The 288358-nt window shown below is 35.6% G+C and overlaps 1 protein-coding gene and 2 pseudogenes across 4 annotated transcripts; 1 reads left to right on the top strand and 2 right to left on the bottom strand.

Annotated features, from left to right (window-relative positions):
• Nucleotides 1-39923: 39923 nt before the first annotated feature.
• Nucleotides 39924-41217, top strand: LOC308648337 (protein FAM204A-like; annotated as a pseudogene). Its single transcript has one exon. The product of its transcript is annotated as a protein FAM204A-like (transcript).
• A 7569-nt stretch (nucleotides 41218-48786) lies between these two features.
• On the bottom strand, nucleotides 48787-176126 carry RFX7 (regulatory factor X7). Of its 2 annotated transcripts, none has more exons than XM_081292622.1 (10): nucleotides 175970-176126; nucleotides 175650-175812; nucleotides 123319-123352; nucleotides 86643-86725; nucleotides 84477-84599; nucleotides 60358-60474; nucleotides 58873-58957; nucleotides 57968-58175; nucleotides 54341-54636; nucleotides 48787-53121 (listed from the first exon to the last, which is right to left on the bottom strand). In XM_081292622.1, the coding sequence occupies exons 2-10, from the start codon at nucleotides 175808-175810 to the stop codon at nucleotides 49849-49851; spliced, it is 4380 nt and encodes a 1459-aa protein (XP_081148748.1). In that variant the 5' UTR covers nucleotides 175811-175812; nucleotides 175970-176126; the 3' UTR covers nucleotides 48787-49848. The 2 variants fall into 2 exon arrangements, with proteins under 2 accessions (XP_081148748.1, XP_081148749.1); XM_081292623.1 differs by having other exon boundaries at nucleotides 175650-175815; nucleotides 175970-176109.
• Nucleotides 176127-195701: 19575 nt separating this feature from the next.
• LOC308647666 (lymphokine-activated killer T-cell-originated protein kinase-like) lies at nucleotides 195702-196693 on the bottom strand (annotated as a pseudogene). Its single transcript has one exon. The product of its transcript is annotated as a lymphokine-activated killer T-cell-originated protein kinase-like (transcript).
• Between the last annotated feature and the right edge of the window lie 91665 nt (nucleotides 196694-288358).

Raw genomic sequence — 288358 nt, 5'->3', positions numbered from 1 at the left:
CCCCTTCCCACCATTGGTGTTGCCTTCTGTGATCTTTCAGAACTCTGCATATTACAAATTTGACTTTAAGAAAGATAAGAAGCCCTGCCCCTTGGCACTGTCTTGGCACTCATATCTTGGCTTTAACCTTCTCCTATAGTACTTAAGTAATTTCATAGAACAACTTCAGACAAGGCTACTCTAATATCAGGAAAGATCAGGACAGAAATGAGATTACTCTGCAATCATGTCTGAAGACAGACAAACATGAATATTATCCTAACCATGAAAAGGACCAACCAGATATGCCCCTCTCTCAGCTAATATGAGTAACAGCTGCTTCTCTATCAATTACAGATCTCCCATGATATATCCATGGGGCATTGGTTTTTGAGTTCCTATGGACATTAAAATCTCGACTCAAGTCCCTTATTAATGACTTAGTTTTTGCCTCTAACCTATGCAAGTTGGGCATGTTTCCCCCCATTGGGTGCTGCAGTGTATCCCAGCTCAGGGGAAGAAAACAGCAGGGATTCACACTAGATTATGGATGGAGGATGGGATACACTTTCTGACTTCTTGGAGGTCAGTCTTTTAGTGAGACTTATTTTGCTTGAAATTCTGTTTTCAGAACGTGTAGACAACAATTCTCAAATATAAAGTTCTTAAATACAAAAATCACAAATTATAAGGGAGTTTTGAAGCAGTTGTTCTCCATGACTCTTATCGTTTGCATCTGGAATGTTGTCCAAAATCTCACATTGAAAGCATGGTCCCTAATTCACCAAGATTCAGAGGTGGGCTTTTAGAAAATGACTGGATCCTGAAGGCTTTGATTTCTTCAGTGAATTAATCCATTTGATTGGACAGCTGAATGGACTACTGGGAGGTGGGACCTAGTTGGAGGAAGTAGGCCACTGGGAATGTGCCTGGAAGTGTTTATCTTCTCCCCTGCCATTCTCCCTGTACCTCTCCCCTCCTCCTGCTCCTTCTCCTTCTTGGCAGCCATGAGCCCTTCTGCTATGATGTTCTGCCTCACCTCAGGCCCAGGGCAATGGACCTAGCCAACCATGGACTGGAACATCTGAACCTGTGAGCCAAAATAATCTTCCTGCTTTAAGGTGTTTATGTCAAATATTCTGGTCACAGTGATGCAAAGATGACTAATACAATGACCATCTATGTCTCTTTTGTCCTCTCTTAGCACAGATAATCTGGAGTTAACCATAGAGTTAATACTTAGTAAATAATTCCTGCGTGATTTTTCAGGTCAAAGGTGAGAGAAAAGGATGAAGCATTTTGAGGAAACATTTTGTTCCATTTGTGGAGAGCTATGGCTCACATGTGTGGCTCACGTGAAAACAGCAAGTTGGTACAATAAGAGTGTCACATGTTACCAAGGGATTGGACAACCATCCAGTTATCTCATTCAGCTGATGCAATCCTGGAATTTCCTGAATGGAAGTACAGTACAAGTTGGAAGTAGAAGGGAGAGGCCCTCAGTTGGGTGATTAGGGCATTATTTCTAGCTAATTCAATCCCTCATCCTTCTCTCCCATTTTGTTTTGTGTTAGCATTTGTCTATGAGGTAGAAGGTGATCATAGTAACTGCTAATTTACATGGTACCAGACCCTCATCTAAGAGTTTTTCCCTATTAATCGTCACAACAATCCAAGGAGGTAGGCAGCCTGTTTTTTAGATGAGGCAATTGAGATGCAAACATCCTATGTCATTACTCAGGTTGGGGTGTTATCTCCTAGGAACCTGTTTCTTAGACCTGGTCCACTGTGAGTTATGCCAGACAGGATATTGCTATTTTAGTTGTTCAACATGCTGGTCATTAATTGTTAGCCTCAAAAATCAGAGCTTTCTTTTAATTAGATTTGGGATTTGATTTTTCTATTATTGTTTGATATTGCTGTTCATATTTCAAGATTGTCTTTAGTGGTTTTCCAGGAAAGAGGTCCCACTTAAGATTTCCACATCCTCATACTTTAGGATTTAAAGAGTGGGACTTAGTGTTTTAAGATTATTTCCAGATAAAAGCAAATGACCAACTCTTAGCCATCTTTTATATCCATCATTGTGTTTGAGATTAATGCCAATATTTGCATAAATAAGAAGCCTCCTCCCCCCACACACAAAACAAAGAATATGTTAGTTTAACATATTGACATATCAGGTGCTACACAATTCAAAATCAGAAAGTCCTTCACTTTCTATTATCCAATAGGAGTGAAGGAAAACATTAATATGTAAATCCTAGAGGCCATGTTGAAGTTGGGATTCCACTCAGCAACCAGGGCGTTCTGTTATAACAATTTCACTTGGTAGCTACACCAATCCCAACAATGTGTGCCTACAGGTAAATTCACTGGGAAGACCAGGAACACAGAGCCTGTATAGACTCTGGGTGCAACTTACTTCCTGGGTGCAGGGTCCCCTGGGAAAGTATCTAGCCAGGGATGGAATTAGATACTCAGTTAATCCTAGCCTGTTGCTCTTCTACAACCTCAGTGTACTCTGGAGACTCTTGTTCAATTCTTGTTCTCCTGTGTCCTGGAGTTACTAGAATGTTTCCAAGGGTAAAGTGGAGCTTTGACCTTACCTATAGTGCAGGAGCCCAGGGACCACTGTCCCAGCAAGGCTTCTGGCAAAAGACAAGTGCTATCTTGAGATTCCTTTCTAAATATTTATCAATATTTACCTCTGTTTTAAAGAAAACTTTTTAGCCTAACTAATGGAGAATAGTAGAAATCTCTATATTTGAATTAAGTGAAAAGTGTGATTTATAATTACATATAGACCATTGCATTAGCTTTCCATCACTGTGACCAAAATACCTGACAAGAGCTATTTAGAGGAGAAGTTTCTTTGGGCTCTGATTTTAGATATTCAATCCACCATGGTAAGCAGGGTACAAGAAAAATGCCCCTTTCAGGGCACAGCCCTAGTTACTTATCTCCTCCAGCCCCACGCTGCCTGCCTATAGTTTCCACCCAGTTAATCCATTCAAACCAGGATGGATTGATTAGGTCACAGCTCTCGATCCAATCATTTCACATCTGAATATTTCTGCATTAACATAGGAGTTTTGTTCATAACAACAATGAACAAAATCCAATTGATTCTTTTTTTCAATTTTTTTTTGAGAGAGAGAGAATTTTTTTAATATTTATTTTTTAGTTTTCAGCAGACACAACATCTTTGATTGTATGTGGTGCTGAGGATCGAACCCGGGCCGCATGCATGCCAGGCTAGCGTGCTACCACTTGAGCCACATCCCCAGGCCCTCAAAATTTTAAAATGTTGGAGATCCAACATGGCGGTGGGCACAGAGAGATCAAGTCTCTGACCTCTTCAGCTGCGCGGGCATAGGAAGTCTTAAACCATCGAAATGCTGTTTGCTCAGGATCACTAGGCAATGCTGAGTTGACGTGGATCTAGGGCGAACAGTCTGTGCCTCTCAGAACACACACCGAGCCCAGAGCACCTGAATTCAGGCCCCTGTTTGCCTGCGTCTCACAGACAAACCGCTGTGACTCAGCCCTAAACGATCTCGCTGAAACAACTTGTTGGCTTTCCCTGATCCTGTGGAGGTTAATACCAACCGAGCCTTCATAGGCAGTGGCCACAGGATTGAGATGGGGCTTGGGAGAGCCGGTCAGGGCCCACCCGTTGCATCAGTCACCTGGCAAAGGAAACAACCTGTCACCATTCGCATGGGATATCCCCATGGCAGAGAACTGATGCCACCAGAATGCTGCGGAGGAGATAACTTCATTGAAACCCGCGGCGGCAGGTGTGTAACCCCCTAGCCCTCCCTCTCCACATAGCGGGGAAACCTCAAGGGCCCCTCCCAGCTCTCCCATGAGCGCTATAGTCAGACGGAGGGAATCAGGAGGGTCCGGCGCGAGATCCTGGCTACCGCTTCCACTAGTGTTGACAACTGAGGTCTCTTGCAGCAGCTACGGGGGCGTGGCTACTGGGGGCGTGGCTACCGGAGGGCAAGCAAAATACGCTGAGGGTTTTCAGCCCCAAGCTCCACAACCTTAGGGTCTGAGGGAAAGGCAAGCAGGGAGAGTGTGCCCAGTTGTTCATGAAAACAGGGCTCCCAGGAGCAGCAGACCTGGTGTGTAGCCAGTATTGTGGTGAGCATCACTGATGAGCAGGGCCTGGCTGGAGGAAAAGTGGGGAAGTGACTAGACATAAGAAAGGGCCCTACGCAATCAGGATTGGAGACCCGCCCAGTCGGGGAGGAGGAGCTGCTTCACAGTGATTGGTTCCCGCGTATTGAGAGAAGCTTGGCTCAGTGAGCACAGCTCCACCTACTGGAAGAGAAGTTAATCAAACTCTAAGACTGTACTTTTTAAATTTTTATTTTTTTTTATTTTTATTATTTGGTTTTTAAAAATTTATTTTTATTTTTATTTTTTTATTTTTTAAAAAATTTTTTCTTTTTTTTTCTTTTGTCTTTCATTTCTTTTCAATTTCCTTATTCCCCTTTCCTTGAATTCTACCTGTTTACTCTCATTCTCTTTAGTGATTTCTTCCCTTCCCTTCTAATACCTTTCCTCCCAAGCACCACGACGCTGTTTATGTGTAATTTACTAAATATGTATAGGTAAATGTTCCGAGGCATTATATAGTGCTACCAAGTCCCTAGCTACCCCAAAATACTCCAGACCATTCTCCTGTTAATATCCCTCGTCAGTAGAGCAACCTTCCAAGGTTGCCAAGAGATACCAACCTCAATACCATCACATCATTCGACCTAAATATAAGTCCCAAGACCAAACCACAGACCGCTATATGCCATCAGAATCCGTACACAGTTTAGGAAATGAATGAATCTGCATTAAAGTTCAACAAAACTCATCATCTCTAGTCATAGTCTCCCATCACAAAAGAGAGACCCCAGAGACACACAAAACCAAATAAATTTATAGGAGTAAACAGTAACTCAGCAGTCAAACAGAACAAGAAGTAACATGAGCAGCATGAAAAAGCAAGGAAGAAAAGGAGTATAAACAACGAAGGACAGCCTAAACATTCAGGAGGACCTAGAGGCATCAGAAAAATGGTCAAATAAATAACTCAAGGAATACCTTCGACAGATGGAATGGAATCTTAAAGAGGACATGAGACAGCAAATTCAAACAATGAAAGAACACATTGAAAATGAATTAAATAACCAGATAAAAGAAGCAAATAAGCATCTTTATCAGGAGATAGAGATTATAAAAAAAATCAATCAATAATTCTAGAAATGAAGGAAACTATAAACCAAATTAAAAACTCAAATGAGAGTATCACTAACAGAGTGGAGCAAGTAGAAGCCAGAACGTCAGATAATGAAGACAAAATATATCATCTTGAAAAAAGTCTAGCCAACTCAGAAAGGCTGGTAAAAAAATCACGAGAAAAACATCCAAGAGATATGAGATAACATAAAAAAACAAACTTAAGAGTCATCAGGATAGAGGAAGGTATAGAGGTTCAAACCAGGGAATGAGCAACGTGCTGAATGAAATAATTATAGAAAAGTTTCCAGAAATAAAAAAGGAAACGGATGTACAAATTGTAGATGCATACAAGACACCGAGCACACAAAATCACAGTAGACCAACGCCAAGACACATTGTTATGATCATCGCCTGGAGGTCATTCCTCAAAAAAAGAAAAAAACAACAAATAAATGAGCTCACACTTCATCTCAAAGACCTAGAAAAGGAAGAGCAAAACAACAGCAAATGTAGCAGAAGGCAAGAAATAATTAAAATCAGAGCAGAAATCAACGAAATTAAAACAAAAGAAACTATTGAAAAAATTGACAAAACTAAAAGTTGGTTCTTTGAAAAAATAAATAAGATCGACAGACCCTCAGCCATGCTAACGAAGAGAAGAAGAGAGAGAACTCAAATTACTAACATATGGGATGAAAAAGGCAATATCAAAACAGATGCTACAGAAATACAGAAGACAATTAGAAATTATTTTGAAACCCTATATTCCAATAAAATAGAAGACAGTGAAGACATTGATAAATTTCTTAAGTCATATGATTTGCCCAGACTGAGTCAGGAGGATACACACAATTTGAACAGACCAATATCAATGGATGAAATAGAAAAAGCAATCAAAAGACTACCAACCAAGAAAAGCCCAGGACCGGATGGGTATACAGCGGTGTTTTACAAAACCTTTAAAAAAGAATTAATGCCAATACTTTTCAAGTTATTTCAGGAAATAGAAAAAGAGGGAGCTCTTCCACATTTATTCTATGAGGCCAACATCACCCTGATTCCAAAACCAGACAAAGACACCTCAAAGAAAGAAAACTACAGACCAATATCTCTAATGAACCTAGATGCAAAAGTCCTCAATAAAATTCTGTTGAATCGGATACAAAAACACATCAAAAAAATTGTGCACCATGATCAAGTAGGATTCATCCCTGGGATGCAAGGATGATTCAATATATGGAAATCAATAAATGTTATTCACCACATCAATAGACTTAAAGATAAGAACCATATGATCATCTCGATAGATGCAGAAAAAGCATTCGACAAAGTACAGCATCCTTTTATGTTCAAAACACTAGAAAAACTAGGGATAACAGGAACTTACCTCAACATTGTAAAAGCTATCTATGCTAAGCCTCAGGCTAGCATCATTCTGAATGGAGAAAAACTGAAGGCATTCCCTCTAAAATCTGGAACAAGACAGGGATGCCCTCTATCACCACTTCTATTCAATATAGTTCTCGAAACACTGGCCAGAGCAATTAGACAGACGAAAGAAATTAAAGGCATAAAAATTGGAAAAGAAGAACTTAAATTATCACTATTTGCGGATGACATGATTCTATACCTAGAAGACCCAAAAGGGTCTACAAAGAAACTACTAGAACTAATAAATGAATTCAGCAAAGTGGCAGGATATAAAATCAACACGCATAAATCAAAGGCATTTCTGTATATCAGTGACAAAACTTCTGAAATGGAAATGAGGAAAAACACTCCATTCACAGTATCCTCAAAAAAATAAAATAAAATACTTGGGAATCAACCTAACCAAAGAGGTGAAAGATTTATACAATGAAAACTACAGAACCCTAAAGAGAGAAATAGAAGAAGATCTTAGAAGATGGAAAAATATACCTGTTCATGGATAGGCAGAACTAACATCATCAAAATGGCAATATTACCAAAAGTTCTCTATAGGTTTAATGCAATGCCAATCAAAATCCCAACGACATTTCTTGTAGAAATAGATAAAGCAATCATGAAATTCATATGGAAAAATAAAAGACCCAGAATAGCAAAAGAAACTCTAAGCAGGAAGTGTCAATTAGGCAGCATAGTGATACCAGATTTCAAACTATCCTACAGAGCAAATGGTACTGATACCAAAACAGGCGGGTTGACCAATGGTACAGAATAAAGGACACAGAGACTAATCCACAAAATTACAACTATCTTATATTTGATAAAGGGGCTAAAAGCATGCAATGGAGGAAGGATAGCATCTTCAATAAATGGTGCTGGGAAAACTGGAAATCCATATGCAACAAAATGAAACTTAATCCCCTTCTCTTGCCATGCACAAAAGTTAACTCAAAATGGATCAAGGAGCTTGATATCAAATCAGAGACTCTGTGTCTGATAGAAGAAAAAGTTGGCTCCGATCTACATATTGTGGGGTTGGGCTCCAAATTCCTTAATAGGATGCCCATAGCACAAGAGTTAATAACTAGAATCAACAAATGGGACTTACTCAAACTAAAAAGTTTTTTCTCAGCAAGAGAAACAATAAGAGAGGTAAATAGGGAGCCTACATCATGGGAACAAATTTTTACTCCTCACACTTCAGATAGAGCCCTAATATCCAGAGTATACAAAGAACTCAAAAAATTAAACAATAAGATAACAAATAACCCAATCAACAAATGGGCCAAGGACCTGAACAGACACTTCTCAGAGGAGGACATACAATCAATCAACAAGTACATGAAAAAATGCTCACCATCTCTAGCAGTCAGAGAAATGCAAATCAAAACCACCCTAAGATACCATCTCACTCCAGTAAGATTGGCAGCCATTATGAAGTCAAACAACAACAAGTGCTGGAGAGGATGTGGGGAAAAGGGTACACTTGTACATTGCTGGTGGGACTGCAAATTGGTGCGGCCAATTTGGAAAGCAGTATGGAGATTCCTGGGAAAGCTGAGAATGGAACCACCATTTGACCCAGCTATTCCCCTTCTTGGACTATTCCCTAAAGACCTTAAAAGATCGTATTATAGGGATACTGCTACAACAATGTTCATAGCAGCACAATTCACAATAGCTAGACTGTGGAACCAACCCAGATGCCCTTCAATAGATGAATGGATAAAAAAATGTGGCATTTATACACAATGGCGTATTACTCTGCACTAAAAAAATGACAAAATCATGGAATTTGCAGGGAAATGGATGGCACTAGAGCAGATTATGCTAAGTGAAGCTAGCCAATCCCTAAAAAACAAATGCCAAATGTCATATTTGATATAAGGGGAGCAACTAAGAACAGAATATGGAGGAAGAGCATGAGAAGAAGATCACCATTAAACAGGGATGAGAGGGGGGAGGGAAAGAGAGAGAGAAGGGAAATTGCATGGAAATGGAAGGAGAACCTCACTGTTATACAAAATTACATACAAGAGGAAGTGAGGGGAAAGGGGAAAAAAACAAGAGAGAGAAATGAATTACAGTAGATGGGGTAGAGAGAGAAGATGGGAGGAGAGGGGAGGGGAAGGGAGGGGGGATAGTAGGGGATAGGAAAGGCAGCAGAATACAACATACACTAGTATGGCAGTATGTAAATCAGTGGATGTGTAACTGATGTGAATCTGCAATATGTATACAGGGTAAAAATGGGAGTTCATAATCCGTTTGAATCAAATGTATGAAATACGATGTCAAGAGCTTTGTAATGTTTTGAACAACTAATAATAAAAATTTTTTTTAAATTTTAAAATGTTTTTTATTAATACGTAATACTTATACATAATAGCAGGGCTTATTTTCACATATTTATAAATGTATATAACATAATTTACTCCATTTCAATTCCTAGTACTTCCCCTTTCCTTCTACTCCTCCCTTCCCAATGTGCTTACTCTACTCTACTGGTCTTCTATTTTCTGTTTATTTTATTTTATTTTTTTAAATTTATTTATTGTAATTAGGTATATATGACAGCAGAATGCATTTTGATTCATTGTACACAATTACATTTCTCTGGTTGTACATGATGTACTGTCACACCATATGTGCAGTCATACATGTACCCAAGGTAATGATGTCCATCTCATTCTACCATCTTTCCTGCCCCCATGCTCCCTCCCTACCCTCCCTTCCCTTTGCCAATCAAAGTTTCTCCATTTTCCCATGCCTCCCACCCTCTGCATTATGGATCAGCCTCCCCTTATCAGAGAGAACATTCTGACTTTAGATTTTTGGGATTGGCTTACTTCACTTAGCATGATTCTTTGATATTGCTTATTTGAAGATAAATTACCATCCCTCCCACCTCTTGTACATGTTAAATGTAATTACAGTTTTAGATGGAAGACTTTCTATAAAGAGGAATATTATTTGTTATGGAGCTGATTTGATTTCCAGAGCCCTGGAGATGTTCAGAAATTGGAGGTGCCAGATATCTCAGAAGGCAGGATTGGGAATGTGTTTGTGCGCGCGCGCGCGCGTGCGTGTATGTGTGTGTGTGTGTGTGTAAAACAAAAGCAAGGAGATTGAAGATCTATATAAGCAAGTCAGATCACCAGGTTGCCATACACACTCCAAGAAATCAGGACCCCTCTTCTCCCTAACACTAGTAGCAGAAGGGACACTTTGGAGGAATTGAACTGATGACAGTGAGGATGAGCTGAGAGATTTCAAACAAGGTAAATGTTATTATATGTACTAGAAATTGAAACTTTCTTTTCCTTCTCTTACTGAGTTTCAGAATAGCAATAAGCAGTCTATAACCACAGGTAGGTGATGGAGATATCTATAGATGCTGACCTTTGGGATCATATATATATAGTTATGAACAAATGTTGTTATGATCATATATATGATCCCAAAGGTCAGCATCTATATATATGTGTGTGTGTGTGTGTGTGTGTGTGTGTGTGTGTGTGTGTGTATACACCAGTGGTAAATTAGACTACTTTTTAAAAATTTTTTTAGTTGTAGATGGACACACAATATCTTTGTTTATTTTTATGCAGTGCTGTGAGGGTCAAACCCAGTGCCTCACACATTCGAGGCAAGCGCTTTACCACTGAGCTACATACAGTCCCAGCCTTAGACTACTTCTTTTCAATGAATAATTTAGAGATGAAAACATTAATTTAACTAAACATGTTAGAGATGAACTAGCTCTGTTCCCTTCCAGACGATATGAGACTGCCCTCTTTGAGGATGCCTGTCATACAGGACCTAACTCTCCCTTATGAAAAGAACTGAGATTTCCAGGAAGGAAAATCCATGAATATATGGGAACTCAGAACAGGGAAGTGGGAAGGCTGTCCACAGGAGGGTATTGCTTTCTCTAAATCAGTCAGAATATCTTTGCAGTAAATGCCTATTACCTAGAAATTCAAAGCAACTGCTTCATTATTATAGAATATTGTTGAGCAGTAATCTGAGATAATTTGAAAACCATAGAATGCTTAGCCAACAAAAAAATTTTCAATCTTTTGATAACTACATCATTTCCTCATTAATCATGTAGGCTGAAAAAACTCTTTACAAAGTATTTTTAAAACCCATTATCCTCGGGCTGGGGTTGTGGCTCAGTGGTAGAGTGCTTGCCTAGCATGCATGAGGCACTCACTGCTTTCAATTCTCAGCACCACATATAAATAAAATAAAATAAACCACATTATTCCTTCAATAATAATAAATTAGATCATGACCCAGGCAAAAATCAAGAATAGCCACAGATACTAAGCAGAGAAGATCTATAGGGTCAGAAGACATAGATCAGGGTTTATCTGGTTATTCAGTACAAAGAGTTATTTAGATTATTTAAAGACTCTTTTGGGAAAAAAAAATCAACAACACTGAAGGTTTTTTCAAGAATCTTCTTCTCAAGGAGTAACTAAACATTATAACCAGAGTGGAGATATGGAGAAACAAGCTGTGTATGGTTTGGATGTGAGAAATGTCCCCTGAAAGCTCACATGTGAGACAATGCAAGGATTGGAGAGAAATGATCAGATTATAGCCTTAACCTAATCAGTGAATTAATCCCTGATGGGATTGAATGGTAACTGGAGGCAGTAGTAACTGAGGTGGGACTGGAGGAAGTGGTTCATTGGGAGGGGGCGTGTCTATGGGGTATATATTTTGTATCTGGAGAGTGGAGTCTCTCTGCTTCCTGATCACCATATGAGCTGCCTCCCTCCGCAGTACTATTCTACAACATGTTCAGCCTCACCATGAGCCCCAAGAAATGGACCTGGCTGTCTATGGACTGAGACCTCTGAAATTGTAAGCCTCCAAATAAACTTTTCCTCCTCTAAAATTGTTCTGGTCAGGTCCTTTAGTCACAGTGGTGCAAAAGCTGACTAAAACAAGCTGCTAAGTAAAGTAGGTCTTAAATTTATCCTACTTCTTCATAAATTTATAAATGAAGTTTTAGGTCAATTACTAATCCGTTCATGTCTTCTCCTATAAAACTAAGCTCCATATATAAGTAGGGAATCTTCTTATTGAAAAATAGACCTTTAATACATTGGAACTAACCAGATGTCATAAGGAAATCCCTAAATCCAGAAACTCTGAGAAAATCTTTGAGCCATAACTTTTTTCTTCTTTAAAGATAGAGAGGGGAGAGAGAGAGAATTCTTTTTTTAATATTTATTTTTTAGTTCTCGGCGGACACAACATCTTTGTTTGTATGTGGTGCTGAGGATCGAACCCGGGCCGCACGCATGCCAGGCAAGCGCGCTACCGCTTGAGCCACATCCCCAGCCCGTGTTTTTTTTTTTTTTTTTTTTTTAATGTATCCAGGAGGAATCTACCACTGAGCTATATCCCCAGCCTCCTTTTATTTTTTAGAGGATCTTGCTAAGTTGTTGAGGCTGGCTATGAATTTGTGATTTTCCTGCCTCAGCTTCCCCCAAGTCATTGGGATTACAGGCCTGTGCCACCACACCTGGCCATAACACTGTTTAACACCCATCTTTCCATAAAGACTTTGCACAACATGGCAGTAGCAATGTGGTTCATCAGATATCTTCAAAGTCATGACAGTATTTTTGAAGAAATGCAAAGGGTAAAAACAAAACTACACTATCAGTCATCATTTCAAAGCAAAACAATGTCTCACTTTGACTCTAAAGGTGTTCTGGGATAGTATTTGGATATTTCAGCCAGGATTATTTTTGTCTCTTACAGTTATTCTGCAGTTCCCCACCCACAGGATAAGAGCATTCATTGTGTGTTGAGGGTAGATATGGCCTACAAATAAATGATTTAATTGCAGGGTTGAATGGATCTTTAAGTTAACACCTGACAAAAGAGTCAAATCATAGCATTTTGGATTTGGATGAGCCAAATTTGAGAGAAAAATGGTTTTGTTTGTAATTTAAAGAGGGCTTGGTTCCAAAGGTTAAACCAAATTGGAGGATTAGAGTTTAGGCTTTATAAAAAGTAACCATAGAGTAGGGAACAATACAGACTATGACCCATGGGCAGTTTCCCTGCCTCCCTCGAAGGCAGGAAAACCAAGAAAGTTTTCCTGAGCTGGAAGGAGCACTCAGATCAGGTGAGGACAGTTAGAGAGCTGAAGTGCCCCAGGGGGACCAACACCCTGCTGGTCCAAACCTCCAGCGGGGAGACAGGTTGATGGGGCTTGGGTAAGTACTCAGAGGAGAAGGAGCCTATTTCCACTTCCTACATGACCTGGAGGAGAGAACCCCATGCAGAATGCCCCAGGCCACTTGGTAGCCTTAGTAGGGTAGAAATGGTAGTGGGAAAGTTTGGTGGGTACAGAGAGTCTGAGTTGGTGCCCCATTGTTCCCCATGACCTGGAGGGGAACTGTGAGTTCTTAATAGAGAGAACAAGGTGCACAGACCAGAACGCTAATTGAAGGAAGATGCTGGAGAAGAAAGAACAGAACGTGTGGTGCATTGCTGAAGGATTCTTTCTTGGATTCTGAGTAGTTCCAAGAATGGAACCTCTTTTCAGAGAGAAAGACATGAAGTATCACGCATATTCATTAAACAACTCAGGCCATAAGTGTGGAAGTTTAAGAAATACTTGAAAGACTGGGTTTAGAGAAGATATGATATAGCTGTGCTTAAAAAATCACCAATAATTTATTGATAAAGAAGCTGAGGCTGACTTGGGAGATGGGGGTAGAGAGCAAAGCAGGGAGGCCCTCACTGGCTGGAAGAATCTGGGCTCAGGAGGCTCCCGGGGTTCTTTCTCAGTCAGTCAGCCAAGGAAGATTCTGTCTTTTGCTGAAAGAAGAGTTTTGGGTTGAGGAATCAGCCTGCACTTTCTGTTGCTCTTAAGGAAAAACAGCTGATTACTCCTGTAGAAATGAAGTGAGGGCCATCATGTACACCATACACAGCCTCTGGGGGAGAGTCTATATACAGAGTAGGTGGCAATGATGTCCCTAACCTAAAATGTACATTCTGCACATTTCTGCTTGCAGCCCCTGTTAAAAGTCTCCCTGTAACTTATCCTCATCAAGGGCTGCTCTGCCTGCCTCTTGGCTGAAGCTTCCTGAGGGGTGGAAGAATGAAGGTGAGCCACTGATGAAGGGATGGATGGAGAATTTTACTTAAGACCAAGGCCACCCAGGTAAACTGTGAGGCCTTACTAAGAGATATTAAACATTCCACACAGAGGCCTTCTTGGAGGGGGGCATATCTAGATAAAATGTCTTTGTGGGGATTACAGGTAATTTTCCAGGAGAAATGAATCTGGAATTTTGGATGATACTTAGAAATTTTAAACAAAGATTGTTTTCTTTCCCCAAATGATACTTGTTGCCCAATGATCTTTCACCCATCAGAAAAGTAATCATTGCTTCAGGCAAAGGCTGATTCAGCCTAGAACAGTGAAGGCCATGAGGGTTGAACATGGGGTGTGTATGAAATCCATATGTTATGTGTTTTGTATTTAGTCTGTGCACAAAGTCTGTGTGTATGTGCAGTCTCTGTGGTATGTGTGTTTGCAGTCTGTTTGTTTTGTTTTTGTTTTTTGAAACAGGGTCTCCCTATGTTGCTTAGGTTGGTTTTGAACTTATGAGCTCAAGGGATCTTCCTCTATCAGCCTCTGTGTCATCAGGACTACAGGTGCCTCCCGCCATGTCCAGCATCCATGTGCATTTACATTCAGAGTGGGCATACTTGCCTGAAACCCTACACATGGAGTAGATCTGAAGTTTATGGTCAACATGACTCAGATGCAAAGAAATGTAACTTACTTTATGTGTCAGTAAAAATGCAAAGCTCCTTATTTTTACAAATGGCAACATTTCATCCTGCCCCTTTAAAGAAACTCCGACATCTGCAGTTTAGAAATCTCATTTCTTTTGGAAAAACATAATTTATGATTCAAACTTAGACTCCATGTTTAGGCTTTTCTAAATCTCCCTTTCCTTTTGCCTCCATGACTGTGCTCTGAGTGTAGGTAGCAGGTAGCAGGTGACACACACTCAACTCTGTGCTGTGGAGAGAAGGTCTGGCCCATTTAGCTGGCCTCTGCCCTTGCTGGCCTCAGCTATGGTGTGTTACTCTCTACCACGTGCACTGCACGCTACTGGGCTTGCCATCTCCAGCCCTAGATGCCTCTGGTGCTTGTCTTGAGGCCCTGCTACAGGTGCATGCCTCCTCAACAAAATCCAGTCCTCTGAGGCTCACAGGCCCTCCCAGCAATCATGCACCCCACCTGGAGGCTCTTGTCTAGGCACTGAGGACCGTGAAAAACCCATGGCAAGTCACAGCCCAGACTGTTTCTCTGCTCGACTGCCCCACCCCACAATTGCTGCTGGATCGGCATTCCCATGTTGATGTGGGGCATTCTCTCTCATATATATATATACCTTTATTTAATGAACTTATCAACATGCAGTGCTGGGAATGGAACCCAGTGCCTCACACATGTTAGGCAAGCACTCTATCCGTGAGTCACAACCCCAGCCCCAGATGTGGGGCATTCTTTAAGGTGGTGTCCTAAATTTCCAGATAGAAAGAGTGCCTGAGACCCCGTTGTCCTAGGAACCTCAAGCATGGAAGTGTCCCTATTCACATAGATGGAGATTTCTGCCCTGCCCACCCGCCCCAGCCTTCTCTCCATGCTCCTCCTCCCAAACCAGGAAGGGATTTTATTGCTTTTTTTGTGTGACAGGAAATTGCCATGACCTCATGTCTTATACACTATGGTTTATATTAAAAACTTCAAACTTGCTCCTCCGTGCGTGCATTAGATGTAGATACTTAGAGAGAATGTTTTGTAAGTTAAGAACAGAGCAAAACGCTGTTCTGTCTCAAGTGGTTGGCCCTTGTCATCAGCAAGCAGGCCCTGAGCTGTTTGTTCTGCACATAATTCCCGCTCTTCCCCTGCCCATTTCCGGTCTGGGTCCTGATGATTGCAGGCCTCCATGGCAGCTGGCATTGACTCAACCCCTGGAAATACTAACAGGAGAAGGGGGTTCCAGGAAGGAGAAGTCAGAGTCTTTCTGGGTGCTTGGGAGGTGTCTAGTAGGAGCTGCTGTGTCCCCCTGTGGATCCAAGGCCCTGTTGACGTGGTTGACCTCTGGCGGATGTCACCTACTACTCTGTTTCTCACCTCCTCCATTGCCTGTGTATCCAGCTGCCTATGTTAATTTTCTTTAAAGTCGTTTGTTTGCCAAGTTAGACCCCTGACTGAGAGATTGGCTTTCAAAAACTTCTGAAATGGGCTTCAGGAGGTAAATGGCATTCCTATTATATATATATATAAAAATCCTAACCTTTGCAGGGCTCAGTGGCCCACACCTGAAATCCCAGTGGTTTGGAAGGCTGAGGAAGGAGGATTTTGAGTTCAAGCCAGCCTCAGCAATTTAGTGAGGTCCTAAGCAACTCAGTGATACCCTGTCTCTAAATAAAATACAAAAAAGGGCTGGGGATGTGGCTCAGTGGTTGAGTGCCCTTGAGTTCAATCTCTGGTACCAAAAAAAAAAAAAAAAAAAAAAGAGTAACTTTTCTTAAGGCAATGGATACTAAATTGATCAGAGAAGTAGGAAAATAAAAAGCATATTAAAATATGTCAGAAAAATCTCATTACCAAAGTATGCAAGTACTACATTCAATTTTATTGCTTTATGAATAGACATTTTGCTGCCCTATCTGCTTATGCTCGTTGTTCTCAGCTGTTACGATAATTATGTGATTTTTCTTTGGTTTTACACTGTCTCTTACTTCTTACTTGTATTAGCATATATCCCATTCATTAGCAAGTGGCCCAACACACTCAGCTTATTGAGTAATGAATGGCCTTTTTGCTCGGTTATGACAAAACAGATTTTTTACACTGGCCAAAATGTGGATGCTTCTAAAGAGGTTTAGAACACCAGTGTGCAGTAACTGGTAATGACCAGCTCAGTAAACATACTAAAATTCATGAGTAGACATAGAGGTCACACAAATCAAGTGTCTGTGGGCCACACAGGTAATATAAATGAAAAAGCAGATCCTGTACATTACAAAAGGGAGCAGCAGGCCTGTGGAAACTGGAGAGCACATGTACAGTCTCATGAGAGGGTCTCTACCCAGCCCCAGCTGATTATGCTATGTGAGAACAGGGACGCTTTGTTGTGTGATTTTCCAAATTTTTGAAGAGATGCCAGAAATCTAGATTGCATGTGAAAATCTCATTACTTGTAAATTAATATCATTAATTGAAAATATTTTAAAACATTGTTCAAATTTAACAAAGCATATCTGCAGCAACCATGGACCCTATGTGACCAGCTTTTAATCTGTCCCAACTGTACATGTTACATGGAGCAATATATATATGTGCTCAATAATGCTGTCTTAACTCAAAAATTTGCAGACTGATGTTTTAGAGTTATCTTCCTAATATAGTGCATACACACACACACACACACACACACACACACACACACACATATATATATATATATATATATATATATATATATATCACTGAGTTACAACTCAAATCCTTTTTATTTTTTTTTTTATTCTCACTAAGTTGCTAGCCTCAAACTTAAAATCCTCCTGCTTTAGTCTCCCAGGTTGCTGGGATTACAGGTCTGTGCTACCAGGCCTGTCTGTAGCATATTCTTTTGAATATTCTTACTGGTATGAAATTTATAATCTTTGTAGCCAAGGGGGATCCCCTTGTTTCTCCAATTTTCAGTTAAAAATAGCCAAAATAATAACATGAGTATCATTTGATATCAGAAGAAAAATAGGGAAAATTGAACATATTTTTTTTTCTGTCACATTTACCATTTCATATATATTTATTATAACATCTTGGAGTCTATCTTAAAAATATCTCTGGCTTTCTCATCATTGCCATCCTAATCCAAGCAATTGTTACTTGTTTCCCTTTAATAAACTGTTCCAAGTAACTTCCCATGTCTCTGGGCTCCCCAGTTATTCTATATGCCTCTTTCTTTGGAGCAGCTAGCAAGTATCTAGCACAATGCTACAGACCCAAATATAAACAAAATCTCTGTACTCAAGAAATTTGCTTTCTAGTCATTCTTGTAGGTAGGAGGGTTGTGGTGTGGGGAGGAGGGAGTGGTCACTCTGCCTGAGGAAGGAATTAGTTCATTAATTGCTACTTCAAAGAAATCTCCAAGGGCAACTTCATCACTGAGTAAATTAATTATAATCTTGGCATTTCCAAATTTATGGCCAGATAGTGCTAAACTACATCTTGAGTCTTATCTCTGCCAAGAAAACTGTACTATTGTGCTTGCTGCTTCTGTGTTTCACTTGCACGTTTTTCCATGATTTGGGGAAATGCTACTTGAACTTCAGCACCCAAATACTACTGCGTCCAAAAAACTGCTCACCTTTGGAGTTTTTCTTTCTTTTGAGTTTCCATAGAATAGACTAGATTTTACAATTATGTTCTGCTTTGAAACTGGGTGCCTATCGTCCCAGCTATTTGGGAGGGAGACCGGAGGATGAGTTGAGTCCAGGAGTTCAGGTCCTACCTAAGCAATGGAGTTAGACCCAATTATTTTTTAAATCTTCATGTGGCTTTGAAATACAGATACTTGAGTTCTTGTATTATACCCACTAGAGTATAATGATGTTTATTATCTGCATTTTCTATTGATCATCGGCAACGACTAATACACTGTTGTGCACTAACTAGCCACTTTTTAAAACTTGGTGAGAAGATATATCCTCCATCTAGTGGTAAAACTGAAAACTGCATGCAATGTTAACCTTATCCATCACAATTGTGATGTAAACTTAAAATGACAACAAAACTTAAAAAAAAAAATAAGAAAGAAATAGAAAAAAAAAGAAAAGAGAGTGCCTTTTTAATACTATAGTTTGTTTCAATCAAAATCTGTTTTGGAAAGCACACTGTGTTACTTTTCAAATAGACCTAACTCCTTTGTATAGCATTTTTAATCAAAACAATTGATTCAAGAAATTTTACTAAGTGACAAGAGATGATACAATCATTAAGAGTCCTTTACATGGCTAGGTTTACTTTTCATATGACAATCTTAGACAAATCCTTCACCACTAATTCCTGACTCATGACTAAAGGCAGATACCACTCTTCTAGTTCAGCAAACCCATATTTGTGGTATTTGTGAACTAAAGATTTCTTTATCAGATCTGGTACAACACTAACTATTAATCATTCGAGGGTAATGCCAGAAAAGTCAAGGTCAACCTTGAAATGTAGCTTCCACAGAAATCTTTAGAGCAGGATTACTAGAAGCTCAGCCCTACCCAGTGATCCTAAGGTCTTACCTAGCAGGGTTTCCAGTGTTTGGAGCTCTCCTCTCCTACTTCCTCCTTACTTTTTTTTTTAAATTTTTTTTTTTAAAGAGAGAGTGAGAGAGGAAAGAGAGAGAATTTTTAATATTTACTTTTTAGTTCTACGGCGGACACAACATCTTTGTTGGTATGTGGTGCTGAGGATCGAACCCGGGCCGCACGCATGCCAGGCGAGCGCGCTACCGCTTGAGCCACATCCCCAGCCCCTCCTCCTTACTTTTGATTACTGGACTTAGCAGGATTTCAGGGGAGAAGAGCTCTTAGCAGCAATGGCATCCCCTCAGAGAAACATGCAGGATGAACTCAAGAGGAAAGGTTTGGCAACTTATGAAATGGTTTGGAAACCTTGCTTTAGCACTTTGTAGTTTTCTTTTAAAATCCACTTCCTAAAAAAAAAAAAGAATGAACAAAAAGAAGGCAGTCAAGAAAGAAACAGGAAAGTTAAGGTAGTTTTGACATGTGTTATCCGCACTAGACTATAATGATGGGGCTAAAAAAAAATGATGTTATAATGCTCTCATGAGACTGATTTTTAAATGTCATACATTTTATTATGCTGACAATCATAGTTCTGCTCTATTTAGCACTTACATTCTAAAGCAGAATGTTTGCCATTCAATTACAGTTCTTGCGGTACATTGTGCACACTGGAGATAGACTGAAAGACACTGCCACAATATTTTTTGGCTCTACAATAGTAAATGGAGAAACGTCCATTTTTTTCTGCTAGTTCTTCATCTCTTGAATTTGGTCTGGCCATATGACTTGCTTTGACAGTAGAATGTGGTAGAAGTGATGCTGTACAAGTTCTAGAGGCTTGGCTTCCAGGAGCCTGGCAACTCTTGCCTATTGCTTCTGGGATCCCTGCCCCAAGACCATAACATAAGGAAACTGGTCTAGCCTAACCAAGGAGAGAGGAGGTGTGGAGGACAACCAAGATGCACCAGCTAACAGCTAATGATAGCTGCCAGACCTGTGAGTAAATTCATTTGGAATTTGCAGCCCAGCTACCTCTCCAGCTGAGCACAATCACATGAGTGAGCCCAGGACAAGCCAGCAGAGGGATGTCCAGCAAATCCACAGAGCCTGAGAAGTGAAATATTTGTCAAAGTCCAGTAACAGGACCAGCCCAGATTCAAGGGAAGGGGAGATAGCTTCAACCTTTTGCTACATGGAATCCCCAATATTTTGTAGCTATCTTACATTCCTCACAGTATTTGTTTCATTTATCTATTGTGTTGTAACCAGTTATCACCAGTTATTTAGTGGTTTAAAACAGCATTTAGTTATTCACCATTTTGCAATTTGGGTTCACTGGACTTAGGAGGGTGCATTGTCTGCAGCTGGGAATTCAAGACAAGCTCACCCATGTGTCTGGCATCTTACCATGAGAGCCGGAACATCTGGGGCTTGACCACGTTCTGTTTCCACATAGTCTTCCCATCTGGGTAGCTGAACCTCTTTCCATGGTGGCTCAGAGTTCCAAGAAGGCAAAGGTGGAACCTGCCTAGTCTTTTAAAATCTAGGCCCAGAAAATTACATATAAGAGGTTGTGAGGGGAACGGGAAAATAAACAAGGAGAGAAATGAATTACAGTAGATGGGGTAGAGAGAGAAGATGGGAGGGGAGGGGAGGGGAGATAGTAGAGGATAGGAAAGGTAGCAGAATACAACAGTTACTAATATGGCATTATGTAAAAATGTGGATGTGTAACCGATGTGATTCTGCAATCCGTATTTGGGGTAAAAATGGGAGTTCATAACCCACTTGAATCTAATGTATGAAATATGATATGTCAAGATCTTTGTAATGTTTTGAACAACCAATAAAAAAAAAAATCTAGGCCCAGAATTGACACACTGTCACTTTTGCTGCTTTCTATGCGTCAAAACAAGTCACAAAGCCAGCCCAGATTGAAGAGGAGGGGAAATAGACTCTGTTCTGGTGAGGGGAACAGGAGAAATTTTGTGCTTATCTTAAATTAACCACAGTCTTTCTTCTTTGCATTTCTTCTACATTCAAAATACATTCATCTCCTACCAAGAATCCCCAAAGTTTTATCTAATATGACAGCAGACCAGGGTTCACAAGTGCATCATCTGCATTGGGTCTAAATTTGGATAAGATTATTCGAGCGCAGCTTTCCAGTCTGGAAACCTGTGAAATAAAAAAAATCAAGTTATCTGTCACCATCATTGCCCTTCCCCTATCCCCATTTATAATGATGGGAGAGGAATAGGGCCATCCAATCCTGAGGAGAGGAAATCAAGGGCACCTAGCAAGCACTGGCCTTTAGCAATTCTGAAATCCAGCTGGGCCTATGGAGCCAGTTCCTTTGTCTCCAGAGGCAGGAACTATTACTTGTTTAGGGCCTTTTCCTCTTCTCTGGAGATGATTCTTTCTTTCTTTTTCTTTTCCCCCCTCCCTCACTCACTCCCTTCCTTCCTTCCTTCCTTCCTTCCTTCCTTCCTTCCTTCCTTCCTTCCTTCCTTCCTTCCTTCTAGGGATTGAGCCCAGAGGTGCTTTAACACTGACCCACATCCCCAGTCCTTTTTATTTTTTAATTTTGAGACAGGGTCTCACAAAGTCGCTGAGGCTGTCCTCGAATTTGCAATCCTTCTGCCTCAGCCTTCGGAGTCACTGGGATTACAGGTGTGTATGAGTGCACCTGCCCAAGACACCTTTGCTTTGGCTGTGAGGTCTTCAGTCAAGCCTTACATCAGTACTCTCAATATGATCTTGTAGACTAACATCACATCTTGGTGGCAGTTTTCTCAGGCCATTTCTTACTGCTGAGACTCCTTGGAGCAGGAGTTTTGTTTTCCTGCCCAGCAAGCTTGATTGGATATATTTACTCTAAATTCTGCTGGAAAACTGAATTGCCCATCTTTGTTTCATCTCTCCTCCTGATATTTTATCACAGGCAGTTAAAAGAATCGGATTATCCCCATTTGGCGTTCAACTTGGAAATTTCCTAAGGTACATTTTCTCTTACATGTTACTGTCGTTGTCAGTTTCATTAACTGTTCCACTACCTTAAAACACAGATGATGCTTTCCAGTCTCCAGTAACAATCTCCTTCCTGCCTTGCCAACCTTCTAGCCTTCCCCTATCAAAACCACCCAGCACAGCAGCACCCCACTTCCAGATACTCATTTCTGTCTTAGTAATCTATTGCTATTTAAAAAACCACCCCAAATGTAATGGCTAAAAGCAACAGCGGTTTATTCTTTCCCATGATTTTGTGGGTTTACCGCAAGGATGGTCAAGAAATAGAAATAGGGGATTTTAGCTTTTCCATAATTTTGTGGGTTTACTGAATTCATCTAGAAGGTTTTCTGGGATGAGCTGTCTCAGATGAATTCATCCTTCAGACTCTCTCTTCTTGTGGCCTCTCATCACTCAATGGTCTCCTGAGTCACTTTTCAGCAAGGTATAAGAGACGCATTCTGCATAACCAGGGAAATCCACTCAGGAAGATCTATTCTGCTGGCATTTCTGCATTTGAAACACAGATAAGAAACCAAATGTGGGTTTTTTTTGTTGGGGGGATTGAACTTGGGGACACTCAACCACTGAGCCACACCCCCAGCCTTATTTTGTATTTTATTCAGAGACAGAATCACACTGAGTTGCTTAGGGTCTCACTAAGTTGCTGAGGCTGGCTTTGAACTCATGACCCTACTGCCTCAGCCTCCCAACCTGCTGGGATTACAGGTGTGTACCACTGTGCCTGGCCCCAAATGTGTTTTAGTGGAAGTCTCGGCCAGGAGATTTGTCCTTACTCATAATTCTCATACACACTTCATATAATGCTGTTTGATTATAAGGGTGGTTGGGAGAAGGTCAAGAAATAGAAATAGGTGATTTTAGCTTCTGGTTCCAAGCATAAGGGACTTTGGAAGCTGCTGTTCCATCTTATAACAACTAAATAGATGAACAGACTGAAAAATCAACAACTGTCTTGTATTCACAGGAGAGGTGAGGACACAGGCCAATTCACTGCCCATAAGATTGGAGAGACAGACAGGCTTACCTGAGCAGATTCTCACAGGTGGAAACCACCACTGGAACCAGGGCTGGGGAAAGAAAATGGACATATCTGATGAATTGCTGGAGGTGGGTATGGATTGAAACAGCTCCAGGGAACCCAGCTGGAGGAGGAGCCTCACACTTTTGTGAGCTTCACCTCCAGGAGTTTCACAACAAGTTCTCACAGGAAATATTGGAAAAAAATGTCCTTGTGTTTCTGGGAGTGGTGGAATATGGGAGGAAACACTTTGAAATATACCAGAGCCCTCTTCTTTGTAACACGTTCTGCTCTCAGGAGAGACTATTTAACCAGAGCCTGACTGTATGGTGTTTAATCAGAACCTAGTGATAGGCGAGAAGGGAAATACCCACTTCCAGCCCCTGGTACCATTGTGTCCCACCTAAAGGTGTAGTAGGGGTGGGGAACTGAGAAGCACTTGTGAGGTTCACAGTCTCAAGGCGTAGGCTCACTGAAAGACCAACACCACATCCTAGGACTCTGGAACACTTCCCTTGCCCTTATACCAGATCATCACGATATTGAGGCCTATTTGTAGCAGTTCATTTTATTTAGTAAATCATATCCAGCTATTTACAAAAAAGACATATTAAAAGGCAACAAAATCTGGATGTGGTGGTGCATGCCTGTAATCCCAATGGCTCGAGAGGCGAGGCAGGAAGATCCCGAGTTCAAAGCCAACCTCAGTAATTCAGAGAGGCCCTAAGCAACTCAGTGAGACCCTGTCTCTAAATTAAAAAAAGGCGAGGGGTGGGGGGTGCTGGGGATGTGGCTCAATGGTTAATTGCTGCTGGGTTCAATCCTCAGTACCAAAAAAAAAAAAAAAGGCAGCAAAAATATATATATTTTTTTGAAGAGACAGAGGAAGCATCAGAACCAGACAAGGCAGAGGTGTTGCCATGATTAATATGCTAGGAGCTATAATGGATAAAGTAGATAACATGAAAGACCAGATGGGTAATGTAAGTAAAGAGATGGAAATCATAAGGAGACAGAAAGGAATGCTAGAGATAAAACCCCACTGTAACAGAAATGAAGAATGATTTAATGGGCTTATTTGTTGACCATTCACAGCTGAGAAAGAATCTCTTAGACTGAGGATCTTTCTATAGAAACCTCCCAAACTGAAAACCCACAGAAAGTCAAAGGTAAAGAAAAAAAATCCTAAAAGATGTTGGGGGGAAGGACAAGAAATACATCTGACTTCTTACAAACTATATAAGCAAGAAGAGAGTAAAATATTTAAAGTATTGCGAGAAAAAGTTTAACCAACCTAGAATTCTGTATACTGCAAATTATCACTCAAAGGGAGAATTGGGATTATTTTGTTATTATAAGGTACTCACAATACTTATGAAGTGTTGTTATTTGAATTAGTTGGAATGTATACTACAAATTCCATAGCAACTACTTAAAAATGCTAAAAGGAGTAAAAACTGATAAGCTAGGGAGAGAAAAGGAGCATATAAAATGCTTAATTTTTTAAAAAGGCAGAAAAAGAAAGAAAGGGCAAAATGAGAACAAAGAACAAGGGTAACAAATGGATATCAGAAATGAAAATGGTAGACGTTAAACCTACTATACTTAGTGAGGGCCTAAGCAACTCAGCAAGACCCTGTCTTAAATAAAATACAAAAAGGGGTTGGAATGTGGCTGAGTGGTTGAGTGCCCCTGGGTTCAATTCCTGTTACCAAAAAAAAAAAAAAAAAAATCAAATGATAGCTTTAAAAATCTTCAAATATGTGGAGATTAAACACAATATTTATATACATATTATTATATATATTATATACATACAACACATGGATCAAAGGAAAAATCTTAAGAAATTAACAAATTATTTGAATTAGGTGAAAACAAAGACATAACTTATCAAAATTTGCAGGTTGCAGAAAAAGTAGTGCTTTTAGGAAAATTTGTAACATTGAATGCATATGATAGAAAAGAAAGATCTAAAGTCAATAATCTAAATTTTCACCTTAGGAAACTAGAAAAAGTAGATAAAATCAAGTCATAATATATGTCTATTATATATCTCTAACATAGTATTTGACAGTGAAAAATTCAAACTTTTCCCACTAATAAATCAAGAATATCTCCTCTCACCTTTTTAGCATCATCATACAAGTTCTAGCCAATGCAATAAGACAAGAGAAGGAAAATAATTATAAACATATGAGAAAGAAAGAAAAGAAATTATTTGTTCACAGATGATATGATTTTTCATGTAGAAAATCTCAAAGAATCAATAATAAAAGTCCTGGAACTAATAAGCAATTATAGAAAGATTACAGGATATAATGTTAATATTACAGAAGTCTATCTCAGATGAACATGTGAAATTTGAAATTTAAAAAATACCATTTACATTATTACACTCCAAAGTGAAATACTTAGGTATAAATCCTACAAAATATGTATGAGATTTATAAGAGGAAAGCTACAAAACTGTAATGAAAAAACACAAAGAGCAACGAAATGAAGATATAATTTATGTTCGCAGGTTGAACGTCTCAGTTTGTTACAATGTCAGTTCTTCCCGACTTTATGTATAGGTTCAGTACAATCCCAATCAAAATCCCAGAAAATTATTATGTGGCTATTCACAATCTGATTCTAAAATTTATACTCAGAAGCAAAAGACTCAGAATAGCCAACACAGTATTGAAGGAGCAGAACACACTCAGGAGATTGAAACTACATGGCCTGAAGACCTATTATAATGACAATGTGTATTGGTGAAAGAACAAATAGTTCAGTGTGATAGAAAACTCCAGAAACAGACTCACTGAAATATAGTCAACAGATCTTTAACAAGGGAGCAAAGGCAGGAAAATGAAGAAGAGTCTTTTCTCTAAATGGTGCTAGAAGAACTGGACACTCACAATCGAAACAAAAATGAATCTAGATACAGACATTACACCATTCAACGCAAAACTGTGAAATTCCCAGAAGATAACAGGGGAGAAAATGTAGATGACCTTGGTTTGGTCATGACATTTAGAAAATGAAAAGATATGCCACAGACTTGGAGAAAATATTTGTAAAAGATAATTTTAATAAGGGACTGTTTCCTAGCCTTCACACTCTGTGACATTAACTAAAACGAAGCTGAAAATCTGTGTCCACAGAAAACCCTGCACATGAATGTTTACTGCAGCTTTATTCATAGTTGTCAAAACTTGGAAAACAACCAAGATGTTCTTTAATAGGAAAATGGATAAATAAATCAGTACATCTAGACAATGAAATAGGGATATGAAAAAGTGAAAGAGCCCAGTCTGAAAAGACTATACCCTGTATAATTCAAATTATATGATATTCTGGAAAAGATAAAACTATGGAGATGGTAAAAAGAACAGTGGTTTCCAGGGGCCAAAGCTTCAGATTGACCATGGCATTTTGCAATGAGTTAAAGATAGGTATCTATAGAGTGTCAATAAATGTTACTCTTTTTTCCCTTCCCAAGGTGAGGCTCACCTTCCATACACAGAATCACCTCACCTAGACAAAAGACAGAAAACTTCTGGTTTGCAAATGTAAACACAGGCCTTTATCAAGATTTCCTTTGAAAAAGCATTTTTAAAACATTTTAAAATACATTTGCATAGCGCAATTCACAAAGACTGCATGTAGTAGATATCAGTCATCAAAATAAAATAAAGATCTTTATTTTTATTCAAATTCAGTTTTATCTGAGGATGTTCCCAATTATAGACTCATGCAATAAAATGGTAGCTTAATCAAAGATTAGTTTAACACAAATATTTGGCATTCTCCCAGAAAGACCATAAGGCTATTGTCAAATCAGTTTATATTTCTGTTACAAGCAGTAACAGTGACCATCTGCTGTGGTTGGCAAAGAAAGTAATGTATTTCAAGATGCAAACACATCTCAGTCTTCCCCTACATCAAGCATCTTCACTATATATAATTTGGATCTAATATTTAGTCCTTAAACTAAGCTAAATATGCAAGAGATAGTAAATAATAAATGTCCTGGGGCTGAAGTAGTGGCTCAGTGGTGGAGCACTTACCTGGCATGTGTGAGGCACTGGGTTTGATTCTCAGCACCACATATAAATAAATAAAATAAAGGTCCATTGACACCTGAAAAATACTATAAAAAATAAAATAAATGTCCTATTTGTTTGCTATTATGAAGAACATCAATTTCTTAGCTTAATACTTTATACCATCTTGAGAAACTATCTGAAAATCACAAGCATCAATTTAACTCAACAAATAAGGATTGTACCCTTGCAGCAATTATTAGGCTTTGTGTTTTGAGGCATTCAATGAAAAGTGCCTTTAAGAAGCTTCCAATTTAGAGGGGGATAGATATACACAAATATTTACCCACAGAAGACAAAATCATAGAGACCCCCAAGTCAAGTATCACTGAAGTCGTCTTATTGTTATGTAGGAATTGTCAAAGGCTTTCCCTCGGATGGCAGTTGAGTTGGATTTTAAAGGAAAAATATTTTAAAAAGTAGAATGAATCTGATGTAACTTTCCTACGCTCATATATGAATACACGACCAGTGTAACTCCACATCATGTTCAACCATGAGAATAGGATCAAAATTATAATGGGTCACACTCCATGTATGTATAATATGTCAAAACACACCCTAGGGCTGGGATTGTGGCTCAGTGGTAGAGCGTTTACCTAGCATATGTGAGGCACCGGGTTTGATCCTCAGCACCATATAAAAATAAATAAATAAATAAATAAATAAATAAAGGTATTGTGTCCATGTACAACTAAAAAAAAATTTTAAGAAATCACACCACACTGTCATGTCTATCTACAAATTATGTGTGTGTGTGTGTATATATATATATATATAAATGTGTACTTCATTCAGTGTCGGGGTTTTTAGTCCTTGTTCCCTGCTAACCTGCAGGAGAGATAGGGAGAACATGCCCCGGCCAGGACAAGCCAAGAAAGGAGAGGGCCAACTGACCGCCTGCGCCCAGCCCTCCCTCGCCGGAAGACAATCAGACTCGTCAGGGAGACCAGTCAAGGCTGGAGCTTGTTTATTGAGGAAGCACACACAGCTAATATAAGGCACAGGAGCCAATCAGGATAAAGGTCAGCAGGGTGAGGAGAGTTCATGTGTACACCCATTTTACAGTCAGTAATGGGAAACACAAGCTGTCCATGAGGGCGGAAAGGTTCTGAGCCTATCCTAGAGGTGGTCCGACTTTTTGTCACAACCCACGGTAATGCCTTCTGGCTGATTGCCAGGCACCATCTTAGCCATGTGTGGCCCCAAGACCAGGAAGTGAGCATCAGTCTGCAAGTTAGATTTCCTTTTCTCCATCATAGGTTTCTATTTCTCTGATATGACATGCCCTACAATTCAGGAAACAGCATGTGGTTCTATTTGGTTATGTTTGAGTCAGCTTTTTTGCTGCTGTGACTAAGAGATCTGACCAGAACAATTGTAGAGCAGGAAAATTTATTTGGGAGCTCATGGGTTTCAGAGGTCTCAGTCCATAGAAATCCGGCTCCATTCCTTAGGGCTCTTGGTGAGGCAGAACATCATCATAGAAGAGTGTGGCAGGGGGAAGCAGCTCACGTGGTTATTAGGAAGCAGAGAGAGAGAGAGAGAGAGGTCTCCACTTGCTAGATACAAGTATATACTCCAAACACATGCCCCAGTTCCCACCTCCTATAGCCACACCCTACCATTTCAATTTCCACTCAATTAATCCCCATCAAGGGATTAATTCACTGATTAAGTTAAGACTCTAATAATCCAACCATTTCTCCTCTGAACCTTCTTGCATTGTCTTACATGTTAACTTTGGGGGGACACCTCACATCCAAACCATAACAGGCTAGAAACACTTTTTAAGATGATGTGATGGCAAAACCAGACCTGGTTGTGAAATTAAATTACAAAAATATTAAGGTAAGAAACCAATGCCTGGGATAGGGTGCCGCAGTCTGGCTGGGCACAATTCAGGAGCCACTTGTCAAAAGAAACTAACTTTATTTTTAGAACCACACACGCCAAACAAAACAGCTCCTCAGGAAAAACCCTCAGAGCCCAACTGCCACCACCGGCTTCCCACAAGCCTCTCTCCCAAAACCACAAGCCTCTCCACCTCCCACAATCCTCCTGCTCTTGAGGCTGATTGGCTGGGTCATGTGGGCGGAGCCAAAGAAGTCCCCCAATGAGCATCACCGCAGAGGATCCAATCAGCTAGATGTTGCTGGGGCCACTGTGAGCCAATCATCAGCTGGCAGTCTGAAAGTTTGCTGGCAGCTGGAAGTTTGCTGGGGCCCCTTCGGCTGTGGCTCTCAACAGTAGGGGTCAATTCCACTCCCCTCTCTCAGCCTTTCTCCAGGAAGCCTAATTAACCATGCATCTCTACCTTTTGGATTATAAATAACTGCCTAGGAGTCTGACTTCTCCCTCTTGAAATGTAAAAGATGCCTGTTTCTGAAAGCATGCTTTATGTTAGAGACCCTGCCCAAGGCCTTCAGCCATGTAGATTAGGAATTTTTGTTTGTTTAAAAAAGAGGAAAAATCAGAGACTCTGCGTCTGATAGAAGAAAAGTTGGCTCCGATCCACATATTGTGGGGTCAGGCTCCAAATTCCTTAATAGGACACCCATAGCACAAGAGTTAATAACAAGAATCAACAAATGGGACTTACTCAAACTAAAAAGTTTTTTTCTCAGCAAGAGAAACAATAAGAGAGGTAAATAGGAAGCCTACATCATGGGAACAAATTTTTACTCCTCACACTTCAGATAGAGCCCTAATATCCAGAGTATACAAAGAACTCAAAAAATTAGACAATAAGATAACAAATAACCCAATCAACAAATGGGCCAAGGACCTGAACAGACACTTCTCAGAGGAGGATATACAATCAATCAACAAGTACATGAAAAAATGCTCACCATCTCTAGCAGTCAGAGAAATGCAAATCAAAACCACCCTAAGATACCATCTCACTCCAGTAAGATTGGCAGCCACTATGAAGTCAAACAACAAAAAGTGCTGGCGAGGATGTGGAGAAAAGGGTACACTTGTACATTGCTGGTGGGACTGCAAATTGGTGCGGCCAATTTGGAAAGCAGTATGGAGATTCCTGGGAAAGCTGGGAATGGAACCACCATTTGACCCAGCTATTGCCCTTCTCAGACTATTCCCTGAAGACCTTAAAAGAGCATGCTACAGGGATACTGCCACATCGATGTTCATAGCAGCACAATTCACAATAGCTAGACTGTGGAACCAACCCAGATGCCCTTCAATAGATGAATGGATAAAAAAAATGTGGCATTTATACATTATGGAGTATTACGCAGCACTAAAAAATGACAAAATCATGGAATTTGCAGGGAAATGGATGGCACTAGAGCAGATTATGCTTAGTGAAGCTAGCCAATCCCTAAAAAACAAATGCCAAATGTCTTCTTTGATATAATGACAGCAACTAAGAACAGAGCAGGAGGAAAAGATTAACATTAAACAGAGACATGAGGTGGGAGGGAAAGGGAGAGAAAAGGGAAATTGCATGGAAACGGAAGGGAGACCCTCATTGTTATACAAAATTACATATAAGAGGTTGTGAGGGGAATGGGAAAAAAAACAAGGAGAGAAATGAATTACAGTAGATGGGGTAGAGAGAGAAGATGGGAGGGAAGGGGAGGGGGGATAGTAGAGGATAGGAAAGGTAGCAGAATACAACAGTTACTAATATGGCATTATGTAAAAATGTGGATGTGTAACCGATGTGATTCTGCAATCTGTATTTGGGGTAAAATTGGGAGTTCATAACCCACTTCAATCTAATATATGAAATATGATACGTCAAGAGCTTTGTAATGTTTTGAACAACCAATAAAAAAGAGGAAAAAGCCTCAATGAAAGGATTGATCTAAGATTATGTCATATAACCTATAAATACTGTGAGAAACTGTGGATCAGGGCTCAGAATTTCTAGTTTTTGTTTGCCTCTGGGCCAGCCAGCATAAAATAAAGTTTGGAGTTCTCCTCTCCAAGTGATGCCTGATGCTTCTTGACCAGTCTGTTTCCTGCAAAAATGAAACTCAAAAAAATTTGTGTGAGAGAGTATTGATTGCCTATTATTATTATTATTATTATTATTATTATTATTATTATTATTTTGCCTGCTTCTGACTCTCCTTCTGGAAATAACACCTGAGTTCCCTTCAGGGAAATTATGCCTGCCTTCTTCTCAGCTCATATGACTTGAAGGAGCTTGTTATGGTCTGAATATGACTGTCTTAATGAAGGAGGTAAAATGATTGGATAAGAGCTATAATATGATCAGTCCATCCTAGTTTGAATGGATTAACTGAGTGATGCCTGTAGGCGGCAGGATTGGATGCATACCCTGGAATAGTTCCCTTTCCCTGTGGCTCATTCTCCCGACCCCTACTTCCCAGCTGCTATGACCAGAGTAGTTTCCCTCCACCATGCCCTTCCACCATGATGTTCTGCCTTACCTTGTGCCCCAAGCAATGGAGTGGCTCACTATGGATTGAACCTCTGAAACTGTGAGGTCCTTCTCTAAGGTACTCTTGTTGAGTATTTTGGTCACAGTGACACAAAGCTAACACAGAAATTGGTATTAGAAGTGGGATCATTGCTGTGACATACCCAATCATGTAATTCAGAAACATTTGGAACTGGTTTGTGGAAGGAGTTTGGAAAAGTTTGGAGATGCAGGCTGGATAGGCCTTAGAATATTACAAGCAGAGCTTACTGGGTGATTCTGGTGGGAGCTTAGAAGACCAGAATGCCCACAGTAATGTGGATAATAAAGACTGTGTTCATGAGGTTTCAGAGGAAAATGAGGACTTTATTAAAAATAGGACTAGGGGTTATTCTTGTTTCATTAAGGAAAAGAACTGGTCTACATTTTTCCCTCATCCTGAGACTTTCTGTGAGGTTAAATTTAAAGGTGGTGGACTAATTAATCTGGCAGAGGAAATTTCAAGACAGCACAGAATTCAGGCAATGGCATGCACTTTTCTGGCAGCTTGTAGCCAGGTTTGTGTGAGATTCAGGAGAATAAAGCAGAGCAGAAAGATTTAAAACACAGTTTGGCAAAAAAGTGTATGTACAATTGAAGCCAAGAAAGGAGTGGCTGTTGAAGATATTATAGGCACTAAAGAGATGCTAAACACTCTGCACAGAGACAGTAGAAAGAGATGTCTTGAGGACATCTCAGAAATTTTCAAGGCGACACTCATTGTGGGTTTAAGACTGCAGAAGTGAAAACTCCTTTCAGAGACCATGAGGGCATCCTGCTCACATAGGAATGCCCCCAAACCAGGGGAACCAGGATCCATTTCATCATGCTCAGCTTCTCAAACATTCAGAGGCTGTTGCAGCCTTGGTCCATGGTGATTTGACTACCGCTTGAGCTGGTAGCAGACCTTGGCATTGTTCATATGGTGCTAGTTCTGCAGGATGCTGGAATGAGAGGGTCGTGGATACTTCCATCAACATTTCAAAGGAAGGCCTGGGAAGTCAGGAAAAGTATAGCAGTCTTGGAATCCCTGTGGGCTGCCCCTGAGATGGCAATATATGAAGCTGTGAAGGTAAAGCCAAAGCTGGATTAGAGATTCCAGGATTTGAAAGATGACAGTAATGTGGACTATCTTCCAAGGAAAGCTGTTGGCCGTAGAGAAAGCCAGGCTAAGAGAGGGGCCATGAGTGCTGCAACTGGGCAGACCAAAGGGGCAAGGCTGTCCTAGCCCTTTGGAGAGTACATCTTGCCACTCTGTGTCCTAGATGCTGTGTGCAGAGTTATGGGATCTGTTGGCTTCATTGGGTTTCAGTCTTGTTTTGGCCCCATTCCTTCCTTTTGGAATGGGAATATTTACTCTGTTCCACTGTTTACTCTGTTCCATGTCAGATATATGTAATTTGATTTTGATCTTATAGATACTTTCAGCCAAGAATTTACTTTGAATTTCAGAGGAGATCTTAGATAGACTTGGGCTTCAGAGCAATGTGGAAGCTGTTAAGATTATGGGGATTCTTTTTTTTTCTTTTAAAATTTTTTTTTCTTTTTAGTTGTTGATGGACACAATACCTTTATTTGTTTTTATGTGGTGCTGAGAATTGAACTCAGTGCCTCACATGTGCCAGGCAAGCACTCTGCCACTGAGCCACAACCCCAGCCTTAAGATTATGTGGATTCTTTAAAGTTAACTAAATGTATTTTGCATTTTGAGATGGGCATGAGATTCTGGAAGCCAGAGGAGCAATGCTATGGTTTTGAAGTGAATTATTCCCCCAAAGCTCCTATGTTTATGCAGGAATATTTAGAGGTGAAATGACTAGATCATGAGAGCTGTGACCTAATCAGTTCATCCTGGTTTGAACAGGATGACTGGTTGATAACTGTGGGCAGGTGAGCCATGGTTGGAAGAGGGGTGTCATCTTCCCTATCACTCCTTACCCTTGCTCTCTGTCCTTCTTGGCTACCATGAGCTGAGAAGTTCTCTCCTGCGATACCCTTCTGCCTCAGCATGGGCCCACAGCAATGGAGTCAGCTGACTCTGGACTAAACCTCTAAAACCAGGTGCCTACTTTTCCTCCTCTAAGTTGTTCTTGTCAGACATTTTATTCACAGCCATGAAAAACTGACTACCATAAATACATGTATGAAGATGTGAATTTGGTGTCAACATACCTTATATATAATCAGAGATATGATAAATTATGATATAATGGTGTATTAAGAATTGTAATGCAAAAATAAATAAATAAGTATTAAAAAAACCCTGACTTTGGGCTGGGGATGTGGCTCAAGCCGTAGCGCGCTCGCCTGGCATGCGTGCGGCCCGGGTTCGATCCTCAGCACCACATACCAACAAAGATGTTGTGTCCGCCGAGAACTAAAAAATAAATATTAAAAATTCTCTCTCTCTCTCTCTCCTCTCTCACTCTCTCTTTAAAAAACAAAAACAAAAACAAAAACAAAGCCCTGACTAACATAATAGTGATTATGGGCAATGCCATGAATATTCTCTAAAGCCGCTTAGATTTTTGAGTTATGTCTTTTAAATCTCTTATTCGATTAAGAATGGAGAATCATTAAGAAAACTTATTTTAAAGAAAAATCAAATATACACAGAAGTAAAAAAAACAAGATAAAACAAACCCCAATGAGTCTATATAAACTCATATGTAGATTAAATTGTCAAGATTTTAATAGATGTTCTTCCCCAATCTTCTGTTTTTTTCTCCAGGGCATTTAAGAGTAAACCCTGGACACTCTCTGTTTTCATGTATATTCCGTATGTATCTGTAAAAAGTGTGGACATTTTCTTACATACAAAATTCCATTACTACACCTAATGAGTTCCTGGCATTGATGAATAGTCAGTGAATTATCCCCCCAAAGTGAATCAAATTTCCTTTATTATCTGATTATCTCAAAATTGTCTTTTCAAAGCTGGATTGTTTAAATCATTGTCTAAACAAGGTTCCCATATGGCATGTGACTTTTATACCTTTTAACTTGTTTTAATACAGTGCAACCCTCCTCACCTCACTTTTCCCCCTTTATTCCAGTGATCTGTTGAGAAAACCATGTCACTTGTCCCTTAGAATGCTCTCAAATCTGGATAGGTCTGGTTGCTTCCCTGTGGTGTTAAATTTTCTCTTTATCTCCTGTGTTTCTTAAGTGGAAATTGCCCAGTGTTTGCTTGACCATGTTTATTGTAGTAATGCTGAGATTGATTAGTGGGTTCATGTGGTGACAGTGTGATCCTTTCATTATAGAATTTTCATTTCATCTATTAACTGTTGATTTCATCCATTGAAGATCTTTGCCTGAATCATCTATCTTATTAGGGTTTACAAAATGGTGATTTTCTAATTTTGTCAATCTCTCCACATTCATTACCCAGGATTGTTTCATTAAGAAAATTTTCTCTTGGTCAGGTAACTATTTAATAAATTACTGTAAGCAAACCTTGAAACCGCCACCTAGGTAAGGAAACAGAATTTTGGCAGCTGTCCCAGAAGCCCTCTGTGTGTCTACTTATTCTTGTGTGATAATCATTTCCTTGCTTTTCATCAGAGTTATATCACCCAAGTATGCATTTATAAATACTGTAGTTTAGTCTCACCTGTTTATTTAATATGAACTTTAATATGACATTTTAAAAGGTGACTTTTAATTTACGGGTTCCCCTTCCTTTACTTTTATATTTCCCTTAAGGTTTATTAAAGCCTCTAGACTATTTGATCTGTAGTTTCCCAGCTCTGGATTTTATTGATTTTCATCTCCAGGATGCAGTGTATCTTGATCTATGTATTAGTTATAAATTGATAATTGAATATAGAGACTTGATTAATTTTTAGGTTTAATTTTTGAAAAGCACAACTACTTCATTGAGAAGGATGATCTTTTGCTAGGGGGCACACACATAATATCTGCTTGTCTTCTTTTTCTAATGTTAGTAGCTATTGCCCTTCATCTGTTCAATTCCATTCAAGGGGTTGCAAAAGAATGATATTTTAATTTTATTACTCCTTCCTTATTTATTATCCAGAATATTTCTGAGATCCTTCCCCCTTCTTCCCTCTTGCTCCCTCATATGAGAGAAAATTTATGACCCTTGAGTTCTGAGTCTGGCTTATTTCACTAACATAATGCTCTTGAGTTCCATCTGTATTCCTAAATTGGTATAATTTCATTCTTTATGGCTGAATAAAACTTTTGTGTGTGTGTTTGTGTGTGTGTGACATTTTATTTACCCATTTAATTGGTGGTTCCATCATTTGGCTATTGGGCTGCTGTGAACGTGGGTATGTGTGTATCACTATAGTGTGCTGACTTTCGTTCTTTTGGATAAATACTGAGGAGTGGTATAGTTGTGCCCAATGGTACTTCCATTCCTAGTCTTTTGAAGAACATAAATTCTGATTTCCATCGTGGTTGTACTAATTTACAATCGCACTAACAGTGTATAAGTGTTTATTTCTTTTTACCTACATTCTCATCAGTATTTATTATTATTTGTATTCTTGATGACTGCCATTCTGACTGGCACGAGATGAAATCTCAGCACAGTTTATTTTTATTTTTATTTTTTATTATTTATATTTTTTTATTCAGCATAGTTTTGATTTGCATTTCTTTGATTGCCCAAGAGGTTGAACATTTTTTTATATATTTGTTGGCCATTTGTATTTATTCTTTTGAGACATGACTTTTTCCCATTTATTGATTTTTTTTTTTTGGTGGTAAATTTTTTGAGTTCTTTATTCTGGATACTAATTTCTCTGTTGGAAGACTAGCTGGCAAAAGTTTTTCTCCCATTCTGTAGTCAGTTTCTTCACACTGTTTCCTTTGCTTTGCAGAAGCTTTTTAATATGATACCATCTTATTTATTAATTCTTGGTAATATTTTCTGAGCTTTAGGAGTCTTATTGAGGAAATTATTTCCTTTATCTTTATGTTGGAGTGTTGACCTTATATTTCTTTCTAACTGTTGTAAAGTTTCTGATCTAGTTCCTAGGTCTTTGATTCATTTGCATTGACTTTTGTGCAAGGTGAGGGATAGGGATATAGTTTAATTCTTCTACATATGGATGTCTAGCTAAAATATTTCTAAACAGAGCAGCTTCCTCATCTATTACTTGGTTATCCAGTGTATACCTATACAGGAAGGACACCATAAATATTTGATTTTTTTTTCTCTTTACTTATCAATTATAAATAGTGTTGGTTACCTTTAATCCTAAAGGTTGATTAATTTTTTTTTCCCCCAGGAAGCAAGGCTTTATTCTGCAATGTGGAAGAAACATGCTTTGCTCACCTGCCCCAGACATAAATCATTACTACTCAGGAACTGGCCAGCAATGCCCCTCGCAGACCCCTTGCAGTATTCTAAAGACAAACCAGAGCCTGAAAAAAATTTTCTTCCCTTAAACACACCCATAGCATTATTTACAGAATTCACTTTTATACTGGTATCAAAAATCATACTAAAAATTTATCACTAAACTAACTTTATTGTATTTTTCCCTCTTAAATTTCTTTGTTAAATATTCACTGTCCTGGTGACTTCTGCTTCCTTTTTCTTGGTGTACACTGTGTCCTTCTCCTCCTGTAGGTTTTCTGTGCATCTCTTGGCACCTTGAGTGACTCTCTGCTCAGATTCACTCTCCAGTCTAGGCTGCATTCCTGGCTTTCTGGACCTCAGACACCTGACGTCTGAATTTGCGGTTGCTCCTTTCTCTTCCTGGTTTCCCAGAGGAACGGCCATGCTTTTCTCCCTCACTTCCTCCTTTGCTGTGCGAGGCTGGGAAATCTTCCAGATCTCAAGCACATTCTCTTTTCCCTGACTTTGCCCCTAGATGCAGCTTTCTCATCTCCAACACCCATAGCTCTGTAGCTCCATCTCCTGGGAGGTTTTCATGGGCTTCTTTTCCTATATCTTTGTCTTTTCTGCTGTTACAGTGATCTCTGGTCTTTGCTCTTCTCCTTCAGCTTTATTTTGGTGTCTGGTTCACAGCAACATTCCCTTATCTGCAGGTGCAGAGTCTTTTACTTTGTGTTCCTTTTTTCAGCTTCCCTATTGGGGTTGTGTTTTTCCACAGGTTCAATTCTGTTTGTTAAAATTTTTAGACCCTTATTCATTATCAAGGGCTCAGGAGATCTGCCTCTGACCCTGGGAGAGGCCCTCTTTTCCCCACGGACTGCCTTAGCCTGCATAGTGTCCTGTGGCACACAGTCTCTGAGCACAGCACCCTGACGCCTGAGAGAAGTTCATCTGTTCCAGATTTACCCTCGGGCAGGGACATGTTGCTTTGGCTTTGTGATGCTGTTGGGTGTCTCTTGCCCACTCCGTCTTCCACTGGCTTTTCTTTAGGGGCCCTAAGGACTCTTCTGCATGTCGATAGAGGCTTTGCTCTTTCAGCTGTTTGCTTTGGAGTGCTCTTCAGGCTGTGAGCATCATGTTGTGGTCTCTCAGTGGGGCCTAGTGCTTGGATTGGTCCTGTGGAGCCAGCCAGTCCTCCAGGGCCTGGGCCTGGACCTGGACCTCAGGTGCCCCTTGCAGCCACCTGCTACCAGTTGCTCTTGCTGCTGGGGCCAGGGCCTGCTGGCCATGGAGACCCCTCAGAAGCTCTACTGCCTTAGTCCTCACCTCCTGCTGCTCTGTGCATGAGTGTGGTAGCCCATGATGTCCGCATTGGCTTCCTCACAGTTGGGGCTCCTCTTTCACCTTTGCTGTCCAGAACTACGTCCTGTCCATCTCTTTGTGCTTGCTGGCGTATCCCCTGGTGCTGGTTGTGGAGATCTCCAGGGCATTTCTGTGGTCTTCTCATCACTGTGGGTTCCTCAGTGGGGCCTGGGGCTGAGATTGGTTCTTTGGAGCCAGCCAGGTCCTCCAGGGGCTAGGCCTTTACCTCAGGTACCCCTTGGCACCTCTTGCTGCCAGTTGCACCTGCAATAGGATCCAGTTTCCATTTTACAGGTTCTTTGAGCACTTTGATATTTTTACTGTCACCTTTGGGTTCCTGGTGTGAGCACCTGGGTCCCCCTGATGTCCTTGCTACCTTTGTCTGCACTGAGAGCTCTTCTGTCACAGGTGCTTTCCTGAACCTTGTCCTGGGCTGCCTGCACAGCAGGCCCTACACCCAGCAGCAAATGAAATAGGGAGCAAGTGACAACTAGGGGCACCCAGGGAAAAGGCCCAGCCCCTGGAGGACCTGACTGGCTTCCAAGAGCTCTTCCAAACACCAGTCTGTGGCAGGGACCCAAAGAATGCTGGGGAAACCACAGATAACACCTTGCAAATCTATAGGACTGGGACCAGTCAGAGCAAGAGCAAGCACAAAGAGATGGTCCAAGACAAGTGTGGGGAAAGTGGAGGGGGAAAGGAGACATCTGTACTGAGGGAGCTCACACAAATGTCACGGGAAGTCACACACACACCCAGAGTACCAGGAGGTGATGATAAAGCCATCAGAGCTTTTGTGGAGCCTGCACAGCAGGCCCTGAACCCAGCAGCAAAGGTAACAGGGAGCAAGCTCTAGCCAGGGGAACCCAGGGAAAAGGCCCAGCCCCTGGAGGACCTGACTGGCTCCACAGAACCAATCCAAGCACCAGGCCCCACTGAGGGATCAGCAGATGAAGGAAACCCCTCCCCCAATACCCTGTATATCCCCACAACCAGAACCAGTGGAAACTCCAGCACCCCCAAAGAGACAGCCCAGGACAAGGCTCAGGAAAGTGCCTGTGATTAATTTTTTTAAGATCTGTAAAGTTCAGATTCAAGCACATCTTAAGTGTTTCAACCTGGCATAGTTATTATCCTTATTTTTAGATTATCCAGTTTGGTCAGTGGCAGCTTCTTTGAGTTGGCTCTTGAGTCCTTTTGATATGACCTTGGTAATCTTTTAAAGTGTCCTTGCTACATGTGGCAAGATGCTCCACGAGTTCATATTGATACTTCCAATTCAAAGTCAGGAGTGTAGACTTTTAACTTTTTCTATCTTAGGTTGGTATTCTTCTCTTTTTCTGAGATTCCAGGTCCTCAGAGACCTGAGAATAACAAAACTAGGATATTACATGATTAGTTTTTATTGCCTGGTTTTATGCACACAACACTCTCAGCAAAATCACCCATTCTGCCAATGATTGAAAAAGTTAAAGTGAAAAAATCGTTTTCATATGCTCTCCTTGTTTTCTATAGTTGTTTTTTATCTCCATGTTCACAGCATAGATTCAATACATGGTATACTCTCTCCTCTTGAACACTCAGGTGGTCTTGTTTAAAAATCAGTGTGTAGGGGTCTTAAGATGGACGCCGGGCAGCCGCTTCCTGACCGAAGAAAAGATGTGGAGTGGACTGCTGCCTCCTGGCCTAAATGAAAGTGATGTTGAGTCAAATTCTGAAGATGAAGCCACACTGGAGAAGTCTGAACTTGACTTACAGGAAAATAAAGAGGATGGGACTAATAGAGACACAGAAATCTCAAGTTTCCCAGCAGATGGACCAAAAATAGAAACAGAGGCCAATACAGATGCATATGAAGAATGCCCTTCTGGAATTCCCTTAAATTTGTGGAATAAATTTCAAGAATTGCATAAAAAACATTCTGAACAGAAAATCTCAACTTCGAGATTCAGAGGGAAAAAGAGAAAACGCTCCAGAAAAGATAAATTGAAGAATGAAAAAGAATCTCATAGTGAACACCCTTTAAATGAAACCCAATGGAAGGAGCTTACTCAGTACTTTGGAGCCAATGATAGATTTGAACCCCCTGTTAAAAAGAAAAAAGTTGAAAAGTCAGGTCTTGAAAAGAGGATAGACCAGGCTGTGGAGGAATGGGATGTTGAGAAGGCTGAAGAACTCAGCAACCAGCTTGCTACTTGAGAGCTTGGTGTAAAAATTGCCAAAGCAATTGCCTGTCACAAGTTTGTAAAAGCCAAAAAGGAGGCTGAAAACTCTCAGGCTGCTCGAAAAAAGAAGAAACTTGCATGGGGATTTGAAGCAAAGAAGAGATGGGAAACCAAAAGCAACATGGGATATATGTAATTTGTCAGAGTTCTTCAAGACACTTGCAGAATTTACTGAAAAGATTTTCCTACTTAGGTTAAATATATCAGGAAATTGTTAGAAGTAGAAAAAATAAGCATAAAACTATGGAGTTGATTATCAACTCTTTTCAGCCTTTTCATAAGGAGTCCTTTCTATTGAAGTGGATGAAATGAAGCATTTTATTATTTATGTAAGGAATCTAAGCATACATACAAGAAAAGAAATGGGATTTTATTTATTTATTTGTATAGACCTACAGTATAAAATCAATTTTGCTTTTCATATGTTTGTTATAGCATAGCTTGTGAGGTCCTTGTACTTGCTTATCTGTTCTTGGCATAACTACACTTTTTCTAGAATTGTGTTTTTAAGATTGGCTTTTGTTTATAATGGATTAGTTATAAGTGCAAGTAAGTCTCAATTGATGCTGTCTTTACAAATGACTTTAATTACCCTGATGTCATCAAAACAACTTTTTTATTTTTTATTGGAGGCACTAGAGTTGATATTTCAAAGTCACATATTAAAAGCAATTGATATATTTTGCGTACCTTCTGATTATTTTTGCATACCTTCAATCAGAAGGTATGCAAATACTATAGAATGTAGTATTTGGAGGATGGTTTAAATTCAGCATGGCCTAGAAATGTTTTCCTAAATATCTCGTGACCTTGTCATTCTTTAAATTGTGAGATGATTCTTGGTATAGAAAGTGGTAAAATTACATTAAGCAGACAATTATAACTCAAGATAACATTAAAAAAAATCAGTGTGTAATGCTCACTGCTGGTCCTTAGGTAGACCTTTCTCTAGTCCTTTGAACGTCTAGTAGATTCCTTAGGAGATGTGCAAGGAAGTGAAATTGAATGTCTGTGTTCCACTACGTTTCCTACAGCAGATGCTGTCAAACAGATTTTTAATCAAACGGATAAGAAAGAAGTGGTGTCTTCTTTTTGGTGGTGGTGTGGGATTCTGGGGACTGAACTCAAGGCACTTAACCACTGAGCCACATCCCTAGCCCTATTTTGTATTTATTTAGAGACAGGGTCTCACTGAGTTGCTTAGTGCTTCGCCATTGCTGATGTTGGCTTTGAACTTGTGATTCTCCTGTCTCAGCCTCCCGAGCCACTGGGATTACAGGCGTGCACCACCGTGCCTGGCAAAGCGGTATCTTGGCATAACTCAAATTTGGATTTCTGTCAGGTTGAACAAGTTTTTCATGTTTAAGGACCATTTCTTTTTCTATGAAATGTCTGCTCATTATTTTGTCCATTTTTCTATTGGACTTTTGGCCTTTTCCCTCTGGCATTTTGGATCTTTCTGTATTAGGGTTATTACCCCCTTTTATGTTTCATAGGTTGCAATATCCCTCCCTATTTTGTCATTTGTTGGTTGACATTACCCATGAGGCATTTTTGGAATATGACTCTAAAATGTGTTGAATACCTTGTCAGACTAGTACCTCTGACAGCTTTTTTCCCCAGATATTTTGGGGGGTATAATTTTGTTTTAATTTTAAATGTATATTTAACTTCTCTAGTTATAGAAAAGAAAATCATTATTATTTTTGGGGGAGGGGAGGGGAGCATGTTAAATTTAGCAAGACCTGATCACCTTTATGATGTTGTCTTCCCATCTGAGTACATACTTTTTTTTTTTTTTTTAATTCCATTTGCTCTGGTTTACCTTCAGTTTGTCAGCAAAATGGTTTTAAATGTTTTCTTTATATAAGTTTTGCATTTCTCATTAACGTCATGCCCAGAATTTTATCTTTTTGTTATTAGCCTAACAAATGCATCCTCTTGTATTTCTTCTCACTGGTTATTATATATAAATATATTAATTCCTAAATATCAAAGGCTTTTGAAAAGGACTGCTATGGTTATATTACACCAAAATTATTAGGAAAGTGATTACTCATTCAGTATTTCTAGTGACCAAGGAATAAATAAATCAAGGCAGAGTCAGGAGGGGAAGTGGAGGGTGGGAAGTGGGGGACAGATAGATAGATATCTCAAAAGAATAGACTGTGGAAACTAATTTGATGTTGAGGGGAGAGTGAAGGAATGACCCTGTGAGCTTTCAATTGGAAGAGGAAGGACTGGGGAAAAGAGAATGAATTTTAGTTTAGGGAATTAGATTTTTAAAACCTTTGAGCTATAGAAAGGTCAAATAGGAAGCCATTAAGTAGAGCTGTAGGAGTTTTTACATTGACTAGGAAAAGTAGAATAGAAAAGCCAATTTCAGAAGGTCAAAATTTTCTTTATTTAAATATGAGGCAGAGGAAGCTGATCCTGGAAAAAGACTGTTAATGAAGGAGTCTGAGGTAGGAAGTGAACCAAATCCAATTGTACAAACCTAAGGAACAGGTTTACCCATTAGGAAATTTCCATTAATTTTGAGACAGCAATTTCAAAACTGTTAGGAGGGTGAGGTAAGATTGTGAAGGATTAAATAGTTAAAGAGATCATAACAGCCAGTGTGGAGTTGTGTTAGGAAATTTTAAACTGTATTTCAAACATGTGAAATGTAAACAGAAGAGATGTCATAATTGGAATAACTCATGTTTATATCAATTAAACATGGTCAGATGTAAAGTCTGGCCTAAATTAAATTTTTTTTACTGTTATTTCTTACGTGTGGCCATTAACTCAAATTTTAGCTTTTTAAGTATACATTTGCACTTTACCTTCTGACAGGTGTGTGTTCAAGTAAAACACAACACTTCATTAAGTGCTGAAAAGTACAAGACTTTTTCCTACTCAACATTTGTCCTTTTACATAGGCCTTTTTTTTTTTTTTCTATTAGTGGGGATTGAACAACTGAGGGGCACTTGCCCACTGGGACAAATCCCCAGCCTTATTTTGGATTTTATTTAAAGACAGGGTCTGAGTTGCTTAGTGCCTCAGTTTTGCTCAGGCTGTCTTTGAACTTGTGCTCCTCTTGTCTCAGCCTCCTGGCCACTGGGATTACAGGTGTGTACCACCATGTCTGCTTTTTTTTTTTTTTAAACAATTATAGTAGCGTCAGCTTAAAGAGTTTACAAAATGTTGTCTTATCTCACTGAACAGAAGCTCATTACTTGAAATGCAGAGTGGGTAAATGAATAACAGAACTGGGTCTAGACCTCAGATTTTCTTGACCCCTAGCTTATAGGCACATTTGAGGCAATGTGTGGGAAATGTTTATTCTAGGTATTTAAAACAAAAGAGGATTTAATGCAGGGAATTGGGTGCTTGTAAATAAATGGAGGAACAGACTTTACACCCTGCCTTCAGAAATGACTCCTGGAACCAATACAGCAGCGCTGATGACCAGGGGGCTGTTCACTCCTGGAACTACTTCTGCCATCAGGAAGACAGGGTGCGGGGTATTGCTGGTACTATTGCTAACACACCACGGTTGCACCCAACAGCCTCTTGATGTTCATAAAAGGGCAACCTGCTTTTGGAATGTGGCCCCAATTCTTAAGAATCATAATAGACTATATGAATTAAAGATTGCTACCAATTTTGAACCTGCTGTCTCAACTACCCTGTTACTGAGAAATGTCTCCAAGTTTGCTTGCAAGAAAAGGTCACTTAAAAGAAGTAGGATGACTTCTGCTGTATTTTCATACCTCAAATCTTGAATGAGTCTAGTAGAAGGAATGTAATTCATATTTCAGAACCCAAACTGGTAGGAGCTCTGAAAAATATAGTTTTTGGGTTTCCAGCTTCTGCACACTTAAGTGGCAAGAATAGAATTTGAGCAAGTCAATCTACAACATTTGCCCCACCAATCTTTGTCTTCATTCAAGATGTTGGCAAAAATAAGGGGCAGTCCAGAACTAAGTGACACACCATTAGAAAATGCTCATTTCTGGGGTCATGGGAAGTTTGCCATTCCTGGGGATGACCCATGATGATTCCTGGATCCCGATGCTAATTTAGCATTTCCTCAAGCTCCTGCTTAAATCCTTCTAGTGGCTATGTTGGTTAAAATTGGATTTCTGTTGAGTTATAGAGGACTCAAAATAAGTATGACTTTAACCACACAGTTTATTTCTCTCTTGTGTAAACACATTTGGCAGTTAGCAGTCAGGACTGACAGGGTATCTCCCCTCATTCATTAGGGCCTCAGGCTCCTCTGTCTTGTCACTCTTATCATCCCCAGCATGTGGCTTTACCTCAAAGTCCAAGGGAGCTCCTTGAGTTCTATCCATCCAATCTGTACTTCAGTGGTGGGAAGAACATTTCAATGTAGCACATAAACCTTTTGATTACATTCTTTTGGTCCAGTACTTTGTAGGGGATTCCACTTCACTATCAGGGAAGCTGGTTTACATAGTTGTTTGTTCAGATGGCTATGTGCCTGGCTAAAAATCAGGGAATTTATCAGTAATTTCTGTAAGAAGGGGAGAATGCACACTAGTGGTAAACAGCAGTTTGCTACAGTGACCTCATCACATTCTGAATTCCTTGTTCATTGTGTCTTCCTCCTTATAATGCAAACGTTTAAAAATGGCAGGTGTCTTCTCCAGCACCGGGCATAGACTGACCTATATTTTAGGCACTTTATCAACAAGAGACTAGTTTTTATTGTCTGGTGAAAATGTGAAAGTGGCTTAAAAATAAGTATGACTACATATCCTTTAAGAAATGTGCTTGAAAATTTGTGTAAAACACAAAATTTTATGTTTAAATCTTACTTCTCTGAATATAATAGGGCATTTCCAAAAAGAGAGAGGAGGAAAAAAGGAACTTGGAAAATTTAGAGGACTATTTCGAAACACAGGTGAAATATAAAGCCAAAAATAAAGTGGGCTGGGGGAGAAAAAGAACTGTTAAGACTAAAAACCAAACTCAATCCTTAATTTTAAACCAGAATGAAAATTTCAAAAGAAGTCACCAGGTCAAATCGCAGCAGGGACATTATGAACAAGTATCTTAAATATAGCATAATGGTTAAGAACTGGGATTAGAATTAATGAATTCTGGCTCTTCCTGTTACTAGCCCTGTTAACTCCACCATTTAAATCTCTGAACTAAAATTTTCTCACCTAAAAATTATTCTTTCAGAACTTTTATAATCAGAAAACGAGAATATGTGCAAACTAACACAGGATCTAATTCAAAGAAATACTCTGTGGTAGTGATACCATTCTCATGATATATAAAATTGTTTTCCCTTTTCTAAGAAAAAAGTACTTCTTCAAAATAAAATCTATTTTGAAAAGTGAGGCTTTTTTCCTTTGCTTTCTTCTCCTGTAAGCAATTCTATGGCTCTAGGGATGGCATATATAAAGTTCTAGGTTTTATAATATATATAAAATGACCCCATCTACAAATTTATAATTTTAGCTATTAAAATTCATTTATGGCATTACTTATTATAATCAATCTATTTCATAAATTTAATAAAATAAAAAAATCGGTCTCCTATTAAGGCAATTTTTCAGCTAACAGAGAAAGCATGATATAGCAACTGACATCAGTAAACTTTTTTTTTTTTTGGTGGTACTGGGGATTGAACCAGGGCCTTGCACATGCTAGTTAAGCTCTCTACCGAGTTACACCTTCAACCCTTAAAAAAAATTTTTTTTGGGGGGTGGTATGGGGAGTTGAACATCGGGATGCCTTACTATGAGCTACATCCCTAGTACTTTTTGAAAAATCTGAGACAGGGTTTCACTAGGTTGCTTATAGCCTTGCTAAGTTGCCAAGGCTGACCTGCAATCCTCCTGCCATAGCCTCCTGAGCCACTAGAATTATAGGTGTGCACCACCATGCTCAGCGTGTATTAGTCTTAGATGCTGGTTGTTGCTTATTCTCTCAAGAGTGAGTAAATTCCACCCCAAACTCTGGCTTCACTACTTTGCAGGAGTTGAAATTTCTGGCTACATTTGCCTGCTTCTAGTTTATAAGTCAGTTATATTTCTGGTTCATGGAAATGCCTACATTGCATTCAAACACAGGTGGGCTTTTAATTTTTCTTCTATTCCATCTTCCCCCCCCTCCCCGCCCATTCAAGGCTGCAGAAATAGATATCTTGGTACTCCCCAGGCTAACATTTTAAAGGAAATATTACATGAAAGACCAAAAGAAAAAATGGCAATTTGGGCCACATAAAGCTCTATGCCCCCCCCATACCTGGTAATAAATCCCAATTAAACAGCAGAGTTCCAATGAATGAAGATGTTGTGTTGTTCTGGGTTAATAAAAGAGCAGATTAGCAGCTCTATTCTGATTTGTGCTGATTTTTATCTACTTCCCCAAATTTTATAAGATAAAAAGTAATATAGCATTGGGCCTATTTACAAAATGGTGTATTGCCTGTATAAAATATATCTCATAAATCACCTTAAGATCCAGTCAGTTTAATATAAAATGTTTTTAATTGTTTTGAAAACATTTAAAAAACAATTTTGAGCACTTTTAATAAAAAAAGAGAACTGAAATGCTACTGCAATATTCAACTACTGTAGTTTCAGCAGGTACAACAGACAACAAAACACTGGGGAAATTTGACTTTTTTGCACTAAATGAAAACATGAAACAGGGCTTGTTTTTGTTATTTATGGTGTAGTAAAGCACATTGTAGTACAAGACTATTATTTGAACCTCAGATGCACTGCACAAAAAAAAAAACACTTTCCTTCTTTTCAGTTCAAAAGTCAGTGCTTATTGCAATTATATGCAAAATTATTTACTTCATGAAGTCTTATCATGATAAACGGTATGCAAAATGTTTCCAACATCAAAACAATGAAAATAATCTGAGAAAAGAACATATTCAACAACTAAGCAGAATTAGTAAACATAAAAAAAGTAAATAACTTGTGAATAACTATGCCTGCCTGGTTAACACTGAACCAGTTTCAATACAGCCAAGAAAAAAAAGTGGTTACAGGAATACCTAGTACTGTACAAGATAAGTCAATAACACTCATGCACATTTTGTGATCATGTATTAACATGGTGAAGCAAACTAAACTTAATTCTTCCTGCTGTAATATTCTCATGTAAGAGAATAAGAAATAGAAATATCTCATTGAGATCAATGCACATTGCTACATAAGACAATTTTATCTGTCACTTTGATGACATCTTGTCTTTTCATAATGAAACACATTTAAAAAGTTTAATCTGTGGACTGTATTGGTTGCATTTATCCTAAGAGATGTGCCTACCACAGGTTCAACAAATTTAGTGCAATATATGAACCCCGGAAAGTTTGCTGGACGAATTCAACCAAATTTAAAGAGTTTGCTGCAATACTGTACAGGGGGTTAAAAATCCTCCAGTCTTTATATTTTTATCAAAAAAGATTTCCATTATTTTTATATTAGTAGGAAGCTAATAATGTAAACAAGGGATTAGAATGGCCTCAAAATCTCCTTTTCAGAATGTCTCATATAGAAAGGCTCCCATTATTTGTTAAAAGAAATCACACAGTTTCCTTTGGGTATTGCATACTTTGGTGTGCAGTAGTGCTGTGTCTCAATGTACAGTGAAGAAATAACTAGCATTGAGGAAAAAAAAAACTAACAGATCATTAAATCAAGATAACAGCAAACACACACAAATGCCAATAACTAGGACATATCAATATATAAACCTCTGAGCCAACCCTAGCACCATTTATTTATCAAAATATGTTAATACCCTACCTTTCAAATTTATTGAACAATAAAAATTTTATTAAATTAAACCCTTCATCACATGTGTTAAATATTCATTGATTGTAGTCTTCTGATTGATTTATGAATTAAGGTAAAGAAAAGCTTAGCTAGGTTCAAGGTAGCATAGCAGATGGTTTAATGTTAGCTTTAAAAACTTCACATTAATCTCTTTGAAAGTGATCTTGAAACTCACCTAAATGGAGTTGTCAACTGGTGAGTAGATTTGTGTCAACATGAAATTCATAAATATTATCATAAAACAAAGTGGGAGCCATAGAGAGAAACATTTTAAAACAAATCCTGAGTGCTTTGCTTCTTTTGCAATTGTGTTTATCACAATAAATAAATTAAGCATGTAATAAAACATTCCTCTTCTTCAAGTACTGCTATTATCCCCTTTGTTTTATTAGAGATATAAAGATGTGTGGCTTCAGACCTTAGAGGGTGAAATGTTTTTTTTTTTTTTGCTCACATTTTAATGTCATTTCCTTCCTGCTTGTTTTTCAAAGAGACCCCATGATCAAATTGCATTATTATATGCAGGAGGAGCAAAGGAGTGAGTCACTAAATTGAGGAAAAAAACTGATTACTGAAGAATATCATAAGGAAAAAAACTTCAAAATAAATCTTAAATAGAATTTTAATATGTATATGCAGCCATTGTGGTGGGACTAGGAAAATACCTCTACCTCAACTAGCAAATAATAAAACATCAAAGTGTTCTAACATGCTTGTATTTACCCTATTAAATTACAATGTCTGGAGTTATTTGTTTTGTGTGTGTTAGCTCCATATTAAAATCAACATTTTAAAACTGGACTAATGAAAGGTCACAAATATAAATGGCTACTAGTTTTTCCTTTTAAAAAATTTAGTGCAGCTTTAACTTTCCTTAAATTAATACTTATTTCCATTATTTTCTCCTATTTAAGCCCTTCATTGTGGGTATAAATGGTACTGAAGCCCCAGAAAGTCCTACAGAGATTTTTCATCCTACAGTAGCTCTATGCTTCAAGCCTAAATATTTATAATAACCTGAATATTATCCCTGTTTCAAGGAAGACCTTCTTGTCTACAGTTCACCTTAGCTATGATTTCATATCTAAAAGATAATGCCAACAATGAAATAGCCTATACTTAAATGATGGTTTCTTCTAAATTTTGTGCAGATCAACTAATGAATTAAAATGAACTTATACAAAATAAAGATCTAGACTGCTCTTGTAAAAGCTGGATAGCTGATTTTTTACTAGCAGACAATGTGATTAAATGGGGAACATTATAAAATTTAAAACCTAATACTTGTTCTTCTACAGCCTACTGTCTTCAGAAACTTGTTAAGAACCGAGGCAAGTCTAACCATTTCCTACTGAAGAAGAAACCACTTCTGCAGCAAACGCTTTTAAAATGTCACAATTAATAGTAAGTGTTTCTGCTGCGGGAGGCACTTCCATTAAGACAAATACAATACATATGTCTTTAGATACAGTGTGCTACATATTATAAAACACAATTTAACCCAACATTTCAACAGTAGGATGGTCCTTGCTTTCTATCCATTCAAAACCTGATGAAGTCATAGAGTTCATGGATTCACTGCAAATTTGTTGAAATAACGGGTCATTCTTTAATTCTTCCAGTGTAGCTTCATCATCTTGTCCCTGCTGACGACCTGGATCAAACAGTAGATTTGGGTCTAAAGTGTTCAAATCATTGATGCTGCCTGAGAGGTCAGAAGACAACCTGATATCACTAGAGAAATCAGATGCAGTGTTGGTAAGATCAGATGCTACCTGACCTACCAGCTGCTGGTTGGTTTGCAAGCTGTCTCCACTCAACAGGTCTTTAACAGTGCTATTGAAATCTAATTGTTGCTCTCCCATTTCAGATTGTGCTTGATTATCTCCAGGAGAAAAACTGATCTGATCGGTGCTATTACTTTTGGTGAGGTAAGATGGTGCTTGGAATTCATACACAGAAGTGCTGGAATCAATCATATTCTGAGAGTTGGCACTAGGAAAAACAGTGGAAGTTTCCAAAATCTGGGTGAGATTCATCCGGGCTGTGTAATTTGAGGGAAGGTTGTTCATTCCCAAACCTCTCACTGCATCATCATTGTCAGAATCAAGTTTACTCAACAAAACATTGGTTATTTTTTTACTGTTAGTTTGCTTCTGAAGAGCATTTGGGAAGGCTGTCTGCATCATGACTGTTAATGGAACTGACTGACTTCTTTGAGCTATGGTGTTGGCACATGCATCTGTGTGAACATTTGCGAAAACATGAACTTCTGGGGCTACTGGGCTTCCAAAGGGGGTCACATTAGATCGTGGGATATTAGACACTGGATAGAGGGTGCTTCCACTAAGATTACGTTGGCGATGGACAGCAGGGCTCACACTCCGGCATCTGAAGTTGCTGCTGGCAGATGAATTAGTTGCTTTATTATCAAGAGGTGCAGGGACAGCAAAACCTTCCTGTTTGTTGGTGTTATTTACAGTGGCACCTTGATGCTGCACAGGAGAGACAGGAGTCAAACGACCAAAATGAGTGTCATGATGTCTGGATTGAGATTGGTAAGACTGCCCAGGCACAGCAAAAGCATGAGGTTTCCTGAAACGATCTTCCACTAGTTCCTGATAGCTTGGGAGAATACCATGGCCAGAAACTGATGAGTTACCAACCCCACTATACCCATTATTCATCCATTCAAGCTTGGTTTTATCAGGGTGTGTGGCCATGGGTCTTTGCATTGGTTTCACAGGACTGCTTGAGACAATGCTGGCATCATGATATGCCATACTGGAGCTTATTGGGGTGAATGCAAATGGATTCCTGCATTCAACAGGGCTGGGAGGGACACTACTGCTGCAATTAGAATGTGGAGTACCAATGGGTGTATGTCGGCTACTTCCTAAAGCACTATCCACAGGTGTAGTCTGGGCTAACCTGGAGCAAGGGCTCTCCCGTGATAGACTCTGAGACCCGGCAATCATTTCAGATGTAGGAGTTGGAGTTGGTGTTGGGGTTGGTGTAGGAGTGGGTGTGGGTGTGGGTGTGTGAATTGGAGTGCCATTGCTATGGATTGGATGATAGAAGTGGGTGCTAGAGGCATGAGATGACATTGGAGCTCCCGGAGTTACTGACTGACTCTGAAGGGTCATTCCCAAACAGTTACCATATGAATGTGAATTGTTCATTGACATTTGCTGCTCCATAAGCACCAGTTCTTCCACAATACTATCTTGAGTAAGTTCATCATCAAAAGGAAAGTAGCTTTCATTTGTCTGGGAAACAGAAGGTTCAAACTCTTTCAGTTCGGATTGCAGAGGTAACTGATCTGAAGACTGTGCTTGTATTTGATTCAAAGGAGATTCTTGTATCTGGCTATGTAGCTGCTGGCTATATGCATCCTGTGGCATTCCTTCTAATTCCCAAACGGATTTCTCTAAATCATTGATATCAGAGTGCTCTGGAATTGTCATAACACCAATATCTTGCTGTTGTTCACAGGTGGCAGATATAAATTCAGAATCCTTAGTGACTTGTTGCCATTCATTTGTATTAAAGCTGCCATCTGATTTTGAATCATTGTCCAAGAGAAAGACACTCCCTTCAAGTTTTACTTTTATATCTGGAGACGATGATGGTGTTGTTTGTTGTTCCAAAGCTGAATCACCGGTAATAAGAGCAGAACCCAAGGGTTGATTTTCCACCATGTGTGAACTGACACTGATTGATACCTTGTTAGGAATCTGAGCACCTGCTGTTGAACTTTCTGATTTCCCTGAATGTGGAACCTTTTGGTCCTTCTTGACATTGCACGTTTTCTGACCTTCTATGCTAACTCCAGGAAGCTGTTCCACAATTGGTTTCTTTACAGGAGGCACCTGGGACTCTTGCAATGTAGAAGATAGTCGTTTTCTTGGACTTCTAGTGCATAATTTTGGGTCTTTATTTATTGAGTCACCATTAGATGGTGAGCTAGTGCTGGTGAAAGTTAGGTTCTGAGTAGCAACTGAGAGAGTGATAGTGCTTTGATTATTGCCTGTCGAAGTGCCTGGCAGAACTTCATTACAGCGACTTTTACATTTGGTCCTCTGGTCACAGACCTTAGTTGCTTTTATTTCAATGACACCTTCATTTGAAGGTTTTTGCACTGCTCCATCTGTATTACTTTTCTGCCCCCAAAGAGCACTAGGTGTTTGGGGAATTTTAGCCCCATCAGAGTTTTCTTGGCACTGTACAAGATGCTCATCTGATGATGTTTCTGGCTCCATTTTGACTTCCACAGCAGATGTTCCCCCAGTGCCACTGGTCCTGGACCCAGGAGACTGAAGAGAAACAACAGAACCATTCTTAATCTGTGGAATGCTCCTTGATTCTTCTGTTGTTCCTGTAGCACTATTGACTGAGGCAGAATGTTTAAGAGGGGCATTACTGTTGCTGGGTGTGAGGGATATAGTTGTCATTTTCACCACATTCAGAGAACTCATGTGTGAAGCGGGTACAACAGCTGTTTTGATGGGACTGCTAGTAAAGAGGACAGTAGTTGGAGAGCGAATGGTGAGTGCACTGCTGTTGGCTGGTTTGGGTAAGATCTGAGGGTAACGGTGTCGGGCAGAACGATCCCCACCAGGACTGGCTGGGACATTCTGAGGAGTCTTTGGTGCCTGTTTAACAGACTGCATGTGCTGAGTGACCACCTGTACGTTGAGGGGAAGAACTTTGCCATCAGAAGAACTCATAGGACTTGGTGAAGTTACCAATTGCCTGGTCCGCTGGACCTGTGAAAAGATGGGGAAAAAACCAAAACAAAATCAGATTTAACAAGTCCAGGATATAAAGAGTAATTTGTATACCTATATAATATTGAAGCATTTGTTAAATGTTTGTTAAAAAGAAAAACAGTTTGCCTATCAGTAGGGAGTCCTTTTAGATCAGCTGCTAGAAAGACATAAATATTTAAAAAGATATGACCATAGTGCAATATAGTTATTAAATGATGATACATAAAACATTAAGATACTACTCAGTTAACAAGGTTAAAAACTTCACCCTTGTTATGAATACTTGCTAAAATAGTGATTTAAAGAGGTTATAAGAAAAGGAGATAAAATCTTGAAACTAGAAACAACTTTAAAGTATCTAGTAGATTTTATGCCAACAAGATGGCTCATTTTGAGGGAGACTGTCTTATAAATGGGTGTACCTTGGACATTAGTAACTAGATCACTATGGATAAGATTCCATACAAAACCACTGGCTACCCAAGTCTGCTCTATAATAAATAGTAAATACTCCAGGTATTTCATGTTTTAATGACATGACAATGATACTAACAAGAACGACAAAAATAAGATAAAATGTCCCCTAATAGTATCATCAATAATAACAATGTATCACTTTACTTCAGCAGCATGCACTTTTTTTTTTTTTTTTTTATGTCCCTTCACCATCAGTGAGACTCTGTCTCTAAACAAAATACAAATAGGGCTGGGGATGTGGCTCAGTGGTTAAGTCCCCTTGAGTTCAACCCCTGGTACCCCCCGCCCAAAGTCCCTTCATCATAACATCAGTTGTGTGAGAAAGGAAAGGAGACTTTTAAGTTATATTTATAGATAAGGAAACAATTTAAAATAATTAAGGGACTTGCCCAACATCCTACTCCTATATCCAGCAAGCCAAAGACAGGCGTATATTAGATTACCATCAATTCACACTACAGTTTTGTTCTGTCTTAATGTGAATAAAAAATCTTGAGCTCCAAAGTTTACAATTACTTTTTTTGGGTTCAGCCAGGGAAGATACAACTGAAAATAACTCAAGTAGATATATGCATAGTTTATGTATCTTGGATCTTCACATCTTAGTTTTATAGATAATTTTGTAACCAATTCTGAATGAAAGACAACTGTGGGAATCTATTTCCTTCTCACCTGCCTCTTTTAATTAAATGATTAACTTCCCACCAACCCAGAAAGGCTAAACACCACTTAATATTACCGGAATGGGACTAGGGACAGCTGCCACAACGATACCAATGGGTTGAGGAGAAAGAATTGCAGGATTTCCATTAGGAAGATTAGCCACTCCATTGGCTGTCGCGCCTTCTGATTTTTTTGCTGAGGATTCTCCTGGCAAAGGGGATTGTAGTTTCTGTTCTTGCTGCTTTTTCTGGATTTTCCTTTGCAACTGCTGTTTAGCATCAATAGGAGATGGCAAAGTCTTTACTTGTGGCTGAAAGGAATTACTTTCAGCTGTAGGTATAAAAGCAGAAGGCTGGGTAATTCCTTTAATTCCTGAAAATAAACAAAGGAAAGCTAAGTAAATACCCTCCTTTATAAAAGAAAGCTACAACTTGATTTCTTTGAATATGTAGCCATCTACTGGACAATTCAACCACATGAGCAAGTTTTAAGTCAATTTCTTACTTCAGCAGTCAATTTAAGTCAATTTCTTACTACAGCATTAAAGTATTAGACTCCCAAATTTATAAATATTTTTCAATGTGATTTTGAAATCTTAAAAATATGGTTCAACTCAGGTGACAGTTTTAGATAAATCAATAATAACAGATGATTTTAAAAAGTGTACCCATATTATAAATGTGCAAAAGTTGAGATAAATGCCAAAATAGCATTTTTACATTTTATCAGATGTCAGTAAATTTTCTTATCTTCTTCTCTATTAGAATGAAATACATTCATTTTCATAAACATTCAGCTCAAAGAGGCAACTAATAAATATTTGTTGAAATCATTCCATATCCTAAAAAAATTTTTGTGGGGAAAACAGGCTTTTAAGCCTACAAGAAATTCATAAAAATGGGCACCGCTATTTTAATTGCTACCACATGATTATTCCAGTATGACCTCGAGAGATTTAAGAAAGAGAATTTCATAGTAAGACTAAGGTTAAGATATTCTGAAAAGTGTCAGTGAGAAAACTTTTTTTAGTTGTACACGGACACAATATCTTTATTTTTATTTATTTGTTTTTATGCAGTGCTGAGGATTGAACCCAGGGCCTCATGTGTGTGGGGCAAGTGCTCTACCACTGAGCTACAACCCCAGCCCAATGAGAAAACTTTTTAATAGTAAGATAAACAGTAAAAAAAAAAGAGGAAGGAATGATAAGATACAAATTTTTATAAATTGTGTAATAAAATTAATTTTTTAAACTCTAATTTCATGTTAAGATAATTAGAAAATAAATTGTGGTTAGTAAAAATATGGGGAAAAGAAAGGGGAGGAAAACACTATCTTCTGGAATACTTCCCAGCCCAATTTCTGCTTTTCTTTATTTTAGAAAACAGCAACAGGGCTGGGGATGTGGCTCAAGCGGTAGCGTGCTCGCCTGGCATGCGTGCGGCCCGGGTTCGATCCTCAGCACCACATACAAACAAAGATGTTGTGTCCGCCGAGAACTAAAAAATAAATATTAAAAATTCTCTCTCTCTCTCTCTCTCTCTCTCTCTCCCCCCTCTCTCACTCTCCCTTTAAAAAAAAAAAAAGAAAAAAAGAAAACAGCAACAACTACGGGGTGGGGTGGAGGGTTAGGGGGGCCAAGAAAAAAGAGAAGAGACTATAACTTTCCCACACACTCACTGGTCAGTAATCCCTCATCTATACCTCTTTTTATCACATTGTATTGTTTTACTCTTCAAATCCAGCTGCATTGTTTCCTCCTGGCCCCAGAACTCAGCTGGACCCTGCACCCTGGAGAGCCTCTGCTAATGGCTCACAGTTGGGCTGTCTTGATTCTCCTGCCAGGGTGTCTGAACAGGAATGAGTTCCAAGCAGCTGACTTATGAAAGGACATTTGTAACACAACCTGTTCTTAATATGGAGACTATATTTATAAAAAATCAAATTCACAGTCAAAGGACAAGAATTAATTTACCATCAAGAATCTTTAAAAAAATATATAGAACAAAATTTCAAAAGATTTAAAAAATGTTTTGAGTAATGATAAATTGACAAAGTGAATAGTCTTTCAAGCTAACTGCTTTCAAAGAGAAAACACCTGTCATTTTTAGTACTTTCATTTAAAGAAAAACCTTTATTTACACTTATACCTTAAAAATTCACTCACTTTATTCATTCACCATTTCTTTCAGATTTGTGAATAAAGTGGGAAATAAGAGAGATGCTAATGATTCTTTCCTTCATGATGCCTCCCAACTTTTCATTCTATTGAACCCTTCTTGGTGTTAGTATGGTAGGAAAAAGAGAACTAAAAAAGTTGAAGAAGAATAAAGTCTCATTTTGCCAGAAGATAAGGCAGTATGATATAACTGAGTTAACCTGGGCTTTGGAGACAGACAAATCAGGATTCAAATCCTGACCCCACCACTTATCTGCCCGCGGATAAGCTACTAACCTCCCTAAGTGTGCTTCCTGATCTAAATATTGTCAATAAAAATCACCTATCTCGCAGGACTGCTGAGGGAATTAAATGAAGGAACACAGGTGAGCTATCTATAGCCACAGTGTGCTGTTCAAGCACTTTCTAGCTTGTGTGTAGGAGTGAACAAATTTAAGTAGTACACAGTTTACACGCAGATAGGAAAAATTATGACTAGCTCTTGTAAGAGACTGTTTTGCTAAACTTGGTCCTGAACTATAAAATGAGAGGATAGATTACATGAACATGTACAAACACCCAACACATACTGTAATTCTGGTCAGGATAAATCTACTGTAGATTTAATGCTTACAAGAATCATCTTGGAAAACAAATTTCATATTAACATACTTTCCATATACACAGAAATAATTTTCTAGAGTAATCAGATTTATTCATTCTTCTTTTTTTAAAAATATTTTTTAGTTGTCAATGAACCTTTATTTTATTTATTTATATGCGGTGCTGAGAATTGAACCCAGTGCCTCACACATGCTAGGCAAACGCTCTACCACTGAGCCACAACCCTACCCCCTATTCATTCTTCTTTAGGTTTATAAGGTATGACCAAATAAGACATTTCAAAAGTTTCATTGGAACTGATAATTAAAGAAGTGATAATTAGACAGCTATTAATTTAAAAGGCAGTCATTTATTCCAACACTACTTTTAATTCCTCAAATTAGTTGTCAATTCAAAAAAATTGTTCTTTGAGCTCAAATTCTCATTTGAATGAGTATTTTAAAAATATTGCTCTTGTTACTTTATAGTAATACTTGACACGTTTTATTTCTTGTGAAACAAAATTATCTGTGTCACAGTGTCCAAAGACCATTTTATTTATAAACTTTCTTTCTGGGATAGGATTCTACCATGTAATTTAAAAATCTTATTTAACTAATATTTAATCCACTAGTTACATACATATATACTTAAAAGTACATTCTTTAAATTTAAAAATAGCAATGAAAAAATTAAAAAATATCTTCAGGGGAATCCAAATAGTTTTATATTACAGCAGATATACAAAACTAGAGCAGTAAGTTCTATAATGAAAGAATTTTTATTTTATTGACTTAATAAGTCCCTCTGAATTTAGTGTAAAGTGAAGTAAGAAGGAACTCATATAAGTACTAAAAAGATGAAGTTTTCTGGTTAATCTCTACTTTAGCTACCAACTCTAAATACAGTAACACTGCCAGTTTTAGCTTAATAATTTCATACCTGCTGGTGCTGCTGCCATTACAGTTAAAGCTGCCATTGACTTGGTGCCTATATAGTGACTTTTTACAAGGAAACGGGCTAATTCCAAGACTGTGTCAAATGGCTGGCTTAACACTTTCTGGGCCCACTCACACACAAGACGGCAAGCAGAAGATATAACTTCCTCATCAATATTTTGAAGCTGCCCGGAAGGTTCAGCTCCTTCCAACTAAACAAAGGCAAAAAGGACAAGTTAACTTTTAAGTAAAGTTTATAGAAATTAAATTGAAAACATTCAAGACATGTATTTTTATTAGGAGATAAAATCTAAATCTGTTGGGCCAAAGTAACATGAAGTAGTCTATTGGCAGATATAAGAGACCCAAATGTACCAGTGTACAGGAGTCAGCAGTATCTGAATATAACATTTCAAATGGTTGTTAAACATAAACAGACTAACAGATGTTTTAAATCTTTCTAAAAGCTGAAAGTTAGGGATGCCAGTATAACTATGATATATTTTCTCTTATCTTACAACCTACACAAACAAGCACACAAAGTAAATATATATTATGGACAAATCTATAAACCAGTAACTTTGGGTCTTTGTTTTCCCAAACTTCAAGTTGATATACACTAATATCTTTCAACCACAGTGGGATATTTTTGCTTATTTACTTTGTAAAGAGCACAATTCCTAGTTCTTGGTTCCAGACAAATGAGGCTTTGAAGAATGCATTTCAATTTTGATATAAAGGTATATAATTCTACCTTCTCTTTTTGGTATGTGTGTGTGTGTGTGTGTGGGGGGGGTAGGCTGAGGATTGATCCCAGGACCTTGTACATGATAGGTAGGCACTCTACCATTAAGCTATATCCTAGTCCCCACAATTCTACTTATTAAAAAGACATGGTAGAATTCTTACCCCATCTCCAGTTTTGTGAAAATCAAGGTTGGGCAGTGTTGGCATATGAACAAAAGCTTTTTTCCTTAGTCCACTGTAACAATATGTAATAAATAGTTAAGGTCTAAAGTACTCCAAAGTAAATGGACTGCCTATATAGACAATACTTGAGAAGTAACCATATATGAAATGAGAATAAGATTAGCATGAAATAACATGTACTTTCTGAATTCTTCAGTAAAACACTTTAGTATTAGAAATAAAGAATACTTTTATATTCTCTTGAAAGTGGAATAATTCTTATAGAATGTTAAATATTACTATTCTAAATGCAATGATTCTCATCTGTTACAAATTTTATGAATAAATGTTCCTAATATGCTGTGCCAGCCACCAGTAACAAACAGGTCAAAAGGAAAGGAATAGCCGGATGGAAACCTGGCACAGGGAAGGGAAACTTTAGCCCAGGGCACTAGGACAAAAACAACTCTCCAGAGTGTCACAAGGGCTTTAACCTTTTCATTTCTCTTTTTCCACTGAAACATACGGGATTATCACCTGTAACATGCCAAAGACACATCAAGACATTTTTGTTTATATTAAGGAAACAAGGATAGGTCATGAACCAACTGGTTGAAGAACACCTGGAACTATTTTAGAAAAGTAGTCTTCCTCCTTTCCCCTTTCTCTCATCTCTTCCATAGTAACTAATTTTATGTTTTGAAAAAGGCTAAAAGCTTAGCAGGGAGAAAATGAATGTACTCTAACACCATCTTCTTCCAAAAGTATAAAAAATTTTAATAAATACTTAATTTTCATTTCCTTACTTCTGTTTGTTCCTAAGTATTTTTTCATCATAAGAACCTTTCCTATGTCCTCACTGCAATTTTAATACAGGTTTTCCACAAACAATTTTTTGAATGTTGACTATTATTATTAGTATTATTACTAAGGAGATCCCCATGTTTCTAAGTTAGAAGAGAGAACATAAGCTAACATCTTTCTCTACTTTTGGCGATATAATTTATAATTTCTGAATATATGGTATATCTCATTAATCCTTTATTTTTTGGTACCCAGGATTGAACCCAGGTCACTTTACCACTGCGCCACATTCCTTAACTCTTTTTATATTTATATTTTAATAAGAGACAGAGTCTCAGTAAGTTGCTGAGGCTGGCTTTGAACTCATGATCCTCCTGCCTTAGCCTCGTGAGCTGCTGTAATCATTAATTCTTATTGTTAAAGCAAAAAAGATCAGATCATTAACACTTTATAGCAATAGAGAAAGATAACATCTATAATAATCCTAATAAACACATAAACCATTATTTATTCATTTTTTTTAGTTTAAAAAAGCTAAGAAAACATTATTCTACTAAGTACTTTTGAGCCATTTGTATTTGTTGACTTAAATTTACTTCTAAATATAGTCAGTAGCTGAACTATGATTTTCTATTAGTGTGAACCTAAAGAGATTAGTAGTAACCTTCTGGTAAAGGATATTTAGATTTGCCTCTAGTGCCCAAACGACGTGCCTTCATGTTTGGAAAGACGTTTTTCATTATCTTTCCAAAGTCAGCAGCACTTAACGGATGGTAACCAAGATTGTCACAGTAGCTCCTGCAGAAGAAGGAGGAACCAATTTAGTGAGTGACAGAATTCAGCATTACAGAGCAAGATGCTATTTCAATACAATTTGATCCTTTTGACAAAGTGAAGCAATGGATCTTCAAGTTATGTGCCAAGATTTATAGAATCACTACTCTTTAGAGACTACTAACTCAGGTTTAACTACCTGCCTTTATGTTCAGAATATACAGTATTGCTTTCAAAAGCACTCAGGAAATTTGGAGTAAGATATAATATTGAGATGAAGTTTTTCAACTAATTCCAAGCCACACTATAAAATGAGTTCATCCAGCTCATCTAGCAGTGTTTTAAGTTTCCACATATGTATCAGACTCATATACTGGGATAATTTCCAATAGAAACATCATACAAGCTAGACATTAAGATAATACTACCAGATGATTTAAAATTTAGAAATGTGATATGGTAGGACTAAAGGAAACTTTAGAGATCATCTGTACCAACAACCTCCTTTTACTGATGAGGTTAAAAATGAGGGTACAGTCAGAGGTTCTTGTCTAACGTTCTTCCCCTCTTCCCTTAGAATCCCTTTTTGGTGAAAGCTTAGAATTGAAAATGGATTCAGAAGTTCAACTTCCTGCCAGCTACAGAAATGGTCATACCCTTAAATAATGGGTTAACTCAATGTGAACATTTTCCCTAAAGGGAACAGCTTGATGTTAGGAGATGACCTATCCAAATTTCAGTTGTTACAATTTTTAAAGAAAAATAATTCTATTATTAGAGTCTCTTACCCACTGGAAAGATCTAGATATTCAATAATTCTGTTTTAAATCTAATTTAGTAGAGTATCTGCAGGGTATGTATTCATAATTTTAAAACCAGTGCTACATTAACCATAGGTCATTCTAGGCCATGTAGAGATCTTGATTAGCTTACATCTTGTTTTCCTACTTCATAACTTTAACTGAAGGTTGATAAAGTAAGATATGGTGTCAATTAACACCTAACTCAGCATAAGATTATATTTATGCAAGACTCAAAAAAGAATGAGAAACAAAGAATGTTCTATTCACAGGATAACTAACACTTTCATAGCATTCTTTTTTTTTATTTAAATTTTTTTTGTAGTTGTAGATGAACAGCATGCTTTTATTTTATTTATTTTTATGTGGTGCTAAGGATAGAACCCAGTGCCTCACATGTGCTAGGCAAACACTCTGCCACTGAGCTACAGTCCTGGCCCTCATAGCATTCTTAAATTCAAATTGTTTAGTACTTTTTCTCTTGATCTTTATTTAAATTGTTCTTAAGATTGAAAATAAGCCTAATATTCAACATGATCATGAACAAGTAATTCACAACCCATATGGTGATTCAATCTTTAGTGCTTATAAATACCATTTACAAATTAATTATGTTACTGGACATTTTTTGAGTGCTTTGTTATCTCATTTAATCCTCCGCAACAACCCTGAGGCAGGTATTTTTATTAATTATATTTTATAGATGAGGAACCTGCAAAGAAGGGTATATCTGGGAAGGATTTGGTTTAATCTGTTTATCTCACAGATGAGACACTTTCATTATTTTTCCAAATATTTAAAGATAATTTATTAAGAATTACTATTTTTTCTACTCAAAGCCCCCTTTTCACTTAGATCCACATTGTTATATTTTAGTGAGTCTTAGCATTCATGTGTTACAGATGACAATAAAGAATAGAGAAACTTAGGGAAGTTTCAAAAACACGGTAGAATTATTCATCAAATAATGTATTTACTAGGTAATCTGGAAGACAAATCAGGTAAAAGTAACATGGTCAAATACGTAATTAATTTGAGCCTCTAAGTGGAACAGTTGTTGAAAGAGTAATTTAATTAGATTTTTAATGGAGTAATTAGATTTTGAGACTGGAGAGAAAACTCTGAAAATCCTGATCTTGACCATAAAAAATTTCCTTTTTCATATTGTTCCCAGGTCAGGGCAGAATAATAATACACAGCTGAAGCATGGCTAAAATTCACTGGACTCTAGCATTTGGTATACCTGTTCAAGAACAGTATAGAAGTGCACAGTGTAATGTATCTGATGGTTTGGTGTCCCAAGGTAGCATGGCTGGAAAAGCCTGCTGAAGTCTGCTGGCTAATTATAGTGTCTTCTAGTTTTAAGCTTTGATGAGAAATTTTGAGTTGTTAGTAGCACTGTTAAACCCAGCTTAAACTAGGATCAAATATCACTGCTGAAATTCACTTGGTGATACTTATTTTTGTGGCAACCACACAATGAATATATATTATCTGAAAGATTGCTATGTTTGAAACAAACAAAATTAGTTTAAAATGGATATATTAAAAATTAATCATGTTTGACTTAATTTTGTTTGGGGTGTTAGGGACTGAACCCAGGGCCTCAACATGGTTAAGTAGGTGCTTTTCTGAGTTGTATTCCCAGCTGCAATATATGATCTTTTAAACAGGTTCTCCCTTTCAACTTACCTTTCCTTTCCATTATTTTAGTTAGGAGTCCTATAAAAAAGATTCATTCCTAGTCAAGGAACTTATGCTGAAGGATAGAGGTCTTATCCTGAAATTTATAAATTAATGAAATCCCATAAGTTTTAGGACAGTTCTCAATATTTAAAAAAAAAATAAAAAGAAATTTGTGTTCTTTATTATTTAATCACATTAAATAGCAAATTATAAAGAAAGACATTACTATTGCCAATGAAACAGCTATTTAATATGACAATTATTTGGTAATTTTGGATTGTTATTTTTAAAGTAGATACATATATATACACACACACACACACATAAGCATACACATATATAAATGATAGATGAGTTGCTCACATGCATGGAGTACAAGCTTTACTTATATGCTTATTTTTTTTTAATTTTTATTTTTTGTGGGACTGGGGATTGAACCCAGGGCCTTATGCATGCTAGGCAAGCACTCTACCAACTGAGCTATATCCCCAGCCCCTTTATATGCTTATTTTTATTTTTCAGTTATCACAGTTCTCCTTTGTTTTAAATTAACTATACAGATAATATACAGATTATATGAACATAAACATTAACCACTCACAGATTATGAATTAACAAAACACTGAAGAAGAAGGATGTCTTGACCCAATAAATTGAGTATCAAGGACTCCACCGACAAGATTGTCTGGATCTGATAAACTGGAGCTTGCCCACTATAAAAAGCCTTCTCCTTGTGTAGGTGAAGTGAATAGAATTTGTTAAAACCAACTGGCAAATTCTTAACTTTGTGTCTGCTGAAGATGGTGGAAAATAGTAGTGGCAAATAACAGACTAACCAGAAAGTATGAAGAAAATCTGGGAAATAAGATGTTCAGAGATGCTTTGGGACATGCTTACATATTCCCAGGAATCTAGAAGGCCACATGCATGCAAAGGATTGTGTGAATGCTCAAGAAAGACCTAAGAGAAACCTAAGAAAGCACAAAGTTCTCAACTCTGGCTTGTTTTGAGGCCTCCCCAAAGCAGGAAATGAAGGCTAGGGAAGAGTAACTGACTGTGTGATTGAGTGTTGTTGCTGTACCTTAAGACATACAGAGACCCTAGGCAAAGCCTGAGAGATTTACTGGTTTCAGGTGTTTAAGGAAATATCTGTCTTACCATTAGTTGACTACTATGCTGAGAAAAGATTTCAGTGGCTTGATAAAATGAAGAATATAGGAAATTCCAAAAAGTCACTAAACAATTACTACACAACAAATAGCAACAATAACCACAAACCCTAGGCAAGGGTTGAATCTGATTTTCGTAGTGCCACATTATATAATTTTAAATATCTACTCTCCAACAAATCATTTATGAGTTATACAAATAAATAAGACATATGTCTTGGCTCTTAACAGGAAAAAAAGTAACCAATAGAAAAGTTGTTCATAAGGGTTGAGCATGGTGGTACTTGGCTGTAATCGCAGCTACTTAGGAGGCTGAGACAGGCAAATGATAAGTTTGAGGTGAGCCTGGGCAACTTAGCAAAATCTTGTCTCAAAAACAAAAGGGGTGGGATGTAGATGTACTTTAATGGTGGAGCGCTTGCCTAGAATGGGCCAGGCCCTGGGTTTAATCCCAATGCTAGGGAGTGGGGGAAAAGTTGTCTTGAGGAAGCCCAGACTGCTACCCAAAGACTCTGAATCGGCTATTTTAAATATGTTCAAAGAGCTAAAGGAAACCATTTCTCAGCAAACAGAAAATACCAATAGATAGAAATTACATATACAAATGAAATTATATTATATAAAAACAATAAATACATTATTTATACATACATGTATACAATTTATATGCACAAACACATACAATGAATACATGAAATTCTGGGGTTGAAAAGTATAATAACTGGAAAGATATATGTAACACAAAGCCTCAATAGCAGATCTGAACAGAAGAATCAGTAAGTATGAAGATGAAGCCAGTTGAGATTACCATATCTGAAGAATAGAAAGGAAAAAAGTGAAGACAAAGCCACAACCCAATCAGTGATTTAATCACCTGACAGTGATTCATTGAGTGGTAACTAAAGAGGCCGGGTATGACTGGAGCAGGTGGGAAATAGGGAGTGGCTTTGTTGTATACATTTGTATCTTTTTTTTTTTTTTTTTTTTTTTGAGAGCAGAGTCTCTCTTTGTTTCGTGATGGTAGAGTGTGGCTGGAGGAGGTGGGAATTAGAGAGTGGCTTTGGGTATATATTTGTATCTGGAGAGTGGAGTCTGTCTCTCTTTGTTTCCTGATTACTGTGATGGGAGTTGCTTCCCTCTGCTACCCTCTCCCTTCATGATGTTGAGCCTCACCTCAAGCCCTGAGGAATGGAGCTGGCCTTCTATGGACTAAAACCTCTGAAACTGTGAGCCTTCCAATAAAGTCTTCCTCCTCTACAGATTGTGCTGGCCAGGTCCTTTGTCACAGCTGTGAAAAAGCTGACTAAAATAAATGCTAACCCAAAAGTTTTTTTTGTTTTTGTAAAGATCAACAAAACTGATGAAATGGTGGTGGAGGGCAGCAATACAAAAAATGAAAAAGAAATGAGAGAAGACTCAAATAACTAAAACTAGGAAATAAGGGACATTACTTCTGATTATACAGAAAGAAATAAAAAGAACCACAAGAGAATATTATGAAAAACCGTATGTCAATGAACTGGATAATCTATCTGAAATGAATAAATTCTAGGTGCTACCAACCAAAATAGATAAAAAAGAAACAAGACAATTGATTTGTAACAGAGATTGAATTAGTAACTTAAAAGTACCAACAAAACAAAACAAAAAACCATCCTAGGCTCAGATGCCTTCACTGGTGTATTCTGCTAAGTATTTAAAGATTAATACCAATCCCTGACAAGCACTTTCCTAAAACTTATTATGTAAGGCCAGTACTATCCTAATACAAAAACCAGAAAAAATCCATCATAAAAAAGAAAACTGCAGACCAATATCCTTTATAAATATAGATGTATTACTCCTTAACAAAATACTGACAAACTGAATCTAGCAGCAAACGCAAAGATCAAGAATGATCCCAAGAATGCAAGATGGGTACAATATACAATAACAATCAATAATATAATATACCATTTTAGTTATGTGAAGGAAAAAAATCATCATCTCAGATGCAGGAAAACATTTAACAAACAAGTGATAGAATGAAAATTTCTCAATCTTATCAAGGTTTTCCATGGAAAGCCCACAATAAAGATCACAGTTAATGGCAAATCTGAAAAGGGCTGGAGATGTGGCTCAGTGTAGAGCACTTGCCTAGTACATAAAAGGCCCTGGGTTCAATTCCTAGTACTGGAAAAAAAAAAAGTGTCTTTGTTTTTAGAAATATACTACTTTTATATGCTATAGGAAAAAAAAATCCTTGAAGATAGGGGAAACATCTGGATATTCTTAATAGGATTCTTTTAACATTTTTGTTAGGTTTGAAAATTCTTATAGTAGGAAGGTAAACAAGAACTGCTCTGAACACAAAATGATATTTCAGAGTGGTCAATAATGACAATGAACAGAAAGTGAAGAGATCTAAAAATCAATGGCAGTTCCTAAACCAGAAATTCACAAAAGTATTGCAATGTCTGTTGGTAAAGTTTAAGCTCCATTATCTAGCAGCATCATGATTTCGTAGAAGGATGAAATATTTCTAATTTTGTTCTTTTTTTCTGATGGTGCTCATTATGGTTGATCTTTTTGGCCATGGCAGAACAGATAGCTACTGTTCCCAGGGTATAATTTAAAAAGATTTTCTTAAGCCATTTGTAAATGGTAGCTGAGACAAACTCTCTCTATCCAGTAATATAGCTTATTTTCTTAAATATATTTATATTTGCCTTATTAAAAATGCTTATGTGAATTGTCCTAACAACTTTTAAGCTTAATGTTCTTACACTCTATTCACTGCCAGTACTCAGGACTTTATGAAGCTTAGTACAAACCCTTTCTGGGGGACTACCCTGCTGATTACACTTCTCCTTTAAAGATATATGTTTATTTTCATTTGTATCTCCTGATCTTTTAGCAAGGTGATTCAGTAAAAAATAAAAACAAAACATCCAGGTACACTGCCACATTAAAGCCTTTTGAAAAGTTAAAATACCCTTTTCTCTTTAGTCTAAACATAATAGTATAGTATAAAAGACAAATCTGACAGGGCAAGAAGAATGCTTATACAGCTCATATGTAATTTCTTAAATTTTATTTTAACTATAAAAGCCTACTAGGGATAGAGCATGTAAGTGGGGCAGGAAATGGAGATTCCAAATTAGGGAATTGCTGTGTGCAGCAAAGTAACAGTAAGTGAGTTTGACCTCCTAGGAATCTTTCTTCCTCATATCCACAAATACAATTAAAGAGCTTAAACACAGATAAAAACAATAAAGGATATATTCTTTAAACTGTTCTAATTTACCACCAGTACTTCTTTTCATAATTTTCTGATGCTTGACAGCAATAATAATCCAGACACTAATGCATTAATTAAATGTTGAATAATCTTATATATTTTTCAAACAAATTCATTTGCAATGTACATGTATATGTACATGTATATGTATGTATGTATGCATATTTATTTATTTTAAAGCTTCTCAAATAGTTCTAATTTTTAGCCAAGGATAAGGACATCTACTGTAACAAGTTTATTTATAAAATTTCTTTCTCCTTTCCAGGATATCTATAAACTTTCAGAAAGAAGATGACAGGTACATTAACAGGTAAGCCTTGGTCATCTCTACTCTGGCTACTAAACAAAAACAGAATACTTTAGGGAACATTGTCTGGGAGCTGAGTGAACTATGTGCAACTTCTTATAAATCCATTTACTTTCAGTAAAAGCCAAGATACTTAACTGAATTTTGAGCTACGTATTTAGAAATACAATAGAACTACTGTTGACAGGTGGCAGATTACAACGAGTGAGAGTAAGGTGGAAGATGCAGGCTGAGAAAGGAGAAAGATAAAGAAAGGAGGCAAAGTAAATAGGATATGTTTCCAAATATATGAAGGGATTTTATATCTTGATTGAGAGGGAGATGGGAGCACATGTAATATATAGTAACAACATAATAAATAAAATTAAGGTTTTTTTATTTTTTGTGGTGCTGGGGATTGAACCCAGGGTCTTGTGCATGTGAGGCAAGCACTCTACCAAATGAGCTATGTCCGCAGCCCAAAGTTAAGGTTCTTATCCAATCAAATCCACTGACTAGAATTATTAGAAAATTTGGTAGCCCCTGTCTAATAACTGTAATGAAGTTAGAATATTGTGATTTGCAGACTGAATAAAAGGTGAGAATCTTAATTCTACTGTATTGTCTCTACTGATAAACATCTCAGAGATCTAAAAATTACTCTGGCTTTAGCTCTCAGGATATTAATTTAAACACTATTTAGGGATTTAGGATTAACCTACAAGACAAGAAAACTTGAGAAAGTTATAGGGAATAATTATATGTTATGTTACACTGCTATACCAACCTATAGATAGGTAACATATTAAAAAATATATAAGGAATAAATACCCTCATTTCCCATGCACTGAGTAACAGCAGTCAGGTATCACTCCCCATAGGTAGTAGAACTAGCTTATTCCTTTGGAAAAATTTAAAAGGAACAGTGGGAATTAGCAGACTGCAAAAGTGAAGTGGAAACTAAAGCCAGTGTGATAGGAGGTAGTTGTGGGTAGGAAGTGGGGAATATGATGGGATTGCAGGTTTGTTGCGACTGTTAACAAAATAGTCTCTTTCTCCAAACTGGAAGTGGACTATTCCCTGACCATGTCCAAAACTGCTACAAATATCCAGTGTGTACCACACAGCATAAGTTTAGATGATTCTGATCGCTGGAGGACTAATTCTGGCTGTGTATGGGATTTCTAAAGTTTTTTCTTTTTTCTTGACACATTTCAATACAAACAGATGACCAAAAGATCTCAAGATATAAGAAAATCTCCAATGTTAGATGACAAAAACCAAACCAAACCAAACCAAAACATAAAAAAAAACCCAAGACTATTAATAAAAGGAGAAGCAGAGATGATGCAGGAAATGAAAGAAATGCAAACAAACAAAAACTTCACATTTCTATAGGCTAGACAACCCAAATTAAAAATGTACAAATCTTTAGTTATTTCACACACTAGAATTCATCCTACTGAGAAACTCGTCTGTATATGTTCATTCATAGATCACTGTTTATAGTGATGGTTAAAGTCTAAAACAACTTAGATTTATATCAACTGATGTATTAGACATCAGTTGATATAAATCTATTATTATAATAATAATTTATATTGTTACAGATTGATCTCAGGTTATCTTGCTGGGTAAGAAAATGCAAAGTTACAAAATCATGTAGTGTGCTACCATCTGTGTAAAGAAAAAAGAAAGAAAAAATATTGCTTACTTGTACATTATTACAAAATACTGCTGGAATCATATATAAGAAACTAATACAAATTATGGCTATAGAGACACAAAGGGGCTCATAGAAAGGCAAAGTAGTGATGGAATTTTTTCACTGTATATCTTTTATACTTTTTGATTTATAATAATGTAAATATAGTAATGAGTAAAATATTAAACTAAAAATTGATAAAAAACTGAAGCTTTTTATTTTTAACTTTTGCAGTGCTGGGGACTAAATCCAGAGCCTCACTCATTCTATGCTAGTGATCTACCACTGAGTAACACCCCAAACTCCCAATACTATAGCTTTTGATCCCCAAATTCCAATTCTAAGTAGCTTACACTACAGTATTACTTCAATAATATATTACTTCAGTATATAAGCTGGAAGACACATTTCTAGATTGATCAATGCAGTATTATTTGAATAGTAGGAAAGTCAGGAGGTGCCCAAATGTCTGTGAATTGAGGACTTTAAAAAATCCACCATGACTTATATCATGAAATACGAGGCAGCAAATAAAAAATATAGTACACATATGGATAAAGAGAGGTATTTAGGACATACTATTTAGTGAATAATATGTACAGTATACTTTTACTTCAAGTAAAAAAAGTAAAATTTATGAATGATAACACATGTATAGAAAAAGTACAGAAATAAACTGTTGAGAATATTTAAATCTCAGAGGGAAGAGATAAAGGGGAGAGTAAAGAATGATTTAATTTGGGCTGGGGATATACTCAGTTGGTACAGTGTTGTTTGCCTCATATGCACAAGGCCCTGGGTTTAATCCCCAGCACTCTCCCCCCAAAAAAGAATGATTTGATGTTATACTTCTAAAATTTTAATTTGTTATGAGTATATACTTGCAGATTATTTATAGACCTAAGAATGAATCATTTAAATAAAAAAGAAACCCTTCATATCAGTAGGCTCAGAGATAATAGAAAGACATTACAACCATAATATGAAATGATGCTATGAAAAAGCGAGAGTAATTGTTTTAAATATTTTTGTTTTTAGTTGTAGATGGATACCTTTTATTTATTTATTTTTAAAAATATTTACTTTTTTAGGTGTAGATGGACACAACATAGTGCCTTTATTTTTATGTGGTGCTGAGCACCTTGCATGTGCTAGGTGAGTGCTCTCTGAGCCAAAACCCCAGCTCCAGTTGAGTGTAATTTTTATAGGGTATCCAACAATAATTATCAGAAAAAAATGGAAGATGAAGTTGGTAAGAAAAATATGAGGGAGAAAAGACTATAAAAAGAGATTATGATGGCTGGTTTTGTAACCTGATAGTTCTTGTTCAAATCCCTGATTTGGTGGTTACTAATTGTTTTGTTTGCAAAATAAGAGTATTTGCTTACAGGATCCATACTGTATGTTGGATATCAAGACCAGACCCTGGTTATAGTAAGCACTCAGAATTGGTGGTTCTTCTTTTTAAAAGATATATATAGCAAGAGCATTAACTGGGAAGGATTAATTGAGACCCACACAAGTTCCAGAAAGAAAAAATGGAAAAAAGCAGAGGGCAGAACTGTCAAAGAAATAATATAAGAAAATATCTCGGAATGAAGAACTGTGAACTTTCAGACTGAAAGAGCCCATCACAAGCCTGGCGCCATGACATACACTTGTAATCCTAGCAGCTCTGGAGGCTGAGATAGGAGGATTGTGAATTCAAAGTCAGGCCCAGCAATGGTGAGGAGCTAAGCAACTCAGTGAGACCCTGTCTCTAAGGAAAATACAAAATAGGGATGGGGATGTGGCTCAGTGGTTTAAGTGCCCCTGAGTTCAATCCCCAGTATCCCCCGCCCCCGCTGTCCCCATAAGAGCCTATCACATGTCCTGCTCAATGAATTAAAAAGACCAAGGATAATGAGATGATCCTAAAAACTTCCACAGTCAGAACTAAATAGTACAGGTTATATATAGACAAAGGAATAAGAACTTTGCAGAACTGTTCATAAGGGCAACAATGCTGATTCTTTTTCTCCCCCCCCCACCTCCCATCTTTCCTTCCTCCCCCCACCCCCTTGAGTTACTGGGGATTGAACCTAGGGGCACTCTGTTACCGAGCCATATCCCCAGCCTTTTATTTTGTGAGACAGGTTTTGCCAAGCCCCACAGGCTGATGTCAAACTTATGATCCTCCTGTCTCAGCCTTCAGAGTTGCTGGGATTACAGGCATGTTCCATTGCATCCTGCCTGAGAAAATGATTTTCATCCTAGAATTTTGCATGTAGCCATATCAATCAACTTTGAAGGAAAAATGCATGCATTTTTAGATATATTAGGACTCAAAGGTTACTTCTTGGGTATTACTGCTTTAAAACTTATTAATAAAACAATGGTTAACCAAACACATCAAAGGATGTTAACTTTGTAACAACTAGAGAGAGGCAATAGTTCAAAATGGAACACAAGATGGGGAAGAAACTCTCCAGGAAAATAGGAAATAAAAATACAAAGCAGGAGACCTAATAGAATATAAGATGGGACATTTGGATGGACTTCAGGACAGATAGATCAATATTATTATTAATATTATTATTATTGATGGGGTCTTTTTTTGTTGCCCAGGCTGGCCTCAAACTCACAATTCTTCTGCCTCAGCCTCCAGAGAAACTGGGATTATAGACACACCCAGCTAGGATATAGATACTTTTTAAAAATGAAAAACATAGCAATAATTAATACACAAGCTTTACAAGAAATGTAATCTTGATAAACTACTTTACCAGTGAATGATAGTGATCAAATCACAGTCAACAATTGTTGAGAGCCACAGCCAAAGGGGCCCCAGCAAACTTCCAGCTGCCAGCAACCAGCTGCCAGCTGATGATTGGCTCACAGCGGCCCCAGCAACATCTAGCTGATTGGCTCCTCTGCGGTGATGTTCATTGGGCTGTTTCCCTGCCCTTCAGACTGCCGGCTGATGATTGGCTCACAGCAGCCCCAGCAACATCTAGCTGATTGGCTCCTCTGCGGTGATGTTCATTGGGCTGTTTCCCTGCCCTTCAGACTGCCAGCTGATGATTGGCTCACAGCGGCCCCAGCAACATCTAGCTGATTGGCTCCTCCACGGAGCTGCTCATTGGGGGACTTCTTTGGCTCCGCCCACGCAACCCAGCCAATCGGCCTCAAGAACAGGAGGATTGTGGGAGGTGGTGAGGGTTGTGTGGGGGTGAGAGGCTTGTGGGAAGCCGGTGGTGGCAGTTGGGCTCTGAGGGGTTTTCCCTGAGGAGCTGTTTTGTTTGGCGTTTGTAGTTCTAAAAATAAAGTTAGTTTCTTTTGACAAGTGGCTCCTGAATTGTGCCCAGCCAGACTGCGGCAAATCAGCATGAGACAGGGAAATACCTGGGATGCCAGATGACCCTCCCAGTAGTTTTTGATGTTGGGAAACCATGTAGTTCAGCACGTACACCCCTCTTGGCTTAAACCAATCAGTTCAAATGAATTCCCCTCTTGTAGTAACCAATAACCCCTACCCAACTTGTTCCCGCCAGTGAATGTTTTAGAGTTGTTTTATGATTTTCCTGCGGTGTGTGATGATTTGCTAAGAGATGCTATGATGTATGTGGGGGTCCCTGCCTTCTCCAAAGAATGTATAAAACAAGAATGTTGGCCATTCTTGACGAGAGATGATGCTAAGGTCTGCACCTGTATCCAGTAGCCCATTAAATTCATGTCCTTGAATATTTAGTTTTAGCATGGGGCGAGAATCTAAATTTAAAGAAAGCGTAGCCCAATCTACACCTGTGGAGCCTAATCCCTTGGAACCTCTTTCTACAGCATGACTGGAAAATTTATCATGTAGGCTTGGTATTATTAGTAACTGTGCTATTCTATCTCCTGGTAAAATTACTGATATACCCTTTGGAGAACTGGCTATAATTTTTATTTCACCTTCATAATCGGGATCAATTACCCCAGGACTTATCAAAAGTCCTTTTAGAGTAGAAGAGCTGCGTCCCAATAATAAGCCTACTGTTCCTTTGGGAAGAGGTCCTTTTACCCCTGTGGGAATGATTTGAACTCCCATCTCTGGAGTTAGTACTGATCTGGCGGAGGCGCAGATGTCCAACCCTGCGCTCCCTCTGGTTTGTCTGGTGAGGGATCTGATGGACAATGTGTCCTGGGCACTACCATGATGGGGTTGCTGGGTTCCTCCAGTGCTCCGTATATTTGTGGTTTGGGGCCCTGGAGCATTGGGGCCCCCTGTCCATTTTTTGGCAACGGAGCCCGATGCCTTTGTCCACGATATTGTGGATAAACACTTGGTCCTTGTTCGTTTTTTGATAATGGAGTACCCTCTATGGTGGTTTGAGAACAGCATTCATTAGCCCAACGTAATGGAGTACCCTCTATGGTGGTTTGAGAATGGCATTCATTAGCCCAATGTCTCCCTCTACGGCATCGTGGGCAAATACCCGGTATTCTACTCCTTTGATACCTAGTTTTGTTAAACCCTCCTCCTATGGGGCAATTCCTTTTAAAATGTCCTGTTTGTTGACAATTGTAGCATGTTCTTGGCCTGGTATATAAAGCCTGTTTTACTGCAGCTGCCACAATTTGCCCTTGTTCATTAATGTCTCTGGCATCTAAAGCCTGTTTTACTGCAGCTGCCATGACTTGCTCTTGTTCATTAATGTCTCTACATAATTTAATATATGTGTTTAAATCTTCCTGTTTCCATGGTCTAATGATATCTCTGCACCAACGATTCGCTTGGTCATAAGCCAGTTGTTTTATTAATGGCATTGCTTGTTCTGTATTCCCAAAAATTCTGGTAGCTATTTGAATAAGCCTATCTACAAATTCAGCGTAAGGTTCATTAGCTCCTTGTATTATCTTAGATAATTGACCTTGTAAACCTCCATGTCCTTGTAAAGTCTTCCATGCCTTAACTGCATCTACAGCAATTTGTGAGTATACGCCAGGATCATATGCAATTTGTTGCTGCGGATCCTCATAAGGTCCCTTTCCTAACAACATATCTAGATTTCTCTGAGAATAACCAGCTGCTGCATTTCGCCTAGCCGTCTCCTTGCAAAATTCCTCATTGGCAACCTTCCATAACAGATATTGTCCTCCATTTAGCACAGCTTTACACATATTAGCCCAATCTGCTGGCGTCATGTTCAAGTTGTTAATGGATTCGACCAAGCTTACAGTGAAGGGTGCTTGAGGACCATAGGTTGTTACAGCCTCTTTTAGCTCCTTCACTGTTTTGAAATTTAAACCCTGGTAAATTCGCTGCCCTCCTACCTCAAATACAGGGCATATTTGAGATCCTGTCTCAGGATCCCAACTATCAACTGCGGGGGTTGGGAGCCTCCTAGCATATGGAGGTGGTGCTGTTGAGTGGACACTTATGCCCTCTGGTGATAGAATGCTGTTAGTAGCAGTCTCCTATAGAGGTGGTGCTGTTGGTTGGACACTTACGCTCTCTGATAGAAAGGTGTTATTAGCAGTCTCCTGTTGTACCTTTTCCCCTGATGGCTTTTTCTGCTCTAAACTTCCTTCCTCTGTCTCACTAGCTCGAAAGACCTTCTCTTTTACTTGAATCTTTTCCTCTTTCTGACTAACTTGAGAGACCTTCTCTTTTACTTGAATCAATATGTCTTCTCCTTCCTCTACCTTTGTCTGAATTGAAGGCTTTGGACTAAGCAAACCAGATACCAACACCCACAATGTCAATGTGCCAACTGGCAGAGTCCCTGGGTTGTTCTTTTCTATTCTTTTTAAATCTTCACCATGATGGTTCCATTGTGATATATCTAACAACTCCTCCTTAAAAAGCCATGGGCTACATTGTTGTATTGTATCAACGTATGCCCTGACTGTTCTTGATTTTACTGAGATGCCTCCTTCCTCTAACAATTTACTTAACAGTCTTTTGGTTTGTTTTTTACTAATTTCTGATCCCGTATTTCTACTATAATACAACCCAACAGGATGATGCCAAACAAAACCGAGACAGAATGCAATAAAAATGGAACCACACAAAATCATTATATCAGCCTTTCTATCTTCCTGACATGTGCATCCGTCCTTTCTCCCTATCTGTTCCTCAGACGCAAATAGTTTTTCCTCAAATGTGAGCGGTTTTTCTTCCGTCTCACTCATCTCCAGGAACAGGCAAGTTAAAACAAAAATGAAGCAAAACAAAAAAGGAAACTTAGAATGGCTATCCATCCTCTCGCCCTGCCCTCAGGGGCGAGCAGTTTACTTACCCTCAGTCGCTCCCCGTGCGAGCCACCAAATGCCGCAGTCTGGCTGGGCACAATTCAGGAGCCACTTGTCAAAAGAAACTAACTTTATTTTTAGAACTACAAACGCCAAACAAAACAGCTCCTCAGGGAAAACCCCTCAGAGCCCAACTGCCACCACCGGCTTCCCACAAGCCTCTCACCCCCACACAACCCTCACCACCTCCCACAATCCTCCTGTTCTTGAGGCCGATTGGCTGGGTTGCGTGGGCGGAGCCAAAGAAGTCCCCCAATGAGCAGCTCCGTGGAGGAGCCAATCAGCTAGATGTTGCTGGGGCCGCTGTGAGCCAATCATCAGCTGGCAGTCTGAAGGGCAGGGAAACAGCCCAATGAACATCACCGCAGAGGAGCCAATCAGCTAGATGTTGCTGGGGCTGCTGTGAGCCAATCATCAGCCGGCAGTCTGAAGGGCAGGGAAACAGCCCAATGAACATCACCGCAGAGGAGCCAATCAGCTAGATGTTGCTGGGGCCGCTGTGAGCCAATCATCAGCTGGCAGCTGGTTGCTGGCAGCTGGAAGTTTGCTGGGGCCCCTTTGGCTGTGGCTCTCAACAAACAATGATTATATTGATTTAATTAAAAATAGTAGTATAACCATATTGAGATACTGGAGTAGGGAACTGTTATGTGGGAGAATTTCATTTAAGCATTTAATGAGAGCTAACACTGATACTAAAGAAGCAAAATTATTAGCACATTTGTTAGAAACATATTGATGCTCACCAAAACAATCAAAAGAAACCTCTGGAGAGTAAGACTAGCAAATGGGGAGCTGCCTTCACTCTTCCCACCCGCCGCCCCAGAAGACTGTTCTTTACTACTTGCATTTTTAACCATGTGGATATATTGCTTGTGTGTGTGTGTGTGTGTGTGTGTGTGTGGGCAATCCCAAATAAAGATAAGTGATTAAAATGATATATGTTGGGGCTGGGGTTGTGGCTCAGTAGTAGAGCATAAGCCTCTCACATGTGAGACCCTGGGTTCGATCCTCAGCACCACATAAAAATAAATAAACAAAATAAAGATATTGTGCACATGTATAACTAAAAATGGAATACATGAAATAGTTAAAAAAACTGATGGAAGGGACTTGAGGTAGAATATAAAAACTTGGCTTCTAACAAGTAATGGGGAAAACAGAAGAGGAAGAAAAAAAGTACTTCAAATGGGAAAAACAGAATTAACCAACTAGACTTAAAACTTCCTACACACATACATTATTTTGTAATTACTGTTTGATACCCTGTGTAAACAGAACTTAATACTGCTTAAATGAATGCTGAATAAAGGCAATATTTTAAGCATTAAATATACATCATTATAGGAAAACAAGAACAGGATAATAACTAGAAAGACAATAGGTTTTTAATTTTTAATTTTTATTTTTTTTTTTTTAGTTGTAGTTGGACACAATACCTTTGTTTTGTTTATTTATTTTTATGTGGTGCTGAGGATCAAACCCAGGGCCTTGCATTTAGGGTAACAACTGAGACATTTTAACTATTAATATAAGCCTAAATTGTAAAATCTTAAAATCCTAACTTCCAAGATAATAGTATTGGGAGGTGGTGGCCTTTAGAAGGTGAATTAGAGATCACAAGAGCAAACTCTTTATTACAGGAATTAGTGACCTTATAAAAGAGACCACAGTGAGAAAATACCATATATGAAAAAGTAGACTCTCACCAGAATCTGATCATGCCAACATTCTAATTTTGGCCTTCTCAACCTGCAAAATGGTAAGAAATAACTTTCTGTTGTTTATTTAAAAGATTAAGATATAGTGAAGGCTTGGTAAATGCTACTCTACAATTTTTAATTTTTTTTTTAAATTTTGTTTTTTTATAGGGGTCTTACTGTGTTGTCCAAGCTGGTCTCAAACTCTGGGCTCAAAGGATCTTCTCACCTTCGCCTCCTGAGTGCTTGCAGTATAAGTGGGTACTACATACATGGCTTTAGAATTTTTAATTTTGCAAATTCTACTTTTTAAAAAAATATTTATTTTTTAGTTTTAGGTGGATACAATCTTTATTTTACTTTTATATGATGCTGAGGATGGAACCCAGTGTCTCATGCGTGCTAGGCAAGCATTCTACCTACCACTTGAGCCACAACCCCAGCCCAAATTCTAATTTGAACTAAAAAAAATTTAAAAGAGGAAATTCTGAAAGTAATTTTTAGAATAGGAATTAATGAAAAAGGATCCTGGCCCTGAAGTCAGAAAACATGGGTTCAGTCAGGTGCAGTGGCACATGCCTGTAATCCCAGCAGTTTGGAAGGCTGAGGCAGGAGGATTACAAGTTCAAAATCAGCCTCACCAACTTAGCGAGGCCCTAAGCAACGTAGAGAGACTCTGTCTCAACAATAATAACAAAACAACAACAACAAAAAGGCGGGATGGGGGGGGGCACAGGGAGGATGCTAGGGATATAACTTAGTGGTTAAGCACCCCTGAGTTCAATCCCTGGTACCAAAAAAGAGAACATGGGTTCAGATTTGTCTAAGGCAATTTACTTCTCTAGGCCATGACTTCATCCATAAAGGAGCACTAATCTTTGCTACCACCTATCTTAAATAGATGTTACAACATTAATCAACAATTATACATATAAAAAACCCTATCAATTATGCACATATGACCTAGATTTTAGATAGACATAAAGTGTTATTTATGTTATTTAACTCATGACATGCTCAATATTTAAGTAAAGCAAATGTTGCCAGAATGTCTATTTCTGCCTTCCATGTTCTACTAAGAGTTTAATCTACATTGATGAATACAATAGAAATTGCAAACTTAGTAGGTAAGCATGAAAGTGTCTCACACACTACAAATTATATACAAACTAAAAAAACATTCATATTCCTTAAAAATATCAGATTAAAAAAAAAGATTTAGAGAGAATATTTACATACCAGATAATATTGTAGCTAAAGTTGTCAAGTTTACAAATCTGAAGGCTTTGTGTTTCTACCCAAAGCAAATAGACCTTCAGGACTGATAAAAGAGGCTACGTGTTACTTAATAAGAAATCCATTCAGGATGAATACCAGTCTCTGTCATGCAGTAGGAAAAAGTAGCAGAGCTGTGATTGCTTCTACCTCTGTTGCTATCATGTGTTTGCATATACCAGTTTCTGGATTGGTTCATTCCACCAACTTTGTGCATGGGTTAAGATTTTAAAAAAGAAAAATTTTTAGATAAAAACTTCAGAAAATAATGTAATCCACCTTAACCAAAATGATACATAAAAAGTAAGACTAAAAGGATAGACAAGTGTATCTATCAGATAAGACACCTAGAAAGACTCACAAATATTGATACCAAGGAATCGAGGGTAAAATACATTAAATATGATATAGCATCATTTTTTTGTTGTTGACAAGAGGCAATAATTATAATAAGCATATAAAATTAGGCATTTTTTTAAGTTAAATAGCCCTAAAATCTATAAAGCACAACTCATTCAAGATACTATCAAGAACTGAGAGAGAAATATCCTTTTTGTCAGAGATAAGCACACTACTCATCCTCAACTGATTAAACAGACAAAAAGAAATAAAGTATTTTTTGGTGTAGAATTTAGAAAAGTTAAAAATACAAAAAGCACATTTAGTGGATATTAATGGAATATACAGTTTGAGTGTGATAAAGACAATGTCTAAAAATATTTATAAAAACTGATAATTATTAGACTAGAAGTAAACCTAAATGTTAAAAATTAAGCTATATTCTCTGATCATAATATATAATCAGAAATTAATAAGAAGTATGAAACAGGGTGAAAAATTATACTTCTTACTAATTTAGAACAAAGAAGAAATAAAAACTATACACATTACTAGAAAATAATGGCAACTGTGTAACAACCCATACCTGTGGGTGTAGTCAAAACTATAATCAGAGGAAAACTGGCAGATACAAATATTCATATCTTAAATGTGAAAGAATGAAAAGTAAGCATTCCATTTAAATAGTAAGAAAAAACCCAAGAAAATCAGGAGAAATAAACAAAAAGGCACCTAATAAATAGGAAAAAAGGATAATAAAACTGTTATACCAATCTGATTTCCTTAAAAAACTCAAACATCAGCAAGATAAATGACAACTAAGTGAAATTTGAAAAATGTTGGGGAAGGGTGATAAGTACAAATGCCCCAAACCAGAAATTTAAAAAAGCAATTAATAGATATAGAAGATATTAAATTTATGAAAATAGTATATGTAGTCCTATTGTAATATGTTAAAAAATATAATTAATCCTAAAAAAGACCCCAACAAATTGCCAAAATTGTAAAAATCTAACCAGAATAAAACACAAAATATTTTCAAAGAACTACCTCCAACAAAGGCTCCAGGCCTAGATGGGTTTTATAGTTCTTTAAAACTTTCAAGAACAAATAATACCATGCTATATAAACTGTTACAGAGCACAGAAAATTAGAGATAGAGTTCCAAATTCATTTTACATTGTTGACTTAACCCTGATACCACAACCAGATGAGCACACATACAAAGAGAAAAAACAAATTACAGCCCAAATTTACTTATGAAATCCTGAATAATATACTTTAGTACAAAAATCAATAGCACAAATGTATATGTCTACACGTGAGAGCCTTTATTTTATGAGTAAAAGAAGAGGTTATATTAGATAATATCTTTATAAAATGTATCATGTTAATAATTCAAAGCAGCATCATTGCAAAATAATCTCCAAAGATGCTATTTTTGGTCAAGTATAAATGATACATCTTTAATATCAGAAAACTTACTAGAAGAGGCAAAAATACCTATATTGTTACAGTTAAAGTTGGGAGGAAATTCTATAGAATGTAGTAACAAAATAAAGACAATGAAGAAGATACCCAGAATAAACTAACAAAAAAAGTCAATAGTTACAATTAGAAACAAAAATAAAAAACAACAAAAACCTCCCAACATTTACTGTTAACAAATATAGATTTCCTATAAACCCAAACAAAGCAATAGTAAAACAATAGGAAAATATATTTTTATAATATAAATAACACAATAAAAAATTCCTAAGGGATAAATATAACAAGAAAAAACTGGACTTAATCAAAGGAAAATAAGGAAACTTCACTGATAGGCATGAAAGAAAGACATAAATCAAGAAATATTGGGCTGGGGTCATGGCTCAGTGGTAGAGCACTTGCCTTGCATGTGTGAGGCACTGGGTTCAATTCTCAGCACCATATACAAATAAATAAAATAAAGGTCTATTAACAACTAAAAAAATGTAAAAAAAAAAAAAGAAATATTTACAGGCAGAATTTTTCTAAAGTAAATTTTTACAGTTAATACATTTGAATCAAAACTTGTTTGGGGTTTTTGTATCTAAAATTAGAAAAGTGACTCACAAATTCCTATGAAAAAAGTATCTGTTCAAAAAATAAACCAGGGAAAACTGTGAAAAGAAGGATATAGAGGAAAGACTGGTCTTTTACTAGCTATTTCAACATTTAATGGCTGAAACATCTACATGGTATACTGGCATAAGAACAGAGAACATAAAGGAAGAAGATTGAATATAGGAGGCTCTAATGATGAAACAAAAGGGTTATATATGAAAAGTGAAACAAAAAATACCTAAGATGAGTATTCATCATCTAGTGGCATGGGTAAGTTCTTTCTACATACATTAGCAACATTAAAAGCTACGAAGTTCATTAATCAGAGTTATATAAATTGAACTAAAATTAATTCTTGAAAAACATCGACATTTTAATATTATCTAATATATACAGAGGTTCATAAGCATTAAGAAATAGACATGTAAAAGAAGAATGAACACAGAAAAAAAAGCATTTAGTGAATAACAAAGAAAATAAAAACTGTAACATGTTTAGCCAGTAATCCCAATTCTAATTATCTAAACTAAATTATTATCAAGTATGTTCACTGCAGTGTTATTTGTAACTGCCCATCCAAGAATTACCTAAGTAGTAGGGCTATATTTGGTAAAAAAAGAATATAAACATAAAAGAAGATATTAGAAAAATTAAAAGAAAATAAATTAAAGTTTAAGTTTTAGGTAGTAAGATTGATACTGTGTTATTTTTAATCCTTACACATTTATAACTATCTGCCAAAATTTTCATAAAAACATATTACTTTCATAATTAGAAAAATAATATAAAAATACTTCAATGATTATTTTCATAAGCACATGACTATCAGAATTCAAAAGTTTCAACAAGGTAAAAAGCTTACAATGACTTGTAAATTAAACTATCTTTGCATGTAAAATTCCTTAAAACTGTTAAATTAAGTCTTAATTAAACAGGAAAACATGGCTAATAGAAGCTAGTCATTACTCCATTAGATTACATAATTGTTTTTTCCTCAAAGTAATCTGGATTTTAAAGACTATGGAAGGGATTGATTTTCATATAAATATATCTAAACAATGAAATATAAAAGCATTCATACCTAAAAGGAATGGCTTTAAAAAAACATTTCATATTAATAACATCTTTCTTTTTTCAGTGAATGTTTCAGAACAGAATCAATTTGAGACTAGTCATTCTATTAGGGTTTTATTCAGGAAACTTCATTCAGGCACTCTAAATAGGAAAACAAATACTTTCTAAAAGGCCTTTAGGAAAGGACAAAATTCTCTCAAAATCTTCACTAATAAGTATTTTTTTGTGTCCAAGTGGAATCGATTCTTCTATGATTTGAAATTGTTTTGAAAATAAAATATATAGTTACGTTGTATTTTGCTTTCTTCAGTAAACATTTAAAAACTTTTTTTTTTTTTTGGGGGTAGGTACCAGGGCTGGAACCCAGGGGCTCTTTACCACTGAACTTTACTATGGTCATATTTCAGCAGATGTTGGATGTTGTCTCTATTAGTGAGATGAAGGGTTGTATAGTGGAAGAACATCACTTAAAGGATATATAAATATTAGACCATTATAAAAATATCATATATTCATTTGCCTAATTTGTTTTTTGGGAAACTTGTAAGATATCTTTGGATAATTAGTTCTTCAACATTTCCTATTTCAGACAATTTTTATAATTTTAAAACTAAAACCTCATGCATCTTCAATTGCTACATTTAATAGATGAAACGACTTACAGAAGGAGTAGCTAAAATACTTGCCTTAAAGTTTTCTGACAGAATTTATTTTCTTCATTTTCAATTTAGGGTTTAATACATTAACACATGAGTTTGCCTGATAGTCATAACCTTTTTCTGAATTAAAATTTGCTTCTTTTGAATTCATGCATATATGTATACGAGTTCTTTTGGGCTGGGGATGTGGCTCAAGCGGTAGCGCACTTGCCTGGCATGCGTGCGGCCCGGGTTCGATCCTCAGCACCACATACAAACAAAGATGTTGTGTCCGCCAAAAACTAAAAAATAAACACTAAAAAATTCTCTCTCTCTCTCTTAAAAAAAAAAAGATTTTTGCTTCTTTTGAATTCATGCATATATGTATATGTGTGCTTTTACATTTATATTTTCCTTGATATGGACAGGACTGCATTGGTCTTATTCATCTTATCTTTAGAACTTATCACAGGTCTGTACATAGTGGATTCAACAGATTATTGTAGACTGAGAGAATGATCAGCTTGGATCACATGCATTCACTCTGAGTTTTAATCTTTTTAAAGAGAAAAAATAAAAACAAAAACACACCTGAAGTTCTTCAGTTTATCTTTGTTCTCTTTATTATTTTAGATATTTTTCCCTAATCTTTTTCTTCAGTTTCATTATGTTTCTCTTGGTGACAAGATTTTTATTTTTTATTTTCAGTTGTAGATGGACACAGTATCTTAATTTTATTTATTTTTATGTGGTGCTGAGGATTAAACCCAGTGCCTCACATGTGCTAGGCAAGCACTCTACCACTGAGCTATAACCCAAGTCCATAATAAGATTTTTGAATAAGAAAGTTTCCTTTCTAGACACCAATGATGAATAAATGTAGTTTTTTCTTCTACAGCAGTGTTTTTATTTCCAAATTATTCTTAAAGCTATTTAAAAGTCACCAAATGTAATTTCTTTGCATTGTCTTACACTGGTTAATGACAGTACTTACTTGATACTTTTCTCCCAAATTGTATAATTACAACACATTAATGCCTGTTTTGACGTTTCAATAACCAGAAAATTCTGGTTTTATTTATTTTGCCAATATAAATTCTCCCTTTCAAATCAATTATAAAAATGTTAAACCAGCTTGGAATTATCATCTATTAACTTTTATCTAGAAGGATCCTTCAGCCTCCATGTTTTTGTTACCTGTATTTAAATAAATTATCTGTATAATTACATCTTTTGAGTATTTAAATGCACAAGTCATTGAACTCATTTTTGAATAAATAATTCACAACCTTCTTTAGTTGGCATGGAGAATTAAAGAGTTTTGGATTCATGATAAGGACCTTTAGGAAGTCCAAGTAAAATTCATATTTTGCTTTTTCCTTATACGTTGACTTATTTGTTGCTTTCCACTGTTCCTCCAATCCCATTTCTTGTCATCTTTAAGAACTATATGGGAATCCATTGATCTATGCCATTGTCCCTTTCCCCTCAGACATTCTGAAGTAATCTAGAAACATCCTTTTATTTGATAACTTTGCCCTGTATTACATACTACCACAGAAGCTTGGAGCTAGAAGAAATCTTGGAGAGTTCTACTAATCATCAACTTGATATATTTATAACAATGATTTTTTTTAAACAAAGCATTGTAGCTACATATAGTGCTTAACTTCTTTAATATAGTACAGCATGCCTTATACATATAATACTTACTTGTATTCATCATAGACTTCCTGTTTGGGCAGTGAAGTCTCAGGATGTTCCTCTAGGGTATTCCGAATCCAGGAAAAGGCATGCATTTGCTGTGCCCGACTAGATGACATGGCATTCTGATCACTAATCATAAAATAAAAATATGTTTAAGCTAAACTAGACAGCAAATTCAATGATAATTTCTGAGCCAGACCTAAAAATTCCACTAAAGAACTATGTGCAAACACATCACAAATGAGTAAACCAAAGTTAGGATATATAGTAGATACCCAAATTGTCCATCTCTGGTTTCACAAGGTAGGATCAAACTAAAATTATTGTTATAGTTTCATCTCTTCTATGGTTTCTACAGTGAAATAGGCAGTGAAGTAATGACAACATAAGGTATTTGTTTGGGCCAAAATTATCTCTAAATGGATATTTGCTCACTTATTCATTTCAGTTACCTATAAGAATAATTTATTTAGTTTCGAAGAAGATACTGAAGAAATTTCTAGTATATAAAATAACTAAAATAGTTATGCAGCACGGTCTGAGGTAAGACAGAAAAGGTAAAAGTAACAATTTTCATTCTGTTTCTTTTCATGCACAATTTTAAAGTAATAGATTGCTGAGAATAGCATGAATGAATGAATTTTAAGAAATACTTAAAAGGCTAAGAGGAGTACTTCCCTCCACAGTTTATAGATGAGACAATATATTTTTTAAAATTTTTATTTGTTCTTTTTAGTTATGCATGTCAGTAGAGTCTATTTTGACATATTTATACAAATATGGACTATATCTTATTCTAGTTAGGATCCCAGTATTATGGATATACACAATGTTGAGATTCACTGTGGTGTATTCATATTTGTACATAGGAAAATTATGTTAGACTTATGCCACTGTTTTTCCTATTTGTATCCCCACTTCCTTCCCTTCAGTCCCCTTTGTCTAATCTATTGAACTTCTATTCTTCCCTTCTTCTTGTGTGTTAGCATCCACATATCAGAGAGAACATGTGCCTTTAAGACTTGAATATTTTTAATGATGAAACTAATCACTTAAAACAATTTACATTTATCATAAATTCATTCTATACCAGTAATTTCTTTTACATTCTGTAATGTGCTTACCTGATAATATGTTAAAAATAAAACACAAAAAAGCATCTTACACTTTATTCCTCAAAATACTTATCCATTTATTCCTCGCTTTTCTGTTTAATTTTCACAATTTCTCAGACTGCACAAATTCATCTGTCTATAAAACTTAACCCCAATTGCATTTCACAGTATTTATTCAGTTGCACAAACGAATGAGTAGAAAATGCAGTTAAATACTTTCCCAAATAGCAAAGACTAAAATGATCTACTGTTTTGCTATTCTGTTTTCTAATTATTTTAGGACTATTTTAAAATAATAACAACCAGAATATATATAACATGCCTAAATCCTAAGGTTGTCCTAGAAACAACCTAATTATAGTAAAGACAATTCACAATAGCAAGACTGTGGAAGCAACCTAGATGCCCTTCAATAGACGAATGGATAAAAAAAATGTGGCATTTATACACAATGGAGTATTACTCTGCATTAAAAAATGACAAAATCATAGAATTTGGAGGGAAATGGATGGCATTAGAGCAGATTATGCTAAGTGAAGCTAGCCAATCCCTAAAAAACAAATGCCAAATGTCTTCTTTGATATAAGGAGAGTAACTAAGAACAGAGTAGGGAAGAAGAGCATGAGAAGAAGACTAACATTAAACAGGGATGAGAGGTGGGAGGGAAAGGGAGAGAGAAGGGAAATTGCATGGAAATGGAAGGAGACCCTCAGGGTTATATAAAATTACATATAAGAGGAAGTGAGGGGAAAGGGAAAAATAATACAAGGGGGAGAAATGAATTACAGTAGAGGGGGTAGAGAGAGAAGAGGGGAGGGGAGGGGAGGGGAGGGGGGATAGTAGAGGATAGGAAAGGCAGCAGAATACAACAGACATGAGTATGTCAATATGTAAATCAATGGAAGTGTAACTGATGTGATTCTGCAATCTGTATACGGGGTAAAAATGGGAGTTCATAACCCACTTGAATCAAAGTGTGAAATATGATATATCAAGAACTATGTAATGTTTTGAACAACCAATAAAAAAAAGAAAAAAAAAAAAAGAATAGATATACCTTTTCTCTCCATTGCTGAGACCAGAAGGCAGTTGAAGGTAGAGGTAGAGTTTCTCTAGGTCTGTAAACTTCTCAACTTCTTGCTGGTTATAAAAGATTATAAAGAAAGATCATTTTAAAAAATGTTTGTTTTCATCCCAACAAAATTTACTAACATCTACTCTTAAAAGACATTGATTCTCTAAATTTAAACCGGATGAAATTAATTGCCTACTAATCAAAACAAAAATCTAGGCTTTTGCCCTCATCAATGAAATAATACAAATAAGTTGATATTTTCATAAAATACAAAAAGTTAACAGAAAAGGTACTTCCTTATTAATTCTTAAAGGTACAAATAAAAGTATAGATCGATGCTTAAGAGAAAAAGTTTCTCATTTTTAATTATATTTAAATAAGGACAGTTTTATAATATTGCAGGACAGGTACTAGACCAGAAGCCAAGAGAAACATTCATTAGTTAATCTAAACATGAATTTAACTGGCTCTGGCTGCGGGCAAATTTTCCTTACAACTGTGAAATGGATGAGAGGATTTCTAGGATCTTTTTCTAATTCTCAAATACCTAGAATATGTGACTGCAGCTGCTGCTATTATTACCTGTGGAGTGAACTGAGTTAAAACACTGAGATGAAACCAACAACCTTTTCGGGACTATGAAGATGTAATTATTCTTTGATTTGCCAACAATGGCTGCTACTTAGAGAACCTATTTGTAAGATTCTCTACTACTATTGTCCTGCAACTATGTCACTTTGTCTATAAATGTATCCTATAAAATAATTTCTGCATTTTTTTTATAGCTTTGTTTCCCAGATGAGTTTGCCACATAATAGCTTCAAATGTAACATAAATCTTATTACAATAAAAGTATCCAGAGCAAAATTTTGGTAGCTTAATTCAAGTAAAACTCCACTGCAATGGAAAATGTGGACAGATTACTTAATAAAGCACAGATTAAACACTAATCCAATTTTTGTAAAGTTTTTAGCCTAGTGAGCTTATTCATATTCATCAAAATTTACCCACAAAAGTTTAAGTCTGAGAATTCATTCAAGAATGATTTAGTCTGTCAATTATACGCAAATAACTCCTGAATAACATGACAACAGAATGTATTTTGACACATTATATATATATAGGGAGTATAACTTAATCTAATTAGGATCTCATTCTTTGGTTGAACATGATGTGGAGATATATTGGTTGTGTACTCATATATGAACATAGGAAAGTTATGTCTGATTCATTCTACTGTTCTTCCTATTTCTGTCCCTCATCCCTTCCCTTTATCCCCCTTTGTCTAATCAAATGAATTTCTATTCTTCTCTCCCTTCCCTTATCTTGCATAAGCATCCACATATCAGAGAGAACATTAGGCCTTTGGTTTTGGGGGACTGACTTATTCACTTAGCATGATAGTCTCCAGTTCCATCCATTTACTGGCAAATGCCATAATTTTACTAGCTCCTCATTTTAATGCATGAATATTTTCCAATTAGCTTTTGCCTCAATACTAATAGATTTACATGCATACCCTATATAGCTCTCAAAGAAAACAAACATACCAGACACATTCCCTTCTTAAGTGTTAACATCACTTTTCTCTAATTCCTAGAGTGTTTAATTTTGAAGTATGCTTAATTCTGTTCTTCATGGTACATTCCATACCAATCTTTTATTTAGACCTCTAATTCTTTGCCCAATATTTTTCTAGTCTCTTTATTTTCACTGGGACTACAAGGTCGTTAGCTGTCTTACTTTCAACAATGAAGGAGAATTCATTTACTCATTAGTTTACTCATTTTGTTTTGTTATGTTTCACAAATTATGTAAGATAACTCTGAACACATATTGTATATCATGAATTAGGCAAAGACTGAACATAACAAAGCACAGATGAATAACACATCAATAAGATTCTTGCCCTTAAGGACATACAATGATATTTATGTTATTAAATGTCTAAATAGCTGGTTTCCTTGCTTCCAACCTCTTCTCACTGTAATCTAGACGTCTTAAATATGTTCCTAAAATATTTTTTGTCATATTTACTATCAACTCTTCCCACTTAATCCCAACAATGACTATCATATTAAATCCAGGACGGCTATGTTATAATAATAAAACATGTTATTATGAGCAAAGTCTGAGAAAATATAATAATGTGATTTCTGATAATTAAGAATAAAAATATGTTTTATACTGTTGACAAAACCTGGAATTCTATATTTTCAAATTTTATGTACATTGGAGAAAAGAATAGATAAAAAAATCCAGAATAGGGAATAAATTTCAGAAGATATTCCAAATTAGGATAAAGAACCAAAGAGGTGGGCTGGGGGTGTAGCTCAGTGGTAGAGTGCTTGACTAGCACATGTGAGGCATTGGGTTAGATTCACAGCGACACATAACATAAAATAAATAACATAAGGTACTGTGTCTAATACTAAAACAAAAACAAAAAACAAAACAAAACAAAACAAAAAAACAAACAAAAAAACCCCCAAAACCAACCAACCAAACAAACAAAAAAAACAAAACCCAAAAACCAACCAAACAAAAAGAACCAAAGAGATGACTGAAAGGAGAATATATATAAAGTAGCTTTGAAAAAGATCAGACTTGGTGTCCTATTATTATTTTTTTACTACTTCAAACAATAAGAACTTGTAAATATTCTACTACTGTTTCATTTGCTATTTGAGGTTCAACACACAGAAGAAAAAATATGAACAGTAGCATATTTTATAAAAATTCTATGAAGCAAATAGGAACAAAATTATCCAAGTATGTACTGATGGCATTCTATTCCAGCAAGGCTGGGGTCCTCACAAAGGTTTCCGATTTGGGGCATACTATGTCATTCACTGCTAATCACTGGCTTCTCAAACAATGCTGGCTGGTCTAGGTGAAGACTTTAATGTTCCTTGATTCTCTAGGCAAGAGTATCATGTGCCAAGTGTGGTCAACATCAGATTATTTGATATGCCTTGTAAAAAATTTAAATGTAAGAATAAAAACCTAACATTCTATGCTGATTTACTGACAATCAAAAAGAAATATGTTTGTCTGAATTTGTGAAATGAAGGATAATGGTGCTCTACTTTTAGAGTACTACATAAGAGACCAACTCATAAATTTGTAAAAATTATAAAATTCTGAGGGCTGGAGTTGTGGCTCAGAGGTAGAGCGCTCACCTAGCATGTGTGAGGCCCTGGATTTGATCCTCAGCACCATATAAAAATGAAATAAAGGTGTTGTGTCCACCTACAACTAAAATGAAAAATAAATATTTTAAAAAATTATAAAATTCTGAAAGTCAGTTATAATAGAGGAATATAGTACTGACACATACTAGAATACATAGGGATCCTGAAAACAGACTAAGTCAAAGAAGCCAGATGTAAGGGGCCACATATTGTATGACTCTAGATGAAATATCCAGAATAGGCAAATCTACAGAGACAGAAAGTAGACTAGCAGTTGCCAGAGGCTCGAGGGGAGGGTGTATGATGCTTAATGGGAATAGGGTTAACAATCAGGGAAATGTACTAAATATGATCAATGCTAAATTTTATGTTGAGTAATTCACAATAAAAAACATTTAAGACATACATCACTGGGTTCGATTTTCAGCACCACATATAAATAAACAAAATGAAGGTCCACATATCTACATCTTCCCTTGTCTTAAAAGTTTTCATTTTCTTGAGTTGAAGAAAAAATGTTCTCAAAGCAAAGATATGAAAGAAAAGATTTCAAATTTAGGGGGAACCTCAAATATTTGCTAATTTATTGATCAAGTTAAGTGATAATTTTGTACAAAAAAATGACAGGCTAGGAAAAAGGCTCTTCCCTGTAATTACAAAAGCTTTCATCCACACATTTAAAACGTACTTATTTTGAAATTTCAAATGATGTTAACACCAAGAGTATATTTACACTTATCCCAGTGGGACATGGGCTAAAAAAGGTTGAGAGCCAGTTTAGAAGTATATAGCCTTGTTGTTCTCGTCTACTTTAACTTAAAAAACAAACTAATTAAAAATTCAACTCCAGAAAATTTGTATACATGATCCTACAATAGACCTGTTTTTTTTTTTTTTTCCCTGTACTCTGGGCCATAGTATTTACTCTTGAAAGTGTTCAGTTTATACTTAATTACTTGCATCTACTGATTGTTTTAAATAATCCTCTCTAGGATGTAGTCATACTTTCCCACTCAACTAGATTAAAGACCTGTTTTGTTCAAATTCAATCCCCCTTTGAGGCAGATCCTGAAAGGTAAAATGGAGCTAGATAGCAAATATTTCAATACCCTATTTATTTATTTTTTAAAATTAAACTCACTAAATATCAAAGCAAGCAGAGAGAAGCAGAAAGGGTATTTAAGTATCACTATTCATATTTAAAGGATGCAAACTTTTTGTCATTCATCTTTCTTTGACTTGATCTTTTTAATAGCATATACAACAAACAATATCCTATGGAACAAAAGCAGTTTGTTAATTCTCTATTAAAAGACAATTACCACAAAGTTGCACTATTTCAAATAGTGCTGCAATGAAATCCTTATTTTTGTCTCCCATGTCCTTCTGTGAGAGTTTCTGTGTAAAATACGTGCCTAAAAGTAGAAATAATGGGTCATAACAGTTGCATATCTTTAACTTTATTATTTTTGAATTTCTTCTTAAAACTTAAGGGTATAAAAATTATCTACGATGGATGATAAGCTGACTTTTTTCATACTATTTATCATTTGAGTTTTAACAGAGAAGCTCTCAAAATTCAGCTTGCATCACAATCATGTGGTGAGCTAGATAAAATAAGGACTGCGGGGGCCCTACCTCCTGATTTTCTCATTCAGTAGATCTGAAGAGAGAGCATGAGAACGTGAATTTCTTTCTTTCTTTCTTTCTTTTTTTAGTATGCTATCATTTTAATTTTAATAAAATAGATAATTTCATATTACATAGAGAGCAAGTCCATCCACTCATTGTTGATAAAATTTTAGAAATATTTTCTATAAAAAGTTTAGTATTTGGTTGGAAATTAGTCCATTATAACATAACTTCTACAGGTACAGAGTTCCCATCCTCACTCCCATTCTTATTAACTTTGAGAAATTTTAAAAATACAGAAAAGTACAAAAAATAAGACAAGATATCCATATACCACAATCCAGAATTAGCCAGTATCTTCATATATTTACTTGCAGTCTTCAAGAGAAATGGATGTTTATATATAAAAAGCTGAAGCCCCCTCCCCACCCTGCCTCCCATACTTATTCCCTACCCCTCTCACTCTTCACAGGCTACCACTATCAAAAGTTCGGCCTGTATTTCTCCATTTCAAAAACGTTAACATACACGGATGTATTCATTACCAATATAAAGTACTAAATTTCATGAAGTTTTAATTCAAATTTACAAAGTCACTATATGTATCATCCTGCAACTTCTTTTTCCCCCTCAATGCAATTTTTTTAGATCCTTCTGTTAATAACATGTGGATCTCATATTTGCATTTTGCAGATGTATAGTGTCACATCATAAGAACTTCTTTTTGTTCCTGATGAACAATTAAGTTGTTTCCAATATTCGGCTACAAATCAAGCCACAGTAAATTTCCTGGTATCTCCTGAGCATATACACTCACAAGTAAAACTGCTAAATATTTTTAAATTTGTTAAGAAGAAGGAAAGTTTCCCTACTCCAAAGGTCACAGCCACTTTAGTGCATGGCTTTTGTATCTTTCAGTCTTCAATTCCCATGAATTTTGCTTGTTTGTTCATGGTCTATTTTCTTTCCCCTTCAGAGAACAAATTACCTCCAAATAATTTTTTAAAATAGTCCCATATTTTCTCATCTGATGGATTTCTTTAATATTGCAAGTTCTACTAAATGCATAGGTCTCTTTCTAGAATCTCTTTCCCTCTGCTGAAGCAATACCAGAGTTTTATTACTTACAGATGATCATAGCATCTGTTTTTGTCTCTTCCTTTCTAACACAACTTATTACACAGGTGAAGAACTTCACATCTATATTGATGGAGTAACAGGCCTGTTTTCTGTTCCAATTTTAATGGAAACATCTATTGTTTCAGCATTACCTTTACCATTGACTGTGGAGTATTTTTTTTATTGGCAGTCTGTTTATCATACAAATGTCTTCCTCTTCAATATGAATTTTCAGTGTCCTCAAAGTTGTTAACAAAATTTGTGTAAGTTCCCTTCATTTGTGGTACACTGCCTCAGAATGACTTTATGATATATAAATTTTTGATGTGTTCCCATCTTGAAGATATTCATAGGGTTTTTAATGAGTATGAATTTTCTGATGTCTAATATGGTGTGATTTCTGGCTGAAAGCTTTCCCACATTCACTGCACTGGTAAGGTTTCTTACCTGTATGTATTCTCAAATGCAGAGCTAGGGTTGAGAATTGACAGAAAGCTTTTCCACATTCATTATATCCGTAGGGTTTCTCACCTGTATGGCTTCTTACATGTACAGTGAAAGATGAACTCTGAGAGAAGGCTTTTCCACATACATTGCATTCATAAGGTTTATCACCTGAATGAATTCTCACATGCACAATCAGTGATGTTCGTTCAGAGAAGGCTTTTCCCCATTCATTACATTCATAGGGTTTCTCTCCAGTGTGAATGTTTTGATGCTTTATGAGGTACTTCTTCTGGCCAAAAGCTGTTCCACACTCATTACATTTAAAGGGTTTCTCTCCAATATGAATTTTCTCATGCTCAGTAAGATTTGATTTCCCACTAAAACTAAGGTTTTCCCACACTCCTTACATATAAAGGGCTTCTTTCCTATGTGAGTTCTCTGGTGTCTGATAAGGTTGGACTTCTGAATGAAAGCTTTCCCACAATCTTTGCACTCAAAAGGTTTCTCTCCACTGTGGATTTTCTGATGGGTAAGGAGGTTTTCTTTTTGGCTGAAGGATTTCCACAATCATTACACTCAAAAAGCTTCTCTCCAGTATGAATATTCTGATGTTTAATGACATACTGCTTTTGGCTAAAGGCCTTCCCACATTAATTACATTCAAAAGGTTTCTCTCTATTATGAAAAAGCTCATGCTTAGTAAGATTAGATTTGTGGCTGAAGACTTTCCCACATACCTTACAGGCAAAGGGGCTTTCCCCACTATAAATTCTCTGCTGACTGAGGTGTGACATCTGAATGGAAGCTTTCCCACATTCACAAGGTTTCTCTCCAGTATGAATTTCTTGATACACGAGGATTTACTTTTGACTGAAGATATTTCCACATTTCTTACATTTAGAAGGCTTCTCTGTATGACCTCTCAAATGCAGAGGAATGGATAAGATTTGTGAGAAAATTTTATCATCTAGCTAAAGGCTTTTCAATACTCTTTAGAAGCACAAGGTTTCCCTTTAGCATGACTTCTATGTTCACTGAAATGTGATATGTGGGTAAAAGTTTTCCCACATTCAGTAAACTCATAAGGTTTTCCTCCAGTATGAATGCTCTGCTATCAGATGCTATATCACACTTTTTATACTGAAGGCATTTCACACTGCTTTACACTTACAGGGGGATATTACCATAAGAAATAAGCAGTGGTAGAGAACATCCAGCTAGTAAAATTGGAGACTCAACTACATACCTTCCCTCATGGTTAGGTCTAAACGGTTTCAACCTAAAACTTCAAAAATGTTTCCTTAAAGAAAAGAGGTTGAGCAAACAAAAGATTTTTCCAATTTTCTTATATTCACATCCTCTTTTCCTCAGTCTGTAGTTTGATGAACACAACTTGCCTCCCAAGTCCTGCTGCTTCTCTATCTGTTCATCATCTTCTCAGGCTTTTTCTGACAAGACTTCTTTTCCACTTTTTCCCCACCATCCAGTGGATCTTCTTGCTTCAGTGGAGGATCATACAGTTTGGTCTCTTTATCACCTGCACTGGGCAATTCCTCTTGAAGAAATCTACTTTAGAGAGAGTCCTGCGCATCACGTGGACCAAGAAGACTGTCCTGACCCGCAGACAAAGACCAAAATCGAGAACTTGAATTTCTAACAAGTTCCCAGGCGATGCTCTTGCTAGTTAGAGGATTGTGTTTGAAAGAACACTGTTCAAGGAACTGCCCTTTCAGATTTTTTGCATATTTAAAATTGGGGATATTTATCATGCAGTCATGTACACTAATCCTCTAGTGGTTATACGTGCTCCTAGTTGTTGTTTGCCAATTGATTTTGGAGTCTTTTGACACAGACAAGTTTTTTCATTTCTGGGCAATCAAATGTGTCAATCTCTATTCATAATTTGAGATTTCTGTGTTTTGTCTTTGAAATCTTTATTGTAATATCTTAAACTATCTTTATTCTTTTAGGTTTGAAAAACTTTTTTTCATACTTAGTGTCTTAATTCCTCTGGAGTTTATTTATTTATTTTTTTGGTAAGGTATAATAAAGTAGGAGCCTAATTAAATCTTCCCCACTAGTTTAGCTAATTGTTACAGTTTTCATTTATTTAACATTTCACCCTTTTCCTATGGATATTTCATGCCACATGTATCACAGGATTCTTCTTTAGTACAGGTTAAAACGAACGCCAGGGGCTGGGGTTGGTGGTTCAGTGGTAGAGCGTTTGCTTGACATGAGGCACTGGGTTCGATTCTCAGCACCATATATAAATAAACAAAATGAAGGTCCATTGACAACTAAAAAATATTCACCCCCCCAATGCTATTTTTACTTTCAACACTTAAAAACATCTTCCTCTGAGGTGGAATTTAATTTAGAAAAAAGCCAAAGTTTTACCCTTAAATGAAAAGTGTATGAGTCATTGACTCTTCTAGAGAATTTTCATGTAAAACTATCATCTAGTAACTGATTAGTTAATAAAAGTCAGTTTGATGAAAATTTTACAAATCTAAGTTCAAAAGGCAAGTCTTACTGACAAATTAATAGGGAGAATATAAGGCCATACATTCATATACTGTTGGTGGGACTGTAAATCAGTACAATCACTTTGAAAAGTAGTATGGAGATCCCTCAAAACACTAGGAATAGAACCACTGTATGATCTAGCTATCTCATGCCTTGTATTTATTCAAAAGATCTAAAATCAGCATACTATGGTGATATAGCTACTTCAATGTTTATAGTAATGCAACTCACCATAGCCAAGGTATGAAGCCAGCCCAGATGCCCATCAACATGAATGGATTAAGAAACTGTGTACATATAAATATCTATGTAATTAAGAATTGTGTGTATGTATATATACACACACACATATATGTATATACATATGTATATACATATGTATACACAATGAAGTTTTACTCATTAAGAAGAATGAAATTATGGCATTGGCTAGTAAATGGATGGAACTGGACATAATGCTAAGTAAAATTAGCCAGACTCAGAAAATTAAGGGTGGAATGTTCTTTCTCATATGTGGAAGCTAAAGCAAAGTAAGGGGTAAAAAGAAGGGTGTCAAATATCATAAGGATAGAGGAAAAATCAGTGTAGTAAAAGGAGATTGAGGGGAGGGAGGAGGGACAGGAAAGGGGAAGAAATATGAAATGAATGACAAAATTATACTCTGTGCATGTATAAATACACTATAGTGATTTCATTTTTCTTTCTATCTTTTAATCTATCTATTTATGTATTTATAAAGCACCAATTAAAAATAAATAAATGAAAGACCTATCTATAAAGCACCAATTAAAATAAATAAATAAATGGAAGACCAGTAGAAGGAGATGAATAGGAGAGGAAGCAAAGAGGAGGAACTGGGGACTAAAAGGGAACAAATTAAATTCCGATGTATGATTATGCCAAAATGAATTCAACTATTATGTGTAACTATAATACACTAATGAAATCATTAAAAACAGAATACAGGACCTTTATATGTATACATGAACATATAATAGATGAATGAAGCCACCGCTACTTAAATTCAATTGACTTGATTCTTCAAATCCTCAAGCTGTAGGACACAGTGGTAAGGTATAGTGTACAGAATCAGAAGACATGGATCTGAGCTCAAGATCTGCCATTAGCTTGGTGATATCAGGCAAGTTGCTCAAGCTATGTATCAGTTTTTAAAGCTGTAACACTGCTAAAATGCTTTTAAAATTCTTGTAATAAATAATATTATTTTAAAATATATAATTACTTAAAATCAGATCTTTGGCAGAAGAATATATAATTCAAATTCTATCAAATACACTCTTATTTAAAAATGGTATGTCTTCTTAAAATTTTATTTTTAACTGACAAGTAACTATATATATACTTATGGGGTATAAGTTGATGTTTATAGTGTGTAATAATTAAAATAAGATTAACAAATTTAAAATCTACTCTTAGCAATTTTGAGACATACATTACTATTTAATATAGTCAGCATTCTGTGCAATGTATCACTAACGTTTATTCCTCCCAACTGAAACTTTGTACCCTTTGATCAACATTTCTCCTTTCCCTATCAACCCTCTTCCCCAGGCTCTAGTAATTATTATACTACTGTTTACGTCTATGAGTTTAACCTTTTAAGATTCCATATATAGAGGGCATCATGAAGTATTTGTCTTTCTGTGCCTGGTTATTTTACTTAGTGTAATATCCTCCAAGTTCAACCATGGTGTCACAAATGATAGTATTTCCCCCTTTTAAGGCTAAATAGTATTCCACTGTTTATGTACCATGTTTTCTTTCTTTATTTATCTGATGATGGACACCTAGGTTGCTTCCATAACTTTGTAAATAATGATTCAATGAACACAGGAGTAAGGTATCTTCATCTTTTTAAAATTGGTACATTATAATTATACATAATAGTGGGATTCATTATGCCATATTCACACGTGCATATACTATGATTTGACCAATCTCATTCTCCAGTACCTTTCTTTGTCTTCCCTTCCCTAATCTGTTCTACTTATCTCCTTTCTAGTATTATTATTTTAATTAGTGCATTATAATTATGTTATTTTTATCTGAAGAAATTAAGGAAGTTATTTATCTTATTTATCTCCACTAACTTGGGAGGTACATCAAGAGAAAAAAGCTCTTATATCTTACATGTGGGCATCAGACTTGGTTGCCAAGACAATGTTCTAGCAACCCTGACTTTCCTCAGGATGAATGTGAAAAAAGGTGGATATTATTAATCTCCCTGAGTCATCAAAATGCTGTCAAACTTAGAAAAAGTATTTCTGACAACAGTTGTGCTTCTAGACAGAAAGGAATTAATACATGGAGCATGGGTCAGAAATTAAAAGGGTTTTCCAGGGTGGACTAGTAACAAAATATGGAAATTTTCAGTTTTCTGTCATAAAGAAATAATGAAAACAATTGTCTTTTCAGATTATCTGCTTCTGAACTGTTACTATATATCAGAAGGATTGCAGAAAACAGACAGGACTTTGAATTGTCTTATTACTAGAACTTAAAGATCTTTAAATATGTTTCCATTATTTACTGACACAGGACAAAGTTAAAAAGTAGTCTAAATGTTTTAGGGTGCATCTTGAAAGTGAAGCAACAGGTTTAAGCCACAACTATTCAAATTTTAATAAAAAGTGATTTCTCCTATTTTTTCTCTGTCATGATGTTTCCTGTTTTGTGTGAGAATCTTTCCTCTGAGGTGTTAATCTTTTATTTTTCCTTAAAAAAAAAAAAAAAACAAGGTCACAGAACTGGGGAAGAGCATTAACAATGACAACTGAGGGGCTTTCATGAATATCTTTGGTGGTCAAATTATGAGAGTTAGTACCTTAATTTCTAGAAGCAGTACTATTGAGACTTGTAAATACCTTTCAAAGAATGGCCAGGTGGATAATTACTAAGTTTTGATGGAAGATGAGTAACCAGGATGTCCTGTACATAATTAGTCTATTAAACTTTACTTTTCAAACTGGTATCCATAAAATGTTTTAAAAAATGTTTTAACTTTGTATTTAGAATAGTCAGTTTAAAATCCATAAAACTAAATTATCCAGTTTGCTTCTTCAGTTATATTTGGAGGGAAAATAAAGACAATGATGGGATAAGTATGCTTGAATCTGCCTGTCCTTGATTGTGTAAACTACGAAAGCAAAACTTGAAAAAAATTCCAGTTTTTCCCCAACCTATGTGGTACTGATTCAAGACCACAGTTCCATTTTTTATCAGCATCAGTGATTTTTTAAATTTATCGACACAACATACCTGATACTATATTCTCTCAGGCCCCAGCAATTATTCTACAAGACCGAATAAGGAAGATAGAGATATAGGTCGAGGTATGAGGGCTCCATTTTCCATGACTATTGTTTAGAATTTTGCATTTTCAGAAATTTTCAGTTTCCAACCTTGTTATAAGAATCATGCAGGGTGGCAGGGGCATGTGATTTTCTTTTGAGGACTGCCTACTATAAACAATGTCAAAAGAAACTGTTTTTCTCACTGGGAAAAGTGGTGGCTGCTTGTAATACCAGTGACTCAGGAGGCTGAAACAGGAGAATTGCAAGTTTGAGGTCAGCTTCCATAATATAGAGAGGCCTTAAGCAACTTTGTTAAGACTGTCTCAAAAATAAAAAGGGCTGGGATAGAATTCAGTGGTAAAGCACCCCTGGGTTCAATTCCCACTATCTCCACCCCTAATTTGTTTTTCTATTCTCAGTTCTAGAAAATATAAATCAAATTATATTTTATTGTATTTGATTATTATGATAATTTAACCTTCTATTTATAAACTTACTGAACTAGGTGTTAAATGAAAGTGATTTAATTCTGTTCAAAATGTTCTGCTCTGAGAAGTTATCTCAATATAATTTTATTCAATATGAAAGACACCAGCTACTAGGGGACAGTGAAGGAAAAACGAACCACGGCTGAGAAGCAAAACTCCAAATTTGTCTTTCACTCTTAAGTCTGCTGGGTGACCTGAGAATTTATAGACATCTGAAAACAAACTAAAAAACTCCTTCAACTTGCCTAAACTACAATTAAGTCTGGCAAATCCTTGAGGAGCTGCTAGGTTAGCACTGGCCAATGCACATTCCAAGATATTTATGAGTGGATTCTGTGTATAATATTGTGAAGATTCTGTACATAAAATTAAGAACAGATTAAATTATGAAAGAAAAACATTAAGAGATTTGCCAAGGACATTCACTGAATTTAAACAATGCTCATTTTTATGAATGAGCTCTAAAGTATACTTTGGTTTTCTTAGCTACTTATATTTGCCTGCTCAATACTTTTAAAAAATTGAGTTCATAAGTTGATGGTAATAAAGAATAAATACAGGGGGCTGGGGTTGTGGATCAGTGGTACACAACTTGCCGCCTAGCATGCATGAGGCACTGGGTTTGATCCTCAGCACCACATAAAAATAAAATACAGGTATTGTGTTCACTTACAACTAATTATATATATATATATATATATATACACACACACACACACACACACACACACACACACAGAGCAAGAGAGAGCGAGAGAGAGCGAGCGAGCGAGAGAGAGAGAGAGAGAGAGAGAGAGAGGAAATACATGGGAGAATACTTTAAAATAAGAAGAATAAATACAGGAAAGAAACACTCCAAGAAATTTCTTAGAGGACTTAATGACAGTCATTTCTATGGAGGACACTTTTCTCATAGTTAAGTTCTACAAAAGTGACCATAATGTAACATTTCTCTGATCATTCAGGTGAAGCAAAAGATATTACTGTTGTTCCTGTATGCCATTTTAAAATACCCCAGGGTTCTTTCTACTAGTTGAGGATGGGGCCGGGGCATTAGCAAGAAAGATTTTAGTCACTATATTTTTAACCTTTACAGAATGAAAAGAAAGGCCTCACAGACTAGCTTCCATTAGGCTTTCCCAAACAACTGGATTTCAATTTGTTTTTTCAAGATTCTAAGCTACAGCATTAACAAAGATGTATGCAACAGTGAGGAAAAGTTGTTTTTTAATCCCTATCTCTCTGCTCTTAGTAACTATTTCTTCTTTTCTCCCAATTGCTTTAAACTTGAAATTATTTTAAATACAGAGATAGAATAGAATACTATAAAAATTAGTTTTCTATCAGAGCACACTTTGTATATTATACCATGCTTTAAAATATAAAGATATTAAATAAAACTTGAATTTCTTCCAGGTAATGATAAGAGATTATAACACACACACACACACACACACACACACACACACAACCTCATTATTTATAAGACAATAAAATGAAGGATGAGGACATAGATCAATGGTAATATGCTTGCCTAGCATGGGAGAGGCCCAGGGTTCAATCCCTAGCATGAGCTCCTGTCCCCCGAAAAAAAGACAAAAAGAACTTGAAAGCTACCTGACATGGGGTTTCTCTATAATTATGAAAGAAAAAAGTTAATAGAACTCCTGATTTGTGCCTTAGTAGCAATTTAGTCTACCTTAAGTCCTTACAGGAGAAAATCCCAAAACATTAATAATTGTTTTCCTCCCATAGTAAGAAAGGATAAAATAAATGCTTAATGTAAAAGAAAAAAGTAAAAGAATGAGGGTCCTGCAAACTGTCATGGCCTTATACAGATTGTTTCTTTTTGCTGATACTCAAAAACAAAACAAAACAAAACCTGCTACTTAAATCTGCTCCTTTGCCAAGTTTCTCCCACCCAAGTAAATTCTATACAAAGTTTGCTTTTCACTTTTAAAAGTACTGAGTGACTGAAAATAAAAATTCAGATTTTGAGATTTCTTTACAAACAATAACTCCCAGTGCCACATCAAAAGATAAATCTTATCTTCCAATCACAAGCCCTTTTCAAGCCATGATATATTTTAATGTGATACTCTATAGGAAATTTTTAGTATTAATAAAGTCTGGGTCAATAAATTGACCTTGGTCACCTTTCAGCATTCAGTTTGGCAAGTACTTGAGGTGAAAAAAGGCATCCTTTCTTCTGTAAAAAAGTAAAAGAAGGTATAGAATCTTTTCAAATTGCACATATCTCAAACATACCCCCTCAAAAATGTAGTATATATCTCCAGGAGTGGGGCATCTTCTTAGCTTAATAGAGTAAGCTATTCAAAGCTATTCAAATTTATTGCTAGGAGTAGGTTATCTCTCTTAGAAGGCCCCATTCTAATATTAGTCTGGTTCCCATGAAGCAGATATCCTATATTTTCACGTCCTAGACTGTTCTCAGTCACTTTAGCAGTAGGCACATTAATACTGGCTTCTGATTTAAAATACTAATCATGAGATATACTTGGAAAGTTTAAAAATTAAATGAGATTATTCATTCATTCAACATGCAGTATCCACTATACTCGAGGCACTACCTTATATTTTATTAAGAGGAAGACAGATGATAAATGAACCTTAAAAGTAAAACATGTGGGCTGGGGATGTGGCTCAAGCGGTAGCGTGCTCGCCTGGCATGCGTGCGGCCCGGGTTCGATCCTCAGCACCACATACCAACAAAGATGTTGTGTCCGCCGAGAACTAAAAAATAAATATTAAAAAAAATTCTCTCTCTCTCTCTCTCTCTCTCTCTCTCCCACACACACACTCTCTCTTTAAAAAAAAAAAAAAGTAAAACATGTTACACGATGACAATAAATGCTGTGAATACAAAGTGTTGGGAGGGGAATAATTTAAATTAAAGTAGCCAAATGAGGCCTCACTGCAAAGTGAGAAGGCAAAATGTTTTGTTCAGTTGCTGACCTACAGCAAAGACTTTCAAAAGTTGTCATTAGTTTTTTGGTAGATTCTACTTTTGCCTTCTGTTTTCTGGATGTTGTAATGGCTGGCTGAGATAAGAACTGACCATAAAAAATACACATTACTAAAAAACAAAAATAGAGGCTTTCTTCGCACTATTTTTTCTTCTATTGACTGCTATGGCTCCCCCATCTCTGTGAAGGGATGGTTTTTCGGAGAATCTTGCTCACAAAGACAGTGGCCACAAACAACAAAAGTCAGACAGGTAATGCAAATGAGAAAAGCAGATCACAGATTTTAAAAAAAAAAGTCTGTGTTGAGGAGGTGAAAACTCATTAGGGACTGAGAAGATTGGACAATGCATGTCAATCAAGTGTGAAAGGAATAACTGCCACTTAGGTCCAACTACTGTCATGTGGAAATAAGGGCTCAGTGTCCTAAGTTTTTAAGAGAAACCAGACACTGTCCAATGGTGAAATGAATGATGGTCTTTGAACTGCCCAGAGACAGAGGCAACGCTCCTCTGGAGAACTCTCCATGGGAAGGCCCTGGTGTTTTATCCTCAGCTTTGGTTTTGTTTATCTTGAAGAAACTTTCTCACAATAGATTCTGATGTTTAAACCTATATAATAAATGTGCCAAGCTTGCTGTGGTCAGTCTTCCTCCACCAGAGGCAGACTGAACCACCAGTGCCCTGGCTTTTTCTCTACTTCTGTGCTTGTCTTTTCTTAATCCCCCTCACATCCTGGTCCATGTATCCTTGAATAAACTATCATGCATGATGCAACAACAATTTTTTTCTTTGAACTATGACAATTTTAAGATAGAGCAACCAATTCAAAACACCACTGTGGGCTAAATAACACCTTTGTGGAAGAGATACAGCCTGTGGTTCTTCAGTTTAGCCACTCTGGTTTACCTATATGGTCAAAAAGAAGATTCAGCTGGGCGTGGTGCCGCATGTCTATAAGCCCAGTGGTTTAGGACGTTCAGGCAGGAGAATCACCAGTTCAAAGCCAGCCTTAGCAATGGCGCAGTGCGAAGCAACTCAAGTGAGACCCTGTCTCTAAATAAAATACAAAACAGGGCTGGGATGTGGCTCAGTGGTTGAGTGCCCCTGAGTTCAATCCCTGGTACTGAAAAAGAGGATTCATTCCAGGACCATAAGTACTAGGATGCTTAATTTCCTGGACCCAGGCCTTTTTTTGTTATTACCATCCACTTGATGTCTAAGCAACTCTTAGATAAAATTCAGGAACTTTAGAATAAACAGTATTGAGGTAGGGAATAGGAGATGTCATAAACCAAAATGAAATAATACTAGGAAACTTATACCCCACAAAGTACTCTCTATTACAGTGTCCTAGTTATTACCCTGGTGAGAACTCAAGTACTAAACTTACACAGGGATAACCACGATAAATGAATATGCTTCTTATAGATAGAGGGCTTGCGCTGCTATCCTCTGCCTGTTTTTAACTAACTTATAGTATACTAAATTGAATTTTTCACATAGGGTAGTTAATGCCTCTATGTGATTCTCTTTTTAGGATTTAGATTATGTAATGGACAACTGATGTGTGACCAGAAAGTTGGTTCTTAAGGCTTACCTACTTAATAGGCTTTGGTGCCCAGTAAAGTGGGAAAATTCTTAGAGTACTTTTGTTAATTTCCCTAAGGAGGGCTAACACTATGCCAGTGGGAGTCAGAAAGCAGTCTCTAAAGGTATCTGTATTCAGAACTGAAGATATAATGACACAGATTCTCATATTCCACTGCAGTAGTACCCCACTGAGCATTCCCTTCTGGAGGGAACCTGCTTCACTACTCAATTATCCAAATGATGGCATCTGTCACCAAGTTTTAGGAAGTAATACTTCCCACAGTTGTCCAGAAGGAACAGGTATTCTGACAACCCTACAACATTTTTCATTTTCTCCTCCTATTATAGTTCTAGAAAATCTCCCTTTCATCAACTCTCAACCAAACCTACCTCAGTAAAGCTAACTTAAGTCAGAAAATTTTTGAATAGATTTGTAGAAAGGAACTCATTAGACATACGAGTTTTTAAAATGTGAGTTTTAGTTGGCCTTCTAGGTGCTGAGCATAAGCATGCTTTGTAAAGAAGATGCTTTATTAAGTTATGTTGTCACCAAAAAGAGCTAATGTTGAATTTTGAAACCTAGAAGTAGCTGGCAACATGTGTTCTAACATATAATACAATATGAAAAGATACAGTACAATACAACCTTCTCAGAGTCCTCTCTTATAACACTGGCTGGTTAGAGTGCCTTTGAAGTAAGATAATATATTCCTAGAAGGTATAAAATAAGGCCTTAAATGAATTTAAAATATTCCCCTATTCCTGGATTTAAGTCTTTCATCTCTCCAGTTGATGAGAAAAAAACTAAACAAAAGTTGTCTACTCTAATTTCTATGAACACTCTTGAATACTTATGATTCACAATACAGAGCAGCTGACATAGTTGTTAGGACATCTTTTAATCCATAGTTCATGAAATATATTTGACTAATGAACTTTTTTTTTCTTTCTTTTTTTTTTTTAATAGAATGTACTAACATTCTGGGGACCAATTTGGAGAAATAATGAGTTATTATTTCCCATCCTTCTTTGGATAATTCTCATCATACTAGATCTTTTGTAACCAAATATTGCAGTTTACTTCTTCATACATTTTAGGTCCTGCTACAGTTGACAAGTGTCTAATGTAACTGAATTAAAAAATAAAGGAACTAAGTAATGTGGACTGAGAAACTTTAAAACTCTGTTGTTTAATGCTCTGGTATTGTACATATTAAAGGTAAGATTTTATTTGTACTACTAAATATAACTGGTTCAGCTTTACAGGTATAGCATTACAGAACTAAAAGTGTTAGATTTAAAATGAGAAATTTAGATTAAGATATTTCAACAGTATTAAAATATTAATAAAATTTAATCCCTAGAAATATTTTCATTTGTCTTTCTGATAAGTTAGTAAATTTTTCATAGCTTTAAAATTACAAAGATGCTATTCTATGTTTTTAAACTTTTAAAATTTGTTTTAGTTATTTATACATGCCAGTAGAATGCATTTATGCACTTTGATATACATAGATGGGATATAATTTCTCATTTTTCTGAGTATACATGCTGCAGAATCATATTGGTCATGCAGTCACATATATACATACAGTAATAATGTCTGTTTCATTCTACTATCTTTCCTATCCCCACATACCCTCCTTTTCCCTCCCATCACTTCCTTCTATCTAATCTAAGGTAACACTATTCTTCTGTAGTGCCCCCGCCTTATTGTGAATTATTATTTGCATATTAGAGAAAACAGGAATGGCAATCACCAAGAATACAGGCAACAAAAAATGTTGGAGAGGATGTGGTGAAAAAGGTACACTCGTACATTGCTGGTGAAACTGCAAATTGGTGCAACCACTCTGGAAAGCAGTATGGAGATTACTCAGAAAATTGGGAATGGAATCACCATTTGACCCAGCTATCCCACTCCTTGGTTTATACTCAAAGGACTTAAAATCAGCATACTACAGTGATGCAGCCTCATCAATGTTTATAGCAGCTCAATTCACAATAGCTAGACTATGGAACCAACCTAGGTGTCCCTCAATAGATGAAGGGATAAAGAAAATGTGGTATATATACTCAATGGAATACTACTCAGCTTTAAAGAAGAGTAAAATTATGGCATTTCCAGTAAATGGTTGGAGTTGGAGAATATCATTTTATGTTTTACTTTTAGCATATTTCACATTTTCATGATCCTCACACTTATAATCAACTTAAATAATAATTAACATCACTTGAGCTCTATTATTTTAGTGGATATGAGTTTTAAAAATGACAAGGACGGAGACCCAAGATAGTGTAATAGAGGAGGTCCTGTTTCTGGCTGCTATGTGGCATGAAACCAAGAAAGCAGACAGGCAGCTTCTCTACAAGGTCTCACCTAGACGGAATACAAAATCTCAGAGAGTGTGAGAAGACCCCTATACAGCGGATTTTTGCAGAAATCACCAGCGCTGCAACCACCTGTGCCGAAATTAGAGCTTCTGTGATCGAGTAAGTCTATGGACTCCGGACCCAAAGCCTGCAGTTCTAGCTCACTCACAGCTCACAAGCAGCTTAGCAGAATCACCTATCAGCACCTCTGCAGAACTCCAGACTGTGTGCCACTCCCACGCGGGTCACTTGGCTGCTACCTAGCCACATCACAAGGCCATCCCAGTTTCCCACACCTCATCAGACACGGCGCTGGAAGCAGACTGACTCCATCTTGGAAAACCTTTCTTACCATTTTTTGGTGGGTGTGGTTATCAGATCGGATCTCCATTTGAACAGGTACCTCGTTTCCAATCCCCCCCACCTACCCAGCGGTGATAACTCAGCATAGTGGCCACCCAACACAAAAACAGCTCTCAGTTGGACAGGAGTTCAGTGTGACCAGGGCGCTGCCCACCTGGTATGAGCCTGGGGATGAGAGATCCTGCAATTGGGATCTAATAAGTAAGAGAGGGGAAGGGACTAAAATCTGGAGCATAACAGAGAGACCAGGATCTGGGAAATCTCCAGGAAAGAGAGGGAGACTATAGGGGGGCTCAAGTCAGACGAGTGATCACAAGAAGAGACCCATGCAATTTCCCTGCTGGGACTGGTAGGCAGTACTCCTCACTTCCAGATGCTCCGCACCAGGTCCAGTATTCTCACTCTGGTTACCTACACAATCCTGAGGGCGGAGACATCAGTTTAAAACAGACAAACCCACCTACTGAATGAGAAGAGAAGCAGAAAAGAAACAGATATCTAAGCAGTATATTTTCTCTTCTTCTTTTTTCTCTTCCACCCTTCTATCCTCTGGGCCTCACATCTCCAACACATGTGAAACCAAGAACTTTGCATGAAATAGGACTTTGAGGAGAGTCACCTGAATAATATAATATAGAGGAGTTGCATAAGCCCTGTTTTTTCTTTTTCTTCTCTTTCTTTCCCTTTTTTCTTCTTTCTTCTTCTTTCACTCTCCAAATTTTACTATTTTTACATCCTGTATTTTTCTAAATACATATATGTGTTTGTTTTATGTACTCTACTATCTTCCCACGTACTTGTCTACCCTAAATTACTTCCTGTCTATTCCCCTGCTATTAACCCTCTTCATTAGATTTCTCCTTCACATTTCCTAAGATATATTAACACTATACCCTTACATCTTTCACCCTCAGCATATCTTCTTATACCTGACCCCCAGTTCATTGTCCACCGCCAGAAACTGTAAACCTTTTTATGAAACTACTGATTGTATTTTAAATAATAATTGAATCTGACATTTCTGGACATTGAGACGAAACTGTAAATGTCTTAACAACAACAATTTGTTCATAGGTGATGTACTGTTGATATTGGGATCTGTTAACATTGTCCTTCCCCACAAAGAAGAGATCTTGGAACCCTACAAGAACACTACAAATCTATAGGGTAAAAACAATAACACACCAGATCCACAGAGCTGGAAAGGAAGACACATGAGCAACATAAAAAGACAAGGGAAGAAAGTGCTACAAACAAATCAACACAACACATCATCAGCAGCATTGGCAGCTACCACAGGAAAAAAATGACAGAGAAAGATTTCAGGATATACATGGTTAAAATGTTCAGGGATCTTGAAGAAGACATAAGAGAACAAATACAGGCAGTGAAAGATCACTTCAACAAATAAGCTACATAAACAAATCCAAGAAGCAAAAGATCCCCTCACCAAGGAGATAGAGGTTCTAAAACAACAACAACAACAACAACAACAACAACAACAACAACAACAAAAATAAACAAAAGAACAAACAGAAATCCTTGAAATGAAAGAAATAATAAACCAAATTAAAAACTCAAATGAAAGTATCACCAACAGAGTAGACCACTTAGAAGATAAATGAAAATAAATTATACAATGAAGATAAATTATAGCATCTTGAAAAAAACATAGACCACACAGTGAAAATGATAAGAAACCACAAGCAGAATATTCAAAAAATATGGGATAGCATAAAAAGACCAAATTTAAGAGTTACTGGGATAGAGGAAGGCACAGAGGTCCAAACCAAAGGAATGAAAAATCTATTCAATGAAATAATATCAGAAAACTTTCCAAACATGAAGAATGAATTGGAAATCCAAATTCAAGAAGCCTACAGGACGCTGAATGTACAAAATCACAACAGATCCATTATAATGAAAATTACAACAGGCACATTATAATGAAAATGGCCAATATACAGAATAAGGACAGAATTTTAAAAGCCACAAGAGAAAGGAATAAGATTACATATAGGGGAAAACCAATTAGGATAACGGCAGATTTTTCAACACAAACTCTGAAAGCTAGAAGATCCTGGAACAACATATATCAAGCTCTGAAAGATAATGATGCCAACCAAGCATCTTGTATCCAACAAAATTAAGCTTTAGATTTGAAGATGAAATAAAAACTTTTCACAATAAACAAAAGTTAAAAGAATTTATAGCTAGAAAACTGGCACTACAAAACATCCTTGGCAAAATATTTCATGCAGAGGAAATGAGAAAAAACAATGAAAATCAGCAGAGAGAGGTAGTACACTAAAGGAAAAACTAATCAAAGAGGAAAACCAAGTCAAGTTAAATAACAAAAATAAACAAATATGTCTGGAAATACAAACCATATCTCAATAGTAACCCTAAATGTTAATGGCTTAAACTCTCCAATCAAAAGACATAGACTAGCAGATTGGATTAAAAAAAGGATCCAGAACTCTAAAGTCCATCACTAAAAAAACAAACAATTCAGTTTTAAAATAAACAAAGTATCTGAACAGGCATCTCACCAAAGAAGATATAAAGATGGCAAATAAGTATATGGAACAATGCTCAACATCATTAATAGGACATTGCAAATTAAAGTAACATTGATATGTCATCACACACCTATTATGAAAACTATAATCTGAAATGCTGAAAACACTAAATGTTGGTGAGAATGACAAGGACCTCTTATTCATCTTTGGTGAGAATACAAAATGGGACAGCTCTTTTGAAGCCACTATGATGGCTTTTTTTTTTTTTTTTTTTTTTTGCAAAACTAAACATGCTTGCCATACAAAACAAAACAAAAAACAACAAAAAAAGACCCAACAATATGCTGCCTCCAGGAGACTCCTCATCTGATAGGAAAAGACTGAAGGAGAAAGATTGGGAAAAATCATACCACTCACATGGACTTCGGAAGCAAGCAGGAGTTTCCATACTCATATCAAATAAAGTAGACTTCAAGCCAAAGTTAATCAAAAGGGATAAAGATGGATATTACACACTGCTCAAGGGAACCATATGCCAACAAGACATAACAATCGTAAATATATATGCCCCAAACAATGGTGTAGCTATGTTCATCAAACAAGCTCTTCTCAAGTTCAAGAGTCAAAATGACCACAACTTAATAATAATGGGTGACTTTAACACACCTCTTTCACCACTGGATAGATCTTCCAAACAAAAGTTGAATAAAGAAACTATAGAACTCAATACCACAATCAATAACTTAGACTTAACTGACATATATAGAATATTTCAACCTGCATCAAGTGGATACACTTTATTCTCAGCAGCACATGGATCCTTCTCTAAAATAGGCCATATACTATGCCACAAAGCAACTCTTAGTAAATACAAAAAAGTAGAGATACCACCATGCATTTTATCACATCATAATGGAATGAAATTGGAAATCAATGACAAAATAAAAAATAAAAATCTCTCCATCACCTGGAGACTAAATAATATGCTACTGAATAAATAATGGGTTACAGAAGACATCAAGGAGGAGATTAAAAAATTCCTAGAGGTAAATGAGAACACAGACACAACATATTGAAATCTCTGGGACACGATGAAAGCAATACTAAGAGGAAAATTAATTGCATGGAGTTCATTCCTTAAAAGAAGAAAAAGTCAATAAATGCCCTCATACTATATCTCAAAGCCCTAGAAAAAGAAGAACAATCATCAGCAAAAGCAGTAGAAGGCAAGAAATAAGTAAAATTAGAGCTGAAATAAATTGAAATTGAAACAAAAGAAACAATTGAAAAAATTGACAAATTTGGTTCTTTGAAAAAATAAATAAAATTGACAGATCTTTAGCCACGCTAACGAAGAGAAGGAGAGAACCAGCATACGAGATGAAAAAGGTAATATCACAACAGACACTACAGAAATACAAAGGATAATTAGAAATTATTTTGAAATCATATACTCCAATAAAATAGAAGACATTGAAGGCATCAACAAATTTCTTAAGTCATACAATTTGCCCAGATTGAGTCAGGAAGATATATACAACTTAAACAGACCAATATCAAGTGAGGGAATAGAAGAAGCCATCAGAAGCTTACCAACAAAGTAAAGCCCAGGACCGGATGGATACACACCTGAATTCTATAAGCCCTTTAAAGAAGAACTAATACCAATACTCTTCAATTTATTTCAGGAAAAAGAAAAAGAGGCAGTAATTCCAAACTCATTCTATGAGGCCATATCATCCTGATCCCAAAACCAGGTAAAGACACATAAAAGATAGAAAACTTCAGACCAATATCTCTAATGAACATAGATGCAAAAATTCTCAATAAAATTCTAGCAAATTGAATTCAAAAACATATCAAAAAGATCGTGTACCATGATCAAGTGGGATTCATCCCAGGGACGCAAGGTTGGTTCAACATACGGAAATCAATAAATGTAATTCATCATATCAATAGAATTAAAGATAAGAAACATATGATCATCTCAATGGACACAGAAAAAGCATTTGACAAAATACAGCAACGCTTTATGTTCAAAACACTAGAAAAACTAAGAATAACAGGAAAATATCTCAACATTGTAAAGGCTATCTATGCTAAGCCTTTGGCTAACACTTATTCTAAATGGAGAAAAATTGAAGGCATTCCTTCTAAAAATGGAACAAGACAGGGATGCCCTCTTTCACCACTTCTATTCAACATAGTTCTTGAAACACTTGCCAGAGCAATTAGACAGATGAAAGAAATTAAAGAGATATGTATAGGAAAAGAAAAACTTAAATTAGAACTATTTGCTGACGATATGATTCTATACCTAGAAGACCCAAAAACTCCACCAGAAAACTTCTAGAACTAGTAAATGAATTCAGCAAAGTAGCAAGACATAAAATCAACACCCATAGATCAAAGGCATTTCTGTATATCCGTGACAAAGCCTCTGAGAAGGAAATGAGAAAAACTACCCCATTCACAATAACATCAAATACATACATACATAAGAAAGATACCTGGGAATCAACGAAAAAGGTGAAAGATCTATATAATGAAAACTACGGAACCCTAAAGAGAGAAATCAAAGAAGACCTCAGAAGATGAAAAGATCTACCTTGCTCTTGGATAGGCAGAATTAATATTATCAAAATGACCACACTACCCAAAGCACTGTACAGATTCAATGCAATTCCCATCAAAATCCCAATGGCATTCCTCATAGAAATAGAAAACGTAACCATGAAATTCATCTGGAAAAATAAGAGACCAAGAATAGCTATAGCAATCCTTAGCAGGAAGAGTGAAGCAGGTGGCATCGCTATACCAGACCTTAAACTATATTACAGAGTGATAATAACAAAAAAAGTATGGTACTGGCACCAAAACAGACTGGTAGACCAATGGTACAGAATAGAGGACACAGAGACTAACCCACAAAATTACAATTATCTTATATTAGACAAAGGTGCCAAAAACATGCACTGGAGAAAAGATAGGATCTTCAACAAATGGTGCTGGAAATCCATATGCAACAAAATGAAATTAAACCCCTATCTCTCACCATGCACAAAACTTAACTCAAAATGAATCAAGGATCTAGGAATTAAACCAGAGACTCTGCGTCTAATAGAAGAAAAAGTAGGCCCTAATCTTCATCATGTGGGATTAGGCCCCAACTTCCTTAATAAGACCCCTACAGCACAAGAATTAAAACCAAGAATCAATAAATGGGATGGCCTCAAACTAAAAACTTTCTTCTCAGCAAAAGAAACAATCTGTGAGGTGAACAGAGAGCCTAAATCCTGGGAGCAAATTTTTACCCCTCACACATCAGATAGAGGACTAATCTCTAGGGTATATAAAAAACTCAAAAAGCTAGGCACCGAAAAAACAAATAACCCAATCAACAAATGGGCCAAGAAACTGAACAGACACTTCTCAGAAGAGGATATACCATTAATCAATCAACAAACATATGAAGAAAATGTTCAATATCTCTAGCAATTAGAGAAATGAAAATCAAAACTACTCTGAGATTTCATCTCACTCAAGTCAAAATGGCAATTATCAAGAACACAAACAATAATAAGTGTTGGGGAGGACGTGGGGGAAAAGGCACACTGGTACATTGCTGGTGGAACTGCAAATTTGTGCAGCCAACATAGAAAGCAGTATGGAAAATCCTTGGAAAACTTGGAATGGAACCACCATTTCACCCAGCTATCCCACTCCTTGGTCTATACCCAAAGGGTTTAAAAACAGCATACTACAGGGACACAGCCACATCAATGTTCTATAGCAGCACAATTCACAATAGCTAAACTGTGGAGCCAACCTAGATACCTTTCAGGAGATGAATGGATAAAGAAAATGTGGTGTATATACACAATGGAATATTATTCAGCATTAAAAGAAAATAAAACCATGCCATTTGCAGGTAAATGGATGGAGTTGGGAGAATATAATGCTAAGTAAATAAGCCAATCCCCCCAAACCAAATGCTGAATGTTTTTTTCTGATTTAAGCAAGCTGATTCATAATGGGGGTGGGGGTGGGGGGCATGAGAGAATTAAATGAACTATATATAGGGCAAAGGGGAGGGAGGTAAAGGGAGGGGGCCTGGGGGTAGGAAAGACAGTGGAATGTGATGGACATCACTACACTAAGTACATGTATGAAGACACGAACAGTGTAACTCTACTTTGTGTATAACCAAAGACATGAAAAATTGTGCTCTATATGTGTAGTATGAATTGTAATACATTCTGCTGTCATATATAACAAATTAAAAATTTTAAAAATTAAAAAACAAAAAAAAAATCAAAGGCTTTCCATAGGGAGAATATCTAAAATGAATCCTAAGAAATAAGTAGGTGGTGGTAGGGGTACGAGGATAGTTTCTCAACCTCAGTACTTTTGACATTCAAGGTGTTTTAGTTTGTCATGGGGGGATATTTCTACATTTTGTAGAATATTTAAACACCATGCTGGCCTCTACTCATTTAATGGGAGTAGAACTCCCATTTTTTTGAAAACAAAAAATTTCTCAAGATATTGTTAAATGTTCCCATGTGGGGGTGTAAGAGGGAGGAAGGCTAAAATTTGGCCTTGGTGAGAACCACTATTCTAGGGCTGTGCTGTCCAAAATGGTACCAATAGCTCAAATGACTATTTACCTTTCACTGAAGTGAAATAATAAGGTTCAGGTCTTTAGTCACACAATCCACATTTCAATTGCACACCAGCCACTATGGCTAGTGATGACCATATTAAACAATGCATATGTAACATCTTTATGAAGGGTCTTCCATGCCATAAGGCAGCAATGGGAAGCCAATGAAAGATTTTAAGCAGGAATGTAAAATAAATGGAATTTTAGAAGGATGGCTGTGATAGCAGTGTGGAGCATGGAACAAATGTGGAGAAACTAGAAGTAGAAAACCAGCTGGTATTTCAAATAAGTATGATGATCTGGTATGATTAATGCACTGGTGGTAGGGATGGACAAAAAAGGGTTACCAAGGAGTAAGAACTGAGAGAATTTGGTGATTAAATAGCTCTAAGGTAAAGTTGGACTGACAAAGTTCTTAGATTGCACAAGTGACTACTCTTAACTGATATGACAGAATAATGCCCTCAAAGTGTTCTTGCCTGAATCATTTAGTACCTGTGAATCTACTCATTTAGATGACAAAAGATTTTCCAGATATGATAAAATTAAAGACCTGGAGATAGTGAGATTATCCTAGATTATCTGGGTAGGCCTAATGTAAACTCAGGCGACCTGATAAGAGGGAGACTGGGGAAATCTGACTACAAACAATGAGAAGTATCAGAGTGATTTGGGGCAGAAAGATTCAAGTAGCAGCTATTATAAGCTAGAAAGGCAAGAAAATATTTATCTCACCTAAAGTCTCTGCTAACACTTTAGTTGTCCTAGTGAGACCCATGCCATATAGCTGACCTATAAAACACTCAAATAATAAATTTATGTTGTTTTTACTCATAAAAATTTGTGATAATTTGGTACAGCAGCAACAGAAAACTAATACAGATGGATACAGAATTTGAGGTGTGACACCATGAGTTTGGCTTTGGAAAAGTTGAATTTTAAGTGACTATTGGGTATCCTGGTAAAACTGATCAACTAATAAATTGATATTTCAGTCTGGAGCTTAGATTGGCAATACAAATCACAAGTTATCAGAACTCTGAGGTTAACTGAAGCCATCAAAGTAGATGTGTATACTGTAGACAAATACACATAGAATGCTATAGACAGAATGCAGAGGAATGGTGGTCCTTGAAAGAAACAGAATAAAAAGGCTAAGATATAATAGGAAAACTAGGACAGTGTGTTGTCAAAGGAATTTAAAAGAGATCCTGGTATCTTTGATGAATATAAGTTTCAGAAGGATGGTATTAGGAGAGTTTTGTAACTGGGGATGAAATTGGTTGGAAGGTGAAACACGAGACTGAATTCAATCAGCAGTTTGACCTTCTTTTAAAAGTAAGAAAGTACCCAGTGACTTGAAGGCTGAGACAGGAGAATCATGAGTTTAAACCCAGCCTCAGCAACTCAGCAAGGCCTTAAGCAACTCAGTGAGACCCTGTCTCTAATAAAATTTTAAAAAGGGGGTGAGGATGTGGCTCAGTGATAAAGAACCCCTGGGTTCAATCTCTTGTACCAAAAAAAAAAAAAAAAAAAAAAAAAGGGAAAAGGGGGGAGAAGGAAGATAGGTAGTAGCTGGAGAAGAGTTATAGGTTTCAGGAAAGACTTTTTTTAAGGATGGGAAAAAAATAAGCACTTAATTATTAATGGGAAAAGGTCAGTAGAAAATGAGAGAATACAGAAAAAGGATAAAGAATAAATCATGAAATGAATTCTGAAAGGGATGAGATCCTCTACATAGACAAAGGGAGAGGGAAAGGGAGAGGGAGGGAAGGAGGGAGGAAGGGAGAGAGAAGGAGAGGGAGGGAAGGAGAGAGGAAGGGAGAGAGAGGGAAAGGGAAAGAGAAAGAAAGAGGGAGAAGGAGAGAGAGAGGGAGAGAGAGAGAGAGAGAGAGAGAGAGAGAGAGAGAGAGAGATAGATCAGCTTTCCGAAAAGCAGAGGATGGATACCTCTTTTGAGAAAAGGAAATAGAAGACAAAAATTGCTACTGAACTGAGCAACTATTCAATTGAAACTGGAAATGGTGTTAATTTGATGATCTACATTATAGCTCCCCATTTTCTCAGAGAAGGAGAAGGTCAGAACATTTGTTGACAGTGACCAAGAAGAGGTGAGTTTAGTAGCTTAAGCTGAAGAAGTATAAAATTAGTGGAAAACAGTGGAATATAACTCAGTAGAAAACACAATAAAGGAGATTATATTTTATTGAATCTTTTTTAAAAATTTTTATTTATTTTTTTTAGTCATACATGACAGTAGAATGCATTTTGACATATAATACATACATGGAATGTACATACATCAATCAAATTGTCTATTCTATTCTGCTGCCCTTCCTATCCTCCCTACTCCTCCCCTCCTCTCCCATCCTTTCTCTCTATCCAATCTAATGTGACACACTTTTTAAAATTTTTCTCATTACAACATCATATATGTATTCTGTATAACAATGAGGTTCTCCTTCCATCTTCTGTGTAACTTCCCTTCTCCCTCTTTTCCCCTCCCACCTCTCTTCCCTATTTAGTGGTAGTCTTCTTCTCATGCTCTTCCTCCCTATCCCATTTTGAGTCACCCCCCTTATATCAGAGAAGACATTCGGCATTTGTTTTTTAGGGATTGGCTAACTTCACTTAGCATAATCTGCTCTAATACCATCCATTTGCCTGCAAATGCCATGATTTTATTATTTTTTAGTGCTGAGTAATATTCCATTGTGTATAAATGCCCCATTTTTTTAATCCATTCATCTATTGAAGGGCATCAAACATCAGATACAGCTCTAATCTCTAGAGTATACAAAGAACTCAAAAAGTTAAACAACAAAAAAGCAAATAACCCAATCAACAAATGGGCCAAGGACTTAAACAAAAACTTCTCAGAAGAGGATATACAATCAATTAACAAATACATGAAAAAATGCTCACCATCTCTAGCAATCAGAGAAATGCAAATTAAAACTACTCTAAGATACCATCTCACTCCAATAAGAATGGCAGCCATTATGAAGTCAAACAACAATAAGTGCTGGCGAGGATGGGGGGGGGCGCGAAGGTACACTCATACATTGCTGATGGGACTGCAAATTGGTGCAGCCAATTTGGAAAGCAGTATGGAGATTCCTTGGAAAGCTGGGAATGGAGCCACCATTTGACCCAGCTATTCCCTTTCTCGGACTATACCCAAAAGACCTAAAAAGAGCATACTACAGGGACACAGCCACATCAATGTTTATAGCAGCACAATTCACAATTTTATTGAATCTTAAAGTAGCTGTTAGTAATTATTCTACATGTGACCACGATGGATTACCTGATAATGAGAGTAATTCCTTCCACTTCACCAATTCAAAACATACAAAATCACAACTGTTTTGGAAATTGGACCTCACAGAGCATAGAACTATTCCACCTGAGAGAAACAAACAAATGAGATGATTCTACGAGAAGGTACCTTCTGAACTGTGGTTTGGAGCAAGCAAGCTTAGCAAGGCAATATTGCTGAATTAGAGACAGAAATTGGTGTTTGAAGAAGCAAAGAATTGTATGGAAGAAAGATAAAGGATTCAAAATCTACACAAAATCTATATAGATTTGGAATATATTGCCGAATGCTAAACTGTATACATATAGAGGAAAACTCCATGAGGCTAGGCAGAGAACTACCAGGGATCTTTAAGTGACAAACATATATTCCAGTTTTAACCAGTCATAAGTTGAGAGAATGCAGTATAGTAATACACTGCATAATTTTGTTTCTGTCAATGAGAAGTCCCTATGTACCATGATGGTCCCATATTGCCTAGTACTGTTGTAGCCATCTTAAGCTTATACAAGTATATTCAATGACGTTCATACAACAAAATCGCCTAAGGATATATTTCGCAGACTGTATCCCCATCATTGAGCAACTTACCAATGTAAAGACAACAGAATGGTAACATCTTAGTATAAAAGCTAAACTAGCTCTAGTTGTAGATGTTATTCTAGACCTCCTCTTCAACACAAGCTTCAAAAGAATCAAACTAATTTACAAGTAACTTAGCTGCCTGCCCAAATATCAATACATCCATACAGTTTAAAAAATAATCAAAATCCAGATTCTCACAAACCAAACCAAACCCCAAACCATAAAAGTCACTGTCTAGAACTAACTTAAAAATTACTAGATGTAAAGAAGTAGAAAATCATTGCTATAATTGTGACAAAAATCAGAAAATAAAACAGATGCAGAAATGTCAGAGAAAATATAATTAGCAAAGAAGGACTTAAAAGCAGGTATTACACATATGTCAAAAGAAATAAAGGGAAACATGAACATAATAAGAATCTGAAAAAACAAACAAACAGAATTTTCAGAACTAAAAAAGAAAAAGATTTATAGCAGATTAAGCAGTTTGGTGGGAAAAGATTAGGAAATATTATAATATAGAAATTTAAACTACCAGTAAACTTAGAAGAGTCATTTGATAATAACTAGCATGTATTTGTTTTTGTGTATATGGTGTGGGATACTGAACCCAGTGCCCCTGCACACGAACACACAATTATGATTAAAATTCAAAAACAAAAATCAAACAAAAACACTTGGCAAAACAGAAACAGGAGGGAACTTGTTCCACATGATAAAGAGCAATCATGAAAAGATTAACATCATATTAAATGGTGAATGAATGACTTTTTTCCCCTTATGATTGAGAACAAGGCAAGAAAATTTACTCTCACCATATCTGTTTATGTTTAGCCCTGTCCTGATGGACCTTGGGTAACAAAAATTTTTAATACCTTTCACAATAAAATGGAAAACTTCAAAAATGTTGACTATTTACGAAAAGTTGTGAGAAAATATGTATAAAACCTAAACACAGAAAACTAAAAAAATGCTACCGTGAGAAATTACAGAAAAACCAACTAATTATAGAAAAACCAACTAATAAATATGCCAAACTTACGGATCAAGACTCATTAGTAAGATATCAACGTTCCCAAACTGATCTATGAATTCATTGTAATCTCAATCAAACTTCCTGTAGAGCTTAGAACTGTTTGTTGTTGTTGTTTGTTAGTTTTTAATAGAAACTGACATGGTAATTCTAAAATTTGTATGGCGATGCCAAAATATTTGAATTGTTTATATACCTGATATTAAGACTTTCTATAATGCTACAGTAGATAAGACAACGCCATAAAAACAGAATAACAATTTATGGGAAGAATAAAGAGAATCTAGAAAAAGACCCACCTATAATGATTTTTGATACAAAATGTATTTGGAGGGACTTATTGAAAAATAAGTGGTACTAAACAACTGCATATTCATAATATGGTAAAAATCAACTTAAATTCAAAATGGTTCACTGATCTGAAAGAAAACTAAAACTATAAATCCTAGAACAAAATGTATGAAAAATCCTCAGGGGAAGGTTGAAATATCTGGAAAAAGTGAAGTGAAAATTGTGGCAAACATTTCCTCCCCAAAACAACTAGAAAATGAATCAAATTGGTCAAAAAGAACAATTTTGGAGTCTGGAAACTGACTAAAGATAAACAATATATAGAGAGGTTAAGTCATTAAAAATTCCTGAACATAAGTTACTAACTATGAGGGCCTGTGTTTTTCTTGTTTGGAGCTGCTCCCATGAACTTATTTCATTCACATGGTTTGAATAGTAGTACGGTCAAAATGAAGTGCCTGTGTTTAAACACACAAAAGAAAGCACGATGGCAGGTAACAGAATCTTAACAGAGAAACCAGAACACAGAGAAAGATTATTAGATAAAAAAGAACAAAGTCCCAGAGATCAGAATAACATCAATCATTTCAACATGTAGAAGAAGGAGAGAATCCAAAGGACAGAAAAATTTTTTGAAGAGAAAATGGCTGGAAACCCGCAAATCTAACTAATCTACAAATGTGAGTTCAACAAACCCCACATTGGATAAACACAAAGTTTTCAATATCCACACGTGTAATAGTCATGGACTGTTGAAAGCTAGAAAAGTGAACAAGTGAGTGGCAGAATGAATATAGAATAAAACTAGATAGGAACTGGAGGAAAAAACTCATCAGATACAGAAAAATAACAATATGATTAATTGCTAATTTAGTATCAAAAACAAAGTCCAGAAGAAACAGTTAACATGTTCAAAGCAATGAAAGAAAAAAAAAAAAACTGTTAAGCAGGAATTCCATATCCAGCAAAACTATCTTTGAAAATTGAAAGCAAATTACACTCACAGATAAATATAGACTGAGAGTATTCATAATGAGCAAATCTGTCATGTTAGAAATACTAGCCACGTGTGGTGGGAAACTCCTGTAATACCAGAGACTTGGGAGGCCAGCCTCTCAGCCTTATCAATTTATGGGGTCCCTCTCTCAAAATAAAAAATAAAAAGGGCTAGAGACATGGCTCAGTGGTTAATCCCCAGTACCAAAAAAACAGAAACAGGTTCAATCCCCAGTACCAAAAAACAGGAACAGCAGATTGAAGAAATTACCCTTTATTCCTCTTTTTTCTTTCTTCACGTTCAATCCACCAACAAGGAATTTTATATCCAAAATATGCCTGGAATCCACCAAATTTTTTTCACATCGTTCACTACCTTCATCTGAGTAAGAGCTGTGAATTCCCTTCTTGATGTCTATAATAGCCTAACTGGTTTTCCTTCCCCCTACAGGCCATATTTCCAATTATATTTCTTAAAAAAATTAGATCATTTTATATTTCTGCTTAGGACACACTACTTGGCTTACCATACAATTTGTTATGACCAAATATACCATTATTAAACCACTCTCCAGTTGAACTTTGGTATCATTCTTTCCTTTCCTCCACATATTTTAGCCCACTGAAATCCTTATCTTCTTCAAATTACCCAAACTTCTGAATTTTCGTGTTGTTTCCTCTGCCTAGTGTGTGCTGTTGGCAGATCATCAACAAGGCTAGTTTCTAATTCAGATCTCTGCTCAAATATCAGATCACAACTCTGTTTATCCTAGCCACCATCACTTGCTCCTTTTTGCCTTTTAAAAATTCTGTAAAGGCATTTATCAATATTTGAAGTTATAACATTTATTTGCTCACTTATTTAATGTCTACCTCATCTAATAAAATGAGGATAGAGATATTACTATCTTGTTTATCACTGGATGTCCAAGGCCTAAGACAGCATTAAAAAATTATGGAGTAACAAGAAGTTCAAAGTGGATCAGGACCTAGAAATTAGATCAGAGATCCTGTGCCTAACAGAGGAAAAAGTAGGTCCAAATTTTCATCACATCGGATTAGGCCCTGACTTCCTTAACAAGGCTCCTAAAGCACAAGAAATAAAATCAAGAATTAATAAATGAGATGACCTCAAACTAAAAAGCTTCTTTTCTACAAAAGAAACAATGAGGTGAGAGAGAGCCTACATTTCTGGAGCAAATTTTTGCCATACGTATGTCAGATAAACCTCCAAGATATATAAAAAACACCAAAAAAAGAAACAAACAAACAAAAAAAACAACCCAATCAATAATTGGGCTAAGGAGTTGAACAGACATTTTTCAGCAGAAGATAAGAATTCGATTAACAAATATATGTTCAACCTCTCTAGTAATTAGAGAAATGAAAATCAAAACTATTCTAAACATTCACCTTATGCCAGTCAGAATGACAGTTATCAAGAATACAGACAACAATAAATATTGATGAGGATGTGGGGGAAAAAGCACACTCACACATTGCTGGTGGGACTGCAAATTGGTGCAACCAATCTGGAAAGCAGCATGGAGATTCCTTAGAAAACTTGGAATGGAACTACCATTTGAACCAGCTATCCCCATTCCTCGGTCTACACTTAAAATCAGCATATTATTGTAACGTAGCCCAATTCACAATAGCTAAACTGTGGAAGTAATCTAGATGCCCTTCCATAGATGAGTGGATTAAAAAAACAACTATGGTATATATACACAATGGAATATTACTCAGCATTAAAAGAGAATAAACTTATGGCATTTGCAGGTAAATGGATGAAGTTGAAGAACATCATGCTAAGCAAAGTAAGCCAATTCCAAAACACTAAAGGCCAAATTTCTCTCTGATAAATGGATGCTGATCCGTTATGGGGAAGGCATGGGAAAAATGGAGGAGCTTTGATTGGGCAAAGGGGAGGGTGGGATGGAGAGGGGACATGGAGGAGGAAAGATGGTGGAATGAGATGGACACCATTACCATAGGTATAGGATGACTGTACATATGGTGTGATGCTACATCGTGTACAACCAGAGAAATGAAAAGTTGTGCTGCAATTGTGTACAATGAATCAAAATGCATTCTGCTGTCATATATACCTAATTAAAATAAATAAATTAATTTAAAAAATTATGGAGTAAAGTTATACATGATATATACATATACACACATATAAAAACACACACATATAACACGTTTATTTTAAATCTTACATGAAAATATAAACACTTCAAAGGTTTAAAATTCCTTTCTTATTTTATATTTTAAAATGTTATATTTTATAATTTTGATAATCTTCTGCCTCTATTTACTCAATGATGAGAAAAAATGATTTAAAAAGACAAAACAAAACACAAACAAGTCAGGTTGGCTTAAAAGGAAACCCAAACTAGGATAAGAAAAGTTCTGAAATCACAAACAAGGAAGAACAATAATTATACTGACACTTTGGGTAATCTAGCAGAGAGAGTCATTGAATATTCTAGAGCCTATGGTGTAGCCTGTCTGCAGAGATTTCATCAAAGAAGTCAGTATTATTCCAGTTGTCCCAATAGTTGCATGCTTCTTCCCTCACACATTTACATATTTAAGACAAGACCTAAGGAACTACAAACAAAATCTAAATTAAAATATTAATGTGACTTGAAGTCTAAAAACTGCAACCCAGAGATTAAAAGCTGTAATATAAGTATATTACAGCAACAAAAATGAATGCAAGGAGTACACTAAAAGTTTTCTTTAAGCAAATTCTTATAGAGTTCTCTAGGTACAACCTAAATTTAAACTATCATTGTAGCTTAATTTCTAAAGGCTAGTAACTGAAACATGAAAAATATGCTATCATAACAAACCACATCAAACATCTTAAAAACTTTAAATGAATTCTTACAGCATTATCAGAATAAAAATATTCACTTTAATTAAATGATTGTTTAAGCAATACTTCAGTGAAGGCCAAAGAAGATTCAAATGCATGCAATTACCTCAGATTGTGATTTCAGTGTTGATGAGATAGAGGAAAATATCTAGGCAGCTTATAACCAATTTACCCACAGGGTTGTAATTAATCATCAAAATTTATTCACTAAAGTTGTGTTATATTTATAATCAATATTTACTTAGGAATGGTATATTTTACATAGTGTTTGTAAAAGACTTACTACAAAATAACTTTTAAGTTAGGTATTTGACTTACCAAAATGCAGTCCACTTTAGATTGTACAGTTTTGCTAAAAGAAAAAGAAAGTTAGGTTAGTAGAAATAAAAATTTTATTAAATACCTGAAATACTCTCAGATGTGGTAATTAGCTCTCCTTTCTATGAAAAAAAAAAATATATATATAAGTGAATGTAAGTGAAACTCATTATCCTGAAATACTCTTTCACAAAGTACAACAAAAATCTATTTCCCACTCACTGTACTAAATTAAATTTTAAAGCACAATCAAAATATTTCTGTTTAGTGTTCTACTCAACCTACTGTTGTTACACTACAATAGATGTTTTGAATATAAAACTAAATGTTGCTCTTTTTTAAAGACAGGGTTTCCCTATGTTGCTTAGGCTGAATTAGAACTCTTGGACTCAAGTGATCCTCCCATCTCAGCTTCCCTGAGTGCTGGAACTACAGGTGTATATCATCATACCCAGCTCACAATTAAGTTTCTAATGACATATAAGTGCAGATGTATTACTATGCTGAGAAACAGGACATAGAGTTTAAAATAAATTATGAATTTTACTGTCTGCCTTCTTTTCTGGACAATGATTTGTTTAGAATTTTAAAAGCCATAATGATGTAATATGCTATAGCTCTAAAGATTTGACATAAAATAATTCTTTTCCTTTCCTGTAGCACACACATACACAGATGCACATGCACGCCTGCATACACACACATCTCTCTCTTTTCCATAACAGGAATACTTAGACATAAAAGCCAAATAAAAGATGAACTAATACAGTAATATTTGGAGGGTAGAAAATTATATTTAGAAATTAAATAATACAAATAAAGCCACTATACATCAGTTTAATTAGACTATAATACATAACACAAATGAAGGGAGTATAAATTAACTGTCATTTGGATTTTGTTACAATATCTATTAACATGCAAAAGCAAATGAATCATGCAAGATAAAATATCATTAAATAGATTATCTTCCATAAAAGGTCTAGAGCCAAATGAATGTAAACAAAAATGGGTTGATCTGTCTTTGTATCTACCTATACAGTTAAGCTATAAAGTAAAAATCAGTATTTTATATCTGATCTATTAATGCAATTAACATCAAAATCTGTACCCAGATTTCAAGTTTCATTTTTTTGCAAACAACAAAGTATGATGAGATTAAGTTTAGTTGTATAATTCACAATGACTTAAAGGAGCAAGAAAAGTAAAGGAAACCTCTAAGTAAACAGGAATGAAATTCCCTTTCCACAATCCTACAAAAGATTTTTAGAGGTTTTAAAATCTCCTTTTATGATCACTGTACAGTTTTATCATTCATTGGCAACTAATATGTGCTACCACTTTTCAAAAACTCTCACAATGTCCCTTGAGATCACAGAGTAATCTATGGATTAGGAATTGCTATTAAAAAGTAACATATCCAGAATCTAACCATCCCTCATCACCTTGGTTGAAATCAACACTTTCTTGTAATCACTATTTCTCTTATCCTGCTTTATTTTTAACTACTAGCATATTATATTTTCATGAATTTATTTATTTAATGGCTATCTTCCCTGGCTAGAATTTAAACTCCATAAGAGTAGGCTTTTTTTTTTTAAATTCACTGTTAAATCATCTGGCACATGTTAGATATTCAACAAAATCTGCTGAATAAATAAATGACAAAAAACACATTTAGTCCCCCCATATGAAGAAAACTGGAACTGGGGCAATTTGAGAATGACTTTTTTGAGGTCCATCCATGTTCAACATAAAGTCCATCAATTTCAACCATTAATCACTGAAAAATATCCCACTGAATCCCAAGTTTTATAAAGAAAACAACATGAAACTGAACATGTGATTATTTTATAAACCATAATTTCAATATATCCCCATTTATCAGAAACTGACTATTCTGGAGATTATCTAAAAAGGATGAGTATGCCTATATTAACTTAATAAAATCTCTAGAAGGTATACGTAAAAGATAGTCTTTTAAATGATTTAATTAAAAAGTAAAATGGAAGTACTTCTGAGCCGGTTAAGAACCCTGGCAAGGGCTGGGGATGTGGCTCAACCCGTAGCGCGCTCGCCTGCATGCATGCGGCCCGGGTTTGATCCTCAGCACCACATACAAAGATGTTGTGTCTGCTGAAAACTGAAAAAATGAATGTTAAAAAATTCTCTCTCTGTTTAAAAAAAAAGAAAAAAAGGACCCTGGCAATCACCTAAGCTAGCCACTTATTTTTAATACATATTTAACACTGACCTATTAGAATGATACAGGTCAAGTTCAAGTTCCCTTGGTTCTTTTTTTTTAGTTGTTGATAGACCTTTATTTAATTTATTTATATGTGGTGCTGAGAATCGAACCCAGTACCTCACACATCCAGACAAGTGCACTAGCACTGAGCCACAGCCACAGCCCTCTTCTGGTTCTCTGTCTAGTCACATACCACTCCCTACCTTCCAAAAGGCATCCATCATTAATCTTATGTATAACTTTTTCAACTGTTATTTCGAAATTTGGATTAAGTACACAAATATCTATAAACAGTATATATTATTGTTCTGTGAAACATTAAAATGTTTATTAAAATGTCATTATATTGTACAGATTCTACGATTGCTTTTTCACTCAACTTTTTGAGGTCCATCCATGTTGACATAAAGTCCATCAATTTTAACCATTAATCACTGAAAAGTATCCCACTGACTTCCAAGTTTATTCATTTGTTAAAAGACAATTACAAAGTTTCTGGTTATTCTACAAATGATATTGTAATAAGTGTTTTGTATATGTCTCCTAATATAAACCCACAAAAATTTCTGTTACAAATCTAGAAGTCTATTTTCTGGGGCTTATGAATGCATCTTTTCAATTTATTATATATTACCAAATTCCTCTCCTAAGTACTTATATACATTTATACTTCCATCAGCAGTGTATGATAATTCCTTTTTTCTATTACCTTGTAGATATAGTCCATTAATATATGATACACAAATATAATACATATTAAAAATTTGTAATTCAAAAGAATACAATTTTTTAAAAAATTTATCATATTCTTCTCAACCAGTAGCAAAGTGTACTTTTTCAACTTTTGTTGGACATACAGGTTTTTCTTCTCCACAAATTGTTGGTTCCTATCCTTTGACAGTTTTTAAGTGGAATTGACTGTTATCCTTATATATCCTGGCTATTAATTTTGTTATACATATTTAACTTCTGTTAATGGTACCTTTTACTAAAATTCAAAAATTTAGTCAAATTATATGTATCATTTTTTTCCCTTTATAATGTGTTTTTTAGGGGGGATCTTATTTAAGAAATCCTATCTAGCTAAATTTACAAAGGTATTCTATGTGTTATCCTAAAAATAAGTTAGCTTTTAAAATTTGATATTTTCTCTAGTTGGGATTTGTTCTTGTATATGGTATGATGCAATATACATATTTTTCCTCTCTGCAACCTGGTTGTTCCTTATTTTATTATGCCAAATTTCCAGAAATGCTTGAATCTGTTTTGGGCCTTTCTTTTCTGTTTTATTATTGGTCTACTTGTCTATCCCTAAGTAATGCCACATTTTCAATTATTATGTTTAGTTATTTGATGACATAACTCTCCTTCCCCATCTTCAAGGGCTTTCATAATTCTTGGACCTTTACTTTTCCAAGTGAATTTTTCAGTCCTACAGTTTTTCAGTTGTAGTGATGCTGCAGTTTGAACTTGCAGGAGGGGTATACTGACAATCTGGATACATTTTCATCAGTCCTTAAAGTGTCTGACAATGTTCTCTGTAAACCTGTTCAAATTTTTTAGAAAGAATCCATGGCAGCTTATAGATGGTATTTTTGAATTGTATCTTTTTCCTCTACTACATATTCTAGTTTATTTCTGCTTATGTGGAAAACTCCTGGTTTTCTAGGCTGACCTTTATCTCAATCAATCTTCCTGTACTCTTTTTAGTTCTAATAGAATGTAAATTCTCTTGTAGATAATAATTTCATTTATAAGTCATAATATTTTTCTTCCTTTCAATCTTTTTTTGATTGTTATCAATGATTTTTTTAGTTTTATTGATTTAATTTTTAAAAATATATGACAATGGAATGCATTACACATATAGAGTATAATTTTCATATCTTTGTATTATGTTCATGCCAATTCATGCCTTTATACATGTACTTTGGTTATTTTGCATTACAATTCTTATTATACATATATACCACAAATTTTCATATCTGTTTATATATAAAATATGTTGACACCCAATTCAAGTCTTCAAACATGTACTTTGGATAATGATGTCCATCACATTCCACCCGCCCTTGCTAATCCCCTGCCCCCTCCTTTTCCCTCCCAACCCTCTTCCCTATCTAGAATACATCTAATCCTCCCACATTCTCCCTCTCTATCCCACTATGAGGCAGCCTCCTTACATCAGAGAAAACATTCAGGATTTGTTTTTTTGGGATTGGCTGATTTCACTTAGCATTATCTTCTCCAATGCCATCCATTTACCTGCAAATGCCATGATTTTATTCTCTTTTAATGCTGAGTAAAATTCCATTGTGTATATATACCACATTTTTTAATCCATTCATCCATTGAAGGGCATCTAGGTCGACTCCACAGTTTAGCTATTGTGAATTGTGCTGCTATAAATATTGATGTGGCTGTGTCCCTGTAAGTATGCTGTTTTTAAGTCCTTTGGGTATAGTCCAAGGAGAGGAACAGCTGGGTCAAATGGTAGTTCCATTCCCAGATTTCCAAGGAATCTCCGTATTGCCTTTTCAATCTTTCTGTTTCTTTTATTCTCCTCTGTTTTCTAATTACATTGGCTACAGTTTCCAGTATAATGATGAAGAGTAGGAGTGAGAGCAGTTATCCTTGTTTCATTTCTACCCTGAAGTGTTTACTTCTATACTCATTGTAATCAAGAATAATGCTGGTGACATTTTTTATGATTAATATAATTTATCATTTTTAGGGAGATAGTCAGGGCTTTTGCTCTTCTGTTCACGAACATTCTTCAAAAGGGAGTTCTGCCTGGACTGTTCTCTAACTTCATATGCTCATGGTTCAAACATTTATTTCCTCAGAAACCATCCCTGACCGTTATCTTAAAAACAAAAACAACAAAAAACAGCTCTTGTCACCCTCTATCTCCTTTATGCTAATTTACTGATCTTTATTGTAATTATTGCCACTGGTATTTGTATCTGTCTATTGAAACTTCTCTACTAGCGTATAAGCTTTATATTAGAGGCCAAGAAGTATCCATGTATCTTTTTTAAACTATATTTTTGTTGACTCAGTTCTCTTTTTTTAAATCATCACTTTTTATTATTTATTTTTATTTATGCTATTAAAGTTGAACACAAAACATGTATTTCCCATATTTTTAAAAAATAAGTACACTAAAGAAGGATTGTAACTTTATTCCTATTCCTGAAAAGTTTCACCTTTTAAACTATACCCTATAAATTTTGTTGTTTTAAGTTTTTGTAATTTAGGGCTTGATGTGTGTGTGTGTGTGTGTGTGTGTGTGTGTATATATACACTTTCTATTTTTAAATTTACTGATCCAATTGTCTTCTCATTTCATCTGGGGCATGTGTTTTCCATGATTTAATTTTCCTTTGAGACCCAGGTAATAGTCAATTAAAAAAAAAATAATCCATGTATTCTTTAAATATATCCATACTTTCTACTTATTTTCTAGAAGTCCTTCTATAAAGACATTCATTTAATCAAATGCAATAATTTTAATATTCAAATCTTTTATTGCCTATTTTTTCTGTTTTAACTAGAGTTTCTGAGATAAGTTAAATATTCAAATAACACTTTTCATTTTTAAATTTCTCTTTGTAATTACTGACACTTGCTTTATTAACTCCCATACTATACTGATGGATATATGTAAGACTATGATTTTTATATTTTCTTGGCACAGTGTTCCATTTATCATGATCTAGTATCTTTTTTCCTTAGTAATGCCATTTTCCCTTAAATTCTGTGTTGTCTCCAATTAATTTTGTTAAATAACCTTTCTTTTTGTGGTCTTCTGAGTATCTACTACTGATAAGAAGTTTGTGTCAGGGCTGGGGATGTGGCTCAAGTGGTAGCGCGCTCGCCTGGCATGCCTGCAGCCCGGGTTCGATCCTTAGCACCACATACAAACAAAGATGTTGTGTCTGCCGAAAACTAAAAAATGAATATTAAAGTTCTCTCTCTCTCTCTTTAAAAAAAAAAAAAGAAGTTTGTGTCAGTCTCCTTTAAGATAGATCACTTTTTCCTGTGATTTATACTTTTTAAAATTTAATTATGAGTCCATTTTAAGTGAGAATTATTCTTCTCAAGTAATTCCTAAACATGTCTTGGGTTGGTGTCAGTTTTCTCTTGTGATGAGAAATATATAAATTATTAATTTATCATCAGCAAGGATTATTTTTTCAGAGCAGTCATATATCCCTTGGCTCATGGAAACAGTTTCACATCTGCCTCTTTTTGAATCTAGGGATTTAACGGCTTCAGACCCAGTTTTACACTAATTTAATATTTACAGTGCTTGTACTATAAGGGGCTTATCAAATCAAAACTTCACAATCAAGTAATATAAGCATATGGTTCTGGATCTCATAATTTACCGTTCTCTGTGCTCTGGGCAACTATCAAGTTTACCTGAAACTCTTTGGGTCTATGGATTCCTCTTTTTAATCAAATTTCATGGGCAAAAATCTCTCTTCAGGCTCTAAGCTTCATATAGTTGATGGGTTTCAATTATCTGTGAAGGTACAGAGCCATGTGACCTATACTTTCCTACTAACATTAAGATATTAAGCATTTAAGTTCTGTATCAAAACTTGAAAACTACTACAAACCATTTAGGATTTAGTTCTTGCTTACCTTAAAAAAAATATACATATATATATATATATATATATATATATATATATATATGTATATTTTTTTTCAGTTATGGATGGACACAATACCTTTATTTTATTTATTTATTTTTATGCAGTGCTGAGGATTGAACCCAGTATCCTACACATGCAAGGCAAGCACTCCACCACTGAGCTACAACCCCAGCCTTTCTTAAGCAAATTCTCCCTAACCCTTTTTACTGGTACCTATGACTTTCTTGATTTTAAGCAAATATCTACCTACCTACTTACTCACATATATATATATATATATATATATATATATATATATATATATGAAACATTGTTGTGTATTTTGCTTTTGACATTTTATATTTAAATCTTGAGTGTGGGGTGAGAATCCTGTCACAACTGCTCAACTTACTATATATATTAAAAGTACAATAAATAAGTATACAAAATATGTCGAGTTTATATGTATGTAGTTTTCTATTAATATTAATAGAACATATTTGGAAACTTCCTTCAAATTCCAACACTCTAACCAATAAATTCTTTCTTTTTTTCCATATTTTCTCCATTGTATATTCATGAACACGTCCAATTTTTACCTATGTATACTCAAAGTAGGGAATTATCTAAATTTTTTTTTTTTTTTTACCAAAAGCATTTTCTACTGATAGTTTCAACTTTTTAAAATAATGTACTATAATATTCCATTTAGTGGACATTTTATAACTTCCTAAAATAATCTGAATACTGGGCATTTTTATTATTTCAATTAAAATAATGCTTCAATGTTCTGTTTCAGCTAATGACAAGGTAACTTAGAGTAACCCTGCTACACATAAGTTATATACAGTGGACAAAATATTTTTTAAAAACCACTAAGGCAAAACAGTGACCAAAAGCAGGTAGAACCTGGAGAAAAGTCATCCTTTAAGGTAAACTGAGATTCCATCTCACTCCAGTCAGAATGGCAAATATAAACAATACAAGTAAAAATAAATATTGGCAAGAATGTGGGGGAAAAGGTACACTCATACATTGCTGGTGAGACTGCAAATTGGTGCAACCACTCTGGAAAGCAATATGGAGTTTCCTCAGAAAACTTGGAATGGACCCACCATTTGACCCAGCTATCCCATTCCTTGGTTTATACCCAAAGGACTTAAAATCAGCATACTACATTGATGCAGCCACATTAATGTTTATTACTATAAACATTAATTCTCAATAGCTAAGCTATGGGAACCAACTTAGGTATCCTTTAACAGATGAATGAATAGAAAAAAATGTGTTATATATACACAACGGAATACTATTCAGTCATGAAGAAGAATAAAATTATGGCATTTGCAGGTAAATGGATGGAACTAGAGACTATCATGCTAAGTGAAATAAGCCAATCCTCCAAATGCAAAGGCCTAATGTTCTAATAAGAGGATGCTAACCCACAATAAAGATAGGGAAGGGAAGACTAGAACTACTTTGGATTAGACAAAGGGAAATGAAGGGAAGAAAGTGGGGATGGGAATATAAAAGACAGCAAAATGAATTGAACATGACTTTCCTATGTTTATATATTAATACATGACCAGTGTAATTCCACACCATGTACAACCACAAGAATGGGAAATTATACTTCATGTATGTATAATATGTTAAAATATATTCTACTGTCATGTATGACTAAAAAGAATTAAAAAAATTTAAAAAGTATATTAAATGTAAATAAATTTGCATTAAGGGGCTGGGGATGTGGCTCAAGTGGTAGCGTGCTCGCCTGGCATTCGTGCAGCCTGGGTTCAATCCTCAGCACCACATACAAATAAAGATGTTGTGTCCACCAAAAACTAAAAATAAATAAATAAATAAATAAATAAATAAATTTGCATTAAAAACTCAAAATTTACAAAAAATGGGAATATCTGTATTGATCAATGAGGCAGAGGAATATATGTGGAATTAAGTACCTTTTTGCCATTATTCTGACTAGTTAAGATTAATGAAGTTTTTCAAAAGCTGAAAAATATGCACAAAACACATTTACTAATGAATAGTGAATCACTGATATACATTTGAACTTGTACTTAAAAAAGGTAGATATCTGCCTTCTTAATATTCCATAATTTAAATGTTCATTTTAATTTCTGAATAAAACTATTAATGATTTTATATGCAAAAATTTGTCAGATAATGTAGATCGAGCATTAATATTTTTATATTTTAAACATTCTCTAAATTGTTGACAATTTATTCTATTTGATATGCATAAAACTTAGTTTCACCGGTTTTGAAAAATAATTACTTCAGTGGTAGGGTGCTCACCTAGCACATGTGAGGCGCTGGGTTCAATCCTCAGCGCCACATAAAAATAAATAAATAAAATAAAGGTTAATGTGTCCAGTTACAAAAAATATTAAAAGCAAAACAAAACAATTATTTCTGAGTTGGGGGTGTAGCTTAGTGGTAGAGGGCTTGCCTAGCATGTGCAAATCACTCGGTTTGACTCCCCCCACCACCACTGTACTACCAAAAAAAAAAAAATACTTCTATAAAAATCTTAAATAAATAGTATATATCTAATTGTATTTTGGTATTAATTAAAAACAGTAACAAACTATTGGTATCATAATTTTGCTGTGGTATTGTGACTTTTATGTTTTTGAAACATAATAACCATTCATTTTCTAAATCTTTCAGTTTAAGCTTTATACTTTATATCAAGTCAGATCACCAGTATGTTGTAAAGTAAACCTGAATCCTATATCAATTGAGTAGGGAAAGAGGAAGAAACATCAGCAAGTAGAAAATTTAAGCACTGAAGATATAATTTTAGAAAGCATATTTTATTTTCTCCAAGTCAAACTATTAAGTGGAGCTGGATAAAACTTTCTTACATAGTGTGGCTATACAAAAACAAATTTAGGAAGCATGTGTTTAAAAATTAACAACAACAACAAAAAAACCCCCGAACATCCAAACAACCTTAACCCAAGTCTACTTTACCTCACAGAAACACTTTATTAAAAAATAACATAATAATTTCTTCACTTGAGGCTTAAACATGACATAATAAGTAAGTTGGCAGTCATGGGCCAAAAAATACTTAGTATATAATATATTGTAGGTAACAGCAGTCCTGGAAAAACGCTTAGATACCTTGCTTACTTGAGTCCCAGTTTTCCAATACCAAGTTTGGTCTCCATTCAAAAATTTAATACTATTTTTGTATTTACTTGGAATCCCTGTCCGAAGTCAGACTCACAATTGCTGTATACTTACATCAACTATCTTCTGTATTAGAAACAGGTATCTGTGAATATTGTTCAAGATTTCATCTAAGGAAAATCTGAGGTAGGGGAGATATATATGCATCTATAAATTTTAAAAGTGTTTGTGTTCTATGCCTGCTAAGACAAATTAAACAAACCAGCTTCTGCTCCTATGAAATAATTAATTCTGTTAAAAATACACTGACTTCAGATTCCTTTTGCAGACTGTGACTCTGCCTAGAGTACATTACAGGAATATGTATTTACACTTGCCCCAATGAATGTGAGGTACAGTTGAAGATCCCTTATCCCTTATCTAAAATGCTTGGAATCAAAATGTGGATTTTAGAATTTTTCATATTTTGGTGTGTGTGTGTATGTGTGTGATCTCTCAGAGATGAGATCCAAGTTCAAATAACAAGATTCATTTATTTTTTAATACATACCTTCTACACATAGCCTAAAGGTAATTTTATACAATATTTAGTGTGCATGCATTTTGACTATGATCCAACATTATCAGGTTGGATGTGAAATTTTCTACCTCTGGCATCACGGCAGTATTCAAAACATTTCAGACTTTGGATTTCGATACTTTGGATGTTCAACCTGTATTTATTCTTTAGTTTGCTTATATAAGAACACAAATTGTTTTTAAATTCTTTTATAACCATAGTAATAGTACTAATTATATGAGAGTTGAAAGGTGTAGCCAGAAAAATATAAAGTACATAGAAAATAATTATCACACCATGCAGATATTTTAATTCATTTAATTTACCTTAAAGAATATAAAAGATCGCATTATATCCATTTGTACTATACTGTACTTTGAAATGAAATTAACCTATAGACCAATGTTTCTCAATGTGGTACTGACATTATGAATGGCATCCCTCTTCATTTTATTGGCTTGTCCTACTCATTGTAGGATGTTTATCATCACTGGATGGGACCCACTAAATGCCATCAGTAGCACTAAATCTGGGCCCACTAAATGCCCAGATAGTGAAAACCACAGCTGTTCCCATATTTCCATTTGTTCCTAATTGAGAGCCATATCTCTAGACTATAAAAAGCAAAATAATTTCACAAGTGCTGAGACATGCATAAATTCCATAATATGTAAACTTAGTGATTAACAAATGAGTCACTTCAAAAGTTCTATTTAGGTATGGAAAGCAAACTTTGCTTTTGACACAGAATGCTTATTAAAGGTTTATTAATTTTACCATAAAGCCAATTTTGTGGTACTGAGCATAAAAAAATTCTAACAAAAGAATAAACTTTATTGCCAAGTAAAGTACCTGGTACCCATTGAATAAATATAAATACTTTGCCTTTCATTTTTAATTAAGGACGAAAACTTTACAGATAAAACTGATTCTACCGTTCCTTCCTCAGCAGTGACCATTGTCTGGAAGTTATCATTCTCATGAATTTGTGTATTTTTATTACAAATGTTAAATATATCTAAAAATAAAATATTGCAGTTTTGTTGATCATGGCCTCTTGATCAGTCAGCTGCTGGCAAAACAAGGTATACTGTTTTTACAGTAAATTCTTTTTCATAATCGGGGGATTAACTCTCTACTGACAAAAACGTATAGCAAATACATACTCCAGTAACATAGTTGTTTATTATCAAATATTGTGAACTGCATATAAATGTTATGCTCTATACTAGTACATGACTAGAAGCACAGTAAGTGTGTTTATACCATTATCCTCATCAACATGTAAATAATGTATTGTGCTATCACGACAGCCAATGACTATCTGAAAGTAAGAATTTTTCAGCTTCATTCTCTTTACAGGCTCACATGGTCCACTGTTGATTGAAACATCATTATGTGGCACTTGAACGTGTTTTTCTATATGAAAAATGATTCTGGTGTTGTGTTTAAATTTTTTTTTCCTTATCAGGTCACAAAGAGATTTATTTATTTATTTTAAAAATATTTTTATTAGTTGAAGAAATTTTTATTTTTATCGTCTTTATAAGGAAGAATTCTGCAACTACTAGTTATATGCTTTTAACTTAGATGCACCATTTTATACTCCTCCAGAGGTTTTGGTAAAAAGACGATTTATATAAAGGCCATATTACAATAATAAGCATGTAATAGGTTCTTAATAAATGCTACATGACACTAGTCTAACCCTGATACTTCCAGTTAAGGAAATTGAGGATTAAAAAAGTATAATGAGGGCTGGGGATATAGCTCAGTTGGTAGAGTGCTTGCCTCACATTGACAAGGCCCTGGGTTCAATCCCTAGCGCTCGCGCACGCACGCACGCGCACACACACACACAAACACACACACACACACACACACACAAAAGGTATAATGAAGACAATGAAGACAGGGGTTACTTTACTGACTTCTAAAACAGAAAAGAAGTTAAATGATTTATGTAAGTTCACACATTGATTTTTATTTGTCCCCATTATCCAGGAAGAATGCTAAAACATTGTTGAAGAAATTTTTATTTTATTCATTTATTTGTATGTGGTGCTGAGAATGGAACCCAGTGTGTCACATATGCTAGGCAAGTGCTCCATCACTAAGCCACAATCCCAGCTCCACAAAGAGATTTATTTTCTCCTAAAAGTCTGCTTTTTAAATTTGGGGGTTCAGTTTTTCTGGATTCTGTGTGTAATATGACTCTCCTCACTCCATATAAATGACTATAGGTCCCAATGGGCCATCATTTCCCTTGTAGATAAAAACTTTGTTTTGTTAATGTGTTTCATTAAGCCTAGCACTTTGATACACATTAGGCAACTCTAAATGTATATTCAAAAGAAGAAATGGAGAGAAGAGAGAGAAAGGGAGGCAAGGGGAAGATAAAATGTAGGAAAAATATCTAGATATTGCTCCTTGATACAAACCAAGTATCATAACATAAAAGTCAAAGGGTATTAAAATAGACTCTGGAATGCTAGAAGCAAAAATACTGCTTATGTGTAACTGGATACTGACTCTGCTCTTTCTCCTCCAAGATGAGAATATTCTGCTTATCTTAGTGCCAAATTAATTCAAAACACAAAAATTTTAAAAAACCTGAAATGCTAGTAAAACCATTTATTAATGTCTTTGTAGAATGTTCAGGGAAATCTAGGTATAGAAAGGCAATGACATATTGAAAACCTGATACAGCAATTCTAGCTGAACAATTCCTATCGGGAAGGTGGTGATAAACATCATAGGAAACCTAGAGATGGGAAAAATTGATTAAAGATATATTGTATTACTTCCATTCAGAATAGTCATTGGCTCCTATATTTAAAATTAAATAATGCAGGAACATACATCAAGTAGGTAATAGTGTCTTCCCAACAATTCCCAACCTGAAGTTCAAGTGTATGTGTGAGGGAAGGCAATAGAAAATAAAAAGAAGAATGAGGTCAAAGACATGCCTCAGTGGTCCTTAACAAAACAAAACAAATATAAAACTCTAATATTCCCAGATCAATATTATATCTAGTTCAGTACAATCATGAAAGTAATTCTTAATACTTGATGAAAGTACACACCACTACTTGCCCAAGTATCACATCACATCTAACTTCTAATTTTTAGATATAGAGGAGAAGAGGAATATACTAAATAGCACCAAGGAGATGATATCAGCAAAATTCAGATGAAGGGTTGCTTAACAAATAAAAAACTGTTAAGAAAAAAATTTTAAAGGGAATCTATAGATTAAGAGATATTAACCAATGGTACTATAAGATTACTGATTGAAACAAACTGTAACCTCTCCTCCCAAAATGAAATGCACCTAGATATCTGAGTATTGATTATGTTTGCTGCTATTAACAAACTACTCTTTTAGTGTCAATCACAGTTATATTTATTTATAGATGAAATCATAAATGTGAGGATTCCCTTCAAAATAACCAATGGGGGTTATGGGAAGGTTATTAACAATGTCAAAGCTGAACAATAAAGATATGAGGGTTCATAGTTTTTTTTTTCTCTTTTTGTAATATATCTGAAATTTTTCACAATGAAAATTTTAAGGGGAAAGTGCTTAGCAGATCCTTGTAAAAGAAAAGCACATCAATCATGTATGTTCTATAGGTGAGACTAGTTTAAGACCCCAAAACCTTCTGATGTTGATTCAAACTATGAAACAAACATTATTAAAATAGACAACACAGAAAACTAAGAATAGCAGATTGAGTCACTATTGTCAATGACTACTGGGCCACTGTTACTTGATGTTTATTAAGCAGTCATGGAGTAATACTGAAAGTGTATGTTGGTAGTATTTGAAAGCTTATAGATTATATGACTAATTTTCACTTTCTAGTGAGTTATTTTCTCTTTTCTGCTGTTCTTCCATATATAGGCGTCTTTCATTAAATGACAGCTGATTGCTCCAAATCCTGAATTTTTCCATTATAATATTTATGAATAGCACTAAGGGGATATAACATGCACTAAAAGGATTATAAAAAATCTGTATTTTAAAGCAGGCAGTATTCTGAACAAAGTTTGCTGCTTCTTTAGTCTCAATCCATGTTTCTCTCCTTTTTTTTCCCCCAAAAGCAAACAAACAGATTTTCAAGTTGATAACAAAAGTTCACAGAGTCAACAGGCTTCAAGTATATGGTGGATAGTCAATTTTGTCTTAGGAAAGCATTTACTCATATATAACATACTTTTAAAAATTAAATCTTCAAATGAATTATCTAATAAGAAATATTGTGATATATATAGCAGAAATAAAAATTTAATCAAGAAAATTGTGGGCTCTAGTCCCACAATTTTGGGAAGTTTCTTTTCCCTAACAACAATTATCTATTGCCAGAAGTGAGTTATAGGAAGGCTTAGCCTTTGCTAAACTTCAATGCCCTCTAGTGCTGATTTTGCAGAAGTAGCTGCAGTTTCCAAATACAGGAAAATTTAGTTGGTCTATAGGATAGGTAAGAAGGCCCATAAAAATAATAAAAGGAGCCAGGAGGCAGGTGCATGTACACTGAGACCCATCTGTAAGGACAGCTCTGTTTTCTTTGAAAAATGAGATTTTTGAGGCTTCATTTTCTTCTCAAAATTTTAGAAAGCTTTTATACTTTTTGTCACTGCTTAAATTTTATAATAAACATATAAAATACTTAAAAGCAAACTAAAACTGGGAGCAGGATAATGTTGTTGGATAGCCCAGTGGGGAAAATAACTCTTCTTCTCCGACACTGTACTATTTCAGAAAAAAGGTTTTATAGCCATATAACTTAGCACCTTTTCATGTTACATAATGAAAAAACTGGGTTAGAGATAAGAAGTATGTGTGTGTGTGTGTGTGTGTGTTTGTCAGTGCGCGCGCGCACACACTCGGGAATAACGATAAATGACATAATTTTCTTTAGATATATCTTAGGTATCACTAATAGGTGATGCACTAGGTATATGCAATTCTTTTTAAACTAAAAAAGCATTAAATCATTTTTAGACACGTAACCCAGATTATAAGAGAAATCAAAAAGGAAATGTTATAGAAGACTAAAGTTAGAATGAGTTTTCCTATAAAATGGCAGAATCAGATAATGATGTTTGAAGTGCATATTAGACAATGCCAACATCTCATATAAATGAATACCAGAAAGTTTCTGAAAATTGCTGTTGGGATGGTCCTTTGGTATGCTTATGAGACATGACTTATTACTTCTTTCTAGGGTTTATTACAGTAGTAAAGGGTTCAGAACCTGAGTATTTGATTCAAAAAACAGTCACCAAACTAATTGCCTTTCACTTAAACCACAGAATCACTGTACTTTTCTCATAATAAAAGATAAAAATAATACAAAAATCAATTATATAGTTAACACTAAAATTCTCTCCCACAAAGGAGTAAATGTTGTTTTAATTTATAAAGGAGAAGGCTATTTAATGAAATTGATGAGTTGTAAGCTCATCTTCTCAATGTTCAAATAAATGATGCTTTTAGAGAGGAAGATACCAAGACATATATTTTAAAGGCACAACAGGAGGCTGGGTTATCAAAATATTACCATTTAAATACATAATCAATATAAAAATTTCAAACATTTTATCCTTTTTGATACTAAATCTTTGAAATCCAGTGTTATTTTCAGTTACAACACATCTCAATTTAATCTAGCCATGTTTCAAGCGCTCAATGACCATATGTTACTACTGGCTAGTGAAATGGACAGCACAGATCCACGGAAGAGCATGTCTTATGAACTATAAAGAATGTAAAAACGTTTGAAGACTGCTTTAGAAGTAAGCAAGCAGAGACAAAAAGAGGTCATCTGTTATTTTAAGGTTTAAACTTAACTTCCAATACTCTTGTATAGACCGCCATTGACCACAATACATGCAGAATAATTCCCTTCTAGATTTTACTAGGACAGTAAAATAATCAATATTATAGTATCTGTTCTCCCCCGCTGCCCAAAATCACTTAGCTAATATCCTACTGTTCCTTGCTTTAAAGCAAGAATCACAGCACAGGTATAAAGCATTTATGTTGTAGTCAGTAAGGAATTATGACATAACATAGGTAGAAGACAGTTGTTAAATATAAAAGAGTATGAAAATACTAGTAGCCAGTCAAATTACAACCTGGAGCTGAAGAGAACTACAAAGTTGATACAGATTAGTGATTTATTAGCAGTATTTTCTAACTGCATTTTGTGAGGACTATTCTCCCAATACACATAGATAACCCATGCAAAAAATGGCTGATGTTCAAGAAAACTTAGCAAGTGTGAGTTCGACAAAGTTAGATAGGATTCTAATTTTATTTAACATAGGATTTTAAGGAGGATTATGTTCCCCATCCTTATAAAAGAGGATTCCTTATGAATCTTAATATTCTAACACACACTTTGACCATTTGAGAGTGGGTTACAGAGTTATCCTAGCAACATTTCCCAAATTAATTTAATCAAAAGCTTTTATTTTCATAGAATTAGTATTGCAAACGGGAAAATGTTGATTTAGAAGCATAGGTAGTTAGTATGCGCTCCAAACTATAGGGAAAATCTAATGCTAAACTCTTAGTAAGGATGGATTATAAGAAAAAGGATATCATGGGCTAACACTCTGAAGGTTTAGTTCCTACTAATATTCATATATAAACTCTAAGAACTAAATTATCAGGAATACCTTTTTATTTAATCAAGACCAAAAGGTGAGCTGAGTGTGGTGCACACCTATAATCCCATAGACTCAGGAGGCTGAGGTAGGAAGATCCCAAGTTCAAAGCTAGCCTCAGCAACTTAGCTAGATCCTGTCTCAAAATAAAAAATAAAAAGGGATGCAGCTCAGTGGTTAAGTAAAAATTAAAAATTGACAAAACAAAAGCTGGATTTTTAAAAAAAGAAATAAAACTCATAAACCCTTAGCAAAAAAAAAAAAAAAAAAACTTGCCCACATTCAAGTCTTAATGGCTATGGAATACAGGATGATTTTAATTAAAATCCTACTTAAAATAATCTTATTTTAGTTTGTGTTCCTATATTCCTGTAAACCAAAAAAAAAAAAAAAAAAAAAAAAGAGAGAGAGCGAGAGAGAGAGAGAGAGAGAGAGAGAGAGAGAGAACTTTTTGAAAACAAATGAGAATGAGGATAACAAACTCACCTGAAAAAAGCCATGCTTAAAAGCACTGTGAGCTTCACAGGACAAAGTTTTAAAAAGTCATCATCCAACCAGAAAAAGTAATGCACACAAAAATATTTAAAATACTATCTAGAACCAAAAGGGACCTGAAATACCTATAAGAGTCAATTAAAACAATAAAGACAAAAGGAGAGTTACTTCCTTTTAGGAGCAAGATTTTTCTATGGTTTGTGGAAGGTGTCTCAAATGTAAACAAAGTATACACTCCAAAAAATATTATCTGGTCTCTCCAAATCCTTAGTTTAGATTCAACGTTCTTTCTATAGGATCAAAGAAGAAGTAACTTTGCCCAAATGTCTATTTGCTTATTTGTATCTTAGTAAACTGAAGAATGTCTTTAAATATTTTAAATACTAATCTTTCAGTTGTACTTCAACTAGTTAGTTAGTGATTTATCCCTTCATACTCTTACATGATTACCAAAACTTTAAACTTGAATGTAAATGCCCATATGTTTTCACTAGAGAACTCTACAAATGTTTAAGAACTATCACCAATTCTATACATTTCTTTCGAGAAAACAGAACAGGGAAAACTTCCAAATTCATTTTATGAAGCTAGTATTACCATAGTATTGATAGGTGACAGAAACACACACCAATGAAACAGAAAAGAAAATCTGGAAATAAAAGTACTCAAATATGCTCAAGTGCAAACACAATTAAATGGAGGAAAAAGCTTTTTCAACAAATGGTATTGTAGCAATGGGCCATCCATATATTATAGATACTACTTCATACCCAGTAAGATGTCAACTATTAAAAAAATAAACAAACCAACCCCCAAAACCAGAATGTAAGTGCCAGTGCTTGTGGAGATGCATTTGTTATGGGAAATAGTACAGTGGCCCTCAGAGCATTAAAAATAAAATTACAACAGAACTCACTAGTTCCAATTCTGTATATATACATAAAAGAACTGATGGAAGGGCTCAAACAGATATTTGTACACCCATGTTCAGAGCAGCATTGTTCATAATAGAAAAAGGTGGAAGCAACTCAAATATCTACCAATAAACGAGTGGACAAAAAAAAGATATATACTACAACAGATCATTTAGCCTTAAAAAAATATATATATGAATACATTCTACAACATAGGTGAAGCCTAAGGATGTGCTGAGTGAAATAAGCCAGTCACAAAATGAAAAATAATACTGTATGATTCTACTTATGAGGTACTTAGTTGAACTAGCTAAAATCAGAGAAAAAAAGAACTGTGGGTATCAAGGTGTGGTAGGAGGGGGACTAGTGTTTACTGAGTACAGATGGAAGGTGTTAATGCCCCCCTAACTATGTGAACATACCTAATACCACTGAACTATATTCTTTTTTTTTTTAAAGAGAGAGTGAGAGAGGAGAGAGAGAGAGAGAGAAAGAGAGAGAGAGAGAGAGAGAGAGAGAATTTTTAATATTTAATTTTTTTTAGTTCTCGGTGGACACAACATCTTTGTTGGTATGTGGTGCTGAGGATCGAACCCGGGCCGCACGCATGCCAGGCGAGCGCGCTACCGCTTGAGCCACATCCCCAGCCCCTGAACTATATTCTTAAAAATGGTGAAGATGGGAAATTTTGTGTTATGTGTATTTGTCACAATTAAAATAAAGTTTAAAACATGAACTTCAGGATAAGTCTGAGTGGGCACTATGGTGCACACCTGTAATCTCAGCAACTTGGGAGGCTGAGGCAGGAGAATCCCAAGTTTAAGACCAGCCTGAGCTATTCAGTAAGACTCTGTCTTAAAAGGAAAAACATCCTTGGGTTCAATAATTGTTATCTTCTCCCATCCCCCCCAAAAGATAAGTCTCAGAAATTAACTCAAAATGGATCATGAACTTAAATTTAAAACAAAACTACAAAATTTTTAGAGAGAAAATCTCTCATATCTAGGTGGCAAGGTGGATGTGCCATCAAAAGCATTATCCATAATAGAGAAAACTGATAAACTGGATGCCAGTTTTGGAAAAGACTCTGTTAGAAAGTTTAAAAGAAAAAAAAATTTTTAAAAGCTAGATTTTTGATTCTGCATGCAAGAAGCTGAAATCTCCAATAAGATCTACGACAAGAAAAAAGGCTAAACAAACTGGAAAATGAGAAATTTCTCTTAGATTCACAGAGTGGAGCAAAACAGCAAAACCTCTGTGAGAATCAGTATCAAAGCAGGGGAACTTGTACTGTAACTGATGAGTTGCTGGAGGCTCAGTGTGGACAAGTCTGAGAGAGAAAAACTCCAAGAGGATCCAATCACTGGAGGTTCTTCAACTTTTCTGAATTTTACCTCAAGCAGATATTCTCAGTCAATGGTGGGGAAAAATTCCCATGTAATTCAGGTAGAAGAGACAAAGGAACCATTTTGAAATATACCAAAGCATTCTATTCTTGTTAACAAGTTCAACCCTCAAGATAAACTAGTTCAAACATAGCCTCGTCTGACCAAATGACCTGAAAGAAGGGAATTTTCCAACTTTAGCCACCTTTAATCATTCTGACTCATTGAGAGTTGGGGGGGGGGGGGATCAAAAAGTACTCATGAAGTTTATAGTCCAGATTCCAGTTCAGGTTTACTAAAAGTGTGAAATTTATAGAATTACAGAATGTTCCCTCCCCTAAACCTTACCACCACATTACTAAAGGCTATATACAGCAGTTCCTTTTACCCAGCATATCATATCTGGTTTCATGAGCACAGCTAGCAATAGAATCAGACTTTGATATGGCCAAGATGTTGAAATTCTAAGGTCAGGAACTTAAAATAACTATAATTAAGATGCTAGAGTTGACAGCCTGCAAGGACAGATGATAATATAAGAAAAAGGGATGAAAATTATAAGAACTAAAAAGAAAAGCTACAGATTAGTTAACAGAAACAAAGTATTTCAACTCAGATGGGCTTTGGTAGACTGAACACACATGCGCAAAGAATGTAAGCTTGAGGATATCTCAATAGAAACTACAGAAGTTGAAAAAAAAAAAAAAAGACTTTAGACCCCTGGAATATCCAACTGTAGAAAAGCTACAAAAGATGTAAAGTGTGTAAGAGAAATTCAAGAAAGATAGGAAAGGCAGGAACAAAGAAAGTTTTTCAAACAATAATGACAAGGAACTTCCCCAAATTAATGTCAGACATCAAACAACAGATCCAAGAAGCTGACAGAACACGCACCAGGACAAATGCCAACAAACAAACACTATACCTAACCATATCATTCTCAAACTACAGAAAATAAAAGAAAAAAAAATCCTAGAAGAAGGCAAGGGGTGAGGGGGACACTTTAGCTACACATGCATAAACAAGATGACAATTAACATCTGACCAATCTTAAGAAATGACATAAGCAGGAGCATAGTGGAGTGAAATACTTAAACTGTTGAGAGAATACTAAAACAGAAAAAAAAAAATACCCTTCAATACTGAAGGAGGAATGTCTTACCAAAAAAATTGAAGGAATTTGTTGGCAGTAGACATGCCTTGCAAAAACTGTTGAAAAAAAATTTTTTTTTGAAAGAAGAAAAACAGCCAGGCATGGTGGTGCATGCCTGTAATACTATTGGCTCAGGAGGCTGGGGCAGGAGGATCACAGGTTCAAAGCCAGCCTTAGCAAAGGTGAGGTGCTAAGCAACTCAAGTGAGACCTTGTCTCTAAATTAAAAAAAAAAAAATGGGGAGGGGGATGTGGCTCAGTGGTCTGAGTACCCCTGAGTTCAATCCCCAATATCCCATTCCTCCCAAAAAAGAAAGCAAAAAAAAAAAAAAAATGATAAAGTACAGAACTCAAATCTACATTAAGAAGCAAAGAACGTTAGAGAAGGGAAAAGTGAAGATAAAATGTAATGATCATACAGATAACAGTTTGTTCAAAATAATAACAGGAATAATGTATTCAATTATGTATGATTTTATATACATATACCCTGTGTATGTTTCCATAAAGTAAAAAGAATTACAATAATGATACAAAGAAACTGAGGTGAGAATTAGGATTATTTCATTATTATTTAGGTATGGGTAAAACAAACTGTGGTACATTCATGTCAGGGAATACTATTCCGCAATAAAGAGGAATATATTATTATTAATAACTGGGACAACCTGAACAAATAATCAGAGATTTATGTCAAGTGAAAAAAGCCAAAAGATTACTTACTATATAAACCTAGTAGGACAACATTCTTGAAATGGCAAAACTTTTAGAAATGAAAAACAGGTTAGTGATTGCTAAGAGTTAAGGAGAGGGTGAAGGGTGAGAAGGAAGTGGGTGTGGTTGTAAAAGGGTCCTATAGGGATCTGTGTGGTGATGAAAATGCTCAGTCTTGACTGTATCAACATCAATATCTTCATTGTAATATTTTACTACAAATTTTAAGATGTTACCATTGGAGGAAAATGTTTAACAGGATATACAGAATCAATTTCTTACAATTACATGTGAATCAACAGTTATCTCAAAACAAAAAAGTTTAATTGACTTTGTATCAAGGTGAAAAGGGACCCATTTCATTTTTCTTCTATATTCAGTTATTCTACCAGCATTTATTAAAAAGACAATTCTTCTATTGTTTGAAAGATCACCTCTATCCTGTAACAAGTGTCAGGATATATATGAGTCTTTTCTAGGTTCAATTCTTTTTCTCCAGTTATTTATCTGTATGTTAATACCAAACTATCATAAATATTGTAATCATCACTAGTCTTGGCATTTGGTACAGCAATTTCTTTTTTTTTTTTTTATTGGTTGTTCACAACATTACAAAGCTCTTGACATATCATATTTCATACATTAGATTGAAGTGGGTTATGAACTCCCAATTTTACCCCAAATGCAGATTGCAGAATCATGTCGGTTACACATCCACAATTTTACATAATGCCCTATTAGTAATTGTTGTATTCAGCTACCTTTCCTATCCCCTACTATCCCCCCTCCCCTTCCCTCACATCTCCTCTCTCTACCCCATCTACTGTAATTCATTTCTCTCCTTGTTTATTTTCCCATTCCCCTCACAACCTCTTATATGTAATTTTGTATAGCAATGAGGGTCTCCCTTCATTTCCATGCAATTTCCCTTTTCTCTCCCTTTCCCTCCCATCTCATGTCTCTGTTTAATGTTAATCTTTTCTTCCTGCTCTTCCTCCCTGCTCTGTTCATAGTTGCTCTCATTATATCAAAGAAGACATTTGGTATTTGTTTTTTAGGGATTGGCTAGCTTCACTAAGCATAATCTGCTCTAGTGCCATCCATTTCCCTGCAAATTCCATGATTTTGTCATTTTTTAGTGCTGCGTAATATTCCATGGTGTATAAATGCCACATTTTTTTTATCCATTCATCTATTGAAGGGCATCTGGGTTGGTTCCACAGTCTAGCTATTGTGAATTGTGCTGCTATGAACATCGATGTGGCAGAATCCCTGTAGCATGCTCTTTTAAGGTCTTCAGGGAATAGTCCGAGAAGGGCAATAGCAGGGTCAAATGGTGGTTCCATTCCCAGCTTTCCAAGGAATCTCCATACTGCTTTCCAAATCGGCCGCACCAATTTGCAGTCCCACCAGCAATGTACAAGTGTACCCTTTTCTCCACATCCTCGCCAGCACTTGTTGTTGCTTGACTTCATAGTGGCTGCCAATCTTACTGGAGTGAGATGGTATCTTAGGGTGGTTTTGATTTGCATTTCTCTGACTGCTAGAGATGGTGAGCATTTTTTCATGTACTTGTTGATTGATTGTATATCCTTCTCTGAGAAGTGTCTGTTCAGGTCCTTGGCCCATTTGTTGATTGGGTTATTTGTTATCTTATTGTCTAATTTTTTGAGTTCTTTGTATACTCTGGATATTAGGGCTCTATCTGAATTGTGAGTAGTAAAAATTTGTTCCCAGGATATAGGCTCCCTATTTACCTCTCTTATTGTTTCTCTTGCTGAGAAAAAACTTTTTAGTTTAAGTAAGTCCCATTTGTTGATTCTTGTTATTAACTCTTGTGCTATGGGTGTCCTATTAAGGAATTTGGAGCCCGACCCCACAATATGTAGATCGGAGCCAACTTTTTCTTCTATCAGACGCTGTGTCTCTGATTTGATATCAAGCTCCTTGATCCATTTTGAGTTAACTTTTGTGCATGGTGAGAGAAAGGGATTCAGTTTTATTTTGTTGCATATGGATTTCCAGTTTTCCCAACACCATTTGTTGAAGATGCTATCCGTCCTCCATTGCATGCTTTTAGCCCCTTTATCAAATATAAGATAGTTGTAACTTTGTGGATTAGTCTCTGTGTCCTCTATTCTATACCATTGGTCCACCCGCCTGTTTTGCTACCAGTACCATGCTGTTTTTGTCACTATTGCTCTGTAATATAGTTTGAAATCTGGGATCACTATACTGCCTGATTCACACTTCCTGCTTAGAATTGCTTTTGCTATTCTGGGTCTTTCATTTTTCCATATGAATTTCATGATTGCTTTATCTATTTCTACAAGAAATGCCATTGGGATTTTGATTGGCATTGCATTAAACCTATAGAGAACTTTTGGTAATATCGCCATTTTGATAATGTTAGTTCTGCCTATCCATGAACAGGGTATATTTTTCCATCTTCTAAGATCTTCTTCTACTCCTCTCTTTAGGGTTCTGTAGTTTTCATTGTATAAGTCTTTCACCTCTTTTGTTAGGTTGATTCCCAAGTATTATATTTTTTTTGAGGATATTGTGAATGGTGTGTTTTTCCTCATTTCCGTTTCAGAAGTTTTGTCGCTGATATACAGAAATGCCTTTGATTTATGCGTGTTGATTTTATATCCTGCCACTTTGCTGAATTCATTTATTAGTTCTAGTAGTTTCTTTGTAGACTCTTTTGGGTATTCTAGGTATAGAATCATATCGTCCGCAAATAGTGATAATTTAAGTTCTTCTTTTCCTATTTTTATGCCTTTAATTTCTTTTGTCTGTCTAATTGCTCTGGCTAGTATTTCAAGGACTAAATTAAATAGAAGTGGTGAGAGAGGGCATCCCTGTCTTGTTCCAGATTTTAGAGGGAATGGCTTCAATTTTTTTCCATTTAGAATGATGCTAGCCTGAGGCTTAGCATAGATAGCTTTTACAATGTCAAGGTAAGTTCCTGTTATCCCTAGTTTTTCTAATGTTTTGAACATAAAGGGATGCTGTACTTTGTCGAATGCTTTCTCTGCATCTATCGAGATGATCATATGGTTCTTTAAGTCTTTAAGTCTATTGATGTGGTGAATAACATTTATTGATTTCCGTATATTGAACCATCCTTGCATCCCAGGGATGAATCCTACTTGATCATGGTGCACAATTCTTTTGATGTGTTTTTGTATTTGATTCGCCAGAATTTTATTGAGGATTTTTGCATCTAGGTTCATTAGAGATATTTGTCTGTAGTTTTCTTTCTTTGAGGTGTCTTTGTCTGGTTTCGGAATCAGGGTGATGTTGGCCTCATAGAATGAATTTGGAAGAGCTACCTCTTTTTCTATTTCCTGAAATAACTTGAAAAGTATTGGTATTAATTCTTCTTTAAAGGTTTTGTAAAACTCCACTGTATACCCATCCAGTCCTGGGCTTTTCTTGGTTGGTAATCTTTTGATTGCTTCTTCTATTTCATCCATTGATATTGGTCTGTTCAAATTGTGTGTATCCTCCTGACTCAGTCTGGGCAAATCATATGACTTAAGAAATTTATCGATATCTTCACTATCTTCTATTTTATTGGAATATAGGTTTTCAAAATAATTTCTAATTGTCTTCTGTATTTCTGTAGCATCTGTTGTGATATTGCCTTTTTCATCCCGTATGTTAGTAATTTGAGTTCTCTCTCTTCTTCTCTTCGTTAGCATGGCTAAAGGTCTGTAGATCTTATTTATTTTTTCGAAGAACCAACTTTTAGTTTTGTTAATTTTTTCAATAGTTTCTTTTGTTTCAATTTCATTGATTTCCTCTCTGATTTTAATTATTTCTTGCCTTCTGCTACATTTGCTGTTGTTTTGCTCTTCCTTTTCTAGGGCTTTGAGATGAAGTGTGAGCTCATTTATTTGTTGTTTTTTTTCTTTTTTTGAGGAATGACCTCCAGGCGATGAATTTCCCTCTTAAAACTGCTTTCATTGTGTCCCATAGATTCCGATATGTTGTGTGTATTTTCATTTATCTCTAAGAATTTTTTTATTTCGGTACAGCAACTTCTTAACCTATGACTTCCCTCTCTTAGGTGCATTTTGCCTATTCTAGATCTTTTCCTGTTCCATAAAAAAAGCCTAAATCAGATTTTTTTTCTATTTTTTTTTAGTTGTATATGGATTCAATACTTTTGTTTTTATGTGGTGCTAGGATCCAACCCAGTGCCTCACACTTGCAAGGCAAGTGCTCTACCACTGAGCTACAACTCCAGTCCTAAATCAGATTTTTAAAAAAAAATACTATTTGGATTAAAATTACAATGAATACATATGAAACATATTTGGTGAGAAATAAAAAATGTTTACTGTAGTCTTTATTACAAGAAACATGGTATATATCTCCATTTATTCGGTCCTAAATTATTTATATCTTTCAATAAGGCTTTTAAATATATAATAAAGTCTTAAACATCTAAAATTAGAGCTATCACCAAGAAATTTTCCAGTTACATTTTAAATATTTTTATTGACTATCTTAATAAAGTCAATAATTTTTATGTTGATTGAGTTTTCTATATTGGTTAACCTATGGTAAATTTCTTCCTTCTAACTATTTCTGTTTTATTCATGTTATTTTTTTCTTTTCATCTAAATGTACTATGAACTCTGAACATTTATTGTTTATTCATTTTAAAGGGAGTATTTTAAATATTTTTCACTAATGAGTATATTTTTTGATGTTTCTTTGTAGATCACATTCATTAAGAAAGTTCCCCTTATATCCCTAATTTGCTCAGAGCTTTGCCATAAACAGAAATTGTAAACTGGGCATGGTGGCACACACCTGTAATCCCAGTGGCTCAGGATGCTGAGGCAAGAGGATTGCCAAGTTCAAAGCCAGCCTCAGCAACTTAGTGAGGTCCTAACAACTCAGTGAGACCCTGTCTCTAAAAACAAAAAAGGGGGGTAGAGAGAGAAGATGGGAGGGAAGGGGAGGGGGGATATTAGAGGATAGTAAAGGTAGCAGAATACAACAGTCACTAATATGGCAGTATGTAAAAATGTGATGTGTAGCCGATGTGATTCTGCAATCTGTATTTGGGGTAAAAATGGGAGTTCATAACCCAATTGATTCTAATCTATGAAATATGATTTGTCATGAGCTTTGTAATGTTGTGAACATCCAATAAAAAAAAATAAAAAAAATAAAAAAAAAATAAAAAAATAAAAACAAAAAAGGGTTGGGGATGTGCTCAAAAATGGTTAAGTGCCCTGGGTTCAATCCTGGGTACCAAAGAAAGAAAGAAAGAATGTTATACAATATATTATTCTTTTCCTGCATCACTTCAGATAATCAATTTATCTTCCCTCACCTGTTAAGGTAGTAAGTTAAATGAACAGATTTTCTAATGAGCCAAGTTTGCACTTCTGTAATAAATTCAAATTAGTTACGATGTTTTTTTAGACATGTTTTGCTTCAGTTTGCTAATTTTTGTTTTAGATTATCTATTCCTGTTTATGAGTAGGATAGTAAATCTAAAGGCCATTTTTATGGCCTATTTGGGTGCCGAGATTATCTTAGTTTCACAAATGGATACTAGTACATAAGTTATCTATGTATGGCTGTGTAATAAATTACCCCAAAACTTAAAGGTTTAAACCAACCAACATTGTTTCTGTGTGTGTCAGGAATTTGGGAGTGGCTTAGCTAGCTGGGTTCACATGAAGTTTCATTCAGGATGTCAGCAGGGCTGCAGTATCCACTTCAAGATGGCTTACTCACATGAGGCTTGGCAGAAGGCCTTAGTTCTTCATCACAGAGGTCTTTCCATAGGCCTTTGTATGTCCTCATGATGTAGTTCCTTCTCCGAGAACAAACAATCCAAGAGAGAGAGAGAAAGAAGCTGTTGGGCCTCATAAACCATTCCCTCAAATCTCTCTTGCATCACTTCTGCTTTTTTTCTGTTTCTGCTGCATTAATAGGTCCATCTCACAATAAAGGATGGAGTGAATGTCTCATAAAGGAAGAGTTTGTAAACTTATTTCTAAACTACTATAAAAAATTCCCTATCTTCTAATTTTTGAGCCTGTGTAAAACTGGAATTTTCTGTTCCTTTAAAGTTTGGTAGAACTCACTTTTAAAACCATCAAGAGTTAATATTTCCTTTGTAGTCAGCTTTTGAAGAACTGATTTCATTTCTTTAACGATTTAAAGGCCATCAGGTTTCTATTGTTGAAGTAAACTAAAGTGTTCTTGATATGTATCCACTGCATTCAATGTTTAAAATTTATTGGCATCAAGTTGTCTATAATATTCCCTAAATCTCTCCTGCATCCATTGTTATGTCTCATTTTTTATTTCTTATATTATTTTTCTTGATTCATCATTCTGAGTCTTAAACATCTAATGGGAGTTTGCAAAGAAACCAACTCAGAAGCTATTGATCCTACCATGTTTTAATTTTGTACTTAATTGATTTCTACTCTCACCTATTTTTTTAGTTACTTCTATCACTCATTTTTCATCTGAAATTTAAAGCTTGTCTCACTAATTTTCTAAAGCATAACACATATTTTCTAAAGCTACACCACAAATTTTCTGTAAGTATTAATTAGCCATATCTAAAGTTCAAATATGGAATCTTTTCATTAGCATCTAATTCTTAGTATTTTCTAATTTTCATCAGGATTTCTTTTTCTGGAGATATTTTTGTGCAGGTATTCAACTTTTCATTATAAAAGTGGTTAAAACAAAAAAAAAATGAAAACAGTACAACAAAAATCCATATACACTTCACCCAGATTCAACAATATTTGCCAAATTTATTTTCTTTTTCTACATATAAACACATATGTAATACATGCATCTGTTTACCCATTGAAAAGCATGACATCTCCTAAGAATAAGGGGACAACATGCATATCCTAATAAGAAGCAAAATCTCATAAATAACCAAAATTCCATCATGTCACCTAAGAAAATTAACAATTCCACAACATAATATACCATATGGTCCACATTCACATTTTTCCTAATTATCTCAAGAGGTCTTATAGAGCTTTTACCCCCAGAACCAGATCAAATCTAGGTTTATGCAGTATAAGTGGCTGTTACGTGTTTTGTCAACAAAAGTCACCCTGCTTCTTTTTTCCCCTATGATATTACCTTTTTTTTGAAGAGCCAGGCCAGCTACTTAAGACACTTAAAATATAGGTAAAGTTTATTTGATTACAGCTTTGATACAATTTTAATAAGATGAATAGCTGCCATTTTGTAGTAACATATTTAGGCATGAATGCGAAATAGCTCACATAAATGACAGTAATTACTATTCTTTTACTTAACCAATTTGATTTGTCATGATTTATCTTTCTTTTTTATTAGTTCTCAAATAATTAACCAGTACCAATATCAATGATGGTAACGGCAGTTCTGATGACCTGGAAGACTAAAGACAGTGAACATGATGTATGAATGTATGGTATCTGGGCCTCTAGAAATAAGGACAAATGATAAAGTAAAGTAATTCTTTACTGAGGAAGAAGTGAGAAACAACTTTAACAGCATGTGTTTAGTGAGCAAGAAGAAGGCTCTAATCACCTCCATCCAAGCCAAAAAACCCATAAAAAATACTAAAAATAACAAAACAAACAAATAAAAAAAACCTAATGCTATTATGTACTAAGTACCAATGCAGTGTTTTATTACACTGCTTACAAAGTGAGGTATGAAGAAATATAAATCTAGAAGAGGATCCAGAACTCAAATCTAGACAGTATTACTACAAACCTACATTCCACTACTTATCCATAACAGAGAACAGAAGGTTTAATTGCACAGAGAATAAATGGGTACTAAAACAAGTCAATAAAAAAATGTAAATGAGTAAAGGAATTACTAAACAGGATGACACCAAAAGAAAAATACCCTTCTAATGTTTATTATAAGAAGTTTAAATGTATAAGTTCTCTATTATTAAATGGCAAGACTATAAGATGAATTAAGTTTCTGGATCATAATATCTCCATCATTAGTTATAAATAGATATTTCAGTTTTTATGTCTTTTTATGAGCTAGTATTTTTATCATCATTACTGGTCCTGAAGACTCTTTGTCCTGAAGATTACTTTGTCTGATATTATTAGAGTCACTCAAGATTTCTAATGATTAGTTTTTTGCTTAGAATATCTTTTCTCCTTCCTTTTACATTTATTCTGTATCTTTATATTTACAGTTTATCTCTTATAAACAGCATATAATTGGGTCTTAAATCATGACAAATCAAATTGGTTAAGTAAAATAATAGTAACTACTGTCATTTATGTGAGCTATTTAGCATTCATGCCTAAATATGTTGCTACAAAATAGTAGTTATTCATCCTATTAAAATTATATCAAGCTGGGAATATAGCTCAGTTGGTAGAGTGCTTGCCTGGTATGCAAAAGGCCCTGTATTTAATCCCTGGCACCACAAAAAAGCAAAAAAAAAAAAAAAAAAAACGAGTATTAAAATTTTATCAAATTAAAGCTATAATCAAATAAACTTTACCTATATCTTAAGTATCTTTTAAGAAGTTGTCCTGGCTCTTCAAAAAAGGGAATATCGTAGGGAAAAAAGAAGCAGAGTGACTGTTGTAGACAAAAAATGTAACAGTCTGAAAATCTCTGCCTTATAATTGCAATGTTTAGTCCATTTTTATTTAAGTTAATTGTTAATATTGTTGGTTTTAACTTTACCATCATGTGTGCTTTTCAATCTATCATCCTATTCTTTATTCCATTGTTCCTTCTTTCTTGCCTTCTTTTTGATTGATCTTATATTTTCAGGATTGCATTTTTTAAAATATCAACTCTTGATGGTTTTATAAGTGAGTTCTACCAAACATTAAAGGAACAGAAAATTCCAGTTTACACAGGCTCAAAACTTAGAAGACAGGGAATTTTCTATGGTAGTTTAGAAATAAGTTTACAAGAGTTGATATTTTCTTTATAGTCAGCTTTTGAAGAAATGATTTCATCTCTTTAATGATTAAAAGGCCATCAGGTTTCTATTGCTGAAGTAACCTAAAATGTTGTTGATATTTATCCACTGCATTCAATATTTAAAATTTATTGGCATCAAGTTGTCTATAATATTCCCTAAATCTCTCCTGCATCCATTGTTATGTCTCATTTTTTAATTTCTTATATTATTTGCATCTACAACTAATACCCAGGGTGCTAAGCAAGGATTTTGAATCTGGCTGGTTGAAAAAGTTTCTCAGCACTATGTGATCTCCAGAATCTCCTCTTGAAGCCCCAGTACCCGTTCTTAAGAGAGTGGCCCTGCACACATGGAGTTCAATATTTAGGCAAAAAAATCAGAGAGACCCCCTATAAAGATTACTGAAACTCTGTAAGAAGTTTCCTTCTTTCCAATACCTAGACTCACAAATTCCAACTACTTTAGCAGTACTCTAATTACTGTTTCTTCCATCCTGCTAGTTGCTATTTGGGCTTTGCTTCCCTGAACTTAGTATGGATACTAGGATGAGCTCACTTCTTGGGTTTCCCTTCTTTTAAGTATCTAAGCACTGTGCTTTGCTAATTAGATGCTAAATAAAACCAAGTGCTTCATGCTTTACAATTGATTCTGGAAAGAGCGTAGTTAAATACCCATTATTCCATTAACAGGAACCTGAAGTTAGTATGTATTAAAATTAATTTCTAGTACTTTTAATAATCTTAATACATATTCATTAAGAAAACCGAAAAATAAAAACATTTAAAAAATTGTAAACCAAGAATATGCTCCATAAATAAAATGGTGCTAATTTCTGATGTATTTTATTTACACATATATTTACATATATCTATATACATGTATATCAAATATTTTTTAACATTAGGATGAAATTAGTTTTATTTAACACAATTCCTCAAGTAATAATTAAATGATAATAGGATCTATATGGCTATATATTAAAATCTAGATAATTTTAAAATAATAAGCTTTCTCTTTTTGTGGACATTTATGTTCCACCACTATAAATAAATGCTTTGTCCTCGGACACTACATAGCTCTCTTAATAATTTAGGTCTTTGCTTAAAAGTTACTTTGATGAAAATTCCTGTACCAACTGATCTATTTAAAACTGTAATTCTCTTCCTCACATATACTTCTTATTCAACTGCTTCATTTTTCTTCAAAGAATTTATCATCCTATCACTTAGTATATATTTTTTTATTGTATACTATGTCTCCCTCCACTACAATATAAGCTTTCTGAAAGCAAGTAATTTTGACTACTTTGTTTATTGGTATAACCCCAATACTTTGTTTATTGGTATAATCCTAGAATACCTTCCTGATAGTAGGTGCTTAATTAATATTTGTTGAATGATTACACAACTATTAGAGAAGGATATATTATGCAACATGATTTAGACTAGACTAAAACAAAAATGTATTAAAAAAAGAAACAGAAATATGCTGTGGTTGAAATAATTTTGTATTTTAAAGTTTTCTACAGTTAATATGCTTTTGTTTTAGTACAAAATAAATGTTCTTTTGAAAAAGATGATGAATTAAAATTACATATCAAAAAAGGAGAAATGTATATAGGTTAACATGAACTAAAACATCATTCTGATTAATGACTTAAATTGTGCTAAATCATGAATTATATCAACTTAAGACCATAAATGTTTGCTAACATAGCACTGTGGGAGATACAAGATGAATAACATACAGTTGCTGCCCATGAGAGTTCAACATCTAGTGGGACAAAAAGACATACACAATTTAAAAACACAGTGCATGTGGGGCTGGGGTTGTAACTCAGTGGTAGAGCACTTGCCTAGTACGTGTGAAGCACTGGATTCGATCCTCAGCACCACATAAAAATAAATAAATAAATAAATAAAGTAGAAGTATAAAAAATGCAATAACATTTTTAAAAATACAGTGCATGCAAACTGTGATAAATGCTTCACTGGAAGTACATGATAAAATGGGTGAAGAAAACTGGAAAGTATGAAATAAACTGGGGTGGGCTTGCTTATTATCTTATAAAAGCTATCTTATAATACAAAGGAAAAATTACTGCTACAGGTAGAGCCAAAGCCAAAGAAAAGATATGGAAGACTAATGACAAGAGTTTTAAGAGAAGAGCATGTAGTCCAAATTACTCCCTACCTATTAGGCAAGGGTTTGAAGTCTAAGAATATCCTTCAGATGTATGCAAATAATCTAAATGTATGATGCAGCTGGATCTAATACAAGTGAAATATGGTGGGGTCATGCAGTGAAATGAAGAAGCTGCAGGCCTTCACATCAAAATTTTTAAAGTTTTGAAGAATGAACTGAGATAATGTGAGTAGAAGAAAGTAAGACAGAGAAGATAAAGAGAAAAGTCAAGATGGAAAGATATTTGGAAGTATTTGGAACCAATTCTGTAAGCAATTTAAAAATAAAGTTTCTTAAAGTAAACTGCTCATTTCAGAAATGCTCAAAAATGCATATAAAAATGCAAACAAAATAAAATATAATAAATATAATAAAATAAAATGCAAATAAAAAGAAAATAAATTTTTTTTAAAATCAACCATAGCACTACTCCCTATATTATTAAAAAGCAACATTTTGGCATATTCTGCTTCCATTATTTTCCTAAGACTGGGGTTTCATGTGTATGTGCATGCCTGTGTCTAGTTGTGCATATGAAATTGTGAGTACTGCATTCTTTTTTTCACGTCACCAATATTCTATCAAAAGAATTTATGTGCTGGGTGCAGTGGCACACACGAGGAGGTCCTGAATTTTTCATTACACATATTAATCCAAGTGTTTGAGGAAGTATTTCTTTACATAACTTATTAGAAATTATCTCATGACTAGTTTTAGGCTATGTGAAAAGGTGAACCATATTTATAAAATACACATTTTAAGTAAGCAGATATAATAGATTAATGCAGATATTTGGGGCACCATAAGTAGATTCTACCTAAAGTAGTGACTAGGAGATGTGATGAATGAAGACTGAGAGGAAATACAGGTATAAACTTTCAAGTGTAGTACATTCATTACCAAGAGGGAAGTCACCCAATAATACTACAAGCTAGGAATAACTTTGGGAAGGGTAATGCACTAAGGAAGATCACCTCAGGGAGACTGCTGAGTAAGAAATCCTGATCATTATTTTCAAGAAGCTCAAGACTGGGTCCTCAATTTCAGAACAGAACTGAAGGAGAGAAGAAAACAACAACAACAAAAAACATTGATGATAAGAACTGAGGAAAAAACCCCAGATTTAAATGGGGAGTAGAATCAAAGTGCAACAAGAAAATAAGATATGTAGAAAACTATATAAAAACTTAAGTATTACATTAAGTCCTACGTAGGACTATCATGGCAAGGTCCTGGGTTCAATTTCCAGTATGGCAAAAACAAAGAAACAACAATAACAAAAAATTAAACTCTGCTATTTAACAAAACAATCATATGACCTTGAGAGAAATTACCCACTAGTATTCAAATTGGTACCTGAACATTTTTTTTTAATCACACGGAATGAAAATTATAAATAGCTATACATATACTATATGAAACCCTTCACAAAGGAAGAACATAAAAACAAAACCACAACCCCAAAGAATGGCACCCAACACTGGGATGTGAGTGGGTGTACAACCTACTTTTTTTTTGACTGGAGATTTCTCTGATCTTTTTTGATATAAGAAATTCATTGCTGTTCTTTTGCATTTTGTTTTATTTTATTTAAAACTCTAAAAACTCCTTGGGAGGAAGAAATATTGAATAAAAACTTCAGTATGCTATAAATAAGTAAATGTAATCAGAAACATTATTTTAAGAATTGAGAAAGACATAAGTCCTAGAGAGGTGTGGGAAGAAGAAAAGGGAGGTATTAGAAAAAAGGGTATTCAGGGGTTGGGGATGTGGCTCAAGTGGTAGCGCGCTCGCCTGGCATGCGTGCGGCCCGGGTTCGATTCTCAGCACCACATAGAAAAAAGGGTATTCAGTTAGATAACAGTGGTTCTGGTGATCTTCTGTACAGCAAGGTGATTACAGTGAAAGATGACGTATATTTCAAAATTGCCAAAAGAGCAGATTTTAAATGTTCTCTTCCCCAAACAGAAAATATGTAAGGTAATGGATATGTTAATTAAACTGATTTGCCCATGCCACATTGTATACACGTACTGAAATATCATAAAGCTCCTCATAAACATATGTAATTATTATTTATCGATTAAAATAAAATTAAATTTTAAAAAGATAAATGCTGAGCTAATTAAACTCTTGGGAAATGGTCTTCTAGAAAGAAACTGTACTCTTCCAGAATAAGCCTTTAGGATCACAGTTAAATGTTGTAACTATCAATATACCAGACTTTCCTTACTTGTTTTCAACAAAAGTCAGGCTATACTAATCTGACAAATCCAGAGGTTAAAAAAGTTTTAAAAGTGTAGCAGTGCTACCAAACTTGATTTTTTTTTCTTTTTCATTCCCAATGAGAAATCATAAAGAAATCAATATATTTTTATTAAAAGCACTGAACATTAAGCAAAAATACTAAATTTGTTGTTTTGATTTAAAAATTTAAACACACTTACTTATAACATAAAAAAACTACATGAGGGGGTAGACTGTGGGAGGAGGAATATTAGAAAAACTGCACCAGACCCTCAACTAAACTCTAAAAGAAGCGTGACAGTAAGTTTATTTATCTGTTCCCCTATGTATTCATTATTCAATGAGGAAACATCGTAAGTAGGAGAATTACACACCCATCTTTATGGTGCTAATATTCTAACAAAGGAAACCACACAATTATACAAATAACTATTTCATTACAACTGCAATGTAATAGTAACAAGAGTGATAGGATTTAACAGACTCAGGAAAGGTCCCTTTTGTAGCAAAATGAGCTGAACTCTGAAAGATTAGAAGAAGGAGCTAGGGTTGGGACAGAGTAGACCAGGCAAAAAGACAACAGGTAAAGAAAGGAAGGAATAAATTCAATTAGAAGTGGTCTATTAAAACCACTATCTAAATGCAATCACCTAAATAAGAATCTGAGATTTCAAAATAGTAATTTATAAAATTCTACTGCAAGAGGAAACCAGGGTAAGTAGTAAGACTGTCATATTATCATAATCATTTGCATCTTCTTTAAAATAGGACCTCTACCATTAATATATTCTATTTTAATTCCATTATATGAAATTTAAAATAACTGAACTATGTATAAAATGTTTGTTCCCTAATTCTCACTTCTCCCTTATTTATTTAGGTCATTTATTCAAAATTGCTGATGTTTCACTGTATTCCTGTAGACAGATTATGAACATTTAGTCTTACTGATGGCGAGTGTTTCAAATTTAGTAACAGTACCTATAATACTGTACTTAATATATTCAAGTTCATCCCTCCAATCAAAAAGACTAATTTTGGAAAACAGAAAAGTATAACTAAGACCACTCATAGATAACTAGGATAGCCTAAGTTCAGTCCTTATTAGTATTTTGATGTATTTATTTTATTTTTTATATACATACCTAGTGTAAAATTTTAGTAATCCAGCCCAGTCTGGCCTCTCTGTTACTGCTTTTGTTCCACAGTCTACCCTTCTCAACTCAGCAACTGAGTGAGCCTTTAAAGGATCAGTCACCTCATCACTCTTTTATGGAGTCTTCTAATGATAATGCCTATCTTGATCAGAGTAAAAGCATAAGTCTAAGTGCTTACAATTACTGCAAAACTCTATACAAATGTGCCTCTCCTTTACCTCTAACCTCATCTGTTATATTCTACTATACTTACTGCACTCTTGCTACTTAGTCTCTCTGCATGCAGCCTTTGCACTCCATATTTGTAAGTCCTACATGCATTTGTACAACCAACCACAGATCAAAAATATTTTTAAAAATTGTGTCTGTTGAAATGTGCAGACATTATTTCTGTCATTATTCTCTAAACATATAACAACTATTTGTATAGCATTTACATTGTATTAGTTATTATATATAATTCAGAAATTATTTCCAGCAGATGGGAGGATATACATAGGTTATATACAAAAACTATGCCATTTTATTATGAGGGACTTGAGCACCTGCAGTTTTTGTATCTGCAGGGGTGAGGTGGTGCTAGAACCAAACTCCCAGGAATACCAAGGGATGACTGTACTATTTCCATTGCCTGGAAAACACTTTCTTAACCTATCATCAGGGTTATTTCCACCACAATAAAGAAATACAGTAATATAATAATAAGGATCAAATTATATAACCTTGTATTTATAGATGGTGTATTAAAGTGAAATGGTTCTTTAAATTTTGTTGTGGTTAAAAAACAAACATCCAACATTTATCAAGTATTACCATGTGCCAGACTCTACAGTAAGTGTTCTATTTGAATTACCTCTTTTAATCTTCACTGTAACTCTACAAGGTAAGCACTATTACTATTTCTATTTTATTGAAAAAGGAAACAGTTTCAAAAGGTTAGGTTACATGGGTGGCAAATTCAGGCAACTAATTCTAGAACACATTATAATTTGTTGCCTCTTTGTGATTCTGATAACTTGTCATTTTAAAACTATTAATTACTCTTAAGAGTTTTTTAATAAAAGCTATTCTAGCTTCCAAATTCTTACGCTTAGCAGAATTTTTTTTAATCCATCTTAATGAGAATATTAATTTAAAGAAATAATTGTCTCACCAGTTCAAAATATGCTACAGAAAAAAAATGAGATCTGACAAATAGTACTGTATAAATGCCCAATATATATCAAGTAGAAGTGTCTGGAAATAATGTGCACCATAGGAAGATCCACACAAATACCTGATTACTTATGGTAAACCTCAAAACAACATTTGACAATTTTTTTTCCAGTGACCTAAAGCTTTGTAGCATAGCTAAAGTGTTAGAAGACTGATCCAGGGGAGAAAAAACAAAGAAAGACTTCAGAGAAAAAGAAGAGAGCCATATGTAACTTCATGGGTTTCTAGAAACTCATGTCCTATTGTCAAGTTTCACCAATATATGAAATAAAAACACTATCTCAAATGTTTCTACCACTTTTGATCCTCTAGAATTATAATTAGATAAATAAGCTTTTTATTTCTAATTGCTGTGCAACTTAGGTAATATAATTTACTTTCATAACTGCTTTAAAAAACCAGAATGTTTTAAAATCTTATCAGGTCATAATGACTACAACTTTGTAAATATAATAAAAATCATTTAATTGTATATTTAAGGCAGAAATATTTGATGGTATATAAGTTATCTCAATAAAGCTGTTTTATTTAAAAAAAGCAGAATCCATGTAAATGCTCAACAATTGTAAAATTAATTCTAATTAACTCTGTTACAGTGTTTTTCATCTTTAGCATTTCCTTTAGATTCTCAGAGGAAATTAAATGGTTTATACATAAAACAAGTGACAAAGTATGGCCATTTTCCCTGTAACTGTTCATAATTTATCAGTTTACCATTTGCTTGCAACATTTACAGTAAAGGTTCTCAAATTCAGTGTTACAATACATACACAGAATATGTTAAAAGAAATTGGTTACTAGATAATAATGTACCAAAATCTGTAAATGATGTAGATACTATATGGTAGGGTCTTATTTTTTATTCACTCTCCACAGTTTCAGACTTTTTTAAAGATTTATTTGTTCTAATTAGTTATACATGACAGTAGAATGCATTTTGATACATCATACATAAATGGAGTATAACTTCTCATTCTTCTGGTTGTACATGGTGTAGAATCACCCTGGTAGGATGATCATATGTGCACATAGGGTAATAATGTCCGATTTATTCTACTACCCTTCCTCCCCTCCTACCCCTTCCCTCCCTTCACTCCCCTCTACCTAATCCAAAGTACCTTTCTATTTTTCTCTAGCCCCCTGACTTATTGTGAATAAGCATCCACATATCAGTCTTTTAATTAGCGTTTAAAACATTTATACTTCAAGTGATTACTGATACAGCTAGGTTAACATGTCACCCTTTTTTCTTTTCTTCCTTTCTTTTTTTCTTCAATTTCTGTTTGAGAAAGTATCTTTCTTCACTCCTGAAAGATAATTTTGTTGAATACAGAATTCTATCTGGTGAGGGTTTTTTTTTCTTTCTTATTCTCAGTAGTAATACTTTTTTCTTTTTGCTTGATGGCTTCTGAAAAGTATGATGTAATTCTTACTGTTATTCTTCTGCAAGTACGATTTTTTTTCCTTCTGGCTTTCAAAATTTTCTTTCTGCATCTTGGATAAAATATGCCTAGATGTCATTTTTTTTTTTTTTTTTAGTGTTTATTCTGACTGGTTTTATCTTGAGCTTCCTGTATCTGTGGTGTGGTATGTATCAATAATTGTGAAAATTTCTCAAACCACTAGTACTTTAAATATTTCTTCGTTTCCTGTCTTCTACTTTCAATATTCCCATTATACATATGGCACACTTTTTGTAACTGTCACTTCTTAAATATTCGTCTCCCTATAATTTATCATTGTTTTTCTTTACCTATCAGTTTGGGAAGTTTCCACTGACATCTTCATGTTCCCTGATTCTTTCCTGCCATGTCCAGTGTACTGATGAGTCCATCAAAGGCATTCTTCAATTCTGTTACAACGTTTTTCATCTTTAGCATTTCCTTTAAATTCTTAAAGAGTTTCCATTTCTCTGTTTATCCATCTGTTCTTTCATGTTGTCTCCTTCAGAGCTCTTAGGATATTAATCATAATTATTATAAATACCCAATCTAATAACTCCATATCTAAGTCCGATTCTTATCTGTGTTGTTTTATGATATCCTGCTAGGAGTTAGGCTGGATTTACTATTTGTTATGTTGCAATGGTGTCATAGGCTAAGATTTTTTTTTTTTCCAGTGTCCTTCCTTTTGTCTCTTCTTTGACTTAAGGCATCCTTTGAAACTCCTTAAATAGAGTGTGAGGGTTACAATTCTTGTGGGCCACCATGTGCTAATCTGTATTAGTCCTATAGATGTGTAGTAAACTGTAAGGGGAGGGGAAACATTCTAAACTCTTCTCAGTTTTTCAGAAGTCTGAAATATTTTCCTTCCCTTTATCAAAGCCTGAAAGGGGCTGAGCTGGATATTTTCTTTCTTGCAGATCAGTTAGGCTTCATAAAGTTCCATTAGATTAGGTTCTTGTAAACAGTTTGGTTTGAGGGTTGAGCTTGTTAAAGAGAAGAGACAGCTGTGAACATGTATTAAAATGGGTACTTTTCTCTTTTGTTTTCTTTTGGAAAAACAGAAGGATTCTTCTATGACCTTTACAGTGAGAAACAGGGCTCCTGGAAGTAAAACTCAGGATAGTATGAGTCCGTGCCCTCAAAACTGGGCACCCAGTTTTGACTCTCCAGCTAATCCACAATGAGCCTCCAGCAATCGATCAATAGCAGTATAAAGTGTTTCTATGTATACTGGTGTTAGATACAGGCTTCTACTTCTGGGATTCTACTCTGTGAGTAAGCTGTGATTATACGACTCATCTATCTCTCCAATTTTTAGGGCAGTTCTTTACCTTGAAGCTAATTTTTAGTTGGTTAAACTTTTTTTTCTTGCTGTTATGACCTGAATGAGGATTTCCAAACTCTTGTTGTGTCAGACCAGAAACTAGAAATTGTAATACTTTCTTCTTCTCCTCCTCCTCCTCCTCCTCATCATCATCATTCACTGTTATTAGAAACTGAGTTAGGACTATTCAAAAAAGAATTACAGGGGGCTGGGGTTGTAGCTCAGTGGTAGTGTTCTTGCCTAGCATATGTGAGGCATGGGTTTGATTCTCAGCACCACATATAATAAATAAAACAAAGGTCTGTTGACATCTAAAAAATATTTTAAAAAAGTATTATAGGACAAAATATCAGATGGGCTAAATAACCATCATCCATTGTTTGTTGAGAAATGGGAGTGCTAAGGTTTGGGTGTGGTCTGAGGACTCCCCAAAGGTTCACTATGATTAAAGATGGTTCCCAAGGTGGTATCAATGAGTGAAGGTGGAATCTTTGGAAGGTGAGGCCCACCTACTAAGAGGGTATTGGGTCATTGGGGGCAAGGTGGTTCTGGTGTGACTCCTTGTAGTTCCCATGTGACTCCTTAACTCCTCACAAGAAGACTACTGTAAAGGAACAACCTGGCCCCAACAATCCTTTCTCTCTGCTCCTGGTCAAGATGTGACTATAAACTCCTCCATATATTCCTACCATGACAAGCTACCATCTATTGCATTAACCAGAGGCCAACCTGATATTGGACTTTGCATCTCCAAAACTGTGAGCAGAATTAAACTTTTTCTCTTTATAAGTTAGCTGTCTCAGGTATTTGTTGTATCTGACTAGCACTGGGAAGGAAGATTGAGAACTGTAACCTATATTCTTTGAGTTTTTAATCCCAGTATGGCAATGGTCTAAACTACTAAGAACCAAATCCAGACATACCTATTCATTTATATATCGTCTATGGCTACTTTCTCATATACAGAGTAAAGTGGGTACAACAGAGATTCTCTACCCTACAAAGACAAAAAATATTTACTTTTATTATTTGGCCATGCGGATAAAAATGTTTGCTGACTTCTGGGTTATACTTTTCACGCTCTTTTGTGTATGGATCACTATTTTTGGTGTGTGTATTTGCCTGTCTTTTATTTGTTGACTAAATCTGAGTATACTATGTGTTTACTTTTTATTCATCAATTCATTTAATATACAATTACCAAGACTGGAGATTTCAGTTTAGTGGAAGAGAGAGATAGTGGAAGATACAGCAGAATTATATTCAAATACTATAAAAATTAAAATAAAGAAATCACTAACTCCACCTAGCATAATAAAGGAATGACTGTGAGTACTAAAATTTTGCCACATAGCACTTTTGCTTAAATTAGAAGATGAATTTTCAATCCAGTGGTTTTCAAATTTCAGTTTTGAGTATCAGAAACACATGAAGGACTAAGTAAATCAAAGACTGCTGATAATACTTCCAAGTTTCTGTTAAGACTTAAGTCTGGGTTGAAGCCTCAAAATTTACATTTGTAACAAGTTTCCAAGTGAGGCTAAAATAACCACAACTTAAGAATCACCATTCTACCAAGCAGCATAATATAAAACAAAAATTTAGAGCTCAAAGCATCCTTTAAAGAACGATCACCAGATAAAAAGAGGCTATCTGTCAGACAAATAGGAAGGTTCAGCAGCCTGAATAGCCAGTTTTAAAAATTCGAAATACTTCAGCCCTTAGAATTGTTTTTCTATTTTAGTCATTTCCTCCTCACTTCCCAGATAAATCTACCTTTTTCATTATATGTCCTCACTCACAGATTTCATTTGTCATCTTTAGGCTTTGGCCATGACTCCACAAGTTGCCGCAGCCATGGGTCCTGTCTAAAAAATTAGCTTGAAACGACAGGACAAAAGCTTAAAGTCTCCATCCCCATTTCAATGTTAGGGTGTCTTTAAGATTCTAAGTTTAGGGGTTGGGGTTGTAGCTCAGTGGTAGAACGCTTGAGCCCAGCATGCATGAGGTATTGGGTTTGATCCCCAGCACCACATAAAAATAAAAACAAATAAAATAAAGGTATTGTGTCCATCTACTACTAAAAAAAAAGTTTAAAAAAGAAGATTCTAATTTTATCCCCTGGGAACTAGGTTGACAAAGAATAACTAATCAGCACACAAAAAAACTAACTGAATATTGTTCTGTTTTATACTCAGTCATGAAAGTAGTAGTCATACGCTTGGTATATTTAAAATGAGGGCCACGATGGCTCTCACTTGGGACCTACATTATTTTTCTAGATACATGGTAAAAAAACACAGGACTAGAACAGACTTTCAACTTTCAATGAATCAATAAACAATTACTTCAGTTTCATCAGCACACATTTTAAAAAAATAAATTGCTATAAGTCCTTTATTGTGTAAAATGCAGAAAATTATAAATTTAATAATATATTTGGGAAGAAAATTAACACATTAAACATATTCAGTGCAGAAATAATATGTAGAAAAGATTAAGAACCTCTAAGAATGTAATAAACAAAAAATATGTACTAGTACCTACCAGCAGATAAGAAATTAAAAGATGTTCTTAGCTTCAAAGAACATGTTTATTAAAACTGCATAGCAAAAAAATTAAGATCATACAAAATTCATTATATAACATGAGGTCAAGAAAGGGGCAATTTGAATTAGAGTAGGGCAATGTGAACTAGAGTAGCAAAGAATGTTTCATGGTACATTGAGTTGAGCCATAATTTTAAAAAGGGTTAAGTGTAATTAAGTAGGATCTGAAGATGGAAGTGAAGATTTCAGGAAAGATATAAAGTAGGAACAAAGCAGAAACATAAGTAGGACCAAAAAATATAAGGCAAATAGTATAGCACCTGCTGGTCTGGATGGATACTGAATAGTGGTGAACAGCAAGAAATAGAATTGGAATGAATATATGTGGCTAGAATATTGAGACCTTTGAAACCCAATGGAAATCTTTAAATGTGATATGGTGGGCAAGAAGAAATTACTGTAAGTTTTTAGAAGGGGATCACATGAAAACAAATGTTTTAGAAGACTTGTTTTAATAGTAATATATAGCATAGTTTATTGCAGAAGAAAGGTTGAGGCAGAGAACAGTTATATGCTGCTGTAATTATCCAGAAATAGGATGGTGCAGGACTTATCTATGGTTTTGACAGTGTAAAGAGGAAAACAGGAAGAAAATAAAGTTATATTGCGAACTGGACGACTACTTAAAACACTGGGCATGGACATGAGACAGAAAAACCAAAGCTAAAACCAATATTGCCAGACTGATAGAAAGAATGAACAGTGATATCTACTATCAAAAAAATCTAGAATAACTGAAAATGAAAGCAAATTGAGGTGGTGAAGTACCAAGGTATAAAAGAAAGGTTGTTGTGGAAATGCCAGATTTAAGGTAACAATGGTAGCTATTTGTACTCTGGTCTTCTGCCTCACTTCCATCCTTTTCTTCTCTATTATTATTTTACATATATTTTTTAACTTTCGGAAATCAAATTTTGATAAGAGGATTACAATTGGTTGGTAGAAACCTCACTCCTAGTATATTTCACAAGTAAGTTTTATCCCAATCTATTTTTCTCTAATTATTAACATTATTGTCAAGATTTATTTGCCATTGACAACTCTCTTATTTCTCACAGTGAAAATAAAGAAGTCCCAATAAGTATCCTATTAAGTGTGTTTGTATCTATAGCCTATCCCTTGATTTTTTACTAGTGCCTATCTTGAATTTTGGTGTGTTTGTATCTAGCCTATCCCTTGATTTTTTACTAGTGCTTACCTTGAATTTTGCCAATAAAAACATTTATGTCCTTGGAATCTCTCCCTCATCTAACTCTGTTTATAACATTGATTACACCATTAGTGCATTTAACACAATCTTTTGTTAAATTCCATTAGTGATACATGTATCTATTATACAAGACGATAAATGTTCTAAAGGTAAGGGATAATATGCTATTACTTTTTAATTCTATGCCTTGCATATAGGAGACATTAAAATAAACATGTATTGACTTTAAGTTTTCCTTGATCATTTACTTCTATTAATTCAGGATTAATCTTTGACCTTCTCATTTCCTGGAAACTTTTATATGTAGAATTTACCCAAATGCTGTGTGAACATACTTTATATACAAACAGGTATGAAAAATTGTTCTATATGTGCAATAAGAATTGTGATGCATTCCTATGTCATGTATAAAACAAACAAACAAAAACAAAAAAGGCCATTTAAATGGAACAAGTTCTCAGGTCAAAGTTTGTCATACAGAAGGTACTCGTTGACTATTTTGAATATGATATTTAAGTGAATACATTTTAAAAATTAAACTGCATTATTCTGTTAATAAACTGCCTTTTGTTTTTTAAGCTCATAAAAAAAGAATTTACCCAAATGCTGCTTGCTAATAGCTCTTGCTTTAGAAAAAGTGAACAAATAACATAATTTTTAAATTTTATTTCATAGATTGCTTACATATGCTATTAACAGACCTAATGGCTACCATCAAATTAGGGAAGTGATTAATTTACTTAAACTGAATAATTTTGTTAGAATATATTTCTCAGGTTCCCAGAAGCTTCAACTTTACTCCAAGAAGACGTTACTGAAGTGGCCCTTCTATCCAATTAAAATTTAAAATTTCATATATCTACATATGAGTGTGTGTCTGTGTGTGCGCGCGCACGCACACACACACACACACACACACACACACTTCAGAAACAATTACAAGTCCTTGGCTACAAATTCTTGACAGATTTTACCATTACACAATAAATTATAGATTTTGCAGTGATTGTTTTGTTTCAGGTATATTGTCTCTGAATTCCTATGAACTTTACATTTTAGAAAATGAGAATGTCTCACTTAAATCCACAAAAAAACTCACTAAAATGGACTCACCTCAGGTAGTAAGGCCAGTCTAAATAACCAAAAAATATTATTAAATTACACAACTCAGATCGCTGTTCCCTAGGAGATAAAAAGGTTCATAAGGCAATGGTTCATGGATTACAGTTTATATCAGCAGGAAAAAAAAAAAAAAGATAAAGGGATCAACAAAATATCAAAGCAGAGAAATAAGATAAGACAAAGAAAAAGGGCCCTGGAGAGTACAAACCAAAGTAGCCATGTAATACAGCAATCCCCCATTTCACATCTCATCCACTTGGCAGTACAAAGTGCTTAAAATAGGAAAACACAGAATAATAGAAATTCATAAATCCAAGTGCTCTCCATGCTTAATTTCTATCTTAAAATTAGATATCAAATGTCAACAATAGCCCCAGTGACTCTCATCCTGCAATATAACCAATTGTTCTAATGCTTTATCTGTATCAGAGCTAAAATTCTGAAAATTATTCAATTTAGAAAAAAGGGGAAGCATTGTAAGGCTTTCTATTCTCATTCCTCTGGTATCAGACTTAGCATGAAAATTCAAATCATTTTGCTAATCCTTTGATGGAATGAGTATAAAGGTACTGTTTGCTCTCTGAACCCTTGCTATCCAAACTAAGATGGGTCACATAAAAGACTTTTTTTAGGTATGACTATTTGAAAGCAATAGTGTTTCACACCATATGGACTCTACTTCTAAAACTCCAAGGCATAACAGATAGGAATCTGTCACCCAATGACCTCTCACTCTCTGAACTCAGGAACCAAAATAGAGGTTCAAATAGTAAAGAACATCTGCACATTTTCAGTTGGTTCACAAACATGAGGAAATATAAAACCTCGCCTACCACACAACTTTCTGTAATATATAAGAAAGCTACTGTAATCAATGCCTGATAGAAATATTGTACATAACTAGCCAAACCTTATTTCTATGTCCTCTTATAAAATAAGAGATAAATATAATTCACGGAATTCAGAAAAACTCAATGCCTATTTATAGTCCTAAAAAGAAAAATTAAATTATGTTTTAAAGTTTTTATTTATGTGGGTTAAGGTTAAATGCTACTATCTTAATCATAGTCAGTGATCAAGAGCATTAAGGCCTTACAGCTTACTGTCCTTTATTTTATTATACTGTCCAGAGCAGGAAGATTCTTCATCCTATTGGCCTTGCTGCTCATCTTTAACCTCAATTCTTAGAACCCTCCAGAAAGCCAAAGAGAAAGTAATTAAAGACTAAACAGAGAGACTGACAGAAATGGAGGTACTGGATGAAAGTGGTCTACTTCAATGAGAGATGTGTAGTAATCATTTTACAACCTTGTTCTTTTAACTTACAAAAATACTGTCACAATTACACATTAAAATATCTACCTTAGATGAAGAGAAATAATTGTCAAACTCAACACTATTCTGAAAATAATGTACATCTTTCTTATTTACACAGTCAAATTTACAATCTGACTTTGACTACTAACTTATTACTATACAAAAAGGTTCCTATGGGAGGTGCTTGTCAATTTAACCATCTCTTTATAAAGAAAACAATTAACAGAAGCACACAAATAGCCTCCCTTATTGCAATCCCTCAACCAGCAGTTAGCAATCTCCCCAACAACCAGGATTACTGCGCAGCCTCTCATATTTTTGCATAATAAACAGCTCTTAGAATACTTTAAATGCAATACATGATCAGTAAATATTTGCAGACTTAATCTCATAAGAGAATCCTTGCAGAAAGTAACAATAAGTGAAAAACACCTTCAGATATTCCTCCTGCGCTAACACCCAAAAAAAGACTGACAAATCCTAATAACCTGTCCACTGAAAATGTTCTGCTGATTGCCTGTGATAAGTTAATTATATCAGTCTTTCACTATGCTTATGGTATGTTTTATTATTGTTGTCAGTGTTAATTTAGTAGCAGAGGCGCAGATATTTAGCTAAAGGAACCTGTAAGTCATTTAGTATAACTGTCTCATTTTATAAATGAGGAAATTAAGGTGTACTTTCCCCAGAATTCATACTTTGACATGTATTGTTTCTTTCCCTTGCTCCCTAACTGGATAAAAGAGAAGTTTTATTGCTCATTTTTGCTTAGCTTAATTCTACAAAGTTAATATTACAAGTGAATGGGCATTCCTCAAATGCCAGTCTTTAGCATAGTACTTAGGATGTAGCAGATGAACATTTTTTCTTCTTTCTTGAAAGTGTTCAAATGTGAATATTTGACAGTGTTTGCTTTGATTTGCATTTGTACAACTTTAATTTTAATTAAAACCAATTTGGTGTAACTTTATTCAAAGCATTTCTTTCATAATAAATAAGACACTTCGGTCCTTTTTACCACTGTGAAGCTATTTTCTCCCTTTAATACTAAAAGCTAGTAGTGAGACAGAATCCAAATCAGTTCTGGACACACCATCATTCAGGACACCTTCCAACAGAAAAAGTAAATCAGTCAATTATTTATATACATACATATCGTTCTTGAGACCAGAAAACTGACAAGCTTGAAATTGTTCAACTTGTCTTTGTAGTCAATAGAGAAGACAGTTGGTATTGGGATACAACCATCACAGCTGGCCTAAATCCAGAGCAAGCCAAAAAAGTACCCTAAAGTCTTTTGGGTGTTTGGTATAGAAAACTGTTGAATTCAGGGTAGGTAGCACTGTTAAGAAACTAATTAAAAATACATGAAAGCTAGCTGAGGTACTAGTTAGTCTTTAATTTTAAAGCAAAATGAAGATCATGGACTTATGGTAAAAGTACACTATAAAATTGGAAGCTTTACAGTAAATATCTCCCACTGTAGTTGAAGGAACAATAATTATTTCTCAGAATTAATAAACTGCATAACTGAAAACTAACTACTGAGTTTTATGACAAAGTACAGAAATCAGGACTGAGGCATTACTATGTAAACCTTTGGATTACCAGGGTATGCTCACTGTACTAAAAAGGAAACAAGAAATCACTTAATGTCTAGATGTTTATTTTCATCACAATAAGTAAAACAAAACTGAGTCAATTTGGGCTTAAATTTGAACTCAGAAAATATCCAAAATGGAGCACATAAAAAAATTTTAGATTGTAATTCTAATTCTAAAATGTACCAGACTCAAGTTGTATGACTTACAGAACTGAATAAAGACAAGAAACTCTGACCCAGTCATCACTGCTTCCAGGGTTTGCCAAAAGAAATCCTATAGCTTCCCTGACACTCAATTTCTCTCCATAAACTGGGTAGAACAATGCTACATGCTATTGGACTGTTTGAAGAAAAGATTTATAAGGTTTTACCTGCAAATAAAGTTACATAAATAAAAACAGCAACTGCTAACTCTTTTAAGAATCTTTATTTTTTTTCAGTAGAGTATTACAATGTTTTCTACAATAAAAGATTGAACCTTCTTTTTAATGTCTTGGTAAGTGTGTTATCTATGCTATAGCCTAACGGCAAAAATATTAGCCACTCCAATCCATATAAGTATGATCTAGTCTTAAACATAACTTTTCATCAATAGAATGAAGCCATCTCAAATGTAATGTTTTCCATCCTATTTTCTCCATTCCAATTCTATAATAGTTTCCAGTAAAGCTTCTTTTTAAAGGAAAAGAAAAACAGTAAATTTTTATTGTTGTTATTTAAACTAAATAGAGAACTCTGAAGATACTGGGAGATAAGAGGAAGGGAAAACTTGCTTTGATATTCTTAAGTAGCCAAAAAGGGATGAAATATAAATTAAAGAAGTCTGCAAGTACATGGGGTTATACCTTTGTTTTCTGTTGCCAGTATGAGTCTTCCTTTAGAAAAGACATGAGTTTTCTAGTTTTCTTTTTTCTAATGCATAAAGTTTATTTTAAAATTCTACTGTTTAAAAAATACAAATACCATTCTTACAGCATATTTAAATACACCTCTACAAATAAATCTCCTTTCAAGTGAGGATTGTAAGTGATTTGGACCTTTTGTCTACAGAATAGGAATGAGGAAACATACAGGCTTGTTAACCAGGACTTATGTTGAAGATATATTCATAAATCATAACAAACATAAGACACTAACAAGTGAACTATGTCTTTATTTTCTTGAATAACTTAAAGCATACACATTTTCAACTCTTAAGAAAGTTATCAATCTCATTAAGTGTCATGGTTTCAACTTTGAATGCTTATTCTTTTTTCGAAGACTTATTTAATATTTAAAATTATAATGGAATGCTTTCATCAAATAGCATTTTAATTTATTAAAAAGAAATAAATTAATTATGAACTGAGATAATAAATAACTCATTGTACAACTAAAGGCCTACATCACAAACTATATTTATATTTATGGAGTAGGAGGACAAGTACAGACTTGTTTGTGACCTGCAAGCTCAGTAATTTAAAAACTGATCAACCTAAATGAAAAACTCATTTGATGATTTTTAAATGCCACATGTATTTTGAATCTAATTTTAATCCTTAATATTAATGGTACCAAAGAATGATATAGGATATAATAGAAAATTGATAATCCCTCAGAACATTATCAGGTGATCAAAAAAACTGGTAAAAAATACTTGTCTCAAAAATGTGAAATAAGATACCTAATGGCGTGCAGTCATATCTACTAAAAATGATTTAAATTTAACACACACATACTTAAATAGATACATTTTTCAAATATTGATAATGTACATATTTCTTAGAAGATGGTAGTGAAGGACCTTTCATTTTTTAACACCTTTATTTTATACACTTATTTGGCCAATGATAAAAATCCAGTTGTACAGAGCAGGGGTATGACACTATGTATTAAGTATATTCAATAATGTTTATTATTAATATTATTTCAGTTTTAAATACAAGGAAATAATTTTTGTAAAAAGAATTTTTAAAGTTGAGAATTAAATGCTAATAATGCTAGTCATTATGATTTTAAAATAAAGATACAAAATGGTATATATGGGGATTAAGATGTTTGTTGCCATTTAGTTTTTCACAGCAAGTACCAAAAACTGAAGTGCACTCTACTTCAGAAGTTTTTCTCATGTTAAAGTCAGCATAATTAGGATGTGTACATGTCCTTTTATCTATAAAAAGATAATTAAATTGCATTATTTACTTTAAAAAAGCACTCTACTATCATAATTTCATTACACAAATATTTCACTAAATGCCTATACAATTCAATTATTTTAAAAGTACAAAGATTCTTTCCTCATAAGTACACATAATATATTAAAATATATCTTACCAATTCAACTTTAAAAAATCTGCCTTTCTTAAAAGACTTAAGTACTTTAACTTGGATGTCCCTATCTAAATTTTTACCAAGGTATTTCATTCAATTTACAGATTTCAGGGACACTAAATCACATCATATAATGGTACAAAACAACATGGTTTTGTGGAAATATAGATGATAAGCAGGAAAAGAACCATCTCTTCATTTAAATGACAGGAGGTAATTCATTTTTAAAAAAGGGGTGAGTGTATCCACTGAAAAATAAAGCCAGCTTTCTCTGCTCCCTCCCAACAGAGAAGTATATATCTGATCTATTCAAGTTGCCACAAAAATCTTTTAAAATATTTACACTTCATTTTAAAATTAAAACTGAAAGTAAGATATTCAACTGCCAACTACTGCATAGTATGAAACTAGTAAAGCCTGCACTGACCTACTTCATACTAGCATCATGACAACATGGATGCATGCCAAGAAAATAATGAAAATTTCTATAACACAAACCTTAATTTTATATTTAAAAATTCACTGTTTTTAAATGTGTAAATACTGTAAGTGCAATGCCAGTTGCTCTATGTTTGTTTTTAAAATGCAATATAAAAGTAAGTGGTTTTCATTATTTTAGTAGTGATATTCAAATGATGGACCTGCAAGGTTCATTTTCAAAATCAAGCCTTTTTAACATCACATTTAATTCTATTTTAAACAACTATTAAAAGCAATCTCTTAGACCAAATTCCAAATATTGCTTTCCATTTAAAAAAACAGTGCTATGCTTTAAAAAAAAAAAAATGTCAGTTAATGAAAAAAATCCTACAAAACAATGCAAGTTCATGTTCAAAGAATACTTGCAATAGCTCTAACAGAAGATGAACTTAATTTAATGTATTTAATTATTAAGACTACTACCAGTCTGTAAGAGTTCAATCTAATGCTCAAATATTGGAAATTCTCATACAGGAAAACACAGGAACAGCAGGAGTGTTTCATCTGTAGTTTCTGTCTTTTTTCTTTCTTTTAATTACACGAAATGGCAAGACATTTATTTGATTCCCCACTTTTTAAATTAAAAATTCACTTTACAGTGTAAACTACTACTTTAAAATATTTCATATTAAAGAAGCATTTATTTACAATCGATGTAAAGAATAAGCTCCCTAGAAGGGAAATTCAACGTGAGAATAAAGGAGGCAAAAACATCCAGAAACAGCAGCTAACCCAACTAAAAGGAAGAGACACATTAGGTTTTGTGCTGCATATTAATATTCTTACCCACAATGTCTTTTTGGTGAAAATTCACAATACACTTCTTCCTCCCTCTATGACTACAAAAAGGAGTAAACACATTTCACATTCCCAGTTACAAATTCATGTTATCATCATGCAATAATTACTTAATTTTGACCCATATTTCTCTATACTAAGTGAAAAACACAAATAACTTGTTTATCTGCATTCACAATTGAGGACCGGGTAAAAGCATATTTTGGCTAAGGAGACCAGGGGTTGATGCAAAGTCCCCACACCACCAGAGGTCCTACAAATTTGCACCCAAGTTGGGAAACCCACAATCAATGAATGCATCAGCCTCCTGATCCGCCGCCCCCCACCCCCTTTGCAGCAGAAATGTGCCTGGGCTTTTTCACCCCAGCGATGGAGGATCCTCTTACCAGATGGAGTTCTTGATCTTGTGTTGCAGCGCGTTGGCCTCTGTCCCTGGCAGCCCGGGCACAAGGGCTGGCAGAGCCACCCCCGAGTTGGGGGCGCTGGGGGGAAGCTGCTGATGGGCATCAGGCTGCTGTGGTGGCGGCTGTTGTTGTTCCTCTGCCATCGCTGCTGGAGGGGTGGGGGAGAGGGAGGGAGGGAAGATGGGGGCGCGGGGAAGGGTGAGGGAAGAGACGGGGAGGGGAGGACGAAAGGGGGGGGAGGAGAAGGGGGGAGGGGTGGAGGAGGAGGAGGAGGAAGGAAGCTGGATAAGCTAGGCCTATACCCCAGGGCTCGAGTAAGTCGCTTTCGCCTGCCGCCTGGGGGACATCACCGGGGAGACCGAGCGGCTCCTCGCGGCCGGGCGCTTCACCGCGGCAGAGGCATGGCGGCGCCCCTCAGCCCCCCGCCGCCTCCTCCCGTTAGCGGCCGGGGCTGGGGGGTGAGGAGGGGGACGTCTGAAGACAAGGTGTTGGGGCAGGCTCCCCCCAGATCCGAGGAGAACGGCCGCTCGGAGACTTGGCGGCCCGGCCTTCCTTCCTTGTCCCCGGGGCTTTCTACTCCGAGGTCCCCACGCTGCTGCAGCCCCAGGCTCCGCTCCACGCCACTCCCCACGCCGCCGCCGCCGCCGCCGCCCGCTCCCGGCCCCGCCGCCGCCGCTGCCCTGCCAGCCCTGGAGCAGCCCAGTGCGCGCAGCCGCACTGCGGCCCGGCGCAGACGGCACAACACCTACCGCTCGGCCGGGAGGGGGGGGGGCGTGGACGAGTGTGTGCGGGGCACGGCTCAGGGGACCGGGAGGGGGGCGCAGGGCGCAGAGCGCGCGGCTGCGGAGGGTGGGCGCGGGCCGGTGGACCTGGGGACCGCGCCGCCGGAGGCCCGTGGGGGCCGGGCGGAGCGGTGGAGGGGAGCAGGAAAACGTGGGGGAGGTGCTGGCAAGAGAAAGAACTTGCGTGAGGAGGAGAAACCAAATTGAATAATATTTAGCGTGGATTTTTTTTTTTTTTTTGGTATCTTCAAATCAAGTAAAGTGAAATTGGTCAATATCCCCCCCTCCCCTCGACAAGTGAGGATTACTTCCTCTCTGAGTAAATGAAGAGCATTGAAGCAGGTAAGAGGATAAGCTGACTTTGCTGAAGCCCCCAAAGAAGAACACCCGTTGGAATTAACCACCCTTGAGGTAATTCGGTCTTGAACAGAGCTGGGTTGAGTGCTCCTGGGTCGGGCATTCAAAGCCCTCCAAATCTGGCCCCACTTTAACTATCCAATCATAGCTGCCTCCATCCCCCCCGCAAGAACTCCCAGCTCCAATCAGTGAAGTCTCCATGCCATCCTCAACGCGCTGCAGATTCATTCTTCCTTCATGCCTTTGCTCATGCTGTTCCCCTCCGCCTCCCCACGCCACCCCCTTTCCCAAGTGCCCTCCCTCTTCCCTTTATACCGCTCCCAATTCAGCCTGGGCGCTAAGGCACAGCTCAAGTTGCGGCTTGTCAGGGTCCCTGGCAGCCAAGGCCCCTGCCTGTCTCCAAAAGAAAGGCATGTAATATAACATGGAGGCTAAGGCTTAAGCCACAGCTCCTTCCTTTGGAGCTAGTTAAACCCACCCTGCCACAGACTGCACCACTCTCTCCCTCCCTTCCCATTCATTCTTAAGAGATGGCTTTGCCCTCTAAGGCTCCCTGCCACAAACACATCAGTCCCCTTTAAGAACAGAAGAATTGGCTTTTCTAGGTGGGGCTGGTCAGGGAGGCCTAAGTTGCCTGGTTGTAGAAGACAACAGCCAAGGCCTCTGGCACCAGATGGAACAGCTGTTCAGCTCACACTGACCTTTCTCTGGGCCTGTGGGTGTTATAAGCCCTCAGCTTTAACTTTTCCAGTATTTCTCTCGGGCTTCTACCTGTCACATTTTCTGGCCACTTTCCTGCTGTGCATGGACTTTGAGCTGTGAGGCTTTGCCATCTTTTAGATTCCTAGTGGATGGTGAATCTGATTGGTTTGGGTGACCTGGCCTTTGAGTGCTCAGTTCCTGCCTTGTCCTGAAACCCACTTGCTTTTGTCCATATTCAGTGAATGCTTGCACATGGGGTGTGTAGGGTGTGTGTGTGGAAGGATACCTGTGTGCAACACGCAGTTCCTCCATAAGGACCCAGGCCACTTAGATTTCTTCATGCTCCCAATACCCATTGCACAGATTGTATCACACAGATGAGCCTCCTTTCTCATAACCTAAGGCCACAATTAGCCGCTTTAGGAAACTACAAGCTACTAATAAATTTATTTTGCCCTTGTATCCTATGTAAAGACTGTATTTTATGGACCCAGTTAATAGATATGGTATACACTAGACATAAGCTTTGAAAAAGATTAGAATAGCTAATGTTTGTTAAACACTTTCAGTATGCCAAACTAGCACCTTTCATACATTATCAGAGTTATTCTTCCTCCAACCTGTATAGTATACATATTATTATTCTCCGTATTTTACAGATGAAGCAGAAGCTTAGAAGGTTAAATAACATTCTTAAAGTTGCCTGGTTACTAACTGTGAGAGCCATGATTTGAATCCTGGATGTCTAATTCCAGAGCCTGCAAGCCATGTGGAAATGAATTATACTGAAAAATCTCAAATGTATATCTATGAGCTCTCTGTCCCTGGGAAAAATGGAGGAAGCAAAAAAGCATTAGAAAAAGTTGCCAGGTCCCCCAGGTTCTAATATTTTACTTGCCAAGAGAGAATGATGGCTTTACTTTGCCATACCCTGGGAGGGGGAAATTTTAAGGGAGCAGAGAAACTTATCTAAGGAAGGTAACCGAGATCCGCTAGAGGCCTTAAGAAAAGGAAGCTGAGAAGCAACACATTCTTTTATAATGGTCGCTACCGGGTGTCGCACAGGCTGGCTTCCCAAGTGCAACTTTTGAGTTCTTCCTAGGTTCCATGAAAGAACCACGTTACCCCAAGTAGCCACTAGAGGGCTCAGCAGAGCTGCAGCCCCTAGCTGCCTCTAGTGACGATACTGAGGAGAGTGTCCTTGAGCCTTCTGGGCCTTCAAGGACCAACTGGCCATTGGAACAGACATCTGAAACTCTTAGGTTCAACTAGCAACAAGAGAGCTTGCAGACTGAAGAGACCTTATTGTCAGAATGAGACATCCTTTCCGGGAAGGGAAGGGTCTTCCTCCGCTACTTACTTGAGATCTGTGTTTTGTTAATTTATAGAGAAGAATGAAAAAATAAAATTATGCCACTAAGAAGCCTGTAAAAACAAAAACTGATGAAGTTCCCCAAAATTTTGAGTGGGAACTCAAGCCAAACCTAGAGACAATGAGTACAAGCTAGTGTGTAGCCATGTTTTTCTCAAATTGTGCTTGTGCCCCTCAGGTCATGAAACCCTGTACTAAGGACATGCAAGAACTTAGGGTCAACGTTCCTCATTTTCCCAGAGTTTCAGTTTGATCCAATGCAAAGTGTTATAGAAATTATACTCAACATTAATTATTAAGGTAACCGATATTGAGCTTGTCCCAACCTTGAGGAGTGTACATTTATACTTCCTTGGGAAAGTGTCCAACAGTGGAAAAATTTGAGAAACACTTATGTAGAGAAGAAAAATCTTAGTGTTGGAGTCAGAAGACCTGGGAATGCAAACCCTTTGTTTCCATTGCTTTTTTTGGGGTGGGGGGGTGCGAATACCAGGGATTGAACTCAGGGGCACTTGGCTATTAAGCCATATCCCCTGCCCTATTTTGTATTTTATTTAGAGACAAGGTCTCACTGAGTTGCTTAGTGCTTTGCCTTTGCTGAGGCTGGCTTTGAATTCTCACCTTCCTGCCTCAGCCTCTTGGGCTGCTGGGATTATAGGTGTGCACCACTGCACCCAGCTTGTTTCCATTTCTATAAAAATGAAAATAATGACCTATCTCACAGGGTTGTTGTAAGAAACAACATGTAAAGTGATGTGTACACATAAAAAGAATGTACAAGGTAGATTGTGAATACCTCAAAAGTAGTGACTACATTTTACCTATCCTAATTCCTGACTCCTAGGTGCTTAATATATTTTCTTTTAATTCAGTGGTCACCTACATTTAATTTTCTTAGTCTGGTACAGTATACTATCTTGCTCGCCTATGTCTGTGAACCTTGTCTCCTTTATAAAACTGTGAACTTTTTATGCTAACCAGACTTTAGCATATCCATTTATCATATATTTATCATGTCAAATACATAAAAGTATCAAGAAAGAAAATGTATAAAAGACCTAGCCCCAACTCAAAGTAGTTTATATTCTGTGGAGCAGAGAGACCTATTAACATATATCAATTATACAAAATGAGTTCTAAAATATAATTGTGTCCGCTAGTATTATGGAGATGTAATGGAGAGATTAGTCTGTTTATTGTGAAGAAGCTGTTTAGAAAAGGCCTCTTAGCTAGCATTTGAGTTGAGTCTCCTTGAATGAGTAGAAATTAAATAGGCAGAGACCTGGGGGAAGACGATTTCTGGTAAGGGGACTGACTTGAGCACTGGCGTGAAGTCACGAAAGGGCTCTATTTGATGAGATAATAATGTGTAGCCCTCTGTTAGCTCTGAGTTCCGATCCTTAATGGAGTATAGGGCAAGAAAAAGAAGGGGAAGGAGACACAGTCCATTTTACAAAATGTGGCTCTGTTATAAGTTATGATCATTCTGTCAAAAGAAAATAAAGTCCCAAGGGCTGGGGATGTGGCTCAAGCGGTAGCGCGCTCGCCTGGCATGCGTGCGGCCCGGGTTGGATCCTCAGCACCACATACCAACAAAGATGTTGTGTCCGCCAAGAACTAAAAAATAAATATTAAAAATTCTCTCTCTCTCTCTCTCTCTCTCTCAAAAAAAAATAAAGTCCCAAATAAGTTTCATCATTGGTAAATATTGGCTAAGGGCTAAAAATATTCATTTTATTACTACAAATTACCATGGTTTACCAGATATGAAAAAGGTAAATTTCTACCCTGTTCTCCCTCCAACCCCTTAACAAGTAAAAACATCCTATTTTCCCCTAATCATTACTTTCTTTGCCTTCTTCTATTGCAAATGTTTCCCTCTAGGAGCTGAAAGAAGAATACATAATCCCTACATGTTATTCAAGAGAACAATGAAAGAAAGCTTTCCATCCCCCCAAATCTTTGATATTAGGAAATGATGTTTAATTTCTTTGAACTAAAATGTTGTCTTTTGAAATGCAAGTAGTATTAGGAAGTTGATACATTAAGTCCCAGTGCTATAATTTGATTTGAGTGCTCATCTTGCCTTTAATAGCTTTAGGGGGAGAGAAAAGCAGATGGGGGGAAGGTGAATAGAGGAAGAAGCAAGATTACAGAAGAAAGTTGGGGAGTTCAAAACTAAGTAAATATTGGCAAATTTGGATAAAGGTTCTCAATATCAAGAGAAGTGATGTAAGTATGATGTGAAAATGTGAGATCTATTACAGCACAAATATCTCATTTTCAGTAAAACAATGCTGTTTAAGCAATATAGCTTAACTATTCAAATACCTGGCAAGGTAGTAGGCTGCCAACAACACCGATACTGCCTGTCTATGTTACCCTATCTATGCAAGCCCCTCTTTTGGATATCTTTACGTATTTCTGAGGATTAATGGGTAAAGTTTACACAGTGTACTTGGCTTTTCAAATAAAAGGTATGATGAAAATGAATTCAGGTACTCCTTGGGTTTCATTTAGAAAATTTCTAGTGTTGATACCATTCACATGTTTATGTTATGATCTGCAATCTCATATTAAAGAGGGTTCAAGTTAATATCATTTGTCTGACTTTTAAGGGAAGTGTTTACTTTGAGTTGGGGCCAAAAAGGTCCCAAGTAGAAATTTGATATCTCAGAAATTCAGGCCAGCAACAGCTGTGAACAAAAAGAGGTAAAGAAAAAGCATGTTTATCTAACCCTAAAAGAGACAATGAAAAGACATCAGTGCCAATTCTACAATGAGAAGTCAGTGCCTGTGCAATCAGAACTGGTGGAGCCTAACCAATGATCTACAAGTATCCTTCTTTAGTTCATTTCAAGACACTTTGAAGTATCTCCTGTGTACAAACTACTATGTTGGAACCTCAGAATGCTATAAAAATCTTCCAGATTCCTTGGTCCTTGGGAATATTTTATTAGTGAGTTGAAAATGTAAACACATCTGAGGACAGAGAAACAAAGAGAAATAAGGAAGAAAGGGTTGTGCACAGATAGAATTATAGAAAAAAATTACCCTCCCCAAACTGGAATAAAGTAAAAAATTAGAGTTCCAATAGTAGAAATATCAGCCTTGCTTCCTAGAAGCACCTCAGGGAGATACCTCATCTCAGGTGGATGCATGATGCTGATCCCCTTGCCCTTGTCAGCTCCACAAGCAGAGGAGTTGTCTACCAACTTCTAGGTATCATATACCTTTGAATAATAATGATGTCAAAAATCCATCTTTTCCTATATTCTAGGCTCAACATAAGTCTTCCAGACTCTAGTGGAATCCTATGAAGAGAGGAAACTCAATAAAAACTGAGATTGTATTTCCTTCTTCTCCAGCAGAATTGAGGTTGGGATGACTTCAGTCTGAGGTGAATTTAATTTGACTTAAAGAAAATGTAAAAATGTACCATTTCTTGAATACCCAAATTTGTACTTGCAAATTTATACTTACTAATGGTGGGTACTGCATACAAAACAGTGTTAGGTGAGATGTAAGATTAAGAACTTCAGTGAATGTCATAGCTAATAATGACTGAGGGAGTTGAGACAAAAGAACATAAGGAACTAAAGTAATGAAAAGTGGCTTCATGGGGGACTTGAGCAGGAGCTAGAGTGTGATTAGAGAGAAGGAATTTAGAAAAGTAGAAGAAAGAGTAGAAGCAAGTCAGAAGGAAAAGCAGTATGACTATAAGCAAGAATATGAGCATACATGAGAAAAGACTGGCCTAATTGGAGTGAATAGATAATGATAAAGTTTAAATGGGTGTTATGGTTTGGAAATAAGGCGCCCCCACCACCGAAAGCTCCTGTTAATGCAGGAATGTTCAGAGCTGAAATAATTGGATTGTGAAAGCTATAACCTAATTAATCTACCTGAGTTTGGATGACTTGGTGGTAACTGTAGGCAGCTGGGCATGGCTGGAGGAGATGGGTCACTTGGGGTGTATCTTTCCTGTGACCCAATAATATATTTTTATGTCCCAACATAATAATTTGTACACATTATGTACTTAAATGTGTCTTGAAATGAACTGAAGAAGGATAGTTTGTGGGTCAAGGCAGCTGGCAAATCTGAAATCTGTTGGGCAGGCCAGCCAGACCTTGGGCAAGAGTCAATGCTATTGTACAGGTGGAATTTCTTCCTCAGGAAAATCTCAGTTCTGCTCTTAAGGCCTTTCACCTGATTGGATGAAACCCACACAGATTTTTCAGGAGAATCTCCTTTAGTGAACCACATCTACCAAGCAGTTTCACTTTGACATAATTGAATAGCAATATGTGCCATCCTGGCCAGGCCAAGTAATCATCACCCTCATCATACTCTTCATGTCACCTTCCCTGCTTCTGAGAAAAAAAAGATCTTCAGACTAACAGTCTTGATATGGACCTCAGGAAAAGTCATTTCCCATAAATAGACTATCCTTCCGTAGGATAGCTCTATTTCCTCTGCTTTTTCTTGTACACAAACATGTTTATTCCCAAGAACTTTCTACTTTTATTCATCATTTTCCCCTTACTATCATCTTAAGTTATGCCAAGGTAATGTTGTGGTTGACGTTAGCTTAGTTTTTGTTGTTTTTGGTTTTGGTTTGTTTTATTTTCCCCCCATTTGTAGTGACTCTAATTGTGTCTGTAGTGCCATTCTTCTGAATCTGCCAAGCCTCCGGTTGTCTGCCATCTCCACAATCCTGCTTAAGGCTGACTGTGTTGGTATAAGCTCCATCCTTGTTTCTTGCAGCCTTGGCTTCATGATTTGAACAAAGTGCAGCATCCGATACCAAGGAAACTAATCTCCTAGCTAGACAAGTGGCTTCTGAGCTGACTGAATATAAGAGCTTTGTCCAAGGAAGATGTTAGTAATTAGAATATCGTTTCCTTTCTTAGGGAATATGAACATGATAGAGAGGGTTAGACCGTTGGCAGTAAAAACAGTAGCTGAAAGACACACAAGGGAAAGCAGACCTTAGAAACCATTAAGACAACAGCAACCGGTAGAAGCAATGAGTAAGCAGAAACGGTGAGAAGACAAGACGACGGGGCTTAAGAAGATAAGATAGTTGCTTAGTAATGGCAGAAGCAATAGGCCCAGGGATCAATAGAAATTAAGTAATTTTCAGATGAGCCAGAGTTAGGGGACACAAAGGAGGATGAACAGATCATCAGCCCAAGCTTGGGGAAATCCAGAAAAACCCAGAATTCCAGGAACAGACATAACAAGTGACCTCAGTGACACTGGAAGAAACCTAGGGAATGAAAGGTTCATTTAGATGCCAATGCATTTCTAGCAACTGATTTGTCTTCTCAGACCTCAGAACAGGTTTCCACTGCTCCCTTAATTTGTTGTGAATCTCTCTTCCTCCAAAAGATTCTTATGCATACAGTTATGGTCCTGACCGTATAATGGACTCACCTGTCTGTCAAGAATTGCATCCTCTCAGAAGTCTTCCCTTGTCCATTCCCTACCCAACCCATACCTCCACCCAAGTTGAGTTAGAGCTATTTTCTGTAGTACCTGGTACAGATCTGTCTTAGATGCTATCTCATTGTAAGCTTACTTGATATTTCTTGTATCTATCTACCCTTCCTGTCCATGGCTCCATCTACTATGAACTACATGAGGTAAGGAAGTGTGTTTTTATTCTCTGTATCTGCAAGACATAATATAGTCCCTACCGTAAAGTAGCCAGGTAATAAATGTTTATTGAATTGACTTACTAAATTTGGAAAGTCTTTTTTTTTTGTATAGGCCAAGAAATAAAAACAGAATGGGCTAATAAGAAACCTCAATAGCATATCTATAGTAATAATGCAGGAGCTGAGAACTTACTTAATTTGCATTTAAAATTCATGAATTCTTGCCTCCATGACTCTATAAAACTTTCCACAGCAGCCAGTTTTGTCTGTTCAGTTTGCTATCTGGTGCTACAAGTCTCCTATGTTAAAGGCCCTCAGCCAGACCTGTTTCTCTTAAGGAAAAGAGTTTTCTACATTCTCCCTTTAGCCTCAAGTTTATCATCTGGATTTAGATATACATCCTTTGGCCAGCCAGGTTTGAGGCTCAATCTCAGGGAGGGTGCCTGGGCATCAAAGGTTAGAATCCAGAACTCAATCCTGGCCCTACTCTAGCCGCTTCTGTGACCTCAGACCTCCTTTACCTCTTTGGGCCTCCATTATTTACTGGTAAAGGTGGGGATAATAACTCCCGCACACAAGTTTTACTGAGGATTCAATTAGAAGTATTTGTGAAAATAACATGATTCTGTATACATAGAAAGAGCCAAATACATATGATTTCTCCCCTTCTTTTCTACTTCTGAGGAGGTAGAAAAGGGAAAAGGAAAAATGGAGGTAATTGTAGAGGACAAGGACCCTAACAATGATAGGAACCTTGAAAAAAGACAAGTGACACAAAAGCAAAAACAGCAGCAGCCTGGTTATAGCATCCCCTCTTAAAATTGGCTACGTATAGGTCATGCCACCAAGAGCCACACTGCACTGAGATAACTGCCACCTGAGATTTCTTGATCAGCATGGAAGGACAGTGAAACTTTGGGTGTTTAAAACCAGGGTATAGCAGGTACTGGATGGCAAGGGAAAAACTTTGACCTACATGAAGCAAAGGAAATAAGAGATTTAATAGATGCCAAGGTGGAGGGGTGGAGAGGGGGAGAGAGAGAGAGTCAGTTCTGGGAATATACAGAGATGTCTGACAGACAACTCTTCCAAAACTCAACCCCATCCCATCACTGAAAAAGGAGGAAGAAGGGAAGATGCTCAAAATTAGTTGGGAAATTTCAAAGACTATTCATAGGAATTTCAAATCCATGTCCTTCCTGGGGTCCCTAAAAGAATATGTAGGGAAGAAGTCCCATTGTTTGTAGGGACTTAAAAACCCAGATAATGTCGGGGTCAGGGCCTATGCTTTCTACCCACACTAGGAAGTTTTCCCCTAATCACTTCAAGCTGCTGAAGTTTAGCTCCTGATGACTTTGAACAGGCTCCACAGCAGGCAGGGATGATGGTAGAATTCCAAAACAGGATAAGCTTGATAGCTAGATGTTTCTGTCTAAAAATGTCGCATATGTCACTAATTGCTGCTCAATATTTCAGGTGGGGAAAAAAATGACTCAAAATTACAGCTCTTCTACAACCAATGTCTCCCGCCCCCATGAAAGAATACTTTTAAAAAATTGAATAGACTATGCAATCTGTTTTCAAAGCCAAGCGACTCAAGTCTCATGCCCCTTTCCACTTCAATTCACGGAAGGAAGTCATCGTTTTGAATCCTCTTAGAAATATTATTAGACTAGCGCTTCATGTTTGTTTGTGTCAAACATACTCTGAGTATCTTTTAAAATATTTTAAAATAAAAATGGCAAGATCATAGGTTACCACCCATAAATTATATTTAAAGGTGTTTTGAAGGAGTTAATTGGTAAAAATTCTTTGGTAACAGTAGGTAAATGAATGGGCATGCCTGTGTATGAAGATTAAATCAAGATGTCAGATTGCAGGAAGCTGAGTGTCTACAAAATCTGTTATGAGATAACAGAAAAGACTGAGAGAGAAGTGTGGAGGGATATTAACTGGTAATAGGACTTGGAATAAAAAGTGCTATAGATATGGCAGAAAATTTTAGAAGATGGTATCAAATCTTGGAAAAACAAACCAAAATAACTATACCCCAAATACTCATAGGCCCCAGACTTCTGAGGAGGCAGAAGAAATTTCAGGAAAGCTCCAAGCTCAGAGGGAGCCCATTCAGTGAATCGCAGGCCCAAGGGTAATAACCAGAGTGATTAATTGAGACACAGCTAGACTTCTTCCCTTCACCTGATTGTACTGCCCATGGGTTGGTCTTTGGTTCCCTATAGGTCTTGGGAGCCAAAGAACAGAACAGTTGTAGTGGACCCCAGGAAGGACAGGGAGGCTCCTCACTCAGAACTAAAGCTAACTTCTGCCAGCAGTATGCCCATTCCTTCCACTATAAGCACCAGCTAGCGCTTACTAAGTAGAAGTAGAGCACTAACAGGGATTCTCATTTAGAAAGTACAAGAATAATCAAATATAAGACTAATAATGCTTTTAGAGTCACCAAGCTCAGTAAATAGAAGAATAATATCTAAGGAAAAAAAATTAATAAATAAAAGGAAATGATAAGTTTTATTTTATAAGATTTCTGTAAGTAAAAATACATTCTTGGATAACAAATGTAGTAATTAGCTTCAGAGAAGTTCAGATACTATATCCATGAAAATAATTAAAAGTTATATTAAAACTTAAAAACTTAATTTTTAAAAATTATTATTTTTTAGTTATTTATTTTTATGTGGTGCTGAGGATGGAACCCAGGGCTTTGCATGGTTAGGCAAGCACTCTACCACTGAGCCACAACCCCAGCGCCCCCCAAAATGAGAAGGTATGTATATGAAAAATTGAGAAGGTATGTATCAGCAATAGATTCTCTTTGAAAGGATCACTGTCAGATGAACTTCGACAAAATAAATAATGAATTCAAGAAGGATGAAGAGGGGCTGGAGTTGTAGCTCAGGGGTAGAGCACTTGCCTAGCATGTTTGAGGCACTGGGTTCAGTTCTCAGCACCACATATAAATAAGCAAAGGTCTATCAACAACTAAAAAACATTTTTTAAAAAGTATGTAGATATGAAGTTCAAGAATCAGTGGAGAAAGTATTTAACTTGTTGTCTGGATATGGCATATATTTAAAATTATTAACATAAAATTAAAATCTAGATTAGTCATTGGCAAACTTTTTCTGTAAAGGGACAGAAAGTTAATAACTTTGGTTTTGTAGCCCATTCAGTCTTTTGTTACAACTTCAACTCTGCTGCTTTCATGTGAAAGCAGCCATAAATAAGAGGTAAATGAATGGCACGCCTTGTTTTAATAAAATTTTATTTACTAAAAGAAGGAGCAGGAGGACAGGAATGACAGGGATAAGCCATGTTGAACAGATAGGAGGGAAGTTCTAAAACCATGATACACACTCACACACACAATCAGTTGGCAAGAAAAAAATTCAAACCATCAGTAATTATACAACAAATGGATGAAATTCTTCAATAAAAAGAACCCAAAATTTGGTGAAACAACATCTATTATAAATTATTTAGAAGCACATCTAAGAAGGAAGTTGAAAATAAAAGAACATACAAAGATAAATCAGGCAACTACTACTAAAAAGAAACATGATAACCATGCTGGACAAGAAAGAATTTGATGTGAAAGGATTCAACAAGATAATTCATATTTTGGAATAATACCATTCCATAAGAAGCTTTGCTAATAATGAACCTTCATAAATCTCACATTATATCATCAAAAGTCACAAATATAACTTCTAAGTAAAAACTGGTAAAAATGTAAATAGAAAAGAAAAATACACAGCCATTTTGGAAGTGTTTAATACGTATCTCAGAAAGTAACAGATTAGGGAGAAAAAAGTTAAGGGTAGACTTTGAATAACACAATAATGAAATGATAGAATAAAGGACTTTGTACACAATGAAGAGTGAATGCACAATTTCTTCAAGCACACATGAAACATTAACTAGTTGCTAAAAACACAAATAAATTGTTAAGATACGAAATCATGTTTGATCACACTGTAATAAATTTTGGAATCAATAAAAAAATGAGAAAAAAATATAACCTTAGAGATAGAAACCACTTCTTTAAATAACTTTATTAAAAAGAAATTTGAAATGCTCTTATTTAGAAATGAAAATTCCTAAAAAGTGTTGAACATGACTATGCAAACCAGAATTGTGCTAAGTGATCTACATAAATTGTCTTTTTATTTTCCCAATAATCTTGAGAGTTTAATTCCATTATCATCTCATTTCACAGATGAGACTGAAACAAAGCTTTGTTAAATAAGCTGCCCCAGGGCACACAGTCCATAAATAACAGAGTTGGTATTTATACCTAGATAGTGTGATCCAGAGCCAGTACACTGAACCACTACAACAAGAGTGACAGTGAAAACAACACAAATTAAAATCCACAAATACTCAGAAGAAATGGCTAACCAGGAACGCAAAAAAAAAAAAAAAAAAAAAAAAAAGGGAAAAGAAAGGAAGGGTATTACTAAAGAAAAACCCAGAAATAAATGGCGGGGGGGGGGGGGGGGGTTGCAGAAAAAGAGCTGAAAACTTTACTCTTTGAAAAGAATCAAAATGTTAAAAGTCTGGAATGTAGTGGGGGTGGGGAGAAAGAATATCAGCATTAGAAATTACAGTATGGAGTAGATTTTTTTTTTTTAATGATTATAAGGATTTAACCCGGGGGTACTCCTCACCTCTGAGCTACATCCTCAGCTTGTTTTTTACATTTGTTTTGAGACAGGGTCTCACTAAGTTACTGAGACTAGCCTTGAACTTGCAATTCTCCTGCCTCAGCCTCTGGAGTTACTGGGATTCCAGGTGTGCACCACTGCTCCAAGATGAATATGAAGTTTATGCTAGTAATTTTTAAAAAATCTATATTAAAATATTTTTTAGAAAATATAAATCATTAAAATTGAGAAAATAGATCCAAGAGGAAATATCCACTTTAAAATAACAAACAATGATACAAAACACATGGAATATTTTGAAAAGGTTATCAAAAATCAATCTATAAAAGGGCCCTGTCTTAGTCCATTTAGGCTGCTATAACAAAATATCTTAGACTTGTAACTTACAAACAACAAAAGTGTTATTGCTCACAGTTCTGGAGCCTGGGAAATCCAAGATCAAAGTACCATATTCAGGATTTAGCTAAGGTTTCTCTGTGCTTCATTAATGCCTCCTTCTATTTGTGTCCTCCTGTGGTGGAAGGGACAAATAAGTACCCCCAGGCCTCTTTTGTAAGAGCACTAATCACATTAATGAGTGCTTTGCCCTCATGGCTTAACCACCTCCCTGAAGGCCCCACTTCATAATAGTATTGCACTGGGGATTCAGTTTCAACAAAAGAACTGTGTTGAGGGTTCATAGGAGACACAAACATTCAGACTATAGCAGTCATCAAACACAGATAGTTCTAAAAGTAGGGAACAAGTAATTCTTATGCTATATTAATTAACACAAAATATGGAAAAATAGAAAGCTTGCTGATTCACTTAAGTGGGTGCTGACATGGCTTGGCTATTAAAATTATATAAGGAAAACATACACTCATTCATGAACACAGATATAGAAATTCTAAGTATTAGCAAAATGAACACAGAATTTTTTTAACTTTATTTAAAATTTTTTATTAGTACATTGTAGATATACATGATAGTAGGGTTCATATTTACATAATCACACATGCATGGAATATAATTTGTTTCCTCTCAGTCCCCAGTGCCTCTTCTTTCCCTTCCTCTCTCCCCTGCCCTCTCACCCGGATTCCCCCTCCTCTACTCCATTTGCCTTCCACCCATCTGTTTATTGTTTTTATAAATTGGTACTTTATAGGTATAGATAAAGATGAATTCACTGTGGTACATTCACACATGCATACAGCATAATTTGGTCAACCTCATTCTTCTGTTCTTCCCCTTTCCCATCTCTCTCCACTTCCCCTCAACCACTCTTCTCTATTAAATGATATCCCTTCCATTTTCTGGTGTCCCCCCTTTTCTAAATTCTCTTGTTTTGCCATAGCTTCTGCATATTAGAGAAAACATTAGACTTTGACTTTTCAGAATACATTCTTAAAATATAAGTAGGATTTATCTCAGGTATCCAAGGCTGATTTGAAATTCAGCATATATTAATGCAAATCATTATATTCAAATTAAAGAAAGTATAATTATCTTAAGGAATGCAAAAATATTTGATGCAATTGGACACTTGTATTTTTATGTTATATAATATTAGTTTTATTTTATTTTTACAGCACTGGGGGGAATCCAGGGGTACTGTATCAGTAAACAACAGCCCTTTTTATTTTTATTTTTTAAAAACTTGAGGTGGGACTTGCTAAGTTGCCCAGGCTAACCTCAAACTTGTGATCTTCTTGCCTCAGCCTGCAGAGTTCCTAGGATTAAAGGCACTTACCACCACCTGTGGTGACACTAGAATTTTTAAGTAGAAAGCAAGCCATTGTAGTTCAACAGAATTACAGAGAAATTTTCTTATCTTAATGAGTGATATATGCATACACCAGCCTCACATCTAATGATGAATAAAAGTTTTTCCACTAAAGCTTGTTCAATATTATTGTGAAAGTCAGAGACAATGCCATGTGAAAAAAAAGAGAAAATTTACAAGTGGCAAACTAAGAGAAAATATTTTCAATATCTATTAAAATATATTTATTATACATAATAAAGTCCAAAATAATCAATTAAAATAGGAAGACTAGTAAAAACATGGGGCAAAAAATATAGTCACTTTCACAGGAAATGTAAATGATGCATAGAAATATAACTTAAAACAACAATGAGTTTCAGGGTTTTAATTTTTTGCCTTTACTGGCAAAATTTTAAAAGATTGATACATCCAGTTATAAACATGTGAGAAATTAGATATTTTTATGGACAGTTGGTTAGAATATAACCTGTAAGACTTACTTCAAGACAATTTGGCAAAATGTACCTAAATTTTTGCACTATAATTTTCCTTCAGTCAACAATATTATTTCCACAATTTTAGCCTACAGAAATTAATTGTACATAGTGCAAATCAATATATTTGTAGTGTGCTCTAAGAATATTGACATATGCTTCTTGCAGTATTGTTTTAAATAATGAAAAATTAGAAATAATTGAAGTTTCAATTAGTAAGGAGATGATTAAATTATATGACTATAGTTTGGAACATTATGCAGCTATTTTAAAATGAGGATGACGTGCACTAAACATACAAAGAGCTGGGAGACGTATTTTGAAAAGTAATATTAAATTATAAGCAAAAAATTGTTTTTAATAATTTTTTAGTTGTAGATGGACACAATATCTTTATTTTATTTATTTATTTTCATGTGATGCTGAGGATCGAACCCAGTGCCTCATACTTGCGGGCAAGTTCTCTGCCACTGAGCCAAAATCCCAGCTCACAAAAATGAATTTCTAATATTACATACACATAGATAATTAGGACTTATGCTCACAATTGTAGTCTCTAGGGAGAACAATGAGAAAGAGTAGGAAATAATGGCAAGATTAATGTCTTACTGTCAGTATTTTGGTATTATTTGAATCTTTCAATGAAAATATGTTTGTGTAAATTTCTTGACTTTTAAAATTTTGGTTGTAAATTAAGATAGACAAAACATGCACAAATGATAAATTATCAAATTATAATAAGTTTTACATATGTATTACTCATGTAACCACCAAGATACAAAATATTTCTGCTACCCAGAATGCTCCATTGTGCCTACACCATAAGTAATCACTATTTTTACTGTAATCACCATAGATTATTATTTCTGATCATGAATCTTGTAGAGATGGACACATACTGCTTTTTCCAATTTCATGTCTTGTCTTTTCTTTGGTATCATGTCTTCTATACTCATAAGTGTTAAAAAATTCTTATTGCTATATGGTATTCCATTGTATGAGTGTACCACAGTTTATCAATTCTGCTGTTGATAGATATCTGAGTTATTTCCAGTTTATGGCTATCATAAAGAAAACTGCTGTGAATGGTCCTACACATTCCTTTTGCTTTACATATCTATACCCCTCTCTTATATACCTAGTATTAGAATTTCTAGGTCATAATGGAAGTTTTAGTAGACCCCAGCAGTTTAAACTGGTTGTACAAATTTACACTCTCATTTGTATTATATAAAATTTCCTATTCTAGCTGCTCCATGGCCTTTCCACACTTCATATTGTTGTGTTTTTCATTTTAGCAAGCCATCCTGTTGGGCTTATATTGATACCTCTTTATGGTTTATTCTTATTTGTAGTTTACTGATAACTAATCATATGGAACATCTTTTCATGACATATGTCCATATTGATATTCTCTTTTGTAAAATGCCAGCTCAAGTTTTTTGCTCATTTTATTTGTTGATTTACTTGCCTTTTCCTTATTGATTTATAAGTATTCTTTAGGTATCACGGATATGCAAAATATATGTTATATGTACATATCCCTACTCTAATACATATGCATATATATAACAAATCTTTTACTAGATTTTGTCTTGCTGTTCCATTCTCTTAATAATGTCTTTTGATAAACAAAACCTCAGAACTTTATTAATATTTTCTTTTATGATTCATGTTCTTAGGGGTCTTTTTACTAAGAGCAGAGCCAAGTAGTTGCAGTTGGAGACCCTAGGGCCCACAAAGCTGAAAATGTTTACTATCTACAACCCCAATTGTAGAATATTACTTTTATTTTTTCACATTTAGGCCTACAATCCTATTGTAATTAACTTTTGTAAATGGTGTGAAATAGGCTTTCCCTCATGAATGGAATAATGCCATTATTTGTGAGAGGGTTTCTGGTAAAAGCAAGTTTCTTTATTTCTCTCTCTCTCTCTCTCTCTCTCTCTCTCTCTCTCTCTCTCTCTCTCTCTCTCTTTCTCTCCTGTGCACACTCTCTCACTATGTGAGTCTTTCTGCTCTGTTATGATGCATCAAGAAGAGCCTTACCAATTCTCTCCCTTGTTTTTTTTTCCCCTTTCCCCTCACCATCTGTCATGAGTTATGTAATGTTTTGAACAACCAATAAAAAAAAAAAAAAAAGAGCCTTACCAGATGCATCCCCTTGATTTTGGACTCCCAAGTTTCCAGAACTGTGAATGAAACAAATTTATTTTCTTTATTAATTACCCAATATTTGGCATTCTGTTATAGCAGTAAAAAAATGGACCAAGACAGTAGAGTTAAAATCTGTCATATGAATTATCCAATTGCTCCTCAGCACAATTTATTGGGAAAAAAAAGAAATCATCACCACAAAATTGCAGTGGCATCTTTGTTATGCATCAGGTTATTATATATGTGTGACCTATTTCTAAACCCTTCTCTTCTACCGGTCTATTTATATATCATCACATAAATACCTCTCTGTCTTAAATAGTGCAGCTTTATAGTAAGAATTTTTAAAAATCAAATTAAAATTTTTTCCCTCAACATTTTTTTTTTTGGTACCAGAGATTGAACTCAGGATCACTCAACCACTGAGCCACATCTCCAGCTCTATTTTGTATTTTATTTAGAGACAGGGTCTTACTGAGTTACTAAGCACCTCACTATTTGCCTAGGCTGGATTTGAACTCACAATTCTCCTGTCTCAGCTTCCCAAGCCCCTGGGATTACAGGCATGTGCCACTGCATCTAGCTCTCCCAGCACATTTTTTATTGGTGCATTATAATTGTACATAATGGTGGAATTTGTTGTTACGTATTAGTACATCCACACAATATAATTTGGCCAATATCACTTTATGTTAAATGTTAATATATGATGGTAGTAAGTTCTCCAACAATGTCTTCTTCTTGATTTCTTGACTATTATAGGCCATTTGCATCCCCTTATAAATTTTAGATGCCCCTAATAAATTTCCACAGAAAAACACAATGAGATCTTGGCTGAGATTGCATGGAATTGATAAGTTAATTTAGGGAGAATTGACATTTTTACAATATTGAATCTGCAAATCCATGAGCATGGTATATCTAGTTTTCTATTTAGATCTTTAATTTTCCCTGAAATATTCTGTAGTTTTCAGTTTTTGTTATCTTGCATGTCTTTCCTCAGATTTTTTCTAGAAACATGATGTTTTCCAATGAAATTAATTGCTTAAATATTATTTTATTTATTCTTTTCGCAAATACATATATACCTTAGGTTTTATATCCAGTGATCTAAGTGAATTTACTAATGCTAAATGTGTATATATTCTTTTGAGTTTTTTATGTTTAAACCATGTCATCCAGAATGACAGCTTTAGATCCTTCTTTCCATTATTTATACCTTACAATTTTTGTTGTTGTTATTGCCTTCTTACACTAATGAGAACCCACAGAGGCAATGATTAATAGTGTAATTAAATATACTTGAATTATTTCTGAACTCAGAGAAAGCACTTGACATTTAATCATTAGATATGTAACAGTAGAATTTTTATTTTTATTTTTTTTCAGTATGAAAACTATCCTTTATTTTGTATTGTCCTACTTGAGTTCTATTATTTTTATACAACCTTGAAATACAGTATAGATTAATAAATAAAAACTAAAAAAGGGATCAGTACCGAAAATACATTAAGTAAATTAAAGTAAACAACTAAGACTGGGGAGATCCAAGACAGCAAGACAAGCCAAAAAATCAAATTACCCAAGGAGCTTTCTATTGAGTCATTTTTTTCTTCAAGTTCTAGTGACCATTTAATAAGTACATCAGCCAAAAAAATAGAAGCAAATGCAGGCTTTTGCACTGTATAAAGTGCTAATTTTAATAGATCCATAAAAAGAAAATATGTAACAACAATTATTAGTAAAAGTCATGGTCATCCAATTCAAATTAATATTAGACAGTTTACAACATTTATAGCTAGTGTTTTAACTCTACATAAGCAACATTTAAGGGACTGCAGAGCTAGTTTTTTAAACTTCACAGAAAATCCAGTATAATACTGAGTGCTTATCATGCAAATATAAAAAATAGCCTTAAGAAGTAATTCAAATGTTAACAATACTCTAGTCCTACAATAGGCCTCTTTCAGAGACTAGTAACTGTAGATCATCATAGTAATTATATAAATGTATCCAAATAAACAGAACATTATAGACACAAACCACACATGGTGAGGTGGTCATGAACATGATCACTGGCCATCTAGTTCTAAAGCTTCAACCATGTGTGCAGCAGAGGGACGATCTTTAGGATCTTTATTAGTGCTTATAGAGAAGAGTTCAATTACTTTCTGGTAGGATTCATCCAGTTCTTCCATATTAATAGGTGGCCTGGTTCCCAAAGCTGTATAATATGCCTCATCATTGAAGTCACCGTTATCAAAATTTTATCTTCATCATCATCATCATCATCATCATCATCATCAAAATTAAAGTGTGGAATAGATAAAGTCATCATTTCCCATAGAGTAAGACCATATGCAAATATGTCTGCCTTATCAGTAATAATGACATTTTCCTCCAAAGCTTCCTTGGGCTTCCATGGCTCAGTACCAATGTAACAGGCCTCAGGATCAGTCACAGTGATATTTTCATCCAATGGTAGAGAGACTCCTACATCACAGATTTTAATTGTTTCAAAATCACCTTTAATTACAACATTTGAAGACTTTATATCTCAATGAAGCAGTTCTTTTCTTGGTGCAAATACTTTAGCCCTCTTTCCATGTTCAAAGTAACTTTTAAAATTACAGCTGCTGGAAAGGCATCCTGGCTGTCTTTATTTCACTCCTCTATTAAATCATTTAGAGACTTTTCACCTCCATACTCCATAGCAAGGCACAGACTGCCATTGCTGGCTTCAGTAAAAGCACGATAACCTACAATGTTTAGATGATGAAGGCTTTTCAAAATCTTAGCCTCATCAATTAGTCTCTTTTGATATATTCTCCGATAATCATCACTGCAGATAGGATTAATCTTTTTCACAGCCCAACGAGAATGAGACAAACCTCTAGGAGGTCTTTTCATTAGGTAAACATTTACCCCAGTCCCAAAGCCAAGCTTCTACATAAATGGAGAGACAGGGATAGTAATATATGGAGTTGAACATAACACAGATTTCCTTTTTTTTTTTTTTTCCGGATAATTTGCTTGGTGTCTTGAAATTATCAGTTCCTTCCATTGTAACAACCACTCTAGGTCAGGTAGCTCTCCAATCCACACTGGCGCCCGCTCACCTTCAGCCCTAGAATTTTTATATATAACCTTTATCATCTTAAAGAAGTTCTCTTCTAGGGCTGGAGTTGTAGCTCAGTGTGGAACTACAAAAAAAAAAAAAAAAAAAAAAAGCCAAGCATGCTTGAAGCACTGGGTTCCATCCTCAGCACCACATAAAAATAAATAAATAAAATAAAGGTATGTGTCCATCTACTACAAAATAAAAATAAAAATAAAAAAGTTCTCTCCTATCCCCAATTTTCTTATGAACTAGTGGTTAACTTAATTGGAGGTCTTTTTGTATTTGTTGAGGTGGTCCTATGGTTTTCACCTTTATTATGTTGATAAGATGAATAATACTGATTAACTTTCAAAGTTTAAACCAATTTTTACTTCTGAAAAAAGCCAAATTTGGTCATGATATATTATTCTTTGTATTTATTATCTGGATTTGATTATCTAATACTTTGTTTTAATTTTTGTGCATATGTTCATAAGCCTTATCATTTTCTCTTCTTGTAATGTCTTTGTCATATTTTTGTGTCAGGGTTATGATAGCTTCAAAATGAGCTAGGAGAAATTGTTCTTTTTATTCCTTAAAAGAAACTGGGTAGGATTGATAATTATTTATTTCTTAAATATTTTGATGAAATTACCTTTCTGAAAGACATCAGACTTGAAATTTTCTTTGGGGATAAATTATAGATTTAATATGTTCAACAGTGATTCTGATTTAATGATTTTCCTTTGATCAGTTAAGATAACTTGGGTTTTATTAAAAATTATTTTGCATAGTTTGTCAAATTTATCTGTATAAAATTGTTTAAAATATCTCTCTATTCTCTTCTATGTCCGTAGGACCTATATAGTTTTATTTCCCTTTAATTCTGATATTAGTAATTTATATTTTTACTCTTCTTCTTTTCCTTTTTCTTTTTCCCCCCCTCTTTTTGGCTTTTGCACATGCTACGCAAATGCTCTACCACTGAGTCAGCCCATACTTTCATTCTTTTTTCTCTTTTGATTGATCTTGATACAAATTTATCTAGTTAGTTGATATACTCAAAGAAAACAATTTTGACTTTGTTGATTTTTTTGTCAGCTTTCTATTCCATCACTTCCTGTTTTCATTATTATTAATTTCTTTCCATGTTCTGTTCTTTTTCAAACCTCTGAGATAGTAACTTACAAATGAATGTTTTTTGTTGTTGTTACTCTAATACACCCAAGTAAAGTTGGATTCCCATTAAGTACTGCAAATCAATAAATATAATCAGAAGAGATGATCCCTACAATAATTTAAACTGCAAATGTTTAGTATAAAGAATTATTAACCATACAAGGGTGTTTGAGTAGTGAGAGATTGGCTAGCAAGAAGTAAAGAGGATCCTAAATAATATAGGCATAGTAAATAAAGGAAAGAGCCACTCCTCTTAGCACTCAGATATCACACCCAAAGAAGAGACCAAGGAGACCTGAGATGCAGACCTTGCTGCACTGCTAGGGCTTACTGAATGACAGAGACCTTGATGTTTTCCCTTAAAGGCAAAATGTGTTGGAAATCTACCCTCTGGAGTGGCAGCAAAAGATGTTAGTGGGGAGGTGCTTCACTGGGGGCACTGCTATACAACTACCGAGGCCGGTGCCAAGGGAAAGTGCCTCTGTTCACTGTACACTGCAGAAATTTGGAGGAAAAACAAAACAAACAAACAAAAAAAAAACATGCGCGCTGGAGAAGCTTGCCTAACACACACACCCAAACCAGGAAGCAAAATACTTTCTTCCCACAAGGTACTTCTACTGCTCTCTAAAGACAAAGCTCCAGTTGGCAAAGAATTAAAGGGCCCAATTCCATTTTCAGAATAGGCAAACAGGAGAAATTTGGAGCTTAGAAAGGGAATAAATCACTCTTCAGCCTACATTGTTTTGCTCACATAAATTTAGATGTGTTGCATTAAATTTTTTTTTTTTTTAGCTGTAGATGGACACAATACCTTTGTTTATTTATTTATTTTTTTTATGTTGTGCTGAGGATTGAACCCAGTGCCTCACACATGCTGGGTGAGTGCTCCACCACTAAGCCACAACCCTAGCCCAAGAAGTGTTGCATTTTTGTTATCAATTTCATTGTGATTTCTTAACTATTAGGTCATTTGGAAAAGCATTGATTCATTTCCAAGCATTTTCAGATTTTCTAGTTATCTTTCTATTAATTAATTTCTACATTAATTCCACCATAGTATGAGAACATATCCTATTATGGTTTCAAGCTTTTGAAATTTGTTTAGGCTTGTTTTATGTGTCACATATTGTTTATTTTGAAAACATTTCATGTGCACTTGAAAAAAATTCATTCTGAAATTACTGGATGCAGTGTTCTACAAATATCTCAAGTAAATACAGTTGGTTAGTCATTTTGCTCAAATATTCTGTACAATTTTTCATGTTTGTTATCGAGTTTTTTCTCTTGTGTCTAGTATCAGACTTAGGTGTATTAAACTACCATTGGAGATTTGTCAATTTCTGATTTACTTCTATCAATGTTTGCTCATATTATTTGAAAACTGTTATTACAGATATAAAAATTTAGGACTGGTGTAATTTCCTGGTGAATAGGCCTCTTTATCTTTATGAAATGCCACTATTTATCTCTAGTATGTTTCCTGCCTTTAAGTTTACTTTCTTTGACATTAATATGATCGCATAGAATTACTTTAAGTTAGTGTTTTCATGATAATATTTTTTCATTCTTAGGATTTCAATCATTTTGTGTATTTATTTTTAAAGTGTAACAGAATACACTTGGGTTGTTTTTTTAAAAAAATTGGTCAGGTAATCATGGCCTTTTAGATGAGGTATTCAGTCCATTTGCATTTCATGTAATTACTCATGTAATTGACTTTACCATCATGCTTATTTTATTTTTCATTTATCTTATCTGCCCTTTCTTTTTTCCTATTTTGGGGAGATTGTTTTATTATTCCACATTAATTCTTCCATTAGTTTTTCTTAAATCCAGGTTTATTAAGATATAATCTCAATAAATAATCTCTACAGTTGAAGATTTGCCATTTTAACTATGTAGTTCTCTGAGTTTTGGCAACTTCATAAAATTACATACTACCACTATGATCAAGATATAGAGCAGTTCTATTATTCCTCCAAATTTGTATATCCCCCTGAGTGATCCACCCTTTCCCCTCCCCTCAGACGCTGGCAATTACAGATCTTTTTTTCTGTCCCTCTAGTTTTGCCTTTTAAAAATGTCATATAATGTCAGTGAAATTATATAGTATACAGAGTTGTGTACTTAGCTTCTTTTATTTAGCATTATGCATTAGTCATATCATTATCATTCATTTGTGCTTTTTTACTGCTGAGTATTGAATCATTGCATAGATGTATCAGTTACTTATTCATTCACCAGTTGAAAGCCGTATGAATTGGATCCATTTTTTGCTACTTTGATAATACGTATTATTTGACTTACTACTAGTTTTTGGTGATTTTGAATAGAGGGGCTGTAAAAATAATCATGGTCAGATTTTTAAAAAATTGTTCTAATTAATTATACATGACAGTAGAATGCATTTTGACACATTGTACATAAATGGAGCACAACTTCTTCCTCTGGATGAATATGGTGCAGAATCATACCAGTAGCGTAATCATACATGGATATAAGGAAGGATGATGGAATGAGATGGATATTATTACCCTATATGCATGGTCAGGTTTTTGTGTGGAAACATATTTTGCTTTTTCTTGGGTAAATATCTAGAAATTGAATTGCTGTGCCATATAATATGTTTATTTAAATTTGAATTTGAATTAAAAATTGAAAATTCATTCAAAATGCATACCATTTTAAAATTCTTACCAATAATGCATAAGGATTCTACTTTGCTTCATATCTTCACAGCATTGTTATAAACTAGTTTTGGTTGTTTTTGGGGGGTTTCTTTTTTGGTCATTCTAATAGTTGTGTAGTAGAATCATGTTATGTTTTAATTTGAATTTATCTTAGCACTATTGATGTAGAACATCTTTTTATGTGCCTATTTATTATCCATGTGTCCTTTTTTATATGTAAAATATATATTCACATCTTTCACAAAACTTTTTTTCTGGGTTGTTTGTTTCTTCTTTTTGAGTTTTTAGAATTCTTTATATATTCAGAACATGAGATCTTTTTAATGACATTTAATTTTCAAATACTTTCTCTCAGTCTATTGCTTATTTGTTGTTGTTTTTTTAATGTTCTCACCATAGTCTTTTGAAATGTTGAAGTTTAATTTTTTTTAATTTGATGGGAAATTTTTGTCAAATTTTTCTCTTATGGTACATGGAATTATTGATGAAGATATCCGAGTATGAGATACTTGCATAAACTAAAGTCACAAAGCAGTATCTTTATAGATTTAGATTTTTCATTTGTATTTACTATCCATTTTGACCTAATATTTTTGTTTATGGTCTGAAGTATAGGTTGAGATTTTGTTTTGCTTTTGAAGTGTATCTGCAGCTTTTCCATATTATTTGTTGAAAAAATGATGACTCTTTTGTCTGTTGAATTGCTTTTCTATTATTATTGAAAAATCAGTGGACTGTTTTATCCAAGGATTTTGTTTTGTACTGTTGGTTCCATTGATCTATATATCTATATTTCAAGCAATAATATATTATCTTGATTACCTGAGTATTTATATACTCTCAAAATCTTGTAGCAAGAGTCTTTCAACTTTGTTCTTTTTATTTTTGCTTTTGTGATACTAGCTACTTTTCCTTTCCACATGAAATTTCTTCTTTATTAAAATAAAAGCCCAGATCTTTAATTTCTAATCAAATTCTATTTTTCTAATATAAACATTAATGCTAAAATTTTCCCTCAAAGGCAGCCCTATCTGTATCTCAATAGTTCTGATATATTGGATTTTCACTTACTTTCAATTCAAAATATTTTTATTTTCTTTGTAAGTTTGACTCATTGACTATTTAGAAGAGTTTTAATTTTTTTCCAAACATTTTTTGAGAAATGTTTATTTGTACTTTAAATTCTGTTTTGATCAGGAAACATACACATTTAATTCTTTTAATTCTGTTGTTGTTCGTTTTATGGCCCAGAATATCATTTGTTTTGGAGAATGTTTGACATTTTCTTGAAAAGAATAAATATTTCATAGAAGAAGTGTTCTATGAATATCAGTTAGGTTAAGGTTGTTGTTAGTATCGTATAGGTCTTCTAATTCTTTATGGATTTTTGTTCCAATTGCTTTAATGATTGATTACAAAGACAAAAGTGTTCAAATTACCAAACAAAATTGGATTTTCTATATCTTTTTCAATTATATTAGATTTTTCTTCCTGTGTTCTGAAGATATTTTGCTGGGTGCCCATAATCTTAGTATTTGTGTGTATGTAGATCTCTTCATTGTTATTTACTTTTCTTTTGTTTAATCCCAGGAAACATTCCTGTTCTGAACTCCAGTTTTCTGATATTAAAATTGCCACTCCAACTTTCCTTTGACTAGTGTTTTGAGATACAATTTTCTACTCTTTACTTTGACAATTTATGTCTTTTCATTAAAGTAAGTTTCTCATGGACAGGATATAAGCAAGTCTCTTAAATTGAAATAAAATGCACAAAAAAATCACCATTTCAATCATTTAAAAGTATACAGTTTAGTGATTTTTAGACTGTTTACAATGTTGCACAACTATCATCACAATTTATTCCCAAAATATTTTCATTGCCTTCCACCCACAAAACTCATACCTATTAGTAGTCAATCCCAATGATCTTCTCTGTCCATTCCCTTACAACCTACTTTTTGTCCTTATGGAATTGACTATTCTGGGTATCTCATATAAATGCACATACAATATCTTGTCTATTGTATCTATCTTGCTTCACTTATAATATTTAGAGGGCTTATTCATGTTATACCATGTAGTAACACTTCATTCTTTTCATGACTGAATAACATTCCATCGTATGGATAGACTACATTTTATTTATCCAGTTGCTTAATTGATAGGAATTTTGGATATTTTCACTTTCTGGCTATTGTGAATAGTGATGCTATGAATGTTCACATGCAACTTTTTGTGTGAGCATGTATTTTCAATTTTCTTCAGCATATATCTAGAAGTAGAGTAGCTGGGTTATATGGTATCTTTTTGAGGAACTGCCGAACTGTTTTCTATAGTGACTGTATCATTTTACATTCCTAACAGGTTTTACCTTAAAAAATTAAATAGATTAATGTTGCAACACTATTTATATCAAATTAACATATTAATATGATCAGATTTAAATCTACCACCTTGCTGGTTGTCTGTTATTTAATTTGTTCTCTGCTCTTTGTTTTCCTCTTTTTGTATCTGCTCTTGACTTATTTTTTGTAATTCAATTTTATCTGTGTTCTTGGTTAATTTATACTTCTTTTTAATTTTTTAGTTGTTGGCATAGAATACATAATACAAAATTAATCAAGTCTACAGCTAAACAATACTATATCACTGCTCTAGCAATATTAGAACTTTACAACTGTATCCTCCCAATCCTTCCCTCCAATCTGTTGTTCTATTTTTTATATATTTCACCATTACATGTATTGTAAACCCAAAACACAACACCTATTTTTGTTTTAAACAACCAATGATCTTTTAGAAGAATTAAAATAAGGGGAAAATTTCTTTTATGTTTCATTTCTTTGTGTGGATCCAAATTTTTGACCCTGTTTCCTTCTTTTTGAAGAAATGTCAGGTCTGGAGATAATGAATTATCTTTATTTAATTTTGTCTGAAAGCCTTTATTTCTTCTTAATAGAGTTCCATAAAATATAAAATTCTGGTCTGACAAAGTTTTTTTTTTTCTTTCAGCACTTTAAATATTTCATTCTATTGTTTCTAGCTTGGATAATTTCTGATGAATAGTCTAATTTTTATTGTATATAACATGTCTTTTTTTTTTACAACTGGCAGTCTTTAAAACTATCCTTTTATCTTTAATTTTTAGCCATTTGAATAAGATGTATTCAGTTATTTATCCATTTTCCTTTAATCGCTTTGCTTGGCACATTGATCTGTATAATTAATTAAATTTGCCCAAAACTTGTATGATTTGCTTAATTTGAGGGGTAAAGCCCTATGCATGTACTTGCCAATTACAATAATTTTTAAATTTTTTTTACTTGGTTTCTACATATTGAAACATACCTCAGAATTTTATAATTCTATCATATTTTAAGCTAGTTGAAATTACAAGTCTTAATACTTTGTTGAAAAGAGCTTGAGAAGAAAATGACATATAGAAGGCCCTAGCCTCAAAAGAGAACTGTGTTAAACATGAGATTGTGGCAACTCGTACCAAAATAATGATCTGTAGAATAATAAGATAAGTGTAGTCAATTAACATATCTCAAGATAACTAGAGGAGAAAACTTTGAAGGTTCTCAACACATAGATATGGTAATATTCAAGGAGATGGAAATGCTAATTACCCTAAAGTGATTTTTATACATTATATACACATATGAAAGTCTCATACTGTGTATCCCACAAATAAGTTAAAATAGTATGTCAATTAAAAAATAAAAATTACCTATTTTACAAAAAACATGAGATTTGTCAAAGAATATTTTTTATTCAGGTATAACAATTTACAGAATAGTGGGTTTCATTGTGGCATATAACATACTTTGATCAATTTCATTCCCCAGGATCTCTCCTTACCCTTCCCTCATTCAACCTCCTGATTCCCTTTCCCATCCTACTGGTCTTCCTTCTATTTTCATAGGATCCCCTGTTCTTACTTTTTTCTCTCTTAACTTCCACACATATGAGAGAAAATATTCAGTGCTTGACCTTCTGAGTCTGACTTATTTCACTTAACATGATGCTCTCCAGGTCCATGTATTTCCCTGCAAATGTCATACTTTCATTCTTCTTTATGACTGAATAAAACTCCATGGTGTTTTACACACACACACACACACACACACACACACACACACACATCACATCACATTTTCTTTACACATTAATCTGTTGGTGGACACCTAAGCTAGTTCCATAACTTAACTATTATGAATTGTGCTGCTCTAAAAGCAGATATGCATGTATCTCTACAATATGCTGACTTCAGTTTTTTGGGGGTAAATACTGAGGATTCCGTTAGCTGGGTATTAAGGTTGTTTCACACTTAGTCTTCTGATGAAACTCCATATTCATTTCCATAGTGAGTGTACTAATTTATATTCCCAACAACAGTTATAAGATTTCCTTTTTATCTGCATCCTCACCAGCATTGTCATTTGTAGTCTTGGTGATTGTCTTTCTAACTGGAGTGAGATGACATTTCAGTGCAATTTTGATTTGCGTTTCCCTGTTGGCTAGAGATATTGAACACTTTTTAATATAATTGTTGGCCATATGTACTTCTTTTGAGAAGTATGTGTTCAGCTTATTTACTCATATATTGAATTTTTTTTGTGGGGAGTGTTAAAGCTTTTAAATTCTTTATGTATTCTGGATATTAAGCTACTATCAGAAGAGTAGCTGGCAAATATTTTCTCCCATTCTGTAGGTTCTCTCTTTATGCTATTGTTTCTTCTGCTGTACATAAGCTTTTTAGTTTGATGTGATCCTAATATTGATACTCAGTATTATTTCCTGAGCTATAGGAGTCCTATTGAAGAAGTTGCTGCCCATGCCTATATGTTCGAGTGTTTCTTCTATGTTCTCTTCTAACAGTTGCAAGTTTCTGGTCTTATTTCAGTCTTTGATCAATTTTGAGTTGACTTTTGGGCAGGGTGAGAGATAGGGAAATATTTTCAATTTTTTACATATGGATATTCAATTTTCCTACCACCATCTGTTAAAGGAATGGTCTTTTATCCATTATAAGTTTTTTTTTTTCTGTTCAATTGGTCTACTGATCTGTTTTTATGCCAGTGCCAGATTATTTTTGTCTCTGTCTCTGTAGTATACTTTGAAGTTGAGTAGTGTGAAGCTTTCAAGCTTTGCTGTTATTACTCAGAATTGTTTTGGCTATTCTGAGTCTTTTGTTCTTCTGTATAAGTTTTAAGACTTATTTTTCTAAGGCTGAGAAGAATATCATCAGTATTTTGATGGGGATTGCATTGAACCTATATATCACTTTGTTAATACAGCCCTTTTACCAATATTAATTCTGCCTATACACAAACAAGAGAGATCTTTCCATCCTTTTGGTTTTTCTTTGACTTCTTTTTTTTTAGCATTCTATAATTTTCCTTGTAGAGCTCTTTCACCTCTTTGATTAGATTTATTCACAAGCATTTTTGAAGGTATTTTGAATGGAATAGTTATTCTGATTTCTTTCTCAGCAAATTCATTATTTTATATAAAAAGCAATTCTTTTTAAATTTTTTATTTGTTATTTTAGTTATACATGATAGTAGGATGTATTTTGATATATTATACATTCATGGAATATAAATTCCCATTCTTGTTGATGTACATGATATGGAATTATACTGGTCATGTATTCATGTATGAACATAGGAAAGTGATGTCTGATTCATCTTGTCTTTCCTATTCCCATCCCCTTCCTTACTTTCATTCCCCTTTGTCAAATCCAATGAACTTCTGTTCTTCCCTCCCCCAGCCCCATATTGTGTGTTAGCATCCAAATTATCAGAGAAAACATTCGGCCTTTGGGTTTTTGGGATTGGCTGATTTCACTTAGCATGGTATTCTCCAGTTCCATCCATTTACTGGCAAATGCCATAATTTCATTCTCCTTATAACTGAGTAATATTCCATTTTCTTAATCCATTCATCTGTTGAAGGGCACCTAGGTTGGTTCCATAGTTTAGCTATAGTGAGTTGAGCTGCTATAAACATTAATGTGACTGTGTCATTGTAGTATGCTGATTTTAAGTCCTTTGGGTATAAACCAAGGAAAGGGGTAACTAGGTCAAATGGTGGTTCCATTCCAAATTTTCTGAGGTCTCTGCATATTGCTTTTCATAGTGGTTGCACAAATTTGCCATCTTATCAGCTAAGTATGAAGTGTTTTCCCCATATCCTTGCCAACATTTATTGTTGCTTGTATTCTTGATATTGCCATTTTGACTTGGGTGAGATGGAATGTCAGTGTAGCTTTAATTTGTGTTTCTTTAATTGCTAGAGATGTTAAACCTTTTTTCATATATTTGTTGCTCAATTGTATTTCTTCTTCTGTGAAGTGTCTACTCATTTCCTTTCCTCATTTATTGTTGGGTTATTTGTTTTTATGGTGTTAAGTTTTTTGAGTTCTTTGTATATATCCTGAAGATTAGTGCTGTATCTGAGAAATGTGTGGTAAAGATTTTTCTCCCATTTTGTAGGCTACCTCATAATGTTCTTGATTGTTTCCTTCCCTGAGAAGAAGCTTTTTAGTTTCATATCATCCCATTTATTGATTCTTGATTTTACTGTCTACGGCCATACCACCCTGAACGTGCCTGATCTTGTCTTATAATTTTTAAAATATTTTTTTCTTTTAAAAAATTTGTTCTAATACATGACAGTAGAATGCATTTTGATGCATCATACATAAATAGAGTATAACTTCTCATTCTGTTGCTTTGCATAATGTACAGTTATACCAGTCATATAATCATATATGCACATAGGATAACAATGTCTGATTCATTCAACTGTCCTTTCTACCCCATATCATGTCCCCTCCCTTCACTCTCCTCTGTCTAATCCAAAGTACCTCTCTGTTCTTCCCTAGGTACCTCCATTGTGAATTAGCATCTGCATATCAAAGAAAACATTTGGCCTTTGATTCTTTGGTATTGGCTTATTTCACTTAGCATGATATTCTCTAGATCCATCCATTTACCAGCAAATAACATAATTTCATTCTTCTTTATGGCTGAGTTGTGAATATATACAACATTTTCTTAGTCCATTCATTTGTTGAAGGGCAACTGGGTTGGTTTCATAGTTTAGCTGTTATGAATTGAGCTGCTATAAATCTCAATGAGGCAGTGTCACTTTACTATGCTGATTTTAAATCCTTTGGCTGTAAACCTAGGAGTGGGATAACTGGCTCAAATGGTGGTTTCATTCCAAGTTTTCTGAGGAATCTCCATACTGCTTTCCAGAATGGGCCTACTTTTTCCTCTGTTAGGCTCAGGGTCTCTGGTCTAATTCCTAGGTTTTTTATCCACTTTGAGTTGAGTTTTGTGCCTGGTGAGAGATAGGGGTTTAGTTTCATATTGCTGTATATGGATTTCCAGTTTTCCCAGCACCATTTGTTGAAGAGGCTATCTTTTCTCCAGTGTATGTTTTTGGTGCCTTTGTCTACTATGAGAAAACCATATTTATGTGGGTTTGTCTCTGTGTCTTGTATTCTGTACCATTGGTCTACATGTCTATTTTGGTGCCAATACCATGCCATTTTTGTTACTATAGCTTTGTATTATAGTTTAAGGTCTGGTACTATGATGCCTCCTGATTCACTCTTCTTGCTAAGGATTGCTTTGGCTATTCTGGGTCTATTATTTTTCCAAATGAATTCCACAATTGCCTCTTCTTTTTCTAGAAGGAGTGATAATGGGATTTTAATTGGAATCACATTGAATCTATATATTGCTTTGGGTAGTATGGCAATTTTGACAATATTTATTTTGCCTATCCAAGAGCATTGGAGATCTTTCTGTCTTTTAAATTCTGATTCAATTTCCTTTTTTAGTGTTCTGTAGTTTTCATTGTAGAGGTCTTTCACCTCTTTTGTTAAGTTGATTCCCAATTTGGGGGTGGGTGGCTATTGTGAATGGGGTAGTTTTTCTAATTTCTTTTTCAGAGGATTCATCACTTCTGTATAGAAATGCATTTGATTTATGGGTATTGATTTTATATCCTGCTACTTTGCTGAATTCTTTTATTAATTCTAGAAGTTTTCTGGTGGAGTTTTTTTGATCCTCTAAGTATAGAAACGTAGTCAGAAAATAATGATAGATTGAGTTCTTTTTTTTCTATTTGTATCCTTTTAATTTTTTCATCTGTCTAATTGCTCTGGCTAGAGTTTCTTTTTTTTTATTGGATGTTCACAACATTACAAAGCTCTTGACAAATCATATTTCATACATTAGAATCAAGTGGGTTATGAACTCCCATTTTTACCCCAAATACAGATTGCAGAATCACATCGGTTACACATCACATTTTTACATACTGCCATATTAGTGACTGTTGTATTCTGCTACCTTTCCTATCCTCTACTATCCCCCCCCTCCCCTCCCATCTTCTCTCTCTGCCCCATCTACTGTAATTCATTTCCCTCCATGTTTGTTATCCCATTCCCCTCATAACCTCTTATATGTAATTTTGTATAACAATGAGGGTCTCCCTCCATTTCCATGTGATTTCCCTTTTTTTCTCCCTTTCCCTCCCACCTCATGTCTCTGTTTAATGTTAATCTTTTCTTCCTGCTCTTCCTCCCTGTTCTGTTCTTAGTTGCTCTCATTATATCAAAGAAGACATTTGGTATTTGTTTTTTAGGGATTGGCTAGCTTCACTAAGCATAATCTGCTCTAGTGCCATCCATTTCCCTGCAAATTCCGTGATTTTGTCATTTTTTAGTGCTGCGTAATACTCCATGGTGTATAAATGCCACATTTTTTTATCCATTCATCTATTGAAGGGCATCTGGGTTGATTCCACAGTCTAGCAATTGTGAACTGTACTGCTATGAACATCGATGTGGCAGTATCCCTGTAGTGTGCTCTTTTAAGGTCTTCAGGGAATAGTCCGAGAAGGGCAATAGCTGGGTCAAATGGTGGTTCCATTCCCAGCTTTCCCAGGAATCTCCATACTGCTTTCCAAATTGGCTGCACCCGTTTGCAGTCCCACCAGCAGTGTACAAGAGTACCCTTTTCCCCACATCCTCGCCAGCACACATTGTTGTTTGACTTCATCATGGCTGCCAATCTTACTGGGGTGAGGTGGTATCTTAGGGTGGTTTTGATTTGCATTTCCTTGACTGCTAGAGATGGTGAGCATTTTTTCATGTACTTGTTGATTGATTGTATGTCCTCCTCTGTGAAGTGTTTGTTCATGTCCTTGGCCCATTTGTTGATTGGGTTATTTGTTTTCTTATTGTCTAATTTTTTGAGTTCTTTGTATACTCTGGATATTAGGGCTCTATCTGAAGTGTGAGGAGTAAAAATTTGTTCCCAGGATGTAGGCTCCCTATTTACCTCTCTTATTGTTTCTCCTGCTGAGAAAAAACTTTTCAGTTTAAGAAAGTCCCATTTGTTGATTCTTGTTATTAACTCTTGTGCTATGGGTGTCCTATTAAGGAATTTTGAGCCCGTCCCCACAATATGTAGATCGGAGCCAACTTTTTCTTCTATCAGACGGAGAGTCTCTGATTTGATATCTAGCTCCTTGATCCACTTTGAGTTGACTTTTGTGCATGGTGAGAGGAGGGGATTCAGTTTCATTTTGTTGCATATGGATTTCCAGTTTTCCCAACACCATTTGTTGAAGATGCTATCCTTTCTCCATTGCATGTTTTTAGCTCCTTTATCAAATATAAGATAGTTGTAGCTTTGTGGATTAGTCTCTGTGTCCTCTATTCTGTACCATTGGTCCACCCGCCTGTTCTGGTACCAGTACCATGCTGTTTTTATTACTATTGCTCTGTAATATAGTTTGAAATCTGGTATTGCTATGCCACCTGATTCACACTTCCTGCTTAGAATTGCTTTTGCTATTCTGGGTCTTTTATTTTTCTATATGAATTTCACGATTGCTTTATCTATTTCTACAAGAAATGCCATTGGGATTTTGATTGGCATTGCATTAAACCTATAGAGAACTTTCAGTAATATCGCCATTTTGATGATGCTAGTTCTGCCTATCCATGAACAAGGTATATTTTTCCATCTTCTAAGATCCTCTTCTATTTCTTTCTTTAGGGTTCTGTAGTTTTCATTGTATAGGTCTTTCACCTCTTTTGTTAGATTGATTCCCAAGTATTTTATTTTTTTGAGGATATTGTGAATGGAGTGTTTTTCTTCATTTCCGTTTCAGAAGTTTTGTCGCTGATATACAGAAATGCCTTTGATTTATGCGTGTTGATTTTATATCCTGCCACTTTGCTGAATTCATTTATTAGTTCTAGTAGTTTTTTTGTAGACCCTTTTGGGTCTTCTAGGTATAGAATCATGTCATCTGCAAATAGTGATAATTTAAGTTCTTCTTTTCCTATTTTTATGCCTTTAATTTCTTTTGTCTGTCTAATTGCTCTGGCCAGTGTTTCGAGAACTATATTGAATAGAAGTGGTGATAGGGGGCATCCCTGTCTTGTTCCAGATTTTAGAGGGAATGGCTTCAATTTTTCTCCATTTACAATGATGCTAGCCTGAGGCTTAGCATAGATAGCTTTTACAATGTCGAGGTAAGTTCCTGTTATCCCTAGTTTTTCCAGTGTTTTGAACATAAAGGAATGCTGTACTTTGTCAAATGCTTTTTCTGCGTCTATCGAGGTGATCATATGGTTCTTATCTTTAAGTCTATTGATGTGGTGAATAACATTTATTGATTTCCGTATATTGAACCACCCTTGCATCCCAGGGATGAATCCTACTTGATCATGGTGCACAATTTTTTTGATGTGCCTTTGTATCCAATTCGCCAAATTTTATTGAGGATTTTTGCATCTAGGTTCATTAGAGATATTGGTCTGTAGTTTTCTTTCTTTGAGGTGTCTTTGTCTGGTTTCGGATTCAGGGTGACGTTGGCCTCATAGAATGAATTTGGAAGAGCTCCCTCTTTTTCTATTTCCTGAAATAACTTGAAAAGTATTGGTATTAATTCTTCTTTAAAGGTTTTGTAGAACTCCGCTGTATACCCATCCGGTCCTGGGCTTTTCTTGGTTGGAAGTCTTTTGATTGCTTCCTCTATTTCATCTATTGATATTGGTCTGTTTAAGTTGTGAGTTTCCTCCTGACTCAGTCTGGGCAAATCATGTGACTTAAGGAATTTATCGATGTCTTCAATATCTTCTATTTTATTGGAATATAGGTTTTCAAAATAATTTCTAATTGTTTTCTGTATTTCTGAAGTGTCTGTTGTAATATTGCCTTTTTCATCCCGTATGTTAGTAATTTGAGTTCTCTCTCTTCTTCTCTTCGTTAGTGTGGCTAGGGGTCTGTCGATCTTATTTATTTTTTCAAAGAACCAACTTTTTGTTTTGTTAATTTTTTCAATAGTTTCTTTTGTTTCAATTTCATTGATTTCTGCTCTGATTTTAATTAATTCTTGCCTTCTGCTACATTTGCTATTGTTTTGCTCTTCCTTTTCTAGGGCTTTGAGATGAAGTGTGAGCTCATTTATTTGTTGGTTTTTCCTTTTTTTGAGAAATGACCTCCAGGCGATGAATTTCCCTCTTAAAACTGCTTTCATTGTGTCCCATAGATTCTGATATGTTGTGTCTGTATTTTCATTTATCTCTAAGAATTTTTTGATTTCATCCTTTATGTCTTCTGTAACCCATTGATCATTCAGTAACGTATTGTTCATTGTCCATGTGATGTAGGATTTTTCCTTCCTTCTTTTATCATTGATTTCCAGTTTCATTCCATTATGATCTGATAAAGTACATGGTATTATCTCAACCCCTTTATATTTACTGAGGGTTGCCCTATGGCATAATATATGATCTATTTTTGAGAAGGTTCCATGTGGTGCTGAGAAAAAAGTATATCCACTTGATGATGGTTGATATATTCTCTATATGTCAGTTAAGTCTAGGTTATTGATTGTGATATTGAGGTCAATAGTTTCTTTATTCAACTTTTGTTTGGAAGATCTGTCCAATGGTGAGAGAGGTGTGTTGAAGTCACCCGTGATTATTGTGTTGTGGTCTATTTGATTCTTGAACTTGAGGAGACTTTGTTTTATGAACGTCGCAGCACCATTATTTGGTGCATAAATATTGATAATTGTTATGTCTTGTTGGTGAATGGTTCCTTTTAACAGTATATAATGTCCTTCCTTATCCCTTTTGATTAACTTAGTCTTGAAGTCGATTTAATCGATATGAGAATGGCCACCCCTGCTTGCTTACGAGGACCGTGTGCGTGGTATATTTTTTCCCAACCTTTTACCTTGAGCCTGTGTATGTCTTTCCAATCAGATGTGTCTCCTGGAGGCAGCATATTGTTGGATTTGTTTTTTTAATCTATGTTACCAGCCTATGTCACTTTATTGGAGAGTTTAAGCCATTAACGTTTAGAGTTACTATTGATATATGGTTTGTACTTCCTGCCATGTTTGATTATTTATCTCTTTTTTTTTCCTAATTTACTTTGTTTCTCCATGATTAGTTTTCCCCGTGTCCTCTGTCTTTACCGAGGCACGTCCCGCTGATGGTTTTGGTTATTGTTTTCCATTTCTTCCTCGTGTAGAGTTTTGCTCAAGACGCTTTGCAATGCTGGTTTTCTGGCTACAAATTCTTTTAGCTTTTGTTTATCATGAAATATTTTTATTTCGTTGTCGTATCTGAAGCTTAATTTTGCTGGATACAGAATTCTTGGTTGGCATCCATTGTCTTTCAGTGTTTGAAATACGTTGTTCCAGGATCTTCTCGCTTTCAGCGTCTGTGATGAAAAATCGTTGTCAACCTTATTGGTTTACCCCTAAATGTAATCTGCCTCTTTTCTCTTGTAGCTTTTAATATTTTCTCTTTGTTCTGTATATTGGATAGCTTCATAACAATGTGTCTTGGCGTTGGTCTACTGTGATTTTGTGTGCTCGGTGTCCTGTATGCATCTACAATTTGTATATCTGTTTCCTTTTTTATTTCTGGAAAGTTTTCTGTATTTATTTTCTTCAGCAAGTTACTCATTCCCTTGGCATGAATCTCTGTGCCTTCCTCTATCCCGATGACTCGTAAGTTTGTTTTTTTTAAATTATCCCAAATCTCTTGGATGTTTTTCTCGTGATTTTTTACCAGTCTATCTGAGTTGGCTAGACTCTTTTCAAGATGATATATTTTGTCTTCATTATCTGACGTTCTGGCTTCTACTTGCTCCACTCTGTTAGTGATACTCTCGATTGAGTTTTTAATTTGGTTTATTGTTTCCTTCATTTCTAGAATTATTGTTTGATTTTTTTATAATCTCTATCTCCTGATAAAGATGCTTAACTTCTTCTTTTATCTGTTTATGTAATTCATTTTCAATGTGATCTTTAAGGTTCCTTTCCATCTGTCTAAGGTGTTCCTTGAGTTCTTTATATGTCCATTTTTCTGATGACTCCAGGTCCTCCTGAATATTTAGGCTGCCTTTCATTGTTTGTACTCCTTTTCTTCCTTGCTTTTTTATGCTCATGATACTTCTTGTTCTGTTTGACTGCTGAGTTACTGTTTACTCTTATAAATTTATTTGATGCTTGGGAGGAGAGGTATTAGAAGGGAAGGGAAGAAGTGACTAAAGAGAGTGAGTGTAGGCAGGTGGAATTCAAGAGAGGGGGAATAAGAAAATTGAAAAGAAATGAAAAGACAAAAGAAAAAAAGTGAAAAGAAAGAAAGAAAAAACGAAAAAATAAAAATTTAAAACAAACAAAAAAAATTATAATGGTAATAAAAAAATGGAAATTGAAGTTTAAAATATAATAGTAATAATAATAGAATAAAAAGAATTAAAAAAATTGAAACCATTAATAAGAAAGTTAAAGAACAGCAACAACATCAACTACAAAAAGTGAGAATAAAAAAAATTAAAAAATTACTAATAATAATCATTAAAAAAATAATAATAATAAATGCAGTCATAGAGCTTGATTAACTTCTCTTCCAGTAGGTGGAGCTATCCCCACTGGGCCAGGCTTCTCCTCTTGATAGGTGGGAACCAATCACTGTGCCTCAGCTCTTCTTCCCAGACTGTGCGGGTCTCCAGTCCTGAGTGCCTAGGTCCTTCTCTTGTGGTTCCTCAATCCAGGCCCCACTCACCTGTGACGCTTACCACATTACTGGCTACACGCCAGGTCTGCTGCTCCTGGGAGCCCTGTTTTCATGGATGCCTGGGCACACACACCCTTTCTGTTTGCCTCCCTCGGACCCTAAGTTTGTAGGGCTTGGGGCTGAGAACCCCCAGCAAATTTGTTTGCCCTCAGGTAGCAACTCCCCTGGTAGCTGGTGCAAGGGACCTCTGTTGTCAGCCCTGGTGGGAGAGATAGCCGGGGGTTCTGCGCCGCTAGTCTCACGACACTCCTGATTCCCTGGGTCTGGCTATGGTGCTCAGTTGGCTTTTACCTCTGTGAGATCAGGTGGGCCGACTAGTTATTTCAGCGGGATCGTTAGTGCTGAGTCACGAGAAGCAGGCGATCCGGGGCTTAAATGCAGCAGATTCGTGCTCAGTGTGTGTTTTCTGAGGGGCCCAAAGTGTACGCCCTAGCTCCACGTCAGCTCAGCATTGCCTAGTGATCCTGAGCAAATAGGCTTTAGATAATTTACAGCTCCCTATGCCCGCGCAGTTGAAGAGGTCAGAGACTTGATCTCTCCGCGCCTGCAGTCATGTTAGACCTCCTCAATGATATTCATGTTACCCTTACAGTTTCCTGGCATAAGCAAGATCTTGGGGTTATACAAACTGCTGCTTCTGTTTCCAGTTCAGTTTTCTAGAACTGAAACCCTGCTGCCTTCGCCTCCACCTCTGGGCCGCGCTCTTGGGCGCCGCGCTTGTCCGCGACCCTAGCAGCGCCGCCGCAGCCTCTGCTGCTCCTCGGCCCGGTGCCTAACACCCAGGGCCCAAGCGGCTGCCGCCGCGCCTCTCTAGCCCCCTCCTCCAGAGCACGGGTCCCCTCGCAGGGGGATGCCGAATGACCCCAGAGCAGGCTCTGCCCCAAGGTGCAGCAGGGAATAGGCGACCGAGGCACTTGAGGCAGTGGTCCAGCCTTCGGAGGACAGGGCTCGGCACGCAGCCCAGTTCCAGTCTCTAGATGTGGCAGCTGGACCGTGTAGACAGGGCCATCAAGACAGCATGCAGAAAGCAAATGGCGGCTCCCGTGGAGTGGATTTTCGGCCCCGAAACCACAGCCCCGCTAACAATTCCAATCCACTAACTCTCCCTGTATAGACAATATTCAAAAAAAAAAAAAAAAAGGGCGGGGTGTACTGAGCTTTCTTTGCCTCAGGTACTTACAATCCACTGCTGGTTACCCATTCAGCTTCTCTGCCGGGAGTGAAGTGAAAGAGGAAGCAGATGGGCGCAAAGCGCCCGCGGCGTCTGGGAGCCAAGCGTCTCTTTTTCAATCTCTTTGTTTTTTCTGCTGCTTGGCCGGGTGGTCCACTACAGATTAATGGTGAAAGGAGCTCTAACAAGCTGCGCGAAGTCTCGATTAAAGCCGCTGCTCTGAGCACCAGGCTCAGCACTTCAGCAACCCCCGTACGCAGTCGCCATTATCCCTCTGGCTAGAGTTTCAAGGATTATGTTGAATAAAAATAGTGAAGGAGGGCATTCCTGTCTTGCTCCAGTTTTTAGAGGGAATGCTTTCAATTTTTCTCCATTTAGAATGATGTTGGCCTTGGGGTTAACATAGGTAGCATTTGCAATGTTGAGATATGTTTCTACTGTTCCTAGTTTTGTTGTGTTTTGAACATTTTTATAGTGTTTTGAACATGTGTTTTGTCATTTTTTTCTGCATCAATTGATGTAATCATATTATTCTTATCTTTAAGTCTATTGATGTGAGGAATTATATTTATTGATTTCTATATGTTGAACCAACTTTGCATCCCTGGAATGAACCCCACTTGATCATGGTGCATTATTTTTTAAATATGTTTTGTACGTGATTTGCCAGAATTTTATTGAGATTTTTGCATCAATGTTCATCATTGGTCTGAAATTTTCTTTCCTTGATATGTCTCTGCCTGGTTTTGGTATCAGGATGATACTAGCTTCATAGAATGAGTCTGGAAGGGTTCCTTCCTTTTCTATTTCATGGAATAATTTGAGGAATATGGGTATTAATTCTTCTTCATAGGTCTTGTAGAACACAGCTGTGATTCTGTCTGGTTCTAGGATTTTCTTGGTTGGTAGGCTTTTTATGGCATCTTCTATTTCCTTGCTTGAAATTGATCTGCATAAATTGTGTATGTCCTCTTGACTCAGTTTGGGTTGATCATATGTCTCTAGAAATTTATTGGTGTCTTTGAGGTTTTCTAAGTATAAATTTTCAGAATAGTTTCTAATTGTCTTCTCTATTTCAGTAGTGTCTGATTTTTTTAAATCACAAATTTTAGTAACTTGAGTTTTCTCCCTCCTTCTTTTCATTAGGGTGGCTAAGGGTTTGTCAATTTTATTTATTATTTCTTAGAACCAGCTTTTTATTTTGTCAATTTTTTCAATTGTTTCTTTTGTTTATATTTCATTGGTTTTAGCACTGCTTTTAATCATTTCCTGTCTTCTACTTCTTTTGGTGTTGGTTTGTTTTTCTTTTACTAAGGCTTTGAGATGTAATATCAGGTTGTTTATTTGTTGAATTTTTCTTCTTTTAATGAATCAACTCCATGCAATGAACCCCTCTTAGCACTGCCTTCATAGTGTCCCAGAGATTTTGATAATTTTTATCAGAGTTCTCATTTACCTCTAATCATGTTTTTTATCTCTTCCCTGATGTCTTCTGTTATCCACGCCTCATTCAATAGCATATTGTTTATTCTTCAGGTGTTGGAGTAGCTTCTATTTTTAATTTTAACATTGATTTCTAATTTAATTCCATTATGATCAGATAGAATGCGGGGTAATATCTCTATTTTTTTATATTTGCTAAGTCTTGCTCTCTGGCATAACATATAGTCTGTTTTGGAGAAGGATCCATGTGCTGCTGAGAAGAAAGTGTATTCATTCACTCATTGATGGATGGAAAATTCTCTATATGTCTGTTAAGTACAAATTATTGATTATATTACTGAGTTCTATAGTTTCTTTGTTTAGTTTTGTTTGGAAGATTTATCTAGTAGTGAGAGAGGTGTATTAAAGTCATCAGTATTATTATGTTGTGGTCTTTTTGGTTCTAGTATTTGAGAAGGGTTTGTTTGACATACATAGATGCCCAATTATTTGAGGCATAGATATTTATAATTATTATGTCTTGTTGACGTATGAATCCCTTAAGCAGTATGACATGTCCTTCTTTATCCCTTTTCACTAGCTTTAATTTGAAGTCCATTTTATCTAATGTGAGGATGAAAACCCTGCATGTTTATGTGGTCCATGTGAATGGTATGTTTTTTCCTACCCTTTATTTAACCTTTCAGTCTGTGGATATCTTTTCCTATGAGATGAGTCTCTTGAGGGCAGCATATTGTTGGGTCTTTTTTTTAAATTCAATCTGTCAGTTTATGTCTTTTAATTGATGAGTTTAGGCCATTAATATTCAGGATTATTATTGAAATATGATTTGTATTCCTGGACATTTTCATTTATTTTTGGTTTTTAACCTGACTTGGTTTCTCCTTTGATTGGCTTTTCCTTTAGTGTAGTTCTTCCCTTTGCTAATTTTCATTGTTGTTTTTCATTTCCTCATCCTGGAATATTTTGCTGAGGATGTTCTGTAGTGCAGGATCTCTAGTTGTAAATTCTTTTAGCTTTTTATTTTGTCATCAAATCTGAAACTTAATTTTACTAGATATAAGATTCTTGGTTGGCATCCATTTTCTTTCAGAGCTTGGTATATGTTGTTCCAGGATCTCCTGGCTTTGAGGGTCTGGGTTGAAAAATCTGCTGAGAAACATTGGTCTCCCCCTATATGTGATGTGATTCTTCTTTCTTGAGACTTCATGATTCTTTCCTTATTCTGTATGCTATGCATTTTCATTATAATGTTCCTTATTGTAGATCTGTTGTAATTTTGTACATTTGATGTCCTGTAAGACTTTTGTATTTAATTTTCCAATTCATTCTTCATGTTTTGTAAATTTCCTGATATTATTTCATTGAAGAGATAGTACATTCCTTTGGTTTCAATCTCTGTGCCTTCCTCTATCCCAATATATCTTAGATTTGGTCTTTTGATGCTGTCCCATAATTCTTGGATGTTCTGTTCATGGTTTCTTACCACCTTCACTCTGTGGGCAACTTTATTTTCAAGATTTTATACTTTGTCTTCATTATCTATGTTCTGTCTTCCAAGTGATCTAGTCTGTTGGTGATGCTTTCTATTGAGTTTTTTATTTGGTTGATTGTTTCCTTCAATTGAAGGATTTTTGATTGGTAATTTTTTAGAATCTCTGTTTCTTGAAGTAATCTTTTGCTACATATATTTGCTCCCTTATCTCTTTGTTGGTGTGATCAATGGTGGCTTGTATTTGCTCCCTTATCTCTTGGAGTGATCAATTTTTGCCTGTATTTGTTCATTTAGGTTATTCTTTAGTTCACAGATAATTTTAATTTGTATATCCTGAATTCCTTGTCTGACATTTCATCAACTATGTTTTCTGTGGATTCTATTGTTCTGGTATCCTGGTTTGTTTGGGGTACTTTCTTCCCTTGTTTTTTCATGTTGTCTGTGTGTTTTCCTTTCTTTCAGTGCAGATCTGAGGTATTAAAGTTTCTACCCTCTAATCTTGTAGTGTCCATGAAGATTAATTGTACCTCACCTTGGTGTTGGGCTTCCATACCCTGCAGTTGTCCCACTACTGCAACTAAAAGTGGTGGTAGCAATAGTGGAGGTAACTTGAGATAGAAGTGGGGATGTCCCAAAATGGATGCAACTTTCAGAGATAGGGCTGAAAGTGTGGGCCTTACAATGGCTTTGGGCTGCTTGTTCTGAGGTGCAGCTGCATCTAGGCCCTATCTGTTATTGCAAGGCGGAGGCTACTGCATGGGGAGGGCTATGGCAATGGCTGCAGTGTCCCAGGATGGAGTTTGGCTAGGTGTGGGCTCCCAGGTGGGTGCTGGGGTGGTGCTAGGCCTGGGTTCCTGTGCAGATTGGTGGAGGTGGTCTTAGACCTGGCCTGGATCCTGTGAAGGTATGTAGATTCAACAGGGGTGGTCCTGGGCCAGGGCCTGAGCTCAAGCATGGGTCTGTCGGTCAGCAGGCAGACCTCATTTTCTTCTTTTTTAATGCACACAAATTTCTGAGTCTCAATACTCTGACAGTCCAATATTGAAATTTAGTGAAATCCCTCTTTCACCCACCTTACAGAGAAGTAGTACTTTTGCTGCTTGAATCCCAAGTGATTAGGAATGCAGACTTCCTCTAGCATGCTGACTTGAATCCCTCTTGTTTCTTAATTTTAGTTGTGGTTTTTCTTGGGGGTATAAATATAAGTTTTAAATGTTCACACAGTTAAATATTTGCCTGCTTTTCATCTGTCTCTTTCCAAAAATTTGATAAATGTTCACTTTTAATTTTCATATGTTTTGATTTGTTTTTATATATTTACCTAAAACCATCTGGAATTTATTTTGATGTTTGACATGAGGTGAGAATCTACAGGAATTTTTTCCCAAACTGCTGAATAATTGCTCCAACACAATTTACTAAGTAACTATTTTCTTTTTTAAAAAATTTTATTTGTTATATATGACAGCTGAATGAATTACAATTCATATTACACATATAGAGCACAATTTTTCATATCTCTGGTTGTACACGAAGTAGAGTCACATCCTTCATGTCTTCTTACATGCACTTAAGGTAATAATGACCATTGCATCTTTCTTACCTCTATGCCCCCTCCCTTCTCTTTTCCCCTTTGCCCTATCTAGAGTTCATTTGATCCTCTCATCCCCACCTCCCCACACACAGTATATCATGGATCAACATCCTTAAATCAGAGAAATCACTTGGCATTTAGTTTTTTGGGATTGGCTAATTTTACTTAGTATTATATTCACCAGCTTCATCCATTTACCTGCAAATGCCATGATTTTATTCTCTTTTATTGCTGAGTAATATTCCATTATGTATATATACCACATTTTCTTTATCCATTCATCTACTGAAGGGCATCTAGGTTGGTTCCACAGTTTAGCTATTGTGAACCGTGCTGCTATAAACATTGATGTGGCTATATCCCTGTAATTTGCTGTTTTTAAGTCTTTTGGATATAGATCAAGGAGTGGGATAGCTGGGTCAAATGGTGGTTTCATTTCCAGTGTTCCAAGGATTCTCCATACTTCTTTCCATTTTCACTGCACCAATTTGAAGTCCCACTAGAAATGTATGAGTTTGCCTTTCCCCACACATCCTCGCCAACACATATTGTTGTTTGTAATCTTGATAGCTGCCATTCTGACTGGAGTGAGATGAAATCTCAGAGTAGTTTTGATTGGCATTTCTCTAATTGCTAGAGATGTTGAACATTTTTTTCCACATATTTGTTGATTGATTGTATATTCTCTTCTGAGAAGTGTCTGTTCAGTTCCTTGGTCCATTTATTGATGGGTTATTTGTTTTTTTGATGTTAATATTTTTGAGTTCTTTATATATTCTAGAAATTAGTTCTCTGACATGTGTGTGGTAAGAATCCTATGGCACAAGAATTAATATCAATAATCAATAAATGGGATGGATTCAAACTAAAAAGCTTATTCTCAGCAAAAGAAACAATCAGTGAGGTGAATAGAGAGCCTACTAATTGGGAACTATTTTCTTTTCCATTAATATGATATACTCTTCATAAACATAGGATGAAAATTATTTTCAGACTGAGGTTTCTTGCACCACTGATAGTCTCTTCTTGCCCCAGTATTAAAAGATGTTTCTATTGTAATATGCTTTAGTATCTAGTGGGATCAGTACTTATCAGAGAGTGGATTCAATGGATCTTTGTTGTTTTCCTTCTAGAAATATTTTTATTGAGGATTGCTCAATGATTGCATGTGTCTTAAATTACTGTTATAAAGAATATTAAGACTTTCCTGGCTGCTCCATTGTGTGAAAACAAGAAAGCAGACAGGCAGCTTCTCCAAAGGATGGGTGAATAAAAATATAAGGGAGGAATTTATTAAAAATTTAAACTGGACATTCAAAGCAGATTGGGGACACAGGAGATTGGATATAAAAAATGAAAAAAATTCCCAGCAGCACAGTCACTGCCATGATCGGGCCAAAAGACCAGCCAGAGTGGTTCCTCAGCAAGCAAAGTGGGGAGGATAAAAGAATTAAAGGAACCTGCATTTTTGGGAGGCCTGAGTCATGTCTGGGTACAGAGTGATTAGAGATCAAGTACATTGCCCAACACACTGCAAAGACATGCTGCACAATATCTTTGTATGGGGAAAGAAGCCGACATCTCTCCAGGCAGCATGCAGAGGACAAAGGAAGGAACAATTTTGCAGCTCAGCACAGGGGCTGGCTGCTAAAGGAGCCAGTTCCTGGCAAACCTGAGTTTGGCCCAAAATACATGCCCAATAAAAACACAGTGCATGAAATAGAGTGTGCTTAAGTAACCAGGAGAAAATAAAATATGGAGAGAGGTTTACACAGGGGACAACTGGTCATAGAAACCCACCCAGCTCTACTCCTCCCCTTCCAATTCAGGTTCTTGCGGGACCAGCTGGGAGAGACACATGTGGCCAGGAAATTGGAGGGGTGGAGGCAGGAGAGATTGTTTAAAGACTGAACCCAAGACCAGGAAACAGGGGTTCAGAGGTGATAGAGGGAATAAAAATTGACTTCCCCACCACAGAGTGGACCCAGGAGGAGAACTCTGGGGTGCAGTCTTCTGACATGGACCAGCAAGTATTGGGTACTAAAGGTGTTCTGATTTAAAATCTTCAGACCAACTGGCATTCAGCAAAGACCCTGGAGCCCACCTAAGCCTAAACCCTGCCTTCAGGAGTTCTGCCCACAGCAATCCAGAGGGTGGAGCATCACCCTCCAGAAGACCTCTTCTAAAACTTCTGAGAAGATAAGATGAGAATATTTTGAACTCCAATGCAAAGAATTATTTAACTTTTCACCAAGATTTATTTTAAGTAAAGAGAGAGAGAGGGAGGGAGGGACGGAGGGAGAAAGAGAGAGAGAGAGAGAGAGAGAGAGAGAATTTTTTAGTTTTTGGTGGACACAACATCTTTATTTTATTTTTATGTGGTGCTAAGGATCAAACCCAACCACCCCGCATGCCAGGCAAGTCTGTTACTACTTGAGCCACATTCCCAGACCCAAGATTTTTAAAAAAAATATTTTTGAGTTGTTGGTGGACCTTTATTTTATTTATTTGTATGTGGTGCTGAGAATAGAACCCAGTGCCTCATGCATGCTAGACAAGCACTCTACCACTGAGCCACAACTCCAACCCCTCACCAAGATTTTTTAAATTCTTTTTTTCTGTTCAATTGTGATATTAATGATACATGGATATATATATATATATATATATATATATATATATATATATATATATATATATATCTCCATGTATATACATATATATGTGTATCATTTATATACATATATATAAATGATACAGCAGACCAGACCACTTGGAATTCCAAACCTCAGATATATATAGTGATAATTTAAGTTCTTCTTTTCCAATTTTTATGCCTTTAATTTCTTTCGTCTGTCTAATTGCTCTGGCCAGTGTTTACAGAACTATATTGAATAGAAGAGGTGATAGAGGGCATCCCTGTCTTGTTCCAGATTTTAAAGGGAATGCCTTCAATTTTTCCTCCATTCAGAATGATGCTAGCCTGAGGCTTAGCATAGAAAGCTTTTACAATGTCGAGGTAAGTTCCTGTTATCCCTAGTTTTTCTTTATTCTTTTTTTTTTAAAGAGAGAGTGAGAGAGGAGAGAGAGAGGAGAGAGAGAGAGAGAGAGAGAGAGAGAGAGAGAGAGAGAATTTTTAATATTTATTTTTTAGTTCTCGGGGGACACAACATCTTTGTTGGTACGTGGTGCTGAGGATCGAACCCGGGCCGCACGCATGCCAGGCGAGCGCGCTACCACTTGAGCCACTTCCCCAGCCCCTATCCCTAGTTTTTCTAACGTTTTGAACATAAAGGGATGTTGTACTTTGTCGAATGCTTTTTCTGCGTCTATCGAGATGATCATATGGTTCTTATCTTTAAGTCTATTGATGTGGTGAATAACATTTATTGATTTCCGTATATTGAACCACCCTTGTATCCCAGGGATGAATCCTACTTGATCATGGTACACAATTTTTTTGATGTGTTTTTGTATTCGATTCGCCAGAATTTTATTGAGGATTTTTGCATCTAGGTTCATCAGAGATATTGGTCTGTAGTTTTCTTTCTTTGAGGTGTCTTTGTCTGGTTTTGGAATCAGGGTGATGTTGGCCTCATAGAATGAATTTGGAAGAGCTCCCTCTTTTTCTATTTCCTGAAATAACTTGAAAAGTATTGGTATTAATTCTTCTTTAAAGGTTTTGTAAAATTCTGCTGTATACCCATCCGGTCCTGGGCTTTTCTTGGTTGGTAGTCTTTTGATTGCTTCTTCTATTTTATCCACTGATATTGGTCTGTTTAAATTGTATCCTCCTGACTCAGTCTGGGCAAATCATATGACTTAAGAAATTTATCGATGTGTTCACTATCTTCTACTTTATTGGAATATAGGTTTTCAAAATAATTTCTAATTGTCTTCTGTATTTCTGTAGCATCTGTTTTGATATTGCCCTTTTCATCCCATATGTTAGTAATGTGAGTTCTCTCTCTTCTTCTCTTCGTTAGCATGGCTAAGGGTCTGTCGATCTTATTTATTTCTTCGAAGAACCAACTTTTAGTTTTGTTAATTTTTTCAATAGTTTCTTTTGTTTCAATTTCATTGATTTCTGCTCTGTTTTTAATTATTTCTTGCCTTCTGCTACATTTGCTGTTGTTTTGCTCTTCCTTTTCTAGGGCTTTGAGATGAAGTGTGAGCTCATTTATTTGTTGGTTTTTTTCTTTTTTTGAGGAATGACCTCCAGGCGATGAATTTCCCTCTTAAAACTGCTTTCATTGTGTCCCATAGATTCCGATATGTTGTGTCTGTATTTTCATTTATCTCTAAGAATTTTTTTATTTCCTCCTTTATGTCTTCTGTAACCCATTGATCATTCAGTAACATATTGTTCATTTTCCATGTGATGTAGGATTTTTCCTTCCTTCTTTTATCATTGATTTCCAGTTTCATTCCATTATGATCTGATAAAGTGCATGGTATTATCTCCACCCCTTTATATTTACTGAGGGTTGCCCTATGGTCTATTTTTGAGAAGGATCCATGTGCTGCTGAGAAAAAAGTATATCCACTTGATGATGGTTTATATATTCTCTATATGTCAGTTAAGTCTAGGTTATTGATTGTGATATTGAGTTCTATAGTTTCTTTATTCAACTTTTGTTTGGAGGATCTGTCCAATGGTGAGAGAGGTGTGTTGAAGTCACCCATAATTATTGTGTTGTGGTCTATTTGATTCTTGAACTTGAGGAGACTTTGTTTTATGAACGTCGCAGCACCATTATTTGGTGCATAAATATTGATAATTGTTATGTCTTGTTGGTGAATGGTTCCTTTTAACAGTATATAATGTCCTTCCTTATCCCTTTTGATTAACTTAGTCTTGAAGTCGATTTTATTTGATATGAGGATGGCCACCCCTGCTTGCTTACGAGGACCGTGTGCGTGGTATATTTTTTCCCAACCTTTCACCTTCAGCCTGTGTATGTCTTTTCCAATCAGATGCGTCTCCAGGAGGCAACATATTGTTGGATTTGTTTTTTTAATCCATGTTACCAGCCTATGTCGCTTTATTGGAGAGTTTAAGCCATTAATATTTAGAGTTACTATTGATATATGGTTTGATTATTTATCTTTTTTTTAAATTTAGTTTGTTTCTCCATGATTAGCTTTCCCCTGCCCTCTGTAATTACCACGGCTCTTCCCACTGATGGTTTTGGTTGTTGTTTTTCATTTCTTCCTCGTGTAGTGTTTTGCTCAGGATGCTTTGCAATGCTGGTTTTCTGGCTGCAAATTCTTTTAGCTTTTGTTTATCATGAAAGATTTTTATTTCGTTGTCATACCTAAAGCTTAATTTTGCTGGGTACAAAATTCTTGGTTGGCATCCATTGTCTTTCAGTGTTTGAAATACATTGTTCCAGGATCTTCTCGCTTTCAGCATCTGTGATGAAAAATCCGTTGTTAACCTTATTGGTTTACCCCTGAATGTAATGTGCCTCCTTTCTCTTGTAGCTTTTAATATTTTCTCTTTGTTCTGTATATCGGATATCTTCATAACAATGTGTCTTGGCATTTGTCTACTGTGATTTTGTGTGCTCGGTGTCCTGTATGCATCTACAATTTGTATATCTGTTTCCTTTTTTATTTCTGGAAAGTTTTCTGTAATTATTTCATTCAGCAGGTTACTCATTCCCTTGGTTTGAATCTCTGTACCTTCCTCTATCCCGATGACTCGTAAGTTTGGTTTTTTTCTGTTATCCCAAATCTCTTGGATGTTTTTCTCGTGATTTTTTACCAGCCTTTCTGAGTTGGCTAGACTCTTTTCAAGATGATATATTTTGTCTTCAATATCTGACGTTCTGGCTTCTACTTGCTCCACTTTGTTAGTGATACTCTCAATTGAGTTTTTAATTTGGTTTATAGTTTCCTTCATTTCTAGAATTATTGTTTGATTTTTTTTATAATCTCTATCTCCTGATAAAGATGCTTAACTTATTCTTTTATCTGTTTATGTAATTCATTTTCAATGTGTTCTTTCACTGTTTGGATTTGCTGTCTTGTATCCTCTTTAAGGTTCCTCTCCATCTGTCTAAGGTATTCCTTGAGTTCTTTATATGACCATTTTTCTGATGACTCTAGGTCCTCCTGAATATTTAGGCTGTCCTTCATTGTTTGTACTCCTTTTCTTCCTTGCTTTTTTATGCTGCTCATGTTACTTCTTGTTCTGTTTGACTGCTGAGTTACTGTTTACTCTTATAAATTTATTTGATGCTTGGGAGGAAAGATATTAGAAGGGAAGGGAAGAAGTCACTAAAGAGAATGAGAGTAGGCAGGTAGAATTCAAGGAAGGGGGAATAAGAAAATTGAAAAGAAATGAAAAGACAAAAAAAGAAATAGAAAAGAAAGAAAGAAAAAAATTTAAAACAAACAAACAAACAAAAAATAATGATAATAAAAAAATGGAAATTAAAGTTTAAAAAAATAAAAATAAATTAAAAAAATTGAACACATTAAAAAAAGTTAAAGAACAACAACAAAAAATGAAAATGAAAGAAAAAAATAATAATAATAAATGCAGTCAGAGAGCTCGATTAACTTCTCTTCCAGTAGGTGGAGCTGTGCCCACTGGGCCAAGCTTCTCTTCTCAGTAGGTGGGAACCAATCACTGTGCAGCAGCTGTTCCTCCCAGACTGTGCGGGTCTCTAATCCTGAGTCCCTAGGGCCTTCTCTTGTGTTTCCTCAAGCCTGGCCCCGCTCACCTGTGACGCTCACCACAATACTGGCTATATGCCAGGTCTGGTGCTCCTGGGAGCCCTGTTTTCATGAACGTCTGGGCATACTCTCCCTGTTTGCCTCCCTCAGACCCTCAGTTTGTAGAGCTTGGGGCTGAGAACCCCCAGCGAATTTGCTTGCCCTCCGGTAGCCACTCCCCCGGTAGCTGGTGCAAGGGACCTCAGTTGTCAGCACTGGTGGGAGCGGTAGCCGGGAGCCCTGCGCCGGTAGTCCCGTGCCACTCCTGATTCCCTTGGTCTGGGTATTGCGCTCACGGGAGAGCTGGGAGGGGCCCTTAAGGTTTTCCCGCTGTGTGGAGAGAGATGGCTAGGGGATTACACACCTGTCGCCGCTGGTTTCAATGAAGTTATCTTCTCCGCCCGTGACGTCAGTTCTCTGCCATGGTGGTATCCCATGCAAATGGTGACCGTTCGTTCCTTTTGCCGGGTGACCAATGCAAAGGGTGGGTCCTGACTTTCTCTCCCAAGCCCCTGTGGCCACTGCCTATGAAGTCTCGGTTGGCTTTTACCTCTGTAAGTTCAGGAGGGCCGACCAGTTATTTCAGCGGGATCATTAGTGCTGAGTCACGAGAAGCGGGCGAACCGGAGCTTGAATGCAGCCGATCCGGGCTCGGTGTGTTCTGAGAGGCCCAGACTGTTCGCCCCAGATCCACGTCAGCTCAGCATTGCCTAGTGATCCTGAGCAAACAGCATTATATGCCCGCATAGCTGTAGGGGTCAGAGACTTGATCTCTCCGTGCCCGCCGCCATGTTGGATCCCTTAGATTTTAAATTGGCACTCATCTTATCAGCTGTTCCATTTTGCTTGGTGGGTCGGCGGCTCACTCAGGCGGTGAAGAGTCTGTTTTAACGAGCTCCACAGGAAGCGGCGGCAGCGGCCCAGCGGCGGCCCTCGGGATGCCAGGGGAGGGGGTACGGGTTGGGGGAGGGGAGGTGGCGCCGCGGGGCCCGCGCTGGCCGGGTGACTGGGCACGCGAGAGAGTGGGCAGGGCAGGGGAAAGAAATTAAGATCGATATTCAGAGAGTGAGCGCGGCAGGAGAGAGGGCGGGAGAGAAGCGAGGTGGAAAGGCGGAGAGTTGGACAGCAGGGGTCTAATATCCATTTGAATGCAGATCTTAACATAATCATATCATCTCAATGGCTTGCTGGCATCACCTTTCAACCAAAAATGCCATGCATCATTACTACTTGCTATGGCTCTTAGCAGTAATAGTAGGAACAAAGTATTTAGATTAATGCTGTATATTTTTTGCATTGGTTGTTGTTATTTTTGTTTTTCCATATTCTGTGAAGTGCTGAGAACCTACTGGAACATTATTAGTTCACCGAGGAGAAACTCTACTGATCAACTGAAGTCAACCAAAAGACAGTGCATCTTGCTCCATACACAAATTAATGACACTAAATCTTCAGTCATATTTTAAAACAAATAATACAAGAGACAAAAATAAACTAACAACAGGCCCCAAGTAGAAATATCTAGGGGTGGGCCCCCAGGTCTCTCCCTTGCTATAAGCAAAACCAGAAATAACAAAATAACCATATCTATAGTGGGTATCAATCTAAATCACTCTAGAACATTTTGGCAAGTGAAGACTGTGCCCTAAAAAGATCCATTCATAAGAGTGGAAGAGAAATCCCTTCCCACAGAAACATAAAACTCAATACAGGAGTATAAGAAATATGAAAAAAGAAGCTAACACAACATTTCCTACAGTTCATAATTCACCAGAAAATGACCCCCCCCCCAATATTGAAGTGGATGAAATATATCAAATGAGGAATTCAAAGGAATCATTATAAAAATGATCAATAAATTCTAAAAGAACACAGAAAAACAACTGAATTAATTAAGAAGTCAGTACAGGATATGAATGAGAAATTCAATAAGGAGATATAAATATTAAATCAAGCAGAAATCTTGGAAATGAAAGACGCAATAAATCAAATAAAATGTTCAAGTGAAAGCCTCTCTAATAGAGTAGTCCATGCTAAAGACACAATCTCAGACCTGGTGGATAAAATGGCCAGCCTTGAAATTTCAGAGAGTATTAAAGAAAAACAAAGTAACCATGATAAAATATACAAGAATTCTGGGACATGAAGAGACCAAATTTAAGAATTACTGGAGTTGTGGAGGCCTGTTAGATGCAGGCTATGGTATGAATAAACTCTTTGGGGAAATAATGACAGAAGAATTTCTAAACCTTCAGAATGAGATGACATCCAGATACAGGAGGCATTCAGAACCCTAAATAGATGAAATTTAAAAAGAACCTCTCTACAATACATTATAATTTAAATGCCTAACATACAGAAAAAGGATAGACTTTTAAAAGCCTCAAGAGAAAACAGCAAGGCCACATTTAGAGGCAAGCCAAACAGAATCACATCTGATTTCTTAACACAAACTCTACAAGATAGGAGGGATGAGAATGATGTATTTCAAGTCTTGAAAGAAATAACTGTCAAATAAGACTGCTATATCTAGCAAAGCTATAGTTCAAAATTAAATATGAAATTAAAAACCTTCCAAGATAAGCATAAACTAAAAGAATTCATGACTACTAAACTGGCACTACAGAACTTACTTAACCATTTGACCCACTCCTCAACATATATCCAAAGGACTTAAAATCAGCATACTATAGTGACACAGCCACATAAATGTTTATAGAAGCTCAATCCACAATAGCTGAACTATGGAACCAACCTAGGTGTCTTTCAACAGATGAATGGATACAGAAAATGTGGTATATATACACAATGAAATATTACTCAGTCATAAAGAATAATGAAATTATGGGATTTGCCAGTAAATGGATGGAACTGGAGAATATCGTGCTAAGTGAAATAAACCAAATCCCATAAGCCAAAGGTTGAATGTTTTCTCTGATAAGTGGATGCTGATCCATAATGGGGGGTGGTTAGGGAAGAGTGGAGGAACTTTGGATTGAGCAGAGGGGAGTGAAGGGAGGGAAGGGAGTATGAGGGTGGGAAAAATGATGGAACGAGAGAGACATTATTACCCTATTTACATATATGATTACAGGACTGGTGTGACTCTGCACCATGTACAGCCAGAGGAATGAGAAATTGTGCTCTATTTGTGTACATTTTATCAAAATGAATTCTACTGTCATGTATAATTAATTAAAACAAATTAAAAAGTAAAAAAGAAAGAAATATTTCACACAGAAGAAATTAAAAAAAAAAAACCTTAGAGCTCACAAAGCAATAAATCTTATTTGAAGAGTAGCTAATCAAATAAGAAGAAAGGTCAAATTAAACACAATAAATAAATCAAAATGGCAGTAATTAACAAATATCACTGTATAACATTTAATATAAATGGCCTCAACTCTCCAATTAAAAGGCAGAATGAATTAAAAAATAAGACCCAACTATATGTTGTTTTCAGGAGACCTATCTTACAGTCAAAGATAGCCATAAGCTGAAAGCTGAATCTGAAAGTGATTTACCATGCAATTTAGCCTGAAAACAAGAAGGAGTAGCTACTCTCATATCTGGCCAAGCAGATTTCAAACCAGAATTAATCTGAAGAGATGAACAAAGTTACTTAATATCAGTAAAGTTAAAAAAAAATTCTTATGTAATAACTATGCCCCAAACATAAGTGCAACTAATTACATAAAAGAGACACTACTCAAATTGAAGCCTCAGACAGACTCCAGTCCAATAATTCTAGGTGATTTCTATATACCTCTTTCATGGTTAGACAGGTCATCCTGACATAAGTTCATTAAAGACTCTTTGGACCTGAAATATATAAATCAAATGGACCTAACAGACATCTATAGAATATTTCATCCCTAAACAGCTGAATACACTTTCCTCTCAGTGGCTTATGAAACCTTCTCCAAAATAGACCAATTTTAGGCCACAAAGTAGCTGTTAGCAAGTACAAATAATTGATATGATTCTTTGAATTTTATCAGATCATAATGGAATGAAATTTGAAGTCAACATGACAAAACCATAAGGAAACTGTATAAACACATCAAGATCAAACAGTACTTTTTTGAATGTTGAATGGGTTTTAGAAGAAATCAGGGGAGAAATTTAAAAATTCTTAGAATCAAATAAGAATAGTGATAAAACATATCTGAACCTCTGAGAAATTATGACGGCAGTTCTAAAAGCAAAGTTTATAGCTATGAGTGTCTACATAAGAAAATCAGAGAGGATCCAAAGTGGCATATTAGAGAAGGTTGCTTTCCTGGTGTTTTGTGCTATGAAACTAAGAAATCATACATACATTCAGCTTCTCAGCAAGGTGAGAAAGGGGAACTTTTCTGGGAATTACTACTGAACATTCAAAGCAGATCAGGGACTCAGGAGGTTGGATATAACAAAATAAATAAGAAATTCCCTGAGCTGCTGCCACTTGGAGTGCTGCCAGCTGGTGCAAGCTCCCCTGTGCTGAAATAGTAATGTGCTATATCAATTAAAGGAGCCCACATTTTTAGGAGGCCGGAAGTGTGTCTGGATATGGAGAGATCAAAGGTCAAAGACATTGCCTGACTAACCTGAAAAGTGCCCCTCACAACATCCTTGTGTGGGAAAAAAGCCACATCTCTCCTGGCTGCCAGGAAAATCAGAGGAAGGAACCATTTTGAAGCTCCAGTGCAGTGGATCAGCAACTGGGGAAACCAAGTCCTGGCAACTGTGCCTGACCCAAAATACAGATCTGGCAAACACAGCATAATGTTTGCCTAAGTGACCAGGAGAAAATCAAATATGGAGAGGGGTTTAAATGGGGGAATACTGGTCTGGGAAACACACCGGCTTCCCCGCTTCCCCCTCCAGATTGGCTGCTTGAAATATTGGCTGGGAGAGATTTGCCCTGCCAGGAATTCAAAAGAACAGGGTAGGTTTTGATTGAGTTTGGAGTCTGAACATGAGAATCCAAAAAACATGAAGTTCATGAGTGACTGAGGTGAACAAGCATTGGCCCCTCCTCTGAATGAGTGAAACCCAGTCTTTTTTCCTGGGACACAATCTCCCAGTGTGGTCTAGCAACTTCCCTCTTTGGAAGAAGCACTTTTAAAATCTTCAGACCAATCACTATTCAAGGAAGAAGATGGGGGCTCCCTAAGCCTAATCTCCACCCCTGGGAATCCTACCTATGGGATTTCCATTCACAATCTAGCAACCCCACCTAACACACCTGAGAAGAGAAGCTGAGAATCTTTTGAACTCTAATGGAAACAATTCTTTAACTATTCACCAAGATATTCTCTCTCTCTCTCTCTCTCTCTCTCTCTCTCTCTCTCTCTCTTCAACTATGACATAAATGGTTCATGGACATTTATATTCATATCTGTTTTTTTCTCATTCCTAGCATTTTTTAAAGGCAGTTATTTTTCATAGATCAGTATTTTGAGGACTAAGATGTTTGATTAGAATATATTAGTTTTGTTCTTATACTCTTTTACATTCATTTTTAAATTATTTTTCAATATTTATTTTATAACTTTTTTTCTCACTTATCTGTTTCCCTTGATTCTATTTCGCTCTTTTCCTCTGCTAAGAACCAATATTTATTGATCTCTCTTTCACCCTTCCTTTATGCTTTACTTATATTTTCTCTCTGATTCCCTCACAATTATCACGTCCTACATTACTCATTTTCCATCTCTGTTTGCCACTTAAAATTGTAAACACTTATGTAAACTTATTGTTTATACCATGGGCAATAACTGATCATATAGTTTCTGTTTATTGTGTCAATTAATATTGTAGATGTCAAAACAAGAGCCATTTTGTTTAATGTGTTGTAAATTGTTTGCACTGAATGTTTTTATTACCTGTTTCCCCCTAAATGTTGAGGTACTGGAAACCTTCAGGGACACTAGAAGTCTACAGGGTAGAAAATTACCTCAAAATCATACTGTGAAATGAGTAGACACATAAATAACATGAGAAAGCAAGGGAATGAATTGCCCCAAACAAACCAAAAAAGTTCAATAATAGAATCCTTCAAAACCCAGTGAAAGAAATGTCAGAGAAGGAATTTAGAATGTTCAGAGGTAAACTAATCTGCAAAGTAAAAAGGGATGTAAGGAGTGAATTCATGGAGAAAATACAGAAGCAAAATATCACTTTAATAAAGAGATCGAGATTCTAAAAAACAGTCAAGAAGAAATTCTCAAAATGAAGGAATCAATAAACCAAATTAAAAATTCACTGGAAAGCATCACCAACAGACTAGACCACTTGGAAGACAGAGTTTCAGACAATGAAGACAAAATATATTATCTTGAAAATAAAGTTAACCATTTAGAAAATATGTTAAGAGACCATGAACAAACTTCCAAGAAATATAGGATAACATGAAAAGATCAAATTTAAGATTTATTGGGATAGATGAAGGCTCAGAGATAATAACCAACTGAATGCACAATATTTTTAATGAAACAGAATTGAAAAATTTCCCAAGCTTTAAGAATTAAATAAAGAATCAAATACAAGAGGCATACAGGACCCCAAATATACTAAATTATAACAAACTCACACCAAGGAACATTATTATGAAAATTCCCAAAATACAGAATAAGGACAGAATTCTAAAGGCCACCATAAAAAATGACAGTAAAATTTAGAGGCAAACCAATCAAGTATCTCAACTGATTTCTCAACGCAGACACTCAAAGCTAGGAAGTCTTAGAATAATATATACCAAGCTCTGAAAGAAAATAGATGCCAACTAAGAATACTATACCCAGCAAAACTAAGCTTCAGAATTAATGATGAAATAAAATCCTTTCATGATAAACAAAAGTTAAAAGAATTCACAACTAGAAAGCCTGCACTAAAAAAATACTCAACAAGATGTTTCATGAAGAAGAAATGAAAACTAAAAGTGAAAACCGGCAAAGAGAGGAACTACACTGAAGAATAATCAGTCAAAGGAGAAACCAATTCAATTTAAAAAAAGCTCAAAATAACAGGGAATAAAATTCATTTCTCAATAGTAACATCAAATGTAAATGACCTAAACTCATCAATCAAAAGATATAGACTGGAAGATTGAATTAAAAAACAAGATAAAACAAATATCCAAGAGCCTCACCTTACACTCAAAGATATCCAGAGACTGAAGGTGAAAGAATGGGAAAAAACATACCATTTACATGAATCTTATAAACAAGCAAGGGCTTCTATCCTCACATAGATAAAGTGAACCAAAAATCAAAGTTAATCAGAAGGGACAAAGAAAACCATTACATACTGCTTAAGAGAATCATACATCAACAAAACATAACAATTGTAAACATTTATGCTCCCTAAAATGGAGCATCTACATATATCAAAAGAAACCCTTCTCAATTTCAAGAATTAAATAGACCACAACATAATAGTACTGGGTGACTTTAACACACCTCTTTTGCTTCAGGATAGATCTCCAAGAAAAAACTAGATAAAGAGGTGATAGAACTAAAAGACACAATTAATAATTCAGACTTAATAGATGAAATATGGGATATTTCATCCATCAATGACTCAATATACTTTCTTCTCAGCAACACACAGATCCTTCTCTAAAATTGACCATATCTTATGCTTCAAAACAACTCTTAGCAAATACAAAATGATAATAATAATAATAATAATAATAATAATAATAATAAAAGAGAGAGATAATACCTTGTATTCTATTGGATCAGAATAGAATAAAATTTGAATCATTAAGGTTGGGGTTGTGACTCAGTGGTAGAGCACTTGACCTACCATGTGAGGCACTGCGTTTGATACACAGCACTACATAAAAATATATAAATAAAATAAAGGTATTATGTTCATCTACAACTTTTTTTGCAATTAGAAATTAATCAAATAAAAAATAAAGAATAAAGTTTATTCTAACACCTGTAGAATAACTAATATGCTATTGAATAACCAATGGATAGCTGAAGAAGTAAGGAATAAAATTAAAAAATAGAGGAAAATGAGAATAGTGACACAATATATTAAAAATGCAGTTCTAAAAGAAAATTTCACTGTGTTAATCACATTCTTTAAAAGAATATCGAATACATAACCTAATATTACACCTCAAAATCCTAGAAAAAGAAGAAAGAATTAACACCAATAGCAGTAGAAGACAGGAAATAATTAAAATCAGAGCCAAATCAATGAAATTGCAATAAAAAATACAATTCAAAATATCAATGAAACAAAAAGTTGGTTCTTTGAAAAAATAAATAAAATAGAAAAACCATTAGCCAAGCTAATGAAAAAAAGAAAGAAGCTCAACTCTAAAATCCATGATGAAAAAGGAAACATCACCACATATACTAATGAAATACAGATGATAATCAGAAACTATTTTGAAAATCTATACTCCAACAAAATAGAAAATCATGAAGACATTGACAAACTTATAGAGACATAAAAATTTAAATAGATCAATTTTAAGCAAAAGATGCCTTCAAAAGCTTATCAACAAACAAAAGCCCAGGAGCAGATGGATTATCACCCGAGTTCTACCAGAACGTCAATGAAGAACTTACACCAATACTGCTCAGAATTATTCCATGAAAAATAAAAAGGAGAAAACCCTTCCAAACTCATTTTATGAAGCCAATATCACCCTGATACCAAAACCAGACAAAGACACATCAAGGAAAGAAAACTTCAGACCTATATCCCTAATGAACATAGATGAAAACAAATCTTAATAAAAAACTGGCTGGTAAACCACATATAAAAACATATTGAAAAGATAGTGTACCATGATCAAATAGGGTTCATCCCAGAGATGCAAGATTTATTCAACATACAGAAATTAGTAAACATAATTCATAACATCCATAGATTTAAGGACAAGAATCATATGATTATATCTCAATAGACAGAGAAAAAGAAAAAGCATTTGACAAAATACAGCATTCATTCCTAGAAAAACTAGGGATAGTAGAAACATATCTCAACATTGTAAAAGCAATATTGGCTAAACCCAAGGTCAACATCATTCTAAATGGAGTAAAACTATAAAATTCCCTCCAAAAATAGGAATAAAACAGGGATGTCCTCTTTCACCACTTCTATTCAACATTGTCTTTGAAACCCTTGCCAGAGCAACTAAGCAAGAGAAAAAAAATTAGAAGGATATGAGTGGGAAAAGAAGAGCTCAAACTACCTATTTAGTGATGACATGATTCTATATATAGAAGACCCAAAAAGACTCCACCAGAAAAAATAATAGATGAATTCAGCAAAGTAGCAAGATATAAAATTAATACCCAAAATGAATTGCATTCCTATACACCAAAGAGAAATTAGGAAAACTATCCCATTCACAAAAGCCTCAAAAAAATATTACTTGGTAATCAATCTAACAAAAAAAAGTGAAAGCGGCTGGGGCTGGGGCTCAGTGTCAGAGTGCTTACCTCGAACATGTAAGGCACTGGGTTTGATCCTGAGCACCAAGTAAAAATAAATAAACAAAATAAAGGTATTGCATCCATGTATGACTAAAAAAATTTTAAAAAAATAATTGAAAGACCTCTATAATGAAAACTACAGAATACTAAAGAAAGAAATTTAAGAAGATCTTAGAAGATGGAAAGATCTCCCATGTTCTTTGTTAGGCAGAATAAATATAATCAAAATGGCCATACTACCAAAAGCACTATACTGATTTAATGGAATTCCAATGAGGCTGGGCATGGTGGCACACAACTGTAATCTTAGCATCTTGGGAGGCTGAGGCAGGAGGCTCTCCAGTTCAAAGCCAACCTCAGCAAAGCAAGGTGCTAAGCAACTCAGTGAGACCCTGTCTCTAAATAAATACAAAATGGGGCTAGGGATGTGGCTCAGTGGTTGAGTGCCCCTGAGTTCAATCCCCAGTACAAAAAAAAAATTCAATGAGGTTTTTCATAGAAATAGAAAAAGGAGTCATGAAATTCATTTGGAAAAGAGACCTAGAATACAGAAAGAATCATTAGTGAGAAAAGTGAAGCAGATGGCATCACAATACCAGACCTTAAATAATACTATAGGATTATAGTAAAAAAACAAAAACAAACAAACAAACAAACCGAAAAAAAAAAACCCAACATGGTATTGGAATAAAAACAGACACAAAGACCAATGAAACAGAATAGAAGACACAGAGACACCCCCACATAAATACAGTTATCTCATCTTAGACAAGGCACCATAGACATACATTGAATAGAAGACAGCCTCTTCAACAAATGGTCCTGGGAAAACTGGAAATCCATATGGAGTAGAATGAAATTGAATTTCTATCTTTCACCCTACACAAAACTCAAGTCAAAGTGGATCAAAGACCTACGAATTAGACCAGAGACCATGTGCCTACTACAAGAAAATGCAGGCCCAAGTCTCCATCATGTTGACTTAGGAATTAAATTCCTTAAAAAGACTCCTAAAGTGCAAGAAGTAAAATCAAGAATCAATAAATAGGATGATGTCTAAATAAAAAACTTGGTCTGGGGTTGTGGCTCAGTGGTAGAGCACTTGACTAGCATGTGTGAGGCACTGGGTTTGATCATCAACACCACATAAAATAAAATAAAATAAAATAAAATAAAATAAAGGAGCTGGGCAGAGTGGCATACACCTGTAATCTCAGCAGCTTGGGAGGTTGAGATAGGAGGATCATGAGTTTAAAGTCAGCCTCGGCAATGTTGAGGTACTAAGCAACTCAGTGAGACCCTGTCTCTAATAAAATACAAAATTGGACTGGGGGTGTGGCTCAGTGGTTGAGTGCCCCTGAGTTTAATCCCTGGTACCCCACCCCTAAATAAATAAATAAATAAATAAGTAAGTAAGTAAGTAAGTAAATAAATAAATGTATTGTGTCCATCTACAACTAAAAAAGAAATACTTAAAAAATTAAAAAGTTTCTCCGCAAAGGAAATAATCAAGAACATTATAAGAGAGTCTACAGAATGGGAGAAAATCTTCATCAGCAGCACCTCAGGTAGAGCATTAATATCCAGGATATATAAAAAATTCAAAAAGCTCAGCACCAGAAAAAACAAATAAATGGGCTAAGGAATTGAACAGATACTTCACAGAAGAAGAAATAAAATTGATCAAAATATAAGAAAAAAAATGTTCAACATCTAGCAATTAGAGAAAAGCAAATTAAAATGTCCCTGAGATTTCATCTGTAATGGCTAATTTGAATTGTCAACTTAACTGGATTAAGAGATGCCAAGCAAAAGGAAGAAGAAACGGTGGTATATATACACAATGGAATATTACTCAACCTTAAAAGAAAATAAAATTATGGCATTTGCAAGTAAATAGATGGAGTTGTAGAATATCATGCTAAGCAAAGTAAGCCAATCCCCCCACAAAAAAGGCTGGATGTTCTCCCTGATAAGGATACTGATCTATAATATGGGAGGAGCATGGGACAAATGGAGAAACTTTGATTGGGCAAAGGGGAGGGAGAGGTGGGGAGGGGACACAGGGATAGGAAAGATGGTAGAAAGAGACACATCATTACCCTAGGTACATGTATAACTGCACATATGGTGCAACTCTACATTGTGTACTACCAGAGAAATGAAAAGCTGTGCTCCATTTGTGTACAGTGAACCAAAATGCATTCTGCTGTCATGTATAATGAATTAGAACACATTTTTAAAAAGTATGCCAAGGATTAGTAGTATTATGGATGTGTCAATGAGGGTGTGATTAGGAATAACTGGCATGTGGGATAGCCAATTGAAAAGGAGACCCACCCTAAGAGTGGGCAGCACTGACCAAAAGGATGATGGCTTGGATGGAATAAAAGTTGGAAAAACAAAGAATTGGCAGCAGATGCATGCTCAGCTTTCTTGAATGGGTTCTTGATTGCTGCTGCAGTAGTCTGAGAATATCAGGGTATCGCTTGTTCACTCTTCTAAAGTGGACTCTGATAGTGATTCTCCAGAAGGCTTAGGTCTTAGACTAGGGCAATACCTCTTGTTCTGGGGCTTCAGCCTCTTGGACTGTACTGGAGAGTTGGTTCTTCCAGCTATCTAGCTTCTGGTCACATATACCAACCTAATAAGTTTCCTTTTTATAATTATACTTCCTGTTTATTCTGTTCTTTTAGAGAACCCTAATATATCCTCTTACTCCAGTCAGAATAGCAATTATCAAGAAAACAATTAACAACAAATGTTGGCGAGAATATGGGGGAAATGTTCACTAGTACATTGCTGGTAAGAATGCAAATTGGTGCAATCACTCTGGAAAGTAATATGGAGATTCCTCAAGAATTTTGGAATGGAACCACTATTTTATCCAGCTATCCTGCTTTTTGTTATGTACTCGAAGGACTTAAAATCAGCATACTACAGTGATGCAGCCACATCAATATTTATAGTAGCTCAATTCATAATAGCTAAGCTATGGAACCAAACTAGGTGCCCTTTAATGGATGAATGGATTAAGAAAATGTGGTATATATACACAATGTAATATTACTGTTATAAAGAAGAATGAACTTATGGCATTTACTGGTAAATGGATGGAACTGGAGACTATCATGCTAAGCAAATAAAACAATCCCATAAAATCCAAAGACCTAATGTTCTCTCTGATATGTGGATGCTGACAAACAATAAGGGGTTGTGGAGAAATGAAGTTCATTGGATTAGACAAAGCGGAAGGAAAAGAAGGGGGATGGGAATAGGAAAGGCAGTAGAATGACATATATGAATACATGTTCATATATGAATATACAACAAATGAAACTTCACATCATGTACAACTATAAGAATGGGATTCTGATCAGAATAAGTTATGCTCCCATACTCTATTGTCATGTATATTTAAAAATAACAAATGAAAAATCAGAAAGAGGGGCTGGGGATATAGCTCAGTTGGTAGAGTGCTTGCCTTGCATACACAAGGCCCTGGGTTCAATCCCCAGCACCACACACACACACAAAAAAAAAAAAGGAAAGAAAACGTAGGGTCAAGACTGAAGCTTTTAGGCACAGGCAATGACTTTCTCTAAAGTTCAGGAAATAATGCCAAGAGTTAATAAATTGATAGCATCAAATTACAAAGCTTCTGCACAGCCAAGGAGATAATTATGAATGTGAAGACAAAAACAGCAGAATGGAGAAAAAAATGTCTGCTAACCATTTTTTCTGAGACAGATTATATATATATAATACACACATATATAGGCTATATAGGATATATAAAGACCTCAAAAAACTTTACAACAAAAAATTAAATAATCCAATTAATAAATGGAAAATTGGATTAAACAGACCCTTCCAAAAGCAGAAATACAAATGGCCAACAAATACATGAAAAAATGTTCAACGTGATTAGAAATTAGGGAAATGCAAATAAAAACTACACTAGATTTCATCTCACACCAGTCAGAATGGAAATTATCAAGAATACAAATAATAATAAATGCTGGAGAGGATGGGGAGATAAAGGAACACTTTCATACCACTGATGGGACTATAAATTAGTACAACTACTATGGAAATCAGTATGGAGTTTCCTCAAAAGACTAGGCATGGAACCACCATATGATTTAGCCATACTACTCCTCCAAATTTATCCTGAAGAATTAATGTCATCTTACTGTGGTGATAGAAGTATATCCATGTTTATAGTAGCACAATTCATAATGGAAAACTGGAACCAGCCGAGGTGTCTGTCAGCAGATAAATGAATAAAGAAAATGTAGTATATATACACAATGTAATTTTATTCAGTCATAAAAAATGAAATAATCGCATTTACAGAAAAAAAAGAACAAAAGAAAAATCAGAAAGAGAGGCTGGGGAACATCATGTTAAGTGAAATAAGTCAGAAAATCAAGAGTTGTATGTTTTGTCTCATATGCAGAATCTAGGGAGAGAAATGGAAAATAAAGGTGAGGGTGGATCTTCTAAAAACCAATGGGTGATCAGTAGAGGAAAGGGACCAGGGGATGGGAGATGAATAGGGAAGGGGGAAGTGCTGGGAATTGATATTGGCCAAATTTTATTGTTTTATTGTATGCATGTATGAATATGTAAAAACAAATCCTGTCAATATGTACAACTATTATGCACCAATAAAAAATGTAAAAAAATTGAAACAAACATCAATACTGAGAAAAAATCACAGTTATTTTGTAGTGATGATATAAATTTTATAAAATGCTAAGACTTAATGATATACAAAAGAAAATTGTTTCATGGAAGGGAGGCATATAAATTTTTAACAAACATTGGGAATGCCTACCTCACTGGTAATCAGAAAAATACAAATTTAAAAAATCTTCTATATGCCATCCATAAATTTAACAAAATTTCGAAGAATGATAATATAATTCCTGATATCATTAAGGAGTCTATCATCCTTACAGATGGACATGTAGATAAATGTAAATATATTAGAAGGCATTTTAGCAAGGACTGGGGTTGTGGCTCAGCAGTAGAGCACTTGCCTAGCACATGTGAGGCCCTGGGTTCAATCCTCAGCACCACATAAAAATAAATAGGTAAAATAAAGGTATTGTGTCCAACTACAACTAAAAAATAAATATTTCTTTTAAAAAAGGCATTTTAGCAAAATATCAAGTACCCTAAAAATGTTTGTCTTTTGATCTGGTAATTACAATTCTTGAGTCTTTCCTAAGGGAATGATCCTAAATATGAAAAAAAAACATAAAAATTTCAAAAATATTCTTTAATATGGTGTCCAGCAATAAAAGTCCAGCTAAGTAAACTGTGATATCACCTGGATGAAACATTATATTGCTATTTTATCAAGTGTATGTGATAGCATGAAAATGCTAGCATTGTATACTAAGTAAAAGAAGGAATGTAAAACTGTTGAATAATAAGATAATGATTATTATGTTCATAAAAGAATACATAGGAAACGATTATTTATTGGTCTCTCCCAATGTTCCTCTCTACAATATTTGCAGCCCTTCTTGATGGTCCTGTTACTAAGTCTCTTAAATGAACATTCTTATAGTTATTTCACCTTCTATCTGTATCTTTCTTTTCCTCCCTCCTTCCTCACTGTTACTGGCTTGATACCCACCCTGCAAACTTCCCCCCCTCTCCCTGAGTTCTCCCTGAACTCTCCCCATGTTCTGTTCTTCTCCAACAGATTTTAAGCAACATTCCCAGTTTGTCTTTTTTTTTCTTCTTCTTATGTTGGTAAGGATGGAACCCAGGGTCTCATGGATGCCAAGTGCATGCCCTACTACTGAGCTTCACCCACAGTCCCTTAAATCTTTTTTGTTGTATTGTTGCTATTTATTTATAGCCTAACTTTCTTGAGACAAGGGAATAGTCTTTATATGACTTTAATCATGTTAGATTTGCTAAGACGCATAGCCCAATTTTATATTATGTTTCACATGAGAAAAAAAGTATGTGCAGTCTGTAGTAATCTTTTTTTAGGACTAGTTTGTTCATTTTGTCCTAGTCTTTTACATACTTATTGATTATATAATCTTTGAGAGGTGCATTAAAAATATCCCAAGATGAAAATTTGGCAAAGTTTTTTCTTTACACATTCTGAGACTTTGTTCTTAGGATTATTCCGATTCAAAATGTTTATATTTTCCTGGCAAACTACAACTTTTTCTTAACAAAATTATCCTCTTTATCTTTATGATGCTTTCTGCCTTTGCATTTATTTTATTTTATGGTAATGTGGATGGAACACAAGGCTTTGGGCATGCTAAGCAAGCACTCTGCCTTTGCATTTATTTATTCAATATAAATAGGGTTATAGCTATACTTCATTTGGGGGCAAGAATTAAGAATTTGTGTGGCATATCTTTTTTCGTTCTTTTATTTGATTCTCATTGTTTATATTTGTTTTATGTAAACAATATGTAGTAATATCTTGTTATTTTATCCTTTCTGAACTTCTTTTTCCTAGAGCATTAAGTCTATATTAATACAATTACTGATCTAGTTGGGTTTAAATAGTTCATCTCATCTTGTGATTTCTACTGGTCCTACTTTTACTATGTTTCTTTTTCTCTCATTCCTGCCTTGCTTTTTTTTCTGCTTTTAAACAATCTTTTTATATTATCTCTTTTCTAGTTGGAAGTTATATATTAGGTTTCTTTTTCTTAGTGGTGACACTAGACATTTAAAAATTCATAACTAACTTTTGAAAGTTAATCAATACCTTTACTCTCCTTCAGCATAAGGGAATTTTCTTAAAACACATTAAAGTCATTTCTCATTTTCACTTACATGTTTTTGAACATTTTAATTCTATGTTGTAATTTTCTTTATCTGACAAGACATTATTATTTCTCTTTAAAGCCATTGTTCATTTGGATTCACCCACTTATATGCACCTATTTTGTTCTGTATTCCTTTTTGTACCTCAGATCTTCCATTTGAGATGGCTTTCCTTTTGCCTTTGGTTATCCTTTAGAATTTTCGTTAGTGTGAACTGCTGGTTGCACTTGGTTTTTATGTCTCTGAAAATTGTTACTTTGCATTCAATCTCAAAAATGATTTTTCTTGGTACATAGAATTCAAGATTGGCAATTATTTCCTTTAAGAAAATTTGAAGTTGTTTTACTGTCTCTGACTTCCATTGTTACTATTGAAAAAAGCAATAAAAAAAGTGTAACAGTTGCTCTTTCCAAGGTGATATTTTAAATTTGGCTGGCTTTGAAAAGCCTTTGTTTTTGGTATCTGCATTTTCACTATGATGTACTTACATTATGGTTTCACTTTATTTATTGATTTGTTCTTTTGGAATCTATAGATTATTGTCTTTTGTCAGTTCTGGAGATCTTAGCCATGATTCTTTTTTTTTTTAATGTGTTATAATTAGTTATACATCACATTAGAATGCACTTTAACACATCATACATAAATGGAGTATAATTTCTCACTCTTCTGGTTGTACATGATGTAGAATCATACCGGTACTGTAGTCATATATTGTACATGAGGTAATAATGTCTGATTCATTTTACTATCCTTCCTACCCACATACTCCCTCCTCTCCCTTCACTCCTCTCTACCTAATCCAAAGTAACTCTATTCTTCCTTAGCCCCACCCCCCTTATTGTCAATTAGCAGCCATGATCTTTTCAAATATGGTCTCTGACCATTCTCTCTTTACTTTCCTTCTGGAACACAGATAAATGTATATTCTTTTTCTTAACTTTTCTTTCATATTTTATGTTTTTTTTTATCTTACATGCTGCATTCTGGATAATTTCTTTTAATTTATTTTTTGATTTGTTTATTCTTTCTTCAGCCAGCTCTAATATACTACTAATAAACACACCTATAACATTTTAAATTGTGGTTATTGTATATTTCAATTTTTTTATTTTTAATAAAAGCAAACATTTAAAAATTTCTAACTGGTCAGTTCAGGTTTGTTTATATCTATTTTTTACAGGAAATTTTCAACTTATTTTTTATTTCTTTAAACACAGTGGCATAGAAGTTTTAAACATTTACACTTACTATTTTACTTTGTGCATCTATTCTGTTATTTCTGCTGGTTTCACTCATTGTGACTTTAATTTTTCTATGCTTGCTATTTTGACTGTGTATGGCTCATTGTTTCTGAAAATTATTTCTGAGAATTCTTTGAGACATATACTGTACAATTTTCTCTTGTTTCTATAACAAATCGCCACAAATTTAGTAGCTTAAAGCAGCACAACCTTACTCTGTCACCGTTTGGAAGCCTGCAATCACCGTATAGGGTGGCATTCTTTCTGAAGACTCTAGGTGAGAACCTGCTTCCTTGCCTGCATCCTTTGACTTCTGGCCCATACCTCGAATCATCCAACCTCTGCATCCACCATCACATCTCCTACTTCTGATTCCGTTCTCCCTCTCCCTTTTATAAGACCTCTTGTGATGTCTTGGACCCACCTGGGTAATTCAGGACAATCTGTACATTTCAAGATGCCTTAGAGGCTGGGGCTGTAGCTCAGTGGTAGAGCACTTCCCTAGCATGTGTGAGGCACTGAGTTTGATCCTCAGCACCACATAAAAATAAATAAAATGAAAGTATTGTGTTCATCTACAACTAAAAAAATATATTTTTAAAAAGAGATCCTTAACTTAATCACATTTCTAATAGCCCTTCTGCCAAGGAAGTTTACTTATTCACAGGCATCAGGAATTAGGACATGGACACTTTTTGAGTGAGGGATGCTATTTAGCCTATTACAATACCTTCTCAAGAAGGTATTTGTGTTTGCTAGTCACAGGCTTCACTTCAGGACAATCTCAAAACAAATTCATGGTTTGAGGTTCTCTGGAGCACCAAGTGATATAAATCCAGACTGCATATTCATGGAGTTTTTGGGGGAGGGAGTATCGGGGACTGAACTCAGGAGTACTGAGCTACATCCCCAGCCCTAGTTTGTTTCTTTGTTTTTTTTTTTTTTTTTTTTTTTTTAGAGACAGAGTCTCACTGAGTTGCTTAGTGCCTCACCATAGCTGAGGCTGGCTTTGAACTTGCGATCCTCCTGGCTCAGCCTCCCGAGCCGCTGGGATTACAGGTGTGTGTCACCATGCCCTGAGTTTCAGAGTGTACAACATGAAGTTTTGATACATGCATATATAGTGAAATAAAGCTATTTAATAAATCAAGCTATTTAATACATGCATTACCTCTTATATTTATGACTTTGTGGTAAGAACACTAAAATCCACTCTCAGCAATTTTCCAGTATATATTATAATTAACTGGAGTCCCCATGATGAGCAATATATCTCTTAAACTTATTCTTCCTGTATAAAATTTTTCATTATTTGACCAACATCTCCCCAATGTCCCTGACTCACCCCTGCCTCTGGAAATAACCATTGTATTCTCCATATCTATGAGCTCAACTTTTTTTTTTTTTTACTAATTTACATTTCCACCAACATCATACAAGTATTTTCTTTTTTAAAAATCCTCTCCAATACTTCTTATCTGTGGTCTTTTTGATAATAACCATCCTAACTTACATTTCACTGATAATTGATAATGTTGAGTTTTTTCTTATACCTGATGATCATTTTTGCCTTCTTTTGTGAAATGTCTATATGAGAATTTGCTATCTTTTTAATCAGATTAGTTGTTTTCTATTGAGTTGTTTGAGTTCTCTATATATTTGAGATATTATCCCTTATTATATATGTTTCACAAATATATTCTCCCATTCTGTAGTTTATTTTTTCACTCAGTTAATTTTACTTTGCTGTGCAGAAGGTTTTTAAGTTGGTGCATAATAATTATACATAATAGTGGAATTTATTGTGACATAATCATACATGCACTTAGCATAATTTGGTCAGTTTCATTCCCCAGTACTTCTCATTTTTCTCCCTCCTTCTCTCCTCCTAATCCTCTTCCTCTCCCACCACTGGTTTCCCTTCCATTTTCATGAGATCCTTTTTCCCTCTTTTTCTCTCTCAAAATTCCACATATGAGAGAAAACATTACTCTTGACTTTCTAAGTCTGAATTATTTTGCTTAACATAAGCAGAAGCTTTTTTAGTTTGATCTAATCCCATTTGTCTATTTTTTTGTTTGATTACTGTGCTTTGGGTGACATTTTTTTTCCCCAGATCAATGCCATGTAGCTTTTCTTCTATTTTTTATAATAGTTTTATAATTTTAGGTCTGAAATTTCAACTTTTAATACATTTGAGTTAGTTTTTATAAATTGTGTGTTAGTAAGCTTCATGTCACTGTGACAAAAATACCCAATGAGAACAACTTAGAAGAGGAAAAGTTTATTTTGGATCACAGTTTCCAAGGTCCAGTCCATGGTTTGTTGGCTCTAAGGCAGAACATAATGGAAGAAAGGCATGGTGGAGGAAAGTTGCTAGCTCATTGCAGCTGGGAGAGAGATGATAAAGGAGTTAAGGAGGAGAAGATAATCCCTGCCAGGGCATGCCTCCAGTGATCTACTTCCTTCAACTAGTTCCCATCTCTCACTAGTCCATTCAGCTATCAATGGATTAATTTGCTATTAATTAATATATTAATTCACTATTAATTCTGAATAGGTCAGAGCTCCCATGATTCAATCATTGCCTCAAAGCACCACCTCTGAACTTTGCTGCATTGGGTACCATGCTCTCAACACATGAGGTTTTGGAGGGATGTTCCAGATCAAACCATAATGTTGTATGAAGTGAGAGTCTAATTTCATTCTTCTGTAAGTGAATAGCCATGTACAACTTATGCCATTAGTATCTCAATTAACTGTATTTTGAATAATAATGTCTTGGCTTCTTCTTAATATTTGCAATCAGTAGTTAACCCTGCACTTTGTATTGTTTATTGGTAAATCCATTCAGGTTGACATAACAAATACCTTAGACTGGGTAACTTGTAAATAACAGAAATGTACTTGTTTTAGTCAGCTTTTTAACTACTAGACAAATAGGCCTGACAAGAACAATCAAAGGAGGAAAATGTTATTTCAGGACTCATGGTTTCAGAAGTCGATAGCTGACTCCATTGTTCTGAGCCCCAAGTGAGGCAGAACATTATGACAGAAGGGTATGGAGGAGGAAGGCAGTTCAAGACCAGGAATGAGGAAACACAGAGGGAGCTCCACACAACAAGGAAAAAATAAAAACCTCAAACGCATGCCCCAATGACTCACTTCCTCTAGCCACATCCTACCTGACTATAGTTACTACCCAGTTAATCCCTGTTAGGGTTTAGTAGGGATTAGTGCACTGATTAAGATTCTCATAACCCAATTGTTTTATCTTCAAACTTTCTTGCATTGTCTCACACATGAGCTTTCGAGGGACACCTAATATCTAAACCATAATGGTACTACTTACAATTCTAGAGGCTATAGAGGCTAAGATGGAAGTACCAGCAGATTCAGTGTCTGGTGAGCCTTCTGTTTTATAGAATGTGACTTTTATGTCTTTGCTTGGCAGAAAGGGTGAAAAAGCTCCCTCAGATCTCTTTAGTTGGGGACACTAGTTCCATTAATGAAAGCAGAGCACTTTTGACCTAATCACCTTCTAATGGTTCTACCCTTTAATGACATTACAATGGGGATTAGGTTTCATATAAATTTTGGGAGGATACAAACACAGACCAAAGCATTCACACAACATAAAATTTACCATTTTAAAGTATTGAATTCAATAGCACTGAAATACATTCACAATGACTTGCAATCATTACTACTATCTTGTTCCATATTTTTTATTACCCTAAAAAGAAATGCAATGCCTATTAAGTAGTCTCTTCTCATCGTCTCCTTTCCTTATTCTATGGCAACAACTATTCTGCTTTTTGTCTCTATGCATTTGTTTTTTTTTTTTTTTTGGATATTTCAAATAAGTGAAATAATACTTCTTTTGTATCTGTATTTCTTTAGGGTTCATGCATATAGTAGCATGTATCAGTACATGTATCATTACTTTTTATGGCTGAGTAATATTCTATTGCATAGATATCCCAAATTTTATTTATTCATTCATCAGCTGATGGGCATTTGGGTTGTTTCTATCTTTTTGACTATTGTGAATAGTGCTGCCATAAACATGTGTGTCCAAGTTTTTGTTTGAACATCTGTTTTCATTCTTTCGGGTGTATACCAAAAGTGGAATGCTGGGTTATATGGTTACTCTGTGTTTAACTTTTTGAAGAACTGCCACACAGTCCTAGTAGTTTGGAATGAGGTTTCCCATTTATTCATTATTTCCATTTTTGCTACTATCAGTGTGAAGCCCTATTATCTCGTGCTTAGGTAGCTTGAAATTTCTTCACTGCCACTAGTTCTTCTAATTGTTCTGCTTACTGCCATCTCAAACCTTAAAACTTATATTTATTCACTTGCCAAGCACTGCCTGGGTCTTCCCTTAACTCCAGAATCATATCCTAATTCTTAGCTTCACACATAAATCCTCTGCATTTTCATTTCTGATTTACTTTTACATCTCATTCTCTAAAGCCTTCAGAAAAACGAGTTCACTCATTGTTCCTGAACACATTTTGAGCTTTTTCCAGTTCTTCCCATTTTCTCAAAATGTTTCCTATCCATGATTTAATTACTCAATAAAAGCTATTTTCTTTCCAGTTTGCCTTGCCTCTGAACTGCTGCAGTATTAAGATCAGATTGGAATATTTTTAAATATTTTTTTAGTTGTCAATGGACTTTATTTATTTATTTTTATGTGGTGTTGAGGATCAAACTCAGTGCCTCACACATGCTAGGCAAGCACTCTACCACTGAGCCACAACCCTAGCCCAGATTGGAAATTTAAAGCATTTGATGAGAGGGTGTTGCAAAACTTCTAGAACAAAAACCTTATTCTTCAGAAGAGATTATTTAAAGAGGACAAGATTATAGGAATAATTTTATTTGAAGAGTGTAAAGAAAACCACCCTGTCAAATTCATGATAGTGGTTAAAATAAGTTGACTTTTGGCTTTTTTGTGAAATCAAATAAAAAAGTGACTTCTGAAATCCTTGCCAGCCCTGAGGAAAAATATTTCCCTGACAAGCTAGGTAATACAACAATAGGAAATGCAATGGCTACTAAGTCAAAATTAAATTTTTAAATATTTTTTAATTGTAGATGGATACAATGCCTTAATTTTATTTATTTATTTTCATGTGGTGCTGAAGATCAAACCCAGTGCCTCATATGTACAAGGCAAGTGCTCTGCCACTGAGTCACAATCTCAGCTCCTTAAACTTAAATTTAACAGAGACCTGAGACATCATTTGAGCTTGGAATTCTAAGAGAGAGATCGTGTCCTCTCTGATTCTTCAAGCTTTAGAACCACAAATGTTAATGGTCAAAGCAATAATTTGTTTTACTTAAAACACAAAGAAATGAGTTATGAGATGAAGAACATGCTATCTATAAAAGAATATGGTTCAAAATATGTAAGAGAGTCTTAAAAACTTGAAGCTAATTACTAAGCGATCATTAATTACATTGTTGAGAAAGAGAGGTATAAATAAAATGAATGAATTTCATAGGGAGCTTTACAATGAGCTCAGGCCTTAAAAATTACCTAAAAGGGGAAAGGGAGTGGTGCATCACTAAAAGGCAAAGAGCAGAATGTGAAATAAATCTTTAAGACTATCATCAGGAAGGTTGGAGTTCTAATGGATAAGAAATGCTAGATAAGACAAATGTCCTTTCTCCCACTTCCTTTTAAACTATTTAGGGTATTGTATTAAAATAATCGAAAGGCACACTTTGCCTGTTTTAGGAAGGTTAAACTCTCTCTCTCTCTCTCTCTCTCTCTCTCTCTCTCTCTCTCTGTGTGTGTGTGTGTGTGTAATGTACAACATAAATATTTGTGATTTTTGCTTGTTAATTAAAAATATAAGCAAATACATTAAGTGAAAAGAAGGTAGAAATTGTCTCATGTAATCAATCTGCTACTGAGTAATTGGGTGATCTCCTGAAGGTAGTATAAATTATCCTCTCAACTATGTGAAGTTAAGACAGGACTTCATAACTCCTGTTTTTCTTCCATTTTATTTGGAAAACATCATTCAAAGGCAGAACCAACTGAAATAGGAAGAGGATTAAAATCTCTGATAAATAAAGAAATGGTTTTAATGGACTTAGATGATAAATTTATAATTCTTCATTTATATAGTTTGTAAAGTAGATTCAGATACCCTTTCAAATACCTATATAAAAGGTCTAGGTCAGAGATGTTGAAAATTTGAGCAGGAGTAAAGGTATGCTGGGGGGCCTCTGTTGTGATTGTAGGATGGTTTGCAACTGAAGGGCCAGCAAAGCTTATTTTCATTTTAGATAGTCAAGAGGATCATTTATAGTATCTTAAGGAGACTAATCAATTACTTAGAAGACTAATCAATTACTTACTTGATTACATGAGACAACTTCCATCTTTTTTTCATTTATTCATATAAATGGATGAGTCCAGGTAACCAACCTATGTATTACCACACCAACTCTTTTTTTGTGAACACTTAGAACAATTTTCAAGTATGTAGTGTATTGTTATTTACTATAGTCTCCATGGTAGACAATAGATCTCTTGAAATTATTCCTCCCATCTAACTGAAATTTGCATCCTTTGACCAGTATCTACCCAATTCTCCTACCCTCCTAACTTCCACCTTTGAAAATAACAAAGGTTCATTCTGACTGTGATTATTATCAGTATGGGTGAGTCTTCCTTCTTCACAGTGCCTGGGAAAACACAACTCTACTGTGAGCTCACAGAATTTTAATTTACTGACATGAGATCCTACATCTTCTTGGAACAAAAGACCCACTTCATGGTAAGGGATATGAGGCAATTTTTATAGACTATGGAAACTACTAGTCCTACCACAGGCCACATATAACAAAACCCAGAAGAAGATGTCAGCCTGATAATGTAGTGGCATAGTTTCTTGATGCTTTACTGAGATGCTATCTTGTATATGACTCCCATGTGAGAAAGGGGCACTGTTCTTCAGAATGCTATATATAAGTCATGATTATTATGTGGTACCATGTCCCCCATGGTTAGAATATATGGATTCACTGGGAGACTTTGCACTCTTCTCTTTATAGCTTCACGGTTTATAGGTCAAGAGGTCTGTATTTCCAGAGGATGGATTCTTTTTTGCCAAGAAACGACAGTTTTCTTCTAAACTTAAAGCTATAGGTGCTGCCTGATCACTTTGGGCTCCTTGATTCTTCTATAGCAGTTGGAAAGCAAGGGGAATAATTAACTAATGGCAATACTGGTAGGGATCATGACCTTGATCATCATAAAGAGATAGGACTGTTGCTACTTAGGAAGAAATTGGTTTGGTATTCAGGTGACCCATTGGAGTATCTCTTAATATTCATATGCTTGGTTTAAATAGTATAGAGGCAAAATATAGCAACTACAGCCTAGGAAGGACTGAAGGCTCTTGGAAATGAAGGTCTGAGCTATTATTTTAGACAAATCTAGGCCATGGAAATGCTTCAATGAGTGGTAGAAGAGGGAGATGAAATAAGAAGAGGATTAATAAAAAAGTAAAAAAAAAAGTCAAAAGTCAACTTATTTTAACCACTATCATGAGCTGCTACCAGGATGGCTGATACTGACTCATGGAAGCATTCAACTCTGGAGAACTGTGTTGGTGAACTAGGAGCTGCCTCATTCATAAATATCTGTGAAGAAATCTACCATGGCACACAATCCCTAACTTATACCCAGTAGGGGCCTAACTGCTAATGGCTGACTGATATGTGGATACAAAGCCCCTTGTCTCACGATGGGTCAATTCTGAAGTGCAATCATTCTGAAGAGTTTTCTGTGGGATCATTCTGTGACTGGGTGTCAGTTTTTTGGAACCATTTCTTTGCTTAGCCTCTTCCCTGTGCTATCCTGCCTCCCTCACATCCTGATGGCTTTTTCCTGAGAATATGCCAGTAAATCATTTGTACAAGAATCCTATCTCAAGCTCTGTTTCTATGGATCCTAACTAAGATAATGTCTTCTTCTCCAACTGCAGAAAGAAAACTCCTGGGTAAGAGTTCTCACAGGCCTCGTATGTACTAAAGAATAAACCTTTCCCAAAGAGAGGTCTAGTCTTTACCCTCAAATATCAGAAGGTAACCTCTATAGGTCTTGGAATGTCCTGCATCATATGTCTATCTTTGTTTGCCTAAAGGTTTTAGCCACCCAGTGGTCTAACACTATGATTTATGATGGATCTTTGGGCCATGTGATATCAATATTGCTTCCAGAAGAGGCTGTAGACTAAAGGTATCAGCCCCACCACCACAAGGGTCTTGAGACAGAAGGCTGGCCATACAGGCAGTATGTGAGTGAGTCCTAGTATAAACTTTGAATAACATTTGTAGGAGATTCCCTGGCCAACAATGTCACAAATCATGGATGAAAGGAGTCAGCAATGTCCATATCTCCTTGGAGGAAGAATGAATGAAGCTCTATATTTGGATCCCTCCTGGACTTGGCTCTGTATGCCTCTTACCTTGGCCAGTTTTAATCCCTATCATAATCTATAACCATGGGCAGCAACTTCTAATGAGTTCTGTGTATCATGAAGGCAAGTGAATCATAAAGCTTGAGAGTGACTTTGGGAATGCCTAAGTTTGTCGTTGGTGTCATAAGTGAATGTAGTCCTGTGGACACTGTTCATTCTCACTGTATGGTTGGCTAACCTCTTATTCCTAGTGTTGGTGTCATCTTTGCCCATGGTGGCATTACTAGAACCAGCTAAATAGTAGAGTACATCTCACTAGCACATAGAGAAAAACCGTGACTTAGATCACGATCTCTGACTGCATTATGGCTGTGTTTGCACTGGGAACTTCCTGTTCAAAGTGCAGGTCAAGATTGCCCAGTTGCTAGGGTGATGCCCAGCCTGAGGTGAGTCTGTGCAAAGGCACAGAGCTATATCAATCAAGACCTTGAGCTCAGGCACCAGCTCCCAGGGATAGAGAATTCTATAACAAGATAACCCATATGTCTCACCAGTGCTGCATCCTTCAGATTACCTGCTTTGCAGAAACTTTCCCACAAATAACCTTTTGATGATAAAAACCTATATAATAAATGTGCTGAGCTAGCTCTGGATCATTGTTCCTCCAACAAGGGATGGTGTCCCAAGCTTTCTCTCTATATATGTGTTTTTTTTTTCTCAATACCCCCATCAACCCTCACTGGTTTCTGAATTAACAGCCCTAGAACAGGCTGCCATATTACATATGAATGGGTTTGAAAGGAACAGGAATTAGGGGGATAAACTGATGGAAAAATGTTTTCACTAGCATTTTTTTAAGATCTGGATTCTGCCCTTCTTGCCCATTCAGACTGTAACTGACTCTTGTTTCTTTTCCTTTCTTTCTCATCCTGAATCAGGGCACTGTCCCCCAAACTTTGACCCTTCTTCCTTTAGATGCCTAATGTATATTTTTACTTATTGGAATATCTGGTATTATTTTACTTGAAAATTGGAGATATATTGGTATTCCAGCATTCTTGATTGCATGTACATATTTTCATCTCCTGTACTATTTTATCTCTGGCAATTGAGTTTCTAATATTAAAATATTCCTTTACAATGAAGCTTTTTTGTTAATAGAAGTAGCATGGCATCCATAGCAACTTCACTATTTTAAGAAGTCTGGTAATTTTCATCTAGATTTTTATTATCATAATAATATTATTTTATAGCATTTCCTGCCATCAGGAGTCAGTTGATGACAGGTTCTTGTGAGCAGCTGGGTGGGAATACCATGGGAACTCTCAACCTGGTATTCAGCCTCTCTATGTTCCTGACCATCTTGTGACTGTTGCTTTCATCTTTGTACCTTAACCAAGCAATAGTTTATCAGATTCAAAACAAAGCCATTGGAGTGTGGGATTAATTTTAATACTTTAAGCCTGGGTTTCTTGTGTCTGTGTTTAGCCCTGGCTTTTCATGTGTCTGGAAGCTACAGCCTGCTGCTCATCCCTCTGTGTTATCCAAGGCCATTTGACTGAATTTTTGCCTGAGTTAACTGTTCAGAATTCAAGTTCCCTGTTGGAATGGGAGCACCAAACTAAAGCTATGTGAATGGGATGCTAATGGCCTGCTCCTCAAGGGATGGATCCTGTGCTCCCTAAACCCAAGCCTATGTTAGGATTTACCCCCTGAAATTCCAAACTGCTGTCTCTCCTGACTTGATATCCTTTAGTCTCTACCCCTGCACAGTGGGATGAACCAAGTTTCTAAGCTAGTCTGAATGGCTGGTGAATTCATCATTTGAACCCTAGTTTGCCACTCTGTGATACAATCTTATAACTGGATTGATTTCTCCTTCTGTTCTACTCTGGATTCAGGTTCCCAAGCTCCAGCAAGCATCAGTGCACCCAGGTATTGTATCTTTTTTAAAAAAATTCACATAAATTACATTCCATATAATCCCTTGTAGAACTACCTACTCTACTGTATTGCATGTGTGCTTCTTTTAAAATCTTCTAATTATCTAATTTTGTGACAGTCATTCTAATTTGTTACTGGGCTTCAAATTCCATTTTGTTTTAGAGCCGTAGGAAAATTGCTCAAGTTGCTTTAATTAATATCAATTTGGTTGTCAAATTTTCAAGATGACGCCATTGTATTTCAGCATTATTTAAGCGAGGGCATTAAAATTAGCTGGGAATTTTTAAAGAATCACTCATTATGACCCAATTTTAAAGTTATTTTAAATGTAACACTAAAAAAAGAATTATTAATAAGTCTGTATTCTATCTCTTTGGGCTACAGTATCTCAAATTTATATAAAAAGTTAATTGCTAGCCAAAATTTGTATCCCTTTTCACTGCATAAAACATGTCAAGACAATTGTCTGCATTGGGAGAAGCAAAGATTGAGTAATTCAAAAGTAATTTATATTTGTCTTTGGGGTAATTTTGCCCTTTAATTTGAATATGAATAAGGCTGATATCTAGGGAATTCATGTCAAAATAATGAAGCTATATTTTAAAGATTTCAAATCAGGAAGGTTTCTTTCTTTTTTTTTTAAGTTGCTCTCCTTTGTTGAAATAAGCAAGTTAGGGTAAACTCCATTTCTCTTTGGTAGATTAGTATATTGAACACACATATTAAGTCATGGATCTGAGACAAATTCAGTAGCTTATTAGAAGCTATTAAAATATGGAATTTTAGATCCCTTTTGGGTTATGTAGTTAAAGGGAAGGTGGAAGACAAGCAGAAGAAATAGAAGAATAGTAAACAAAAATGATAAATTATATCAATAACATTTAAAGAAGGTATTGTTGAAATACTATAAAAAGAGTAGGGAATCAAAATTGGCCCCCAAATGCTGGCTTTATATGCTGGATTACCCACCAGATTCTGTGTATTGTTTGGGGACAGAGGTAAAATGAAGAAAATGAAAATAATAAGCTAATGAAGTAAAACTAGTATCTTTGAAGATTAGGAAATCTCTTGTTTAAGGGAATCTCTTTCTGTAAGAAATAAAAATATACAATATTTTAAAAGGAATGCTCTTTTGTATCATTTAAATTTTTCTTAACCGTCTTTCTTCTGGTGGGCAACAACAGCAAACTTAAAATAGACACCTTGAAACTGAAAATATATAGAATTTGACAGTACCAGCAAAAATTTCTCCTAATTTAATCCACTGAACACTCTACCCAGCAAGTTTAATTTTTGATAAAATTTCTAAATTGAAAGACAGCAGTCAGTAATGCTTTGTTTACCTTCTCCAACTAGATTTCTTGAGGCCAATTACTGTGCACAATTCTTTATATCCATTAGAAGCTCTAAGAAAACACTTTGCACATAATAGGTCCCCCTTCTTAATGAATGAAGGTATTAATATCAAAGGCATGCATATCTCAGGATATGTCTGGATGTTCTAATAGCAAGAATATAGTAATCTGATCATGTCAGCTATTTTAATGCCCCACCAAATGGCTTATGCCATGTCAATTTGTGATCTATATGAAACAATTATAGCTATTATAATTTATTTAATTTTATTGCCTCTCCTTTACAAAAAAAATTTTGTTTATACCACCAAAATTACTCTAATGACTGTGCCACCCTGTTTTTATTTTGTGACTAGACCTATTTCTGTCAACAAAAGTTTCTTGTTATTAATAAGAAAAATAATCTCTGAGCAGGATCATGTGACTTCAGCTCTTCCACACTTTTTCTTCAAATATCTCCCTTTTAAGGAAAAAAAATCACTCTTTCCTCTCCTTTTTAAAAATTGGTGCATTATGATTATACATAGTAGTGGAATTCACTGTTCCACTTTTGTACATGCACACAATATAAAAATATAATTTGGTCAATTTCTTTTCCCAGTACTTCCCATTTCCCTACCCTTCCTGCCCCCACTTCCCTTTCTCTCTCTTTTTTTTATTTCAAAAATCCATATATATTTAAATGAAAAGTGTATTTTACAAAAGTAAATTTTAAAAGAGCACAAAATATCAAATAGCTAAAAGGCATCATTATCAGATTTTTTTTTCAAAAATCAGTTGTTTGAATTTCACTGGTGAAACAAAATATTTAGCTATGCCTTAATCTTTTTAATTTTTAATTTTTTTTCCTGATTCTTAAGAAGAAAGAAAATACAGTTGGTATTTTTTAATTGATTTTTTAAAAATATACAATAGCGGAATGCATTACAGTTCTTATTACATATAGAGTACAATTTTTCATATCTTTGTATATAGAGTCCATTCCCCTTTCTCTATCCTATTGGTCTCCTTTCTATTTTCATGAAACCACACTGTTTTTTTCCCTCTAGCTTCCATGTATGAAAGAAAACACACTTCTTGACTTTTGAATTTGTCTTATTTTGCTCAAACTTTGTTCATTTTCCTAAAAATGGCCTAATTCTTCTTTATAGCAGAATAAAACTGCATTTGGTATATATACATTTCACATTTTATTTATCTATTCATTAACTGATAGACACCTAGGCTGGTTCTGTAATTTGGCTGTTGTCTATTGTGCTGATATGAGAATGAATATGCATGTATCACTATAGTATGCTGACTTTAATTTTTTAGGATAAATACCAACGGGTGGTATAACTGGGTCATAGTGTGGTTCCATTCCTAGTCTTTTTTTTTTTTTTGAGAGAGAGAGAGAGAGAATTTTTTAATATTTATTTATTTAGTTAGTTTTTGGCAGACATAACATCTTTGTTTGTATGTGGTGCTGAGGATCGAACCTGGGCTGCATGCATGCCAAGCGAGCGCGCTACCGCTTGAGCCACATCCCCCGCCCAATTCCTAGTCTTTTGAGGAAATGCCATACCAATTTTCATAGTTTTTGTACAAATTTACAATCCCACCAACAATGAAAAAGTATTCCTTTTCTCCCACATCCTCTCCTGCACTTATTTTTTTTATGATTGCCACTCTGACTGGTATGAGATGAAATCTCCATGTAGTTTTGTTTGTTTGTTTGTTTTTAAGAGAAGGAAAAGTTTATCTGGTGCTTCAGGTTTCAGAGGTTCATTCCATTGTCAGCAACTCCCTATATCTGGGCCCCAGTTGAGGCAGAACATCATGGCAGAAGAGCATAGTGAGGAAAGCAGCTCAGAACATGGCAACAAGAAGCAGAGAGAGCTCTGCTCACCAGGGACAAAATATAAACCCCAAAAGCATGTCCCCAGGGACCCACCTCTCCAGTCAGTCCCCATCTGCCTATAATTATTGCCCAGGTAATACATATCAGTGGATTAATGTGCCAGTTAGGTTAAAGCTCTCATAACCCAATTGTTTTACCACTAAACTTTCTTGCATTGTTTTACACATGAGCTTTTGGGGGATACCTCATACCTAAACCATAACATTACTCTCCTGATCCCTAAAAGCTCATGTTCATTTCACAATGCAATATATAATTGGTCAATTTTCAAGAGTCCCCGTAGTCTTAACAATTCATGCATTACCAGAAAGTTCAAGTTCAAAGTTTCATCTGAGACTCAAGGTAAACTCTCAGTGTGAGGCCCTATAAATATCAAAATCAAGTTACGAACATTCAATATATAAAGACAGAGTAAATTTTTCCATTCCACAAGGGAGAAACATGGGCATAGGAAGAAGGGATGGGACCAAAGCAAGACAAACCCAGCTGGGCAAATAAGTCTGTAGCTCCAGGTAGCAAATAGGTCATATGGCACCATAACATTCTTTCCAAAGGGCTTGAGGTAGCTCTGCCCCTGTGGCTTTGCTGATTGCAGCCCTCATGGCCTCTCTCTTTCCTTGTTTCCACCCAGTTGCTGAAACTTTCCTCAGCAGATGTCTCATGTTACTGGCATCTCTTAATCTCAGGGTCTCCACTGCAGCTTTGGTTTCCTTCTCACATCTCTTTGCATTGCCCTCTCAGGGACTACCCACAGGGACTCCAACCTTGCTACACTTTGCCTGGTTTCCCAGGACTAACTTTGAAATTTTGGTGGAAGCCTCCATGACCCCCTAACTTCAGTATCCTGCAATACTGCAGAACCAGCACCATGTGGTTGATGCCAGTTCTGTGATCTGAATTTAGATTGATAGAAATAAAACAACATTTATTAAATGCCTACTGCATGCCAGACATTTAAAACATAATAGTTTTATTAAAATATAAACCACATACCTTTTTTAATGTGTAAAAAAATGTGAGTTTTAATATATTTTAGGGTTGTGAAATCACCATTATCTAATTTGAGAACATTTTATTTTTTCACTTCAAGTATTAGATTATAAATTTTATTACAAAACACCAATAAAAACAAAAAGCTGGAGTAACAGAATTAAATCTAAAAGAATACAACTATATGTAATCTACAGGTTACTCTAAATTGAAGGACATCAGTAGACTGAAAGCAAAAGGATATACAAATGTTACATTAAAAAGTCAGCAAAAGGCTGGGCATATACCTCAGTTGGTAGAGTTTTTCTCTCACATGCAAAAGGCTCTGGACTCAATCCCCAGCACCTCAGAAAAAAGAAAAAAAAAGGGTCAGCGAAAGAAAGCTGGAGTGGCAAAACTGTGGTATTCAAAACATTTTAAAACGAAAGATTATATGAGATAAAATAAATTTTAAAAAACTTTGAAAAAAGGAAAAGTAGAATATCACATAAAGATAAAAGGGACCTTTCCCTAGGATATTGCAAAAAAAGAGTAGATACACTTGCAACTCACATTATATGTGCAAAATATAAAAAAGATGGAGAAAATTGGGTAAAGAGATGGGAAACAACATTTTAATACTAAGAGACATCAATCCCCATTTACTGTAAGAAAAATAAAGTCATACAAAATGGTAATCTCAAGACATAAGACTTTGAAAAATATTTTATACCGATTAGACTTACATACACAATGATTTGAATAGCAAATGGAATATTATAATGGACAGACCAACATGTAGGGAATGAAACAAAGATTAGTAGCTCTGACAATATTAAAATTATTTTGTAAACATCATAGGATAAAATTAGAAATCAAAAGTGGAAGGGAAATTGGAAAATCCATAAATATGTGGCAATTGATTGGGCACTCTTGAACATGGTCTTTTTCAAGAATTGAAGGATAAGCAATGTTTGGATTTTTTGTTTGTTTGTTTCAATTTCATTCAGTTTAGATATAATTTTAATTATTTTCTGTCTTTAACTGCTTTTGGTATTTGTTTGTTCTTCTTTTTCTAGGACTTTGAGATGTAATGTTAAGTTATTTATTTGGTGACTTTCTATCATTTTAATGAATAAGCTCCATGCAATGAACTTTCCTCTTAGAACTGCCTTCATAGTGTCCTAGAAATGTTGATATGTCACTATTCATTTACCTCTAAGTATTTTTTTATTTCATTCTTTATTTCTTCAGTTATCTACTGGCCATTCAATATTGTATTACTTAGTCTTCAGGTATTAGAATAGCTGCTATTTTTATTATTTATTTATAATTTCATTCCATTATGATCTGGTAGAATGAAAGGTATTAGCTCTATTTTTTTGTATTTGCTTAGAGTTGCTTGTGGCCTAAGATATGGTCTATTTGAGAGAAGGATCCATGTGCTGCTAAGAAGAAAATGTATTTAGTCTTTGATGGATGAAATATTCCATATATATCTGTTAAATCTAAATTAGTAATTGTATTCTTTAGATCTATCACCTCTTTATTTAGTTTTTGTGTGAAGGATTTATCCAATGATGTGTGTTAAATTAACCCAGTACTATTGTGTTGTGATCTATTTGATTCTTGAAATTTAGAAGGGCTTGTTTAATGTACATAGATGCTCCATTGTTTGGGGCATAAATATTTATGATTGTTACATCTTGTTGATTTATAATTCTCTTAAGCAGTATGAAATGTCTTTCTTTGTCCCTTCTGATTAACTTTGATTTTAAGTCAACTTTTTTTATATGAGGATAGAAACTCCTGCTTGTTTATGAGATCTATGTGAATAATATGTTTTTTTTCCATCCTTTTACGTTCAGTCTGTAGAAGTCTTTGCTTGTGAGATGAATCTCCTGGAGACAGCATATTGTTGGGTCCTGTTTCTTAATCCAATCAGCCAGTGTATATCTTTTGATTGATGAATTTAGGCCATTTATATTCAATGTTATTATTGTGATATGATTTTTATTCCATCATTTTGATTTATTTCTATTTTTAATTTGAATTAGTTTATACTTTGATTGGCTATTCTTCTAGTGTAGTGCCTCTCTTTGCTGGTTTTTACTTTTATTTTTCATTTCTTCTTTATGAAATATTTCATTGAATACAAGCTTTCTAGTTGTAAACTATTTTAACTATTTTTATCATAGACGGTTAAGTGTCAATTCTGAAGATTAACTTTTCTGGGTATAGTATTCTTGGCTGGCATCCATTTTATTTTAAAGTTTGATATATATTATTCCAAGACCTGCCAACTTTGAGGGTCTGGGTTGAGAAACCTGCTGAGATCCAGATTGGTTTCCCTCTAAATGTTACCTGTCACTTTTCTCTGTCAGCTTTTAAAGTTCTATCCTTTTGTTTGTTTGTTTGTTTTAGGTGGACACAATATCTTTATTTATTTTTATGTGGTGTTGAGGATCGAACCCAGTGTCTCAAGGCATGCACTACCAACTTGAGCCACATCCCCAGCCCCCTAAAGTTCTATTCTTATTCTGTATGTTGAGCATTTTCATAATAATGTTCCTTGGTGTGGGTCTGTTATAATTTTGTGTATTTGGGGTCTTATATGCCTGTATCTGATTTTCCATTTTATTCTTTAGGTTTGGGAAGTTTTCTGATATTATTTCATTGAAAAGATTGTGCATTGCTTTTGTTTGTATCTCTGCTCCTTCATCTATCCTGATAAATCTTAAATTTTGTCTTTTCAGGTTATCCTATATTTCTTGGAAATTCTGTTCATGGTCTCTTAACATCTTTTCTCCTTAGTCAACTTTAATTTCAAAAAATATATTTTGTCTTCATTGCCTGAAACTCTGTCTCCCAAAAGGTCTAGTCTGTTGGTGATCCTTTCCAATACATTTTTAATTTGGTTTATTAATTCCTTCATTTTGATGATTTCTGCTTGATTTTCTTTCCAGAATCTCTGCTTCTATATTGAGATGATCTTTCACTTTCTGTATTTTTTTCTCTGATGTCACTCATTGTCCTTTACCTAACAGATTAGTTTATGTACATTCTAAACTTATTCTCTGACATTTCTTCCATTGTGGTATCAATGGAATCTCATGTGGTGATTTGTTACTTTGCTTTTTCATGTTGTTTGTGTGCCTACACATCTAACAGTATGGATCTGAGGCAGTAGAGTTTCTACCTTGTAGACTTCTAGTGTCCCTGAAGGTTTTTAGTATCTAAACATTTGGGGGAGATAAATAATAATAACAACCAATGTAAACCATATACAGCTTTAAACTAAATAGTTCCTGCCATGATTTCTACAGTTGTGTCACAATAAATGAAAAGATATGATCAGTTATTGCCTATAATAAAGACAGCAAGTTTGTAAAAGTGTTCCCAATTTTGAATGGTGGACTGGGAGAGAATAGAAGTAGGCTCTGATGATTATGAGGGAGGAGGAGAGATGATAAAAGTAAAAAAGTAAACATAGAGTGAAAGAGAGAACAATAGATATTAGCTGTTAGCAGAAGAAGAAAGAGAATTCAGTGACATAGAAAAGTGAGAGAAAAAAATAAAGGAAAAATTTTAAAAATTAAAAAAATAAAAACAAAAACTGAAATATACTAATCAAACATCCTAGTCCTCAAAAAACTGATCCATGAAAAATAACTTGTTTCAAAAGTTCTAGAAATGAGAAAAAAAATGTGAATATATATAAGTGTCCATGAATCATTTAGATCAAAGAGGGGGGAGGAAGAGCCAGGTGGGTTTCTACAACAAGTCGTTCCCTGTGTAAACCTCTCTCCATGTTTAATTTTTCTTTTGGTCACTTAGGCACACCCTCTGTCATGCAGTGTGGGTTTGCTAGGCCTGTTTTTGGGCCAGACTCAGGTTTGCCAGGAATCAACTCCCTCAGTTGCTGGCCCCCATGCTGAGGCTGCAAAATACTTCCTTCCTCTGTCCTCTTTACATCACCAGGAGAGATGTGGTTTTTTTCTTTCCCATACAAAGATATTGTGCAGTGCCTTTCAGTTTAGTTAGGCAGTGTCTTTGATTTCTAAAGTCTCCATACCCAGACACGTCTCAGTCCTCCTAAAAATGCTGGTACCTTAATTCCCTTATCTCTTCACTTTGCTTGTGCAGATACTGCTCTGGGTGGTGTCTCTGGCTATGGCAGCAGCTGTGGTGCTGGGGATTTCTTCCTTATTTTATTTTGTCTAACCTCCTGAGTCTTCAATCTGCTTTGAGTGTCTAATATTAAATTCCATGGATTTTCCCATTCTAGACATTTCATATACAGTTTTCTGTCTTTTTAGGAATATGTTCATTTTATCTAGGCCACTAAAATTATTAGCCAACATTATTCATTCCCTTACAGTCCTTTTAATTTCTATAAGTTAAGTAGATTTCCCCCTTATTCCTAAAGTTAACATTTTAAGTCTTCTATTTTTCTCAATTTTTTAGCTAAAGGTTTTTAATTCTGTTGATGTAACCAACTTCTTGTTTTGTTGATTTTTAGTTGTTTTTCTATTTTCTGTTTTATTTATTTTCAATTCAGTCTTCATTATTTTCTTACTTCTCTTTCCTTTGAATTTACTTTACTCTTGATTTTTTTAGTTAATTAAGGCAGAAGTTTAGGCTATCATTTTGAGATTTTTCTTCTTTTTGTTCCTTCTTTCTTAATATAGAGGTTTATAGGTATAAATTTCCTTCTAAGTACAGCTTTAGCTAAGTTTTGATATGTTGTATTTTCATTTTAATTAACCTTAAGGTATTTTTAAAATTCCCTCATGGTTTCTTAGACCAATAGATTATTAAGGAGTACATTGGTCAGTTTTCACATACCTGAGAATTTCCCAAACTTCCTTGATTTGAATGATTTGTAATTTTATTCCATTCTTTTGAACATATTTTGTATTATTTTAACTCTTCTAAATTTATTGAGGCTTTTAAAATGATCTAACATATGCTCCCACCTGGAGACTATTCCATGTGCATTTGAGGAGTATGTGTATATTATTGTTTACAATTGAGATCGATACCTGTTAGGTCTAGTTGGTTTATAATGTTCAAATCTTTCATTTTCCTGTTGATACTATGTTGCCTCTATCCGTTATTGAAGCAGGATTATTAAGGTTTGCAACTATTAATGACAATTTGTCTATTTCTCTCTTCAATTTTCTCAATATTTGCTTTAAGTATTTGGGGGCTCTACTGTTAAATGCATACATATAAATAATTATGTTTTTATTTAGTTAATTCTATTATTTTTGCTCCTAATGGATTTATTCTCTTATCATGACCAAAGTCCTGCTTCATTTCTACTAACACTGGGTGTTCAAAAACTTATTTTGGTTGATATCATTATCGTCACTGAGCTCTCTTTCATTTACTGTTTGAATGCTGTCTTGGCCATCCTTTTACCTTCAATCCATTTGTGTGTATGGATTAAAAATATATCTTCTGAAGGAAGTGTTTATGTGTATCATGTTTTAATTTTTATCCATTTTACAAATCTGTGCTTTTGGAATACAGTATTTAGTCCACTAGATTTGATTAGTGTTTAGTTTACACTTAATAAAATTACTAGTGAATTAGAACCTTATGCCTGCATTTTCTATTTGTTTTTATACATCTTATATTGGTTTTGTTCCCCTATTTCTTTATTGCTTTATTATTTTGTGTTAAATATTTATTTTATAGCATAACATTTTAATTTCTTTTTTTAATTTACTTTATTTTTGAGAACAATTTTTTTCTTAGTGGTTTCCTTGGTGATTGTAAGTAAAGTATGAACTCAAACAACATAATTTTAATAGTATACAGAAAGTTTTCTCTGATTTAGCTCCTTTATTTGTCCTACTATCTCAACACATCATGAACACAGATCTACAATTAATAGCTTTAGCAGTTACTAAGAGGTTATTCAACAAAAAAGATTAAAGAGTGCTACACTATTAAATCCTAATAATATAAGATATCCCAATAAATGCTATATTGAGGTCTTCAATTCTTTGTTTTGTCTAGTATTAGAACATAAAATAAAATTATTTTATTGCTCAAGGAAATATTTTAAAATCCCATCATTCATTGTTCTGAAACACATTTTCACAAATGAAATAAAAATTTATATAATCAAGCTTTTTCATCTTACAAAAGTTATAAATTTGAGAATTTCTTAGATCATATTGCAGAACAAGCTTCTTTGTGGTAGCCACAAAACACCCTTTCAAAACTTCTTGATCCATGTCAATGGCTTGAATAAAGGTGCTCTCCACTAAGACTGTGTTGCCAAGTGGGTCAGATATAAAGGAAAAGTTTTTAATACTTTTCACAATACACAAGCAGAAGACTCTTTTCAACTGAATCAACAGAACAAGGAAAGTAGCTGTTTCAGACAATTCACAGATCAGAGTAGACAACCACTTCTGATACTCTGACTGCAGATTCCAGAACATTGAGCATAAATTATGAAATAATTTCAGTGACACCATAGAACTCTGATAAACCCAGCCTAATTCCCTCTTAAAATCAGGAGCCATCTTGTCACAAGTTATAAAAGATTCATTAGGCCATTAACCTACTACCTGCCTTTGTATTATGCTTGTCAAAATTCTGTTATCGGTAAGTTTTCAAGACACCCTCCCCACTTTTTGCAACTTTCTGCGCCATAAAGCTGAACTCCTAGAGAGCTGGAGGACAGTCTTCTATTCCCACAGGTTTCAGGAAGGACAGTCCCAGCCAGCTGGAATTACAATGTTACTTTTATTTGATTTAACATTGGACTCAGTGGTCTTTTCTTTGCGTTGTGGTTTGACAACTCATGTTCCAGGAACAAAAAGGAACCGTCTTAAGCTTCTCACACTTCTCACACTTCTCAGGTCTGTTTGTTGACTTCAGTTTTGATGTTGAAACCCCATTTCCTTGTTATTCAGCTGTTTCTCTTTTATAAGACCCAACTTGTCTGGGTTCCAACAAAAGCCCAAAGACGGTAGCACCAAGTGAAAGAATTAATGGATAGGGAGTATAGTCCAAATTGATCCTTGGAGGATATTCAAGATGGCAGATTAGAGGAAGGCTGTATTTCCAGTTGCTCCATTGCTCTGGATTCAAGCAGTGTGAGTATTGCTTCTCAGCAAGGTGAGTGAAAGAGGAAATTCATTATCAGATAAACAGAGTCTCTTAAAGACTCATAAATTCAGGTGCATTGAACAAAGAACAAGAAAGATTACATTGGAGCCAAGCTGGTTGCAGCAGAGGCAGTAGAACTGGTTCACCACCAAGAGGAAGGAGAATACAGACAGAAAAACACAATGGAAAAAATTGGCACAAAACAATCCATAGGACAGAAAATCATCCTGAACTTAGCAGATCCAGAGGCTGCACAGTGAACTTGTATTTGAAAAGTGCTTTGTGTTTCTAAACTGGCAAGCAGAGAACTGAGGTGGGGAGCTTGCTGATTTGGGAGCCTGTGAGACTGTAGCAAACATTACCAAACTGTTCTGGCAATCACCTATCATGTGGCTTAGGATGTACCTAGCAGAACATGAAATAGGCAGAGAGAATATTGTACCTGAGGGATTCAAGTCAGAGATATGGAAGTAAGTGAAACTCGTTTTCCCTTATAGTCTGGCAACTGAAGAAGGTTAGAAAGCTGAACAGACAGGTATGAGTACTCTCAGGGATTAAATCTGGGAAGGCCACATTAGTGGGCAGTGGAATGTGTGAGACTTGTGGAGGATTGCCTCCCCTGCCCCACAAGGAGAATTCTCAGGAGGCTCCTAAAATCCAAACTTCTAGCAGTTGATCTAATCTCTTCAGAGCAGACACCACTCAGCAAAGTCCCTAAGGCCTGATTAGAGTTAAACCCCAGTTTGTAGAACTTTCCACTTAGAACTTTGCACCAGCCTCACCCTGAGAATGCATTGGTCTGTCCAGACAAAACTCCAATCAACAGTACTTTCCATTCCATTCTACCTTATGCTAGTGAGAAGGGAAGTTAAAAGTTTTTCAACTAGGGCTGGGGCTGTAGCTCAGTGGCAGAGCACTTGCCTCACACATGTGAGGCACTGGGTTCAATCCTCAGTGCCACATAAAAATAAATAAAATAAAGATATGGAAAAAAATATTTAAATCCTTAAAAAAAAGTTTTTCAACTAACTTCGGTTTTAGGCCACTTAAGTTGGCAGCTCAATGCTGGGACTCTACTAGGACACAATAAGGTTGCAGGGTAGATAAAGTGGCTGGCCTTGAATATTCAGACTGCTTCTGAGCTAAACCCAGCCAAAAGGGCAGCATACCTTGCTTCATGCACGAATTAACCACACTCAAACTTCAGTGATACATTAGTGCAAATAATAAAAGAGACAACCCCCGCCAAACTCACAACTAAGCTCTAAGTAGAAATGGACATCTGCTTCTACAGCAAAAGAGCAATTCCAGCAGCAAAAATGGTGATAATTAACACAAAGACTGTGGACACCACACCTATGAGGAGTCTCAATCTAAATCACTCTATAACACTCCAGCAAGAGAAGACTGTGCTCCCCAAAAGCCCACATAAGAGTGAAAGAGAAAGTCATCCCAACAGATATATAAAACCCAACACCATAATAGAAGACACATGAAAAAAATGAGATGCCATGACATCTCCTAAAGTTCATAATTTACCAGCAACTTACTCCAAAGACATGGATAAAACTCCAAAGAATTAAAAAAATAATCTTAAAATGATCAATTAATTCCAAGAGAACATAGAAACACAACTAAATAAAGAAGTCAGTGCAGAATATGAGTGAGAAGTTCAATAAGGAGATAGAGATATTAAAAATGAACCAACAGATATTTTGGAAATGAAAGACACAATAAATCAAATAAAATGTTCAGTTAAAAGTTTCTTTGATAGAGTAGACCATACTGAAGACAAACTCTTGAGCTGAAAGATAAAGTGGCTGGCCTTGAATATTCAGACAACATTTTTTTACTGTTTTGCTTTTTTTAGGTTTATTTTTCCCTCTTTTTTTTAGTGTTGCATCATATTTGTACATAATGGTGGGGTTTGTATTTACATATTTGTGCATGCACACAATATAACAGAAAATACTTAAAAAGATATTCCACATAGAATTAATAAGAAACAAACCCCAAGTTCATAAGTGGACAAATCTCATTTGAAGATTATCTAAGCAAATGAGAAACAGGATCAAATTAAACAAATCAAATAAATTAAACAAATTAAATAAATCAAAATGGCAAGAATGAATGAATACCTCTCTATAAAAAAACTGAATGTAAATGACCTCATCTCTCCAATTAAAAGACAGAGGCTGACCGAATGGATTTTTTTTAAACTCAACTATATATTGTTTGTGAGAGTTTCAACTTACAGGCAAAGAGAGTCACAGACTGAAAGTGAAAAGAGTGATGTTGATATGCCATGCAAATGGAGCCTGCAAACAAGCAGGACAAGCTATCATATCTGACAAAGCAGACTTCAAAATTAATCAGAGGAGACAAAGAAAGTCACTTCATGCTGGTAAAGGGAATAATCCAACAAGAAGATATAATGATAGTAAATATTTATGCCCAGACATTGATGCACCTAATTACATAAAATAGACACTACTCAAAGACTAAGAAAAACCCCAGTATAATAATTTTACGTGATTTCAATACATTTCTCTCACCAATAGTAGGTCATTCAGATATAAACTCAGTAAAAACCTTGGGACCTAAAAAATATTCTAAATCAAATGGACTTTGAACAGACATCTATAGAATATTTCATCCCACACCAGCAAAATACATTTTCTTCTCAACTATTCATGGAATCTTTTCCAGATAGCATTTAGGTCACATAGCAAATACACAAAAAAATCAATAAAATTCCTTGCATTTTATTGGATCATAATGGAATATTAGAAGTAAACCCACTAAAAAACCCTACAGAAACAATACAAACACATTGAGATTGAATATCACACTTTCGAATGGTGAATGGATGGTAGAAGAAATAAAGGGAGTAATTTAAAAATTCTTAAAATCAAACTAGAAGAGTGATACAAGAACTTCTGGGACCCTATGAAGGCAGTTTTAACATGAAGGCTTATACTTGTGAATACCTACATAAGACAATCAGGAAGTTCCCAAACAACCTAATGATGCATCTCAGAGCCTTTGACAAAACAAGTTAAAGGAAGAAAATAATTATGAGCAGGGCTAAAATCAATGAAATTGAGAATAAAAATATACAAAGGATCAATGAAACAAAGAACTGGTTCTTTGAGAAGATAAACAAGATTGATAAACCCTTAGCCAAAACTAAAAGAAAAAGAAAGAAGACCCAAATTAATAAAATAAGAGATAAAAAAGACATAATAGAAATCCATAAAATCATTAGGGACTATTTTGAAAACTTATATTCCAAGAAATGGGAAAGCCTAGAAGAAATGGATACATTTCTAGACACATATTACCTGCCAAAATTGAATCCAGAGGACATACAAACTCAGTGCTGTGGTGCACACCTGTAATCCCATGGCTTGGGAGGCTGAAGCAGAAGCACTTCAAATTTAAAGCCAGCCTCAGCAATTTAGTAAGGTCCTAAGTAACTTAGGTAGACCCTGTCTCAAAATTACAAAAAAAAATTTTAAAGGGCCTTTGGATGTTGCTCCGTGGTTAAATATCCCTGGGTTCAATCCCCAGTTGTTGTTTTTTTTAAGACTTAGAAAAATCTAAACAGACCAACAACAAGCAATGATGTTATGGTTTAGATGTGAGGTATCCCCCAAAAGTTTAGAGGATAAACTGAAATGATTGGGTTATTGTCTTAACCTAATCAGTGCACTAATCTGCCAATAGGGAAATAACTAGATGGTAACTGTAGGTGGGTAGGGTGTGGCTGGGAGAGATGAGTCATTGGGGGTAGGCCTTGGGGTATATATTTTGTTCTTGTTGAGTAGAGTTCTCTTACTCTGCTTTCTGTTGCAATGTCCTGTCCTGCTTTCTTCTGCCATACCCTTCCCTCATGATGTCTTGCTTTATCTCAGGCCCAGAGGAATGGAGCCAGCTATCTATGGACTGATACTTCTGAAACCATGAGTCCCAAAATAAAAATTTCCTCCTCTGCTTGTTCTTGTCAAGTGTGTTGGTTACAGCAGTGAAAAAACTGACTAAACAAATGAGATAGAAGCAGTAATAAAAAGCCTTCCAACAAAAAGCAGCCCAGAATGAGATAAATTGTTAACTGAATTCTACCAGATATTTAAAGAACCAATGCTAATACTCCTCAAATTATTTCATGAGATGGATAGGGGTGGAACACTTCCATATTCATTCTATGAAACCAGAATCACCCTCATATCAAAATCAGATACAGATACTTCAAGGGAAAAGAACTACAGCCCAATATACCTGGTGAACTTAGATGCAAAAATTCTTAATAAAATATTAGCAAATCATATTCAACACCATATTGAAAAGACTATACATCATGACCAAATGATCAACAAATATATGAAAAAATGTTCAACATCTTTAGCAATTAGGGAAATGCAAGTTAAAACTACATGGAGATTTCATTTTATTCCAGTTAGAGTGGCAACCATCAAGAATACAAATAATAGTTAATGCTGGAGAGGGTGTGGAGATAAAGGAACAGTTTTACACTTCAGTGGAATTTTAAATTAATACAACCACTATGGAAATCAATATGGAGATTCCTTAAAAGTCTAACAAGTGGAACCACCATATGACCCAGTCATGCCACTTCTCAGTAGTTATCCTAAAGAAATAGAGTCAACATGCTGTACTGATATGTGCATACCCTCATTTAAGCAGTGTAATTCACAATAACCAAACTATGGAAGCTGCATAGGTATCAGTCAATGGATGAATGGATAGAGACAATTTTAGTATATATACAAAATGGAGTTTTATTCAGCCATAAAGAAGAATGAAATTATATCATTTGCAGGAAAATGGAGGGAACTTGAGAACATTATGTTAAGTGAACTAAGCCAAACTCAAAAAGTAAGGGCTGCATTTTTTCTCTCATATGTGGAAGCTACAGAGGAAAAAGGAAAAGAAAGATGAAGGATATCTCATGAAAATTAAAGAAAGATCAGTGGAGTAGCAGAAAGGGATCAGGGGAGGGAGGAGGGGAGAGAAAAGGGAGGTACTGGGAATGAAATTAACCAAATTCTATTGTTACATTGGGTGTATATATGCTACTATGGTTTAGATATTAGGTAACCCCCAAAAGCTCGATGCAAAATATCTGAAATGATTGAGTTGTGAGAGTCTAAATCAGTGCATTAATCACATGATAGTGAGTGTTAACTACAGGCAAGTGGGGTGTAGCTAGAGGAGGTGGGTCATTGGCATAATGCCTTTGGGTACATATTTTATCCCTGAAGAGTGTGTGTGATATATATATATATCTCCCACCCCCTCCTACCTCCTGGTGTGATGTGCTGAGCTGCTTTCCTCTACCACACTCTTCCACCATGATGCTCTGCGTCTCCTCAAGCTCCAAGGAATGGAGTTGTCCATCTATGAACTGAGACCTCTGAAACTGTGTCAAACTTTTCCTCCTTAAAATTGTTCTTGTCATGTCTTTTGGTCACAGCATGGAAACAGCTGAATGAAACATGTGCATATGTAACAAGGAATCCCACCATTATGAACAATTATAATGAACCAATAAAATATATGGAAAAAAACCCAACTTGGTCCTATGAGAAATTCCTAAGATAGAGAGGAAGAAGCCCAATTGTATGAGCCAATATTATAGCCAAAAATGATCCAGCTCTACTTCCAAGATCCTCTCCTGAATTGCTATCTTAGCAAGATAGAGAAGTTTTCTTTGGAGAATAACATACCTTTTTATATTTTGCCTACTTCCTTTTACTGATGTTCTTCATCCCAATATCAAAGTGGTATTTCTCCATCCAAACACCACCTTTTTGATCCAACTCAGGGATCAAGGTTATAGCAATTTTTATACCCCCTATTTGAGGAATACTTTTATTCAGGGCACTACTGCAGCTGAAGAAGACCCTGAGAAGACATTGATATCCTGGAGAGATTAGAATGTCTATGACTGCATGTAGAACCTTGCTTGGGTTTGGGGTGATGTCACCAAGGAATGTATGAATGACATATGGAAGAACATGCTCAAGAGGTTCATCCATGGCTTCAAAGGATTTGCCAAAGTTGAGGAGGCTGAAAAAAGTCAACAAAGCTGTAGTTGAGATGACAAACAACTTTAACCTGGATATGGATGAGAATGACATCGAGGAGCTCCTAGAAGTAAATCTTGAGAAATTTATTAATAAGGAGTCGGGGAAAATGGAACAGGAATGAATAGGTGAGGAAGAGAAAAAGAAAAAAGAAAACTCTGGGGATGGGAGAAGAACCCTCAAGAAAATTTCACAGATAGGGATTTTGGCAGAAGCTTTTGAAAACCTCAATAGATTTCTAAAAAAGTTTAAAAAAAAAGTGTTCCTCAACATTGGAAGATTTTCATTAATGGAGAGGAACGTTCATGGTATATTATCTAATAATGAGCAAATCTATGTGGAAAAAAAAAAGAAACAAACCAAGCAAGCCACCACGGAAATATTTCTAAAGAATGAAACCTTCTCAAAGAAGAGCCATAGGTAGGTCCTTCATGAGTATTCCAGAAGAAAGGATTGTAATCATAGGTCATGACAGCTCCATGTATATTAATATGCCTAACGTCCCTCCAGTGGAACAAAATGTGGAGATGAAAGAGAGTAATATTGATGACCCTGATCCTGTGTAGATCTAAGATAATATATGTGTTTGTGCTTTAGTTTTTAAGAAAGCAGTTTAAAAAGTGAAAGAAAAATTAATGGGAAAAAATCTTATAGAATAAGGATATATTGTACACTACCTGTACAATTATTTGTATTATAAGTTAAGTCTTATTAAAAAATAAAAATTTTAAATATTAAAAAGTTTATAAAATAAAAAGTTACAGTAACTAAGTCTAATTTGTTCTTAAAGAAAAATATTTGTTTATAAATTCTGTGTCCTCTACATACATAGTGTCTATAAAGCAGTGTTCAGTAATAGCCTAGGCTTTCACAATCACTCACTATTCACTAACTCCTTCCTTCCTAGTCTCTCAAGCTTTATTCATGGTGTATGTCTTACCCTGGTGAGCCATTTTTTTTAATCTTCTGGGCCTTAATTTTAGTCTACCTTCCTGTGTTTAGTTATGCAAATACCATTGTGTTACAAAGTCTGCAGTATTCTGTACAGTAACACATTGTGTGTAGCCTAGGAGCATATAGAGTACCATATAACCTAGGTGTGTAGTTGGCTTTAGCATCTAGTAAGAACATTCTATCATGTTCTCACAATGATAAAACTCCTTAATGAAGCATTTCACAGAAGGTATTACCATAATTAAGGGATGAATGACTGTATTTAAAGAATTACTGTATTGTGTCAGAACAGAAACTGCTTCAGTCCAACCTAACCCAGTAAAAATAATTTGCCTTCTATACTGACTCGTGAAGACAAAGGTCATAGATATAAGGGAACAATGGCTTTATTTGGATCTGGATGTTGCATGACATAACACATACCAAAAATCACTCTTCTCAGGTGAAATACAAGAAGTTTTATATAAATTTATAGAATAAAACATTGAATTTTGAATATATAGAGGCTTCACCAAAATCATGACATAAAGGGATAATCATTCATCAGGGTTATTGCAACTGTCATATTGAAAACTGCTCACAAGTAATTAAAAAGAAATGCTCATAAATAGGTATTTCTGGGCTGGGACTGGAGCTTATACTAAAGCATCATGATTTTTTCCCAATAACGGGGCCTATCTTCAGTGTACAACAGAAGCAGGAAGTGATTCTTTCCACTTACAGGGATATATATAACTAGGGTAAGAGGACTGGGGAAATAGCTCAGTGGTAAAGCACATGCCTAACAAAGGTAAGACTGACAAGTATCATACAGAGATCTTGTTTGGGCTTCCAATCTCATGCTTCCGGTCCCAGCCTCATGCCTTACTCCAATGTGTGAGTCTAGTCATTCTCAACAAATCCATGAGCTTCGTAAAATCCTGAGTTGAATAAACCTTCACCAGGTTAGGTGGGCCTTATACACTTGATAGGAGTATATGGCCTATCTCTGAATCCTAGGAACTTTCCACGCTTCAGAAAATGGGAGGCCAAAAGGACTGGAATCATGCAAGAGCTTCAGTGCCCAGGAGAGGGAAGAGGGCAAGAAAGCCTGTGGATTCCGGCTTAGTTTTTCATTTGTTTCTGCATGGGTGGGAGGGATAATACAAAAGAGCCATCCACAATAAGCCTTAGGATACAAAGAGGAAGAGAGCATTCACATTACATTCATATGAAATGACAATCCTATCCACCAAGGCAGGTGGGTTAAACAAACTCCGGTAATCTAACCAATCCATCTTTTTTAGGAGGAAGGAGAAAGTTGGGAGAAACAAGGTTTCCCTGAAAGGTCCTCTCCCAAGCTGTCTAAAGTGCTCAATCAATGTTTATCTTTTATTTACTTTTCCTTTAGGTATTATCCTGAATGAACATGAAATGCCTCATTTCCTTAGGAGTTCGTTGTATAAACTTAAAAATGATAAGTACAATATTTTGCTAGAAATTCAAAGCCATAAAAATTACAGATGGGGGCATTAGATAATATCTAATGAAATCCAATGCTCTCATTCATGTATTAATAAGGAACCTCAGGCCCAGAGAAGTTAAATGATTCTTACAAGGGCATTCAGATACTTCATGGCAGAAAAAAATTATGGGGTTTACGGTAGCAGAAGCAGAGGTGACTACAACTGAGTATTTTATTATGTGTAAGAACCATATAAACTGATCACACCCTAGCTCACCTGGCAGAGAAACACAGTCCCAGAAAAAAATAAACTGAACCAAAGTTAAAAGGAACAAAAATGTCCTTAGATTGGTTTTTCAGAACAGGCTGTTTTATTATACAGAGCACATCTCTCTCCTCTGTAAATCAAATGGCATTTTACTTATCTGATGGTAAAACTGCAAAGTTGTCTCTGTTATACTAAGAAGTATGGAGTTTCCAAGGGTTCTGTAATGTGTGACACACCTCAACAGTAATAAGCTGTGTTTAGAGAGCATTTTGTTAACAAGTTTACTTATCTGATCTTTTCTGCCCTGGGTGTTAGAATTGTTATTGCACCACTCAGGTAAAGCACACCCAGCTTGGTTAAGCTTTATTCAACTCAGGATTTTATGAAGCTGATGGATTTGTTGAGAATGACCAAACTCACACATTGGAGTAAGAGCTTGCTACCTTTGAATCAGTCTTTTAACATTTTTAGAACTAAAAACATCATAAAACAATAGTCTTTAACTGTTGGTCAGGAAAGATTGGTCTCTGTTCTGGTCCAATCTGTGTGACTGTCCTGCATCTCTTTTCTGCTTGACCACATTTCTTTTGGGGGATGTCACTTTCTAGTTTCAGGGGGTTTAATATTTGTCCTTAGCCTATACACTTCTGAAAACTCAATTTCTATCCAAAGAACTTTCTTTATGGGTGTGTAGTTCTGCTCTGGGAGGCAATGCAAAATTTGGCTGCCAATTTCACTTGTCAGTACTGGGGAATGACTGGCTGTTTTCTTTGACCCTATGCATTAGATCTTGCCTCTTGCATATTAGAGGAGTTATACTGGGTTCTAGCACTAGATTCATCTCAGACATCTTTTCATTTGTTCCAGCCATTCCTTCTCAAAATATCCCCAAAGGAGATGTATGTTTAAATGTCAAGAGCAAAGGGAAAATAAACTTGTTAATTTGATACCATCCCATCCCACTTATCGATTAGGTTGAATGTTCTTTCTGATATATGGATGCTAACATACAGAGTGGGGAGGAGAATAGAAGTTCATTGGATTAGACAAAGGGGAATGAAGGGAATGGAGGGGAGATGGGATTAGTAAAGACAGTGGAATTAATCAGATATAACTTTAAAAGTTCACTTATGAATACATGACCAGTGAATCACCACATCATGTACAACCACAAGAATTGTGTGAGCTCTCTTTTGTCCAATGAGGAGGTCCACAGAACAGGGTAGAGGAGAGTGTGGTTCCAGAGTCACAAATAAAGACCTCCAGAGACCAAGGTGGAAGCAGGTCTGATTTTATTGCATAATTACCATGTATATACACTAAAAAGATTATAGGCAGTCACCAATACAATTTCTGGCCAATTGTCCTCGTAGCAATCAATTGAGGATCAATCCATGGAGCAAGAACTGGGACTGCAACATGTGGCCTCAAGCTCAGGGCGCTGTGCCTATGGGGTAAGGATCCTGGTGCTCATGCATCTTGCATAAGGGGAGTGGTTTGCCACCCTTAACATACGCCACGTATGCAGTACTCCATGTACCTGTCCCCACAAAGAATGGGATCTTATCATAAGTTATACTCTATGTAATTATAATATGTTAAAATACACTCTACTGCCATGTGTATCTAAACAAAACAAATTAAAAAAAATAGTTCTACATGTACTGATGTTTAGCAATCTTCAGGGCATGTTAATTGAAAAATATAAATTGGTAGAATATTATAGAGGTATGTATATTTCTGTAATTATCACATACCTGAAATATATATGTATATATATTTCTGGAAATAACCTACAAACCTAATAAGTCATGTTTATCCTTAAAGAGATGATTCAGGGGGCAGGAAATAAAATGTCCCCTTTTAAATAAAAAAGAATGGGATCCTAATTAGAATAAGTTATATTCTATGTATGTATAATATGTCAGAATATAATCTACTGTCATGTATTTCTAAAAAGAACAAAAGAAAAGAAAAAGATCAAAGGAAAATAAGGCAGCACTTTAGTGGTAGACTAGGATGACCATGTGGCTTGGTTCTCCTTGCCTGTCTAACTTCTGGTTGCACCATATTCCCTCCAGAGCTGTATGGAGATAGGGAGAGGTGTGTGTGTATGTGTGTGTGTGTGTGTGTGTGTGTGTGTGTGTGTGTGTAATTGGGTTAGCTATATAATTTGAACACATATCTCTTTGGGTATCTTGTGAGGAAGACTGTCTGGAAGGCTGGAACTAGGAAATGAAGAGGTGTCTGAGATGAATCCAGTGTAGCTCCTCTAATATGCATGAGGCAAGACATTCAGCAAAGGTTCTACTAGGTATGTTAACCTTTGATGTTGATGCCCAGCTATAACCACAGCTGCAGCAGGCATAGGAGCTAACTTGTGAGCTTTCTTGTTACTCTTACTCCCAGGAAACCACTACATAATTCATGGGTTAGAGTTCCCAGTGTGTGTGAATGATTAGTGAATATGAAATGGTGACCCAGGAATACAACAAGGCTGGAAGTTGGATGTTAACACTTGAACCCTCCTGTCCTAGGTACCTTCAAAACACAGATGTAGCAAACAAGAGAACCAAGAACAGAGAACAAGACACTCAAGTTAAGAAGCAACTTTTAGCTGAGCCAGAGGGTATGGACTCAGAATGCAAGGCTCAGATGGGAATGAGGGGCGCTACAAGAACTGAGTAGTTAGCTGGCATTCTGCAGAGATCATCAAAGAGAGTAACTGTCTGCAATTTAGTAACAACAGTTCAGTACTTAAAGGGAACTTTGGCCATCCATAAATTCAAAGAAACAAATGCTGCAACTGGCATTAAGAGCAATACATAGTCAATTTATGAGGGATCAGAACAAATGTTGCAAAGGGCATTAGCAGAACCATGACAAAATAGGAGGAGAAGAATCTGAGCCATGCCAGACCAGGACAGAAAGCATTCTGACCACCCAGCTAGGACTGCTATATATCGCTCTGAGAATCTATATGTCACATATCCAGTTTATTAAAGACATCTATGCTTAAATTGCCACCCTTTCAAACATGATCAATGAAATGTTTTATCATCATCATGTTCTGATTTGAATAACTCCTGCACATGTGAAGAATAGATGGACCTTCAAAAATGGTCACAGTCAAAATTGCAGTACCTACAAACTACAGAGACAGAAAACAGGTAAGTGCTTGTAATGGATTTTGGGGAGAGAGAAGGGTTGACTCCAACCCTTGAAAGGATTTTGAGGGATTACAGTATTATTTTATACATTGAAAAGTGATTAGATAAATGATTCTGGGAATATGTAAAAATTCATAAAATGCATATGGAATTATTTTTACTATGTGTAAGTTTAAGAACAAACAAAAATTAAAAACTTAAAGAATCCAGGATCCAAAAGGGCAAAACCAGATAAGCAGTCTGTCCTCTGTGCTATCCAGGCCTTCACCTCACCAATCTAAACTTCTGCTTTAACAAGTTTATATTCTTTTTTAAATATATATATATTTAGTTGTAGTTGTGCACAATACCTTTATTTAATTTATTTTTATGTGGTGCTGAGGATCAAACCCAGTGCCTCACATGTGCTAGGCAAGTGCTCTACTACTGAGCCACAACACCAGTCTAAGTTTATATTCTTTCTGATAATTCAAAGACATATCTGTCTTTTTTGTGTATAAACCTGTTAGAGGCTCAATGACACAGAAAGGAGTAGAACATGAAAGGATATAACTTGCAGCATCAAAAGTTTCTTTACATGGTGGTACTTGCTAATGGTACAAAAAAGATTATTATGGTGGTACAGGAAGTGATGTATGAACAGAGATCTGAATGAAGTGAGAGTGAACCATGTCAAACTCTGAGGAAGAGTGTTCCAGTAGAGTACAGCAAGTGTAGGAGTGGACATGAGCTTTAGGCTTGAGGATCAGCAAGAATGCCAGTGTGGTTAGAGAGGAGTAGGTAAGAGGTGGGGAGCAACCAGATCCTGACAGGCCTTAATAAGAAGTAGGCTTTAATTTAAGAATACCAGAATGCCATCAGGAGTAAACAGAGGGATGACCTAGTCGGCTTTGCCTTTTTAAAAGTTTAGTATTGCTGCCATGTGGAGAAGAGATATTGGAAATATGGAAGCAGGAAAGCCATTGCAGTTGTGCAGAAATGGTAGCTTGGAAGAGCTGTAGTGTGGAAGGACTGGGTGAGAGGGAACGTTCTGCTCTATTGCCCAACCAGACCCCATTTTTATGGCTCATCATTGCAAAGGCATGATTAATGTTATCTTAGGATTCCTTATTCTCTTGCACCTTAAATAGATATTGTAGTACATATGGAAATCCTGTGAGGCAATTTGAATGAAGTAGGAGACTAAGAATTTTTAGTGGCTCCAAAACACAAATTATATGATTTTCTTTATTAATGTTTAGAATCCCAGGTATTTGAAGGAAGAAGGCAATGATGTTATTGATCTAGAATAAATATTATTATAACTCACACTGTAGAATTAATATCTTAATCTAGTACATAATCATATTATAAAGGAATATCACATGATAGAGAGGGGATGGTGTGAAGAGTGATAAGAGGATAGTAAGAATGATGATAAAGAGAGAATGGGATGAGGAGTGGTAAAGAAATAATAGTGAGCAGAGGGAAAAAGGTAAACCTCAGTGTACTACCTAACAAACACAAAGGGTGGTGCAACTTCATGTCTTTTTGGAAAGTAGGCCCTCCTGAAGCCCTCACATCATATTGTCACTTGTCTATAATTTATTTTAGAATAGCTCATTATGGAGAATGATACACACACACACACACACACACACACACACAATTTTAATGTACACCATAGATAGGTAGGCCAATTAGCATCAAGTAGTTGGGTATATACACATCAGTAGAGTGCCAAAAAAAAGAAAAAAAGAAAACAAAAACAAACCACCTCATATTCCACAGGGAACATCCCTATATCTTTAATCAACACAGAGGGTTTTGTTAATTAGCATAATATGCTTCAGATTATTTTTTATTGGTAAAATAATTCATGGGATATGGGTTGACTGGGAAAATTATACTGGCCCTTTTACAGCTGCACAAACAGGAACAGGATATGAGAATAGAGTGATCCCTTAGTTTCTACTCTTTGGAATTAATTCCAGTTAATCCTTTTTACAGCCACTTAAGAAGGACTTTGTGGCCTGACTACAACTAGGAGATGAGCTAAATCATGTTTCATCTACCTTGAGTGAATCTTTCATGCAAGTAGCTTGTACCAATGCTTAAAAGGACAGAAAGCTGAGACTTTAGGAAGGTTACATGATAGTCATATGACTTTTTGTTCCTTCTTACTAAAAAAACAAAAACCCAATGCATTTGTGTGGCAGAATTTGGTCTAAAACTTGATTTCATTATAAAATCTACATCATAGATTACACAAGCAGAGATCGATAGTCATCACCTTCTCTAGCCATTGAAATCTTCCAATAGAGCCTGATAATCAGGAATAATCAAACTGACTTAAGTCAGTGTGGAAATCATCATGGAAGACAGCTGTATTTTTAAGGCCCTTGTTTCTTTGCTAGATGAGTATATTTTCTCTCCTATGTATCAATGAGTATCATCTTTATAGAAATACAAAATGCTAATGTGGTAAGGGAATTATAGAATCATATAATCTGTTTCTTCATATTACACATGGAAAAATGAAAGCTTGGAAAGATTAAGCCACCTTCTCAAGGTTAGTGCATGAGCTAATTAGTGGTGAAAGAGGGATTAAGTCCTGAGTCTTGTGACCCAGTAATCTCATTGTGCACAACAGAACCATATTTTCAAACCAAAACACCCGAGATATGTGATTTAGAGTCTGAAATGACTTATCAGGGAGATAGGACAAAAGATTCGGGGTTCCAAAAGTACAGCAAAACACCTGCATTTCTTTCTCCCTACTTACCCATTTCCCCAATTTAGTGATAGCACATTTTAAAATTTCCTTTAACCACACTAGGATATTACTCATTAGCAAAATTAGGGATGCAGTAGTATTATACATTGGCTCTTTTTTCCTGTTTCTGCACTCTCTCAGAATTTAGCTGAAGGAGAAATTGTTGTTTCCTTTTGTTTTAAGGATATATAATGAATTTTCCTCTCCTTCTCCTTTTAGTTTAGGGTGCTAGGGATTGAACCAAGGCCTTGTGTATGCTAGGCAAGTGCTGTACCACTGAGCTATATACTCAGTTCCTGACCACTTCTTGATGGTCACTGGCTTACATTTAAGAGGTTTAAGATGCTAGAATTGAATATATAAGATAATATCTATTTCATGGTCTTACTAGAGCCTGCTAATTATCTGAACATTTAAGTCAACATTTTTAACTGAAATTTATTGATTTATCCTGAATTGTAAATCTCTACCTCTATGTTTTGTGAATTTACATTTACCATTTGCACAAAATACTATGGTGATTCTTTTACTCCTGTCTGAGTGTCTAGTCATGAACACAAGGTCTCCAATAATCCAACACTCCAAGTATTAATAAGAAAGTATAAATGGTTCCCTGGCAGCCAGGTTTCCTTAACAAGAGAAACTCAAGTATCAGGGTGAATGGAATATTAAAGATCCCCGACGACAGTCCTACCTACCAAGGGGTCATCCAGTCTCTGTGTTGACATTGCTGAATGAAGTGCTCTTTTCACAAAAATACTTTACTTCATTTCTGGGCAGTGTTAACTACTAGAGAATTCTTATTTGAGTAGAAATCCTTTTTTCTTGTAACTTCCACCCAATATATTCCTTTTCTGAAGTTTCTTTGGTGCCATGATGAATACATCTCATTTTTCTTTCACTTATCAGCCTTTTAGATATCTGAAAGTTGTTTTCCTGCTATAATCACAGATTCAAAACAAAAACTTATGGACAATCTTTATTGAAGGATGCAGAATGAATTCTTAACTGTTCTTTGGATGTTTTTACATCAAATGTAAAATGTTTCTAATATATCATAATTTATTTCCTGATTTAGACATTTAGATTGGTTCCAGATTTTTGCCATTTTTGTGAAATTTTTTTTTCAGTCTCATTGAACAATGAATTTATACTTGGTTCAGTTGTCACTCAGTTGTTATGCTTTTAATAAAAATGCTAAAAAAATATGGGAAAAGTACTATATACTCAAATGCCAATGATTCATACTTACATTACAGTTTAGAAATATTAGCATTAACTAATACACATTTAAGTGTGATTTCAAAATATTATATCTTAAAAAATATAGTTATTTAGATTTTAGAGGTTCAACATCATGTATTTTATTTAATGCCCTACCTCAATTTAGGATCCATTTTTTTTTCATATTTGCAAACATTGATTTTATCTTTATCTGAGTACCACCAGTCCAGAGCCATCATGGCCTCCCATGTGCAGTTGTATAGTTGGTGTATATCACAGGGTGGCCAGCATCTTGCCAGGGAACTCTTGCCTGCTTGGAGGGATAAGCCTATATCTTTTGCAAACTGCATGCCTGCATCACCTAGATGACAAAAGTTCTGCCACCAGTATGAGTTGTACCTGGGCTTGCTTGAAACATAGCTGCCTTGGCCTCTGAGTCCCTTGCCAGCAAAAATGTCCCTAGGCATTCCTTAGTAAACTGGGGCTTTCTTCTCAAAAGACTTTATATCCTGGAAACTCTTTGAAACAAATATGCATTTTTATACCTTTTTGAGTCTGCAATGAGTAGGATCTTGATTCCTGAGATCACTTCAGGGTATCTTTCCTATTGTCCTGGTGCAGAGCAATTAGCTTCTTTTGAACAATGCTTATCACCACACTGTTTGGCAACTTTAAACACATTCTTTTTCTCATCAAGCTGTAAATTTTTCAAAAATTTCCTCTCTGGTCTTTGATCCTATTCTTACTATAAATTTAGCTAAAAATATCCAGTAATACTCATGCAGTACCCTGGGATGCTGTGCTGCCTTGAAATTTCCTACTCCAGATACATTAGTCCATCATCTTTAAACTCAGTGTCCCACAATGTCTCAGGGCATGGATATAATACAGTTAAAATCTTACTAGGGTATAAAAAATAGTGGCCTTTTGTCCAGTTTCCAAGAGTCCTTATTTCTATTTGAAACCTCATGAGCATAGCCATTACTACCCACATTTCTTGTCTGGTTTTCTGAGACCTCACTAGAATTGCCCATTAAGCTTTGCTTCCAGCATTCTAGGCTTTCTTTAGCCCCCTTCTCCAAACTTCCCCAAATTCCTCCCACAAATCAATTCCGAAGTCTCCTCCACATAGCTCGTTACAATTAAGAGGTGTTAGAAACTTTAAGAGGTGGAGCCTAGTGGGGTATTTTAGGTTATATATATATTTATTTATATATAACATATGTAATATACATCTCTGCACATATAACATACATATGCATATGTTATATAATACAAATACATATATGTATGTATGTATATATATATATATATATATATATATATATCCTAAAATTGCCCACTAGGCTCCACCCACTAGGTGTTTCTAACACCTCCCAATTGTACAGAACTATGTGGAGAAGCTTTTGGAATGAAAAAAAAAAAAATATATATATATATATATATATATATATATATATATATATATATATATATATATATATTTGCTCCAGAAATATTTTTTAAAGTCTATATTTTCTCCATTTAATTATTTTTCAGTTTCACTAAAAGGGTGGGTCTACTTCTGAAATCTCTTTTCTTTCCCATTGATCTATGTATTTACATGTTTGTTGGTACTTAGTCTTAATTACTGTAGTAACATTGTTAAAAATTGTTTTGGCTGGTTGTGTTACTCAGCTTTCAACATTGTAACAAATATCTGCAACAATCAACTTATAAGGAGAAAGGGCTTAGCTTTGCTCACTCACAGTTTTGGAAGTTTTGGTCCCTGATTGTTTAGACTCATTGCTTGGGTTGAGGCATCCCATCATGGTGGGAGTGCACAAAAGAGCAAAATTATTTATTTCATAGTCAGGAAGTGAAAGAGAGAGAGAGAGAGGAACTGGGGCACCATAATTCCCTTCAAAGGGATGACCTCAATGACCTGAAGGCCTCTTCTAGGCCCCACCTCTTAATGTTTTCACACCTGAAATAGCAGCAAGCTGGAGACTAAATCGTTAACATGAACCTTGGGGGACAATTCAGATCCAAACCATATTACTACTCGTAACCGCAAAATGATGGATGCAGACCTCAACAGATTCAGTGAAGCCATTTATTCATTTGTGGCCTCGGCACTATAGGGGCTCATTTTCTAGATGTGAAAAATGGCTGTCAATTACAGAGAGGATTTTAGTTTTATAGTGTACAATCAGAGTGCTTTAATCATTGGGAACTGTGGACGTGCCATTTGGATAGCCAGGGGCTAGTTGTGCAGGTTAAAACTTTAACTCAAGAAGGCAGTTGTAAAAAGGTTGAAACTCTTTGTTACCTGGAGAGACAGGATCCCAGATACTGAGGGATAAGTATCCAAATCTTACCCATTGCTTTTCTTTCTCTGGGATTCACTGTTTCCCAGAGGTTTAATATTTTTCTGTGCCTCCATTTAGGACTAATTTGCAATGGGGGAAGGTCAAAGTTTAGAGCCCAGCATCCAGTATCTGCCCCCTTCCTTCGGGGCCTTTTGTTTTGGGGAGAGGATTTACTGGGAGAGGTTAATGCTTGGCTAATTTCCCTCCAGAGCTGCACCATTTTCCCGTTTTTTCCCATGGGGAATGTATTGTAGGAATATTATTTTCCATAGCCCTTCACTACCCCTGTTCTCTTTTAACTTCCATTTGCCTAGGATATCTTTTTTCATCCCTTTTTTCTCAGCCTATTTGTGTCCTTACATGTGAAATAATTCTCGTGTGGGCAGGATTTCACTAGATCTTAATTTTGTAATCCATTCAGCCATTCTATATTTTTTTAATTAGAGATTTTAATCATTTATGTTCAGTAATAGTGTTAGGTCCTTAGGCCAAAGTAACTCCATTTTGAAAATCAGCACCTGCCCACCCAGGCATGACCTTCCTGTTAGGCCCAGCCCCCAAAGAGTCCCTAACTACCAAAACCACAACAAAGATGCCAAGTAACAGTCACAGGACCAGATGGGTTATTTTTTAACCACTCCATTGTACATGAATATATAGTTAAGAAGTTTTTCCCAGAAGGCTGCTATGCCTTGCAGAAGGGCAGCCTGGCAGATATTCTTTGTCAATAAACCTTTGCTTGACTCAGAGATGTGTCTCTTGTGGTTATTTCCACCAGCTACCCTAACAAATAGGTAAGGGGTTGTCCTTACCATTTTATTTATTATTTTTGCATTGTTTTGGAGTTCTTTGTTCTTTCCTTCTTGTTTACTTTTATGGTTTGGTGATTTTCTGTAGTGCTAAGCTTTGATTTAATTCCTTTTTCTTATTTGTGTATCTGCTGTAATTTTTTTCTTCGTGGCTACTCTAAGACTTACATAAAAATCTTATAATAGATTTATTTTTTAGGCAGGGGTACTGGGGTTTGAACTCAGGGGCACTGAGCCACTGAGACACATCCCCCAGCCCCATTTTGTATTTTATTTAGAGAAAGGGTCTTACTAAGTTACTTAATGCCTCGCTTTTTGCTGAGACTGACTTTGAACTGGTGATTCTCTTGCCTCAGCCTCCTGAGCTGCTAGGACTACAGGTATGCACCACCATGCCCCACTATTATAATAGACCTTTAAAAGACTGATAACTTAACTTTGGTTGCACACATGTACTCTAGATTTTCATATCCCTCCTCATAACTTATAATTTTTTGTCCTAATTTATGTATTTTTATATTTTGTGCTCCTTAATATAGCTATGATTATTGTTCACCATTGACTTTTAATCTTCATGATATGGAGTTGAGATATTTTTATATGTTCATTATAGAAATAGAGTACTCTGAAGTTGATTAGTTCCTTCTGTGAGCTTTATACTTTCATATGTTTTCATGAAAGTGAATATAATTCTTTCATTTATGATTGATATACTCCCTTAAGCATTTCTTGTAAGGCCTGTCTAGTGGTGATGAGTTCTCTCAGATTTTGCTTATCTGAGAAAAGCTTTGTTTCTTCATTATGCATGAAGGATAAGTTTTCTGGGTATAGTATTCTTGACTGGCAGTTGATTTTTTTCTTTCAGCATTTTTAATATATCATCTCAATCTCTCCAGCTCAGAAATCTGCTGATAGTTTAATTGGGATTACTCTGTAAGTTACTTTCATATTCTCTTTTTGTCTTTGACTTTTGTCAGTTTTGTGCCTACAAGAGGATCTTTTTGAGTGGAATCTATTTTGTTTTGTCGACTTTTTGTTTTCTCAGTGATGGGGATAAAACCAAGGACCTTGAGCTTGCTAAGCAAGTGCTGTATCTTTGAGCTACATCCAAGACCTTGAGTTAAATCTACTGAGTTCTTTGAGTGTCATGAATTTGCATGTCCATGTCTTTAAGACTTGGTAAATTTTCAGTTATTATTTTCTTAAACAAGCTTTAAGTGCCTTTCTCCATGTCCCCTCTGGAGCTACCATAATGTGAATATTTGATTTGCTTAATCATATCCCATAAGCCTTTTTGGGATATGTAGGCTTTTTTTTTTTTTTTTGTCTTTTCCATTCTTTTCCTCTTTTTTTCTTTGACTATTTTTTTTAAAGGCCTCTTTTCAATTCAGAAATTCTTTCTTCTGTTTTACTTAGTCTGCTCTTGAAGGTCTCAATTTTATTTTTAAAATTTTACTCATTGAATTCTTTGTTTTTAAGATTTCTGGTTCTTTATTATGATACCTAACTTGAATGTCTCATTTACATAATGAATTGTTTTCTTGATTTCACTGAATTATTCGTATTCTCTTTTATCTTTTTTGTAATATTTTTTTAGTTGCAGATGGACATAATATCTTTATTTATTTATTTATTTTTAATTTATTTTGTGTGGTGCTGAGGATTGAACCCAGTGCCTCTGGGTGCTCTACCACTGAGCTATAGCCCCTTCTCTTTTATCTTATTGAATTTCGTTAAGATCATTATTTCAAATTCCTTTTCAGGCAGTTCATAAATTTCCATTTCTTTGGGGCTAGTTACTAGAGAATTATTGAGTTTCTTTGTTGGCATCATGCTTTTTATGTTTCTTGTTTCCTCTGTATATATTTGTGCATCTGGTGGAACAGTCCCCTTTTCCAACTTTCATAGGGGAAAGAGTAGCTTTCATAGGGAAAGACTTTCACTTACAGGTGAGTCTTAGGATTGTTGAAAGCCATTCGTGAACTACAAGTGAGAACCTTTTCAGCATTAGCCAGTGAGTGGGAAAGTTGGGTATTGGGAACTTCCTGTGGCGATCCCCCAGGTTAAGATTGCCCCAATACATGTGAATTCCTATTCTGCTCTGCCTGGTCCCACATAGCACAGGAGATGAGATGACCTGCTGCAGCCACACAGCCTCTCAGAGATGAGTATAAACTGCCAAAATGCCTGTCAACCTGTCAAGTCTACATATCCCAAAAAGTCTTATGGGATATGACTGACATCATGAAGCAAGACTCCACCCCTGAAATCTTATCCCTGCTTTTGATGCACCCCCTTAAATAAAACACAGGAGCCATTTTCTAATTGTCCAGCTCCAGCTCCTGTGTGGGCTGAATCTATCAGTTGCTCCATCCTTTAAAATTATAATTCCGACTCTGTCTTTTGTTCTTCAATAATTATTTCAGACTTTAAGTTCTTCAGAGACTTATCCCTCTGAGTAGGCCAAAATGTTGTGGAAAGGTGCTGGCCACCTGGCAATATAGGGTGTCACTTTGGTAAGATGCATTGGTTTTGATTCTGGTTCTTGGCAATCTATTTTTATTTTTTCTTGAATTACAATCCCTCAGTAAACCACCTGCATATAAATCCCTGTTTCATATTCTGATCTTAGAAAACCCTAGCAATGACACATTAGTATCAGGTATGAGATAGAAATCAGACAACTCTAAGAATGATATCCAGGACTTGAATCACCCACTGGCCTGCTGTCAATGAGTAGCCCATTGGTGAGAGTAGGTAGAATATTGATTGTTCCTAGTATGCTGAGCAGCGAAATTGTTAAGACTTTTCAAGTGTGGTTAACTACATTGTCTCT

The sequence above is a fragment of the Spermophilus citellus genome, assembly GCF_964194105.1.
Source record: "Spermophilus citellus genome assembly, chromosome: 4".
Taxonomy (NCBI): Eukaryota; Metazoa; Chordata; class Mammalia; order Rodentia; family Sciuridae; genus Spermophilus; species Spermophilus citellus.
The sequence above is the reverse complement of the archived record's forward strand: the minus strand, read 5'-3'. Positions and strand labels throughout refer to the sequence as shown.

Coding starts and splice junctions, on each gene's coding strand:
- RFX7 (XM_081292622.1), bottom strand. CDS start 175,810: ATGGCAGAGGAACAACAACAGCCGCCACCACAGCAGCCTGATGCCCAT. Junction 84,600..86,642: donor CTCAGCAATGGAGAGAAAAG/GTATATCTATTC, acceptor TTTTATGATTAG/TGATCAGAATGCCATGTCAT. Junction 53,122..54,340: donor CTGTCCCTAGTCCCATTCCG/GTAATATTAAGT, acceptor ATCTTTTCACAG/GTCCAGCGGACCAGGCAATT.